A 281,741-nucleotide genomic window follows, 5' to 3' on the forward strand; every position below is an offset into this window, starting at 1 on the left:
GGTTGTGGATCATACATTCTTTTATGAGATAACCTCTTTGTAGCTGTTTTTTGTTTTGTTTTGTTTTGTTTTGTTTTTTGCTAATTCTATTAGTATTCAATTTAATAGCCTATCATTTACATTTTCCCAATGGCCAATGAGTATTTTTTTTTTAAGATTTTATTTATTTATTCATGAGAGACACAGAGAGAAGCAGAGACACAGGCAGAAGAAGAAGGCTTCCTGTGGGGAGTCCAATGTGGGACTTGATCATGGGACTCTGGGATCATGCCCTGAGCCAAAGGGAAATGTTCAACCACTGAGCCACCCAGGTGCCCCCCTCCCAATAAGTATATTTTATGATTTAATCAAATTCCAGTTCACAGCAGCCTTCTAATATTGAAGTCAAGTGTGGATTTACGAATGAAGAATTGTAATTCAGCAGTGATTGAAAGTAGTTGGCATTATGATTTTAGTGCCTGTAAGGATGGATTTCATCACTGGCTTTAGGGTGAAAGGATGACACACTTTGCCACAGAACACACAGAATCTTACTGAAAGATAGCTCAAATCCCAGGCCTGAAGGAAACTGGCTCTCCTTAAAGAGTCATGGGATTAAATACTATCAGACATTCTTATTTCACTCTGATTAATAATGCTTACCCTCACTGTGTCACAACTAAAGTAGACAGAACAAAAAAAGTTGTTTAGAACACAAATGAAAACAAGCTTACCATTAGAATAATGGTGTAAATGCAATTTTTATTCAATCGCTGATAGATTGGTTTCAAGTTTTCTACACTAATGGAAAGATGGCATGAAATTAACAGCCTAGTTCCTAGAAAACTACAGACAAAACTGAACCCTTAATGTCATATTGTGTTTATTGTATTATATTGTACAATAATGTTATATTGTGGGGCACCTGGGTGGCTCAGTTGGTTAGGTGTCTGCCTTCAGCTCGGGTCATGACCCCTGCGTCCTGGGATGGAGCCCTGCATTAGGCTCCCTGCTTGGTAGGGAGCCTGCTTCTCCCTCTCTCTCTTGTGCTCTCTCTCTCTCTCTCTCTCTGTCAAATAAAGAAATAAATCTTTAAAGAATATGTTATATTGTGTTATAAGTTATGCTGTGTCACATGTATAATCATGTCATATTGTGTTATATAATGCTTTGTGTCTTATTATATAATAATGTTATTTAATAATGTTATGTTGTATCATTAGATAATGTTATATTGTTATACTGTATAATGTTACATTATATGTCCTGTTGTGTTATATAATCATGTTATATAGCATCATATTTGCACCAAGTACAACAATTTGCATGAAAGTCATAGCAACACATGTGAGCTTAGCATAAATAAGTCAATTTAGGAAGTGCAGATGTATGAGCAGCCCGGTGGCTCAGCGGTTTAGTGCTGCCTTCAGCCCAAGGTGTGATCCTGGAGCCTCAGGATCGAGTCCCACATCGGGCTCCCTGCAGGGAGCCTGCTTTTCCCTGCCTGTGTCTCTGCCTCGCTGTCTCTGTCCCTCTCATGAATAAATAAATAAAATCTTAAAAAAAAAAAAAAAGAAGTGCAGCTGTTGATCAATAAGCAAATGGTTAAATAACTTATGGCATATCCACAAAATGGGATACTAGCCAAATAATGGGACAGCTGGCTGAGATATATGTACATAAATATCAGGTTCCAGAAAAATGTAGATAATATGCTATAATTTGTGCTAAAGATGGTATAGATGGTATATAAATATATGCTTGTAGTCCCTGGATATGACTCCTAGCTGGAGTCCTAAGAAACTGGTGATAGGGGTCCCCTTAGGGGCAGAAAAGTGGTGAGGAGACTAGGCAGGAGCAAGACTCCCTAGACACTCCTTTGAACCTCTGAAATGTGTACTATGTGATTGCTTGCCTCCACCAGTGAGCCTCAGACTTTATGGTTCAGGACTGCAACATACTGAGTGTTGTGTTTCCCCACTCATTCATATGTAGAACCCTAACTGCTAGCCCCTAACCCCCAGTGTGATAGTATGAAGAGATGGGGTCTTTGAGAGGTGATAAAATCATGAGGATGGAGCCTCATGAGTGGGATTAGTGTCCTCATAAAGGAGATCCCAAAGAGCTCCCTCACCTCTTCTACCACGTGAGGACACAGGGAGGGGACAGTCATCTATGAACTAGGAAACAGGCTCGGCAGGCACTGACTCTCAGGCCCCTTGACTGTTGACTTCCCAGGCAGAAATGAGTATCTGTTGTTGAAGTCACGCAGTTTGTGATACTTTTGTTATAGAAGCCCAAACAGAGTTAGGTAAAGGACCTTTTTACACTCTAACTTACTGAGGATCCCAAAGCTTTTATTTCTGTGGGTTATGTCTTTCAATTAGAATTAATAGTAATTAGAATTAATAGTAATTAGAAGTAATTTTACCAAATTAAAAATAAAAAATGAGAAGCCAAAAAGTAAATATATTCATTTAAAAATAACAACGGAAAAAAAAATAAAAATAAAAAATAAAAATAACAATGGTAGGCACGTCTGGGTGGTTTAGTTGAGCATCGGGTTCTTGGTGTCAGCTCAGGTCATGATGTTAGGGTCCTGAGATCGAGCCCCATGTCTCTGTGCTGGGCGTGGGGTCAGCTTCAAATTCTCTCCCTCCCTCTACCCCTCCCCACTCTAAAAATTAAAATAACAATGATAAACCCATAGCACGCTACCATAAACGATGTATTTGTATGAAAAATACCTATACTTTGGGGAAAAAAAATCAGTGAGAAGAGTATCACTGTTCTCTTTGTCTGCTAATCTCCTTGTCTGTTCTCTCTTGTCTAACTTAATCAAAGACTGTTGGCTCCCTATCCCCGTGTAGCCATTCATCATTTGAGATATCATTTCTGGTAGCCTCTGGAAAACCCCATTGTACATTTGTGACAGAATGAGAGTGGAAAATGCAAATGACTAATTATTAATAGTATTTTATGTAACTAGAGGAACTCAGACCCTGCAGACTTTGAGAACTGCAGGCCTATCCAAATGAAAGAATGAACTACTTCTAAGCCTCCAAGGGCACCTCCATGAAAAAAATTATATATATATAGGGTATACATACCCCCAATGGTATATGTGGGGGTAACAGTCAAATGATTTTACATGATTCACACAGGGTGTTCTAAGCAACACGAGAAAAGGATCTGAAAGCAAAGGGAGGCAATGTAACAGTCTTTTGAAGTCTGAGTTGATAAGAGCACACTTGGTGCCGGGTGTTGTCTGATTCCTGAGGCAAGAACCATTTCACTTTACCTGAGACAAGATCTTAAATCCTAGTAAAACAATGGCCTTGTTGAATAGAGCATCCATTTATTAAAAAAAAAAAAAAAAAAAAAAGAATAGAGCATCCTGAGATCCCTGAAAATCAAACAGTAACCAGAAGGTATCAATCCAAGCTGGGGTTCTTCTGAACTTCTAATGAGCTGTGAATGTGCATTAATTGCCTACTTTCCCAGCACAGCTGGAGGCAGGAGAGTCACCAAAGGCTTGCATTTATTAGTCCTCAAACTGTCAGGAGGAAAGATTGCTCTCTGTAAACGCTGGTAGCAAGAGGGCGCTCTCTATGCCTTAGCCTGTGGTGGGAAACTGGATGTGGAATCAGAGCTGCCGGGTTTCAGTCCTGGCTCCCTACACTCCCTTATTAGCTGTGCCACTTTGTGCAAGTCACTTTACATCTCTGGGCCCTGCATTCTAAGTCTTAATTTTTTAAAAAAATCAAAAAGCCATAAAACAAATACTATTTATCCTTGTTCCCAGCTGTCACCATTTGGAATAGAAAAGATGGTGGTTATTTAGGTTTCTTTTGTTTTTAAGATTTTATTTTCTTTTTTTTTAGGGAAGCTCTACCCTCAGCATGGAGCTCAAGAGTCACATGAGCCAGCCAGGCACCCCTTGAGTTTTTTGTCAGGATTTATTCTTTCATCAGTGTCACCAATTAATATCTCTGTTAATATAAGTTCAAAAAACAAAACAAAACATGAAAACTACAGCTTTGGGGCGCCTGGGTGGTTCAGTTGAAGTGTCTGCCTTCAGCTCAGGTCATGCAGGGTGGTCCTAGGATCAAGTCCTGGGTCAGGCTCCCTGCTCAGTAGGAAGCCTGCTTCTCCCTCTCTTTCTGCCTGCTGCTCCCCCATCTCAGGCTCTCTCTCTCTGTCAGATAAATAAAATAGTTTTATGAATGAATGAATGAATGAATGAATGAATAAATAAATAAATAAAAGTGAGCTACAGCTTCTCCAGGTATGAATAAATAAATAGATAGATAGATAGATAGATAAATAAATTAATTAATTAAAAAAAAAAAGTGAGCTACAGCTTCTCCAGGAGGGAGATCCTGGAGTACCTGTAGGGAAGTAGCTCGCAAGACTGGGCTCTCACCCAGGTTCCCCAGGACTAGCCATTTGACCTTGGGCAATGTTCCTCAACCTCTCTCAGCCTGAGTATTCTCCTTTTCATTACTAAGATAATCCCTTCTTAGCAGCATGGTTGTGTAACTCCAACAAGCTGGGGCAGGTAGAGCAGGGCTGACACATAGAAGGTTCGTAGTTGATAGAGACTGCCATCATTTGTGGAGGAACACAGTGACCACCCTTCTCTCATCCCCTCCTATGGCAACCTGTGATGCTCTTGGTCCTGAAAACTCATCTAAGGGAAAACTCTCTCTGCTCACGACTCCCTGGCACCAAACATATGGAGGTTTCCCTCGCATTAAGCCATTCTGATGCTAGCTACCCAGAATTAGTGTAGACCCCACGGGTGAAGAGCTGGGTCCCATAGAAACATCCCCTGCCTTCAGACGTCAATGTCAAGTTTACGGCCCCTGAGGGTTACCCTCACTTCTGTCTGCCATGGTGACAAATTAGAGGTTCCACTTTCCTCGGGTTCAGTGATTTGCTAGAATGGCTCACAGAACTCAGGGAAATACTTTATTTACTATTACTGGTTTAGCATGGCTTAATTAAAAACGGCCAGCTTTCAACTGAGACGATACCTTTCAGTAAATAATTTTTTTTGAGAAAAAGCTGACTATACCAAGTACCAGCGGGGATGTAGAGGAACTGGAATTCTCATACACAGCTAGTAAAAAATGTGGGTACAAACACCTCAGAAAATGTTTAACATTTAGATTAAACATATGCCTATTCTACAAGCCAGCCATTCCACCACTAAGTATTTATGTAAGACAAAGAAAATCTTCATACAAAGATCTGTACATACATGTCTGTAGTAGTTTTATTTGTAATAGCCCCAAACTGGAAACAACCCAAGCCCATCAGCAGGTGAATGGATACACAGATGGAAGCTTATTCACACAGTGGAATACTACCCAGCAATAAAAGGGAGTGAGCTACCAACACACATAACCTGGATGAATTTCAAAATAATTAGGCTGACTCCAACAAAACACTGTAGAAAAGCAAGCCCATGCTGTTTGGTTCCCTTTATGTAAAATGCTAGAAAATGTAAGCGAATGTATAGGGACAGAGAACAGATCAGAGGTTGCTTGCAAATGGGAGAGCAGGGAGGTTAAGAGGTGTGGACGCTGGGGACTTCGGAGGTGGTGGTCGTGCTTTCCTCTCTTGATGGTGGCCATGTTTTCACGGGTATAGAAATATATCCAGGGATCCCTGGGTGGCGCAGCGGTTTAGCGCCTGCCTTTGGCCCAGGGCGCGATCCTGGAGACCCGGGATCGAATCCCACATCGGGCTCCCGGTGCATGGAGCCTGCTGCTCCCTCTGCCTGTGTCTCGGCCTCTCTCTCTCTCTCTGTGACTATCATGAATAAATAAATAAAATCTTAAAAAAAAAAAAAAGAAATATATCCAAAGTTATCAAACCTTATGCTTGAAACATGCCTGGCTCATCGTATGTCAGTTATACTTCAGTAAAGCTGCTTTAAAAAAATGAAACAAACAGCACAGGAGCCCAGACTGGGGACAAGTGCCATGGTACTGATGTAAAACCTCACCACCCCAGCTACTAAGTAAACCCTCTGCTGGCTAGAAGCTGATAGTGGCTTTTGGCAGAAGGGATCATGGAAGAGGAGATGGTAAATCGAGGCTGGGTTCGGGGCAGGGACATGCACCTGTGCCCTCCGTTGCTCTGTCGAATCACACTCCTCAGCCCAGTACAGCTTCACTCAGCAACACCTCCTTTCTTTTTCTTGGTCCCAGGATCTTCTCCCACCCTCCTTTTCCATCTACCTGGATCTTTTTTTTTTTTTAATGTGCTTTTGCAAAATGATTAATCACATGTATTTAATTCGCTCAAATGGATACTGTTTTCATATCTCACTCTGGTTCCTACTGTGTCATCCAGCACTGCTGCTGTTGCGACTAATTGCTGCACTCTCCTCCATGGTGTGGGGTCCCTACATTTAACCTGCTTTCTCGGGCAGCCCAGGTGGCTCAGCGGTTTGGCGCCACCTTCAGCCCAGGGCCTGATCTTGTAGACCTGGGATCATCAAGTCCCGCATCAGGCTCCCTGCATGGAGCCTGCTTCTCCCTCTGCCTGTGTCTCTGCGTCTCTCATGAATAAATAAAATCTTAAAAAAAAAAAAAAAAAAAACCTGCTTTCTCTCTCAGAGGGGGGCCGCCCAGGTGGCCTCCAAATGGAACACACTTTGAGGAGCAGTGCTTTTGGGTCACAAGTGTACTTCACTGGACTATTCTGTTCCATTAGCTCTTGATTATTTGCCAAGGGAATCATTTTTAGCATGCAGGAAAACCTCTCTGTTTGGGATGGGATGGAGAGGGGAACACCTGTTGCAAAACCCTGTTAGGGTTGCCCGAATTAGCAAATAAAAATACAGGATTCCTGGTTAAATTTGAGTTTCAGATAAACAATAAATACTTTTTTTTTTAAAGATTTTATTTATTTATTCATAGAGACACAGAGAGAGAAAGAGAGGGGCAGAGGCACAGGCACAGGCACGGGGAGAAGCAGGCTCCATGCAGGGAGCCCGATGCGGGACTTGATCCAGGGTCCCCAGGATCAAACCCTGGGCTGCAGGTGGCGCTAAACCGCTGCGCCACCAGGGCTGCCCCACAATAAATACTTTTTAAGTATATCTCATGCAATGTTTGGGATATACTTAAAAAGGTATTTCTGCTTTTCTGAAATTCAAATTTAACTGGGTGTCCTGTATTTTATCTGGTAACCCTCCCTCCAACTGAACACATTAAGGTTATTTGAGTCTTCTCAGATTGAGGAATAGAATCATAAAAATCACCATTACCTGTCAAAATTGGGGCAAACCCCACAAATGCTTGGTCAGAAGTAATGAAATATATTTAGGAAGTCCATACAACAAAATTACAATAAACATTTATTAAGCTGTAATTTTCACAATATTTTCATTCTGTTCTGAAATCGGTCTACAAATATCTCTACAGAACACTAAAGCCAGTGATTTAATAAATAGGAGGAATGTATGTATCATTTTGCAAATAAAATAAGCCTTATACATTTATGTTTATATTTGATATTCGTAGAATCAGCTTCCCAAGGCTTATGGAACTAAAGTGTGCACACACCACACAGACACACACACACACACGCACACCACCATATTCAAATTAAATGGATTTATATTAAGTGTGAAATCAAATGCTATAGAAAATTTATAAACAGATACACAAAATATGAACTGAATCATGAATACACTGTTGATAAGGGACACCATACTTCACAAATATGATTTCCAGTTAAGAGGGGAAATAATTGCTTCGCTGGATTTTAAGTGAGCGCTAATCACCGTCACCATCACAAGAAATCAATTTAATTACACGGTATCCAGAGATTTAACACACATGCGAATATTAAAGCTGACACTATAACAAAACCTTAAAATCTGCAAAAAGACATTAGAACATATGGTTTATAACACCATTAGCTGCCACCCAAAGGTTTTCAGTAGACAATGCAAATGACAATCAGCTTTTAATACCACCACAATGGAAAGACTGGTCCTGGTGTATCTCCTGCAAATCAGGGAATCATTGAGGAGCAAAGCACAGAATCAGTACTCTGAACAAAGTTTGTTTAACCCAGATACTGTACATCATATTAGTGGTTGTCCAATGCTAATTTTAAGGGTGCTATGTTAGAACCTGTAAAAAATATATAATTCTATTATTCACTATTCACAAGTGAGGAGTAAAAGTTCAATTACTCAAATGACCATAAGCAAAATTTTGCAGAATGGATATATATATATATATTTTTTTTTTTTTTTTTTTTAAAGTTGGGGAGGGGGGGATGACATCATAGGACCTTAGGAATTCCTTTTTACCTGAGCCAGCTGGATGGCCAGAGCTGGCTTTTGGGTTAAGTCAGACAATTCAAACCCCATCAGGGAGGAGTTACCAGGTATCAATCATCTAGAGCTTCTTAAGAAGTAGCAGGAAGCATAGAAATGAAGCAGTTCAGGATTGCTACTAGAGACAGGTTGTGTTAACTATGTTTTCGATTCTGCACTGGCTATGTGACCTGTCATTCCTAACCTCTCCATATGGCTGCTGAATCAGAGACAGATTAGCAACCAAAGTGGTTCACAGCTTCCCCATGAGCCAGCCCTCAGGGGTGTGCAATGTCATATTATAATCCTCCCAACCACCGACTCCGACCTGCATGTTTGCACTTGGCACCCAGTGGGGAATGTTTGAACCTGGTCACCTCCCACCATCCCAAAGTTATTAAGCACAGACCCCCTCTCCGCTTCCTGACCCTGCATGTGACAGGCTTTGGGGGATCCTGTGTGGCATGCTATGCCCATTGGCTTTAGGGAACTGTGTTAAAAACCTTCTTTCAATGCTATTAGCCTTCCTGGGCCATCACCCAGTTACCTTCATAAGGACCCTGGCACAATTCACCAGACCAGCTTTCGAGAAATTCTATTGCCGCATTTTGTTACCAGAAGTGAAATGGAGTATCACTGAAACAATGATGCCCAAAACCCCCAGATGGCAGATGATGCCGATCCTGATTGGTATGGGAAGTGTACTTATGGAAGGCTGATGTGCCACTGGAGCACCTCTGCTAGCATGTCAGAGAAGAGGTCATTCTCAATAGACTCCAGAGGATCCACACAAGTCCAGGAGTTAGAGATAGCTGGTCCTTTCTCTTTTCTGTTTTTGGTGTTTGTTGTGACACAGAGGCACCGGGAAATAAACACTGATCAACTTTAAGATATCTAGAGAATGGAGTGGTAATTATAACCCATTCACAGTAGTCCTTGTCAGGATTTTTTTACATCACATTGAATGAAGTGTTGCACTAATATATTCTACAGCCTGGGAGACATAAAAAGAAGGATTTCTCTTCCAGGTATGAGATATGATACAAAAATACATTTTTTCCATGTACAAAAGAGAGGAAAAAGATGGGAGCCCGGGGAGATGCCAAGTACCCCAACAAGCTTCTGTAGAAGGGAGAAAGAAAAAAAAATCCCAAACTATTTGGGGTTAAGAATGCCCAAACAAAAATCAGACTTAAAAAAAAAAAAAATCAGACTTATGTGTTAAAGAGCTAGAGTTATTCAGATCTAACATCTACGATTCCTACCGGAATGTCAAAGAATGCTCTGCCCTGAAGTGCTATTCCTATTTAACTGAAGGTTCCTTCATTGAAAATAAAGCTGTCTTCCACGTGAGCGTATCGGCCTGTAAGACTGGCCTCAGAGCCCACACTGCGATGTCTAGCTGCTGCCCGAGGTCTCAACGCACCAGTACCGAGGGGCACGTGCCTCCCTGGATTTCCTGGAAGTCCAAAAGGTTTTCCTGTCTAGATCTCAACACAGCACGGTGCCCTTCAGGCCTCGCATGGGAAGGTGGCAGGGAGAACGGAGTGGAGATTCTATCCAGACCAGTGATGGTTTAGGGACTTGAAAGCTTTGTGCACAGAATGCCAATACTCCCCTGGCCAGCATAAGCAAAGCAATGCCCAACACACAAGAGCCAAATGCACAAAAGGAAGGAGGGCAAGGATGGCCTCCCTGGAGTTAATTTTTATACCCTGTGCTAAAATAGATTTCTCTGGAAGTATCTAAATGGCCAAACTGGAACAGCTTCGATCCAGAAACCATGGGTTCTGATGCCCCCGGATGAAGATCTGCCCGAGCTAACCCCGGACAACAGGTATGCGTTTCAGGAAGTGAACTGAATGTGGCAGAGTTTGAGTTCCGTTATGTGCACCTTAAAAATAGAAGTTTCATAAGCATCCTTAAAAAACATCTGCTCCTGTTTTCCAGATATTTGCAACCGAAAATAAAACTTCACAGAAATGCCGTACAAGAGCTGGCGGAGAGCTGGGTTGTCTCCAGAATGGTACGTGGACCGTCGGGTCTTGGTTCCGGCCAATCTGAGGGGGGTCTCTGCAAACCTGCGTACAGGGGCTCCGTGAATGAACTCCCCCCTCACCCCCCGGGGCAGGGGAGGGCAGGGAAGGATCCTGGAGGCAGTCAAACCCCCCGCGGCCTTGGAAGCTGCGATCTGCCAAAGCCCGAGCAAGTTCCTAGTGCTAACTGACAGGCCTGGGGGTGGGGGGCGAGGCCAGGGCGTCTCCCTCCACCCCTGAGCCAGCTGGCAAGGTGCCCCTGCGGAGGCCCCCCCATGGCTGTCTGCCCAGTGAAGTCCCTCTCTGCCCCTGGGCACCACCTAAAATGAAGGCAGACTTCAGACGGAAAGCACCTAACACATGTATCGTAAAAATTTCAGGAAAGATAATTCGGATCTTCTCCAAGGTGTGTGTCTTGCTGCTTGTTGTTCCTGAGAATGCCTTATAAGCAGCAATAGACTTGGAAATGTTATTAGCTGCTACAGTTTGTTTTCCTTCCATGGTCCTGAGACAACCCAAACCACAATGAAACAAACCAAAACCCTTGAGAGCAGACCTGTCCTCTGCAGGTCTAGCCGGGCAGACAGTGACTGTGGGATGTCACCCAGACTCCTGACCAAGGGAGTGGTGGTGCTCACCCACATGGCTCTCAGCATTAGACCCCAAAGACGTGTCTTGCCTGGTCCTTGAGTTTTCCTTTACAAAATGTGGAGGTTAAAATCCATCAAGGTTCAGAAGGGGGGAAAAATCCTGAATAATCTCAGGTTTTCTAGAAATAATAATCTCTTCTTTTAGAAATATGGTTGACGGGGGCGGTGGGGGGGTTGGCTGGGGTCAACAAGACCCAAAAGATGTTTAGTTTCATCCTGGACCCCAACTGCCCACACCCGGAAATGAAAACATCCATCAGCTAAGTCACCATTAATCAAAAATAACAAAGAACGAAGCTCATGGTTTTGGAACATGAGAATAACACATATAGACCTCACCCGCCAATCCCTATGCTGTGAACACACAAACGCTAGCATTGGAACTTTGGGTATAAAGTGTCCAATTAGCACATTCTCCCCCTAGGTGTAAAGTTTTATTAAACTTGACTCGACCTGCCTTTATTAAAAAACCTTACAAAAGATGTATTTCAGTGCTTGAAAAAATTAACTTTAGGCTCTATGCACAGATAAACTCTGACTGTACAGCGAATATGGTTATATCCTTTGTTTAAAAAATATTTTTTTTTCCACCACTAATGACACTTTGTGGGTAGTTAGTTCTACACAAACGATCCTGTCATTCCTCTGGGAACGTGTCCTAAGGGTTGACTTGTGGCCGGAAAGACCCTCACGGAGCGCCACTGTCCTGCTCGGGAATGTTTATTGAGATTGTTTGGGGTTTGGTGTTCTTTTCTTCCGTCTTCTCTTCTGTCTTCTGAGAGAGGGCGCTGGTGTGAGGGGACCCGGCCGGCTGGCTGATTGTCACTTGCCGTTGGCGCGGTCGAGACTCTCCAGCACTTTGTTGAGGCGGATGTTGAGCAGTCTGACCTGACTCTCCAGATGCTCCAGCTTCTCCTCCACGCTGGGGCCACTGGGGCTGCTGCGCCAGTAGAAGCCCATGGGCCCGGTCATGAAGTAGATGGCCACCACGAAGCACAGGGGCAGGACTGCATTCTCCGGTTCCCCCTCATATTTGTGCAGGACATACACGCAGGACATGGAGAACAGGATGACCCGGGCGACCCAGAAGAAGCGGCCAAATACCACGTGCAGGAGGCTGAAGGTGAAGCCCAGTGTCAGGGACAAGAACCAGTAGGCCAGGAGGACGACGCCGACCAGCAGGAGGGCACGGGCTGGGCTGTTGGCCACTGAGGCTGGGCTAAAATACTGCGATAGGCTCGACACTGCAGAACAGAAAAGGAGGACAGTGGCTGGTCATGGGGATGCCAGGGATTTCTCTCCACGTGGGGCCTGGCAGCTCGGCTCTTTGCTGGTCTTTGCAGTAAGGAACCAGAAACAGCTGCCTTGTGACCCCTCACACTAAGCCCTGGGAGAAGACTACCTGCCAGATCCTGAATTTAAAACACCTTTCCTGGCAGGGCAGAGCTTACAGACTGTCCTACGATTTCCTTCCTTCTCGTCTTCTGGAGTCACAAAGGCCCAATTTTAGCCTGGGTACGTGGCTGCCTGGGATGAAGGCATCTCTAGCCTCCCTGGTAGCTACAAAACTAAGCTTTGGTCGAGGAGGAGGTGTTCTCTGGTGGCCTCAAGGGGTTTCCCTAAAAGTAGCAAGAATGCGCCCTTTACCTCCTCTTCTTCTGCCTGCTGGAATGTGGAAGCGATGGCAGGAGTGGGACCAGCTGTCTTGGGCCATAAGGAAAGGGAAGTCACCTATTGGGAAGCAATAAGATGGAAGGTGCCTCGGTCCTAAGGACAACGTGCTGCAAAGCCACCTACCTGCCTAACCACCTACCTGTGAACTTTCACAAAGAAATAAACTTCCATCTTGTTTAAGCTGCTGATAATTTGGATCTCTTACTCACAGTCAAACCTAATCATACATGAAGTTCCATCTTAAGCATGCAGTGAAATGAATGAGTTGCATCTTCTGTGTGCCCGACTTAAGAAAATTTTCAAACAGAAAAGTTAAAAGGATAGTAAAATAAAACTCCTATTGCAACCACCTAGGTTTAACAGTTGTTAACATTTTACTATATTTTATCATATACTTTTTTTTTAACTGAGCAATTTGAAAGATGCAAAAGATCATACTTCAGCATACATATTTTTCCAGTTTTATTGAGCTATAACTGACATAAAGCACTGTATAAGCTCAAGGTATAGAGCACAACTTATTAGATACATTGTGAAATTATCACCATAAATTATTACAATAAATTTAATTAACATCCATCACTTCATATAGATACAAAAAAAAAAAAGAAAGAAAAAAGTTTTCTTGCCCCAAGAACTCTTAGGATCTACTACTCTCTTAATAACTTTCAAATATACCATATCATATAGTGTATTACATCCCTGGTACTTATTTATCTTACAACTAAGAATTTTTACCTTTTGACCACCTCATTCCAATTCCCCCACCCACTACCTCCTACCTCTGACCACAAATCTGATCTCTTTTTTATGAGTTTTTTTTTTAAGATTCCACATATAAGTGAATCATTTGGTATTTGTCTTTATCTGACTTCTTTCATTTTTTTTAAAAAAGTTTTATTTATTCATGAGAGACACACACACACACATAGAGAGAGGTAGAGACACAGGCAGAGGGAGAAGCAGGCTGCATGCAGGGAGCCCAACATGGGACTCAATCCGGGTCCCCAGGATCAGGCCCTGGGCTGAAGGTAGCACTAAACCGCTGAGCCACCTGGGCTGCCTGAGTTTCTTGCTATGGAGTTGTAGGAGTTCTTCACATATTTTGGATATTAACCTCTTAACGGATATATGGTTTGCAAATATTTTTTCCCATTCCATGGATACTTTTCATTTTGTTGACTGTTTCTTCTGCCATGTAGAAGTTTCTCAGTTTGATATGGTCTCACTTGTGTACTTTTGCTTTTGGTGTCAAATCCAAAAACATCGCCACAATGATGTCAAAGAGCTTACTTCCTGTTTTCTTCTAGGAGTTTTATGGTTTCTGGTCTTACATTTAAGTCTTTAATACATTTTGAGTTAATTTTTGTGAGGGGTGTAGCATAAGGATCTAATTTCATTCTTTCACACGTGAATATCCAGTTTTTCGGCACCATCTATTGAAGACATTGTCTTTTTTCTACTGAGTATTCTTGGCTCCCTTGTCAAATGCTAGTTGGCCGTATATACATGGGTTTATTTCTGTGCTCTCAATTCTCTTCCATTGGTCTCTGTGTCTGTTTTTATGCCAGCAGTATACTGCTTTGATTATTATAGCTTTATTTTTAATTTATTTTTTAAAGATTTTATTTATTCATTCATGAGAGACAGAGAGAGAGAGAGAGGCAGAGACACAGGCAGAGGGAGAAGCAGGCTCCATGCAGGGAGCCCGACGTGGGACTCGATCCCAGGTCTCCAGGATCACGACCTGGGCGGAAGGTGGTGCTAAACCGCTGTCCCTGATTATTATAGCTTTTTATACAACTTGGAATCTGGTCTACTTTGTTCTTCCTTATTCAGGATCTTTTGTGAATCTTAGGATCTTTTTTCTACATCTGCAAAACAAAAAAGCCATTGGAATCTTGATAGGAACTGCACTGAATGTGCAAATGACTTTGGGTAAATAATGGACATTTTACCAATATTAATTCTTTCAATCCATGAACATGGGATAATTTTCCATTTATTTGTGTTATCTTCATCGGTGTCTTGCAATTTTCAGAGTGGAGATCTCTCGCTTCCTCGGTTAAGTTATTCCTAGGTATTTTATTGTTTTCGATGCTACTGTAAATGGGATAATTTAATTTCTTTTTTTAGATCATTCATTGTTAGTGTATAAAAGTACTGCTGATTTTTGTAGGTGAATTTTGCACCCCACGACTTTACTGAATTCACTGATCAGCTCTAACAGATTCTTGGTATAGTCTTTAGGATTTTCTATAGATAAAATCATGCCGTCTATAAATAGAGACAATGTTACTTCTTCCTATCCAAATCTGATGACTTTTGTGTTTAAGAATTAATGTTCTCCTCAAAACCACGATACCATGATCATAACTAAGAATACTGAATTCCCTATCATTCATCTCCCCAATCCACACCCCTCCCACTGAGATCCGATCATGGTTCATATACGGCCATGCTGCGTTCGCCTTCTTTAATCTGGAGGAGTCCTGTGACAATGACTTCCTGAAGACTAGCTTTCAAGGTGAGTTTTCTTGCAGAAAGCCCCATATCCTGGAATGGCCTGTCTCCTCATAGCGCTGTTTACTTTTACCGCCTTAGGGAGGCTCTATCCTAAGTACCTTTAACGTTCACCCCAAGTTCTCAAACTCAAGTGTGTGCATCAGCCTCCCCTGGAGGGCCTGTGGACACACACAGCTGGCCCCCACCCCCAGGCCATGGGATTTCATAGGTCCAGGGTGAGCCCAGGACTCTGCAGTTCTGACAGGTTCTGGGGTCTGCTGCGGCTGCTGCTGCTGATCAGAGGGCCTCGCTGTGAGACCTACTGGCTGATGCATAATCCACTCCATGCATGAGGAGAAGGTGGGACATGAGGATCTGGAGTGAGCATGAGATGGGAAGACTTGAACTTTTTTGAGGCATTAAATGTATCCACAGCCGACTGTCTCCCATCCTCCTAGCACCCCATGCAGTCTGCTGCCTCCAATATGATCAGATTGTTGTGCATCAACTAGCTGGCCACTTCACTAGGCCCAATCACGTATACTAAAACCTTGTCCACGCCAAAGGCACAGGGTCCACCCAGCACTCACTCCCTAAATGCCAGGGCGCTGCACTCCTTCATGGTGCCTTCCAGAGGCATCAGGAGCATCTGACTGACTGTAGCTTTGACTTTGAAGCTTTTGCACTTAATCCCAGCAAACGATGAGACAAACCAACTGTTTTGGTCTCAGGGCTCCAAGATTTTGTTTCGATGCGTTCTATCTATTTATATCTATCACAGTAGAAAGAAAAGCTAATTTCCAACAAATTCTTTTTTTTTGAAACACTGATCCATTTTTCTTAACTTTTATTTATTAAGTGATCTCTACTCCTAGTGGGCTCAAACTCACAACCCCAACAATAAGAGTCAAATGCTTGGGACGCCTGGGTGGCTCAGTGGTTTAGCACCTGCCTTTGGCTCAGGTGGTGATTCTGGGGTCCTGGTATCGAGTACTGCATCAGGTTCCCTGCAGGGAGCCTGCTTCTCCCTCTGCCTGTGTCTCTGCCTCTCTCTGTGTGTCTCTCATGAATAAAATCTTAAAAAAAAAGAAAAATAGAATTTCATTGGGGGCACCTGGGTGGCTCAATTAAGTGTCTGACTGTTTGACTCTTGATCTCAGCTCAGAGATCTTAGGGTGGTGAGTTCAAGCCCCATGATGGGCTCCATGCTAGGCATGGAGGCTACTTAAAAGAATAAAATAAGGGACACCTGAGTGGCTCAGCGGTTGAGCATCTGCCTTTGGCCTGGGGGTGTGTGGTCCTATGGTCCTGTAATCAGGTCCCACATCAGGCTCCCTGCATGGAGCCTGCTTCTCCCTCTGCCTGTGTCTGTGTCTCTCATGAATAAATAAATAAAATCTTTAAAAATATATAAGAAATAAAAAATAAAATAAAAAGAACTTCATTATGATTTTGTACTTAGATATACCTACATTTTAAGGTTAATTTTTCCTAAACTTTTTTTTTTATTAAGTATCCTTAATTTTTCAGGAGTTTGAGGTTTACAGAAAAATTAAGTGAAAAGTATAAATTCATTTTTAAATATTCTTAATTTGTTTGAAAATAATAACAAACCCATTATATGTTAACACAAATAATATATTTTTCATGAAAAATAACTGCTTTCCAAAACAAAACCCCTCACAACGAAAACAGTGGAGATATTTTGTGTTTTTACAAAAATCTCTGTGATATCTGCTTTGTGAAGAGGGCTGGTTCTTCAGATCTGGTTTTGAATCCGCAGAAATCAGATGCCAGCCACAAAACATGCGCCACAGGTGTGATTTAAATATTTCTAGTAGCCACATTAAAAAAAGAGCAAAAAAGAAACATCGATGTTAAGATATTTAGCCCAATGTATTTAACTATTATCAACATGGAATTGATATAAAAAACTATGGAAGCGTGCCTTGAATGCCTGGCCTTGCAGATACCCATGAAGAGCCCCAGGGAACCCCTCCAGGGTTCCTCAGAGCATACTTTGAGAACTACTGGACTAGCCTTAATAACCAAAGCCATGTAACATGTACTGCCATGTTATCAAGGAGCTAAGTTAGGTGACCAGAGGGTACAAGGACCCCCAGGGGGATTTCCAGGTGGGGAGAGAGAATGTTAACACAGGTATGACTCTAATAACTGCATTTCTATGCAGCAAGGGTGGTAAGAAGCAACCTGCCTCCCCTGGAGACTCTCAAAATCCTAAATAGGACACGAGCAACTCTGATGTCCTGCCTGTATCCACTTCCTGGGGCTGCCACAACGAAGTACCACTGGTTGAGTGGCTTAAACAACAGGATCATATTCTCACATGGTCTGGAAGGCACAGCGTGAGGTCAAGGTGTCAACAGGGTGGTGCCTTCTGAGGTCAGGAGGGAGAATCCATCCCAAGCTTCCTCCCAGCTTCTGGGGTGTGTGGGAAATCCCTGGCTTTCTTGACTCCTGGAAGCATCCTCCTGATCTCTGCCTTCATCTTCACGTGGTCTTCTCCCTGTGGTTTCCTGGGTCAAGGATCCTCTCCATGTGAGGCTGCCAACTATCCTGGATAAGGGGCCCACCCCCATCCAGAGCCCAGGGAGAGCTGGCTCTGTGCAGCTGGATGTAGATGTCCCTCAACATAGAGAATCGAGATTGGGTGGGTCCCAGAAGTGCACAACGACGACTTAATTTTGGAGCAGAGCCCCTTCGTGAGCCATGGAGTGTTTACAAGGCCAGGCACTATGCTAACTGCTGGGCACAAATCATCATCTGGTCCTCACGACACGCTGATGATACGTAGCATTTCCCATGTGGGGACTCAGGCACAGGGCATGATTTGCCCCGGGTCCCACAGCTAGACAAGGGCAGGCTGGGAATGCAAGGAGTCGGGAGCCATCCACTCCCCACACTATCCTGTGTGGTCATAGCACATTTGGTAAGTGGCTCCCCAAGACCTCAGAGAAAGTAAACAGCTTGATGAAGGCTCAGGACTTAAATGCATCCTTCTGACTCCTGGACAAAGGCACCACTTCCCAGGAAGAGTGTCTTGAGCCACCAGACCCAAAGCGGGACTAAAGCCACGGTGTCCATTATGGTAGCCACTGGCCACAGAGTACTTGAAACGTGGCAAGTCTGAATGGAGGTGTGCTGTGTCATACACAGGCTGGATTTCAAAAGCTTAATACCCCCAAAATGCAAGCCATCTCATTAATAATTTTTCATATTGATCACAAGTTGAAAGGACAATATTTTTAATCTATTGGGTTAACTAAAATACTTTATTAAATTAATGTTTTTTTTTACTTTTTTAATGTGGCAACTAGAACGTGTAACATCATCTGGCATTCTATTTCCACTGGCTGCTCGGGCTAGGGAGGCTCCATTTTAACCAGTACCCTGAAAATTCTGGAGTGGGAAGTTACAGGATTGTGCTCATGGAAACATTTTGCAACAGAATGTCCAACTTTGGAATACAGTGTCCTGCCTTTTGCACACTCAAACTTCTAATCCTAAAAAGCAAATCCCAAAGGCCTTTGGATGTTTTGAAGCTTATGTGCTAAATACGAGGAGAAAACAGGACATGGAAGGGAGTTCTTTCACCTCTGGAATGTGCTAGTTGCCCTCGCCCTGAACACCAGCATTTGGGGCCTCTGTGGAATGATGCTGTTCTGATCCTCTCCAGGGTAACCAGGAGGCTGTCACTACTCTAGCTTTCCACTCCAAGTTGCATGCAACTTCACGCAATCAGGCTTGCTTCTCCTGGGCCCATTGGTGGGGGATGGAAATACCTAGAGTTTAACAATCTGGGCAGGGGGTGAATACGGAGTCCAAGCAGGATTGCATGCAGTTGCTGTATCTGTGTTATGTGTTGACTCAGCTGGACTCCCACGGGGGGTCCTCAGCAGCCCCAGGAGGCTGCAGGTGGCATAGCATCTTGTCAAAGGGTGGTGCCGCTGCCTTGGATTCTTTGCCTGAGTGGTAAGGTGGCCTGAGCTGATCTAAGGCCTCCTACAGGTTGAACTCAGTGATTCAAGGCTGGAGACCGGTTCCCAGGGGCTGAAGGGGACGACACCAGTTGTGAACCAGGGAGACCCACCTATGGGGCCCGGTCTCCACTCCATAAGGTGGGAGTGTCAAAGGTGGCCAGGAGGGTTCTGGGAGACTCTGCACATGGCAGGGCTGTACTGGTTTCCCACAGCTGCTATAACAAATGACCAGATGTGGTACCTTTTTTTTTTTTTTTTTAAGATTTTATTTATTCATGAGAGACACACAGAGAGAGGCAGAGACACAGGCAGAGGGAGAAGCAGGCTCCATGCAGGGAGCCCAACATGGAACTCGATCCTGGGTCTCCAGGATCATGCCATGGGCTGAAGGCGGCGCTAAACCGCTGAGCCACCCGGGCTGCCCCCAGATGTGGTACCTTAAAGCCATAGGAATGTACTGTCTCGCTGGCTGGGGCCAGAATTCTGAATTCAAGGTGTGGGCAGGGCTGTGATCCCTGAGCATTCTATAGGGGGTCCCTCTTTCTCTTCCAGCTCCTGAGGGCTCTGGGCGTCCTTGGCTTGTAGCCGTACCTCTCTGGTTTCTGCCAGGGCCGGCTCCTCTCTGTGTGTTTCTCTCTGTGTAAAAATTTCCCTCCTCTTATAAGGACACCAGACATTGGATGTAGGACCCACCCTAATCCAAGATGACTTCATCTTAACTTGATCACATCTGCAAGGACTCTATTCCCAAATAAGTTCAAATTCACAGGTACTGGAGCTTCTGGGGTGCTTTTGGGGGGACACAAATGAATTCATACCAGCAGCAAAGTAGTGGGGAGATGGGCAATAAACGCGCGCGCACGCGCACACACACACATCCTCATGCACGCGCAGGACCTTACAGCCGATATGGGATGGTGGGTGTGAGAACAGATGGGCTTCCTGTACACAGGGTAGTCAGGATGCGCCCCTTGGAGGAGGTGTCATGTACCAGAGAGCTGGGGATGGGAAAGACCCAAGCAGGCAAAGGGCTGAGGGTGCTCTCGGGCAGGGAAACCTAAAGGAGCCAAGGGCTCTGAGAACAGATGTGTCTGAGAACAGGCTGGAGGCTAAGGGCTGGGTAGGGAGGCTGGGAAGATCCCTGGGGCTGACGGTTCTCAGCAGGAGCCCTGTGCGGATTCCAAGTGCAACAGGAGTCACTGGGAAGTTTTAAAGTGAATGACTTGCCTGGACTAATGTTTGTTTGTTTGTTTGTTTTAAAGATTTTATTTATTCATGAGAAGGGCAGAGACACAGGCAGAGGGAGAAGCAGGCTCCCTGTGGGGGGGGAGCCCAATGTGGGACTCAATCCCAGTCATGGGATCATGACCTGAGCCAAAGGTAGACGCTCAACTGCTGAGTCACTTAGGCACCTAATTTTTTTTTTAATCTTTTTAATCACTCTAAGCAGCACAAGTAGTAATAAAAACAAAAATCACCCTTGCTGACTGGTTGAGAAGGAATGACGGGCCCAGAGAGGACACCGTGTTAGGTGTGCAGGAAGGGTTAACATGGCAGGTCTGAGGCTGCTCTCTAGAAAGGTGTGTGGGTAAGACGGACTCTTGGCTGGCATTTGGGAACTTGGATTTCTGAAGTGTCATATGGTGATTTATATACAATAATAAGTATATATATTTGGTCTCTATCCCCATTCCTGGCACAGAGCTCCTAAGACCTCCGGAGTTTTATAAAGGACGAGAGCAGGAAAGGAGTCTTGATAATTCATAAGTCTCTTTGAGCCACACCTGAGCATATTCTAATGTGGTGACTTTTGGAAAAGCCCTAAGGATGGGGCTGGGGGCTGGGAGAGCCACCCGTGAGTAGAGGGCTGGGATTTCTGTCCTATCCCCTGTCCTCCATGGAACATAGACTGGTTAGAGGTTGAGTAAATCACTGAGAGCCAAGGACTTAACCAATCATATCGGTGTAACAGAGCCCCCATAAAAACCTGACAGGACAGGTTTGGGGAGCTTCCAGGCTGGGGAGCTCAGAGAACATTAAGGCTCTGTGCCGCTTCCCACGGACCTCGCCCTGCACATCTCTTCCATCTGCTATTCTGGCTTACATCCCTCCATAATAAACTGGTAACCTAGTAAAGAAATGGGTTTCTGGAATTCTGTGAGCCACTCTAGCAATGGGTGATTAATATCAAACCCAAGCAAGGGGGCATGGGAACCCCCAATCTAGAGCCAGTGGGTAAGAAGCACAGGTGGGTTTGCGACTGGCATCGGGAAGAGGGAGGGGCAGTCTTATGGGATGAGCCCTTGCCTTGTGGGTTTGCTCTGATACTATCTCCAGATAGATGGGGTCAGATTCAGTTAAATTTGTGGGACACCCAGTCAGTGTCCAAAGAGAATGAGTTTATTGCTTAGTGGTGTGGAAAAAACACACGTATAGTGGGAAGTTCCCTCCATTCCCTGTCAAGGGGGGACTCCCTGTGCCTGGACTGCTTGCACAAATAATGTAGTTTATGCTGACCACCTGCTTTCCTGTGGGGAGTTGGGAATTTTGGGTGGTGCCAGGCAGAAGGTGCCTAACTAAGCAGCCCCTAAAAACACTCTGGGTGCTGGGCCTCTGATGGGCTTCCCTAGTAGACGACACCTGTCATCACAAATGGTTGCTAGAGGAATTAGAGTGTCTTTTCCCCTTTGTTGATGGTGATTTGTGTCCTTGCACTATAATAAATCACAGCCATGAGCATGACCACAATGCTGAGTCCCGAGTCCTCCCAGTGGTTCACTGAACCTGGGGCTGGTCTTGGGGACCTCAACACAGGCTCCTGCAGACTTGTTGGCAACAGAGGTGGCAGCCTGGACCAGGGCCATGTCCTTGAATTCAGCAGATCCAGCGGCAACCTCCTGATTCCTGGGGCAGAACAGCAGCTCCCCCGGCAGGCCAGTTCAGCAGTGTTCTGGGGGCCACACACCACTCCTTCAGCCCTTCTGATAACTCTGTGAATGCCCCAAGCTCTTTATTAAATCCCTTTCTGGGGGCGCCTGGGTGGTGTAGTCAGTGAAACATCTGTCTTTGGCTCAGGTCACGATCCTAGGGTCCTGGGATGGAGCCCCATGTTGGGCTCCCTGCTCAGCAGGGAGCCTGCTTCTCCTTCTCCCTCTGCCGCTCCCCCTGCTCATGCTCTCACTCGCTGTCTCTGTTGCTATACCCATCTCTCTCAATAAACAAATACAATATAAAAATAATAAATAAATAGATAATTCCCTTTCTGCCTAAATAACTGTCATAGTTTGTGATGGATCCTGACAACCCAGAAGCCGCACCTCTGATCCATGTAGTTTGCCTGGGGGCAGACGAGTCAGCACTACCCACATGTACCTTACCCTAAATAGCTTCTGTGAATCTCAGTTTGGATGGGCCATTTCTTTATGCAACTGTTACAACAAAAAATGTTAATTTGTGCCTGACTGCCCCCTCCAAAGGGTCCCCTGTGCCACCCACTGCAGATACTGCGTGCACACTTTGAGAACCACTAGAATAAAACAGTGCCTTTAATGAGTGCCCCCCCACCACCACCACATACCGTCAAGTCCAAGAACATCCAAGAGCTCCATCCAAACTTTCCACAGGGTTTCGACAAACATATCAACCCCCAGCACGAACCTCTCAGTCAGCCTGGTCAGGAACTGCAGAAACAAGAGTATGGTCACTATATCGACTCGGACAACGCCCCATCTCCTAGTCTAGCCAGGCCTGCTGGTTTACATGTTGATGGGAAAACAGAGCCAGCCGGTGATGGAGGCTGCACCAGGAGCAGCCGAGTTAGCCCTGGCACCGAAGTGAGCTCGGCAGGCCAGAGCTGGGTGAAATCTGGTCTAGCCTCCTCCTCTACAGGCCGAGTGGCACACCTATGGGAGATAGGAGGGCCCCACAAAGCTATTTTGCTCCACCTCTGCTTTCTCCTAGAACCCTCCCGCTCATGTCAAGGTTAAGATCTCCACTTTTCTCTGACTCATTTCTCATTTTTTATCACTGGTAGATTCCATCCTTACCCCATTTCTCCGAGAGCTTGGGTACTGCCATGAGGAACAAGGACAAAGATGATGGTGGTTCTCACACGTGAGTGGCGTCACATCTCCTGGGCATGTGGAAGCGCTAGAGACCCAAGTCCCACCCAGCTTTAAGAGCCCGGACCCTCAGAGGGCTTCGTGAGTTCTCCAGGTGATTCTGAAGGACCACCGACTAGAGGAATAGGAATCTGAGGTGCAGTCTCATTCACTTATTTTTTTTTAATAATATTCGAAAAAAAATAAGTAATATTTGGTACTTACGGTACCATGGTATAAAACTCAAAGCTGTGAATGGGAATTCAGTGAAAAGTTAGGATCCCATCTCACTCCCCATGATGCAAATCTCCTTCTGGAGGCATTGTTGTCACCACTCACCCCTCGGGCCTCCCTTAGATGCGTGGAGTGAGTAATGATAGACAAATGTTCTCGCCATGAGCAGCAGCGAATGTGCAGTTCTGCAGTTTTTCTCATGTGACATGGTCTTGGTGATTACTCAAGCTCAGACTGTATGGAGGTGCCTCATTCTCCTTTCAGATGTTTAAGCAATCCCCTACCCATGGACATGTAGGCTGCTCCCACCTGTGCTATTACAGCAAATGGGAGTGACAACACAGCGAGGCCCTAGACTTGGGTTCTTGGACTCATATATGGGCAATAAATGCTTCAGGGTAACCTGGCTACAGCTATTTGAATCCGCCTTCGTGGCTGGATCACTGCCCCAGGACAGGGGAAGGGGGCAGGGTTGAAACAGCATCTAGGAGAAAAAGGACTCTAATAACCTCCTCCATCCCCCTGTTCTACGGCTTGGCTGAAAGCCCATGTAGCTGGGAGTTCAAGTACCTGGGTTCAAGTTCCAGCTCTGGCTCTTACTGCTAACCATGTAGTCATGGATGTGTATGTGTGCATGGTACATAGATGCATACATCCAATATGTCCCAGAGCTCCAGTTAAGAGATCCATGTACTTGTATCTACCCCATCTGGTTTTATGGACATTAAGTGGGATATTCATGGGAGGTGGCTTGAGCACCTGGTAAATGGTCAAAATTCCTACTGACATCCTACATTCTCACAGAGCATTGACCCCAACATGTCCTGCAAGGAATCATCCTTTCCTCCTTAGGTAATTGCCCTAAAGGTATTTGTACATGTAAAGACCATGAGGCCATCAGCTGACTGACAATGAACAAAGGCTGGTCTGTCCATACAATGGGATGTTATTTGGCTATAAAATGGAAGGAAGGTTCACATCAGCGAACCTTGAAAATACGACGCTAAGGGAATGAAGCTGGAATCAAGAGACCATATAGCGTACAATTCCATTTGTATGAAATGTCCAGATGAGCCAAAGCCATAGAGATGGAAAGTAGACCAGCAGCTGCCAGGGGCTAAAAGGTACAGGATTTCTTCTACATGTAATGAAACATCCTAACATTGATGTAGTGATGAGTGAACAACTCTGAACAGACTAACGAAGGCTGAATGGTACACTTCAGGTGGATAAACTGCATGGTACAGGAATTATACCTCATAAAGCTATTTTAAAATGGAAGGGTAAAAAAAAGGAAAAAAAAAAGGAAAAAAAAAAAAAAAGGAAGAGCTGGGATTTAAAGAAAAAAACAGGGCACCTGGCTGGCTCAATCGGTGGAACATGTGACTCATGATTTCAGGGTCCTGGGTTTGAGCCCCACAATGGGGGTGGAGCCTACTTAAAAAAATAAAAACAAATAAAACCCCACACAAACAAAAAGACCACGTGGAGAATGTAAAAGAAAGCACATGTGTCACAGAAAAGAGGGCAGCTGCCCCTCTCATTGGTGGAGGGAGGAGGCAGGATGCATCTTCACCCAGGTAGAAGGCATATTGGTAATAGTTCAATTAAAACTCCTTTTTAGGGGATCCCTGGGTGGCGCAGCTGTTTGGCGCCTGCCTTTGGCCCAGGGCGCGATCCTGGAGACCTGGGATCGAATCCCACATCGGGCTCCCGGTGCATAGAGCCTGCTTCTGTCTCTGCCTCTCTCTCTCTCTCTCTCTCTCTCTCTCTGACTATCATTAAAAAAAAAAAAAAACTCCTTTTTAGGGCAGCCCCAGTGGCCCAGCAGTTTAGCGCCACCTTTAGCCTGGGGTGTGACCCTGGAGACCCAGGATCGAGTCCCATGTCGGGCTCCCTGCTTGGAGCCTGCTTCTCCCTCTGCCTGTGTCTCTGCCTCTCTCTTTCTCTCTGTGTCTGTTGTGAATAAATAAATAAAATCTTTAAAAAAAAACTTATTAAAAACTCCTTTTTAGGGGCACCTGGCTTAGTCGGCTAAGCATCCAATTCTTGGTTTTGGCTCAAGTTATGATCTCAGGATTGTGAGATTGAGCCCCACATCAGTCTCCTCGCTCAGCAGGGAATCTATTTGGAATTCTCTCTGTCTTCCTCCCCCCACTTTCCCCTAAAAGAACCCTCCTTTTTTAAAAAAGAGCTTTACTGGCATATTATCTACATACCATTAAGGTCATGTTTTCACAGTGTCCAAGTTGATAGTCTTTAGAATAGTCACAAAGTTACAAAGTTATACAACCATCACCACAATCTAATTTTAGAACATGGTCATCCCCTCCAAAGAAACCTGTTAGCAGTCACCTCCTCCCAATCCCTCCTCCCCAACCTAGGCAACGGCTAATCTGCTTGTCTCTATGGATTTGCCTTTCCTGGACTTTTCCATACAAACAGAATCAGACCATACATGATCTCTTGCGTCTGGCTTCTTTCACTCATAATGACATTTCCCCTGTTGTACCAGGAATCAGTAGTTCATTCCTTTAACCGCCACGTAGCATTCCACTTTACAGATATACCCTGTTTTGTTCATCCTAACGCACAAAGTATGTATGATTTGTACATGTTGGTTTGCAATTGCATAGCAGTTTTTATAATGTGTTCAAACGGAGGTAAAAGGAAGGGCATTATGCTTTTCTAGGAGAGAGCATTGGGCCTTTGAGATGGCACCAGCTCCCCCAGAAAGGGTGTGAGGAAGCAGCTGTTTTGGAAGGAAGAGATACCAGTGCTTATGCTATGAAACTCTCTGTGCCTCAGTTTTGTCAGCTGTCAACTGGGTCCAAGACAGGATTGGACATTCGGACCTGTAAAGGCCTCCACACGGGGCCGGCACACACCAGAGGCACAGGCGTTGGAGCTGCTAAGGACACTTCTGTCACAGCACTTACTCACACAGGTTCTCCAGGTAGGTGCTTGGAGCCCTGCCATCCTTAGGAAATCCTCATGCCCAAGCATGACTGGTATTGCTCAGAAGGAAGAACAGGCCCATCCTGAAAATGAGCCAGGGCCGGATAGGTTGGAAACAGGGAAGGGCCCACCATTGGTCTTTTAACCATGCACTGGGCCAATTTGCTCTCACCCTGTGGGCTAGCCTGTTGCTTTACCTCCTGCTCCAGCAATGCAGGAGACTTTGGCCCACCTCACCTGGCAAAGATATGGGAGCCCTGAGGAGGATGAACTGTGCTCTCCCCAAAATCCCTCTGTTGAAGCCCTAATCCCCAGGACTTCAGAATGTGACTGGATTTAATGATAGAGCCTTCAGAGGTAAGTAAAGTAAAACAGGGTCACTAGGATGGGCCCTAACTCAATGGGACCTTATAAGAAGAGGACACACACAGAGGGACAGCCACGAGAGGACATGGGGGGGAGGGGGGCACACAGCCATCTGCACACCAAGGATAGAGGCCTTGGAAGAAACAACTGCGCCAACACTGTGGTCTCCATTTCTAGTAAATTCCTATTGTTTAGGGTGGACAGTATGTGGTCCTGTTAGGGTAGCCGGAGCCACTACCAGGGGGGTTACACCACAGCCTGGAGTCTGGAGCAATGCTCCCACTGCCTGCCCAGTATGGATGCAGACTCGGCCCCAGAATGAGGGCCTGGCTTGTCCACCGCAGAAGCTGCTGTGGATGCAAGAGCAGCGGGAGAGGGAAGAGCCCTTCAACCTAAGGCAACTTGAATCAGGCTGAGAGCCTGTGCCCTTGACGTGTCTCCCCCATGAACCTCACAGTTACAGTCTCATCAAGAGAAAAACAACAGAGCCATGGCAGCTGACAGGCATCCTACAGGACCCCTGGCCTAGGGTTGGTCATTACAGAATATTGCCATGAACTGTGAGTTTTGTGGTCCTGATTTTTGCAAACTTTTTGTTTGTTAAAGATACAGACTAACATAGTTAACGTGTCTTGTATTACTTTAAAATATTATTAAAGGTTAAAAATTGATTTTTGAAGAGGGGATACATGTAACAAGAATGACAGAAAGTTAAAAAACAGAAGTTGTGGGTGATGGGTGTGGGGTTCATTGCAGGATCCTTTCTCCCTTTGGGCAGGCTGCACAACGTTCAGGATGAAAAGGTCAAACAAGGAAGACTCAGGTGAACAGACTCAGGAGGCCTGCGGCTGTCACCGTGGGAGGGACAAAATTACTCAAGCTGGGATTTCATTATCCTCCTCTTGAAGCAGAGAGGCCTGGACACCCACCTCTGTCTAGATGGTGTGCTACATCCCAATCTTGCCTCCCGCCCCACCCCCGCCCTCGCCCCATCACCTCCTGGCTCATGCAAACTAGCTCCAAGGAAAATCAGCAAATGTGTCCTGATGAGCAAGTCAGAGAAGTTTCTGTAGTTTTGAGTTTGCCCTAGCATGTGAAGAACACACCAGATGCAAAGACTGCAAGAACGAAAAATCCTGGGACATATGCACAGATCACAAGTGAATCACAAAAGGGAAAGTCACCCTGACGCCAAGCAAGTACACAAGACCTCTTCGGTACAGTTCTTGCCAGATAGGTATGTATGCACTCAATCTAGCCACCGGGGAACAGACAATACATACTGCGGGACACTTCAAGAAAAACTGGTCTAGGGGCACCTGGCTGGCTCGGTTGGTGGAACATGCAACTCTTGATCTTGAGGTTATGAGTTCAAGCCCCACGTTGGTTGTATAGAGCACTTAAAAATAAAATCCTTAAGGGATGCCTAGGTGGCTCAGCAGTTAAGCATGTCTGCCTTCAGCTCAGAGTATGATCCTGGAGTCCCGAGATCGAGTCCCACATCGTGCTCCCTGCAGGGAGCCTACTTCTCCCTCTGCCTGTGTCTCTGCCCCTCTCTCTCTCTCTCTCTCTCTCTCTCTCTCTCTCGGGGTCTCTCATGAATAAATAAATAGGATCTTAAAAAATAAAATAAAATCTTTAAAAGAGGAAAAAGAGTGGTCTGTCAAGACCAGGTGAGATAGCATTTCAGCTTTACTCCAATGGCTATAATCAAAGACAATGACAAAGTGTTTACAAGAGAAACAGGTATCCTCATACACTGCTGGTGAGAATCTAAATGGTGCATCTGTACAGTGGTTGCTTGAATGTCAGTTACCGTGTGACCCAGCAATTCCACTCCTAGGCATATACCCCAAGTGTTGAAAACATATGTTTGGTTTGTGTAAACCTGTATGTGAATGTTTACAGTAGCATTGTTCATAGTAGCCAAAAAGTGGAACCAACCCAATATCCAACAACTGATGAATAAATAAAAGGTCATATGAAGAGCTGAGCTTCTGACACATGCTACACCATGGATGAATCCTGAAAAAAGCCAGCCACACTGTGTGATTCCCTTTGTATGAAATGTCCAGAATAGGCAAGTCTGTGGAGACAGAATGGAGATCTGGGGTTGTCTAGGGATGGGGGAAGGGGAATGACTGCTAATGGGTACAGATTTTCTTTCTAGTGTGAAGAGGATATTCTAAAAATTGATTGTGGTGATAGCTGCACAGCTCTTTGAATATACTCAAAGCCACTGAACTTTCCATGACCGAACTGTATGGTATCTGAATTATAGCCCCATAGAGCTGTTACCAAAACAAGGGGGAAAAAAGGCAATTGGTCTGTGCTATTCAAAAATGGCAATGTCAGAAAAGCTCTCCACACCCCCTACAAAAAAAAAAAAAAAAAATGTGAGGTCACCTTGACAAACTAGAGGACATTGAGGAGACATGAAAACCAAATGCAGTGAGCAATGCCTGACTGCAAATTAGATTTTTTGGAAAGCTCTAAAGGAAATGTGACTACAAACTGATGAGGTTTTATTGTACTAAATGTAAGGGTTTTTTCCTGGGGGGAAGACAATGGTATTATGGTTCGGTAGGAGAAAGCGTCGTGAGGTTTGCACCTCACTTTCAAATGTTCCTGTGAAGAAAAAAACATGCCTGTGTGTGTGTGTGTGTGTGTGTGTGATGTGTGCATGCACATGCGTGGTACGTGTAAAAAAGAGAAAAACAAGGACCTAGGGTGCAGACCCTTTGACTCAGCCATCCCATCTCTAACAATCTGCAGATGAACTTGTCTATATGCACACAGAAAAATCTCTAGATAAAGACCTTTATTGCAGCCGGGTTTGGAGGAGCAAAAGACGGAAAGCTAACAAAATATCAACCACCAGGGGTGGGTTAAATTATGGTATATCCTGATCAATAGTTTGCTTTTTGCAGCCCTCAAAAAAGAAGGAAGCAAAGCTGTAATGTACCAATAGGATCTGGTCTCCAAAATTTATTAATTAAAAAAGAAGGAGGAGGAGAAGAAAAGGAAGAGTGGAACAGCATGCATAATGAAAAACAAACAGAAAACCTATGAAGAGGCAGGATCTATCTGTATGCTCAGAATAATCTGGCTGCTCTAGGAAGGAGAATAGAGATGGGATCCGAGGTGGCAAGCGAATTTCTTCTTTTATCACTTTTGAGCTATTTGAAATGGGATTCCATGCAATTGTGGCCTTATTTTTATTTTTTTTATTTTTTAATAAAATAATTTTTATTGGTGTTCAATTTACCAACATACAGAATAACACCCAGTGCTTGTGGCCTTATTTAAAAAAAAAAAAAAAAAAAAAAAAAAAAAAACACCACCACCACCATAAATGTTAAGCTTCTTAAATAACGACAACAACAACAACTAAAAACACCAGATCTCAGCTTAGGATTCAGATGCTCCCACGGCATGGGTCCAGCTATATTTTTTCCCCTGTGCTCCCCAAGATCCACATCCCTATGCAGCCAGCCTGTGAACTGGGCCCCAACCTTGTCCTAGCCCTTTCCTTCCCTGCCAACCCATCTTCCCAGACCCAACTCACGCCCCTTCCTCCACCCCCTACCCAATGCCTCCAGGCAGGGCACTGGACCCCCTTCTCTTGGCTCCCCCCAAGGTCTTTCTTGTATCACTGTTGAGCCTGCTTTGTTAAACCCTAGGTCCTGTGTGACATAGCTGTCTCCCTCTGTCCCTTGCTCACTGTCACAGCCCTACAACTGACCTCCCTGGCCCACACACACTAAATCCACTCCCACCACAGGACCTTTGCTCATGCTGTTCCCTCTGCCTGGAACACTCTTGTCGCTCTACTTCCTTCTCATTCAGCTCACTTTCCTGGCCACTCTATTCCAGTTATTTCCAATTCTGCAGAGGTTACCAGTGTGGGCACTCCCAGCCCTCTCGCACTGCTTAGCTGGACGGTGGGAGGGAAGGCCAAGAGATTCATTCGACCTTTCAATGCCTTGCTCTCCTCGTCCATAAAAAAGGGAAGATAATAACAGAGCTTCTCTCTTAGAATGGTACAGCCCATTAAGCTTAAACAAAGATTCTTCTTCATTATTATTGCATCATCTTCTCTTATTTCTTTTTTTTTTTTCTTTAATGGCACTTATCACTCTGATATAATCTTGTTTTATGTATCTGACTTATTTATTGCCTGTCCCATGAAAGGTCCTCAAGAGGGGACATTTTGTCTGGCTTCTGCTCATATAGTAGGTGCCTAAGAAATTTTTAAAAATTGTTATAAAATACACATGCATAAAATTAACCATTTTAAAGTATACAATTCAGTGACATTTAGTACACTCACACTGTTGTGCAATCATTACCTCTAGCTAGTTCCAGAACATTTTCATTGCCCCTGTCAACTAAGCAGTCATGCCCTATCTCCCCACCACTTCCGCCCTTTAGCAACTATTTTATCTAATTTCAGTTTCTATGGATTTGCTTGTTCTGGATATTTCATATAAATGGAATCATGCAACGTGTGACCTTTTGTGTCTGGCTTCTTTCATTTGATTTTCAAGTTTAATCTGAGTGCTTCATTCCTTTTTATGGCTGGATAGTATTCCCTGCTTGCACAGACCACAGTTAATCCATTCATCAGTTGATAAACATTTGGGTTATTTCCACTTTTTGTCTAATGAGTAAAGTGCAGCAATGAACACTCATGCACAAGTTGCTTAATAACTTTTAAAAAATAAATGAGTATATCACTCTCCTACCAGATGAAACTGCTTCTTATATAAATATCTTCCACCACTTACTAAAGGCTTATTCAGTACCCAGTATTGTACAACCTGACTAATTGCATTTAACCCTCCAATTTATCTCTGTACAAATGAGACAGAGAGGTCAAACAACTGGCCCAAGATCACTGAACTAGTAATTCCAGCCCTCGTCTGTTGGACAGCAAGCCCCATGCTCCAAACCAGAACATCACGGGTTTATTTTAGACACGGCCTAGATTAGAATATGGGGTGTTTCTTTAAACACCCTCAAACTTCACAACCTACCATGCCGGTCTGGCTCCAATTAGTAACCCCAGGCATGCTTAAAACTACAGTTGCCAGCAGACCCAGTTTTTGTTTAAAAGTAACAAAACAGGGAACCCTGGGTGGCGCAGCGGTTTAGCGCCTGCCTTTGGCCAGGGCGTGATCCTGGAGACCCGGGATCGAATCCCACGTTGGCCTCCTGGTGCACATGGAGCCTGCTTCTCCCTCTGCCTATGTCTCTGCCTCTCTCTCTCTCTCTGTGACTATCATAAATAAATAAAAAATTAAAAAAAAAAATTAACAAAACAATCTCCCCCAGGCCTGGCCAGTCTGGGCTACACTTGGCAGGAAATGTCAGGTCAGCCCCTAGATGCTACATTGATGGGGGGATCCAGAAAGGGTCATGAGGCAGGAAGATTTATGAAGTACCAGTGTGGACTCTAGGCCCACATTCCCTGGGTTCCATTCCGGGCATTGTCACTCACCTTGACTTGAAGTCACTCATGTCACCACTCTGTGCCTTAGTTTCCCTACCCACAAAATGAACACATTAACAGTACCTATCATAGGGTTGTTCTAAGGATGAGTTCAGTTGCTCTATCTACAGAAGCACTTAACACATTTCAAGTAAATAACAAATTTGTACTATCCCTATTGAAGGCACAAACCCTGCTTCAGCCCAGAAAGAATTCTGACCCTGAGATTCTCAGATTCCTTGCCAGAATAGAGCTGTCTTACTGATATCAAACCAGAGGTTAGGCCCTCAAGTATCATTTTGTATTTCATTTCCATAGACCTTAGACTCTCACATAGGACCATCCCCTGACACGAGTTGCCCGTGCTTACACCTGCACGAGTCAGACTTTCTTTTTGCTCTAAAACAAAAGATTTTTGCCTTCAAGTCATTCAAGAACAACAGCATGAGGTAAGTGTAGATTCACCTTGCTCATACCCTTCATGCCCAGGCAGACTGGATGAGAATCTTTTTGCCCTCAAGTGTTGGGTCATGCTTTCTCCCCCCTTGGCCACCTACAAAGCCATCTTTTCCCAGTAGAACCCGAACCTCCACAAGAAGTGTCTGTATACCCATAGGAGAGGGTGGTCAGAAATGACAGCTATCCTACTATTTCCTACTATCATTTCACCAATTAAGATTATCCAACCAATCTGATTTGGGTTTTAATTTTTTCCTCCTCCATCTCGAGCACCAGGAAAAAAAACTTTTTTTTTTTTTTTTTTTTTTTAAACCCTGAAAGTCCTTCCAGCAGGGCTAAGCAATGTGGATCTGTGCTTTGGCCAGGCTGTAGCTGATACTGATCTCGCCATTACTCTGGGCCAGGAAGGCACCAACGATTCAGAATCACCACTTCAAAACGAAGGGGATATTATCATCAGCCCCTTTTAAAGGATAAAGAAACTGAGGCTCAAAGAAATGAAGCCATTAGTGCAAAGCCAGCCAGCCAGCCAGTTTGTAAGCAGCAGAGCCAGATTTTGAGTTCCCAAACCTCAGGGCTAGCTTACAGCAAAGAAATTAACAGGAGGCACAGCAAGAGCTGTACTGAGGGAACCACATTACCACATGCAACTGCCCCTCATTCACTTCCTCTTTCTCGGGGAACCTGGCTCCACGTGAAGCCCCGACCTACCGACCTACCAGGCTCCAGAGTGTAGAGCAGGGTGCAGGGTGAGGTTCCCGCGCTCCTCCCGAGCGCTCTACACACAGGGATCTGCAGGCTGCTAAAAGCTCCAAAGTAAAAATGCTCCAATCAAGGGGCGGCACACAGTAGGAGCTCAGTTGGGTTATCGGGCCAGGTTGCAAAAGCAACAGAGCCGACTGCACTACTCCCCTTTCTTTTCTTGTAAAGTGAAAAGAAAAGAAAAGAAAAGAAAAGAAAAGAAAAGAAAAGAAAAGAAAAGAAAAGAAAAGAAAAGAAAGAAATGAAAGGCCTAAATATCTTCAAAGCAGAAGGAGGAGGGCCTCAGGTGCTCCGGGGAAGTGGGTCTGCGCGAGGCTAGCCGAAGCGCGGGGCTGCTGGGGAGAGCGCAGGGCGCCCCCTGGGCAACCCGCGCGCCGCCTGGCTCACAGTAGGTGTTCATTCAAAGGCGCTGAATGAATGAATGAGAGGCGCGGCCGCCGTCAGCGTCGCCCAGGGGGCCTCCCCGGCCACGCGGAGCCAGGGGGCAAGGTCCGAGGACGAGCGCCTGGCGCCGAGCGGAGGGCGCCCCGGGCCACGCGCGCCCGCCGCGCGCCGGCCCCGGCCCCGGCGGCCAGTCCCGACCCCGGCCGGGCGTGGGCGCGGGCGCGGGGGTGGGCGCGGGCGCGGGCGCGGGCGCGGAGGGGTGCGCGGCGCGCGGCAGCCCCGGGGGCGCAGGCCGGCCTCCCCCTCCCCGCCGCCCCGGAGGCCGCGCCCCGCACAGGCCCGCCCCGCCGCCCGGCGCCAGGTGCGCGGGGCCGGGGCAAGGTGACCGCAGGCTCGAGCCCGGAGCCCACCTTCTGAGCGGCGCGCACGTTGTCCTCGCCGAACAGGCTGCTGACGCTCTGCGAGAAGGTGTTGACCGTGCGGCGGTAGCTGTTCTTCTCGGCGCCGCCGCGGCCCCGCGCCCCCTGCGCGCCCGGGGCCAGCAGCCCGAGCAGCAGCAGCAGCAGCAGCGGCGGCGGCGGCCGCGGGAGCCGGGCCCGGGCCCGGAGCCCGCCCGAGGCGCGCGCGCCCATCCTGGGGCCGGCGGGAAGCGGTGGCGGAGCGGGGCTGAGGGCCGCACCCGGGACGCGGCGGCTCGGCGGGGACCGCGTTGGCGCGCTCGGGGGCCGCGCGCCGCGCCTCTGCCCGCCGCCGCCGCCGCCGCCGCTGTCGCAGCGCCACCGGCCCCGCCCCGCGCGCAGAGCGGCGACGGCCCTGCCCACGCCTCGCCCCGCCCCCGGACGCGGGGTCCCGCCGGCGACCCCGGCGACCTGCGCGCCCGCGGAGCCGAGGCCGGGGGCTTCCACCGTTCAAAACAAAAAATATATATATGTTTGTTTTAACTTTTCCATAGAGAGCAGCCGGTGCCCGTAAAACTTGCAACGGCCTCGGCAAGGATAATGACCGCTATTGATTGGAGAACCAGATCCAAACACGCCCCCGAGTTTACCGCGATCCCCAGGCCTTGGCCACCATTGGCGAGGCGAAGGCCAGGGCACCTGCTCATTCTGAAATTTTGAAGTAAAGAAACAGCGAGCATCCCTCCTTCCTGCCCTTCCTCCTTCCGTCACAGAACCGGTGAGAAGCGAGAGTTTTCTGAAGCTAAGTTCAGCTGGTGGATCAGGAGGGCGCAAGAAAGAGTCAGAAAATCATTTTGCACCCCTTAGTGAGATGATGGATGCAGTTCCAGTCAGCAAGAGGGTGAAACCAAGAAGGGGACTGGCTGGTGGGGACCTTGAAAATGGAGAGGCCAGTCTATCCTGACCTGGAAGCTCCCTGGTAGCAGGAAGCACCTGGGCCACGGAGGATGGATTTTTGCCAAAACACTCTGACCCCTCGCCCGACCCGGCCCCTACCTGGAACCAACGATTTACAGGAACTATGGGGGAAGGAGGAGAAAATGAGAAGCCTATCAGTCAAATCCAGACTGTGGAGCATTCTACACTGCAAACCACCCAGTCTCTTCAGTCAGTAAACGGTATAAAAAGTGAAGGAGGATGATTGATTTTAAGAGAGTGAAGAGCCATCAGTAACCAAACGCAACAGAAGGCCCTGAAGCAAACTGTGTCCAACCAGACTTTTTTTTTTTCTTTTTTGAGACAGGCAGCAAAATAAAACTTAACCTCTGCCAATCCAAAGAGTGAGAAATTGTATTTTACTTTTGAATTTGGACTTTATCTGGATTCCTGGTGAAGTTTTCATGTATTTACTGGCCACGAATTCTAAAGTTCTTGTTTTTTAAGAAAACTTTTTTATTAAAGTGTAGCATACAAACAGAAAAATACCCAAATCATAAGGTGCTTTTTTTTTTTAATGAATTTAAACTAACCACACATGAGGTAATCAGCATCCAGATGGAGAAATGGAACGTTACCAGCTTCCTCTCCCACTCACTAGCTACCCTTCAAAATTTAGGGAATTCATTTTGCCTGTTTTTGAACTTGATGTGTATGGAATCACACAGTATGCTCTTTTGTGATTGGTTTCTTTTCTTCAACACATTTATGAGAGCCATGGTCTGTTTATGAATTTTTCTTCTTTTATTATCTTTTTTCTTATTTTATTATTATATAAAATAACATTTTTAATATTTTCTGGAGATAGTCCTTTGGTATGTAATATTTTAGAAGAAAATATAGGAGAATGTACTATTACCTAATTTTAAAATGGACACACTTTTTATTTACTTAAACATATTTAAGGGGAAAACTGCAGACTATTATCCTCCTAAACTATAAAACCCATAAAACCAGAGGTTTGATATGGTAATTAGGCTTCCCCGACCTCCAAAATCTATTTAAATCGTAACTTTATAAACCTGTTCATACATAAATCCTCTCATGCACCATCTGTGTGTTTGTGGAGATTTGTTTATGCTTTTGTTTTGGGGGGAAAGGGAAAACTTATGCAATCACCTCCATTCATCCATTCACTCCTGTATTCAATAACTACTTACTATTTACCTACTTTGCAGCCAGATCTTGTTCTAGGTTTCTTTCTAAAATTCTAAAATAAATCCATATAATGTCTTCACCTTTTCTTTTGTCTTTTTTTGTTTGTTTGTTTTATTCTAAATTTCTGCCCTTAACAAATTAATGCTTTTAACAGGAAAAAAAATCTGCTAATATAAAACGTTGTATATGCAAGATAATTACAGGACTCAGAGAATACATTATTTTCGAGTGCGCTACAGTGTGATGCGGGAATGAGAGTTTAAAGCCGCCTAATACTTTCATCTTTTAGTGCCTCTGTCCCTGTAATGGAAACATTTGTGCCCTTTTACTACACAACGAAGTGTCTCTTACAGGAATATCAAAGTGCAAAAGAGCAAAAATACAAAAAACAAAAAACGAGGGGAGACGTTTGCAACGGGGGCAGCGTTATATTTCAAAAGGTGCAAAACAGTCCCACTCCCAAGTAACCAAATTAGTATTAGCACCAGCACCTGACTCAGATTTAGAGATTCGCACCACGTGGGAAGCACTCAGCTTAGTCAGGCCTCCCCAGCGACCTCAGGCCTCGCTCGCGTCTCGAAGCTGGCCCCGCCCCGTCCTTCCGCAGGCCCCGCCCCCGCCCCCTCCCCCGGGGTGCGGGTATTGGGAGCTCTCGCGAGAGCGCAGCCCGGAAGTCTCGCGGCCTGAGCCTGGGGCCCGGGCGCGCACGTGGACTAGGCTCCGGGGTTGGCGGCTGCGGCCACCCCGCCGGGAGCCGGGCGGGACCAGGCGCCATGGGGAAGCTGCGCCGGCGCTACAACGTCAAGGGGCGCCTGCAGGCGACCCCCGGGCCCTCGAAGGGCCCCGCGGAGCCGCCCCCCGTGCGGCTGGAGCTGGAGGGTAAGGCGTCCGGGGCTGGGGTGCGCCCTGCGTCCGCGGCCCTGGGGCGGGGCCCGGGAGGATCCCCGCTCAGATGATCCAAGGAGGTGGCCGCAGTGACAGCCGAGTTTTAACGGTGAACTTGGGACAGTTCCGAGGCTTTCTCCCCTAAGAAGCCCGGCCTTTTTGTTTGTTTGTTTTATTGCAATCCCCTCCACGCCCAACGTGGGGCTCGAACTGTGGACCTTGAGATTCAGGAGTCGCTCGCTCTCAGCCGGGCGCCCCGAGCCTGGCTTAGGACCATGCGGAATGTGGGCAAGAGAGCCAAGGAAGCCCCTCGACTTCTCGGGCTTCTATTATAACCTCCTTGCCGGCGATCCCCCGAACATGCGTGTTTAGCCCAGACATTTCTGCTGAGACTCCTCGGTAGTAGGAGCGCCCACTGTGTGCCGGGGTTTGTTGTAGGAGACGTAACAGAAGAGGAGATTTAAAAAAAAAAAAATCGGTGCCCTGCTGAGCGTATTAGATGCTTGTGGGAGGAGACAGGCAAAGTTAAACACGTAAAACATGTAGATTGGTGTGTGGCTATAAACCAAAAAGATCCAGCAGAGGAGGTGTTTGGGTGGGTTGCAGTGTCCCACAGGGTGGCCAGGGAAGGCGTCACTGAGAAAGTGTTGAGTCAAGGCCTGAAGGCAGCCGAGGGGCCGAGTGGAGTGCAAGCAAGCCACGGGGGTGGGCTGTGTAGGGTCCTGATGGTGACTGGCCCGGTCAGGGGTAGAGCACCGGAGGGACTCCGAATAGGATCCTGTTGTGATAGCATCACATTGCTGCTGCATTGAGGACCAGCAGGAGAAGGTGGAGTAGAACCAGGGTGCTGGGCTAGGAAGCTTTAGTACATCCAACCAGGGACGCAGCAATGGAGCAGGTGAGGCGGTTGCATTCAGAGTATTTTGAAGGTGGAGCTGATGGGATTTGCCAGCTGATTGCATGGGGAACAAAGATGTTGAAAATGACTCCCAGGCGCTGGACCCAGCCATTGGAGAAGATGAGTGGGCAGCCTGGGAGACCAAGAGCCCGGTTTTGGATAGGAGTGATCTCCGAGGTCCTGTTTAGTCACCAGGTGGACAGGGTAGGCACGCAGCTGCTGGCTTGGGTGCTGAAGAGAGGCTGGTCCTGGGGGAGATAGCACTTTGGAATCATCTGGGAGTAGATGGTATTTGTTCATTTAAAGTCCAGAGTGGGGGATCCCTGGGTGGCTCCGCAGTTTAGCGCCTGCCTTTGGCCCGGGGCGCCGTCCTGGAGTCCCCGGATCGAGTGCCACATCGGGCTCCCGGCATGGAGCCTGTTTCTCCCTCCTCCTGTGTCTATGCCTCTCTCTCTCTATGTCTATCATAAATAAATAAATAACTCTTTAAAAAAATAAATAAAAAAAAATAAAGCCCAGAGTGGATTAGCTCACTGAGGGAATGAGTCCAGCTCTTGAGGAGAAGGAAGGGAGGAGGAGCCTGTGAGGAGAGAGAGGAGCTCTGGGAGAGTGTCCTTGTGGGTGCCATGGAGGAGGACCCGCCATCCCCGTGGGATGTTGCCGTGACGTCAGGGAGGGAAAGACGACTGAGTGTGTCCAGGAAGGCTGATGACCTGCGTGAGGCCAGTTGTGCAGGAGAGGTGAGGTGAGGTGACTGAGTCGGTTCAGAGTTGTGTTGCAGGCTCCTGAAACGGAACACGTTGCAGAGTCAGACTCCCCGAGCTGAGTGCACTTGCTCCCTGAGATCCAGGTTGAGGTGGGCGTTAGGAAACAGTGGACCTAGATTCAGATGGACAGAGAGAAAGCAGGGCCTCTAGAAAAGCCTGCTTCCCTCGACCCACTGACTAGCCTTCTAGTGCACGTTCTTGTTGGGCCTGGCAGGCAGTGAGGTTATTGGAGACAATGCCAGAGTGGGAATCTGGACTGAATTCCCTCCTTGGAGGTTGCAGGGATAGGCTGGGGATGGACCACATCACCTGACATCTCTGCCTCAGTTTTCTCTCCTGTAAAATGGGTCCAGTCTGAGTAGCCATCCTACCTGCTATCAGAATTTTGGAAGAGGTGATCAGAACAGGGGGCCTGAGATCTCTTGGACCCAAAGATTAGGAAAGTTCTTTCTGACCCAGGATGTCCATTTATCCCCTCCTTTCTGAGGGGCCAGAGGAGTCTTCTAAAAACATAGACCACATCACCTTCTTTAAAGAGCCTTCCTTCGACCTCTGACTCAATATTACCCCTCACTTCCTGATTTTTATTACATCCCCCCCCCTTTTTTTCCTATAGCACGGTAGTTCTCACATTTTTTGGACTGAGGACCCATTTACATGCTTAAAAATTGAAGATTCAAAAGTTCTTTCGTCGGTGTGGGTTAAATATCAAAACCAGTGTATACAAGGACATGCTCCATTAGCTGTCAGAACAATGTGTCACCTGATCTGAAGCCTCTGGAAAATGCTGCTATACACTCATTTCCTTTGTTTTTCTTTGTGCTTTTAATTGTTTTATTTGAGAACTGCAGAATGCATAGCTTGCATTGCTTAAAATTGTCGTGTTCGTTTTAGTTGAGGGTCACAAAGCCTCTCCTACACTTTGTGACACAATGAAAGATGGACCGAGCCAGAGGAGCTAGTAAGCTAGTAGCTGCCCACACGGAACCCTGGAGAGGGCTGCAGCCTTAGATGTCAGGCAGAACAGGTGCATCCCGTGGGGCTGCATCAAGTTGAGTTGAAGAGTAATATGGTACCTGAATTTGGGTCCAGATTGTGTACTTTCAGACTGACATTTGGAAGTAGATATGGCACAAACCCAGTACTGAGTGTCCTGTGCAGTCTTAGGAGAATGTTGTAGTAGTATTATGAAAACAGTCTTGACCTCACACATTCTGAGGGGAGCGGTGTTGTGGCCTGTACCTTCCCCACTGGCACCCCGCTCCTTCTCCCCTGACCACTAGGATGGAGGTTCCCTGGGCTCACAGTGGAATCTGACACATGGCGGATGCTGGGCAGACAAGTTGAAGGAACAGTGACAGGCCTGCACCCCCATACCTGTGTGGGCACTTGGGCTCACTCATAGGGTGAGGGTCCCATGAGAGGGAGCACAGAGCCACCCCAAAGAAACATGGCATTGGGATCCCTGGGTGGCGCAGCGGTTTGGCGCCTGCCTTTGGCCCAGGGCGCGATCCTGGAGACCGGGGATCGAATCCCACATCGGGCTCCCGGTGCATGAAGCCTGCTTCTCCCTCTGCCTGTGTCTCTGCCTCTCTCTCTCTCTCTCTCTCTGTGACTATCATAAATAAATAAAAAAATTAAAAAAAAAAAAAAAAAGAAAAAGAAACATGGCATTATTGTGGACTCTGGAGCACTGCAAGTCTCTGCGGTCTCTGGTCCCTGGGCAGGGGGCAAGGGAGTCCACGCAAGTGTGTCTTTTCAGATAAAGACACATTGAAAGGCATCGATGCAAGCAATGCACTGGTTTTGCCGGGGAAGAAGAAAAAGAAGCCCAAAGCCCCTCCCCCATCGAAGAAGGAGAAGAAGCCTCTGACCAAGAAAGAGCGTAAAATGCTGCAGAAAATCTTAGAACAGAAGGAGAAAAAGAGCCAGGTAGGCCTATTCTGTCAGGATCTGCACATGGCTCCCTAGACTGGGGAGAGGTGGGTTCTCTGTCCCCCGACTTGGTCTCTGCTGCGTGACAGTGCAGTCAAACTCTCCAGAATGAGGGGCATGTTTTGTGTCTGCACAATCCCATACAGTAGTCACTAGGCATGTGTGGCTAGCATGGTTGAGGAACCTAATTTTTTGTGTGATTTAATTGTAATTAATTTAAATTCGTCTGGCCTACTGTGGCTAGCAGCAGCTCTGATATCTGATGCAGCCCCAGAGCCTTCAGACCGTCCAGGAGCCTGCCCACGAATCTCCAGTGAGCCCAGATTTGTTGAGGCCAGATGTTTGTTAGCTGGGAAGTCAGTCCCTCAACATGCTCATCTTTCCTTATTTGGTCCTAATCATTTTGTGTTACTTGTTTTTTTCTTAACTTTATTCTGGAGAATTTCAGACCTTCTCCCTTCAAACTTTTTTTTAAAAATATTTTATTTATTTATTCATGAGATACCCTAGGGGGGTGGGGAGAGAGGGAGAGAGGCAGAGACATAGGCAGAGGGAGATGCAGGCTCCCTGCAGGTTGCCCAATTCAGGATTCGATCCCAGTACCGCGGGATTTGATCCCAGTACCCCCGGGATTGCAACCTGAGCTGAATGCAGATGCTCAACCACTAAGCCACCTAGGCGTCCCTTCCTTCATACTTTCTTAAGGAACAAATTTTATAATGGGAAATTCCAACACCTACAGAAGTAGAGAACCTAGTGTACCAGACTCCCATGTACCTGTCACCGGTGCCAGCAGCTGTCAGCCCATGTTTCCCCAGTCATCTCCACAGCTGGCCACTTCCCTACCTCCCGGGTCAAAGCCTAGGTAGCATAAATCTGTATTTGTGTCCCGGGATTGCTGAAACAAACTGAATGGCTTACAACAGAGATATATTCTATTCCAGTTCTGGAGGCCAGGAGTCTGAAATCAGGGTGTTGGCAGGGCCCTGCTCCCTGGGAAAGCTCTTCCTGACATCCAGCTTGGGGTGGCCCCAAGTGTTCTTGGCCTGTGGCCACGTCCCTCCTATCTTGGCCCCTGTCTTCACATGGCTGTCCCCTCTCTATGTGTCTTACAAGGAGACTTGTCTTGGGATTTAGGACCCACTTGAATAATGCAGGATCTCATGTTAAGATATTTAACTTAATTACATCTTATGTAATTAATAACATCTCATCTTAATAACATCTCATATTAAGATATTTAACTTAATTACATATGAAGAGACCCTTTTTCCGAATAAGATCCCATTCTGGGCCATGAGCATATCTTTGGGGGAGGGGAAACCATTCAACCCCCAGTGCGTAACATTTTATCCATATATATTTCCAATTATATCTTAAGCACCATTTAAAATAACCACAGGACCATTAGCACACTTAAGTTTTTTTTAAAAAATCAAATATCCAGTAAACGTCAAATTTCCAAGTGTTTCATGTTTCCCTACCCCACCTCTTTTTTTTCTCCCCTTGTCATTTATTTGTTGAAAGAAATTAGGTTGGTTGTCTGTAGTGCTTCCCACAGTCTGCAGTTTGAAAACATCCTCTCCAAGAAGCCTGGGTGGCTCAGTGGTTGAGTGTCTGCCTTCGGGTCAGGGCTTGATCCCGTGGTCCTAGAATCAAGTTCCGCATCGGGCTCCCTGTGGGGGATCTCCCTCTGCCTATGTCTCTGCCTCTCTGTGGCTCTCATGAATAAATAAATAAAATCTTTAAAAAAAAATAAAAATAATAAAACATCCTCTCTGTGGTACAGTTAAACACACCTCTCTCCCCTTCTGAATTTCCTGGAAATGGTATTTGCCTCTGGAGCAGGGATGCTCAACCTGGACAGTTTTGCCCCCGGAGAACCTCTGGCCTTGTCTGGAGATACCTGGTGGGAGGCTGGAGGCTTGAGGCACTGCCAGGTGGTCTGTAGCACACAAAACAGCAAAATGTTCTCTGGCCCATGATGCTTGCAGCGCAGAGACCGAGAAAGCCCAATCTGGAGGCTTCCTGGGATTCACATTTGCCTTTCTGTCCAGGTCACCATACAGGGTCCCCTGTTCGCAGCCCTGAGACTCAGGCCCTGGAGCCCCTTAGCATAGGGAGACTCACTTTCCCGCAAGGGTGCCCCCTTTTAAAAATCTGTGCTGTGTTTTTTTCTCACTTTTCTGTACATGATTTTTCCTTTTATTGATTGCAAAATACATAGAAGCACATATTAAAATGCATCTATATGATTTCAAGAGTACTAAAACTCCTGAGTGGCTCTCCAGGGGAAAGAGGCCAACTGTCCCTGCGCTGGCACCCAAGAGCCTCCCTTCCCTGTGAGATAGCTGGGGAGTGCTGCACTGCACACACAGGCCCTCCTTTGTTTGGTCTCCCTTCGGGGGGGCATCTGGATAGTGGATAATACCTCCTGAAACACAGTGATGCAAAGACAGCTTGGTTCATCTGGCATCAGACCCCGTCCAGGGGTGGAAAGCCATTCTGGCTCACGGTGACACAAGACCTCCATGCAGCAATTGTGCTGTGACCTTTAGGTTAGAAAGACTTAATCGGGGATCCCTGGGTGGCGCAGCGGTTTGGCGCCTGCCTTTGGCCCAGGGCGCGATCCTGGAGACCCGGGATCGAATCCCACATCGGGCTCCCGGTCCATGGAGCCTGCTTCTCCCTCTGCCTATGTCTCTGCCTCTCTCTCTTTCTCTCTTTGTGACTATCATAAATAAATAAAAATCTAAAAAAAAAAAAATTAAAAAAATATTTAAAAAAAAAGAATCGTTAGTGAGGCCGACATCTGATATAGAGTCTTATTTCCTTTCTGAAGAGAAGGTTGTCCCTCCAGATGTCTAACACACCTGTTTCCTTCCCCAGCGAGCAGAGATGCTACAGAAATTGAGCGAAGTCCAGGTTTCTGAAGCCGAGATGAGACTGTTTTACACCACGTCCAAGCTTGGCACTGGGGACCGCATGTACCACACCCGAGAGTGAGTGGGCCAGCCCCTTCCTGAAGTCCCCCTCTCATGCCAGGACTCCAGGGGTGGGGACTCACAGCCTCCCAGAAGGCTTGAATATTTACAGGAACATTCACATTGACCCTCATGCCAGCGCACCTGCAGCGAGTAGAGGCCATGATACTGCCCAAACCCCAATGACACACCAGACTGCAGGGTTTCCTGCAACGCAGAGTCCTGCACACAGATTCTTCCAGCTTTGACACAGGCCATTAGGGTAGAAATTGCTTTCAGGTGGTCAGGGATGAGGTTTGGCTTATTAGCAAGTTTTGTTTTGTTTATATCGTGTCATGAAGGCCTTTGGGTGTTCTGCTGATGTATTCATTCAGACTCTCCCAGGGCAGCTATAGCAAAATACCACAACCTGGGTGCCTTAATACAAGGGACATGTATTCTCTGGTGGTTCTGGCCATCAGGATGTCAGCAGAGTTGGTCCCTTCTAGGAGCTGGAAATCTGTTCCTTGCATCTCTCCCACCTTCTGTGGTTTCTAGCAGTACTGGGTGTTCCTTCCTGGCAGACATGAGGACACTGAAGTTGGCACGGCTCCCGGCATGTCTTCACATCTTCCGTGGTCTTCTGTGTCTCTTCTCTCCTTGTGTAGATACCAGGCATTGGATTTAGGGCCCACCCTGATCCAGGTCGCCCTCATTTTATCTTAATTACATCTGCTAAAACCCAATCTCCAAAAGGTCACATTCTGAGTCTCTGGACATGAATTCTGGAGAGACACTGTTCAGCCCAATACAACCCACATTCAACAAGTAGGAGATGTCACATTAAAGTCGTCTTAAGCCACATCAGCCAGCTTCTTCCTGGCCTTCCCTCGGGGTGGCCGACCCTTAGGAGGAGCCTACATGCCCCTCCTACCCTAGACCCACCACGCACTACTGTCTTACTCTTGACCTGCATCCTTGAACATTGCACATTTATGGCTACTATGAGGGCACACTTATGTCCTAGGCTCTCCTCTAGGCCCTGGGGGTAGAGGGGTGTACAAAAATAAGATGATAAATAAACTGCCCTTAAGAAGTTTACTTCTTTTTTCTTTTTTTTTTTTAAGATTTTTTTTTTTTTTTTTTTTTTTTTAATTCATGAGAGACCCAGAGAGAGAGAGGCAGAGACATAGGCAGAGGGAGAAGCAGGCTGGCTCCCCACAGGGAGCCCCATGTGGGACTTGATCCTGGGACTCCAGGATCACATGCTGAGCCTAAAGCAGGTGCTCAACCACTGAGCCACCCAGGCATCCCAAGAAGTTTATGTTCTAATGGTGGGAAGACAGGCAAGAATCAAGTGAATACATATATATCTAGTGCTGACAAGCACTAGCAGAAAAAGTAGGGAAAGAAGGTGGGGGGGGATAGGAGAGTCACCCTGTTGGATGACAGTTGAGTCCAGTGAGGGAGAACGTACGTGCCTGGAGCAGGAACAGCAAGTGCAACGGTCCTTAGGTGGGAAAGAGTATACTTTGACTCCTGGCTTCTGATGGATATATAGCGGCACAGAGCTGTGTCAGGTTGACAGGGCCATGGTAAGGCTTTTGTGCCTAACTTCTGGCTGTCCTGGCAGGAAGTCTGACAAGATCGAAGCCCAGAGGCAGGAGAAGATCAGCAGCCTCAGCGGGGCCCACCGGAAGCGCTATCACCAGGAGACAGAAGAGGAGGAGTCTGAGCCCTCGATGGAGTCTGAACCCGAGGAGGCTCCTGCCACTGAGCCCACAGAGGCTGGAGCAGGGACACTGCCAGCTGCACCAGAGGCCGGGACTGATAGCCCAGGGCCCAGTAGCCAACCCTCTCTGGCCAGGACTACTTCGGCACCACCAGCAGCAGCCTCCACCCCAGCCAGGCCCCCAGTGAAGCCTGCTGTCTTCATCCCTGTGAACCGCACCCCTGAAATGCAGGTTTGCTGCTCTGGTGTCTGATAAGTGCACAGGCTAGCACAGTGAGGAGCTGGGGATATGGAGGGGGGACATCCCTGTGGCTTGAGCAGGCAGCCTCACTTGCTGTCCGGCGCCCTCACCTGTGGTGGGAACAGCTGTCCCTACCTGATAGGGTTGTAGGGACAGATGTGCAGGAGTCTGCACACAGCAGTCCCAGCACAAAGTCAGAGCTGCTGAGATGGGTGTCTGCTGCTCCTGTCCTCACCTGGTCACCATCACCCTTGGCCTCTGATTGTGGGTCCTGGCCCAGCTGGCCACTCAGCTTTCCACCACTTTCTAGCCCACTCCTGGGCTTCCCTCTCTTCACCTGCCGAACTGGGGGTGGTGGGGACCTCCATCTCCATGCCCAAGCGTGTGCCATGGGCCTGGCATGGGGAGTGTGATCTGTAGCCTCCAGCTGTCAGCCCAGCAGAGGATGCTGACATGGTCCCCACACTTGGGAAGGGTGACAAAAGCTGTGTCGGGGCCATGAGGGGAGATAGCAGGAGGGTCTGGGAAGGCATCTAGGGCAGGAGCTAGGAGACCTGCAGGAGCCAGGGAGTGGGCTGGGTCCCAGAGGGGCTGTTTCAGAACACAGATTGTGTTGTAAAACCACTGGGATGTGACCAGCTCCTTTTCGTTTTTTAATGGGAAGACAAAAGAAAATATCAGTGCAGTGTTCTAGGTAAAAATAAGTACTACTTATTGAAACTGTGGTTTCTGTTACATGTACAATTATGTGTTTATATATAGTTAGGGCAGCTGACTTTTATTGAGAGTGTTCAAGCAGTGGTGAGGGAGATGGAGAGAGAGAATCTTTTTTTTTTTTTTTTTTTTTTTTTTTATTCATGAAAGACACACAGAGAGAGACAGAGGGAGAAGCAGGTTACATGCACGGAGCCCGATGTGGGACTCGATCCCGGGACTCCAGGATCACGCCCTGGGCCATAGGCAGGCACTAAACTGCTGAGCCACCCAGAATAGAATGTTTTAGATGAGCCCATTAGCTTGCTTCCCCATGATGAAGGTGAGCAGTGGTTCATAAAACCTCTCCAGAGGCAGCCCCGGTGGCACAGCGGTTTGGCGCCGCCCGCAGCCTGGGGTGTGATCCTGGGGACCCAGGATCGAGTCCCACATCGGGCTCCCTGCATGGATCCTGCTTCTCCCTCTGCCTGTGTCTCTGCCTCTCTCTCTCTCTCTCTCTGTCTATGAATAAATAAATAAAATCTTTAAAAAAAAAAAAAAAAAAAAACCTCTCCACGAAATAATACAGTTAACTTGAACAGCACAGGGGTTGGGGCACTGACTCCCCATGCAGTCAGAAACTCACATGTAACTTTTGACTCCCCAAGTTAACTACAAATAGCCTACTGCTAACCGGAAGCCTTATCAATAACAAGAAACAATTGATGCGCATTTTGTATGTTTTGTGTATCATATACCATATTTTTACAATAATGCTAGAGAAAAGAAGATGTTCTCAAGGAAGTCATAAGGAGAAACGCCTGGGTGGCTCAGCAGTTGGGCGTCTGCCTTGGGCTCAGGGTGTGATCCTGAGGTCTGGGATCGAATTCCGCATCAGGCTTCTTGCAGGGAGCCTGCTTCTCTCTCTGCCTGTGTCTCTGCCTCTCTCTGTGTGTCTCATGAATAGATAAATAAAATCTTAAAAGAAGAAATCATAAGGAGAAGAAAATACATTTATAGTTTTGTACTTTTTTTTTTAAGTAATCTCTATGCCGATTGTGGGGCTCAAACCCATGAGATCAAGTGTCAGATGCTCTACTGACTGAGCCAGCCAGGTGCCCCTAGTTCTATATTTATAGAAAAAATTCCGCATATAAGGAAGTAATCCCATACAGTTTATTTAATTTCTTTCTTTCTTTCCTTTCTTTCCTTTCTTTTTTCTTTCTTTTCTTTCTTTTCTTTCTTTCTTTACTTTTTAGTCCCATACAGTTTAAACCCAAGTTGTGTCTTTCAAGGGTCAACTGTATGTGCGTGGCATGTGTGCACATGTATGTACTGAGTGCTGTATGTGTGGTTTGTAGGAAAAAGCCTTAGAAAGTCACTGCTCTGGGGGCGCCTGGATGGCTCAGTTGGTTAAGCATCCGATTCTTGCTTTCGGCTCAGGTCATGATCCCAGGTTTGTGGGATCAAGCCCTGCAACCTGCTCCGCACTCAGCAGGGAGTCTGCTTATTCCTCTCCCTCTCCCACCCATGCATGTGCACTAGCTCATGCATTCTGTCTCAAATAAATAAGTAAATAAAATCTTAAAAAAAGAAAGTCACTGTTCCAGAGTATGTGTCTAGGAGAAGAATTGCTGGGTTGTGGTTGCACATCCTCGACTTGTATAAAATTACACCAGGTTATTTACTGGAGTGATCATATATAAACATAAACCCCATCCACGTCACTCTCTGAAGTAGCTGAGACTCTGGGCAGCCTGGGTGGCTCAGCGGTTTAGCCGCCACCTTCAGCCTAAGGCGTGATCCCGTAGACCCAGGATTGAGTCCCGTGTCAGGCTTCCTGAATGGAGCCTGCTTCTCCCTCTGCCTGTCTCGGTCCCTCTCTCTCTCTCTGTGTGTCTCTGGTGAATAAATAAAATCTTTAAAAAAAAAAAAAAAGCTGAGACTCCTCTGCACCAGCCAAGCTGTCCCAAGGATATCTACCCTGACACTGAAGGACCCTGCCTATGTCTCCTGTGGGCTATGGGTCTCTGTCCCTGTCCTTAGCTGGCAGGGCTTCATTGATTTGCTGGGAAGGCTCATGGCATCCACATGCCCACTGGAGCCTCTACAGACACCATGTCACCCTTGACAGTCTCGCTGATCTCCTCTGCCATTTTGGAAGGGACTCCCCCACCCCCACCCCCCACCCCTAATTGCCTGAACACTGACTCCATCTCTTTTGCCAGGAAGAACGGCTAAAGCTCCCAATTCTCGCTGAAGAACAAGTGATCATGGAGGCAGTGGCCGAGCACCCCATCGTCATTGTGTGTGGTGAGACTGGCAGTGGGAAGACCACACAGGTGCCGCAGTTTCTCTACGAAGCAGGCTACAGCAGGTGGGGGCTGGCCACGGGGTCCTCTGCAGGTCCCTTGGGTGACGGTGAAGGTGCGATCCCCTAACATGAGCTCCCAGGGATCTATTGCTGGGATCATATGCTGTTCATATCCTGTGTGGCTTTGAGCAAGTTGCTTAACCTCTCTTGGCCTGTTTCCTCAGCTGTGAGATAAGGATAGCCTTTGTACCTACTTCATGCGTTATGTAGGTGAATGAGGAAATTTGTGTAAAATGCTTATTAGATCAGTCCCTGGCATGTGGGGTGATGCATTAACTAATGTCCCTTCCTGTTGACCTGTGTGCATCTTGGGGACTACCCCAGGTACATCGATCTGCCGGGAAGGTTCATGGGATTCAGCATGTAATTGTACACAAGTGTGACTTAGAACAAAAAGCACAAAATACAACTAGCAAAGGGGAGAGGTACGTGGGGTGAAGTCTGGGAGAATCAATCACAGGCTTCCAGAGCCCTCTCCTGGGAGAGTCACATGGAAGCAGCACGTTGTGACAACCGAGTGAAGTGTTGTCACCAGGGAAGCCCAGTAGAGACGGAGCTCCCAATGTGTCCATTGAGGTCACCTAGGCACCCTCTCCCTAGTACCTGCCCCAGTCCCAGGTGCCCAGAAGGGAAGCAAGTGGTCAGCATCAGCCACACTATACAGACGGTCCAGGCACATGACCAGGAACTCTCCCAAATTCAGATCCCAGATGCCAGCCACCACCAACCCAGCAAGCAAACCTTTCTAAAGAGAGCAGCCCCAGGCCTGCTATGTTAACTGTTTTCTGCACAGCCTAGAATCGGGCCTGTGCTCGGCTGGCTGTGGGCGAACTCCACCCGGGTCCCCTTCTGTCAGCAGCTGCCTAGTTTCTGCTTGTGTCTTTCCTGGTAGGCTGTGACCCCAAAGTGTCTCTGTGCTGACCCACAGGTCATTCCCTTTTGCTGTTCAGGGGCTCCTTGCCTGGCGCATGTTCCATCACCCCTGGATCCTGACATGGAACCACGTGTGACTGTGGGATGGACAAGTGGGGCCAAGTACTGCTTATGTGTTGTGTTCTCCCTCCCCCAGTGACAACAGCATCATTGGCATCACAGAGCCCCGGCGAGTCGCTGCTGTGGCCATGTCCCAGCGAGTGGCCAAGGAGATGAATCTGTCACAGCGGTGAGGGCTCTGCCTCCTGGAGGAGGGGTGAGGGTGGTACTCTGGACTTGCCCAGGGGCCAGCTGTCTGGCACGTGCTGAGCAGCTGGGCCCTGTCTGTTCCAAGGGTGCTTGGTGGGAGTGTTGCTTCTGCACCATGCAAGAGGGCTTCCCACACTCTGGACAACAGGACCGTCCTGGGGAGGGGGCCACAGAGCAAGGCAAGGCAGCTGGGCGCTTGGGCTCACTTCTTGCACAGTGCACTAGGAGACCGTGACCCATACAGGGACCTGGGGGCAGAGCAGGGCAGCAGGCAGCCAGATGCAGGTAGGCATTGCTCGGCAGTGGCAAGGTAGCTTAGGCAAGGTCCCTGAGTGCAGATCCTCTGCTGGCATTCAGGCTGCAGGACTTTGAAGCACAGCAGAGCAAGTACAGCACCTGCTTGAGAATGGCTTGGGGCTGTGTTTGTAATGCATGTGTCTGGGCCCCAGGCAAGATTATGGTATTCAGTTTCCAAGCGGTGGCATGTCCAGTATGGTCTGCAACTGAGATAGCACAGAAGAACATAGAGTTTCCTTTATCTGTCTTGTTACTGAATGTTTGCGGGTCATCACTTGCTGTGCACCTGGCCCCTCCTGGGACTGGCATGTGAGTGGAGGAGGCATGTTCTGTTTGCATGTTAGGTGCAGCAAGGGACCCCGAGTGTGTTTCCTGTGGATCCTTCTAGACAGTCATAGGCACAGATAAACATCTGTGTGTGTCTCTCTGTATTCCTCTCTGAGAGGAATGGTTATAGAAATGGTTCATTCTAAAAAAAAAAAAAAAAAAAAAAAAAAAAAAAGAAATGGTTCATTCTGTGTCTTTCCTGGTGCATTTAATGGTATATATTGAAAATAACAATATGTACAAAACCGCAGTATTTTGTCATCCTTTTTAACTTTTTATTGTGGAAATTTTAAGCACAGATGAAAGTAGAAAGACTAGTGAAGGGATCCCTGGGTGGCTCAGCGGCTTAGCATCTGCCTTTGGCCCAAGGCGTGATCCTGGAGTCTGGTATCGAGTCCCACATTGGGCTCCCTGCATGGGACCTGCTTCTCCCCATGCCTGTGTCTCTGCTTCTCTCTCTGTATCTCTCATGAATAAATAAATAAAATCTTTGGGGGAAAAAAAAAAAGACTAGTGAATGAGCTCCCATGGACCTAAAACCAAGTTTCAACAATTGTCAAGTCATGCAACTGTGCCCCCCACCTCCCCCAACCCCTGGGGGTTTAGAAGCCAGTGCTGGCTTCAGAGAAGTTTATCCTCAAGGTTCCACAGTGTGGGGCTGAGAGATCAAGAAAATTTTATTTTTTAAGATAAGGAATCTATAAAGCAATTTTATTTTATTTTATTATTTTTTAATTTTTATGATAGTCACACAGAGAGAGAGAGAGAGAGAGGCAGAGACATAGGCAGAGGGAGAAGCAGGCTCCATGCACCGGGAGCCTGACGTGGGATTCGATCCCGGGTCTCCAGGATCGCGCCCTGGGCCAAAGGCAGGCGCTAAACCGCTGCGCCACCCAGGGACCCCTATAAAGCAATTTTAGCACCCTTACCACAACTAAAACTTGTGAAACTCTGCAGTGTCGTCCTGTCCATGCTCTTCTCTGAAAGGTTTTCAGAGTTGGTTGTTTGAATTAACCTCCAGCCAAATCTACCATGTTTGGTAGATCTATCTTTTGGAGGGCTGCGACAGCCCCTCTGCGTCACGTTGGCGACAGAACGGGCCGGGCAATGTCTGTGCTATGTGGGGAGAGCTGCTGGGCCAGGCCTCAGCTCTGGCCTTGGTGTGGCCTCGTGGCTGCAGCAGGTCAGGTCCTTGCCTGCCTGAGCTGGAGCCTATCTCCGCAGGGTCGTCTCCTATCAGATCCGATACGAAGGAAACGTGACTGAAGAGACCAGAATCAAGTTCATGACGGATGGTGTATTGCTGAAAGAAATCCAGAAGGTTGGTCCCTCATCTTCTGTCACAAAGCAAGGCTGATGAGCATGGGGTGGGGAGTTCACATGGCACCTGGAGGTGAGCAGTTGGCTTGCCAGCCGCTGACACACGGTGCTACTATGTGACCTTGGGCAAGTTACTTCACTTCTCTGAGCCTTAGCTTCTTGGTCTGCATGCCTGTACTTTTCTCATATATTTGTTTTGAAGCAAAAATTTCATGATGCATGAAGGCACCTTAGCCTGGCACCTAGCAGGTGCTCTTTAAATGTGAACTCGTTATTATGGTTTGGTTCACAGACTTTGTGCATTAGTCACATGCATACCACTCCTTGCTGGCTGTGTGACATCCACCTGGGCAGGGACCTCTGGGGAGGGCAGATGTGATGCCTATCTCCTCTACCATGACACCAGCCAGGGACACCCGGGACCACCCAACATGGCTGAGTATGGCTCCTTTCTGTATGATGTACACTGTCTGATTGCCCTCGGTCCCACCTGCCACCACCTCATTTCTGTTTCCTGCCTACCCTCCCTGCCCTACAGGTGTCTGGATTTGGTAGCTTGGCTCTAATACATGGTAGCTGCCCTTCTTCCAGCAATTTCTCTGCAAGGCCCTAGCCCCAGGCCCTCTGCTATGCACTTTACAGATTGTAATTGTCATGGAAATCTGACTGTGATCCTGTCAGGTGGGTCCCATTGCCCCATCTAACAGGTGGAGAACCGGCCCGGAAGAGATGAGTAACTTGCCTGAGGTCACAGACCAGGGTTCCCCCTGACCAAGTGCTCCAGGATCCATGCCAGCTATGAAAGGGGCTCCTGGAGGGGGAGTTTTGGGGTGCGGGTGACCTTGGAGTGGCTTGGGCCTGGGCCAGCAGACCTCACCACACTACCCCCTCCCCAGGATTTCCTGCTGCTTAGATACAAGGTGGTGCTCATCGACGAAGCCCACGAGAGGAGCGTGTACACGGATATCCTCATTGGCCTCCTGTCCCGCATCGTGTCTCTCCGGGCAAAGGTAGGGCAAGTTGTAGAGAGCAGCCAGGGAACCCCATGCGAGCCACAGCCAGGGCTCCTATCCCCCCATCAAAAGCTTGGACTCCCTCTGCCCGCACCCACCTGCTGCTGTGGGATGATCTCCGAGAACAGGATCCCCTGGGCCAGTGCTCGACTGTGGCTCTCCATATGAACAAGCCCTTTATCACTCCACCCATTGAAATCGTGGGTCTAACCTTGGAAGCTACTGCCCTTCCCTCTGTCACCGGGTCTGTCATCCCACAGAGGCACCTGCCGCTGAAGCTGCTCATCATGTCGGCCACGCTGCGGGTGGAGGACTTCACGCAAAACCAGCGGCTCTTCCCCCAGCCGCCCCCAGTCATCAAGGTAGTGCCTTGGGCTGGCCAGGGGAGGCAGGGCCTAATAGGATAGACAGTGGGACTCCTAGTTGTGAGGAAGCCGAGCTCTGGGGAGGCCCTGCCTGCTGATGGAGGCTGGGGGCTGGGGGTGTGCCCACCTGAGAGTGAGTGGCGGGGGGAGGCGTTAGGGAGCTGCTCGCACTGAGTTAAGAGCTCAGAGGTACAAAAGGCCAGGGCAGGGGGAGGCTCAGCTCGGTGCCTTCTTGGGCATGTGTCTCAGGTGGAGTCCAGGCAGTTCCCAGTGACAGTGCACTTCAACAAGCGGACCCCACTAGAAGACTACAGTGGCGAGTGCTTCCGGAAGGTCTGCAAGATCCACCGCATGTTGCCAGCAGGTGAGGCCCTGGGGACAAGAAAGGCTGGACCTCTTTCCCCTCCTTCCTCTGGCTCTTCCCTGATGGTGGGATGTCCATAACACAAGCTTCACCACTCTAACCGTTTGTAAGCATGTAGTTCAGTGGCCTTCGTACATTCATGGTATAGGCATGCCTCGTTTGCTGTGCTTGGCTTTATTGTCCTTCGTGCATACTGCATTCATTTTACAAATTGAAGGTTTGTGGGCATCTCTCTGCGCCAAACAAGTCTGTCAGTGCCGTTTTTCCAGCAGCACTAACTCACTTCATGTGTCTGTCACGTCCCGGTAATTCTCACAGTATTTTAAACTTTTTCATTGATGTGTTGGTGATCTGTAATCAGTAATTACAACCTGCTGAAAGCTCAGATATAGGAGTTGCTTTTTAGACACCATGCTGTTGCACACAATAGATTACAGCTCAGCGTAAATGTAACTTTCAGCAGGCTTTCGTGTAACTCACTTTATCGTGACGCTCGCTGCATTGGGATGGTCCAGAAGAAGACCCACAGTACCCCTGGGGCGCACCCATGCTGTGACCTGTCCTCAACATCCCTCTGCAGAGCATTTTTGTCACCACGAAGTCTGTCCCTGTTAAACGCTGACTCTCCCTTGGGCCCTACCGTTCGACTTTCTGTCTCTACACGTTTGTTTATCCCAGACGTTTCATACAGAAGGATTCCCGTACCATGTGGGCTTTCTGCCTGGCTTCTTTCACGTGACACCTCGCTTTCAAGGCACAGCCACATTGTGCCTGGTGTCCAGTTCTTTGCCCCTGGTAATGGCTGCATCCTATTCTGCTGTGTGGAGAGACTACCGCCTGTTCATCCACCAGTTGATGGGTGCTTGGGTTGCTTCCACCCCTTGGCTGTTGTGAATAGAGCTGCCATGAGGTCTGTGTTCAGGTTTTGGGTTGTGTCCCCCTTTCCCAGGAGTCGTGCAGCCAGGTCACGCAGGAGGTCTGTCCAGTTCCCCGTCACACGTCCTCAGTCTGGGTGGAAGCTGCCCACTGCTCACCCAGGTTTCTCAGTCCTGCTGTCCCCGGCCCTGCCCCTCACTCCTGGCTTTTCACAGATGCTTGTTGTTAAGTCGATGTTTTCCCCATGAATGAAGGGATAGTGAGGGGTCTCGTTCTTTCTGCAGGTGGCATCCTGGTGTTCCTGACGGGGCAGGCAGAGGTGCACGCACTGTGCCGCAGGCTGAGGAGAGCCTTCCCGCACACCAGACGCAGGCCCCCAGGTAACCTGGCAGCACCTGGCCCTGGGAGGTGGCGGGTGGTCAGCCTTGGCCCCAGAGCCCCCGCACATGAGAGCCTGGCGCCCTTCCCTGCCCTGCAGTTCCCCCCAAGGAATGGCTAGCACTACAGCAGCCTTACTGTGGACAGTGAAGAACAGAGTCCTCATAGCCTGAGCCTGGTCTCAAGAGGTCTTCCTTCTGACTCTGCTTCTCTTGCAGAAAAAGAAGATCAAGAAGATTCAGTAGAGGAGATGCGCAAGTTTAAGAAATCCAGGACAAGGGTGAAGAAGGCCCAGGCAGCGGTGTGTAGAGGCTTGTGGGGTAGGGGGCAGCTCGGGGCTCTTACACCCTTGTGTCTATGGTGGCCAACAGCCCCATGTAGCTGTGTAGATGCAAATTCAGTTTAAACAAACTAAAATTCAGTTCCTTGGTTGTATCAGACACATTTCAGGTGCTCAGTAGCTGGGGCTACTCATGACTGTATTGGGCAGCATGGCCCTGAACATTCCTACCATGGAAGGAAGTTCCCTTGGATAGTGCTGCTCCAGAAGCTGCAGGAGGGCCTATGGGCCAAGAAGAAGCTTCTGGAAGGCCGGCCTTCAACACCTGAGCTGGGCCTATGAGGATCTCTGGGAGGGCAGGGAGAACCAGAGCACGGGGTCCCTGGTGTTGGCTGGACAACCAAAGAGGGGAGCATTCTCCCCCAGGCATCCCCATAATGTCGTAGATCTGTGGGTAATGCATCCTTACTTGGAGGTCACTAACACCCTCCCCCTGCACCCGCTGTGTTGAGGACCTGCCAGGTGATGCTCTAAATGCCTCCCAAGTGTTGACTGGGTCCTCACAGCAGCCCTGTGGCCACGTGAGATGAGTCCTATGGTTGTCCCTATGACAAAGACAGTTGCCAGAGCTGCCCAAGGCCATGTGGCTTGCGGGAGGAGGGGGAGCAGGGTCTCATGCTTGAACGCAATTGTCTTTCCTGCTTTGTGGCCCACATCCATGGTTCTCGTGTCTTGTTTGCCATAGATGTTGCCCCAGATCAGTTTGGACAGCTACTCGGTGTTGCCAGCAGGCGAAGGCGACGAGGATAGGGAGGCAGAGATGGATGAGGAAGAAGAGGCGGCTCTGGGCTCCGACCTTGACCTAGACTTGGGGGACGACGGAACAGATGGAGGTGTGGCATGGGCAGGGACCCCCGTCATGCTCCTTCAGTCATTCATTCGACAGGTGTCTGTTGAGTGCCTGCTATGTGCCAGCCCCTGTTGTTAGGCCCAGACTTCTTTGTCCTGAGCCTCAAGGGAGCCAGGCTTCCTGGCCACTTTGTGCCTGCTGTTTGCTGAGCAACTGCCTGGCAGAGTAGACCCTCAGATATTTGGTAGTGTTAATTGTAATGGGAGCACTCAGCTTTGCTGGGTAAATGCAGGCCTCAGGGCTGGCTGGGAGGGTTGCCCAGTTCTAGGGCCCCCTGTTCAGAGATGGTCCAGGCCCTCATGGGTCACCCGAAAGGCATCCAGCAGGCAGTAGGACTCGCAGCCAGACCTCTGAGAAGGAGATTGCATAGGAGATTGTATAGCGTGGCAGGCATTTCCCACCTGGGTCAGGATAGTGGGGCAGGAAGAGCCTTCAGGAGCCTCTCAGACTCTGACCCAGATGGTGCTCACCCACTGTACTGGTCCCAAGGGCAGAGGCCCCTGGCAGCAGGCAGGACAGGTTAGGGGGTGCTGGACAGCCTGAGGGGGGCTCCCGCCGTGGTTGTTTGGGAGTGCCAGCAGGCTTCTGCTTTCCCTGCAGGTGAGAAGCCTGATGCCTCGCTCCCCCTCCATGTGCTCCCGCTCTACTCTTTGCTGGCCCCAGAGAAGCAAGCGCAGGTACCAGGGTGGAGTCTGGGGTGGGTGCTTGGTGGATGTTTGGCTGGCGGGGGCCAACTTGCCTCGTGGGGGCACCTCCTAAGAGCGGCAGGATAAAGGCAGGGCAAGTCCAGGGTTGTCCTTGTCATCAGCAGTTTGATCAGCACCCCCAGTTTTGAGAGGGTATTGGGATCTCTGGAGAGGAACACTTCCTTGCATTTATGCAGGTTGTTGTGGCCCGAGGCAAGGGGAGGGCTTGTCACCTTTGCCCCTTCTGGCCCCCCCACCCCCCAGCCTAACTGACTTCTCTAGGATCATGAGAAAATTCCTGGCTTTGCCCCCCACCCCCCACCCCTATGCCATGTCTGTCCCACAAATTCCTGATTCTGGTGCTTCTTGGCTACTTTCCTCCCCAACAATCCCAGGTCTTCCAACCTCCCCCAGAGGGTACACGGCTGTGTGTTGTAGCCACCAATGTGGCCGAGACGTCCCTCACCATCCCGGGCATCAAATACGTGGTGGACTGTGGGAAGGTCAAGAAGCGGCACTATGATCGTGTCACTGGCGTCTCCTCCTTCCGAGTCACCTGGGTGTCACAGGCCTCAGCTGATCAGCGGGCGGGCCGAGCAGGCCGGACAGAGCCAGGCCACTGCTACAGGTGGAGTTCCTTGGGCCTCTCCAGTGATGTTGGGGTCACTGTGCAGCTTTCCAGCAAGGAGCAAGGAAAGGGGGTCCCCTCCTCTGTCTGCAGGGAGTGCTGTTGGCTGGAGACGGTCCTTGGGGTACTCTGCAGGGCTTCGTTGGCTCTCAGACACTCCTGTTCTTTATTCTGACCCCAAAGTAGACACTTCAGCAGCTTTGTTTCCATTTTATTTTGTGACGGCTTCATGGAGGTGAAATTAATCTACAAAAAATGTCACCATTTTGAAGCCTGCAGTTCTGTGGTCTTCAGTGTCCTCAGAACAGCATTGCCACAGCCTGTTGCCAACATTCTCGTCACCCCGAAAGAGACCCACATCCCTGCTTCCTGTCCCCACTCTTGGACATGTGTCTCCACCTCCCAGGTCTGTCCCCGGGGAGGGGCTGCTGGGTCACATGGCCACTGTTTACTGCAATGACTCTGCTGTGTGGCACTCTGAGCCACAGGAGGTTCCAATTTCCTGCATTCTTCACGGTACCTGTTAACTTTTCCTTTTTTATTTTTTTATTTTTTTTAACTGGAAGTGTGCTGTGGTGGCTCGCTGGGCTTCTGGTTTGCATTTCCCTGATGGCTAATGACCCTGAGCATTTTCTCCTGTGTTTGTTGGTCACTCATCTGTGTTCTTTGGAGAAATGCTTTTTCAGATCTCTTGCTTATTTTTTAACAGGGTTATTTCTTTTTTATTGTTGAGTTGAAAGAGTTCTTTCCTAATCTGGATATTAGATCCATATCAGAGGTGCCATTGGCAAATAATTTCTCCCAATCTGTATCCTTATACTCATTTTTGATAGGTTTATTGCTGGTTTTGTTGATAATTGTTTTATTTTTTTTTTATTTTTTTTTTTTAATTTTTTTTTTAATTTTTTTTTTTTTATTTATTTATGATAGTCACAGAGAGAGAGAGAGAGAGAGAGAGGCAGAGACACAGGCAGAGGGAGAAGCAGGCTCCATGCACCGGGAGCCCGACGTGGGATTCGATCCCGGGTCTCCAGGATAGCGCCCTAGGCCGAAGGCAGGCGCCAAACCGCTGCGCCACCTAGGGATCCCTGATAATTGTTTTAAATTACGAAAAAAGGAGAGTGAGAAATCGTGCAAAGAAAACTAGTGAGAAGTGACAATGGTTGCAGTTTGCTGGCGATGGAGTGCCAGGTGCTGCTCTCCATCCCCCACATGGCATCTGAGACCTCTGCCCTGCCCTGAGGGGGCAACTGCTTAGCCTGGTCCTTGAGAGAGGGAAACAAGGCAGGAGGAGGGTCTGTGGCTGAGTGAACATCCAGTGCCAGGTAGCTTGGCTGAGTTCCTCTTTTATTTGTTTATAAAATAATTCTGTTATCTTTGGTGCCTCTCTGGGCCCAGGCTCTATTCATCTGCGGTTTTCAGTGACTTTGAGCAGTTTCCTCCTCCTGAAATCACCAGGCGGCCAGTCGAAGACTTGATCCTTCAAATGAAAGCACTCAACATTGAAAAGGTCAGCGGTGGCCCCAGCCCTGCCTATACCCCACTGAGCCCCCATCACCCTGGCCCCAGCCCTGCCCGCACCCCCTGAGCTCCCATTGCTCTGTGTCCCATTCTGTTGCGGCAGCTACAGCCCCATGTGGGCTGGCTTCCAAATGCAGGGAGCCCAGGGCTGAGCCTTGCTGTGCTGGCCCTGGGCCCTGGGGCCTCCCACTTGCCAGGGCTATACCCCTTGAACAGCCAGAGGGCCTGCCCACTGCACAGAGGGCTGCCGTTTTCCTGGGGCTCACAGAATGTTCTTTTGCCACAGTCATCTGCCTGGCACGAGAGTGTCCTCACTTTGCCCCTGTCCAGGGGTCACCTGCTTTCTTCTCCATGGGGAGGGGAGTACCAGCAGAGAGAGTCCCTGGGCCCATCACTCGTCATTCCCATTCCTTCCTCCCCGACCCTAAAGTCTCTGTGGCTTTATCTATTTTCGTTCTTAGAAATGGAATTATTCTATAAATGCCTTCAAGGCTCACATCCCTCGTGGCATGTTTCAGTACTTCCTTCGTTTTTCTGGCCAAGTAATGCTCCATCTTGGGGCCGGGCCACATTCTGTCTGGCCATTCCTCTGTCGGTAGCCACCTGTGTTGTCTCCACCTCCGGCCGTTAGGGGCAGAGCCACTGTGAACGTCGGTGTATACACACTTACCAGACACTTTTTGTGAGTCAGTCACTCAGGTGCCACCATTCCTGAGCCCAGTCCCTCTGTCTCCTCACCGTGTTGTTGTGCGGGCACATTTCCTCCTGTTTGCTCCATGCTGACTCCCTGGGAGTGGGGGGGTCTTCCTGTTACATGCATGCTCAGGAGAGGCAGAGCCCTCATCTTGGGCTTTCTTGATCTCTGTTGCCCAGGAACAGCCCCCGGCACACATTAGGTGCTCAGTACATGCTTTTGAGTGTGTGGATTGTGTGCATAAATGAAGGAATGGGACTTTTGGGGTTCCCCTGGCTTACAGACCAGGAAAGTGCCCAGGGCTCCTTTCTGAGTGTCCAATTGTGTGAGTGGTCTTAGGACAGGTGCAGGAGCGCCGTCCTCCCACCAGGCCTGGCCTGGATGACCCTTAGGGGTCCCCATACTTGCTTCTCTGCATTCATGGCTGCCTCCTGCCACGTCTCCCCCTGCCCAGGTCATCAACTTTCCTTTTCCAACCCCTCCGTCTGTGGAGGCCCTCATCGCCGCTGAGGAGCTGTTGATTGCGCTGGGTGCCCTGCAGGCGCCCCAGAAAACAGAAAGGTGAGTAGGGCGGGGGTCGGGGTAGCAGACAGCCCAGTTCGCAGCCCGTGCTCTGCCCTCCCACTCCTGAGCTGACCTGAGCACCAGGGCCGCATAGCCGTGACGCCCCCACCGCACACCTCTTCCTCCAGCGTGAAGCAGCTGCAGAGGTCCTGGCTGGGCTGCCCCATCACTGCACTGGGCAGGACCATGGCCACGTTCCCTGTGGCACCCCGCTACGCCAAGATGCTGGCACTGAGCAGGCAACACGGCTGCCTGCCCTACGCCATCACCATTGTGGCTGCCATGACAGTCCGGGAGCTGTTCGAGGAGCTGGACAGGTGGGCACTGGGGGGCTCGGCACAGGCCACAAGGGGCCCCTGTGCTGAGCGATGACTGGGAGCCCGACCTCCGGGGTGGGGTCGCTGGTGTGTTGAGTGACTTCGTGCACGTGCTGGTCCTTCCTGAGCCCAGCAGCATTCTGATCCCTGAAGAGCTCTGTCTTCACTTCTGGAGCAGTACTGATTGTACACTGGCTAAGAACCCAGGTTCTGGGCCACAGTGCCTGGGTTCAGATCCTCCTCCCGCCACTTCCAAACTGTGGCTTCAGGGAGGCGACTTTATCTCCTGTTCCTTATCTTTCACATCCGGAAAATGAGGGTGAGATATTAATTAATAATAACTGAGTTGTCAGGGTGAAAGTCATTAACACAAGCAAAGGGCTCCAAATCATGCCTGACGCATACATTAACCTAGATGTCGGCTCTTTGAGGTTTGGGGAACCATGATAGTAATGAGATAATTCAGGCCACACTCGGTGGATGTAAAGGTTTCTTTTTTTTTTTTTTTTTTTAATGGAAGGATGTTGCAATTTTATTTATTATTTTTATTTTATTTATGATAGTCACAGAGAGAGAGAGAGAGAGGCAGAGACACAGGCAGAGGGAGAAGCAGGCTCCATGCACCGGGAGCCCGATGTGGGATTCGATCCCGGGTCTCCAGGATCGCGCCCTGGGCCAAAGGCAGGCGCCAAACCACTGCGCCACCCAGGGATCCCAGATGTAAAGGTTTCTTGTTGTCACTTTTAAGTATAGATGTGTAAGATGTTACTTGTTTATTGGATTCTTAACATCAGTCTTTATATGTGGAAAGGCGGTCAGTGGTCGGGTTAGGCATGCACTGTTTTAATCTCATAGGCTGTTGGTGGTAAATTATGGGCCTAAGACCTTAATCGTGTTAGTCAGTGGCTCCCCCAGGCATTTTCTCTGCCTCTAAGCCTCTGAGCTTGCCCTGATTAACTAATGTGTTCCCTGCCCCCACCACCCGGAGGGCAGCCAGGCAGCAGCTCAGGGGGTGTGTGTGTGTGTGTGTTTGCAGACCTGCCGCCAGTGATGAGGAGCTGGGCCAGCTAAAGGACAAGCGGGCCCGGGTGGCCCAGATGAAGAGGATCTGGGCAGGGCAAGGTGCCTCTCTCAAACTCGGAGACATCATGGTGCTGCTGGGTGTGTGTCAGGTGTGGCATGGAGGGGTGGCGGTCAGGCAGGCTGGGGCAGGGCGGCAAGTGAGTGTACCCCTCATCCACAGGTGCCGTGGGAGCCTGTGAGTACTCTGGCCGCTCACCCCAGTTCTGTGAGGCCAACGGGCTTCGGTACAAGGCCATGATGGAGATCCGGCGCCTGCGGGGCCAGCTGACCACTGCAGGTACCATCCACCCCCCCACCCCCTGATGCCAGCCTCTGGGGGCTCCCCAGGCCCTCTCAGGCAACACCCGGTGGAGAACTTGACCGTTTCAGTGATTCAGGTTGATTTGAGCGATGTTAACCACATTCCATTAATCCCTGTTACCCATGGATTCCATTTGCAAATTCACCTACTCACTGAGAATTACTTGTACCCCAAAACCAGTACTGAGTGCCTCTTGGCCATACCCAGCAACAGAGGGGGTAACATGCCCCCTGTCTCTCATCAGGCTATTCCTCGGTCTCATCTTTTCCTTGGTAATGAAGGATCCCCTCTTCATCACTCTCTGTCCCCAGGATCGGCCTGTACCTGCTCTTTGCCACATCTGCTTCCCCGCAGCCCTCCATAGTCTCATCCTGGGGTTCCCCTCTCCCTTGCACCTCGGCCAAGTGGAGGGCCCCTTTTGGGAGTAAGGGAGCAGCTGTTAGTTCAGTCCCCTACTTTCTGCCCCTGAGCTGGGCTGCTGGAGACCAGGCCTGGGTGGGGAGGGCAGGGGGCAGGGGCTCTGGCAGGCACTGGAGGCTACTTTCTTACTATGTCTTAGTTTTTTTTTCTCTTTATGTTAAACATATGTTTTGCTGAAGGTTTGTAGAAAACACAGAGGAGGTTTAGGGAGCAAACTTCAGAACAGAAACCATCCGCCCCCTGCCAGCCCTGCTTCCAGATTCTGATCCTCCTCCTCCCTGCCACACCCCCCTCCAAGCTGCAGGACCCAGAGCCCCCTTCTCCTTTCTTGTCCTCCAAGGAATCTGCACAGCTTCAGGCCCTCGTCCTCGTCCCATGCAGAGTGGGGAGGCCTGGCCTGAGCTCACGCCTGGTTCCGTGGCACAGGTGACTCCCGCCAGCCGCGTAGATGGCGTCGCTCTGCTGTCCACACTGGGGGATGACCCACTCATCGGGTCCCTTCCAAGCATGCAAGGTCCTGCACTGGGGCCAGCGAGGAGGTCTTGTGTGGGCCCAGCAGGCTCTTTCCTAACAGCTCGCTCTGCTGCCCACTAAGAAACTGAACTGGGGCTTTGTTCTAAGGAAGAGAAGGACGAAGGTTTGGGGCATGCAGCTAGCTGTGCCCTGCAGAGGGTTCTGGTGGCCTTGGTGGAGAAGAGGCAGAGTAAGCCCGGAGCTCCACATTCAGTGGTGCGAGCCCTTCCAGAAGGTCAGGGCAGGGGCAGCCCCAGGCCTCACTGTCCCTACCACTGCTGTTGTCACACTTGGCTCTCCCCACAGTCAATACCGTGTGCCCTGAGGCTGGGCTCTACATGGACCCCAAGATGCAGCCGCCTTCCGAGAGCCAGGTGACCTACCTGCGGCAGATTGTGGCGGCCGGCCTGGGTGACCACCTGGCCCGCAGGGTCCAGAGTGAGGACCTGTTGGACGACAAGTGGAAGAATGCCTACAAGGTTGGCCCCAGGACGCGCGGGTGTGTGGGCAGGTGGCCGTACCAGCCTCCCCACCACCCTGCCCTCCCCAGCTGTCTCAGGGCCTGCCCACCTAGGCACTCCACATCACTGGCGAGGGGCTGCCGGGAGCCACATCCTCCTCACCCACAGGAAAGGCCACGTCAGGGAGCAGGGTGGGGTGTATGATGGGTTCACATATTCCTTTGTGAATATTCCTTAGCTTTGCCCCCAACTTTATTTTTGTAACTACATTGAACGAGAAATCGGATACTGTAAATTCACCTTTTTAAGGTGTCCAATCAGTGGTTTTCCATCTCTATGGAGCCATGTGACCATCCCCACAGTAGGCTTCAGAGCATCTTCATTCTCCCCCAAAAAACATCCATGCCCCCTAGCAGTGGCTCCCCATTTTCTGCTCATCTCCCCACCCTGTGAATCCACACAGACATGTGTGGATTTGTCTGCTTGGGACATTTCACAATAGTGGTTTGTGTTTCTCTCACGTGCCATCCCGTTGTTCTGCTTCATCCACTTGGCAGCTTGGCTCTGCAGAGCAGTGGGTGGTACTGCTCATACAGGGCCGCCCCATGTGTATCCATGTGCATGCATGCACACGCATACACATGCATGCACACATATGCACACATGCATACACGGCCACGCCGTCAGAGACCAAATGCTCTCCTGCCCTCCAGCTGAGTGCCTAATCGAATTCCTGTGGGTGAGTCTCACCTGGCGTCTGTGCATCTCCTGGACTCATACTTGCCCTTCTTCTCTCTGCAGACCCCTCTTCTTGATGACCCAGTCTTCATCCACCCCAGTTCTGTCCTTTTCAAAGAGCTCCCAGAGTTTGTGGTCTACCAGGAGATCATGGAGACCACCAAGATGTACATGAAAGGTAGCCAGGCTGGCGGCTGGCCCCCTGCCTGACCCACTGCAGCTATGTCACTGGGACCCTGCGGGGGAAGAACCTTGGGCCTCTTCCCTGCCACAGTGCCCACTGTGACCCCTGGCCTTCTCTTCCTGGCCCCCAGGCGTTTCGGCCGTGGAGGTCCAGTGGATCCCAGTCCTGCTGCCTTCCTACTGCCAGTTTGACAAGCCCCTGGAGGAGCCACCCCCTGTCTACTGCCCAGAGAAGGGGCGGGTGCTGTGTCACCGGGCCAGTGTGTTCTGTGAGTCAGGGTGACTTCCTGCCAGCCTTGGGTTCCGCACCATGTGCCCTGGAAATGCATGTCATAGGTGATGTCACCTCAGGCCTTCTGTCTCTTTGGTGGGTGGGACCTGGGGCTCAGGAATAGGACTGGGGATCTGGGGAACCCCCCCCACCCCAGCCCCTTGCTCATGGACTCTGTCCCTCCAGATCGTGTTGGCTGGCCGCTCCCTGCAGTCCAGGTGGATTTTCCAGAGGGTATTGACTGTTACAAGCACTTTGCCCGGTTTCTGCTGGAAGGGCAGGTAGGCAGCCCAGGAGCTCCCTCACCCCCTTGCCTGGTACCATGGGCAGAAAGTGAGCCAGAATCCCTCACCCTGTCCCATGGTCTCTCCTCAGGTTTTCCAGAAGCTGGCCTCCTACCGGGGCTGTTTACTCTCCAGCCCTAGCACGATGCTGAAGACGTGGGCCAGGTATAGGCTTCCTTGGGAGCATCAGGGTAGCGGGTGGGGGTGAAGGGAGCCAATGCAGTGTTAGTGCCTTGGGGCGGCTGTAGCAAAGTACCACCAACCAAACAGCTTAAAACAACAGAAGTGTGTTTCTCACAGCCCCAGAGGCCAGAAGTTGGAAGTCGAGGTATCAGCAGGGCTGTGCTCCCTCTAAATGTTCTAGGAGAGGGCCCTTCCTGCCTCTCCTGTTCCTGGTGCATCCAAGCATTCCGTGGCTTGTGGTCACGTTCCTCTGATGTCTGCCTTTTTGTTCAAGTTCTTGTGTCTCTCTGTGTTTTCTCTTCTTATAAGGACTCCCAGTCATTGGATTTAGGGCTCACCCAATCCAATATGAACTTCTCTTAAGTAATCATATCTGCAAAGACCTTCTTTCCAAATAAGGTCACTGTCAGAGGTTTTAGGAAGACCCTGGTCAGCCCATTATGAGCTCCAGGTGTCAGCAGGAGGCATCCTGCACACCTGAGCCCTGGGGGCTGCCTGCCGGCTGAGCATAGACTCACCCCCATCCCAACAACCTTCTGCTTATCTTTGCCCCCCCCCCCCTTTTGCTTTCTTTCTGCCCGTAACCCAGCTCCAAGAAGACAACGTCCCCTTCCTAAGGCTGGCATCCTAGACAGGGCAGGGGGCTTGACACATAGGGAGCAGGCAGGCATGCACATGTACCAGCATTCCCTGGGAGTCGGTGGGCGCATGGCGCCAGGTGCCCCCTGCCAGTCAGGTCCTTGACCCAGCAGACAGTCTTGAGCCCCCCGCTCTGTGCCAGGCATGTTCTCATGCTAGGATACAGACACAACCCTGTCCCTGTTGAAGATGACAGCAAAGAGAACATAACTAGTACAGATGGCATGTGGGAACTGGGCTACAAAGGGACAGAGCAGGATGGTGGAGATGAGGCATCTGGTGGAGTAGGATTGGTCAAAGGAGTCTGAGCAGATGGGGAGGAGGGAAGGTTGTAAGCAGAAATGTGGAGGAAGGTTCTAGGTAGGATGAGCAGCATGTACAGAAGCAGTCTGGGTGGGAGTACTCAGTGATGATGAGGAAAGCCAGGGTGGGATCAGATTCAAGTGTGAGAGGAGATGGGGTTGGAGGGGTGATAGAGTCTAGATCCTTCTCCTTGGCCAACACCCGTAGCATGAAGAGGGAGACCCTTCACTGTCCTAGGTAAGGCTGGCCTGGCAGTGGTACCCACCCCATACCACAGCTTCTGGGCACAGTGATGCCCTACAACCTGCATCCCCACCTATAGGCTGCAGCCCAGGACAGAGAGTCTTCTGAAAGCCCTTGTGGCTGAGCAAGCCAACTGCCGAGAGGCCTTACTGGCTGCTTGGACAAAGAATCCCAAATGTGAGTTTGACCAGGGCAGATGACCTGTGGCCAAGGGGCTGCACATGGACAAGATGGGACCCACCTGGGCAACCCAGGGTAGGTGGGAGGATCTGCCCTGCAGCGGGCAGCAGGGTACAGAGCCACTCTGACTGCCCACCCTCCTGCCCCCTGCAGACCTGCTTGCTGAGTATTGCCAGTGGCTCCCAGAGGCCATGCACGCCAACGTTGAGAAAGCCTGGCCCCCCAACCTCTGACCACTGACCTGAGGCTTGGCTGCGAGGCCAGGGACTGGTCTGGGGACCAAGGGGGCTGGTGGTGGCCAGTTTCCAGCATGGTCACCCTGGAGTGTGGACTGCTCCTGGGAGGCAGGTCAAGCCTCTGGAAACCCTCATTCATCTTGGATACAAGACGTCTGGACATTTTATAACTATTTATTATTTGGTGGAGAATGGTTTTATCTCACATACCACTCTGGGGACTACATTAGTCCCTGTAGAGCAGCAGGGCTGGGGGGCACAGCCGTGGCGAGCAGGAGGGTGACCTCATTACTTCCTTTGTGTCCCCTTCCCAGCAAGGGTGGTGCTCCCTTTCCATGCACGTTGCTGTAATAAATCTGAGCTGTGAGAACAACTGCGTGCGAGTCTAGCAGATCTCTGATTGTGGGGGTGGTCTTGGGGACATCGCCCACATGCACTAGTCTGGGTGGGTGCTCACCCAGGTGTTCCAGCATGTGTGTAGCGGTTGATTCCCTCTCCTTAACCCAGGCATTTGTTCTACATCAATTTGTGCTAATATTATAGTGTAAACACATAAATTCCGTAACATGAATGCATAAATAAAACAACAGATATACATGTTGAATATTCCAAAATTACTCACTTTCTCCACAACCTGGGCACTGACCCCAGTGGACCCCCAAACCAGAAAGTTTCCCCCTACTTTCCCCACATTCAAGCCATCTGCAAGGTCTGTGGGTCCTACCCCCAGAATTTGTCCAGAGCCTCCTCATGCTCCCCAGCTCCACTGCCACACACACCCCAGATCTCAGATTCCCACCCTCTGCCCAGCCAACCTCCAGCAGCTTCTATTTGGCCATGGTGGTGATATCCTGGCTAGTCTCCCAGCGTCCACCTGCTGGCCTATGGTGTATTCTTCACATGGCAGCCAGAGGGAGCCTTTTAGCACTTAAGTCTGATCCTGTCCTTCCACATCAGGCCTTCTGGAATCTTTGATGATAAAATTCAAGCCCTTCGGACCCTCATTCACCAAATTCCATGCACAGGGCTTGGTTTCTGTCCCTTCAACACGGTGCCCCACCCCCAAGACTCAGGCCTTAGCACCAGCCACGGTCGCTGCTTCTGCAGATAGGCCTCCCTGGTAGCTTGTTCACAGCAGTGCCCACACCCTCCCCCTTCATTCTCCATCCCATCAGTGTTACTGCATTGGCAAAATTTACCCTAATCGCTGAACACTAGTCTCTAAAACTCAAACTTCGCTTATCCAGGAATACTGGAATACTTAATTAGCACTGTACCTGGGCACACAGTAGGTGCTCAATGCATGCAAGAGTCCCTGAATACAAGACCAGTTACAAAACCCTCCTCAGAAATCACTGCCTTAATCCAGTTAAGAAATGGGCAGAGGACCTGAATAGACACTTTTCCAAAAGACACCCAGGTGGTCAACAGACACATGAAAAGATGCCTGACCTCACTCCTCATTGAGGAAACAAACCAAAACCACACTGAGATGTCACCTCACACTTGTCAGAATTAACACAAGAAACAACAGGTATGAGGGGTGCCTGGGTGGCTCAGTTGGTTAAGCATTTGCCTTCGGCTCAGATCATGATCCACATCAGGCTCCCTGCTTGGCGGGGTTCTTCCTGCTTGTACTCTCTCTGTCTCCATCAGATAAGGGGGGGAAAAAAACAACAATGGGTGTTGGCAAGGATGCCAAGAAAAGGGACTTCTCATGCACTACTGGTGGGAATGCAAACTGATGCAGTCACTCTGGAAAACCATATGGAGTTTCCTCAAAGAGTTAAAAATAGAACTACCCCTACATCCAGCAATTGCACTAGGATACAGGCACCCCAGTGTTTATAGCAGCATTATCGATAGGCAAACTAGGGAGAGGGCCCAGATGTCTACAGACTGAAGAATGGATGTGGGGTAAGAATGGATGTGGAGTGTGTGTGTGTGTGTGTGTGTGTATCTATAGATCTAGATATATAATGGAATACTACTCAACCATCAAAGACAATGAAATCTTGCCATTTGCAATGATGTGGGTGGAGCTAAAGACTCTATTGTGCTAAATGAAATAAGTCAGAGAAAGACAAATACCATATGACCTCCCTCATGTAGAATATAAGAAAGAAAACAGGATCATATATGAAGGAAAGGGAGAGAGAAAGACGGAATGAAATCCTAAGAGACTCTTAAGGATAGAGAAGAAACTGAGGTGGGATCCCTGGGTGGCGCAGTGGTTTAGCGCCTGCCTTTGGCCCAGGGCGCGATCCTGGAGACCCGGGATCGAATCCCATATCGGGCTCCTGGTGCATGGAGCCTGCTTCTCCCTCTGCCTGTGTCTCTGCCTCTCTCTCTCTCTCTGTGTGACTATCATAAATAAATTAAAAAAAATTTAAAAAAAAAAAAAAAAAAAAAAAAAAGAGAAGAAACTGAGGGTTGATGGAGGTGGGGAATGGGCTAGATGGGGGTGGGCATGAGCACCGGACGTTGTATGTAAGTGATGCATCACTAAATTCTACTCCTGAAACCAATATTGCACTGCATGTTAAAAAAATCAGTTCCTGATGGCTCAAATAATGTGGATTCCTGAACCCACCTCTGACTGCTCCACGGAAATATCCAAGGGAGAGAATATTTCCACATTTGGGACCAGGTCAGGGAGCTTTCCTAGCGCTGCCCTGTCCATGGAAGCGTATTTCTCAGACCCACTAATGGGGGGCACCTGGGACCCCTTGCCTGCGCTACCCTCCTTCAATGTGACTAATTTGAAGCAAAAAAATAAATAAGCGGAAAAAAAAAAAAAGTGGAGATGCCGGGGATTGAACCCGGGGCCTCATACATGCAAAGCATGCGCTCTACCACTGAGCTACATCCCCTAACTGTGAGTTGGGCTTCCTAGAAATCAGGATATCCGAATCCACATCTCCGTCCTTTTTGCACATTTTTTTCCTTGTTCAGTGTCTCATCGATTCTGGGAGACCTCCCAGAAGGCCTCTTCTGAGGGGGCAGCCCACTGGCCGGGGATGCCGAAGCTTCTCCCTTAGAAATCTGGGCAGAATCGGACAGGCATTCTATCTATATGGATTAACTCGGAGAAAAGGCAGGAGGGCTCATCCTCGTTAGTATAGTGGTGAGTATCCCCGCCTGTCACGCGGGAGACCGGGGTTCGATTCCCCGACGGGGAGGCTAGAACATTCGTTTTAACAGTAAAACAGGTTTTCCTGGCAGGCTGGGTGCTCTGCTCGGTGTGTTCCCTCTTATGCACAAAACACGTGTATATTGTGAGTATGTTATTAACCTCCCATTCTGAGGCATCACATAATAGCTAACAGTTAAGAGGCTCTTGCCATGCACGGGCTGTACGGGTGAGTGCAACACACGTGCACTCCTGTGATGCACACTGTGGTCGCATTAGGCTGGTGTGAAGTGCAAGCAGAGAGCACCTCCCCAACTCGGCCTAGGTCGCATCAATCACAGTCTACTCCGGACACTGGGTATTGGCATAGGTGGGAAGACTCTTGCCTTCCATTCTGTTCCTGTTTGCACTGTTTGAATTTTATTTTTCTCCTTCCTTCCCTACCTCCCTCCTTTCCTTCCTTCCTTTTACTTTTTTCCTTCCTTTCTTCTTCATTTGATTTTTACCAAAATGATACACTTAAGTGGTTTCTAAAGAATGGTTTTTGAAGAACTACGGAGGTAGTGGCTGCACAGTATTGTGAATATACTGAATGCCACCAAATTGTTTACTTTGAAACGGTTAATTTTATGTTATGTGAATTTCACCTCAATTTTTTAAAAGATTACTTAAAGAAAAAAAAGATCAAGACTTGTTTGGGGAGGAGGGGAATGGAACAGATGGATGGGAGTGTAAAAGGCTTCAACCCATTCAGAAAAGTGCATGGAAAGTTGTGTATTCCATCTAATCTGATAAGCCAATGCATGAAATTTTGCCTTTGAAGAAACAATGCAAAAGGAAAGCCTACATGCAAACAACCTTGGTTTATTTTGTTTCATAGCATTGTTACTATATCTAATATCTGGTTAGCGTATTTGTGACCGGGCCAGAGGGTCACTAGGTGCTTAGCAGACACTCATTAAATGGCTTCACATCATAAAGGACCTCCCACTCCACATCCTCTCCCAGACACCACTGCCCTTCCTTTTCCCAAAAGGAAGGCAAGCAGACAACCCCAAACCTAGAGGCCAACATGTTGATCTCTTGAAGAGATGCCTTGAAGCTCAGCAGGTGCCACAGGTATGGTGGCCACGCCTGGATTCTGGATCTGAGTCACTCACTAACCCAAGGAAAGTCACAATCCCGCCAGTGTGACCTCCACCCAGCTTGGCTGGTCGGCATCCCTGTCACACCCTTACTTAGGCTGCTTGGGGAGTTGCACGGAAGGGGTTACTTTGTTCCTATCACAAAAAAGGGAGGTTGAGAAAGTGGAGTTCTGAGCCAGGTGGTCTTGGTTCATCCATTCATCTGTTCATCAATTCAACGGACATTTATTAAGCACCTACAAGGTGCCAGGCACTGTTCTGGACCTTGAAGGACACGGAATTGCCCCTCGGGGGCCCTGTCATTTTAGCTGGGGGCATAGAGAACGGACAGGGACAAACACACCGAAGCTCAGAGTAAGCAGTAAGGGGCTGGGTGTGTTCGGGGGGTGGGGGGGCGTGACTGCGGAGGGTGGTCGGGAAGCGGTGACCTTGAAGGAGAGGAAGGGTCGGCGCGGGAGCCCCGGCTGGCACCGGGCGGGCGGAGCCACCAGGAGGAGCGCGGCGCGGCGCACCCCAGCGGCGGCCGAAATAGCTCAGTTGGGAGAGCGTTAGACTGAAGATCTAAAGGTCCCTGGTTCGATCCCGGGTTTCGGCAGCCCCCCTCCTTTTTCCCCCCTGCATGAAAGGGAAAGGGAGGAGTTGAAAACTTTTTCTTCTTAAATAAAAAAATAAGACCTACATGAATAGACGAAATCAATTCTTCCCAAACAGTAAGCGGGTTTCGGTTTGCCTTTAAGAGCTCCGGGCGGGGTCGCGGCAGCCGGAGCGGAAGGAATCTTCCCGACAATCGGGGATTCAGCCAGGCTGGGCTCCACCCCGGCTCCTCGTCGCCTACTCCCGAGGCCGGTGGTTCATCTGCGCGGCACGTGTCGATGTCTGCTCGTTAACTTGGGCTTCCTGCTTATTCATTTCTGCTCCCGGATCCCTCGTTACTAATCAAGGCCGGCGCGGGGAACAGCCTCTCCACGGGGGAGTTAAATCGACTGGGACTTCTGTTCTTCGGTTTTGAAGGGAAAAGAATAAAATATTCAGCCTTGTGTTGTGTGTTGAGACGCAGCGGAACTTGAATGTGCCTTAAAAAGGGCACCTGAAGAAGCGCCGCCAGCGCCAGTCCTCGTTAGTATAGTGGTGAGTATCCCCGCCTGTCACGCGGGAGACCGGGGTTCGATTCCCCGACGGGGAGGCTGCCGGACTCTTTTGTTTCTACTTCTCCTTCTGATCACGTTTCCCACCCCCCCACCCCAGTTTATCTTCCACTTTTGCAGAAACTCCTTACTCTGGGAGAACCAACCCCACCGGCTGGCGGGCTTCTGTCCCGCGGTCGTGCATCGCGAGGGCCTGGCTGCAGTCACCGTCCATCCAGCTCCCTAGCGTCACCTGGTTACAGGACAGAAGACCCAAGTCCTCGCACTGCAGCCATATTTCCCATCTCCTGCAAGCCCACCGCGCTGCTGTGGGTGCTGAGCCGGCCCGCTGGTGTCCCCTCCACCCCCACCCCAACAAGACTGCCAACTCGCAAGGCCAGGAAATGCTCCTGCTGCTGCAAATAATTCCATCCTCTCATATCTTGCTCCAGCCCAGGCTGGCCCTTAAAAAAAGTTTATGGATTTGAGAAGGGAGGTAGGAGGATGCTACACAGAGAGGTCTTCTCATCTTAACTCCCTGGCAGACTCCTTCCTGAGTAGCTATCAGCCCTCCCAGGCTCCTACTCTTTCATTTTTGTCTTTTTTTTTTTTTCCACATTCATTCTGAAAATATTTACTCAGTTCCTATTAGGTGCCAGGTACTATTCTAGGCATGGGGCTGTAGCAGGAACCCAAATGGTCCCTGTCCCTGCCCTATTGAGCTTTATGACACAGACCATAAAGAAATGCTAAACAAACAAAACCAAACAGGCTTCCAGAGTAATAAATATTATGAAAACAAAACAAAACCCATGGGTGGGCCCCATCAGTGAGGTGGCCAGGAAAGTCCTACTTAAGATCTGGACAATGAGAAGGAGCCACTCAAGAGACTATCTGTGGAGCACCCCTGCAGCCAGAGGGAAGGGCAAGTGCAAAGGCCGTGAGGTGCAAAGGAGGGAGCATGCCTGCAGAACAGCAAGGAGGCAGGTGTGCCCACAGGAGGGGGAGAGAAAGAAGGGATGAGGTCAGAGAAATGGATCAGAAGGCCTTAAAGGCTAGACTAAGAAGGTTTTTTTTTTTTTTTTTTTTAGACTAAGAAGTTTGGATTGGACTTTAGGGTTTATGCAGGGAAGAAACATAATTGGGTTTGTTTTGAGCAGAGTAATCTGGCAAGGGAGAAAACAGGGAAATATTCTGAGCCAAACACAATCCCTCAGCTCATTCCCAAACTGCGTCCAAAATGCCATCCATGATGCCATCACTCTGTGCTGGGCCAAGGTCTCTCCCCGCTAGAGTTCTCATAAGAACAGTGGCATTCACCATCCTGAGAAACCACGCTCTGGCCAGACCTTGTACTGGGTGCTGTTCTAAACGATCCGTGCACAGCTGTTCAGTGGCTGCACCCACCCCACCCTAGGGGGAATAGGTGCAACTCACATCTTCATTTTATGGATGAGGCCCAGAGAGATAAGGATATGAAATCACAGCTGTGGGTCTGGTGTTTGGGGCTACAGCTCAGTTAGGCCTTCACCTGTGGAGGGTTTCAGGCATCCGGGGGCTATAAGGGAGCTGACTGGGGATCAAGGTTGAAGGACAATTTAGGGTGTGTTCTCCCCATCAGAGTAGGTGACTGCTGCCAGGAAATCTCCAGCACTGGTGGAAAGAGGTGAAGTCCCAGTTTCTGCCCTCTTTGTGCCTTCAGCAGTTCTTTCACCCCTGAGTGGCTCCCTGAGGACTTGGAAGACAGGACACATCCTTTCCCCTTGGGGCGCTTCATAAGCACTCTGCACAGTTGTGGTAAGTGACAGTTGAAAATGGTTCTTTACACAGGACTCTGCAAAGTGATTCCTTGCTCAAAGCCATGATGATGGGACTGGATCTATTTCCTTTTATTTTGCTTATTTTTACATTCAGAAGAGTTCTTTGGGAGGGAGGAAGATCTGCAAACCTCAAAGTTACTGAAAGTTGGAACCATTTTTTTATTAAGTTTTATATTCCAGTATAGTTAACATACAGTGTTACATATTAGTGTCAGGTGTACAATATAGTGATTCAACACTTCCATATGTCACCTGGTGCTCATCATGACAGGTGCACTCCTCAGCCCCCTCACCTATTTCCCCCTGGAATGGTTTTAAAGGACCGGGAACCAGACATTTCCAGATGGAGGTGCAATCAGGACAACATCTTTATTTATTGGAAAGAAACTCATTTTCCTTCTCTTCTGTGATGAGAAACCTTTAAATATAGGTCAATTTCCCTTTGTTCCTTAGTTCTGATCTCAGCAAGAATTTCAGCTGCAAGGCTAGATAGAACGGGGCTACTTGGGAAGATTTATTTTGGTTTGCTTATGGTAAACTCCAACACACATTTAATTATACAAAATTTTAATTTAGAAAAACAAGAAAAAAATCTTAAGAATAAAGTGTAGCAGAGAATTTTAGGAAGCAAGGCAAAAAGGGAGGGGGATGTAGCTCAGTGGTAGAGCGCATGCTTTGCATGTATGAGGCCCCGGGTTCGATCCCCGGCATCTCCATCGTGTTTTTCTTCTGATTTTTATTTTCTGTTCATGTTCTTCATCATTTAAGCGCTGTATATGTGGTTAGTACTCCAGTCACTACTTGGAGGGGGGATTTTTTGCAATAAGCATGACCCTCCCTTTTTGAAATCCCTAACACTCCAGATGTACTTTTGTTTGAAAAGGCTAAAGGGAGCTGTTAGCAGAACAGTGTAAAGGCAAACATCACCTGATGACTGAAACCACAGCAGTAGTGAGAAGGCTCAACTGGGGAGCTCATGGTCCATTTCCTGGCACTGCAACTGCAATAAAAAGACTAGTAATTGATTCCTTGCCATCAGAGGGCGAGTGGAAGGTCTGACTGTGCTGTCAATAATCAACCAGTTTGGGAGTGACCCAAAAGGAAACCAGCATCCCCGGCAGGCAGGGTTTGGCTTCCTGCTTCATCAGCAACAGGTCACAAACAAATGAACGAATCAACAACCGAAGGAATGGTTTTGATGCACATATTGTTCATGTTTATAGTTATGCATGATTTGTATTTTATCATTAAAGATCAAAGATGTATTTTATTGAAGGCAAGGATCCTATGCATTGTCTGCAGTAATAATGAATTCTTCACCCATCAAATCCCGTCTCTCATGTATGTGACTTGACCTCATATTTTAAATCATGAATACATTTCATCTTAGATCCGGAGGGATGTGACTGTCTACAAAGCGTTTACTTTTGAGATGAAACTGAAATCTGTAAGATGACTCACCGGCGGGGTGGAGTGGCCTTTAGGTAACAGTGCCAGTTGGTAATGAGCTGCTGGGAAGGTTATTTCTCTCCAAATGTCAACAGGGTTTAAGGGAACAAGGTGCTGAGGTAATTTCTAAAGTTATCAGGCCTAACACAAAACTAATCTTTTTAAATCTTTAAAAAAATGTTTATTGATGTGAAACACAGAAAAAGAAACGCAGAGACACAGGCAGAGGGAGACTCAATCCCAGGACCCCAGGATCACAACCCAAGCCAAAGGCAGATGCCCAGCCGCTGAGCCACCCAGGCATCCCTTAAAAAGAAATTTTTTATTTACAAAAGAGAGAGGATCACAAGCAGACTCCATGCTGATTGTAGAGCCTGCTGTGGGGCTTGCTCCCACTACCCTGAGATCAGGCCCTGAGCTGAAATCCAGTTGTAAGTCCAACGGCTGAGCCATCCAGGTGCCCCAGGGAGCTTTTAAACCCCTGGGGTCAGGGGTTCAGGTGTGCAAGATGAAAGAATTCTGGAGATGGATGGTGGTGATGGTTGCACAAGAGTATGCATGTTGAAGAGTACAGAATTTGCCAGCCCCAAATATGCCACTTTGATATTATTTTGAGCTGAAAGCACTTGAAAAGTAGCAGATCGGGGGAGAGGCTGTTTGTGAACCCCTCTTAGGTCCTAAATGCAGATCCCCTCCCCAGAGCTTCACCAACCAGGGAAGAAAACTGGCTCCCGTGACAGGACAGACTAGAAGTAAGACACTCAACTGTCACAAACTATACTACCATCTATTCTATTCCTAAAAACCCCTGAGAGGCCTATATTCCCCTCCTCTTCCCCTATTAAGATGATTATTTAAGCCTAAATTCTAAAACCACCTCTGCGTTATTCATTTTTCCCAGGGTATCTCCAAGGTATACATGAAACATGCATGTTAATAAACTTCTAGGGGATTTTCTCTCTTGTTAATCTTTCATTTTTGAGGTCTCAGCTAAGAACTCAGAGGGTAAAGGGAAAATTATTTTTCCTCCCCTATGGTATACCTAACACAATGGAACTGTATGCTTAAAAATGGTTGAGATGAAAAAAAATGGTTGAGATGGTTAATTTTATGTGTGTATTTTGCCACAACTTAAAAACGAATTAAAAACAAAGCAAATTCCCTGTGGGTTAACTTTTCAATCTTCCTCAAGTAGAGTAGAGGCAAGTTTGGAGACTGGAAGTAAAGTCTGATTTTCTGACTCCTGGGGGATTAAATTGGTTATTTTTAAACTGGAGCAGTCTGTGCTCTGCCACACAATGCAAATGCACACACATAAACAGGAAAAAGAGGACTCCCTTGGGCTTTTTTCCCCCCCCTTAAACTGCAGACACGTTTGATTAGCTTTGATGGTTATATAACCAATGACAAAGCAAGGCAAATGTTTCCCAATCAGCTCTTGATTTCACCCTTTTGCTTGGGGGGAAATGTTTGCTGATCCTTGTGCTCTTGGACTTTCTCATGATGCAGAGTTGAGGCCCATACATGGTTGTGACCTTCAGGGGAACCAAATCCTTCGGGACGGAAGCGAGGCAGGCAAACAAACAGGCAGCAGTCCTCCCCCCAACCTCCTACCCCCCCAGCAGCCCAACACCCAGGCCCTTTGTGAGCTCAGCCCATCACGTGCTCATGCTTCCCCACCAATCCTGCCGTGTTGCTGGGCCTCTGTCACTCTTCCATTGGTGCCAGCTCTGAAGCAATCTCTTCTGGGCCGCTTGCAAAGGACGGATCTGTGGGTGGAAGGAGTTGAAAATGGATCTAGTGACTCACCCTGCATCTCGCACATTGTCGCACATTGCATTCTAGGTCAGGGGATTTTAGGTTTCAAGGACGTGACTTGATAGCCAATTCCTAGGTCCAAGTGGGACATTTAGGTTTTGGGAGGCCTTCTCAGTAAATAGTAAAGCAGTTGTCATGAGGACAATGCAATTCCTTTGTAGGGCAGGGTTTCTCTACCTCCTTGGCATTACTGATGTTTGGGACTGGGTGACTGTGTCTTAGGGGATGTGCTGCAGCAGCCTTAACTCTGTTTCCAGATGCCAGCAGCACCTCCTCCCCCCAACTACCACCACGCCACCAAAAATGCTCTCTGGATATGGCCACATGTACACAGAGGGGCCAAGTCATTCCTTGATGAGAATGACGGCTCTAGAGAAACACTGGCTGCTTGTCTCGTTTTATCTTTCCCTTCGTGTCACCTCAGTGTCCTTGGACAAATGCTTACTTCTCTTTGCCTTAATACACTCCACTGTTGTGCTTAAGGAATGCAAGGGTGTTTCGGGGCACCTTTTCTTTTTTTTCTGCCAGAGAGGATAGACATCAATGTTCTCAGGTCATAAAAATGTTCTTTCCTTGGAGATGACCCTGGACCCACTTCCCACCCTCTGAGCCTCTCTTCTTCCTCCTCCCTCCTCTCCTTCCCCCACCTCTGAAACCAGGCCTGTTTTCCTCTGTACCTTTTGGATTCTGGAAAAAGCTATGTCTCAAAGCTCGTGACTCAGCCTTTAAACAACATGAATCATGAGACTGGCAGCAAAAGTCACAACCCAGAGGGAGCAGGGTGTGGTGTGAAGCTAAGCCTCCGTCACCTTGGAAAGAACCTTGGCCTTTTGGGTCTCTGAAACGTCTGCCTGAAATGTGGGGAGAAATAACCCTATAAAGAGCTTCCACATTTTGTTCCTTTAAAACCTCTTTCCGGAAATAACCTTCACAAAAATCTGGATTGGAAGTTCCTGGGGTTTCCTGCTAACCTGAAAAATGATATTTTGTTTTTCTTATTCATTTTAATTTCTCAATAATAAATTCATTTTCTTCAGAAAATGTTAAAAATTACACAGATTAAAGTCTATTTTAAACCTTCCTCAGACCTTTCTCATAAATACGTACCTACATGGGTTACCAAAGAAAACACATAGCAGTTTTGATTCACATTTTGAGAATTTAAATAATACAATATTCATAATTTAAAACAGGAATGAGTCTTTTTTTAACCGCAGAACATTGTTTAGGCAACTTTTCCTATTTGTTTTTTTCTTGAAAGCTTTGAGGGTGAAATGAAAAGATCTTTCCCCCCTCCACACTGAAACAGAGAATAGCTCCAGAAGAGACAGTGGCTGGGGGATTGAGCATGTGAAGGACTTTTCTCTGTAAACTTCCAGAAACTTTTTAAGTTTTCACCATATTCAGGTATTTTATTTTTCAGTCTTTCTCCTTTTATTCAAATGGAATTTTGCCATAGAATTCAATGTAATTAAATTATTTATTAAAGATCTTTATTAAAAAAAAAAAAGATCTTTATTCATGAGACATCAGAAACAGAGACACAGGCAGAGGGAGAAGCAGGCTCCCTGCGGGGACCTCAACACAGGACTGGATCCCAGGACCCCGGGGTCACGCCCCGAGCCAAAGGCACTCAACCACTGAGTCACCCAGGTGCCCCAAATTTTGTATTTGGGATATTAAATTGTGTCCCCCCACCCCCGCCCACGAATGTACAGGCCTGGGATTGGACTTGTGTTTCTGAGACCCCAGGCCTAAGGAAGTTGTACGTCTGAGCTCCACTGAGTGTCCACCAGATGCCTCCGTGTGTGTATCAAGTACAAGGCGGCGTAGGTGGTACAGGAAGGCCAAAGGACATTCTAGAAAGTTCGGTGGACTTCCAGACGCCTCTCGAATAGGTGCGGGCAAAGCGTGCGGGGTTTCTGCGCCCCCTTCTAGCCTTCGGCCGTCCCGCACCCCCTGCTCCCCCGCTGCCCCAGCCCAGCCCGGGCCCACCTCCCGCCCCGCGCCGCGCCGCGATCTGTCGAGTCATCCGTCCTGTCCGCGCCCGCGCGGGGGGATGGGCGGGCCGCAGGCCCCGGCGCGAGGACCCCTGAGGTCGCGGAGGGGCGAGGGACCACGACGCCCAACCCCTCTCCGCCCAGGGCGGGTCTCGAGAGCCGCGGGGACCGCTGCGGCCGAGGGGAAGGGGTGTCTGGGTCCCGCGGCAGGGGCAGCTCGCCCCGGACGCCCGGCGATTCCGCGCCGGGTTTTCCCGTCTCCCGCGGGCCCTGTTCTCCGCGCTCGCCCCCTCCCCCCTCCCCCCGCGCAGCCGGCGCCGGCCACGTCCGCGGACGCAGCACTCAACGGGCGCGCTGATCCCTCCGCGCGGGCGCTCGGGACCGCGGCCCTCTCCTCGCCAGATTCAGCCCTACAGCCCAGCCTTGACAGGTCGACGTTTCCGGGGGCTCCTAGAAGATTCTGGGGCAGTGGTTTTCTCCCTGGAGGCCAGGAAGACGGTGAAAAGTAGTCCCTTCTCGGCGTTTCTGCGCAGGGATCCGCCGGAGCGGCGCGGCCGATTGTTATATAAGGAGGCGCCGGGCGTGGCGCAGGCAGTTCCGTGGAGGCCGGGAGGTCGGTTGTTCGTCTCCGTGCGCTTCTGTCACAGCCGCTTGGTGAGGAGCGGGCCGCTGCGCGGGCCTGGGGGTCTTGGGGCCCTGCAGGGGCGGGGGGGCCGGGCAGCCGGCTGCCCGGGGAGTTGCCCGCGGCGCCGGAGCGCGGTTACCGTTGGGCGGGGGGGGCAGCAAAATGGCGTCCGCTACGGCTCCTGTGCGGGGAGAAGCCGAGGTGCGAGGGGCCGTGAGGAGCCCGGGAGACGGGATGGCTGTGAGCGGGCGAGACGCGCCGAGCCAGTGGGGCCCTGACGGGGCCCTCTGCGCAGTGAGTGGGGGCGGGAAGCCCCTGTGTGCTCCGCGGCCCCGCTGGCGCCACGCTCCGTGTCCGGTCGCGGCGAGTGGGCCCGAAGTGCCGGAGCAGTCCTGCGCCCGTTTGGGGGGAGGGGGCCCGCTCGTCGCGTCGGTCATGTGATGTCATCGCTTTGTCAGCTAACAATCCGGGGTGGGGCCGCGTGCTCCTGTGTGTGGAGCCGACTTGGGTCAGTCGCGGGGCACAAGGGTTAGGCGGGGCGGGGGAGGGGAGATCCTGCGGATTGTCCGGTCCAGACATCACTGAGGGGGGAGGGGAAGATACGGAAGCCGGCGCCTTCACTTGACCGGTATCCATGCTTTCTCTCCTCCTGGGGCCTGGAACTTGGTTTGGAGCTTATTTGAGTTTCCAAAACCTGTCCTGTTTCTTCGCCTTAGGTTTTTTGGCGAGGTTTATTTTAGTTCTTGGGTTAGTGTAAAATGACCAGTAACTGTTAGCGTTCTATTCACATGTGAGTGGTCTGTTACACTCCGGATTGTTTTTTTTTGTTTTTTTGGGTTTTTTTGTGACAGACAATGCAGATCTTCGTGAAGACCTTGACGGGTAAGACCATCACCCTGGAGGTGGAGCCCAGTGACACCATCGAGAACGTCAAGGCGAAGATCCAGGACAAGGAGGGCATCCCCCCTGACCAGCAGAGGTTGATCTTTGCTGGCAAACAGCTGGAAGATGGGCGCACCCTGTCCGACTACAACATCCAGAAGGAGTCCACTCTGCACCTGGTCCTTCGCCTCAGGGGGGGCATGCAGATCTTCGTGAAGACCTTGACGGGTAAGACCATCACCCTGGAGGTGGAGCCCAGTGACACCATCGAGAACGTCAAGGCGAAGATCCAGGACAAGGAGGGCATCCCCCCTGACCAGCAGAGGTTGATCTTTGCCGGCAAACAGCTGGAAGATGGGCGCACCCTGTCCGACTACAACATCCAGAAGGAGTCCACTCTGCACCTGGTCCTTCGCCTCAGGGGGGGCATGCAGATCTTCGTGAAGACCTTGACGGGTAAGACCATCACCCTGGAGGTGGAGCCCAGTGACACCATCGAGAACGTCAAGGCGAAGATCCAGGACAAGGAGGGCATCCCCCCTGACCAGCAGAGGTTGATCTTTGCCGGCAAACAGCTGGAAGATGGGCGCACCCTGTCCGACTACAACATCCAGAAGGAGTCCACTCTGCACCTGGTCCTTCGCCTCAGGGGGGGCATGCAGATCTTCGTGAAGACCTTGACGGGTAAGACCATCACCCTGGAGGTGGAGCCCAGTGACACCATCGAGAACGTCAAGGCGAAGATCCAGGACAAGGAGGGCATCCCCCCTGACCAGCAGAGGTTGATCTTTGCTGGCAAACAGCTGGAAGATGGGCGCACCCTGTCCGACTACAACATCCAGAAGGAGTCCACTCTGCACCTGGTCCTTCGCCTCAGGGGGGGCATGCAGATCTTCGTGAAGACTTTGACGGGTAAGACCATCACCCTGGAGGTGGAGCCCAGTGACACCATCGAGAACGTCAAGGCGAAGATCCAGGACAAGGAGGGCATCCCCCCTGACCAGCAGAGGTTGATCTTTGCTGGCAAACAGCTGGAAGATGGGCGCACCCTGTCCGACTACAACATCCAGAAGGAGTCCACTCTGCACCTGGTCCTTCGCCTCAGGGGGGGCATGCAGATCTTCGTGAAGACCTTGACGGGTAAGACCATCACCCTGGAGGTGGAGCCCAGTGACACCATCGAGAACGTCAAGGCGAAGATCCAGGACAAGGAGGGCATCCCCCCTGACCAGCAGAGGTTGATCTTTGCCGGCAAACAGCTGGAAGATGGGCGCACCCTGTCCGACTACAACATCCAGAAGGAGTCCACTCTGCACCTGGTCCTTCGCCTCAGGGGGGGCATGCAGATCTTCGTGAAGACCTTGACGGGTAAGACCATCACCCTGGAGGTGGAGCCCAGTGACACCATCGAGAACGTCAAGGCGAAGATCCAGGACAAGGAGGGCATCCCCCCTGACCAGCAGAGGTTGATCTTTGCCGGCAAACAGCTGGAAGATGGGCGCACCCTGTCCGACTACAACATCCAGAAGGAGTCCACTCTGCACCTGGTCCTTCGCCTCAGGGGGGGCATGCAGATCTTCGTGAAGACTTTGACGGGTAAGACCATCACCCTGGAGGTGGAGCCCAGTGACACCATCGAGAACGTCAAGGCGAAGATCCAGGACAAGGAGGGCATCCCCCCTGACCAGCAGAGGTTGATCTTTGCCGGCAAACAGCTGGAAGATGGGCGCACCCTGTCCGACTACAACATCCAGAAGGAGTCCACTCTGCACCTGGTCCTTCGCCTCAGGGGGGGCATGCAGATCTTCGTGAAGACCTTGACGGGTAAGACCATCACCTTGGAGGTGGAGCCCAGTGACACCATCGAGAATGTCAAAGGGAAGATCCAAGAAAAAGAGGGCATCCCCCCTGACCAGCAGAGGTTGATCTTTGCTGGCAAACAGCTGGAAGATGGGCGCACCCTGTCCGACTACAACATCCAGAAGGAGTCCACTCTGCACTTGGTCCTGCGCTTGAGGGGAGGTGTCTAATTTCCCCCTTTAAGCTGTTGACAAAATTCATTGCACTTTTCTTTCAATAAAGTTGTTGCATTCCCAAATATAGTGTGAGTGTTTGTGGGGAAAGGGTTCTTTTTAGTTTGGATGGGATGTGACAGGTCAAGATTTTCAGTCTATCAAATGATTCTGGCAACCTGGGAGGGTTAAGGAATGTTAGTTAAAAAAAATTGGGAAGGGCAGATAGGATTCTCTGTATATAGTTGTATTTTTAAATACTGAATTTTTTATTGGTTTGTGCGATAACAATGGGAATATTTCTGAGCTACCCTCAGGAAGGAAATACTAGGGAAGCCTGGGTGGCTCAGTGATTGAGTGCCTACCTTCAGCCCAGGGCATGATCCTGGAGTCCTGGGATTGAGTTCCATGTTGGGTTCCCTGCATGGAGCCTGCTTCTCCCTCTGCCTGTGTCTCTGCCTCTCTCGTGAATAAGTAAATAAAATCTTTTTTTAAAAGATGCTAAAAAGAGGGTGGGGGTGGTGAAACCTATGGAAGAACTGACTTAATTTTTTTGATATTTTATAAAATATAAATATAAAATACATTTTATTTATAAAAGTAAGTTCGTGCTTGCCCAAGAATTTGTAAAAATGATTCTTGGGTGCCTAAGAACCCACTTTAATACACTAGAGTAGGGCAGCCTGGGCCCCTCGGGTTTAGCGCCGCCTTCAGCCCAGGGCGTGATCCTGGAGACCCAGGATCAAGTCCCACGTCGGGCTCCCTGCATGGAGCCTGCTTCTCCCTCTGTGTCTCTGCCTCTCTGTTTCTCAGAAATGAATAAATAAAACTTTAAAAAATACAGTAGGGGTCCCTGGGTGGCACAGCGGTTTGGTGCCTGCCTTTGGCCCAGGGTGCGATCCTGGAGACCGGGATCGAATCCCACATCGGGCTCCGGTGGGTGGAGCCTGCTTCTCCCTCTGCCTATGTGTGTGTGTGTGTGACTATCCTAGGTAAATAAATTAATTTTTTTTAAATAAAAATACAGTAGTCTATTTAAGTTCATATTGAGGTGCGTAGAAAGTCGCTTTACCAGATACTTATTTATATAACCAGATAATTTAAAAAGAATGGTGAGGGATCCCTGGGTGGCCCAGCGGTTTGGCGCCTGCCTTTGGCCCAGGGCGCGATCCTGGAGACCCGGGATCGAATCCCACGTCGGGCTCCCGGTGCATGGAGCCTGCTTCTCCCTCTGCCTATGTCTCTGCCTCCCTCTCTCTCTCTCTGTGACTATCATAAATAAATAAAAATTAAAATAAAATCTCTTAAAAGAATGGTGAGTAATTGTGTCTGGCATGCTCAAAAGTTTAGAATAATTTGTGGCTATGTAGATTATGAAACATTGAAATGGAGATTTTGAGATGATCAATTTTCTAGGACTACAGATAAAGGATTTGTATATAACAATTATGAAAAAGGCAAACCGTCTTCACTTGGGAAAGTTTATACTATGCTAGCTTCTATCCCATGAGATGTTGCTGGTGAGGAATTATCTTTGTCATAACTACAAGCAAAGGTGGAAGTCAAGGGGAGCTTGTTTATTTATTTTTTTTAAGATTTTTATTTATTCATGAGACCGGCAGAGACAGGCAGAGGGAGAAGCGGGCTCCATGCCGGGAGCCCGACGTGGGACTCGATCCCGGCTGCCCAGGGATCAGGCCCTGGGCTGAAGGCGGTGCTAAACCCTGAGCCACCCGGGCTGCCCGGGGAGTTGGTTTAATGTAAGGAATTGGTACTGGGTGATAGGTGCCCCAGAAATCAATCATTAAGGGACTTCAGACGGAACTGTTCCCCCAAAGCACCACGGCCTTCCACCTCCCTTGTGCAATCTCAGGTATACAGGAAGTTTTCGTGTTGTCTACCAACAGTATAAGTCTACATCCCTAGCCTTAGGGATCAGACTAGAAAATGCCATTTTAGAGCTCTAAGTGCTAGGCAAATTGTTGCAGTTTTTCCCTTTGTTAATATAAGTGTACAAAGTGTACAGTGCACTTTTATTTTCATTGACTCACCCATGTAAGTTGACAAAGAGGTCAGGAAACAACCTCCAGGAACTCCAGTAGCGCTTTGTCACCATGTTAGGAGTTTTTGTATAAGTTTGATACTCCAAACTAGTTCTAGCATCCAGGAAAAGCGTCAGTAGCATCTTGAAAATGATCACTGCAGGACAGGCAGCAAATGGTTCCTAAATCAGTGATAAGGAGTGCTTTTTAGAAGTCTTCAGGGGCGGCGGGCTAGCTCAGGCAGTGGAGCGTGTGACTCATGGTCTAAGGTTTGTGAGTTTGAACCCCATGGGTGTAGGAGAGCTCAAACTTTCTAATTTTTCCAAGTACGGGAGGTTGAGTGGCTAATAGTTCTTGGGACTATGAAGCTAGGTCGTATTGTTAACCAACTGTCCTTTAGGATGGAGATCCCGAGTACTTTGGACAGGGCGAGAGGGATCTTGGCATCAGTACAAGAGCATCAGTGCACCGGTCTAATAAAACTCTTAGCCTGGGTGGGGATGCTCATTTGGAAACTTACCAAGGAAGCTGCTTTGAAGTAAAGTGCTGCCTGTCAGGTTTAATGAAAGGAATTGCTAATAACAAATACTAGAAACTTTAAAGTATTTAGGAGAAAGGGAGTACATGTGCAGGAGGGAGTAGTAGAGAGGGGGAGAGAGGCAGGCTCCATGCTGAGCAGGATCCTGGGATCATGACCTGAGCTGAAGGCAGAGGCTTAATGGATTGAGCCAGCCAGGTGCCCCAATACTAGAGAGGTTTGAAAAACCATTCTAAGCACATTATAATCAGTGATGTAGAGTTCATGTAAGCTTACTCCCAGGAAGAAACGAGTTTGGAATACATTTGCTACTTATTTTAATTACAACATATAAACTGTATGTGTATCAAAAAGTCGAAGAGTCCACTTAAGTCCTTAATTTCTGGATGTTTTACTCCACCCCCCCCCCCCCCGGTGATAACTACTTTTAAAGTTTGTTAATTTTTTGGACTTTATATTATATAATACATTTATTTACATACATATGTATGTACACGTAACAGGACCATTCTCAATGTAGTGTTTCTCCGCTTTTTTTTTTTAAAGCTGAGTAATTACATCTTTTCATGTCATTACATCTAGTGCTACTTCATTTTTTTAAAAAAGACTTATTCGGGATCCCTGGGTGGCGCAGTGGTTTGGCGCCTGCCTTTGGCCCAGGGCGCGATCCTGGAAACCCGGGATCGAGTCCCACGTCGGGCTCCCGGTGCATGGAGCCTGCTTCTCCCTCTGCCTGTGTCTCTGCCTCTCTCTCTCTCTCTCTGTGACTATCATAAATAAAGAAAAAAAAATTTAAAAAAGACTTATTCATGAGATACAGAGTGAAATAGAGACCTAGAGGGAGAAGCAGGCTCATCGAGGGAAGCCTGATGTGGGACTCAATCTTGGGACTCTGAGACCACGTCCTGAGCTGAAGGCAGATGCTCAACCACTGAGCCACCCAGGAGTCCCTACTTCATTCTTTTTAATAGTCTTGCTATTCCATTGTATGGATACCCTGTGATTTAACCTGTGCACATTTGTTCCCAGGTTTTGGTGTTACAGTGCTGTTGCAAAGTATATCCTTATACACCTCTCTTTTGTGTACTGGTTTTTTGAAAGTATGGCATAAATATGAGATGGTACGTAATAAGATTCTCAGATAATTGAAAATAGTCCACCTTATAATTTTTTAAAAGATTTTATTCATGAGACACAGAGGCAGAGACATAGGCAGAGGGAGAAGCAGGCTCCCTGTGGGGAGCCCAATGCGGACTCGATTCCAGGACCCCAGGATCACACGCTGAGCCAAAGGCAGACCCAGGTGCCCCTAGAACTTTTTTATAATTATTGTCCTGTGATACGTTTCTATTTTTCATTTTTGAGTAGGTAATACTTTAATGTGTTTTGGATACATAAAAAATTTAAAATCGTATATAATGTCCTCCATCCACCCAGTTCTTCAGCCCCATCCTTTGCACCCCCATGTACTTTCAGAGTTTCTATATATGCAAGCAATCACTAATTATTAATATCCCCTTTTACAAAAGGTAGCATACTGTTTGCAGCCTGTCCTGTAGCTTGTTTTTTCACTATACATTTCTTATTTTTGACAAGAGTTCTAATATATTTTTGTCTTGTATAAAGGAAAAACACCTCATATCATTTTTTCAAGAATAAAACCACCACGCCAAGCTATCACAATCCCTTGGGGGAACATTTACAGCCCTTCCAACAAATACAGGAACCATAGTGATAAAGTGTTGAATAAGTAGCATTTCTGCTGTGAAGGGGTCCTGAGTTGATTTGTTTTTAAAATTTTTTTTTTTGAGATTTTATTTATTCATGAGAGACACAGGGAGAGAGGCAGAGAGACACAGGCAGACAGAGAAGCAGGCTCCATGCAGGAAGCCCGACGTGGGACTTGATCTCAGGTCTCCAGGATCACACCCTGGGCCGAAGGCAGACGCTTAACCGCTGGGTCACCTGGGCGCCCCTCTGAGTCAGTTTAAAGAACAGATAATACACTTGTTCAGTTTCACGGAGTGACTGTTAACATCTTAAAGCAGTCCGAAGTTGGTTTTGCACATACATTAATGCTGTGAGAGTATTCACTGACATAGATGAGTCTTTTTTTAAAAAAAATTATTACTGAGAGACACAGGAGAGAGGCAGAGGGAGAAGCAGGCTCCCTGCATGGAGCCTGATGTGGGACTCCATCCCCGGTCTCCAGGATCCCGCCCTGGACTGAAGGTAGACGCTCAACCGCTGAGCACCCAGGCGTCCCGACATAGATGAGTCTTGGATAAACTAGAAAAATACGGAGTTTGCATTTATGTAAAACTGTTCTTTTTAATGTTGGTATGAGTTTGGCCAGTGCCTTTCAGAGCTTGGTAAGTGCTTTTTTGAGAATTAGCCTTGTCAGTGTGTAGTGCCCATTTCTGCCGGAAGGGGGAGCCCCTAGGACGGGTTTCGATTTAGTCCTGAGCCCTCAGCGCCCCCAAGCGGTCGTGGTTGGCCAAGCAATTTATGCTTTTACCCTTCCTGCAGAGGCTTTTTACCGTCCCTGTTTCTCTGGGCAGCGCCGTTTCCTTTCTCCTTTTCCTTCCATTCCTGGAGCTGCTTCCTGTTGGAATTACTCCACAGCATCTAATAAAGCTATTATTCAACCCTCAATTACTGTATCTTACCAGGTCTAACCTCTTAAAATGCTGTCTTCCCTGCTTTTGTCTGCTTATCTCCATATGTTCCCTTCCATTTTCCACCTTCCTCCACACGAGCTGCTCCCTCTTTCTGAAATGCCACCACCCCACCGCCACAACAAATCCACGCAACGTCAAGTCCTAATTCAAAGGTTGTACTAAAGCCTTCCTTGACTGTCCTGACTGGACATTATCTGAATTCCCGGAAATTTCCTAGCTCTTTCTAAATTTGTATTAAAATTCTTCATTCAGAGGCATCTGGGTGGCTCAGTGGTTGAGTGTCTTCCTCCGGCTCAGGTCATGATCTCAGGGTCCTAGGATTGAGTCCCATGTCCGGCTCCCTGCAGTGGGGAGCCTGCTTCTCCTTCTCTCTCTGCTGCTCCCCCTGTTTGTGCTGTCTGGCTCTCTATCTCTGTCAAATAAGTAAATACATAAAAATTTAAAAATTTTTTCTTTATCCAAATGAGATATATCTCTGTTCCTATATTTGATAATAACTGCACATAGCAGTAGAGATGATCAGATTGAATGGGAGAACTTTGGGAATCCTACTTATGATCAGGTGGTTAGGAGAGGCGTTCTGGGAAGGGACTCTTTCTTTTTTTAAGATTTTATTTATTTATTAGAGAGGGAGAGCACAATTGGGGGAGACAGGCAGAAGGAGAGGAAGAAACAACTCCCTGCTGAGTAGGGAACCTGATGTGGGGCTCCATCTCAGGACCCTGGGATCATGACCTGAGCAGAAGGCAGAGGCTTAACCAACTGAGCCACCCTGGGGACTCTTTTTTTTTTTTTTTTTTAAAGATTTTATTTATTTATTCATGAGACACACAGAGAGAGGCAGAGACACAGGCAGAAGGAGAAGCAGGCTCCCTGTGGGGAGCCCGATGTGGGACTCAATTCCAGACCCCAGGATCACTACCTGAGCCAAAGGCAGACACTCAACCACTGAGTCACTCAGGTGCCCCCCAAAGGTACTCTTTAAGTAGGACCTGAAGGGTGATTGGAGGCATCTTTGCAAAAGATGAGGCAGTGCAAAGTGCAGGAGCTCTGGCAGTGGCAGGGTTCCGTGTGTTTGAGGAACTAGAGATCAGTATGGCTGGAGTCCAATAAGCAAGTGAAGGGAAGGGGCTGGTGAGGGGGTGGCTTTCAACAGATGGTAAATGCTTGGTCTTGGGTGGGGGGCAGGCATCAGTGTTTTAAAAAAAACTTCTAGTAGGGGCACCTGGGTGGCTCCGTAGTTAAGCGTCTGCTTAGAATTCAGTGATTGATCAGTTACATATAACACCCAAAATGTTCATCCCAATAAGTGTCCTCTTAATACCTACCATCCCCTATTTCAGCCCATCCCCCACCCACCTCCCTCCACCATTAAGTCTCTTATGGTTTGCCTCCCTCTCTTTTTCCCCTTCTCATATATTCATCTGTTTTTTTTTTATTTTATTTATTTATGATAGTCACAGAGAGAGAGAGAGAGAGAGAGAGAGAGAGAGGCAGAGACACAGGCAGAGGGAGAAGCAGGCTCCATGCACCGGGAGCCCGATGTGGGATTCGATCCCGGGTCTCCAGGATCGCGCCCTGGGCCAAAGGCAGGCGCCAAACCGCTGCGCCACCCAGGGATCCCTATTCATCTGTTTTGTTTCTTAATTTCCACATATGAATGAAATCATATGGTATTTGTCTTCCTCTGATTGACTTCTTTCTTTTTTTTAAAAAAAGATTTTATTTATTTATTCATGAGAGACACACACACAGAAAGAGAGGCAGAGACACAGGCAGAGGGAGAAGCAGGCTCCATGCTTGGGAGCCCGACGTGGGACTCGACCCTGGGTCTCCAGGATCAGGCCCTGGGCAGAAGGCGGCGTCAAACCACTGAGCCACCTGGGCTGCCCCTTTTTTCTTTTTTAAGGTTTTATTTATTGGAACGCCTCAGTGGCTCAGTCATTTGAGCAACTATCTTCAGCTCAGGTCATGATCCTAGGATCCTGGGATAGAGTCCTGCATCAGGCTCCTGGATCAACAGGTATCCTGTTTCTGCCCCTGTAGCTCTCTCTGCTTGTTCACTCATCGTCTCTCTCTGTCAAATAAATACAACCTTAAAAAAAAAAAAAGGATTTTTAAAATTTATTTAAGAGAGAAAGAGCGCGTAACCGGGGGAAGGAGCAGAGCGAGAAGGACAAGCAGACAGTACAGAGCTCAATGTGGGGTTCTATCTCCCTGAAATCATGACCTGAGCTGAAACCAAAAGTCAGATGCTCAACTGACTGAGCCACCCAGGTGGCTCATCAGTCATGGGCATTTGGGCTCTTTCCATAGTTTAGCTATACGTTATCTTTATGACAAGACACTCAGAGCTAGGACTCTGGCCTGTTCTGTGTGGTCATCAGCAAGAGGGCTGAGCAGTTCCAGACATCACGTATACAGACCCAACAATGTTCGGAGGAAGAAAAACTGACACCTTGTTCCTGTGACTCTTGTTAGGAAGACAAAAAACATCTTTCCTGGAAGTCCCCTGCAGCAGACTTGCCTTCATTGATTAGAATAGGGCTAGGTGCTCATTCGTTTTATTATTGTTGTAACATCTGAATCTATTTATTAATTTTTAGTTGTTCTTACTGCTTTTCTTCCTCTTATGGGTAGAATATAGGTTTTGATGGGGAACAATGATAGGACACATTTATCTCTCAGAGATGGTTATACTAAATAGGACATATTTACAAGCTGTCAAAAGAATCTTAAAAAGTTTGGGAAACCCAAGCTCTATGGAGTGAAGGATGAAGCCCATCAGGATGGACTATGGTGGGGGAGTGACCAGTTCTAATGTGGGCAGGAGGGATCAGGGAGGTGGACCCCAGCGTCTCTGTGAGCCAGTGCGGAAGGGTCAGCGCTTCCTCCAGGTCCATATGAGACAATAGTCTGTACTGCCTCTAGGAAGCTCTTTACTAAGTTTCTTTTTTTTTTTTTTTAAGATTTTATTTATTTATTCATGAGACACACACACACACACACACAGAGGGAGAAGCAGGCTCCATGCAGGGAGCCTGACATGGGACTTGATTCCAGGACTCTGGGATCACACCCTGAGCCGAAGGCAGATGCTCAACCACTGAGTCACCCTGGTGCCCCCCTTCCCTAAGTTTCTAAGGGATGCTTACACTTTCCACAAGTCTGCGCTCATAGTCACCTGCCACACAGCCAGCCTACTGCTCTGGGGCATTCCGCCCATGACTTCCTGCCATCTTCTATGTGGCTTCTCTGGGCTTTGATGACTTTCTCTGGCCTGCCTCAGGACCCAGCTGTTCTTTCTTTCCTTATTACAGCTCACTGGTGGTTGCTTCCCCCCACCCTCTTTCTTTTTTAAGTCAGATGAAGAGGTAGTAAAAAGAAATCACAGAGTAGACAAGTCACAGTTGTATGCTGCAGATAATAATGCTCCCAGGTGATTTTCTTCCCCTGGGGCACTCTGAGAGGTCATCTCTCTCTTTGGTCCTGACCTGACATTCTTCTTTGGCCCTAGAGGGGTATTTTTGGTTGTCCTCCAAGTCTAGAGTCAAGCCTTACCTTCACTGGGGCCAGGGATAAGGAAAAAAGACTTACCTTGCACTCCAATGACACCATCTAACGTCCACTCACATTGAAGATGTAGACGCATCTTCAAGACAAGCCGACATTAATTTGCAGGAAATTGAGGTTCTTGATCTTCAAACTTCATTCTAGAATAGAAGTTTGGCTTTCCCTTTGGGTTGAAACACTCACAGAAGTGTTTTCTCAAAGCAAGAGTTTGCCCCAAATGAAGAATCACAAAAATATTGAAAGCTTTAAAATAACAGCATTCTTGTGTTTCCAGACATCAAGCAAATGCTTGTTCTTAAGCCATTTGATAGCACAGGGAATGGGGTGACCAATGAATGCCCAAGCCTCACTGGGACCTTCTCTGGGGTGAGATAACTATCCCTAAATCAAGTGGACATTGAGGTTCTGTAAGGAAGAAGGACAAGTTAGGACTGGCTGCTGGCAACCAGCCACACTGCTGACACTGATTAGTTGTACCTGATACACTAGTTATCTAATGCTGTGAAACAAATTACCCCTAAATGTAGCAGCTTAGTCATGCAGGATTCTGTGGGTCAGGAATTCAAGTGATGTGTAGCTCTAGTAGTCCTTGTTTGGGTCTGTAATGATGTTGCAGTCTTACCTGAAGGCTTGCCTACGGCTGGAGTTGCTGCTGCTGAGATGGTGCATGGTGCACTCACACAGCTGGTACGATGATGCTGACGTTGGTATCTTTCAATAAGGCTGCCTCAGTGACTTCCCAACACGGCAGTTGGCTTCTCCCAGAGTGAGTCATGTAAGCAAATACACAGTGGAAGATGCAGTGTCTTTTATGATCTAGCATTAGAAGTCACATACTTACATTTCTACAATATCCTGTTGGTTACAAAGGCCAGCCCTGCTTACTGTGGGAGGGGACAACACAGGGTGTGAATACCAGGGGGGTGGGACCACTGGAATCATCTTGGAGGCAGATACCATCCCTGCATTGAGTCCCTGATCAAGTGTTATTTGGCCTTGTTCAAAATCAGTGCAATCAATTTCATATCGTCTTGGTCTTTAGCATTTTCTTTCTCTTCCTCTTCTTTTTTTAAGATTTTATTTCTTTATTTGACAGAGAGAGAAAGAGAGAGAGGGAGAGCACAAGAAAGGGGAGTGGCAGAGGGAGAGGGACAAGCAGGTTCCCCGCTGAGCAGGGAGCCTGACATGGAGTTGGATCCCAGGACCCCAGGATCATGACCTGAGCTGAAGGCAGACTCTTAACCCTACTGAGCCACCCAGGTGCCCCTTTAGCATTTTCTTTTGCAGAGACATTACCAATTCCCAGCAGTCATTGCTTCTGTTTAAAAAAATATTGCTTGGGGGTACCTGGGTGGCTCAGTGGTTGAGTGTCTGCCTTTGGCTCAGGTTGTGATCCCAGGGTTGTGGGATCGAGTCCCTCACTGGGGTCCCCACAGGGAGTCTGCTTCTCCCTCTGCCTATGTCTCTGCCTTTCTCTCTGTGTTTCTCATGAATAAATAAATAAAATCTTTATTTAAAAAATATATAATTAAAAAAATCTTTAAAAAATCTTGTTTGATATCTAATGATTTTTACTTTCTGTATTTCACGTAGTATGTCATCAGATTTCATTTTTCTTTCTTTCCAGGGCCATATTGTCAATGAAAGTCTATAGGCCCAGTTGCTGGGGTTTTCAAAGGCCTACTAAAGTGAGAGACTTGGGCAGCCCTGGTGGTGCAGCGGTTTAGCGCCACCTGCAGCCTAGGGCGTGATCCTGGAGACCCTGAATCGAGTCCCACGTTGGGCTCTCTGCGTGGTGCCTGCTTCTCCCTCTGCCTGTGTCTCTGCCTCTCTCTCTCTGTGTGTGACTATCATAAATAAGTAAAAATTAAAAAAAAAATTAAAATTACAAACTTGAATTTAAAAATATTAGTATTTAAAAAATAAAAAATAAAAATATTAGTATTTACACAATGTAGTATACAAAGTGACATCCATCTCGCTCTGAAGTAGGGAATTGTATCTGATGTGAGTATTTTTAATTTTTTAATTTTTTAATTTTTATTTTTTAAATCTTTTTTTTTAATTTTTTATTTATTTATGATAGTCACACACAGAGAGAGAGAGAGAGAGAGAGAGGGAGGCAGAGACACAGGCGGAGGGAGAAGCAGGCTCCATGCACCGGGAGCCCGATGTGGGATTCGATCCCGGGTCTCCAGGATCGCGCCCTGGGCCAAAGGCAGGAGCTAAACCGCTGCGCCACCCAGAGATCCCTTTAATTTTTTTAAACTTTGCTTATTTTTTTAAAAGTTTTTGTGTTTAAGTAATCTGTAACACCCAACGTGGGGCTCAAACCTATAACCCAGAGATCAAGAGTCTCACACTCTATCAGCTGAATCAGCCAGGAACCCAAAATGTGGGTACCTTTTATTTATTTATTTTTTAATTTTTATTTATTTACGATAGTCACACACAGAGAGAGAGAGAGAGAGACAGGCGGAGACACAGGCAGAGGGAGAAGCAGGCTCCATGCAGAGAGCCCAACGTGGGATTCAATCCTGGGTCTCCAGGATCACGCCCTGGGCCAAAGGCAGGCGCCAAACCGCTGCACCACCCAGGGATCCCTGTGGGTACCTTTTAATGTCAGATACAATATGCAATGCTTAATAGTTGGTTGTGGCATCCAAAGTAAAAATGTCTAGGACCTACAAAGTTCTTAAGAGGCCCTGTTCATTTTCTTTCATTAAAAAATATTTGAAAACAGATTAGACTTTTTCCCTGCAAATATTTCCCTGCCATAAGAGAATCCTGAAAGTTTTGGAATAATTCTCTCTCAAATAAATAAATAAAATCTTAAAATAAAATCTTAAAGAGAGAACCAGGGTCTTGTGTAAGGCACAGAACTAGCAGACAGAGCCAAATATTACTTTCTGCCTTGAGACAAAGCTACATAGATCTGAACAATTAGTAAAGTGGTGGCGTTTTATGATCGAATGAGTAATAAAGGATGCTTTTAAGAAAACAAAATTTAAAAAATTTTAAATTAAAATAATAATAAAAAAGAATACAAAATAAATATAATACCTGACAGTAGTGAGTGACTACTGTCCAGCCCCACCTCCAAGGCCAGGAGGAGTTGGTTTCTGTCTTTTTTTTTTTTTTTAAGATTTTATTTATTTATGAGAGACACACAAACAGAGGCAGAGACACAGGAAGACGGAGAAGCAGGCTTCCTGTGGGGACCCTGATGTGGGACTCAATCCCAGGACCCTGGGATCACACCCTGAGCCAAAGGTAGATGTGCAACCACTGAGCCACCAGGTGCTCCTTTAAGATTTTATTTTTAAGCAATCTCTATACCCAACGCTGGGCTCAAACTCACCACCCCGAGATTAAGAGTCACAGGCTCCACCGACTGAGCCAGCCAGGCGCCCCTTACCTCTTGCTTTTCAGTGGTGGCACCTCCAAAAAGCTTTTTCCTCATGGGGTGCTCTTGCAAGAACTGGGCCAAATCCTTTGCTCTGCAGGATTATCCAAGTCAATGCACCACAGCATGCATGGGAATCTCCTCTGGAAGTGCACTGTCGCCCAGCAGCTGGCAGCAAAGCAGAGGTGCCAAACACTTCATGAATCTGCACCTTAAAAATCCAGAGAAAAAGCTTTTTATACTTTGGGGTACATATCTCCCCAAACCTTTTATTAAAATTTTCCAACATACCAAAAGGTTGAAAGAATAATACAATAAATAGTATAATGAATCCTCCCCCTGGATTCAGTAATTTACATTTTGCTGTGATTGCTTTATCTATCTAGCTCAATCATCTGACAGCAAATTGCAAACATCATCTTTTGAGCCCTAATGGGTGTTTCCTCATCTTGCCTTTCCTAAGAAGGGTGGTTTCTTATACAACCACAATGCTATTGTTATCCAAAAGAATGTTTGGAGTGTCTGAGATATTGATCAACTCTACACTCAGATTTTCCTAATCGTCCCAAGAATGTCTGTATACCAATTTATTTTTTGAACCAGGATCCAATAAAGATTTAAGCTTCAACTCTCCTCATCCTTCTCTCCCTCCTCCATCCCTCCCTCCCCCTCTCTCCCTTTCCCTTCCTCCCTACTACTCCCTATCTTTCTTTCTCTCTCTTGTCAAATGATCCTTTATTGAAACATTTTCCTTTCTAGGTTTTTTTTTTTTAAGATTTATTTATTTATTTGAGAGAGAGAGAGAGTATAAGTGAGGGGAGGAGCAGAGGGAGAGAGTCTCAAGCAGACTCCCTGCTGAGCACGGAGCCTGATGCAGGGCTCAACCCCAGGACCCTGAAACCATAACCTGAGTCGAAACCAAGAGTCAGATGCCCAACCGACTGAGCCACCCAGGCACCCCCTCCTTTCCTGTTCTTAAGTAGCTGGACATTCCACTGATATCATGACAGTAGTGGCCGTCAACATGGCAGTCCTCAGCCTAGGCGCTCCCTAGGATCTCTCAATGGTTCCAGAGAGTTCTGTGGTCTCAGATGGTACTAGTGCTACATCTTTCGGGTGATGTTGAATGTTGACAATCTCATTGAAAGTGATACTTCCACTGTACCTAATGTTTTTCTGCTTCTTTCTTTCTCTTGGAGGTCCCTGAAGATATTGATGACCTGGGTGGAGGCAGAAGGTACCGCATCAGTGTGGGCTTGTCTGGTTCTGGATGCTCAGTGACACCATCACCCTCAGACCCTTCCATTCACCGTCTGTTGTGTTGGTGATGTCATCACCAAGCCTGACTGGAGACAGACTCTGGGGGCCAATCTTGGGGGCCAGGGCAGACATGACATTGATTTTCCCTACCAGTGTATCTCAGAGGTAGGACTTTGAAGAAACTATAGCTAGGTGGCCATGCCTTAAGCCACCTATGTATGTGTGTGGTCAGGCTGGAGGACCTCTTCCATTCTTTTTTTTTTTTTAAGTTTTTTTTTTTTTTTTTTTTAAGATTTTATTTATTTATTCATGATAGTCACACAGAGAGAGACAGAGAGGCAGAGACACAGGCAGAGGGAGAAGCAGGCTCCATGCACCGGGGGCCCGACGTGGGATTCGATCCTGGGTCTCCAGGATCACGCCCTGGGCCAAAGGCAGGCGCCAAACCGCTGCGCCACCCAGGGATCCCTGACCTCTTCCATTCTTATCAAGGGAAGTGCCAACCTTCTCTCCCTTCACTCAGACTCCTTCCTGTCTCAGGTTAGGACAGTGCTCTGACTTATTTATTTTGTTTCCTAAGTATTGACATTTACTTTGGAGAAGCAGGCCAGCTGGATTCTGGATTCATCGGATTGTTTTGTCATGGATGTGCACCATTTTGAAAAACATAATACACAGTAGAACACATTTATTGTCTGTGATTTGCACTCCTCTCTCCAGCTGCCCCTGCCTTAGTCTTTCTGGCCCAGCTAATATCTCCGCCGTGTCTTTGTGTTCAGGCTGAAGAGTTTATCTTCCTCTCCTTGTACCTCCAGAGTTATCCATCAGCACATACCATCGCTCAGCCTCCAAAGCATAGCCAGACCCTGGCAGCTCTGCCTGCATCCTGCTCCAAGCCACTCTCCTCCCAGCTGTGTGAGGTGCACAGATTTCTAGAAGGATAATTGCCTGAGCCCATGACCCTCATTCCTCATTTCCAACTCTCTCTTTGGGCAAATACAGCAACTCTTTCTTTGAGCAAATACAGCCCATGGGGTGGGAAGGGCAGTAGGAAGGGGGTGAGTTCAGGGACCACTGGAAGGCGACCTGGCGCCAGCACTGTACCAGCCTCATGTCTGGGCCTTCCCGCGTGCTGGTTTGCCAGTTCCAGTTAGCTATTGAAAACCAGAAGCCCTCCCCCGCTTAAAACTATCCAAGGACCACACATCCCACTTAGAGCACCATCCCAGGCCTTGGCCTTGGCTTGCCTCTGCAGTCTTTCTGGCTTAGCTCAAGGATTTCTTCTGCCACAGGCCCTTTGCAGCCTCCTCTGCCTGGAATGCCTCCTCTTACATTTCCCAGCAGGACCCCTTCTGCTCTTTCAGGGCTCTGCACCAACCTCCCTTCCCTGACCAACCGCTGGCGATCCACTTCTACATCCTCCCTAGCACGTATCAGTATTAAGCATTTTCTGACTGGTTGTGTTGAGCACATTGCTGGTCCCCTGCCCCCTGAACACAAATAACTGACACATACCCAGCACTTGCTTTAATTTGAAATTTCTTAACAACCCTGTGATTAAGGCACGATTATCTTTCAGATTTTACTGATGTGGAACCTGGGGGATGAAGAGGTGAGGGGAGGTCACCAGGGAGTCTGCTCCAGTGCAGTGCTCTTCACCACCAGGATCTCATATACCTCCCTGCACGGAAGCATCACGAACATGGGTTGAGGGTGTTTTTTTTTTCTTCTTTTTTTTTTTTAAAGATTTTATTTATTTATTGATGAGAGACACAGAGAGAGAGAGAGGCAGAGACACAGGCAGAAGGAGAAGCAGGCTCCATGCAGGGAGCCCGACATGGGACTTGATCCCGAGTCTCCAGGATCACGCCCTGGGCCAAAGGCGGTGCTAAACCACTGGGCCCCCAGGACTGCCCAAGGGGGCGGGGGGGCTTTTTTCCTTAGTTCATTGCTCTCTGACCACAGCATTCGGTGCTCAGGACCCAAAGCTTCTCAATCAGGCTCTGAGTCTGAGAAGCAGCATCTTACCTTCTTCTGGGCTGGGTGGTTGAGCCGTTTCAGTGAGCCAAGGGCTAGGGGACAGTTTGTCAGAGGCACAGGGAGGCAGCAGGACGGACAGCTCCAGGGACTTCTCGGGAGGAATGACTCCTTGGTGTGGGACAATGAAGGGCCACCAAGTTGTCACAGGCTTGCAACTGGGGGTCTAAGAGGATGACCACACGTGGTTACTTTACATAATTCAAATGAGATAAAACGGGCCATACTCAGCTGCAGAGCTGTACTCCCAGTGCTCAGGAGACACGTGTGGCCAGGGGCTGTTCAGTGCAGATGAAGGACTCCCGTCACCTCACGCCTCACAGATCTGCAGGTGCAAAGTCCAAGATCAAGATGCTGGCACATTCAGTGTTGGGTGAGGGCCACTACCTGGTTCACAGATGACAGTCTTCTCATGTGGCAGAAGGGGCGAGGGAGTTCTCTGGGGTCTTTTAATTCCTTTTTTCTTTATTTTTAAATTAAAAAAATTTTAGGGGATCCCTGGGTGGCGCAGCGGTTTAGCGCCTGCCTTTGGCCCAGGGCGCAATCCTGGAGACCCGGGATCGAATCCCACATCGGGCTCCCTGTGCATGGAGCCTGCTCCTCCCTCTGCCTGTGTCTCTGCCTCTCTCTCTCTCTCTGTGTGACTATCATAAATTTAAAAAAAAAAATTTAAATTCAATTTATTAACATATAATGTATTATTGGTTTCAGAAGTGGAGTTCAGTGATTCATCAGTTGCATATAATACCCAGTGCTCATGACATCATGTGCCCTCTTTACTGCCCATCACCCAGTTACCCCATTCCCTCACACCCCTCCTCTCCAGTGACCCTCAGTTGGGGTCTCTCTTCTAAGAGCACTCATCCCCTCATGGAGGCAGCATCCTCCTGACCAATTACCTCTTGAAAGCCTCACCTCCTAATACCATCATGCTGGGGATTACGATTTCAACTTCTGAGTTTGGGAGAGGGGGACACAAATATTCAGACCTTATCAGTTCTCTTTTCTCATGGTTACCAGTTTCCTGTGTATCCTTCTAAATGTCCTATGCATTTGGGAGACTATTGACATAATGAAGCATGCCATATGTACTCTTTCCACATTGATTTTTTGGTGTAAGAATATAGTTTGAGGGATGCCTGGGTGGCTCAGTGGTTGAGCGACTGCCTTCGGCTCAGGGCATGATCCTGGGATCCTGGGATCCAGTCCCACATCAGGCTCCCTGCATGGAGCCTGCTTCTCCCTCTGCCTGTGTCTCTGCCTCTCCCTCTCTGTGTCTCTCATTAATAGGTAAATAAAATATTTTAAAAAATATATAGTTTGAAAATACTTATTTTAAAAGATCTTATTTTTTATTTTTATTTTTTTATTTTTTATTTTTTTTTAGATCTTATTTTTTAAAGTAATCTCTACACCCAACGTGGGACTTGAACCTACAACCCCAAGATCAAGAGCCACATGCTCCACCTACTAAGCCAGCCAGGCACCCCAAAACTTTTTTTTTGCTCAGTACATACAGATCCTCCTTTCTTGTTCCCAGTTGCAAAATATTCCGTTGTGTAGGTTTGCACTAATATCACAGCCACTAGTCACACATGGCTATTTACAACTAAATTAGTGTAAACTTAACAGAATTTGTTCCTCAATTGCACTAGCCACATTTCAAGTGCTCAGTAGAAAGATTTGTTGGGGCTAACATACTGGCCAGAGCAGACAGAGACAATTTCCATCATCACCTAAGGTTCTGCTGGGTGGTGCTGGGTTAGTTAAGCAATCCCCTACTGTTGGGCATTCATGTTGCTCCCAATATTTTGCTTCTATCATCAGTGCAACAAAGGCTATTCTTACATGTAGATATTTGTCCACATATGCATGTATATCTGAAAGACAAACTTCTCAAGGGAAGTTGCTAGGTCAAAGGACATATGCATTTTAAACACAGATGAGCTTTGCCAGACCCCCCTCCAAAGAAGTTATACAAGCTTACACTTCTGCCAACAACAACCAGCAATGCTCGGTTCCCCACATCCGAGCCAGCACGGGGCTTCTCAACTTTGATCTTTGCTGGGCGAATAATGGGATCTTAGAGCACTTTTTAATGTAAACATTATTGTAAGTTTCCCCTGACATTTTGTCAGTATTCCACTTTGCAAAATCCACTTTCAACATGAAAAACATTTCTTGAAGCCGTTTGTGTATCAGTGTGAACTTTGTCCTTTAGGAGGACGTCGGATGTTTATACTGATTGCTTCACTGAGTCATTAGGTGTTGAACTGTGTGCTAATTATTAGCTATGGTGGGTAGGGAGGGAGGAGGCAAAATTGGATTTGGGATGCCCAAAGCTATGACAAACTGTAAAGGTGCCTGGCTGTCACTTTTTATTTATTTATTTTTTAATTTTTAAAATTTTTAAAAAGATTTTATTTATTTATTTATGAGAAACACACAGAGAGAGCGAGGCAGAGACATAGGCAGAGGGAGAAGCAGGCTCCATGCAGGGAACCTGACGTGGGACTCATCATGGGTCTCCAGGATGACACCCTGGGCTGAAGGTGGTGCTAAACCGCTGACACCGCTGGTGCAGCCGGGCTGCCCTGGCTGTCACTTTTTTTTTTTTTCTCATTCATGAGATATTTATTAAAATAACATATTTAGGGATCCCTGGGTGGCGCATTGGTTTGGCGCCTGCCTTTGGCCCAGGGCGCAATCCTGGAGACCCGGGATCGAATCCCACATCGGGCTCCTGGTGCTTGGAGCCTGCTTCTCCCTCTGCCTGTGTCTCTGCCTCTCTCTCTTTCTCCGTGTGACTATCATGAATAAATAAAAATTAAAAAAATAAAATAACATATTTAGGGAAAAATTCAATATAATGTATACATCATTACTAAAAACTGTATACCATAATACAAAAAAGGATTTTATTTTGGGAAATTGATTCCTAATTTATGGCAAGTTTTACTTTCAGAAATAAAACCAGAAAACAACACAACCTAATTCAATCTTAAAGGCTGGCAGGCTGAGCAAGGAATGTTCTTATTCTTTGTAGGAGCTCCTTCTTTACACTGTCAGATACCAGGGCTCTGCCTTTTGGTGTGATTTCAGCCACCAAGTCATCAACAGTAACGTGTTCTAGTCCTTTTTCTTTAATTACCTCTTTACAGTGTGCCTTCAACTGGTCCTTCCAGCCACATTCAATTAATTTAGCTCTCAGCAACTCTTTGAGGCATTCTCTTTCTCCAGTTTCTATCAACTTTTGGTTAATCACTGCTCTCATCTGCACATCTTTGTTCATCTTGCTAACCACACTCTTCGGCTGCCCGGACCTAGACCCTCAGTAGCTCTGGCTGTCACTTTTTTTTTTTTTTTAATGTGTGTTGTTTCTCATTGGAGACTTAGTTAGCAGGTACAGCCTGTTCATTTACCTGAACACGTTAAGGATTGTCACCTGGTTCTCATCCTCAGGGAGTTGACTGATCAGCTCTTGGGATCCAAGATTTATGTAGTCACAGCTACATAGGATCATCAACTTAGTGAAACTGTGTGACATTTAAAAATAATTATGTACAGGACGACTGGGTGGCTCAGTGGTTGAACATCTGCCTTTGGCTCAGGTCATGATCCCAGGGTCCTGGGATCGAGTTCCACATCAGGCTCCCCACAAGGAGCCTGCTTCTCCCTCTGCCTGTGTCTCTTATGAATACATAAATAAAACCTTAAAAAAATAAAAATCATTATGTACATGCATGTTTATATTTGCATGATTCAATAAGCAGAAACAACCCACATGTCCATCAATGGACAAACAGATGAACAAAATGTCACCTATCCATACAGTGGAATATGATATAGCCACGAAGGGGAAAGAGACTCTGACACCTGCTACGACATGGATGAATGTGGAGGACATTACGCTTGGTGAAATGTGTTGGTTACAAAAGATAGCTCCTGTAAGATTTCACTTACATGAGTTCCCCAGAGGACTCAGATCCATAGAGTCAGGAAGTGGAGTGGCAAGTGCCAGGGCTGGGGGAGGAGGATGGGGAGTTAGTGTTTCATGGGACAGAGTCTCAGTTCGGGAGGATGAGAAAAGTTCTGAAGAAGATAATGGTGGTGGTAGCTGCACACCAACGTGAATGTGTTTCATGCTGTGAACCGGACACTTCCAAATGGTTCAAGTGGTTAAAAGGAAAAGGAAATAGGTGGAGAAACAGAAGAGTCAGAGAGCATAGGCTCTCATTTGGGAAGATTTTTAAATATTGCCTGGAAGATCAGCATACAGCTTTCCAGGGCGCGCTTGCGCATCAGGTGCGGGCAGAGGTCAGGTGGGCGCAACCCCCGCACAGAGGCCACCACCCAAAGCTTTCCTACTACGTGTTTGCTGGGCGCAGGACTGTCTGGGCTCCTAAAGTCCCCCCGCCCCCATTCCCAACAGCTTCAGCAGCCACAAGGGGGCGCGACCAGGACACTGGTCCTGGACACTCCAGAAAGGCCTGAGCAAGGACCGTCTCCCTCCCGCTTCTCTTACCTCTCTCCCTCCCTCCTGGCATTCCCTCTTGGTCCTCTTTAAAAAATATTTTTTGCATATAGACTTTATTTTTAAAAAAATATTTTATTTATTTATTCGTGACAGACACAGAGAGAGAGAGAGGCAGAGACACAGGCAGAGGGAGAGGGAGAGAAGCAGGCTCCATGCAGGGAGCCCAACTTGAGACTCGATCCTGGGTCTCCAGGATCACACTCCAGGCCCAAGGCGGCACCAAACCGCTGGGCCACTGGGGCTGCCCAACATGGACCTTATTTTTTAGAGCCATTTCAGGTTTGCAGCAAAACCGAGGGAAGGGGGATCCCTGGGTGGCGCAGCGGTTTGGCGCCTGCCTTTGGCCCAGGGCGCGATCCTGGAGACCCAGGATCGAATCCCACATCGGGCTCCCGGTGCATGGAGCCTGCTTCTCCCTCTGCCTGTGTCTCTGCCTCTCTCTCTCTCTCTGTAACTATCATAAATAAATTAAAAAAAACAAAACAAAACAAAACCGAGGGAAGGATACAGGGAGTTCCCAAATATGCCTTGCCCCCCAGGCATGCACAGCCTCCCCATCCTTAGCATCTTTTACCAGGGTGGCATCTTACCCTTCTTCACACTGTGGTGACATTCACATTAAAACGCACCGTTTTAACCATTTTAGAGCGCACAATTCAGCCACGTTCCGTACACTGGCGTCATTGTGCAACTGTCACCCCTACCTAGTTCCAGAACATTTCATCACTCCAAAAGGAAACTTCGTACCAGCTACATGGTCACCCCTACAGTCCCTCCCCCAGCTCCTGCCAACGCCAATCTGTACTTTCCCATTTCTGGGGACCTACCTGTTCTAGACGGTTCCTGCACATGGAGTTACACACTGCCAGGCCTTCTGCGTCTGGCTTCTCTCACTCAGCATCGTGTCTTCCAGGTTCGTCCAGCACGTCACTGTGTGTGTCGTGCTTCGTTCTTTTTATGCCTGAATCATATTCCATCGTGTGGATGGACCGCATTCTATGTATCCATGCATATGTTGATGGACATTTGAGTTGTTTCTCCAATGGTTTAAAATGGTGAGGTTGTTTTTTTTTTTTTAAGATTTTATTTATTTATTTGAGAGAGAGTGAGAGATCGGGGTGAAGGGTTGGGTACGGGCAGAGGGAAGAGGGATAAACCGACCCCCCTCCACTGCTGAGCAGAAATTCCGATGTGGGGCTCCATCCCAGGACCCTGAGATCCTGACCTGAGCTGAAGGCAGACGCTTACCTGACTGAGCCACCCAGGCGCCACTAAAATGGTGAATTTTATGTGATGTGTGATTTTGCTCTAGTGAATAGTGCCATGATGAACATGCCTGTGTAAGCCTCCGTCTGAGCATCTGCTTTCAATCCTCATGAACATACGTCTAGGAGTGGCACTGCTGGGTTGGATGGCGACTCTGTGTTGAAGTTGATAACCACCAGACTTTCCCCACTTTTATTTTCAATCTCAGGTGAGCAAACTTCTCAATATTAAAATAATTTCAGGTTATTTCTGAAACCGCTCACTCTCCACCAAGCAGCCAAGGATTCTTTTAAAATGTACACCTGAAAAAAAATAAAATAAAATGTACACCTGATTCCTGGCTTCCTTATGCTGGCTTCCTCCCAGGGTGCACAAAAATAAAGTTCAGCTTCCTTGTGCGGCTTATAAGGTTCTGTAAGATCTGTCCCTGCTGGTCCTTCCGACCTCACTTCCCACCTTCCTCCCACAAATCTTTCAGGTCTGATGTCCATGTCATTTCTTCAGACAGACTGCTAGGGCTTCTCCCACCCACTCATCTCTTATATGTGGCCTTGATTTTGTTTCTTCACTATATCTATCAAATTGCTGTGTTATTGAACACATCAAATTAGTTCAAACCTCCCAAGGATGGCACACCCTGTTCCTCTGCTGGGAATGCTTCTCCCTGTCTTTGAGTGGCTGGCTCCATTTGTGATTCCAGGTATAGGTTAACTGTCAGAGAAGCCTCCTCTGGCCTCCCAACCTAAAATGGCCATCTGGTCACTCCTGACCCCACCACCCTGTTTTATTTCTTTACTGAACATGTTTTGCTATTTCCTTATAGGTGTTTGTTTACTGTCTGCCCCACCGCTGTGGTTGGTTTTTTGTTTTGTTTTGTTTTGTTTTTTGCCTTTTAAAGATCTGATTATTGTTATTTTTAAAAGATTTTATTTATTTATTCATGAGAGACAAACAGAGAGAGAAGCAGAGACACAGGCAGAGGGAGAAGCAGGCTCCCTGCAGGGAGCCCGATATAGGACTTGATCCCAGGACTCTGGGATCACACCCTGAGCCAAAAGCAGATGCTCAACCTCTGAGCCAACCAGGTGTCCCTACAGATCTGATTATTAAGTAATCTCTACACCCAATGTGGGGCTTGAACTCACTACCCCAAGATCAAGAGTCACATGCTCTACCAACTGAGCCATCCAGGTGCCCCAATACACCATTTCTTAAAAACAAGCAGAGGTGGGGCACCTGGGTGGCTCAGTGGTTGAGTATCTGCCTTTGGCTCAGGTCATGATCCCGGGGTCCTGGGATCGAGTCACACATCGGGCTCCCTGCATGGAGCCTGCTTCTCCCTCTGCCTGAGTCTCTGCCTCTCTCTCTGTGTCTCATGAATAAATAAATAAAATCTTAAAAAAGAAGACCAAAAAAAAAAAAAACCCAAGCAGAGGCATAAAGGGCACATGTTGCATGACCCCATTTATATGAAATGTCCAGAATCAGCAAATCTAGAGAGATGGGAATTATTTATTTTTATTTTTATTTATTTATGATAGTCACACACAGAGAGAGAGAGGCAGAGACATAAGCAGGCTCCATGCACCGGGAGCCCAACGTGGGATTCAATCCCGGGTCTCCAGGATCGCGCCCTGGGCCAAAGGCAGGCGCCAAACCGCTGCGCCACTCAGGGATTCCGAGAGATGGGAATTAGATTGATGGTTTCCAGGGGCTGGGGAAGGAGGTGGAACAGGCAGTAACAATGGGTTTGGGGTTTTATTTTGGGGTGATGAAAATGGTTTGGAACTGGACAGAGATGGCAGTTGCATGGCATCGTGGATGGACTCAGTGCCACTGAACTGTTCACAGTAAAAGTTACTGTTCTTTCACCTCAATAAAAAAAAAAGTCTCCCCAAAAGCCAGATACTGTATGATTCCAGTTACACAAAGTATCTAACGTAGCCAAATTCGTTGAAACAGAAAGTAGAATGGTGGTTGCCAGGAGCTGTGATGGGGAGGAAGCTAGATGGATGTTGTTTATGGGACAGAGGTTTACTTTTGCAAGATGCAGAAGTTCTGGAGACCTGTGTATCACGGCTTAAATGTACTCACCATCGCTGAACTGCATACTTAAAGACAGGCAAGATGGTAAATTTTATGTTGTTTTTTTCTTATCACAATTAAAATATTTTTAAGTCTTTTCAAAAAACAAGCAGAAAGAATAAGTCATGATATCAATATTTGTTAGAGCTGGATGCTGGGGACATGGTGTTCATGTTATTATTCTCTAGACTTTTAGGAGATTCCACAATCAGGAAAAAAAATGTGAAAGTACTTCCTTGGGATACTTTTGTGGGGGAAAAACTGATCTAGAATTTTTTTAGCTTTTGTGCAAACCTTTAGACTTTATTTTTAAATATTTATTTATTTATTTATTTATTTATTCATGAGAGACACAGAGAGAGGCAGAGACATAGAAAGACAGAGAAGCAGGCTCCTCACAGGGAGCCAGATGTGGGAGTCAATACCCCGACCTGGGATCAGGACCAAGCTGAAGGCAGATGCTCAACTGATGGGCTACCCAGGCATCCCAAGCCTTTAGACTTTAACAGCAGCAGTTAGGCTTTATTTTTTTTTTAAGATTTTATTTATTTATTCATGAGAGACACACACAGAGAGAGAGAGAGAGAGGCAGAGACACAGGCAGAGGGAGAGGCAGGCTCCATGCAGGGAGCCCGACGTGGGACTCGATTCCGGGTCCCCAGGATCACGCCCAGGGCTGAAGGCGGCGCTAAACCGCTGGGCCACCTGGGCTGCCCAGCAGTTAGGCTTTAATTATCTTTTAAATTATATTTCTAAAAGATGATCTCTTAATTGTATTATTAGGTATTAAAAGCATACCTAATGCATACGCACACGATTAAAAGAATTCAACAGTGTTGTTTAGTTACTTACTGGTGCTTTAATAAACCATTCCAGACTTAGTGGCGGAAAACCACGTGTGAGGATTATGTCGCCCCGGCTCTGGGGGTGACGGGGCTTGACAGCGCAGTTCTGCACAACTCTATCAGGTGCTTGGGTCAGAAATGAAATGGTTCCGGAAATCCAGAAGCTTCCTCCCTCGCAGGGCAGAGCATCATCACGTGGTCTGTGTTCCAAGAGCGATGCTGGCAAGAGCCAGGCAGACGCACCATCCCCTCTGCTACGTTGGCCGCATCATGTGCGTTAGAAGCAAGTAGAACTAGAAGGTGCAACTTCAAGGTCACATTATTAGGAGCCTGGTTGCCCCCCACCTTCTCTTCCCTATCTTCCCTTGGGCTGGAGTGTGGGCAGGGTGCTGGTTGAGGCAGCTCTCCCCTGGGAGGGCAGGCAGCAGCAAGACAGCAGCCTGCGTGCAAGGGGAAGAGAACTGACGTCCACCTTTTTGTTTGGGGTTTTGCCTTTTTTTTAATGTGATAAAAAAAAAAAACACATAACATAAAATGTACCATCTTAACCATTTATTAAGTGTGTAGGTCAGTGGTGTGAAATATATACACATTGCTGTGCTCAGGTCTCCTGGGGCAGCCCGGGTGTTTCCAATGTCTCCACATCCTTCTCATTCTTGTCATTGTTTGTTTTTTGGGTAGTAGCCATCCTAATGGGTGTGAGGATATCTCACTGATTTGCATTTCACTGATAATTAGTGATGTTGAGAATTTTCTCATATGTTTACTGGCCATTTGTATATCATATTTGGAGAAATTTCTATTCAAGCCCTTTGCTCATTTTTTTTATTGGGTTATTTGATTTTGTCATTGTTGAGTTGTAGATATTAAGCCCTTATCGGATATCTGCCTTACAAATATTTTCTTCCATTCTGTAAGTTGCCTTTTCTTTTTTTTTTTTTTTTTAAAGTGGACTGTGTCCTTTGAAGCATAAATCTTTAAAAATATATATATTTTATTTATTTATTCATGAGAGACACAGAGACAGAGAGAGGCAGAGACACAGGCAGAGGGAGAAGCAGGCTCCCTGCAGGAAGCCTGACATGGGACTGGATTCCTGGTTTCCAGGATCACACCCCGGGCTGAAGGCGGCGCTAAACCACTGAGCTACCCGGGCTGCCCCACAGATATGTTTCCAAGCCACACAAGTATAAAAGGATTTTGGCAGAAGGTAAGTCTTGCTTTGCTTTGACTGCCCCCCTCTCAGAGGCAACTTCTATTACTAGGTTCTTCTTAGGCTTTCCAAAGATTTTCTTTGAGGCTTTGAGATGTACAGTTTCCATAGAAATTGTGCAGTTTGTCTTTATACAAAATGAACTGCAAAGTGAATTGTGGCTATGACAGGGCCCTGGGGACCTCATGATCCCCATTTGAGGCCCAAGGGAGTGGCAGTGGGTGATTTGGAAGGATCTTCCAGCCCTCTCGCTTTCTGGGGCACTTCTCCCACCGCCTCTCCCCCACCGACCTTTCTTCAAAGGGTTGATAGAGCTTGTATCATCTTGACTTGAAAGATGATTTCTTTTTTTTTTTAAGATTTTATTTATTTATTCATGAGACAGAGAGAGAGAGAGAGAGAGGCAGAGACACAGGCAGAAGGAGAAGCAGGCTCCATGTAGGGAGCCTGACGTGGGACTTGATTCCCAGTCTCCAGGATCAGGCCCTGGGCTGAAGGTGGTGCTAAACCGCTGAGCCACTGGGGCTGCCCATCTTTTTTCTTTTTTAAAAAGATTTTGTTTATTTATTTGAGAGAGAAGGGGGATGAGTGGGGTGAGGGGCAGAGGGAGAGGGAGAAGCAGACTTCTCGCCTGAGTGGGGAGCTGGACTCAGGGCCCCACGAGGTGAGATATGACCTGAGCCCAAGTCAGACACTGAACCGACTGAGCCACCCAGGCGTCCCCCGAAAGGTGCTCCTTAGGGGAGGAAGTGTCACCTCCCAACAGTATCTGAGTCATTGCTGTTCTGCAGGAAGATAAAAGTTCGTGTTTTGTTTTGCTTAAGTAAGAACTCAGTTCCTGTCATCAGCTCGGAGAGGGGTAAAACTCTGATTTCAGTTCTTTATTTTTCAGAAACTATAAGGGATGTGAAATGGAGATAGGAAGGAAACAAAACTGGTAGGATAGCAGCCGGTGGGGAAGACTGGTGGGGATAGTGCGGGAGAGTTTGAGTTGCCCTCCCCTTCACCTTGTTACCATGTACCCCTTCCCTTTTAGCTTTGGAGACCTTGGAGTTTCGGGGGGCATATCGCCACCCAGCTAGACATGATGTTTTCCAACAGAAATTCTTTTCCCTCAGCTGTGGAGGCCAGGTGTGGGCAGGGCAGTGCTCCCCTGGCAGCCCATCTGGAAGGAGCCCCCTCGCCCTTCCAGCTTCTGGTGGCACCTGTGTCCTTGGCTTGCCGACACATCACTCCTGTCTCTGCCTCTCTCTGCATGTGGCTGCATCCATCTGTACGTCCTCTCTTCTTACGAGGACATTTGTCATGGACTTGGGGCCCACCCTAGCACAGTTGACCTCACCTGAGCACAATCACACCTGCAAAGACCTGATTCCCAAGTAAGGTTACACCTGGAGTCCCCAGCTGGGACTTGAACATGTCTTTTTAGGGGGACATGATTCTGAAACCACTACAGATGGAAAGAAATGAAAGAATTCAAGAAATGTCAGAACAAGAGTGCAGAGTCGATGGGGACAGGACTGGAAGCAGGAGGAAGACCTCCCCGGTGAGGCTGTTACCCGCAAGACAAATCTCACGGTGTGCTCAGGTGGTGCAGGTGTCCAGGTCCTCTCGGGAAGCTTTCTGAGGATTGTGTTTCAGGAACTGGGTTCCCCTATCTCAGGGCCGGCAAGCCTGTTGCTGAAATAAACACTTTCCACCCTGACAACCTTTCTCCCTTGCCAGCAGGGCCGGACTGGGACAGAGGAGCATGAAGAGAAGTCCTTTCTCCCACGGAGCCAGCCGATTGCACTAACTCCAGTCCAGGTGGCAACATGAGAACCCACACAAAGTGCGAAATCAGGTGAGGCTGCCCCAAGGAAAGAGCAGAATGGGACACAGCCTGGGGCCTGTCTCAGACAGAGGCAGCTGGAGAAGAGGTCAGCGTGGGAGTCCCTCCCTGCCGGGCAAACGTGGGTCAAAACATTTGGCCCTCTGAAAGTTCCTTCTCCCTCTTCCCATGGCCTATCTTGAGTGAACATCAGATTGCTCTGGAAGGCATGTGAAAACACAGATCCCTAGACCTCGCCTGATTCAGCAGGTCTGGGCCACGAACCAAGAATTTGCATTTCTGTCACATTCCCAGGTAACCGGGTACCTCTGCTCCTGGGAACGTGTGGAAAGCCACAGCCTGGGATGCGTGGCTCTCCGCCCTCGCTGCACACGCGGATCCCATTGGGAGCCAGAAACAAGAGCAAGCCCCATGCTGGACCCCAGGCCAGAGGATCTCCAAGGCGGGGGCCCAAGCTTGGCATGCCGTATAGACCTCAGGATTCTTCTGGCCAGCCAGACTTGAGGGTAACAGCCCAGTTCCTCCTGGTCCATCAGATGACAACTCAGAAAGTGTTCCCTGCCTCCCCCTAATGGGGTCAGGCCCCCTATTCATTCATTCATTCATTCATTCATTCATTCATTCATTCCACTAGCCATTATGCCCCCTCGATGCTGGGGCCTGCTGTGAGAAAAGGCAAGGTCTTTGCCCTTGTACTGCTTTTATACCAGTGGAGGCGATAGATAGTAATGATCAGACTGGACATTATCAGGGTGTCATGGAAATAAAACAAGGTGATGTGATAAGGCGTGTTTCTCTAGATACAATGGCCAGGGGAGGCCTCTCTGAGGAGGTGACATTGGAGTTGGACCTCCAGAGAACTGCAGTGGAGACCAGTTTAAAGCAGTGAGCACAGCACATGCCAAGGTCCTGTGGTGGGCATAAGCTGAACACATGGGAAGATCCACAGAGGCGAGGGTGGTGCAGCTCAGGGAGTGAAGGGTGGGTAGAAGAGGGGTGGGGAGGTGGCCTGGGGCCTTGTGGGCCCCAGGGAGGGGTGTGAACTTTATGCCTGTGCAATGGGAAGCCAGTGCAGGATTTAGACAGGAAGTAACTTGATCCTGTTTGCTTTGAAAAAGGGCCACTCTGCGACTCACCAAAGCGGATTCCTTTCCCTGAGAGCATTTCTCTTAGGTGCCAGTTTAGACTCAGTGGTGTGAGAGTAATATCTTTGTCCCTAGGGATCTGGAACCTGGCTGATATACCCCCATTTCTCCCTTGCCCATGGAAATGCTCGATAAACACAGTTAACCCAACGGCCCTGCAAGTGTCCAGTGGTCCCCTTGGCCCTACCCTGTCTCTGGCCAAAAGCCGTTTTGGCTGTTGGTTGGCAGCTGTGTCCAGAGTGGCGTCAGCATCCGTCGCTTGCCAGATAATATTTTTAGATGCTGCTTCTACCTAGGTTCCAGCCACCTGCAACAGATGCCTCAGTCTGGTGGCCAGGAATAATTCCCCCTCTGGAAAGAAACAGGCGACGTTGCTGTCTAGATCTGAGTGAATTTTTAAGACAGGCAAGGGCCTTTCTGTCTCCTAGAGGATTCTTTGTACTGACATTGGCATGTTCCTGCCAGCCGTGCAGTGGCCTCTGCCTGCCCTGATACTGTGGAGCGTGTGCCCGTGCCTCGTTGAGCCCCAGGGAGGGCAGTGGGTATTGCCAAGGAGGAGTCCACAACGGGAACTGCGGTTTTCTGGGCAGGACAGGCAGTGAAACAGATGGGACCTGCAGCAAATGAGCTGTGCAGTTAGGCTGCAGCACAAAAACTTGGCTTTCCTTTCAAAAGCCAGTGTGGTGTCAGGCCCACACATGGGGAGAGGTTAAGTGGTTCTATTGAGTTAAAAAGAGGAGCCTGAAAACTCAGCCCAGATTTCAATAAACCATTGCTCTTACACTTTGGACCTTGGAACAAAAGCCGAGAGAGAGAGAGAGAGAGAGAGAGAGAGAGAGAGAGAGAGAGAAAGGGAGGGAAGAAGAGAGGGAAAGTGGGGAGGAGGGAGGAGTGAAATTTGGACTATGAGCCTTTTGTGCACTTCAGATACTTCCCCGAAAGCTGCCATAACCATGCCACCCTCACATTCCGCATTTCAGTTCCTTGAACACACAAAATTTGTGCTCACCGTAGGGCCTTTGTACTTACTGTGCCCTCTGCCTGGAATCCTTTCCCTGGGTCTCCACATGGTTGGCTCGTCTTCATTCAATTCTTTGCTCAAATACCATCTTCTCAGAGAAGCCCTACCCTCACTCTCTCTATCAAACCGCTCTTTTTTGTTTCTTTCTCAGCATTTTGCATTATCTGAAATTGTTTTATTTGCTTATTTATGGGCTTGTTTTTGTGTCTGCCTCCACCCACCAGAATGCACGTCTAGGAGAGAATGGACCTCTCTCATGATCTCCAGTGCCCAGAACTACTGTCCTGACACATAGAAGACATTCAGTAAACATTCACAGAATGAATCAATCAATAAAGCTGTTGATTGTGGCTGCTGGCTGCTGGCCAGAGGGTTTCATATCTGTATCCATTGAGATGCTTTTGGCTGAAAGTACTAGAAAGCACAAACTCAAACAGTTTAACAATGAAGACATTTATATTTCCATATAGGGGTAAGTCCTGCAATGGGGCAGCTCTGGAGTTCTCAGCTTCAGTGCCCAAGGATGGCCATCACAGAGGACCCAGGGCCTTCCCATCCTCTTTCTCTGGCATTTTCTGCATATAGGATGCAAGATGGCTGCCTCCTACCTAGGCATCTCACCCAGATGGGATGTCATCCAGCAGAAAAGGTGCAGAAAGCATCTTCTTCTCCAGCCCCTTTGAGACCATTTTTCCTGAAGTCCTCCAGCACACCACCTCCTTGTCTTATTGGCAGAATTTGGTCACGTTTCCAGCTCCTAAGCCAATCTGAGTGAGGTGAATGGTGTTCCCAAGTCTGGCTTAGCACCATCAGCATACTTTCCTGAGGGGTGCACAGGGGTCCCCCTTTTGGAGCATCCGTAGCCGCTTGGAGGAAGGCAGGCCCTCTGTTTTCAGTAGAGAAGGGAATGGGAGAGAATGAATTTTGAGAAGGTGGCCCATTGATGTCTATTACACATGAATTTATTTTTTATTATTTTAAAAGATTATATTTATTTATTCATGAGAGAGGCAGAGACGCAGGCAAAGGGTGAGGCAGGCTCCATGCAGGGAGCCCGATGTGAGACTCGATCCCGGGACCCCAGGATCACGTCCTGGGCCCAAGGCAGGTGTAAACCACTGAGCCACCAAGGGATCCCCTCCATTCATCTGTCGATGGACACCGAGGCTCCTTCCACAGTTTGGCTATTGTGGACATTGCTGCTATAAACATCGGGGTGCAGGTGTCCCGGTGTTTCACTGCATCTGTATCTTTGGGGTAAATCCCCAGCAGTGCAACTGCTGGGTCATAGGGCAGGTCTATTTTTAACTCTTTGAGGAACCTCCACACAGTTTTCCAGAGTGGCTGCACCAGTTCACATTCCCACCAACAGTGTAAGAGGGTTCCCTTTTCTCCGCATCCTCTCCAACATTTGGTGTTTCCTGCCTTGTTAATTTTCCCCATTCTCACTGGTGTGAGGTGGTATCTCATTGTGGTTTTGATTTGTATTTCCCTGATGGCCAGTGATGCAGAGCATTTTCTCATGTGCATGTTGGCCATGTCTATGTCTTCCTCTGAGAGATTTCTATTCATGTCTTTTGCCCATTTCGTGATTGGATTGTTTGTTTCTTGGGTGTTGAGTTTAATACGTTCTTTATACATCTTGGAAACTAGCCCTTTATCTGATACGTCATTTGCAAATATCTTCTCCCATTCTGTAGGTTGTCTTTGAGTTTTGTTGACGTTTTTTTTTTTTTTGCTGTGCAGAAGCTTTTTATCCTGATTAAGTCCTAGTAATTCATTTTGCTTTTGTTTCCCTTGCCTTCATGGATGTATCTTGCAATAAATTACTGTGGCCAAGTACAAAAAGGGTGTTGCCTGTGTTCTCCTCTAGGATTTTGATGGATTCTTGTTTCATATTTAGATCTTTCATCCACTTTGAGTTTATCTTTGTGTCTGGTGTAAGAGAATGGTCTAGTTTCATTCTTTTGCATGGGCCATATAAATATTTTAAACTTTTTGGCCCATAGGGTCTCTGTCACAACTACTTAACTCTGCCATGAAAGCAAGCAAGCAGCCATAAATGACACGTAGTGAATGTGCTTGGCTGTATTCCAATAAAACTTTATTTGTGAAAACAGGCTGTGGCCAGATTTGGCTGGTGGAGTGTAGTTTGATAATTCCTGGTTTAGAAAACTTAAATCAATAAAGGATTTTTTCAGGGGGAATGTTTCATCCTTGATTTTTTTTTCTTTTTTTTACAGTTACTGCTGCATGGTGATAATAAGAAGCAGACTGAGTTTGAGTGGGTTTTATTATTGTTTGTATGTATGTATGTGTGTATGTATTTATTTAAAAGATTTTATTTATTTATTTATGAGAGACACACACAGAGAGAGGCAGAGACACAGGCAGAGGGAGAAGCAGGCTCCATGCAGGGAGCCTGATGTGGGACTTGATCCCAGGTCTCCAGGATCACACCCCGGGCTGAAGGCGGGGATAAACCCCTGAACCATCCGGGCTGCCCTATTATTGTTTTTAAATGACCTAGAGGCACTGCATTGTGGGGGACTGTGTTCACTGTCTCAGCCTTGGTACACCTCCGATTCTCATTTTAAGAAGAGGCCACGCAGGTCTCAGAAGGGATACTTGGGACTCGGGGGTGCCCAGGGCTCAGCAGGGATGTCTGGAAAGTACAAAGTCCCCATCGATGGCGATGTGTGTCCCCTTCCCGCCCCTCTGCGTGGGGGGGGGGGGTCCTCTCTCTGGGACAGGCCCGGTGTGAGTCAGTGCTGCTCAGGGAAGCCAGTGGGTCGCCCCACTCACACTTGGCAGCACTTCTCCCTCCAGCCCAGGACAGGCCCAGGAAGGAACAGGTCCCTCCAGAGGGGACTTGACAGTTTGGAGGCCCACAGTCCCTGGAGGGGGAGAGATACGGAGAAATACCCTCTCCTGGAGGCTGCAGAGAACTCTCCAGAGGGTCCACTGGACCTGTTTTTCCTCCCCAAGCCCTCCCCACCCATATTTTATCTGCTACCTCCCTCTCCATTTCTTGGTCAAAGACCGACTCTCGGGTCTGCTTCACTATAGCTCAGCTTCCAGCCAGGCTCCTAAGAGATTTCTCAGAGCTCTGACCACATATCCTGTACTTCCTGGGGGTTCTTCTTCTATTCTTGCACGGCTCAAACTTTTATCATTGTGTGGATATCAATCCTTTTCAAGTGTGCAGTCTGTGGCCTCAGGTGCAGTCACATTTCTGTGTAGCCATCCCTACCATCCATCCCCCCGACGGGAGTCTCTGTCCCCAGGGAGCACCAAGGCCCCAGCCCCTGGCGCCCCCTCCTAGGTCCTGTCCCTAGAGCCCTGACTCCTCTGGGTGCCTCGTAGGTGGACTCGTGGGGGAACGTGTCCTGTCGCGGCCGGCTGCTCTCACACTCAGCGCTGTGTCCTCAGATCTCGTCCACGGGATAGCAGGTGTCAGGGCCGCGGGTTCCCATGGCTGCATCACATGTCAGCATATGGACGGAGCTCACTTTGTCCGCTCACTGGTCTGTGGACACCTGAGTTGCTTCTACTTTTTGGCTGTTGTGAATCACGCGATGCACGAGGGTTCCTTCTTCTCCATGTCTTCTCCAACATTTGTTATTTTCTGGGGTTTTTTGATTGGTTTTGTTTTGTTTTTTTTCCAGTAGCCACCCTAATGGGGATGAGGTGCTGTCTCACCTTGGCTTTGGTTTGTATCTCCCTAATGGTTTGTGATGTTGTGCCTCAGCTTTTCTTTTTTAAAGATTTTACTTATTAAAAAAAAAAAAAAAGATTTGGGCAGCCTCTGTAGCGCAGCGGTTTAGAGCCACCTGCAGCCTGGGGTGTGATCCTGGAGACCAGGGATTGAGTCCCACGTCGGGCTCCCTGCATGGAGCCCGCTTCTCTCTCTGCCCCCCCCCCCCGCCCCGTCTCTATGAATAAATAAAAAAAATTAAAAAAGAGATTTTATTTATTTATTTGATGGAGAGAATGAGAGAGCACGAGCAGGGGGCATGGCAGAAGCAGGTTCCCTGCTGAGTAAGGAGCCTGACGCAGGGCTCGATCCCAGGACCCTGAGATCATGAGAGACCAAGGCAGATCAGATGCTTAACTGATGGACTCAGCTAAGTCCAATCGGACTTGGACTATTGGACTGAGCCACCCAGGCTCCCTTCTTTTCTTTTCTTTTCTTTTCTTTCTTTCTTCCTTTCTTTCTTTTTTTATTTTTTCAGTAGGCTCCACACCTAATGTGGGGCTTGAACTCCAGACCCTGAGATCAAGAGCCGCATACTCCAGCTACTGAGCCAGCCAGGCGCCCCCTCCCTCCCTCAGCCTTTTAAAGCTTATCCTGGTCAGGATCCATCCTCATGTCTCCAGTTGGCACCGCGCTTCCAAATAGGAGCTTCTATCCTCTTATGAGCGGGCAGAAATGGAGCAGAGTTCTTAGCTCACGGCTGCTGGCTGAGTTCTCCCCACACACTTCCACCTTTGTCCTGGGAAGTGATTTTGCGTTGGAGGCTTAGCCCTTGTCAGAGAGGCAATATCTCAAGTGTTGAGAGCCAGGGGCAAAGGTAATGTTTGGTTGCCAGCTCTTAGAGAAGGAAGGTGGCTGGAGGCTCACAAGGTGTTAGATGATTCTGCAATAAGCTGAGATTTTCTCGGGGCAAGACTGAGTCTCCAGGGAGATGTCTGGGGGCTCTGAAGACCACTGATAGTTACCATGCCATAGGGGCATTTTTGCCCACTGAAGAAAAGCAGCTCCTAAGAAGTCATTTGCATCAGGAGGAGACATTGACATCTTCATTAAAATTTATCGGGGACACTTCTGCCCCAGGGTCTTTGCATGGACTGTTCCCTCTGCCTGGGAAGCTCTTCCTTAGAAATCTGTGTGGCTCATTCCTGCACTCATGCACTCACGAGAGTTGCATGCTCTACCAACTGAGCCAGCCAGGTGCCTTTGCATTTTAAAAAAAGTAAAAAAGAATCCAGTTGAATTAATTTTAATAGTGGATTTTATTTAATGCAACATATCTGAATGTTGTCATTTCAACGTGCAATCAATATAAAGATATTGAGACATTTTATATTCTTTCTTTTATATGAAGTCTTTGAGACCTGGCACGTGTATGACACAGTACCCCTCCCTTGGGAGGAGCTCCGGTGCTCAGGAGCCACGCGTGGCCAGTGTATTGGACAGTGCAGAGCTGACATGTTATAAAATTTACCAAGGATTATGTTTATCACTTATTGATCTTGCTTACCTGCTGGAATGTCATCTCTGCAAGGGCCAGGGAGCTTTGTCATGTTCACTGCTGGGTCCCTGGTACCTCACAGGGTGCCCGACTCATAGCAGGTGCTCAGTCAATGCTGGACGAATGAAAAAAAGAAGCAAATGTGAGCTCTGGCTCTGTCCTTGTCCAAACAGCAACCACGGTGGCAGATGTGGCCAAACACGACCGTCTCCTCTTCCTCAAGGGCTTTTTCTTTTCTTCCTGTCCTTTCCCTCATCTCTGCCTTCCCTCTACTCTACTACTTCCTCTTTTCCCATTCTCCACTGTTTCCTTCTCCCAACAAAGAGCGTCATTATTCATGTCCAGGCTCTGGAGGCAAGTGACTTCGGTTCTGTCCCTGCTCTGTCACTTCCCAGCTGCGACTCTTTTGAATCAAGTCATTTCTTTACATGCAGTACATCTGGTTTGGTGCCCCCGAGGGTAGTACTGAGTCTTGCTGGGCTGGGGTGGGGCAGACAGCATGTGGCTGCCTGCATAGAGTGATGATTCCATCTAATGCTGGCACCTTGCTAAGTATGTAATCAGCAGTATCTCACTTATCTCCAGGACTACCCCCGGAGGTGGGCACAGATGAAATCATCCTATTGTGCAGGGAAGGAGGCTAGAGTACAGAGAGTGGAAGCGACTTGCCAGAGGTCACCCCAGCTAATGCAGCCTGACTGCAAAGGCAGATTTTTAACCACTGAGTCTGGTAGCCATTGTTCATCAAAACATGTTAAGGACCTACTGTATGCCAGGCACTGTTCTAGGAATTGGGGACATAGTCATGGGCTAAATAGACAGATTCCTGCCTTTTTTTTTTTTTTTTCAGATTCCTGCCTTTATGGAGCTTTTCCATTCTAGAAGGAGAGCCAATGCATTATGTAGTGTGCTGGAGGTGATAAGCACCATGCAGAAAAAGTAAAGCGGGGAAGGGAGATAGGGAGTATTGTGGGGTGTGGTGTGTAATTTAAAAAGAGTGCATAGGAAGGAAGTTCTTCCTGAGATGACGTTTAAGCAAGAACTTGAAGGGAGGGAGGGGGAGCTCCATGGGGTGTTTGAGAGAAGAGTAAAGGGACTGGTAAGTGCAAAGGCCCTGAAGCAGGAGTGAGGCGACAGGTTTGAGGAACACCCAGGAGGTAAAGCAGGTGGGACAGGATGGAGAGGGGACACGAGGTCAAGGGGATGATGGCGGGCTGTGGGGAGGCTGTGGTGAGGACTTCGGCTTGTACTCTGAGCAAGGGGGGAGCTGTAGGAAAGTTGTGATTTTTTTCAATGCAACTTTACTGACAGGTAGTTCATATAGCATATAATGCACTCATTTAACGGCTACAATTCACTGGATTTTAGCCTATTCACGGGGTCGTGTAACCACAATGGGGACATTTTCATCACACCAAAGAGAAGCCTGGTACACCTTTGCTCCTGATCCTCCCCATCTCTCCCCCATCCGGCCCCAAGCCAGGCCACCACTGATCTGCTTTTGATCTTGTGGATTTGCCTTTTCTGGACGTTTCCTATAAATGGAATCATACACTATGTGATCTTTTCTTTTTTAAAAAACGTACTTATTTATTTTAGAGAAAAGGGAGGGACAGAGGGAGAGAATCTTCAAGCAGACTCCCTGCGGGGAGTCAGTGCAGAGCCTGATGCAGGGCTCCATCCCATGACCCTGAGACACACAGAGAGAGGCAGAGACACAGGCAGAGGGAGAAGCAGGTTCCCTGCGGGGAGCCCGATGCGGAACTCGATCCCGGGTCTCCAGGATCACGCCCTGAGCCGAAGGCAGATGCTCAACCACTGAGCCACCCAGGCATCCCTCAGGGTAATGTTTTCAAAGTTCATCCACATTGTGGTATGTATCTGTACTTTTTCCCTTCTGGTGCCAAATAATGCTCCATTGTGTGATAGTCCATATTTCATTCGCCTGTTGGTCAGCTGAGGGACATGTGGCTGCCTCCACTTTTTAGCTGCTGAACCTAGGGCTGTAAAGATCCTGGGTGCATTTTTGTGTGGACGTGGTTCTCATTTCTCATGTATGTACCCCAGACTGGAGCAGCTGCGTGTTATTATTATTTTTTAAATATTTTATTTATTTGTTCATGAGAGGCAGAGAGAGCGAGACATAGCAGAGGGAGAAGCAGGCTCCCTGTGGGAAGCCCAATACAGGACTCACTCTCAGGACCCCGGGATCACACCCTGAGCCAAAGGCAGATGCTTAACCACTGAGTCACTCAGGTGTCCCAGCTGTCTTATGTTAAGTCTGCATTTGGCCTTCTGAACGATGCTTTCCACCGTGGCCGCAAATCTACAATCCCACCGGTGGCATCGAAGGGTTCTGGTGTCCCCACAGTTTTGCCAATACTCACTATCTGTCCTTAGATCGAGGGTCGGGGGGGGGGACGTCTGAGCTGAGACTGAACGTCACTGGACTTGGTTTTTACAGGGTCCCTCTGGCATCCGCGTGGAAACTATCTTACTCTGATTCATCCTTCTTTCCTTCTGCGTTTTTGTCGGCTTTCCTTATCCCCGCAAGGCCTCGCTCTCTGAAGCATGACGAAGCCCTTTCTCCGGCTTCTTAGGTGGCACCCTCGTCCCCGTGACGCCCCCCCATCGGAAGTGACTCCCTTGGGTGAGATCACGGCTGGTCACGTGTCGCAGGCAGCCTTTCATCTCCACCCATGTCTCTTGTCAGGGGACAGGCCAGGCCTGCCGCGAGGGCACTCCTGCCACGTCCTTGAGGCTCTCTTGGGTAAGCACCACGCACATTGGGACCTTGAAAAGCTTGTAATAAGTAAAAGTTACATTGGGTGAGTTGGTCAAGGCGAATGAGCTCTATGAGGGAGGATGGGTGTCAAGGAAAGGGGAGGCATCCGGCCAGGGCCGACCCCATGTTGTAGTTCATTGGTTAGTCTCAAAAACCGCAAAGTCAATGAAATAAGACAATCCCCATAGCCGATGGCCGTTGAAGACCTTGGGGGAATTCAACGAACTAAGTTCATTCTTCCTCGAAGCTACCTGATTGATCAATGCCTTAAGTGAGCTAATCAATCGGTCACTTCAAGTCTTTAGTGTGTATGTAACATGTGCTGGGCATTGTCGCAGGTGCTGGGGATACAGCCGTTAGCAAAACCAGACCAGCTTCTGGCTTAGGAGCCGGGGGAGACAAAAGAGAATAAACAAGACACGTTCAGATAAAATGGGGTGGATTTGGTGCAGTGACTGGTGGGTTGGGGTTCCCATTTTGGATACAGAATAGTGAAGGCTTCTCTGAGGAGTGGACTTTGAACTGAAGCCTAGAGGAGGAGTGAGCCGTGGGAGGGTCTGGGGGAAGAGTGTTCTAGGCACAAGGTACAGCAAATGGAAAGGTCCTGTGGCAGGAGAAAGATGGGGCTGTTCAAGGAGCAGAAAGAGAGCCCAGGAGGCTGGGAGTACAGTGAACGAGTGGAGGGTCTGGGAGGTGGGGTAGAAAGGTGGGCAGGAGCCAGGTCGTGCAGGCCTTGGGACAACACGGGGCTCAGCTGTGCTCCCCCGTTGGGGAAACTGATCTAAGCACTGCCACGATGTTCCAAGGATGCAGTTAATCCTCACAACAACCCTTAGAGAAAGGCTCTTATTGTCTCCACCCCACAAGTGAGAAAACTGAGGCCAAGAGCTAGCCAAGCGGCTTGCCCCGGGACTCTGCCTCAGGAAACCCTAAAGCACCGGTTTCCTGAGACTTATTTCCCTCTGACACCACAGCCCTGCCCTGGCACCCCGATCCAGGTCAGGGGTTAGGCCCCTCCTGCACACACCCTGGGCAAGGTCAGGTCTCCTGAGGGGAAGAGTGCCAGGCAAGGCTCTCTGGTCGGTATGCAGCGGGTACTCAATAAATACTGACTCAGGCCAGGCCGTGTTGCTTTCTTCCAGGGCTGGGTGAGAGTTTCCGAAGGCCTCCTTCTGTGCCATTAGGGACTGGCCTGCCTTAGCCAGGTGCCGAGGACACTGCCTCCCACCCCGTGTAACTCTGGGACCAGTCCCTTGTCCTTTCAGTAGTCCTGTCTTGAGAATGAGAGGCTTGGCCTCCATTGGGGCTCCAGGAACTGTCAGGTGTGGAGTGGGGGGCAGGCTGCAGGGACTAGGAGGCAGGCCAGGTGGGGGCTGCAGAGGACTGCAGGGGAGCACATGCCCACCTGTTTTATTTTCTTGGAGCACTTGCTGTCTGCAATTATCCATTGCTCATTTGCTCACTTGCTCATCATCTGTGTCCCTCTTCATTAGAAAGCAGAGACTGAGGTCTGTTCCCTAACCTCTCTGTACGATTTCCTTCTCTGTAGAATGGAGCCATTCTGTGCAAGGCACTTAGCACAGGGCTCAGCATCTGGAAGGCTCTGCATCGGTTCATTCTAAAGTGCTTATTGTGAGCCAGGATTACCTGGCGGGCAGTGTCCCAGACAGAGCCTCTGCCCCCAGCTTTCTAGTTGGGGGGGATGGTCAGAATGCAAAGAACAAATGAATGTGTAACATGCCAGGTGGTGCTCAGCGATAAGGGTGAGGGGCAGACTGGGAGAGCTGGCGCTATTTTGTTCTACACAAGGTGGCAGGGGAAGGCCTTTCTGATAAGGTGGCAGAGCAGTCATGAAGGAAGGAGCCAGGCAGATATCTGGGGGAACAGAGTGTCGAGCGGGGTGGGTGGGGGGGATGGGGGTGTATCAGGCCCTGAGGCGAGGCGGGAGTCTGCAGGGCCCGCTCAGCGAGAGCCAGGCTACAAGAGTGGGTGTGAGGCTGGGGGCTTGGGGGAGGAGAGCGCGGTCGCAGAGCTGGGGGTGGGGGCTCTGCAGAGCTGGGGGTGGGGGCTCTGGTGTTTCTGGTGAATTGGGAAACTCCCACGAAGTGTGATCAATGACGCTGGCCCTGACAGAGGAAGTGGGAGAGGAGGAGGGGCGGGGGGGCGAAGGGGGGGCGGGAGGGTCCGGGGAGCCGCGGGATGAGGGCGGGCAGCAGGGGAGGGGAGCAGGTGAAGGGAGCAGCAGGAGCAGGGACACGGAGGAGGGGGGGCGGAGAGGCGAGAAGGCGGGGAGGCAGGGGGGAGCCCAGCGCCGCCGCCACCCCTGCACGCGGAACGCGAGGCTCTCCCGCCGCCTCCCGCGGAAACGGAAGCGAGGGCGTGGGGCCCGAGACTACCCCCGCGGGGCGTGTCCCCGGACCGTCCGATCGGCGCCCCGCCCCGGCCCCGCCCCGGCCCCGCCCCGCCGGCCCCGCCGGCCCCGCCCCCCGCAGGCGCGCGCCCGAACCCGCGAGCCCAGGGCGTCCGGGGGCGGTCCGGCGGCGCGGCGATGGCTCATAAAGCCGCCGGCCACCTGCCGGGCCGCTCCTGCGTGCGCCGCGGCCGTGGTGGTGCCCCGCCGCCCGCCTCGCCCGGGTCCCGGTCCGCGTCGCCCCAGGGCGCAGAGCCGCGCGAGCGCCGGACGGGAGCCGGGGCGCGCAGACATGGGCAGCCGCAGCCGGGCGCGCTGGGCGGCCGCGGGGCTGGGCTTCACCGGGCTGCTGTGCGCCGTGCTGGGCGCCGTCATGATCGTGGTGGTGCCCACGCTCATCAAGCAGCAGGTCCTCAAGGTGGGTGAGGGGCGCCCGCCGCGGCCCGCGGGCGGCGGGGGCTGGAGCGCGGGGCGCCGACCAGGGGGGCGAGCGGGGTCGGCGCCCCGGGGCCCCGGGAGGCCGGAGCGCCCCGCGAGGACCCTCCCCGACGCAGGCGGCGGCCGGGCGCGGCGGGGGCGGCGGGGGCACCCGGCCTCTCCAGGAGGCGCGCAGGGGCGTCGGGGAGGCCTGAAGAAGAGACCACCGGAGCCTGATCCCCGTGAGGAGCCCGGCGCCCAGGACGGGCCTGGAGTGGGGCCACAATATGGTGCTGCCCTCGCCGCTTCCTCCGGCACCCGGAGGCCGAGCCTACTAAAACTGGGGCTGCACTTTGCCTTGTTTCCTGTGAGCCCTCCATTCATGTGCTCCTGTGAAACTCACATGGGTGCCGGGGCCTCCGCAGGAGGGTGCTCGCTAGAGCGCTCTGCAGTCGGCGAATCTCCCCACGGGAAGCCCTTCTCGGAGCCCGGGCGCTCAGTGCTCCCCGGCGTGGCCTCCCTGATGCAGATTGGAAACGATAAGCCGCTTTCTCCTTAGATTCACACGGAGGCAGGCACAAGCTCAAGGCTGCATAAGCAGAAGGCTTTCCTCTGATCTCAACCTTAGGCACGATTGCCCTTTCAACCATGGAGACAAATTAGCTGGCCCCAGACCAGCAGACTCTGCCCTGGGTGTCTGGACAGCCTGCTTCAATGAGCTGAAGTTAAGGAAGGCCAGGGGCAGTGCAGAGGATCACAGCATTTCAGAGCTTTGAATTTTTTTTTTTTTTATAAATTTTTATTTATTTATGATAGTCACACAGAGAGAGAGAGAGAGAGAGAGGCGCAGAGACACAGGCAGAGGGAGAAGCAGGCTCCATGCACCGGGAGCCCGACGTGGGATTCGATCCCGGGTCTCCAGGATCGCGCCCTGGGCCAAAGGCAGGCGCCAAACCGCTGCGCCACCCAGGGATCCCCATTTCAGAGCTTTGTAGCCAGAGTCAGCACAAGCAGTGTGGGGAGGAGAAACTGAGGCTTGCCTTGCCCAGACACTGAGCTGGGTGGGATAAAGATATGGATAATGTCACTTGCTCGTCGACTTCTCTTTTCCCCTTAGCTTACTTCTTGAAGGTGGGTTTCTTAAGAATGAGACTTGTCCATATTTCATGCCTGTGCCTCCTGCCCAGTACAGTATGCCTGGGAATGAATGAATCACTGGATGAATGAACACTACAATCTGCTTTTATCTGGCTGCCCCTTCTTGGGACCTGGCCATCTTTTTTTTTTTTTTTTTTTAAATAAAGATTTTATTTATTTATTCATGACAGACACACAGAGAGAGGCAGAGACATAGGCAGAGGGAGAAGCAGGATCACGCCCTGATCCCAAGGCAGATGCTCAGCCACTGAGCCACCCAGGTGTCCCTGGGACTTGGCCATCTTTAAACATGGTGTGACGGCTGGCTTTTCTCAAGGTCTCTCGGAGTTATATTGACCACACTTTGTCCTTTTTTATTTTGTTTTTTTTTTGTTTTCAAGTCTTGTCCCATTCAGCCCTGTAGTCTGATTCCAAGGAGGTCCTGGCTGATGGTGACACTGAACCTTGAGTTCCTCTTCATTTTTTTTTTTTTTTTAATTTTGCCTCTGGGGATGGCAGGAAAAACTAGTGTAGGGTTACCTTGGAGCGTTAGAACTGCTTTTTCTCTCCCATGGTGGCCAAGGGGTTATGCTTTTCAGAAAAGCTGTGTGAGCTCCATCTCAGTGAAAGCCCACGATGTGGTTTCTGTGAGGTGTGCATCCTGGAGACACTGTCACCCAGGTGGTATAAGCATAAGGAGCCATCATGACCCTGTGCAAAGAGCTTCTTTATTTGGGGGTGTGAGGGTGGGTGGGCTTTGTAAGTTGATGAAGAGTCTCATCGGCCCCATCGTCCTTGGACGGGCTTCAGGGTGATTTCTTTCCATGGATGTCGGTCAGGGTAAGGACCATCTGTTCTGTGCACCTCCAAATTCCCCACTCTAACTCTGGGCTTCCAAGGCGGAGAGTGCCAGGATCGTCAGTTGTGCTCGGGTTAGAATTTCCAGGCTTGAGGTTGAGTGAGAGCCACCCAGCATCCTATGTGAATATCCCAAAGATGATTGGTTTGGGTCTGAGTGGTGTGAAGGCAGGAAGGCAAGCCCAGCCCACGACAGCCACTTCTTGGGCAGCCCAGGCTGAGCCCCAGCCAAGTGCCTTCCCGTGGAAGAAGGATGTCTGTGTTCAGGGGACTGAGTGGGTGGGACACTAAGAGAGGGAGGGACTGCCTGTTGGTGTTTTCTTTGGCTGTACATGGCCATGTGCAACTTGAATGGGAGGCCTTGTGCTTTAATTTCTTTTTTTTTTTTTTCTTTAAATTTATTTATGATAGTCACACAGAGAGAGAAAGAGAGAGAGAGGCAGAGAGAGAGGCATGCTCCATGCACCGGGAGCCTAACGTGGGACTGGATCCCGGGTCTCCAGGATCACGCCCTGGGCCAAAGGCAGGCGCCAAACCGCTGCGCCACCCAGGGATCCCTAATTTCTATTTTTTTAATGCTTTTTGGTTAACTAAAGGAGTCCGCGTATAGAAGAAATGAATTCTTGCTTGCAAAAAAAATTCAAAGGGAAGGAAAAATGTTCCCTCCATTTTATTCCCTTTCTCAGATAATACCACTATCGTTGGCGTGTATCTCTATATGTGCTGCCGAAGCAGCACTGGCGTGTATCTTTCTAGACCTCTGTTGATACATACGACGTGAGCACACATTTGTACACATCGACATGAGCACACATTTGTACACGTCGCTGTGTATTTTTGCATATACTGAGTGAGCTAAACTATGTATAAATATTCTGCAATTTCCTTTTTTTAAAAATACTTTATTTATTTATTAGAGACACAGAAACAGAGAGAGAGAGGCAGAGACACAGGCAGAGGGAGAAGCAGGCTCCATGCAGGGAGCCCGACGTGGGACTTGATCCCGGGTCTCCAGGATCATGCCCCTGGCCAAAGGCAGTGCTAAACTGCTAAGCCCCCGGCCAAGTGCCCCTCCCCTCCCCGCCCCACCTGACTGCCCTGTAATTTGCTTTTGAATTCATGGATATTTCTTGAAAATGTTTCCATGTCAGAATGTATAAATCTGTTATGTTTCTTTTTTCACTGCTGCATGGTATTCCTATCCCCTTCACTATCTCCCTGTGTATCTACTGACTGGTTATTGTCTCTGTCTCAAGCAGCTGGTGAATGTCCTGGTACACACCTCTCTGTGTTTGTATATGAATGCTTTGCCTAGGGTAGATTTCCAGAGTAGAAACCTCTAGACCACGTAGTAGGATGGGATTGAATTTTGACAGTTCCCACCCAATTGCCTTTCTGCAAAGCTCTAGCATTCATACCTCCAGCAAGAGTATGACACACCCAGTTCCCCCACATCTCTGCCATCACTGGAGATTATGCTGTATTGTGATCATTTTTTTGTTGTTGTTAATCTGCTGGGTTTGATTTACATTTCTCAGGTTGCTGATGGGATTGAGTAGGGATGTGATGCATTTTGAAACTGGTGTCAGTTTCCAGAGCCCAGGGTTGCAGATCTGGCTGTGCCATTTGCTAGCTGGGGACCTCACGCCAGTTACTTCACCTCTTCCTTCAGCTCCGAGTCGGGTCAGTTGTAGTTTGCCTGCCGGCAAGATTATAAAGTACAAAGGCGATTACATGTGTGACTAGTTTCTTATTTGAATCTGACCACAGCCTTGAGAAATAGATTGAGCTATGCTTTTGTTCTTTCCTACAGGTAAGGAAACTGAGGCATAGCAAAGGTGAACAGCTTGCTGGGGTTTATACAGCTTGTGGCGGTGGTAGGCCAGAGCCACAGTCCTGAGTCAGGCGCACAGGAAGTGAGGTGGGGGCCCTTCGTCTAGGGGATTGCTGGGCAGACGTTGGAAAGAAGGGACTAGATGTGTATGTGTTAGCACAGACAGTTTGTACAACATGTAAATAATTGAAAAACACTCAGGTGCTATTTATGGTTTTTTTTTGTTTAAAAAACATTTTTTTTAATTTAAATTCAATTTGCCAAAAAAAAGAAAAAATAAATAAATTCAATTTGCCAACATACAGTATAACACCCAGTGCTCATCCCATCAAGTGCCCCCCTCAGTGGCCGTCACCCATCCCCCTACCCTCCTTCCACTATTTATGTTTTTTAAACAAATGTCACAAAACAATAATCTGTATTTTCAATGGGTGACTATTAGTGCAGGTAAAATCAGAGAAGGGGTGGAAGGGCACATGTCGGCCTGGCAGGGCAGAGGGGGAGCATCGGGCTGCGGCCACGGAGGACATACTTTATCTGTAATGCTTCTACTTTTTAAAAAAATATTTTATTTATTTATTCATGAGAGAGAGGGAGAAACACAGGCAGAGGGAGAAGCAGGCTCCATGCAGGGAGCCCGACGTGGGACTTGATCCTGGGTCTCCAGGATCATGCCCTTGGCCTAAGGCAAGTGCCAAACCGCTGACCACCCAGGGATCCCTGCTTCTACTTTTAAAGAGAATTTTTATTTACTTATTTATTTTGTAAAGATTTTATTTATTTATTCGTGAGAGACACACACACAGAGGCAGAGGGAGAAGCAGGCTCCATGCAGGGAGCCCGATGTGGGACTCGATCCCAGGACTCCAGCATCACAACCTGAGCGGAAGGCAGATGCTCAGCTGCTGAGCCACCCAGGTGTCCCCCTACCTTTTCTTTTTTTAAACAAAGAGAATATTTGTTTGTTATGTGTTTAATTAAAAAGTAGTAAGGAATCCATAGCTTTCCCCAAAGAACGGCCAAAAGAATTAGCACCCAAACCGTGGGAGGCAGCAGAGGAGCCATGTGGGTTGAGGTCACCAGGAAAGGTCCAGGGGGAGAAGTGGGACTCATTCCTTCTACTTTCCCTCAGTAGGTAGGAGTGGACCGGAGGCGTCTAGCTGGAAGGCGCTAAGGAGTGCGGTCGTGAATTACTGTATGCCAGGCAGTGTTCAGAGCATCTTTGTGAATGTCATTGTCATCTTGTTTAGTCCTGGGAGAATCCTGGGACACTTCTCATTATCATTGTCAACAGTTAGGGAGACAGCGGCTTTGGAGAGGCATTTGCCCCAGGTAACCTTCCTGATGTGTGTGAAAATATCCAGGAAGGGCACATGGGTGGCTCAGTGGTTGAGCAACTGCCTTTGCCTGAGGTCATGATCCCAGGATCCTGGGATCGAGTCCCACATTGGGCTCCCCACAGGGAGCTTGCTTTTCTTCTTCTTCTTCTTCTTTTTTTTTTTTTTTTAAAGATTTATTTATTTATTCATGAAAGACACAGACTGAGAGGGAGGCAGAGGGAGAAGCAGGCTCCTCACAGAGAGCCCGATGTGGGACTCCATCCTGGATCTTGGGATCACGACCTGAGCCAAAGGCAGGCGCTCAACCACTGAGTCACCCAGGTGTCCCTAAATACATAAAATCTTAAAAAAATATATCCTGGAGGAGGACCAGGAGAAATCTTATATCTCCTGTCTAGAACTGAGCCTGGCATGCGTGGTCCTGCATTGAATGGATAAGGATAGCACAGCCCAGGTCCCTGGCAGTGTATTTCCAAGTTAGCAGGTGTCTCTGGTCCAACTGGGAAGGCCCAGCAGTGGGAGGGGTCCCTTGCTGCCTGGCCCACAGGGGAAGGGGCTCGCCTGCTGGGCCACCATGAGATGATAGGCCTCTGAGCCTTCTCCACATGCAGGAGGGGAGCTGGGTCCCTTCTACTATCTTCAAGTTGGTTTTCTGGTTGGAATCAGCCTTGGGTGCTTTACCCACTAATAATTCCAGCTGCTGAAGGCTTCCTCAGCTTGTGTTTCCATCTCAGTAAATGACACCTCCATTAGCTTTCCCCAAGTGCAGAGGTGAAATCTTGGGCCATCCTTCATGCGATCTATCAGCAAATCCTATCGGCTTTATTTTCAAAGCATATCCGGATTCCAGCCCCTTTTCGGCGTCACCACTGCAACCTTCTCCATCTGTTGCCTGGACTGGGGCAGTAGTCTCATCTCTGGTCTCTGTAGACAGCCAGAGGGATCCTGATATAACAGTCATTAAAAAAAAAAAAAAAAGTCGTCAGATCATGTGCCCCCCCAGCTGACCACCCTTGGAGGTTCCCTGTGTTACTGTGAGCGAGTTCTGTCCTCAGTGGCCTGGAGTCCCGCACAGTCTGGGCCTCCTTCCCTCTCTTACTTCACCCTCTCTTGGCTCCCTGCTCACCTGCCGAGCTATCTCCTTGAAGTGTCTGCTTGCATTCCCCTCTGTCCAGATGGCTCACCCCCAGATATCTGTGTAGCCTGCCCCTCCTGGCCATAAAAGCAGCCTCCGTGATGTTTATTTGTGCGTCGTCTTTCTGCCTCACGAGCACGGCTGTGTGCTGGGGTAGGGGTGCACTGTGGCTCTCACTGCAGTGTCCCCGAGGGCCAGAGCAGCGCTTGCCTTTGCGGTCAGATGGTGGAGCAGAGAGGTGGTCAAGTGCTTTAGGTTGGCTTGTTTCCTTATCCTCTCTCCCCCCACAAGACTTGGGCTCAGACTCTGTTTTGCTCCCTCTTCCCTCAGCGAGAGCCACCCAGAGAACCTCAGGGATGTCATGCCCCTGGGGGGCTTTGTGCCCTCTGGCAAATTTCCTCTGCCCATCAGTTGAGAGGTGGGGGTTGATGCAGATAAAAGGTACTGAGCACTTCTTACTCACTGGGCACCGTTCGAAGTGTTTTACACGTAGTAGATCATACCGTTGGGAATCCAGATGGCTACTGTTGCCTCTTCTACTGAGGGAATGGGAAGCACAGAGCCATGAGGTCACTTGCCCCAGGTCAAACGGCTGACATGGCAGGACTGGGATTGCAATCCGGGGAGCCTGCTGCCCTGTAGATCCCGCCGTCCCTGCTCGGTGGTGCTCAGCGGCTGGAGTTCCTCCCTGGCAGCGGGGCGGGCAGGCCCTCCTCGTCCCCTCCCTCCGGGCCCACCTCTGCTTTTGCTTTCCCTGGCCAGCCAGAGGGCTCCCCGGCAGGCCTTTGTCCTTATAGCCACCTCCCCAGAACTGCCTCCGGGATGCGCTCCTTCCAGGGCAGCCTGGCACAGCTGGGCTGTGTTCTAGAACCACAGACATCAGGTCAGGGGAAGCTGGCAGGGCGGCCTCTCAGGCCTGTGGTCCCAACAAGCTCACGGTGGGCTTGGCCCGCTCTGCACCTCGGTGAAGCCCAGGCCGCCGTTGGGGGACACTTCAGAGCCACAGAGTGACCTCTCCCGTGCTCGCCCGCGGCCTCGGCCCCTGGCCAGATGGGGCCCCGCGGTGGCGCTGCCTGGGGGTGCGGATGGGAGGCTGGGCGGCACTCCCTCTCGGGGGCAGTTGGGAGCCCAGGTTGGTTTTGTTTCCTCTTTCCCAGAGGGGGACTTCCTGTTCCTCCCGGTGCATCAAGGGCTCCTCGTCCCACTCTATGGTGACAGCTGGAAACCATGGGCTATTTTTAGCTCCCCCGAGTCTGGTTTATTTTCATTTTCCCTCCCTGGCTCCATGAGGGCACATGTGTGCACATGGATGTTGGTGTGTGTGCACGTGTGCTGACTGCACTCATGACTGGTGACACATGAACGCATGTTGGCAGGTGCACACGCATGCATGTGATCATGTTCTGGAGCACATGTATGCACATGTCGGCATGTCAACAGGGAGTACGAGTGTCTGTGCATTGGCATACACGCGTATGTGTATGGACGTGTATACACACATGTTGATGTGCAGCCACACGTGGTGGCACACGTGCTTGCATATCTGGACACACTCGAGCATGCATGTTAGCATGTGTCCATGCGTGTTGGGGTGCGTGTATCCATGTGTGGTGATGTGCCCCATCACAGCCTGGCCCTCTCTTGGCCTGGCACGGGGGTGTGTCCATTGCGTCTGGCTCTTCCCATTCCATGAAATGTTCCTTTCCCAGAATGACTAATACTCGCTGTGCCTCCACTCAGTGATTCAACATGATTAGCTAGAACTTGGTTCAGCTCAGTTACCTGGAATCACCTTGTTCTGGCCTTTCTCTAGCAACGAATGACACAGAAGTGAGTCATGAACCGGTGTCAGAGACTTGCTTGATGAAGTTTCCCTTGGGCCCATCCTGGTCACAGTGGACACAGGGCACAGGCATGTCCCCTCTGTCGTTGTCTGCGGGGCCTGCTGGTGGTCACCAGTGCCCAGAAGGGCCATCCCGTGTCCTTGGTCAGCTGCAGAGGGGCCCCTGGCTCATCAGCCACCCTCCAGGGCTGCTTTCCACTCCAAGGCCGATGCACACAGACTTCTGGTTCTTGATCTGAGAGCCGGGGGACTCTGGTGAGGAGTGTTGGGCCCCTGCCCAACCAGATCCACAAAGATCTGGTAACTTCAGCCCCATAAACACATTTATTGTGCAGAGAATTCCATTGTATGCCTAGGCCCAAAATAAAACAAAACAAAAGGAGATGATCTTTTATGTACCTCATTTCCCTCCCCCTTTTCAAACGTGACCTTGGCCTCCACTGGCCCTGGGAGTGGCTGGCAGGAGCAGAAATGCAAAGAGAAGCAAAATACCACAAAACAGTCCATTCTTGGCTTTGCAGCTTGACAGGGCTCAGCAGCTGGGATCACAGGGTATCCGGGGTGATTCTGATCCAGAGTTCAAGCTGGTGGGTCTGCCTAGCACCTGCCTGAACCCAGAGGTCCAGGATGTTGGTGACCCCAGGCCTGGCTGTCTATTTTGTGCCTCCTCCTCCTCCCTCCCCCCGCCCCACTGTGTCTTCCTGTTCTCCAGCAGCCTTGTGCTGGGGAGGGGGAAGGAACAGGAGTGGCCTGAACCTTGTTTGCTTCCTGGCATTTTGGGTGAAGTTCCTTCCACCTTTTCTGGAAGCGCCTAGAAAGACTCTTGAGACACTTTAAATGTCTGTTGTCTTGGTTTTCCTCTCACCTCCGTGGCCAGGCTCTTTGTCTCATTTCTTGGTGCCTCGTGATCTCCCTGACCCCTCGCTGTTGGTGTGACCTGGGGCTCAGCTCTTGGACATCCTTTCTGTGTCACGCATTCCCTGGGTGAGCTCAGCCAGTCTCGGGCAGTAAGTGGCATCTATGTCCTGGCTACTCCCAAATTGATGTCCCAGGCCCAGGCCTTTCTCCAGTCCCAGCCTCCGGCATCCAGTGGCCCACTCCGTTATCTCAGTTTGGGTAGTGGGAAGTGCTGGCAGGACCCTGCCCGACACCTGGCTCCTCATCACCACGCCCGGACCCTGTCCCTCTGGCCATATTCCTGTCTCCGTCTGTGGCTCCTCTGGCTACTAGCCGCCCAGGCTGAAAGCCTTGGACCCAGCCTCGATTCTTGTCCTTCTGTCTCTCTCTCACTTTGCACACTGGACCATCGGGACGTTTATGGCTTCCTTGTCACAGTATGTCCAGAATCCCACCACTTCTTGCCACACCCATGGCTACTGCCCCTCTCCAAGGGGCCACCAGTTCTCACCTGGATTCCCATGGGCCTCCCTGTGTTCACCTTTGCTCCCTGGCCGGGTTTTCTTCACACAGCAGCCCAAAAGAACCCCGTGAATTCTGCAGTCATATCACCATCCTCCTCTGTTCAAACCCCCCCACAGTGGGCCTGTGCCATCCCCCTGGGAGTCAAAGTCACATCCCTCTGTTGGCCCTCTAGGCTTGCACCATCCGCTCCTGACCCCTTCCTGCCCTCCCCTTCGCCTTACTCTGGCCATTCCTGAGACACACCAGCACATTCCAGCTCAGCTCTTCCCTCTGCCTTCAACTCTCTCCTGATGTGCAAGACTCGCTGTCCCACCATCTTCAGGGCTTTTTCTAGATCTCAGGTACTCTGGAGGCCCACCCTGACCTCCCCTGTTTCAATTTGCCGGCACCCTCCCTGATCCCCTGGGCTCTGATCCCTGCTTACCCCACTGTTTCTTCTGTAGCCTGTCACCCTGTGAGATACTACATAGCTGTGCATTGTGTTTGTCGTTTGTTGTCTATTTCTCCCCGCGAGGATGTGGGCCCATGAGGGCAGGGACCTTGGTTTTGTTTGTTGCTGTGTCCCAAGCACCTGGAATGATGCCTAACACATAAATCATAGGTTCTCAAATATTTATTGAATGGATGTTTAGAAGACAAGGGTGGTTTCATAGGGAGGTTTGTGACTAGTGGTGGTTTGTGGTCCTGCACGGGGATGTGGGGCTGACTTCCCTCCCCTACATGGGCCCCACTGCAGATCTCTGGCAAGCTTCCTTACCGCGCTGTCTGCTCCTGCATCTTTTTGCCACTCTGCTGTCTGTTCTCTCTGCTGCAGCTGGAATGCTCTTTAGAAAATGTAAGTTGGGTCATTTCACTACTGTGATTAAAAACTTCTTGTGTGGCCGGAAGCCTATCTGCCCCCATAGCCTGAAAGTCTCCTCTTCATGGGCCCCTGCCTGTGTCAACTGTCAGAGTTCTTACCCTGTTCCAGCCCCATAGGCCTTTCTTTTCTTGCAGTGCCCCTGTGTTCTTTCCCACCCCAGGGCCTTTGCATGTGCTATTCCTGCTCCGTGGAATGCTTTCCCCCTGGCTCTTATGCTTGGTTCCTCTTTTATGCTTCAGCTCAAATGCAACCTCTTGAAAAAGATATGCCCTGACCACCAACCTGCCCCGTGAACCCCACTCCCACTGTCTACCCTGTCTGTGCTATAACCACTCTGTGTTACTCTCTTCCAAACCTTTGCCATTCTCAGAAGTTATATTGGTCATATGCTTGAGGTTCCATGAGACAGGGCCTTGTCTGTGTTGTTCATGTCCCATCGTTGGGGACCCTGGTCCAGGGCAGAGACCTGGCTGGCATAGGACTTTGGGCTGAGGCTGTAAGGGATCCCAGCAGGGACCCTCAAAAACATGAGCTTTGGAACTGGACTCCTTAGATTCCATTACTGGCTCTTCCACTCCTTTCTATGTGATGGTGGTGAGTTACTTAACCATTCTGGGCTCTGGTTTCCCCAGGCCCACCTCCTAGGGTTGTAGTGAAGAAAATGCAGGAATATACTTGCTATATAGCACAATGCCTGGCACAGAGGAGCCACCGGGAGCCTGGTCTCTGTGATGGGGTCCTGGATCCAGCACCTGAGTCTTAACAAGCCTCCTATGACTTCTCTGTGATTCTGGTGACTGGGTGGTTCCTGCTTTGCTTGACCCCTTCTCTGTCCCAACATGATTTACAAAGATGTCGTCAGGGCTGAGTGGTGGGTCAAGAAACAGCACCTGTCCTGGCTGAGGCGCTGGGGGAGGCATGGGAGCTGGTCTGGAGCCCCTTCCTTCTGCTTCCTGGAGGGAGCAGGGATGGTCACTTGCATGGGGTGAGGGGTGGGGGGAAGAGCATGTTTCCCTTCTGCTGCATTTAAGCCGAGAGTCAGCATTAAATTAAAGTGGAATCATTTATGTGCCAACTCTGGTCCCCACCAGCAGAGACTCTATGAGGCTGGAGAGGGAGACTCCGGTCCCTTCTGCTGATAATTTTACTTTGTAAGGGACAGTGGAGGTGTAGTCTAGGTGCCCTCACCCATGCAGAATCTTTACCTTGCACTCAGTGAATCATCTGTCGATTGGATTCTGGGTTCAGATCAGCCTGGAGAGCACAGAGGGAGGGTGGGGAGGGAATTTCTCATGGCCCTACTTTTCTTCCTGGGGACCCTGTAATGAGGCAACCGGCAGGCTGAATGCAATCCTGGAGTTAAAGATTCCTTTTTTGGGGTATGTGTGCTTCCGTATCACTCACCAGCGTCTCTATGTAGGGCCCACTTGCACTCTTCGGGGGAGAGACTGGCTGCTTTACAGTTCCCAGGGGTCTCTGGAGGGAACCTTGTGGAGGGAGTTGAAGGGTAATTAGAGAATTTTCCTAGTGACTGGGAAAAGGTGCTGTGAATGTTCATTGGCTCTGATAGGCTGGGCCTGTGTTTATGCACCCCTCGGAGCCAGTCACCTTGGCTTGAGAAATGGGCTGCAGTGATTGGCCCAGGGAGTTAGGTTGGTGGGCTGGTGCCCTAAATGAGAAGGAAGTGGGGTAGGTGGGGTGGGGTTGTTAGCAAGAGAGGAAAGGTAACAGGTAGCAAAAATGGTTGAAAGGCCCTTTGCCCCAGAATAGCTTTCCCTCTTCATGTCATTGCCTCAGTGACCCTGGCAGTTCCAGTGTTTGGTCCAATCGAAGACCTCTTGAGGGAGTGGTGACTTATCACCTAATTGTTTTTATCAGGGAAGGTTTCACAGTCTCTCAGATCATTTTATCTGGAACTCAGCTTCATTTTTAATTTTTCCTTTGGGGAAAACAAAACCCAGAGGGAGCGGGGATTTGCATGAGGCCACAGAGCAAATTGGCAATGAGTGCTGGCAGGGCAGATTGTCCCAGGTGAGCAGATGAAGTGGGATGCTGGGTGGAGGCCAGATGGGCCAGGGGAACAGGGCTTGGGAGAGGCTGAACAGTTGCAGGAGCACCTGGCATCCTCTATCCCTGTCTGCCATGTCCTGGCGGCAGGATTGGCAAGAGATGTTTTTTATAAACCGGGAGAGGCATCAGAGCTGGAGGTGTGCCAAAGTTCAGGCTTTGTCTGCCTTCGGTTGGCGGTTCCCAGGGTATGTGCTGGAGGGGAGGGTGGTGAGCGAGGGACGAGCTGAGACCCTGTGGCCTTTATCACAGTCTGCGCAGGTGCAGATGGGGGGGTTGACCTGGAACCCTTGTAGCCAGCAGTAATATTCTGCAGTGGGGCTTAGCACACCTATAAGCAGTAGTCCCTGGAGGAATGACTACCAGCCTGCTGGCCCTTGCCCCAAACGTTGGGGCACATCCTTCTTCAGTGAGGACAGTGTGGAGGTGTGTGGGGTAGGGGCCCCTGAGTGCATCCCTGACAGGTGCCCTGGGTGCCTACGTGGTCATTTCCATTTGGGTAAGAGGCATGGGGCAGAGTGGCAGGCTGGGAGCTGGTAGGGGGTACTGAATGAGGTGGTGCAGCAGGTCACTGCCAAGGTCCGTCTCGAGTTCTCAAATCCCTGGGGTTCTCTCCAGCCCTTGGCCAGGCTTTTGGCATCCAGAAGATAAGGTGGATCCAAGAGCGTGGGCCTTGGAGCCAGACAGTCTGGTTCAGATGCTATTGCTGCCATTTCCTAGTTGTGTGCTTTTGGGCAAGTGACTTAACCTCTCTGTGCCTTACTTTTTTCTCTGTAAAATGGAATTAATAAAAGTATCTCCTCTCTAGGGCTCTTAAAAAGTAGAGTTGGCATATGTAAAGCACTCAGGATAACAGCAAGTGTCACATGAGTGTTTGCTGTTGCTATTGCCTTAACCTTACGGACATGTGCTTATAGAAGGATTAGCCTGCCTCTGTTTCTCCTAAGTGGGATTGTACTGCACCCTCTTCCCTACGTCTTGCCATTCTCAGTGCATCGTTGTTGCTTTCTTTTCTAAAATCTTCCCAGCTCACCTGGGTAGCTCTCACTGGTCTGTCTGGAGGCCTGGGAAGCCTCCACCATGTGCATGTCCCAGCCATTCCTACGAGGGGCCATTTGGCTTTGTAAAACAACCAAAAAGCAGCCCATGTTTTTTTTGTTTTTTTTTTTTCCCCACCCGAGGCTTTAGTTTGAAACATCTTATTTTGGAGAAATTGCCAGAACCGTGCAGGGGGCTGGCGTGAGCCCTCTCCCGAGCTCCGCTGATTGTTTGAGGTTTGTTTGTGAGGGGACCAGGCCAGTTTTTTTGGCAGGATGCCCCTCAATTTGGATCTGGCGGATTGTTTCCTCATGAGTGCACGTTTTCTTCCAACAGATTCCGACACAAAAGCCTCCTTGTATGAATCAGATGGGAGTAGGGCTCTTCTGGCTGAGTTGGGGTGGGTGTCTGACCCAACCCCCCGGCTTGGCAGCCCCACCTGCAGCAGGCCAGGACTCCAGGGAGAGTTTGAACACAAGCCCCCACTCCTCCACCCCCGAGACAGCAAGAGCCAGTGATGCCTTCTGGCCTTGCCCCTCTCAGTCGTCCCCCCTCCGCCAGCTTTCTGTTCTCACTCTGATTCCTGCCCCTTACGGGAAGCCCCCAGGCCCCAGGATCCTTCCAGCAGCCTTTTGCCCTCCCCGCCTTTGGATTAACCGTGGAAGCATGACCACCTGTGGGCTGCACCGGACACTCTCCTCTGCCTCTGGGCTGCAGAGCTGAGGGGGGCATCAGGGGGCCCTGGGACACTGGAGCGGGGGTGGGGGCGCCCCTCTGTTCTGCACCCCCCCAGCCCATCCCTCTGAGTCCTGTGGAAACCCTGTGCCCCATCAGCCTGGCCCCATCTGGCCTCTGGGCGGGTGCTGGAGGTCATGCTGGCCCTACTGGGCCCCGAGCCCGCTGCAGCCGGAATCCCTTGGCAGCTGCGGGAGACTCTGCATCCCCGGGACTTCCTTCGCCTGCCTGTTCCCAGGCTTCCTGGATTCCACCCACGGCGGCCTCTCGCTTCCTTGCTGCAACTCGGGAGTCTTTGATTTCTCTCTGGGGTGAAATAAAACGGGCTTCGAGGGAGGTGCCGGAGACACATGCAGTTAAGCAGAGACCTCACATCTGCGTGGTTGCCCCAAGACAGAAAAGCAGAACCCCGTGTACCCCCCAGAAGCCCCGCAGAGGAGCTGTTCCTGGCCTGTTTTGCTCCCTGTTGTGTTCTCCTGTTTGCATCTTGAGATTTGGTCTGAATGTCCGTTTTCCCAAAATTCATATATGGTAAACCTTACGCCCAGGTGATGGTATGAGGCCTTTGGGAAGTGATGGGGTCAGGAGGGTGGGGCCCTTATAAAAGCATTAGAGCCTTTTTATTTAGAGAGAAAGAGGGTAGAGGGATAAGCAGACTCCATACTGAGCAAAGAGCCCGACCCAGGGCTTGCTTGATCCAGTGACCTGAGCCAGCACCAAGAGTTGGAGGCTGAACCAACTGAGCCCCCCAGGCACCCCCATTAGTGCCCTTTTAAAAGAATCTCCAGGAGCCCCCTTGCTGCTTCTGCCAGGTGAGGGCACAGCAAAAAGCCTACGACTCAGAAGAGGGCTCTCACCCGACCATGCTGGCACCTTGACCTCAGACTCCCCGCCTCCAGAGTGTGAGAAACAAATGTCTGTTGTTTAGAAGCTGCCCTATTATGACATTTTGATCCAGCGGCCTGGGTGGCCTAAGACAGAAATTGGTACCCAGAAACTGGGGAAGGGGCCGTGGAACTGGGTAATGGGCAGAGGCTGGGAGAATTTGGGGCACAGGCTGGAGAGAGCCCACATTGCCACGAGCAGACCATTAAAATTAGCCCTGGTGAGGACTCGGAGAAAAGGGGAGCTGGCGAGAGCCCCCATCTTCTCAGAGAGCACCCTTCCTGATGGTCGTGGGCAGAGTATGGTCACCAGCGGACATGAGGACCTGCTTGGAAAGCAGAGTAGAGACCGTTGTTGAGAGAAGGGGGCAGAGAATGTGCTGGGTTGAGTGTGCGTCCTGGTATCTCGTGGAAGGAGCTTGCACTTGATGAAATTGGACACTGAGGCACAGTGTGGAAGGTGTGGCTTGCCTTCTGCGGGCGCTTGTAGTAAAATGTGAACAGAGGGGAGGCGACACATAGGTTGTTCATCAAAGGGGACCAGAACTGAGACATTTGGAAACTTCTCAGCCTGTCCATAGTGGAGACAATGAGAGAGCCTGTTCAGAAGAGAAGGCCAAGGGTGTGGCTAATGACCGTTTGATAAGGGGATCATTGTGGGTGTGAGGCAGACTTCATCACCCCAGCAGTGGGAAGACAGCCAGCGGGAACCGGAGGGGAAGGACAAGGACAGAGTGAGGGAAGGAAGCTGGAATTCTTAGATCTTTACGGGATGGACTGTGGGACCGTTCGGCCGCACCTGTGCTCTTCTTCAAGATGAGGGAAGGACCCCAGAAATGATTCAGAGGCCATCAGAGGAGGGGCATCACCTGGATTTCAACCAGCCAGGTGACTTCTGCCCCAGGGTGTAGGGGGGAGTGTAGGCGTGCTCTCCAGGCAGAGGGTGGTTGCCCAGTGGGGCTGCTGGATGGACTATGTTGGGGTGATGCCCAGCACCCCACGGACCCCAGGCAGGTGGAGCCAGCGCCGTGCAACTCCACCCACGACAGCTGCTGCATGGGCCGTGCCCAGCAAATTGCGGGACGGCTTGGCCACAGCCCCGGTGGACCCGGAAAAAAAGCAGGACATCAGCCTAGGGGCATTGTTTTCCAGCCTTGGGGTTTAGTGTTGCTTGCCCCGTTGGGTTTTGGGCTCCCCTTGGACCTGTTCTCCCATTTTTCTCCTTTTGGAATGAGACTGTCAAACCTGGATTGTGGTGTTCCAGAACCCTGTGTAGCATTTTTGATCTCACAGGCTCACACCTGACTTAGAGATTTAGAGATTGAGGTGAGGCTTTGGATTGACTTTGGAGTTGATGACTTGTGAGAAGGGCCTGGGTTTTTCGGAGCCAGGGTCAGATCACTATAGTCAACGTGTTTGTGTTCCCTTCATCTCACACACTGAACACCTGATGCTCTGGGCGATGGTATTAGGAGGTAGTTTGATCATGGGAGCAGAGAGCGAGAGCCGTTAGGTGCCACGGATGAGATCAGTGCCCTTATAAAAGAGACCCCAGGGAGTTTCCTGCCCCTTCCCCCATTCAAGACACGTTGAAAATCTGCAGCCAGAGGGACGGCTGTCCTCCGACCACGCTGGCACCCTCAGACTTCCAGGCTCCTTATTGTAAGAAATAAACATCTGGGCAGCCCCGGTGGCACAGCGGCTTAGTGCCACCTGCAGCCCAGGGCGTGATCCTGGAGACCCTGGATCGAGTCCCACGTCAGGCTCCCTGCATGGAGCCTGCTTCTCCCTCTGCCTGTGTCTCTGCCTCTCTCTCTCTCTCTCTGCATCTCTATGAATAAATAAATAAAAATCTTTAAAAAAAAAGAAAGAAATAAACATCTACTGAAATAAATAAGCCACCTCGTCTTATGGTATTTTGTTCTAACAGCTCAGCCCAGATGGTCTGAGACCCACATAGATACTTTTTGTATCTGTTTTTACTTCTCATTATGTTGGTGATATCTTGCCTTGTTGCTGCAAAAAGTCACACCTGATTTTCACGGTTGTACAATATACCGCGTGGCCATCTGGGGGTCTCCTGTTCATGGTGGCCGTGAGTCCCTGTGTGCTGGGTTGTGAGCACTCTTGGCCCTTGCCCCAGAGTGTCCTCACCCGTGTTCCCCAGGGGTCCACAGCAGGGGTAGGCCTGCCGGTCCTGGCATGTGCATCTTTAGCTCTGCTCTCACGTGCCCTTGGACATACCTGGAGTTGGGAGCCCTTGGGGAGGGCTCACCTGGGCTCACGGCTCGGGACTCTGAGTTGTGCTGTCCTGGAGTCGTGCTCTGGTCTTGAGGCCTGCCTGCATTGCTGCATGTGCACTCGGCTCAGTGCTTCCTGCTGCCCTTGGATTTCTTCATGTTTTGTTCTTTCCCTTCCTGCTGGTGCTGGTTTTGTGGGCTCTGGCCTCCATGAGCAGCAGACATCCCAGCCCCACACCTGTAGTTCTCGGGGACTTCCTCAGGATGCTGGCGGTGGATTGCTGGGTCGTAGAGTGCCAGAGAGCTGTCTTCATTCACCGTAGCTTCCAGAAGGGCAGTTGCTGTTCCTCCCACGTCCACGCCAGTGCCTGCTACGTTCAGGCCTTCTTGAGCCTCTGTGGTTGCCATGGGTGTGGTTTTGATTTCCGTGTCGTAAGTTTCAGTCACCTTTCTTTTGTATGTCATTGGAGTTGCAGAATCCAAGGCTCAAAGTTTGAGGAGTCTGTTGGGGGTCACATAAAATGGACCCCAGGCCTTGGGTGTGGTTTAATTGGAAATCTCAGGCTCCTGGTGGCTGAGGCCAGCTAACTCCAGAGTGGCAGAGGTTGTGAGGTTCTCCAGAGAAAGCTCAGGGCACGAGGTTGGTGTGTGTCCAGGACCGGGAGAGAATGTGGCTGACCCCTCACCCCCTCTGTGCTGTTCAACACCAGCTTGGGTGTCCCCACCTGCTAATACTGGTATGTGACTGTGCATGTGTGTATTAATTTCCTAGGACCTCTGTGCTCACACGGCCATGTGCCTCTGTGTCCTCTCCTTGTCTTATAAGGCACTTGTCATTGGATTTAGGAAAAACTCATCTCCAGATCCTTAACTCGATTCCATCCGTAAAGATGCTATTTCCAAATAGGGTCACATTCTGAGGTCCCAGCTGGATGTGAATTCTGGGGGATGTTCTTCAACCCACCACAACATGTGTTTCTGATCCTCGGGCCTGCAGGTCCCTAGGTTCAAATTCAGCCCCCAGTTCTGGGGTTCTCTGGGAACTTGTTTTTTTTTTCCAACAGCTACTTGGGGCCTGTGCAGCAGGGCTGATTTTCTCAGCTCACATGGCCTCAAATGGCCCTCTTACTTGTCACGGCTGGACTGATGTGCTCTGCAGGCCAGTGCTTGCCCAGAAAGCCCCTGCTGACATCAGAAGTGAGATAAAGAAATAAAACAAGGGGTATGATTTTTAAAAATTGAAAGCATACAAAAAAACTAGTACAAGCTCAAAATAAGGTGCAATATGAAGAGCCACCGCTCCCTGCCCTGACAATGAGTATTTGCTCCAGTAGGTCCTTGGTAACTTGGTTTACTAGTTCCCTCCTAAAAGTCAGTGTTTGTGTCTTTTAGAGACTGGCACATCCTTCCTTCCCAGGCACACATGGTACATACTCGGCATGCCTTTCTCTGCCGTGGGTCTGGTACCTGGCGGTGGATCTTGGAGATCCTTGTTCTGGCATGTAGATCACCTCAGAGGGCCCTGGCTGGAGGCCCTCCCTCTTCCCTGTGGACTCTGTAAACAGAAGCTGCCGAAGCAGGGCTGTGGCTCCCTCATTCCCGCCAACACCTTGGGGAAGAGCTCGTTTCCCTGAGATCCATCTTACAAAAGCCTTCTTGCTTAGAAACATCTGTGTGTCTTCTGGAACTTTCTTGGGGGAGCATATTAGATTTCTAGGGCTGCCGTATCAAATGATCACACTTGGTAGTTTATTTTTTATTTTTATTTTAAAAGACTTATTTATTTATTTATCTATTTATTTATTTATGATAGAGAGAGAGAGAGAGAGAGAGAGGCAGAGACACAGGAGAAGGGAGAAGCAGGCTCCATGCCAGGATCCCGATGTGGGACTCGATCTTGGGACTCCAGGATTGCACCCTGGGCCAAAGGCAGGTGCTAAACCGCTGAGCCACCCAGGGATCCCCAGACTTGGTAGTTTAAAGCAATAAATACATCCTCTCTCAGCTCTGGAGGACAGACACCAGGATTCTAGACTTTTGGCCTGCCTCGCTCTTCTGGTGGCTCTAGGTGGCCCTTGGCTGGTGGCCACATCCCTCTAATCTTTGCCTCCCTTTTCACATGGCCCTTCTTGAATCTTGCCACTGGATTTGGGACCCACCATGTGATCCAGGATAATCTCATTTTGAGATACTTAGCTGAGTCTGCAAAGACCTTTCTTCCAAATAAGGTCAAATTAAGGGTCCAGGTAGACATGTCTTTTGAGGGGCCAGCATTCCTCTCCCTACAGGAAGGATGATACTAACAACAGCAGCTAGCATTGATTGAATGCTTGCTGTATGCCAGGCACCAAGCTGCACGTAGAACAGCTTATTATATCCTCATAATGCCTCCGTGGTGTGATTATGTGTGTATTCCCAGTGGAGTCACAGAGGCTCAGAGAGGTTGAGATACTGCCAGAGATCACACAGCTGCTGGTGGAAGTGGAGCCTGGATCAGCCCCTGTGCCCTCTGCTTTGGTTCCCAGGGTTGTAGCTCAGACCTGACTGGGGAGGTGTTTTGTGTGACCACACACTCCCAATTAGAAAATTTTATATAAGTAAATTGGTACCCAGCATTTAAAGATAGGCAGATTTATATGGAGATCTAGATTTGTAGCTGTTCATGAGAGTTAGCTGGGATCTGTTCTTTGGTTGGTTGAGGTCTGCTCGTTTCAGCAGGACGATGCTCTCCAGCTGTGTGGCTGTGGGCAAGTGACGCTTCTCCGGACGTCGGCTTCCTCATCTGTAAAACGGGGATAGTCATAGCCCTGGCCACACAGATGTTGTTGCGAGGGATAGATCAGTTGGTAAATGGGACGTGATGGGCCCGGTGTATATTCAGCTGTGCGGTGGCTGCATCGGGCTGGCATTGTCAACACCAATTCCTAGGCTCTTTCTGGAGTAAATTCAGAATTTGTTCCTGGAGGCTGTCCAGCGGTCCTGGGTGATGGAAGAGATCCCAGAGGAAATCTGGGCCATCGGGAGCTCCTGAGCCCTTAAGCCCACCGCAAGCATCCTGCCTCAATTTCCCCATCTGCAAGGTGGGGGTGCTGTGAGGATCCATACAGCCGAGGACTGGGTGGACACAGTGCTTTGGGCACTACCCGTTCCTGATAAGAGCTGGGGGTGGTGATGGTGGGGGTGGTGAGGCACTGTGTGTTCAAAGGACATGGAACAGGACAGTGGCAGACCATTGAGGCTCGGGTAGGTGGCAGCAAGGGCCTGGAGGCGGGAAGGCTGTCCTTGGCAGGCAGCCTGGCCCTCACCATCTTCTCCCATAAGACGCAAGGACTGACGTCTCTGACCTCCCCTTGTGGCCAGGGAGCAGTGAGTGTGGTGGACGGTCAGCGGTCATGGCCACCTGTGTCCTTGGTGGGGGAGGAAGGAAGGCTGGGGCTGGACAGAGTCCAGCTGAGGTTTGAGATATCCTTCAACCCTGGGGGGCAGTGTTGGGAAGGGCTTCTTGAACCCTCTTGGTGGTTTTGGATGGCCTTGCATTTCTGCAACATCTCTGACTTTTTGAGAGCTCTCGCACCTATAGTCTGGTTGACCCACCGCGGTAGAGGCTGGGAAGGCTCCAGGGGGCCCCCTCCTCCCGCCAGGAGCACGCTTTGCATTCATCACCCTCTGCCTCAGCTGATTTCGGTCCCTGTGGATGGATGGGTCAGGTCGGTTTGTGAAGCAGGGAGTGGAACAGACAGGAAGGGGCAGGAGGGGGCCGAGTGATTAGGAAGGCTGCTCATTCCTTCGGCACGTGTTTGCTGAGCACGTACTGTGTGCTGGGCACAGGGCAGTGTAGGAGTGCCTTTGTGGGCAGAGCTGACCGGGCCCCCCTCTCAGCTACTGACATGGTAGCTGCAGGGAGGCCCGTGCACAGGCAGATAGAGAGGCTCACAAATGGTGTCTGAAGGGAGCAAGGCAGGTGAGCTGACCTTAGGGACTGGTGGGGTGGCTGGGTGGGCCTTTCTGAGGAGGGGTCAGGCATGGGAGTGGCTTCCTGGGTGCAGCATGAGCAAAGGCCCAGAGATGGGCGGGCAGGTGGTTACTTTAGTGTCTGAAGAGGAAATAGCCAGTGGGGCTGAGGATGGGGAGAGGCAGGCTGGGGCCTTGTAGGACATGGTGAGGAGGTTTCGATTTGATTCTAGTTTGTCGGGACACCTTCGGAAGACAGGAACAGATTTGAGATTTCTTTTGTAGGGAGAGCCACCGAGTTGTGCCAATGGACTGTTCTTGGGGTGTGAGGGATGGAGGTCGAGGACAGCTCGTAGACTTCTGTTTGAGGGGCTGTGGGATCTCTTCCAGGACAAAAATACCAGATAGGAGGACAATCAAGAGCAGACAGTGTGGCCTTAAATCTGGCCTTAATTTACTGGTAGGACCACTGAGCAACAAAAAACAAACGAAACAGGCCAAGGACTTTAATAGAGATTTCTCTGGAAGAGATGCACAAATGACCAAAAGCATCTGAAAAGATGTTCATCACCATCGTCAGGAAAGTGCCAGCGGAAACCCCAGAGATCCCCCTCATACCCATCAGGATGGCGACCACAAAAAACCAGAAGCTCACCCATGTTGGCGAGGGTGTGGAGAAGTCGGAGCCCTGGTGCACTGCCGGTGGGGAGGTGGAATGGTGTGGCTCCTGTGGAAAAGGGTGCGAGGTTCCTGGAAAAATCAGACATGGAATTGGCATATGACAGCAGTTCTGCTTCCAGACATCTCCCCCAAAGAACCGAGAGCAGACAAGCAGATATCTGCACACCCTTGTTCAGAACCACATGATTCACAACAGCCAAAAAGTGGAAGCAACTCAGGTGTCCACAGACCAGTGAGCGGACAAAGTGAGCTCCGTCCATATGCTGGCATGTGATGCAGCCATGGGAACCCGCGGCCCTGACACCTGCTATTCCGTGGACGAGCTCTGAGGACACAGCGCTGAGTGTGAGAGCAGCCGGCCGCGACAGGACACGTCCCCCACGAGTCCACCTACGAGGCACCCAGAGGAGTCAGGGCCCTAGGGACAGGACCTAGGAGGGGGTGCCAGGGGCTGGGGCCTTGGTGCTCCCTGGGGACAGAGTTTCCTTTTGGGCCGATGAAAAAGTTCTGGGGACAGATGATGGGCCTGGTCGCACAACAAGGTCAGTGGGCTTGATGTCACTGAAATGTACACACCTAAAAATGGTGAAGTTGAGAAGTTTTATGCAATTAAAAAAAAATTGTGGTGGGTGAGACCGGAGGGGGAGTCGGGTTCACAGCTGTGGCCAGGTCGCCCAGCCCACTGGCCATGGTCAGATTACAACATGCTGAGCTCTTGCAAAAGACTAAGGCTTTGAAGGAGGCAGCGGGGAGCTTCTGATTCCTCCAGTCTCAAACCTCTGTTGCCCCATTTTATGAGACCTTGGCAAGCTCCACACTGCGTTCTTGAACTGGAGCCAAGGCGAGCGAAGCAAGCTCATTTAGTAATAATTCTGGTGGCACGTTGAAGCCTGAGTGCCTTCTTCAGGGCGGGTCCCGGGTCACTTTGGTCGCTCTGTGGTGCTGCCTGGAAGGGAGGCGAAGACTCCCTGTGGCCGAGTGGCGGCCAAGGTGGAGACGACAGGGCCCAGCGAACTTTGGGAAGGACTAAATAGTAAATATTTTTTGCTCTGCAGGCCGAACAGGTTCTGTGTCACCCATGCTCACCTGTACCCCTGGACTGCAGGATATGCTACAAGTGATGCACCCCTGAGTGGGTGATGCTGTGTGCACTACAGCTTTATTTATGGGCACTGAGATGTGAATTTTAAAAAATATATATATATTTGGGGGAATCCCTGAGTGGCTCAGCAGTTTCGCGCCTGCCTTTGGCCCGGGGCGCGATCCTGGGGTCCCGGGATCGAGTCCCGCGTTGGGCTCCTGGCATGGAGCCTGCTTCTCCCTCTGCCTGTCTCTCTCTCTCTCTCTCTCTGTCTATCATAAATAAAAACAAATCTTTTTTTTTTTTTTTCTTCTTTTATTTATTTACTTATGATAGTCACACAGAGAGAGAGAGGCAGAGACACAGGCAGAGCGAGAAGCAGGCTCCATGCACCGGGAGCCTGATATGGGATTCGATCCCGGGTCTCCAGGATCGCGCCCTGGGCCAAAGGCAGGCGCCAAACGGCTGCGCCACCCAGGGATCCCAATAAAAACAAATCTTAAAAAAAAAAAAAAAAAAATATATATATATATATATATATATATATATTTGATTTATTTATTTGACAGAGAGAGAGAGTACAAGTAGGGGGAGCAGCAGAGGGAGAGGGAGGCAGATTCCTCCACTGAGCAGGGAGCCTGATGTGGGACTCGATCCCAGGAGCCAGAGATCATGACCTGAGCTGAAGGCAAATACTCAACTGACTGAACCACGCCGGCGCCCCCCTGAAATGCAAATTTTATGTAACTTTCACACGTCATGAAACAGTGTTCTTTCTGTACTTTTTTTCAAACATTAAGAAATGTAAAACCAGGAGTGCCCGTGTGGCTCAGTCAGTTGGGTGTCTGATGTCGGCTTGGGTCTTGATCTCAGGGTCCTGGGATCAAGCCCTCCCCACGTTGGGCTCCCTGCTTGGCGGCGAGCCTGCTGCTCCCCCTCCTTCTACCTCTCCCCCGCCTTGTGCATGCTCTCTCTCAAATAAATAAATAAAAATCCAGAAAAAAAATTAAAAAGAGAAGTAGACAGACCTATTGTGAGCCTCTGGGATGAGTAGAAGCGGGCGTCAGGACAGACTTGTCCTGTGGGCTGCAGTTTGCTGGACCCTGTCTTTGTTGCAAACACCCTGCTTTGTTATTGGAATGACGTTAAGGAATTAAAGGCCCTCTTCTCCTCTGCTTGACTCCTACGTGGAGAAGGGGGGTCCCGAGGGTGATCTGTGCCTGCCGGAGAGAGCAAGGATGGGTGGACTACTGGATTTCATCACGGTGGCATATTTAGGGGGTCTGGAGGAGGCCCTGATTTGAGGGGTGGAGGGTGGGATTGGGCTTGACCCCCCAGGGACGGGGCTGAGGACAGTGTGTGCCTCCCAGTGGTCCTCTGTTCATCAGTGATCCTTCCTCTTCCACACCTGCAGGGAGCCGTCCTGAGGCAGAAGTGGTTAGAGTGCAGGATTTGGGGCAGACTGGAGGTCACAACCCTCCAGTGCAAGTGAGTGGTTTATTTATTCATTTTTATTTATCAATACTATCATTTTTAAGATTTTATTTATTTGTGAGAGACACAGAGAGCGGCAGAGACCCTGGCAGAGGGGCAGGCAGGCTCCCGCGGGGTTGCCGGGATGCGGGGTATGTACGTGTTCTGCTGTAGCAGGTACTGCCCGACAGTATTCCAAGGTGGTTGGACCAGTTGGTTCTCCTGCCTGTGATCTGTGGGAGCCCTGGTGCGTGCTAGCGCACGTCCGTGAACACGTTGGGTGCCCCTGCGCTCCTCCGATTGAGTATCTGAGTCATTTCTGAACGCCAGATCTCCTCTCTCACTTCGTGCTCAGCTCCTGTTTCCTTGACGTGCCCCGTAACCCTGAGCACCGGTGGGGAGCACACGAGATGCTCAGGCAGGGTTGGAAGGAGTGAATGAGTGAGTGAAAGCTGTATTCCCCTCCTGCGTTGCTGGATGCAGGGACGGCGTGCACGCTCAGGCCCCTGTGAGGGCGGCAGGCGGCAGAGCGCTGGGACGGCCTGGTGTCAGGGGCCTGGGAGCCGAGGGCCTTGTGACAGCCGGAGACGCACCTGCCAGCCAGCTCAGTTCCAGCAGGCTGCGGCCATGAGGGGACACACATCTCCCCGGTTTTCAAAAGTTGTCGGAAATCCGACATTTATCTTACCATTTAAAAAGTATTGTCAACAGATTCAGATGTTTTGAAATACCACGCGATCCAGAACTCATCCCCTGGCTGAATCTGGGTCCCCCTGGGGAACCTGCTGGCTTTTTGAGGGCTTTGACGGGACCCTCCTGGTTCTGATGCCATATCCCAGGACAGGGGAGGCTGGCTTCTGGGGGCTCCTCCCCACTGGTGTTCCTGGGTGGGGGTGTAGCTGGCTGGGTTCTTTGTGGAGTACGCCTCAGTGGATGATCTGCCACTGTCACGTCACTGTCCAGCAAGGCTGCCCTGTGGTCACTGAAGTCAGGAAGAGGCAGTGGCGGGCCTGTGGCAGGTCGGTCTGCAGCTGGAAGGTGTTTGAGGTCCAGAGTCATTTGTGAAAGCAGAGGCCTCCCCCCCAGCCCCTGCACAAGTTGGAAGAAGCCACCCAGAGTGTGTCCAGTCCTGGGTTCTCTTTTTCTTTTTTTAAGATTTTATTTATTTATTCATGAGAGACACAGAGAGAGGCAGAGACACAGGTGGAGGGAGAAGCAGGCTTCTTGCGGGGAGCCCAATGTGGGACTCGATCCCAGGACTTCGGGATCATGACCTGAGCCAAAGGCAGATGCTCAACCACTGAGGCCCCCAGGTGTCCCTGAAATAACTTTCTTTTTAGAACAGTTTTAGACATACAGAAAAATTGGGGAGAGAATACAGAGCTCCCACATTCCACACGCCCCATTTCCGTTGCTAACACCTCTCATCAGAGTGACCGGCTCGTCCCAGTAAGTGGACTGACGATGATGTGTTGACTGGGGTCCACACTCTGGCTTGCCTGGGTTTTTAGTTAATACCCTTTCTCCGCGCCAGGATTCTACGTGGGAGCCCTCGTCACCTCCGATCACAGTGTCTCCCCAGGCTCCTCTAGGCTATGACGGCTTCTCAGATTCTCCTTGTTTCTGGTGACCTGGATATGGAAAGCTCAGGGATTTTGTAGGATATCCCTCTATTGGGATTCGTATGATGTTTTTCTCGGGATTAGACCAGAATTCTGGGTTTTTGGGAGGAAGACACAGAGGCAACATGTGCTTCTCACCACTTTGTGTCAGCCTGATGTCACAGTTGGGGTAGGTCCCGTTTCTAGTCCCTGTGGCACAGATGAGAAAGTGAGGAGCAGGCAGGGAGGCAGCTGTGGCCATCGGGCTGGGGCCCCTTTGCTTGTAGGGACGGCCCTCTGCCTCTCCTCTCTGTCCTGGTCCCTTGCAGCCTCCTCGCTGGTCTCCCAGAATCGGATTTGTTGGGACACCAGCACCCTTGCTGGGCCTCCGTGGGCTTAGGCTGTGCTTACCTTCTGAGAAGCGCTCACCTCCACCTTGAACATTTTTTGCTTTAATTTTTCTCTTTTTAAAAATCAGAATTTAGGGTCACCTGGGGGGCTCAGTTGGTGAAGCGCCTGCCTTTAGCTCAGGTCATGATCTCGGGGTCCTGGGATTGAGCCCTGAGACATGCTCCCTGCTCAGTGGGGAGCCTGCTTCTCCCTCTCCCTCTGCCCCTCCCCCTGCTTGTGCACACCCTCCTGTCTCTCTCCCTCTCTCTCTCTCTGTCTCATAGATAAATAAAATCTTTTTTTTTTTTAATTAGAATTTAACACCCATACAGGGGAGTACACAGTGTCAGCTGTAGCAGTGGATGAATTTTTATGTAGGTTTACATGCTTGTCATGCTCGTCTGGATCACCTGCCGAAGGCTGTCCTTCTCCTTCCCTGTCAGTGTTTGCCTTGGGGTACAGCTGCCCCCACCTCTGTCACCAGACTTCAGCTTTGCCCACTCGTGGGATCGTTGCTGGAACGGACTCCTCCAGCACGTTTTCCTGTGTCAAGCTTCTGTTGGTTGACATGGTGCTTGGTTCCTGTGTGTCATTGTGGGCATCCAGCGTCCACTCCTTTTCTCTGTTGGGTGGCATCGCATTGTCTGAACATGCCACCACTTGTCATCCTTCCCCTTGCTTGTGGACATTTGTGTTTCCAGGTTGGGGCTGTTATGAGTGAAGCTGCTGTTGACATTTGTGTGTGCATGGATGTGTGTTTTCATTTCTCTGAGGAAAACCCTAGGAGTGGGATTGCTCTCTCATGGGGCAAAAGCCTGTTCTACTTTAGCAGATAATGCCAAACGTTTTCCAATGATGCACCTCTTACTCTTGCACCAGCAGTGTGAGCATTCTGGTTGCTCCATTCTGGGCCACCATTTGTTGTCATTTGTGTGTGTGTGTGTGTGTGTGTGTTAGCTATTCCAATATAGGCTGGAGAATCTCACTGTGAGTTTCATGGACACGTCGACAACGACTAGACCGCCTAGGAGCAGTGGGGTGGCTCCAAGAGGTTGTGGGGATCTAGTCTCCTATCTTTCTGTTCCACTATCCTTTGTTTGTAGCTTCTGTTCTAAAGGTTGCCTCATGATCTAAGGTGGCTGCTGTAGCTCCATCCATCATGACTGCAGTCCAGGCAGCAGGAAGGGGAACTCGTCAGCAAAATACATAGGCATTTGTGATGTTGATAATGCCGGGAAGACAAAACAGGGTGGTGGATAGAATGTGACTATGGAAAGGCCATTTTAGAAAGGATGTTTTTTTTCCTTTTCATTCGCCACAACAATCCCCATACTTAGAGCCTGATATGTAGTGGGAACTCAGTAAATGTTGTTGAGGGGAATGAAGAGTGTTCAGCGAAGTTCTCATTGAGAAGGTGACTTTAGATGTAAGGGTAAGGGGGTCACCAATGAAGACATGGGAGGGAAGATTGCCCCGGGCGAGCAAGCAGTCAGTGCAAAGGTCCTATGGCAGAAGCTTGCCTGGTGGGCTCAGGAGCAGTGAGGTAGTTGATTGGGAGGACTGATTGCAGTGGTTATGGGGAGCCAGGTCACTCAAGACCTCATATCAGGTCACTATCAGGGATTTGAATTTTATTCTGAGGTAAAGAGGGAGCCATGGGAGGTGTTTGAGCAGGGGAATGACATGAGCTGACTTATCTTTTAGAAGCATAACTCTGATCCTGGATGTAGAGCAGACCAGGAGCAAGAGCAGAAGCAGGAAAACCAGTGTCAAAGTTAGCGCATCAGTCCAAGCAAGCAGGGCTGGGTGCGACGTGGTGTTGGAAAGAAGTGGATGGACTTCAGCATGTCTTGGAGAGAGCACAGCCAAGACATGCTGATGGAAAGGTGTTGGGTGGAAGGGAAGTTGAGGAGTCCGGGATGGCTCGATTTCCTAGCGGAAGAAACTCACCCCGTGGTCTTTGCAAACTGCTTGGGTTTCCTATAAACACTTTTTCTTTTAATTGTCTTTAAAAATCAGAAGAGAGGGATGCCTGGGTGGCTCAGCGGTTGAGGGCCACCTTCTACCCAGGGTGTGATCCCGGAGTCCTGGGATCGACTCCCACGTCGGGCTCCCTGCAGGGAGCCTGCTTCTCCCTCTGCCTGTGCCTCTGCCTCTCTCTCTCTCTCTGTGTCTCTCATGAAAAAATAAATAAAATCTTAAAAAGAAACAAAACTAGAAGAGAGGGGAACAGTAGGCAAGGGTGCGGTGTTCCCAGGCCTCAGACTGACTCAGCACATGCTCTGGTCTTCCCTGAGCTGGCGGCAGCACGCAGGGCGCGCCTCCCAGCCCCGGGATGCAGGAGGCGGTAAGCGCGACGTGCTGGCCCATCTGGAGCGGGCAGGGCCGGCCGGCTCAGAACTGGGCCAGGCCTGCCTCTTGGCCCCTTGGCTCACCTGCTCCCAAGTGTGTTTCTCTGGAGCCTGTTCCATCTTATCGCTGGGGGAGGGATTAGGTTTTGCAATTCAATGGCCGGGTCAAGTTAATGATTGTTTCCTGGGGCTGCCCTGAGCTGGGTGGGAGAGGCGGTAAGGATGCGGCCAGTGTGGGTACAGAACCCATGGGTCGGTCTCCCCCTGCCCGTGACCTCGGGGAGACACTTGGCCTTCAAGCCTCCACGGCTGTATCTGTTAAATGAGCCTTAGAGAATCCAGTGAGGTGAGGCAGGCACAAGTTACCGAATGCTGCTCTACAGATGGGTGATACGGCTCCCGGCTCCCCGTGTGTCCCCCAGCTCAGGGGCAGAGGCCCCATCTCGTGCATCCTCGTGTCCTCAGATTCCCGGTATAGCATCTAGCACGGGGTGGGTGATTGTGCGCAGGGTGATGAGCAGACCAGCCAGACTTGTTTCAGCGCGTTCCCGAAGATGTCTCAGGGGAGGTGGCACCTGATGAGTGGGGCTATGGTTTGGGTGCCCTGGGATCCCGGGCACAGGGGCGAGTGCTGTGGGAGTGGGGCTGAGCTGCCTTTCCAGAGTGGACTGGTGTGGGGAGAACGAGGTGAGGCCTTGAATACCGAGCACAGGGATTCATACTTGAAGCTGCCTCACATTGAGCACCTACTGCATGCACTTTTTGGCTTCCCGGTGCTAAATCTCATCCACAGCTCCGCCAAGTAGGGGCGGTTACTATTCCCATGCTGCAGACGAGAAAGCTGAGGCGCTAAGACACTGCTAGAGGCCTCAGAGCCAGGAAAGTGGAGGTGGGGCCCTGTCGGGTGTGTCCACACCTGTGCCACCTTTAGGGAGATAGTACAAACCACGAATGCTAGGGCTTTGTGTGATTTGGAATTTTGTTTTTTAAGATTTTATTTATTTATTCATGAGAGACACAGAGGCAGAGATATAGGCAGAGGGAGAAGCAAGCTCCTCACAGGGAGCCCAATGTGGGACTCAATCCCAGGATCTCGGGATCACAACCTGAGCCAAAGGCAGACGCTCAACTGCTGAGCCACCCAGGCATCCCTGATTTGGAATTTTCTAGGAGCTACATGAGAAAAGGAGTAAGATGGGGGAATCCCTGGGTGGCTCAGCGGTTTGGCGCCTGCCTTTGGCCCAGGGTGTGATCGTGGAGTCCCGGGATTGAGTCCTGCGTTGGGCTCCTGGCATGGAGCCTGCTTCTCCCTCTGCCTGTGTCTCTGCCTCTCTCTTGCTCTCTCTCTATATCTATCATGAATAAATAAATAAAATCTTTAAAGAAAAAAAAAAAAAGAAAAGGAGTAAGAAACAGGTGAAATTAGTGTTATTTACCCAGTGCATCCAAAATATCAGCTCACCGTGTGATCAATATAAAAACAATTATTAAAAAAAATAAAAAATAAAATAAAAATAAAAACAATTATTGATGAGATAAATGTATATTCTTTGGCTTTCTTTTTTTAAAGATTTTACTTATTTACTTATGTATTTTTTAAGATTTGCTTATTTATTTGAGAGAAAGCATACAAGCAAGGACACAGGGAGAGGGAGAAGCAGACTCCCCACTGAGCAGGGAGCCTGACACGGGACTAGATCCCAGGACCCTGAGATCATGACCTGAGCTGAAGGCAGACGCTTCAGTGACTGAGCCACCCAAGCACTGCGGCTTTTTTTTCTTTTTCTTTTTGGACAAAGCCGGCCTGTAACTTATACCAGGCCCATCCCTGCTAGACTCGACACCTTGGAGCACTCGGTAGCAACACCTGGCAGGTGGCTGCTGCCTGGGCGGGCAGGTCTACACCATCGTGGCCCAGCCCTGCAGCTGCACCACCGACCCCTCCTGTGGACAGGGAGTTTCTGGGTAACCAAGGGTGTGCACCTTGGAAATTTCTACACTGGGCTTCTTTAAACAAAGAAAAGCCCACATGTGTGTTGATTAAATGAAAAATAAAGGGCGCATGGGGAAGCAGGGAATCTGCTTCTCTCTCTCCCTCCTGGTCATGCTCTCTCTCTCAAATAAATTAATAAAATCTTAAAAAACATTTTTTTTCTTAGTACGTCAGTTGCTTCTGGAGGCTGCAACTTCTTCAGCCTCGGTTGCAATGCTCCTCCTCAGAGAGGCCTTCCTGGATTGCCTTTTTTGACAGGTCGGCCCTCTTACTCTCCCTCTGGCTTTCTTTTTTCCCAGTGTCCTCAGGGCCTGAAGTTATGTCCTGCAAGGATTTGTTTATCTGGTGTTCATCAGTGCCCCTGGCCCCAGGGGTGTCACCTCCACCAGGGCTGGGCCTTGCTGCTGTCTTCTCTGGGGCATCTGCTGTGCTCAGGATGCTGCTGGGCCCCCAGCGTGTGCCCTGTGGGTGTTTAGGGAGCCGGTGAATGGTTGGGGTGCATGGTGCAACTTTCCACGACTATCTAGGACCCTGGAAGTCGTCGGGGACCTTCCTGCCTTGCAGTGAGCTTGAGGAGCCTTGTGGCGGTCTGGTGGGTGTGCCGAGGGGAGCACTGACGTAGGGCCCCAGCCTCACTTCCCCATTCTCTCTGGCGTCAGGGGAGTGAGGACGGGCCCTGGGAGCTTTGGACCAGGATGCCAGTCTGGCCAGGTGCGGGTTCAAGTGACGCTCAGGTCATTTAGCTTTGCCTTGGTCTTAGCCCCCGTATTGGGCTTTGTAGCATCCCCTGTCCCCCCGGAAAAGATATATCCAAGTTCTAACCCATTACCTGTGAATGTGACCTTATTTGAAAATAGGGTTTGGGGGCACCTGGGTGGCTCAGTGGTTAGGGTGTGATCCTGGGGTCCCAGGATTGAGTCTCACATCGGGCTCCCCTCAGGAAGCCTGCTTCTCCCTCTGCCTGTGTCCCTGCCTATCTTACGAATTAATAAATAAAATCTTTAAAAAAAAGAAAATAGGGCTTTTGCAGAAGAAATTAAGGTAAAGAGCAGGTGGGCCCTAAATCCAGTGAGAATTCCTTCTACAAGCACAGGGACACAGAGACAGGAAGGCAAGATCACAAGGAGGCAGAGGCTGGAGGGCCGTGGCCATGCCCAGGGACCACCGCAGCCTCTGGGGGCAGGAAGAGCAAGTTGGGACCCCCCAAGGTGTGACCTTGTGAGAACTGCCCCAGGGGTGATGCAGAGGCCTTGGTGCTGGGAGATGGGCCTGGTGAGGGCTCTGGAGCCTGGTTTTAGCAGGGGGCTGGGACTTTCTGGCTCTTTGGATTTGGCGAGAGATGCTTTTTTGGCTCCAAATGGAGGTCCCGTGCTTTGCCACTGGTGGCCAAGGGGCACTGAAGGTCCTGGGGGTCACGGGGCCCCTCTCAGCCTCTACTGCTCGCAGCTCAGAGCTTATCCCAGCTCCATCCTGGAGGCCAGGCTGAAGGTCTGAGTTCCCTGGAACGACAGGCACATGAGTCCCTGGCCTCTTCTGCCTTCCCTGGGGTCCCGGGCTTCTTTGTGGAGGGCAGGGCTGACCTGGGGTCCCTCCAGGTCTCTCTGTGAAGGGCAGGGCTGACTCAGGGTTCCCCCTGCCAGGCCTCTCTGTGGAGGGCAGGGCTGACCTGGGGTCCCCCTAGGCCTCTCTGTGGAGGCAGGGCTGACTCAGGGTTCCCCCCCCCCAGGCCTCTCTGTGGAGGGCAGGGCTCCTCTCCTGCTCCCCCACTCTGCCTTGGGACTGCTGTTCTGCTCTCCCTGGGCAGTGTCTAGAGCCCCTCCCTGCCCACCTTGGGGGGTAGCTGGGGGCTGATGGAGGAGCCCATGGAGACTACCCTTGCTGGAGGATGGCCTGAGCTGCAACACCCATTGACCTTGTCCTCAGGCTGTGGCCTGGCCTATGAGGTCCAGAAAATTTTACCACCCAATTGTAATCGTACAGATTTACTTAATTGAACCATAGACTAATAGCTAAAATTGTCACTTTGGCCATCCTGTGTACCCTGAACTGCTGTCCTGGCCCAAGCTGGGGCCCAAGTAGGCCATGCTCTCTATGTATTAAAAAAAAAAAAAATCTCTCTCAAGTAGGAGCTGTTTAAAACCCACACAAAGGAGGAAGCAGGTAACCACTCTTTAGACATTTCCACGTTGACATTAGTTGTTCCAGAGCTCACGTTGCTTGTTGACTCAGCAAAAGTTTGGGTACCAAGCACTGTTCTGGGCCCAGTGAATCAACAAACAAAGCAGATGAAGATCCTGTCCTTGTGAGGCTATGACCTAGCGGGGGAGACAGAGAAGGAACAGTAGACGTAATTATAAGCGACAAGGACCATCAGCAGGTTAAGGGAGTTTAGGAATTTGGGGGGTAGATCAGGTGAGAGATTTGACTATGTGGCCACCTTTGGAAGAGCATTAGAGGTAGAAAGAATAGCTAGTGCAAAGGCCCTGGGGCAGGAGTGTGCCTGCACTTATAAGGGCCAGCATCTTACAGACGGAATGGAATAGGATATAAGTTTCATATCTCTAGGGACCTTGTAAAAGTGAGATCACAGGATTTGTTCTTCTGTGACTGGCTTGTTCCACTCAGCATACTGTTCTCTGGGTTCATCTGTGGTGTGGCAGGTATCGGCCTCACCTTCCTTGTTAGGACTGAGGAACGTCCCATAGAATGCAGGTACTACACTGTGTTTGCCTGTTGGTCGAGCTGCTGTGAATAGTGCTGCAGGGAACACGGGTGTGCTCATGTACACGCTTTTTAACAGGTGACGAAAATATGTTCCATCTCTTGATTTTGGTTGTCAGACAAGAGGTGTTAACATTTGATAAACCTTGACAGGGCGCTCTTAAAAAGCATGAGTGTTATGGATGAACCTCGAAAACATGATACTGGGGGAAAGAAGCCACATGTGGCCTCTGCTTGTTTTTATTTTAATTTTTAATTTTTTAAAATTTAGGTTTTTAAAATTTATTCATGAGAGACACAGAGGTAGAGACACAAGCAGAGGAAGAAGCAAGCTCCCTGTGGGGAGCTCGATGCGGGATTCAATTCCAGGACTGGGATCACACACTGAGCCGAAGGCAGATGCTCAACTGCTGAGCCACCCAGGTGTCCTCCTCTGCTTGTTTTTAAGAAACAGGGTATTTTGGACATAAATGGACGACTCGTATGATTCTTTTATCAGAAAAAAGGGCAAATTTATAAAGTAGGTGAGGGGGTGCTAGGGACTAGGGGAGGGAGGGGAATGCTAACGGGGACAGGGTTTTGTTTTGGGTGATGAATATGTACTGGGCATAGACAGTGGTGGTGTTGGCACAATTCTGTGCATACATCTAAGCCACTGAACTAGACACTGTAAGTGGGTGACTTGTATGTGAATCACAAATCATTAAAGCATCAAGAAATGCCAGCATAATGTTTTCATGGTACACCCATACGTTCATCCTTTTAGGTGTGCGGCCCGCTGAGTTTTATCAGATGTGTACACCTCGCCCTTGTGGCACCTGAAATTAAGAGATGGGTTGTGTTCGTGACCCCCACGTAGTATCTGGATGTTGTTTTGCAGTTGGTCCCCTACCTGCACCTGAGCTCTGGCAACCACTGATCTGGCTTCTGTCCTGAATGTTTTCCTTTTTCCAGCTGTCCTGGAAATGGAATCATACTGTGTGTCGCTTTTTGCATCTGGCTTTTGTTACTTAACATGCGCTCTGGAGGTTCATCGGTGTGGCGGACGGTGGGTCGTCGGTTCCTGCTTGTGATCAAGCGGTGCTTCGTTGTTTGCGTATGTGGCAGTTCATTTATCTGTTGATGGACACTTGAGTTTTAAAATATGTTTTGGAAACATATTCATTATAGATGGGCATTAAAGTAGTCATGCTCCAAAGGCTTGAGAGCCTGTATGCAGGCTGTGGCCCCTCCAGGGATGCCCTCCCCGTCCTCTTCCCTGGCAAAGTCCAACTCACTCTTTTTCAGGACTCTGCTCTCATGTTCCCTCTTCCGGGCAGCCTTGCTGACTGTCCAGGAACGGGCTCGGAGGGTCTGGTTGGATGAGAGGCAGTGGTGTCTTCTTTTCCAGTCTTTGTACTCTGGGCTGTGGTCTTTGACCTTGGGGGGAAGGGGTGGGGATGGAATCGGCCACATCAGGTGAAAGGCCGTGAGCTTGGCCAGCACTGCTATCTAATCAGCCGCTTGGTCCAGTTGCCTCCGCTGCGATGCCGATCAAAACCAGTGCAAAGTCTGTCCCCAGCTGTGGGTGGGGGTGGGGCGGTGACAGTGATGGGGAGGAGGACAAGATGAGGCGGTCGCTACCTGGCTGACCTTCCAGTCGCTGGGGCTCGGCTATACCCTGTTCAGGCATTTTACCTGTATAAATTCACATAAAACCTCACAGCGGCTCTGCGAGGTAAACCCTAGCATTGTGCTCATTCTACGGATGAAGAGATTGAGGCTCACGGAGGAGCAGTGACTTATCCACTGTCACCCAGCCAGAAGGCAGAGCTGGGTCATCGAATACTCACTGCGAGCCAGTGCCCCAGAGCCCGGAGCACCCTTTTGTTGGAGGGGGGGGGGGACATGTGGCTTTATCTGGTGACTCATTTCTTTGGCTGTGATTTGTCCCCAAAGCAGAGTGAGCTGGACAGTGGATGAGGGATTCTGGAGTTCTGAAAACTTCTCCGGGTCCAGATGAGCAACAGGGCTGGGGAGCGAGGCAGGAACCAGAAACTATTTTATTTTATTTTATTCTGTTTATTTATTTAAAAATTTTTATTTCTATTTAGAGAGAGGGAGTGTGCACGCACTCATGGGGCAGGGGGAGAGGGGCAGAGAGAGAGGGAGAGAGAGGATCCTAAGCAGGCTCCACGCCAAACACAGCTGGACACAGGGCCCCATCTCATGACCCTGAGATCACAACCTGAACCGAAACCAAGAGTCAGACGCTCAAGTGCCTGAGCTACCCAGGCGCCCCAGGAAACTGTCTTTTTAAAAACCACTTAGTTGAGGTATGATTGATATATTTTTTAAAAATGTAGATATTTAATGTATACAACTTGATGAGTTTGCAGATAAGTATACACCCTCGAAACCATCACCACAACTTATGCATAAAGATATCTGTCACCTCCAAAACTTTCTATGTGATTGTTATTATTACTTTAGTTATGCAAGACGAGTAAGCCTGGAGACCTGCCTACCGTACACCACTGTGTCTCCAGTTAAGAAGACTGCATCCAGGGGGATCCCTGGGTGGCTCAGTGGTTTAGCGCCTGCCTTTGGCCCAGGGCGTGATCCTGGAGACCCGGGATCAAGTCCCATGTTGGGCTCCCTGCATGGAGCCTACTTCTGTCTCTGCCTCTCTCTCTCTCTCTCTCTCTCTCTCTCTCTCTCTCTCGCTGTGTCTATCATAAATAAATAAATCTTAAAAAAAAAAAAAGACTGCATCCTACACTTAAATATTTGCTAAGAGGGTAGGTCTTATGTTACATATTTTTATCTCTCTCTCTCTCTCTCTCACATACACACACACACACACACACACACACACACAGAAGAAGAAGGAACTGGGTCTGATGTGTTTTCTCTTGGTGGAGTGTCCTGGCGGAAGCCGGGCCAGGCAGGGACCCCCAGTTACTAGCCCTATGAGTGTCTTTTCTCTGGGGAGGGTATGGTGGAGAGGGCATGACGGGACTAGCAACCTCTTACTCCTCCCTTCGGGCCTGTTGAAGATTTGAGAGTTTCCATCCTGGGTGGACCCCATGCCAGCCCAGCAGCTGCTCACCTGAGGATGAATTCCACTCGCCAAGCCCGTGTCCCCGGGGTCTGGGAGGGTCACCTCTGCTGTCAGACCTGCTGTGTGGGGCCTGGGGAGAGCCACCCAACCGTTCCAGGCCTCCGTTTCCCCATTAGAAACACGGGGAAGGGGATCCCTGGGTGGCTCAGCGGTTTGGCGTCTGCCTTCGGTCCAGGGCATGGTCCTGGAGTCCCAGGATCAAGTCTCACATCGGGCTCCCTGCATGGAGCCTGCTTCTCCCTCTGCCTGTGTCTCTGCCTCTCTCTCTCTCTCTCTCTCTGGGTCTCTCATGAATAAATAAATAAAATCTTTAAAAAAAAAAAAAAGAAACATGGGGAGGTCACCCTCTTCCAGTTGATGATGCTGGCGATGTGCTGCAACAGGCATGGCAAAGGGGTGGCCCGTGTCCCAACTATGGCCTGAAGGTGTGCATTCGATTGGCCCCTGGGTGTGTTTGATCTTGAAAAAAAAATTGTTGGTATAGAAACAATAGGGAGATTCCACAGAGTCTTTGTTGCTTTGTCCAAATCATGTTTATGAGTCACCTTGATTTGTATGTGTTAGATGCTCTGGATATAAAAATGATCCTGTGGCTTCCATGGCTGGTAGGAAGATGTGTTTAGCAAATAAATGATTATTATACCCCCAAAACTCCAGATTTTATGTGAAATCTTCCAGTTTTTTATTCTTGGCAATTAATTCAACTTTTCTTCACTTAAGCATCATGTTGGTCAAGTGAGATATGGCTGAGGCTACAGAGTCATTGGTTTCCATTGTACAGATGGGGAAACTGAGGCTCAGGAGGTGACCATCTTGCCCCTGTGGCCCTGGGATCTGGCTACTTCCTTATTTGTTCCTTCCCAGAGTCTGCTGGTTGGGGACACGGGGCTGGGCCTGACCAGGCAGCTCCTGCCTTCCACCTCCTCTGGAGTCTCTCTGCCCATTGGTTTTGGCTATTTGGGGACCGTAGAGGTGGCTTCCTTGTCCTGGAAAGCCATGTTCAAAGGAACATGGAAGGTGGTGCTTGCTACCCAGGATGCTTAGCTTTGTGGTATCAGGTATCTATCTGATGGCTTGGGTCACTGTGTCAGACCCAGACTCTGAGCCTTGTGGGGCCCATGATGTGGCCGGCCATGTTGGGGGGGGATTGGGTGGTATGAGAGGGAACCTCCTTGTGACACTGCAGCAGGGGCTTGTAGAGCTGAGGAGCAAGGCAGGGATTAGAGGCCAGTGTATCTGTGTATCTGACAGACAAGCTGCAGACCTGTTTTCTTTGGCTCTGTCTTGGCACCTCCCTGCCTCAGGGCCTTTGCACTGGCCTTGCTTCTATGTGGAATTACCACCCCCACCCCCGCCCCGCCAAATCCATGTGTTCCCCTCACTGCCTTTTGTTTTAATTTTGTTGTTTTTGCTTGTGTTTTGCTTGTGTGACTACTGTTTAAAGTTGCAATCTTCTTCCCCACGCCCTGCCTCTCACACAGTACATGTTGTGCCTTCGTGTTTAATACCTCCTAGATTAAAGACACCACAGAGTTGGGATTGGGGTCTGTCTCGTTCACTCATTTATCCCCAGCCCTTAGAAACACGCCTGGCACGTAGTAGATGCTCCGTAGAGTGAATGAATGATGCACTTGGCCACAGGGAGCCCATAATCCCGCAGTCTGGCTGCAGCTATCTCCTGATTTCTGATCAGGCTTCTGTTACTAAAACACATTTTAAAAAGTAGCAGCAGGAATACATTGGCTGTGAACTGACACTCTGGAGCAGTGTGTGTGCAGAGCTTCCCCGCCACCCAGGAGCCACCTCCCGGATGCACTGGCGGGGCCTGGCCACGCAGGCTGGCTCTGGGCAGCCCTGGCGGGGGCCCCCACAAACCCTCCTCATGGCCCTGTTTGTTTTGCTCCCCCGCTGCAGAATGTGCGCATCGACCCCAATAGCCTGTCCTTCAACATGTGGAAGGAGATCCCTGTCCCCTTCTACCTGTCCGTCTACTTCTTCGACGTTGTCAACCCCGATGCAGTCCTCCTGGGGCAGAAGCCGCAGGTGCGGGAGCGCGGGCCCTACGTGTACAGGTGAGGATGGAGGGGGCTGAACTGGGGTGGACTGGGTCTCCCAGGTGGATAGTCTTTGTAGGGTTGGGGGTCATTTCCCCACTTTACAGAAAAAGAAACCGAGGCCCCTAGTTGTGGAGGGGTTTGCACAAAGTCAGTCTGCTTCCCCCAAGCTGGTGTTCTGGTGGTCAAGACCTGGCACTCTGGAGAGCAGCCTCCTGCAATCAGGCAAAGGGCATGCCTTCCCCGTGCCTCAGTTTCTCCATCTGTAAAATGAGGATGACAGTCTCCACCATGGAAGGGGGCGTTATGAGGAGTGGATGAGAAAGTGGGGCGCCCTTAGCACAGGGCTTGGTATGCAGTACGTGCCCAGTAAACGTTCCTTGCCAGCACATTATTACCACTGCTGCCACGGCCTCTTCGCTTGGTCGCAGTCTTTGGGAGAGCGCAGCTTGTTGAATCGGCTGGAGCAGTTTTCCGAGAGATGAGGGAGGACTGTTCTGGTATAAGGCCTGATTCCAGGCTCCCGCCCATCCTGCTTTCTGGGATGAACCCCGTTGCAGAACGGCCATCCCGGCGGAGCTTGTCCATGGAAGGCTTCTGTGTTGGTTTGCCAAAGTTCATGTTCATTTCTTCATTCTGGAAGCATATATTGAGCACCTCCTGTGTACTAGGCACTGTGCCAGTCACCGTGAAAGGCAGATCCAAGCCCCTGCCTGACAGAGCTGACATGGGAGAGAGTAAACATGTGAACAAATCAGGTGATCGTAAGTGTGGTGAGAGCAAGGAAGGTGAAGCATGGAGAGTGCTGGAGGGAGGGGCGTGGACAGAGTTGGTCTAACTGGAGAGTCAGGGAGGACCTCTGTCAAGGGGACACTTCCCTGAACGTGGGTGGTGAGAAGGGGGTGCCACCGTGTGAAAATATAGGGGGAAGAGGGCCCCAGGCAGAGGCGGCAGCCAGTGCAAGGGCCCTGAGTCAGGCAGAGTCTGGTAGTCCAGAAAGGAGAAGACCTGAGTGGCTGGTGTGGTATGAGTGAGGGGAAGAGTGGCAGAGGTGAGGCCCAGGCATTGGACGGGGTCAGGTGTGGGGATCTCGGAGGCCACCTTAGGAGCTCGATTTTATCCAGTATACAAGGGAGAGTTGTTGGGGAGAGGAGGACATGATCTGATTTCTACTTTTCAAAGATTCTCTGGCTACTTTGTGGAGAATGGATTGCAGAGCAAGAGCATGTAATGCAGCTGATACTTAACGTGCACTGACCCACTCCGTGCTCACCACGGCCCTGTGAAGTGGGTCTGGTTATCACCCCCATTTTATAGATGGGAAAACAGAGGCCCTGGAAGTGAGTAATGGAAACAGGATTAGAGCCTGGGCCCTCTGGCTCCAGAGTGCACATTCCTAACCACTGTGCTACCGATCTCCCTCAGAGAAGCAGGTGCACGCATGCACTGGGGAGTCTGTGAAGGATGTGGTGCTTGGCCTGGGGGAGGAGCATGTTGGGATTGGGGTGCTCTTTGGGGGGCTCCTGGCAAGTGCCCTGTCCCTGTGCTGCGAGGGCCTGCTGACCACCGACTTCCCTGCCCACAGGGAGTTCAGACACAAGAGCAACATCACCTTCAATGACAATGACACAGTGTCATTCCTTGAGTATCGCAGCTTCCAGTTCCAGCCTGACAAATCCCATGGCTTAGAGAGCGACTATATCGTCATGCCCAACATCCTGGTCTTGGTAAGGCTGCCCCCCGGCCGCGCCCCTGGCCCCAGCCCTCATCTCTGCCCCCAAGGGCTTCCATCTCTCTTCTCGCCTGCCCTCTCCCCCTGCCCGGGCTGGCGCTCAGTGTTAGGGTTGGGGGGGTACAGCCTGTGGCTCTTGGGACCCGGCTTGCCGCCCGCTGAGTTTCCCAGGCACATCCTTCTGCTCTGGGTTGGGGGTGTCAGCCAAAGTCCTTGTCTTTCCCTTCTCTCTCTACAAATCTAGAATCTTCACAGGGAGGTCCTGGTGGGAGACTTCATGGGGCCCCCGCAGGCCATGTCCTCTTCTGCAGCATTTGCAGGCAGGGCCTTTGTTCTCTGCAGGTGAGAACCCTAGCGGTAGCTGGATTCACTAACCACTAGCCATGGTGTGCCAAGGTCCCCGAGACCCCCTCCAGGCTTGCTGCCTCCCTGGGGGGCTCACAGGACTCAGCGCACTGTCCCACTCTTGTCTGTGATTCGTTACAGCAGAAGGGCAAAGGCAGCAGGGCAAAGGCAGCAAAGGGAAGAAAAAGCACATGGCGTGGAGACCAGCATCCAGCCTCCATGAGCTGTCCCAGGGGAGCCACACAGGCCACCCTTCGTTCCCCCAGCAACGAGTTGTGGTGGCACCTGTGAAGGGTTGTTGCCAAGGAAAACACTAGAGACTCCATGCCCAGGGCTTTTATTGGGGGCTGGTCACGCAGGCCCCTTCTGCCTGGCTCCTCCCAAGATTCAGATCCCCAGGTGGTCAGCATGAAGCACACTGTTTGTACACACAGTCCCGACACCACAAGCCCCCCATCAGTCAGGGAGTGCTGGGAGCCCCCTCGAAACCCAGACACCAGCCATGGGCCAACCTTGGGGGGGGTGGGCCTTTCTAGAGAGACAGAAGCCTCAGGCCTATTGTGTTCACTTTCTGCTAGCACTCAGTGTTTATGGGCCTAACACACATTCCCTTGTTTCCTTGCCGGTGATCCCAAGGCTGGCGCTGGGCCGGGCTCTGGATCTGAGGTGAGCTCGCCTGCTGAATCCATTGGCTGGACGGGACAGAAGAATAGGTGCATCCCAAAGCCTTACAGCTGCCTCCCCATTCCTCCCCATTCCTCCCCACCCCCAGGCACATCCTTCATTTTTGGCAGTGAAGGCACCTTCCCCCCACCGACCAGGTTGGCAATGCCTGTGTGATAGCGCCCCAGGGTTTGTGAGCATTTGTGAAAATGGACAGTCTCACATAGTCATGAAGAACAGAACCGGTATGAGCTGTTGGAAGATGGTGACTTTAAATATAAATTTCACATGGCTTTGACCTCAAAAATTTCCTTTGTAGGGCCGTGCCCTCTTGAGAGGATAACACAGAGAAAAGATGTTTGCACTCAAGGGTAGTTATTGTGGCAATAATGCAATGTCAGAGCACACTTCTAGAAACAACCTAAATATTGTTCCATCGTGTTTCACTGTGGGAATTTATTGCGGCCAGGCAGTGCCTGAGGACGCAGCCAGTAGTAGGAGGCAGGGCCGCAGGCAGTGGTGCGGAGCAGTCCCCAAGGTACACTGAAGTGAGGGAGAGGCAAGGTGCAGAACCCACACACGGTGCCACCGCTTATTATTTATGAAGGAGAAATACTTGCACACACACACCCACTTACACACATGTGCTTTTTCTTTATATGTTTCAAGTGGGGTGGGCAAGCTTCTTCTGTAAAGGGCCAGATAGTAGATATTTAGGCTTTGAGGGCCACGTGGTCTCTGTTGGAACTACTCAGCTCGGCCCGCTAACGCGAGAGGAGCCAAAGACAACATGAATGAGTAGGCATGGCTGTGTTCCAATAAAACTTTATTTCATAGGCACCAAAGGTGAGTTTCATATAACTTTCATGGGTTTTTTTGAATATTTGTTTTTTCCCCAACTATTTGAAAATACAAAAAAAAAATTCTTAACTTTCACACTGTACAGAAACAGGTGGTGGGCTGGCTTTGGCCCATGGACCATAGTGTGCTGGTCTCTGGTTGTGGATGTCTCTGGAGGAATACTCAAGAACTGATAGCAGTGGGCAGCCTTGGAGGAGAAGAATGGGAAGGGGAAGGACAGGGGTTGGACAGGGTTGTGTACTATATATCCTTTTGTGATTTTAAAAAATCCTGTGTTTATTACCTTTCAAAGATTATTATAATGGTAAGGAGATCCTGGTGATTTCCCAAGGAACCCAACCTCTTTGGCCCACGTTTTAGGAAATGCTGGCTGTGTTCACTTTCTTACCTTGGGATGAGGTGCCTTAAAAAAATAAACCAAGTGCCAAGACAATATCTCCAGAGGAGAACAGAAATTAAAAAATAAATTTCTGCATTCTAAGCACCTAGATATTGGGTAGAGCAGATCTTTGGGACTCTTGGCATTTGGGAGGGAGCTATAAGGAAGTGGAGTAGAATCTTAATTAAGATTCTTTTGGATACAAGGGGATAGTAAAAGATGCTCCAAACCGTCATGAGCAAAAAGGGAATCTATGGGCTCATGTTATAAAAAAAGGCAGAGGCTGGCTGCTTTCAGGTATGGCTTGATCTAGGGTGCAGATTGGGTTGCCCAGATTGGGTTGGTGCCCTGCTCTGGCAGACCTGCCCCTTAGGGTGATTATGGCCTTCAAGGAGGGAATAGGAAGCTCTCCCTTCTATCCGACAGCCCCCGTGGAATGTTTCCCACTTCTTGTGGCTCTGACTGGGCCCTGTACACATTCTCAAACCAGGCCCCTGCCATGTGCCTGCCTCTGGGACTGAGGATGGAGTTAACTTCTCCTGAATCTCGTAACACAGGTGGTCCTGTTACTGGAGGATTAGAGAGGATGGTTCTGGATGCCCCAGACACCCTACACATCTGCTGCAGACACCTTCCTGGGCCCGAAGTTCATTCCCATTGATGAACCCTGCCTCAGGCCTGGCCTCAAGTCAGGGATGTGTGGACCAGTTGTGTCTAGCCTGTAACCTGCAGTGTCCCCTTGCTCTGTAGGCTGCGGCGATGATGATGGAAGATAAGCCCATGAGCCTGAAGCTTATCATGACTTTGGCGTTCAGCACCCTTGGGGAGCGTGCCTTCATGAACCGCACCATAGGCGAGATCATGTGGGGCTATGAGGACCCCCTCATACACCTCATCAACAAGTACCTCCCAAACATGTTACCCTTCAAGGGCAAGTTTGGGCTATTTGCAGAGGTAAGTGTGGCCCAGTGACGAGTTCGGGGCCTGTGTCTTGTTCTCCGTTGACAGCCTGGCTGGGGACCTGGGGATAGTGGGTTGCAAATGGCAGAAGACCCAACTCAAACTGGCGTAAGACAAATAGAGAATTTTTGTTTTGTTTTAAGATTTTATTTATTTATTCATGAGAGACACAGAGGCAGAAACATAGGCAGAAGGAGAAGCAGACTCTCTGTGGGGAGCCCAACGCGGGACTCAATCCCGGGACCCTGAGATCACGACCTGAGCCGAAGGCAGATGCTCAACCACTGAGCCACGGGTGCCCTAGAAATAGAGAATCAATTGGTTTATATACCTGAAAACTCTAGGCATTGATTGAGGTGCAGCTTGATCAGGTTGAAATGATGTGATTGGGCTGGGCATGGACAGCTGAGGGCTGCTGCCGGCAGAAGGAGTGGCTGCTGGGGAGGCAGGTCCCAAATGCTGATTACGACGTTGCTCTCAGCTGCCTGCTTTTTTCTTTATCTTGACCCCCGTCACCTGGTAGTGATTGGGTGCCTGAGCTGTGATCTGATGCAGAGTCTGACTTCGGACTGCGGCTCCCTCTGCCATAGGTTTTTTTGTTTTTGTTTTTGTTTTTAATTTTTATTTATTTATGATAGTCACAGAGAGAGAGAGAGGCGCAGAGACACAGGCAGAGGGAGAAGCAGGCTCCATGCACCGGGAGCCCGATGTGGGATTCGATCCCGGGTCTCCAGGATCACACCCTGGGCCAAAGGCAGGCGCCAAACCTCTGCGCCACCCAGGGATCCCTGCCATAGGTTTTAACGAGCCCTCTGGGTTGCTCCAGACTCAGCCTCCCCTTTGGGCTCTGCTGATCTGTCTTGGGGGAAGCGGGAGGGAGAAATTGTGATCCTGTACCTGGCATGTGATAGACACTTAATACGTTTTTAATCAGGATGACAGGTTCTGAGTGTGTGGGTAAGTTGGCAAGTTTGGAGTAAGTGACATGATTCCTTTGAAAACATCTTGCAAACTTGTGAATGAATGAAAATTATTACAAAGTGAGTAGCATCCCTGTAATATATATTTGTGTATAATGGAAACCCCAAAATAACATTCCAGCAGTGACTGTTTAGTGTTGATGTGGTGTCTTCATATCCTCTGGGGATCTAGAATTCTTTGCTTTGTCATCCTTACAGTGTGATTCTCATACTCCAGATTACCACATGGCCCAAAATGGCTGCTAGAGCACCAGCTACCACATCCCAGGAAATATAAGAGGAAGGGAAGAAGTGGTTGGGGATGGAGAGGCAGGCAGGGGAGTTGAGGACAAAACAGCATGTGCCAGCTGTCTCCGTCTTTGGGAGGGAGAAAACCAATATCTACTTACTTTCTTTTTTTTTTCTACTTACTTTCCTTTGGCCAGAATTTAGTCAAGGGGCCACGCCTCGCTGCAAGGGAAGCTGGGAAATGTAGCCTCTTAGCTGATGTCCTGAGTAAGGTTTGGGTTTTGTTACAAAGGAGAAAGGGGAGCAATAGACTTTGGGTACTAAGTGTCAGTCTCTGATATACTTTGTCTATAATGATTATTCTTCTAGGGTCCTTTTGGGGGAGCCTTTGTTAATAACAATAATAATAAAGACTAGCATTTGGAGCTCCTACTGTTTTTCAGGCGCCGCTTAACTGTGTGTATACATTTGCTCTCTTCGCACTCCCAGCGTCTCAGGGCTCCTGTTCTTCCCTTGTAATGGTTTAGGTCTAGGCTCATGAAGCTCAGAATGAATGGGTGACATGACTCAGATCTTAGGAGGCCAGAGCAGGGCTTTAGACCGGGCCCTGCCCTGGAGCCTGTTTGCCTAACTAGTCATTGATTTAGCCACTCAGCTGGTAAACAACCCTATTGAATTCTTAGTGTGTATTCCGTTACACGTTACATGTTACACGGAGGGAGCCGCCTGGGACTCAGGGAATCGGTGCTTCTAGATTTCGCCCTGCAGTCACTCATTTCTTGGTATTTTTTTTTTCTTAAGATTTATTTATTCATTCATTCAGAGAGAGCGAAGAGAGAGGCAGAGACACAGGCAGACATGCAGACACAGGTAGACACAGGCTTCCATGCAGGAAGCCCGATGTGGGACTCGATCCCGGGTCTCCAGGATCACACCCCAGGCTGCAGGCGGCGCTAAACTGCTGCGCCACCGGGGCTGCCCTCTTGGTATTTTTTTTTATGTGTCTCTAATGTTATCAGAGAGAGGCAGAGCCATAGGCAGAGGGAGAAGCAGGCTCCCTGTGGGGAGCCTGATGCAGGACTCGATCCCAGGATCCTGGGATCACGACCTGAGCTGAAGGCAGACGCTCAGCCATTGAGCCACCCAGGCACCTGCTTTGTGTGTCTTTGCAGTAAATTAGACATGTGTTTTGTAGGGAAGAACCTCAGTGCCAAAGCCTGGGCCTTACTATCCAGAACATGTTCAGTAAGTGTAGGATCCTAAATCCACTAGGAGGGACCAGGTCATACTGTGGAGTAAGCAGCCCCAGAATGTCAGTGGCTTGATCCTGGTTCGTATGCCGTGTCAGTGTGGGTGACCAGGAGGCTCTCTGTTCTTTGTGGCCACTCAGGGACTCAGACTGAGGGAGGTCACAGCTAGACATACTTGCACGACCCCTACGCAGCAGCAGAAAGCAGGGTGACAAAAGCATGCCTGAGCTCCTAAAGCTTCCACCCCAGAAAGGGCATGCCCCGCCGCCCCATCTACTTCTGTCTCATTGACTGAAGAGGTCACATGACCATGCTTTATTTTAAGTTGGGGAGGAGGGTGAGGTGGTCATTCTGCTATTCACCTGGGAGAAGGAGACTTTCCGTGAGTTGGGAAAGGAAGATGGGGATGCTTTCAAGGGAGTGCCCCTTCTAGAAAGCCTTCCTCTTCTTGGTCCTCAGGCCCTGGAGATGCAGCACTGAACAAGGTATCAAGGCCTCTGTCCTCTGGGTGCAGTGGGGAATGGCCTCTAAGTGAACGGGTGGGCTTGAGGGCCGGGCCCCAGGGCCTTTGCCCCGTCCTGAGGTTTAAGGATGGTGTTCTCTGTTGTTATCCACAGCTGAACAATTCTGATTCTGGGATCTTCACCGTGTTCACGGGGGTCAAAGACTTCAGCAGGATCCACCTCGTGGACAAGTGGAATGGGCTCAGCAAGGTGAGGGCAGGGCCACCTGGCTGTGCTCCATGTTTGTCTTCAAACTCTGGAGGGTGGTCACATCTGTGATGGAGAAGCTCCCGGAGGTGGGGCATCCCCCATGGTTAAGGCTCGACTAGCTCATCATATGGATGGATGGGTGGGGGATGGAAACTCTACTTAGTTAGCACCTAGTGGGTACCAGGAAGTGAGTTATTACTTTCCTTTTGTTCCTAATTTACAAAATACCTCTAAGGTAACACACTGATGTTGTAACCAGCCATTGCATTAGAAGATATTATTGAGTTAAAAAAAAATCACACTTGAAACACAGGAAGACATTCACATTAAAAAAACAAAACAAGAGGGACAGATCTCATGTCCCCTTTGCACCATGTCTCACACCGGCCATCCTGCTCCCTGGCGCACAGAGGGAACCCATGGTGGGCAGTGGTGGGTATGGAATCCTGCCCGCTGGGACCCGTTCCACGCCCGTGTGTGTGCATAGACACATGGTGGATTTGCTGCTTCTTTGAACATGATGAAATCATTCTACGTGCACTGTTCCACAGTTTGATGTTTTCCACCTTAGTTTAAGCTTTTTCTCGTGATGCTTGCACGTGAGTGACAGTACATGGTGCTGCTGGTAGCTACGGAGTGCTCACCACGGTGGCCGCTGCCAGGACCGGGGCTCCGGGGCCCAGTGACACCCCCAGCTGTGCACAGAGTGGCCAGCTCGCCATTTGCAGCCGGCAATAACCATTCCCAGGGGAGCCTCTTTGACCCCTCTGGCTTGTTTTTTCATTGCACAGATATGTGTGCGCACATGACCAAACTTGCTCTGATGGCAGGGGGAGGGGTGCAGAAAGTGAGAAGTCTGTGGTTTTCTTCCAAGACTCACTTTCCAGAGGGAACTACTGTTTTGAGAGCTCCCCCCACCCCACGGTCCCCGGGGTGGCCATCATTATGATTTTAAATATATTTCTTCCTGTGTCACCTCTTTGCTTTATCTGTTTTTAATTATTATTTTTAAAAGATATTTGAGAGGGAGAGAACATGAGTGGGGGAAGGGGCAGAGGGAGAGGGAGAAGCCAACTCCCCCTGAGCAGAAAGCCCGATGCGGGGATCGATCCCTGGACCCCAGGATCGTGACCTGAGCTGAAGGCAGACGCCTAACCCACTGAGCCCCCCAGGTACCCCCCCCCTTTATCTGTTTTTAGGAAGTGTCTAGTGACTCCCTCCTTGAGAGGTGAGGATGCCACCTCTGCTGCCCACAGTGCCCCTTGGAGATGGGGGTGATTTTACAGACGAAGTTACTGAGTTCCCAGCACATTCAGGGTTCCACATTAGTGAGGGGCTGAGGTCAATGCTCCTGGCTGTCTGTGTGCACTGCCCTCTCTCGCCTCCCACGCTGCTGGCCTGTTTCCCTGAGGGAACTGGCTCCTGGGACAGAGTGGTCATGTTCACCCTGGGACCCCGGTCTGTGCAGTCACCACCCCACTTTGGGTGTGCAGCAGCACCCAGGAGGGCATTTCTGAGAGCCAGGTCTGAACGCTTCCCTGCAGGTCAACTTCTGGCATTCTGATCAGTGCAACATGATCAACGGGACTTCGGGACAGATGTGGGCACCGTTTATGACTCCTGAGACCTCGCTGGAATTCTACAGCCCTGAGGCCTGCCGGTAATTGCTGGAATGTTCTGGGGCCTGCTGGGCCTCCCGGGTAGCGGAAATCAGCTTTGTGGGCGCTCACAGCCTAATTGAGTGGCTTTTGGCGTGCAGTTGGGAAGCATTTGGCTCTTTGTTGGCCCTTGGCACTGTCTTGAGTTCTCCTAGGTTACGTCATGAAAAGCCAAAGTGCTTGTGATGCTTTGGCAGGCCCCAGAGAGGCTGCTGGCCATGCAGTGCTTGGTGCAGTGGTGGCGGTGGCAGTGGCAGTGGCAGCAGCAGGAAACCATCAGGTCGTAGAGGGCTGGGATTAGGTGAGCATGGGCTCCCTGTGGCTTCTCTCTGGCTGCCCTCCTGTCCATCTGGATGCTGAGACATCTAGATGCCTCCCCTATGGCCCCTGCAGGCTCTAGACTATGGCCTCAGAGGCTTGCTTGGGGTAGTGGCTTCCAGGGGCCCCAGTGTAGGTGAGAAGAGACAGTGGACCCTAGGGCCCACCTCTGGCCACTGCCTGGCACTCTGCTCCATTCAGGCCACTCTGGAAAAATCCTTTACTTGAGATTTACTGATGTGAACTTGGACTCCTCTGCCTTCCCAGCAGACCTCTGTGGCACCTGCTGCATTAGGCAGAGACGGGATGGGCCCAGTTGCTGTTCCTGGGGGATTTATGTTCTGGCAGGGGGACTCAGGCAGACACACCGTGGGGCAGTGTCAGAGAGCCTGAAGGCCTGTGCTGTGTGTATGTTCACTTTTTAAAATTGGAAATTTCATCCCAGAGAAGAGTGGCAAGAGCATGCCATTTCACTCCGTTTTGGGAGTTCTCTTTGGCCCTGTGCGCTCTGTCCCCAGACCTTTGGGGAGTACGTTGGCCATCTCAATACTTTAGTGGGTGTTTTCTAAAAACAAGGGTGTCTTCTTGCGCAACCACATTTCCATCACCAGCACCCTTGTCTGGGCTGGTGCTGTCCAGTCACAACACGGTGTCAGTCCTGTCTATACTCTTAAATTTTCTAGTGGCCATGTTAAAAAAAGTAACAAGAAGTAGGTGAAGTTGATTTTAATGATAGGTTTTATTTGGCCCACGGTATCCAAAATATTACCATTTCGGTGTGTAAACAATATCCACTGTTATTGAGATGTTTTACATTTTTTTTTTTTGTATCAAGCTGTAGAAATCTGGAACGTGTTTTATGCTTACAGTGCATCCCACCCAGTGTCGCCCTGTCCAAGGGTCTCCGTGGACAGCAGGAAGGCAGGACGGTTATAATCTGAAGATCCTGTTCATGCTTAGAAGTGGAATAGAGCAGGGTTAAAAGGATGAGGGGGCGTGCTGCTGCAGCCTGTGGAGGTGGCCGCTGAATCGCCACCCATGTGGAGAACTGTAGTCTGATGTGTGAGCATCGGGGGAAGGGCAGATAGGGCAGCAGATGCAAAGGCCCGGGGGCAGGAGGAAGGATGTCTGAGCAATTGCCAGGAGGTTCGTGGGGTACAATACAGGGCAGCCAGAGGCTGGACCTCATAGAATCTGTTGAGCCACGGTGAGGATGACAGATCTTATTATAGATGAGACGGGAAGCCATTGCCGTTTTAAGTGTTCTTGTTTTAAAGCGCCACCTGCTCTCGGGGAACAGACGAGTGTGGGCAGGGAGGCTGGGAGAGCAAATAGCAGGCTGTTGGCAGTTCCCCGGGGTGGGGGGAGAGCCGGTGGCTGCGGGGACCCGGGGGCTGGCAGCACTGGCGGGGAGAAGTGGCTCGGCTGGGCTTACCTTCAGTAGGACGGGTCTCGCGGCCCGGTTCCCGAGGTCACCCCCACCCCCCAATCTGTCCCCTGCAGGTCCATGAAACTTATCTACAAGGAGTCGGGGACGTTCCAAGGCATCCCCACCTATCGCTTCGTGGCCCCCAGCACCTTATTCGCCAACGGCTCTGTCTACCCGCCCAACGAGGGCTTCTGCCCATGCCTGGAGTCTGGAATTCAGAACGTCAGCACCTGCAGGTTCAGTACGTGCCGTCTCCCACGGGAGGGCAGCGGGCGGGTCTCCTCCCAGGCTGCCACATCTCTGGCCTCTACTCCTGATAATCCCATTAGGCCGGAGATAAGGAAGAGAAGGGAAAAAAAGGCCGTGTAGATTAGTTGCTGTACTAATGAATTCCCACAATCTCAGTGGCCCAGCGACATAAACAACATAAACGTAGCATCTTAAACAGTTCAGAGGTCCGACGCAGGCCTAGGGCCCGGTGTCAGCAGGCCGTGTTCCTTTCCGGAGGTGCAGGGGGCCAGGTGGTGGGCTTTCTGAGGCTGGCCGGGGTTCCCTGGCTCCTGGCCCCGCGTCCGTCCTCACCGCCAGCAACTCCGTGTCTCTCTGATCCCATGTCCGAGGCCCCATCTCTCTCTCCGGTTCTGTCTTCTGGCTTAAAGACCCTGGAGACTATATCCCACCCCTCCCCCCCCCACCCCCGGGATAATCCGCTTTTAGAGCCAGCTGATCTGCAGCCTCCATTCCCCCTGCGCTGCTCCCCGTTGCCCAGGGACCTGGTGTGTTCACAGGCTCTGCAGACAGGGACACGGATGGCTCTGGGGAGGCCTCGTCCCGCCTGCCGCCCCAGGATATGTACCTCGAGGATGTGGCTTCGTGGGAGGGGCCCTTCGCTCCCTGTTGGGAGGGAAGGAAGCTGCCACCAGTCGGGCTGTTCCATAAGATCTTGTTGGCCCGTGTGTGGTTGTGGGCTGGAGTGTGAGGCCTCGTGCCAGCGGTGTCATCTGGCGTCACATTTTCAAGCTGTGTGCCAGTCCCCTGGAAGTCCGCCTCAATTGCTCAATTTGGACACCTGGCTGTCACCTCCAGTGCTCCCCCTCGTCCTTGCCCAGCGTATCAGGAAGCCCGTCAGCTCTGTCTGCAAACAAAAGGAGTCCCTACTCCCTCCCGCTACTCTGCCTCCCGTTAGCCCCTCTGTGACATTGCTGTCACCTTACACACCTACTGTTTCCCAGACTGTCCAGTGCCATCACTACCGGCCCTGGTCGGGGGGTGGCTCTGTAAATTGAAATTGGTTTGAATGCAATTAAATTAAAAGGCAGTGCCTTAGTCACACTGGCCACATTTCAAATGATCACCACCCATATGTGCCTAGTGACTTCTGTATGGGACGGCCAGTGCAGAAGGAGGGCATCCTCACCACTGTGGGACCTGTTCCGGAGAGCCGCCCGAGGGACCCTTCTAAAACACGGATTGCCAGCCAACGCTTTGCTTCAAATGTCTTACAGCTCCCCCCACACACATAAAGTGAAGCCCTGACCTGACCGTAGCCTCTGTGCTCTGCAGGATCTGGCCTGTGCCAGCCTCTCGAATATCATTTCTTCCTGTACTCCCCCCATTAACTAGTCTTCAGCCCCCTGCCTTCTCTCTGTTTGTAGACTGTATCAAGTTTGGTCCTAACTCAGGGCCTTTGCATCAACTGTTCCCCCGCCTCAAAAGTTCTTTCCCCAGATATCCATGTGGATTTGTGTGGATTATTCCCTCCCCTCCTTTTGATCTATTCAGAGGCCACCTCCTCCAGGAGGCCTGCTGTGATTTCCCATACTAAAGTTGTCCCTCCTTACCCCTCTGTCCCCTCTATCCCTGCAAGCTGCTGTCTGTCATTTCAGCCTCTGGTGTGTTCTTGCTGCCCATCACTCCCTGAAATCACTGTGTATTTTGTTTTACTTATTTATTGCCTGGGTCCTCCACCAGACTGTAAATGCTGCTGGCAGGGCTCTGTCCTCAGCTTCTAGAATTGTGACCAGTAGGTAGTATTTGAGTGTATGGGTGTGTGTGTGGTTTATCCTGCACTTAAAAAATTGAGGCTCAGGACTGGGACATGCCTGAGTCCCCACGGTTGGTAGGATAAGAAGCCACTCCTCATTTGACTGGGTCTTGCCTTCCGGGGGCCTGTCTGGCTGAAGCCACGTGTCCCACTGGAGATGGGGGTTTGAGAAGGGTAGTTGGCCACAGGGTTGTCCGGTTGGATGACTCCCAATGTTCAAGCAGAATGGGGTGCTCTGTAAGGTGAAGGGTTTGGAGCTGGGGTCTGGAGGTGCCCTCTCTGTCATGGACTTGTGTGACCTATCTGGCCTCACCCTCTGTTTCATGCTTCCCTTCCTGGTGTCTGTGGGAATTTCTGCTTGTGGGATGGGGTGACAGAGACCTGCTGGGCTGTGTGCTACTGCTGCTGTGGCAGGTGACAGCCGCAGCAACCTAAGCCGTTAGGAGCACTCCATGGCTTGTGTGATTAAAGATCCCAGAGTAGGGATGCCTGGGTGGCTCAGTGGTTGAGCGTCTACGCCTTTGGCTTGGGTTGTGATCCTGGGGTCCTGGGGTCGAGTCCCATGGCCAGCTATGAGCCAATTACCAAGTCACACACTCAGCCCCTGACTCCATGGGTGGGACCAGCCCTGGCATAGCGTGGGAGGGGACAGTGGGTTCCAGAGCTGGGATGTGGGTTCCAGGAGAAAGGGTGGGTGCCAGGCAGGCATGGGCTATATAGGTCCATCCACGTCAGAGGGCTAGGGACGAGGTCTGCACTGCCCCATCTTAGCACATCTGCCAGAATAACCTCAGAAGTGCAAGGGAATTTTATTTTTTATTTATTTATTTATTTGTTTTTTAAAGATCTATATATTTATTTTAGAGGGAGCAGGGGTGCGGAGGGACAGGGGGGAATGAGAGACTGCTACAAGCAGATTCTGTGCTGAGCGCCAAGCCTGACGTGAAGCTCGATCTCACAACCCTGAGATCACGACCTGAGCCGAAGTCTAGAGTCAGATGTCCACCTGACTGAGCCACTCAGGCACCCCTAGAAATGCAAAGGAATTTTAAACTATCTATGTAAATAAAATATTCTTTTTTTAATGTTGAAATAAACATGGGTGCAGAGGGTTGCCCAAAGGATGTGTGCAGGTTGAAATTCCACAAAACGCACACGCTGCTGTAACTAGCACTCGGATCGTGAAGCAGAACAGGAGTGGCCCCCCAGCAGCCCCCGGGCCCCTTCCCAGCACTGGCACGACGTCCAGCAGCACAGCTTTACTTGCCTCTGGTCTTTAGGTGAACAGGATCATACGGTGAACACTGCATTTGTCTCTCTTTCTGGCCTCTTCCACCCATTATTGTGTTGGTGGGGTCTGTCCGCATTGGGTGTTGTGGGCACCCTCTTCCTCATTGGATGATGTGCCACCGAGGGAGCGCACCATCGTGTCCTTACCCGTTCAGCCATTCACGGGCATCGGTGCTGCTGCCTTCTGACCATTAGCCCAGTGCTGCTGGGAACTTCCTGCCCGTGTCTTTCAGCACACTTCTGTCTGCATTTCTCTAACCTTTTGTCTGATGATAAGAAATACCAAACATTTCCCTTTTACGGCCTTGAACATTTCTTGGACCTGGAGGACTCTCACTCCTCAAACTTCCGTGCTGCTCGAGGCCCTCAGACCTGTTCATCAGACCTCTTCGTCGTAATCTGTGGTGACCCTGGGCAATGAGGTCTAGCTGGGCGAGCCATAAAGCTATAAATTAATGGCCACTTAATCCCTGTGCCGTTTAGAAATAAAATATAAAGGAATGCACACGTGCATGCTTGCTGGGAAGATGGGGAGCCTGGCTTGCTGTTAAAAGAACAAGCCTGCTTACTATCTGAAGCAAGAATTGTGTCATGGACGTTGGTCTGACCCATGTCAGGTGCCTCCGGCCTCCTTTGAGATTTACCGCCTTCAAGGGCCTGGTGTGGTGACCACTGCCCTTAGACGGTCTCAGTGTTGCCATCTGTAAACACGGGGCTCCTCGTGTTCGCTCTGGTGGTCTCTTTTCACAGCAGAGGTGGGAGGGTAAGGAAGGAGGGTTTCCAAATGATAGGGCGTTGTATCTGGGGTACTCAAGGCAGCTTCGAGGCTCCGAGGAGATGGCTTAAAATAACATTAACTGATTTGGGAGAGAGGGTTAGTGAGAGAGTCGCTGTTGGTGTAAGAGGCCTTCCCAGCACCTATCTTTCTTTTTAAAAGATTTTTATTTTTTTAAAATTTTTTACTATTTTTAAAAGATTTTATTTAAAAACATTTTTAAAATTATTTTTTAAAGATTTTATTTTTTTTTAAAGATTTTATTTATTTGAGAGAAAGAGCAGAGTGAGAGAGTGACCATAAGCAGGGGGAGAGGCAGAGGGAGAGAGAAGGCAGGCTCCCTGCTGAGCAGGGCGTCTGAAACAGAGCTCAATCCCAAGACCTGGGATCATGACCTGAACCGAAGGCAGATGCTTCACCGACTGAGCCACCCAGACTCAGCATTGATTTTGATTTTTAAGTAATCTCTGCATCCAGCATGGGGCTTGAACCTGCAGCTCCAAGATCAAGAGTCACAAGCTCCATCGACTGAGTGAGCCTGGTGCTCCCTGTCTTTCCTTTGAATCGAAAAGAGCAGGTCTCAGGCTCAAAGCCCCCATGCAGGCAACGGTATCTAGTTAGAATGTGCAACCTTCATTGTTTCTATTGTATTTCTTCCTATATTTGCTGTCTTATTGTGGCAAGTGTCTGTCAGTTATGGCTCAGATAGAAAGCCCTGCCTTAAAATATAGCTATTTAAATAATGGCATTTGGGTCAGAGCTGCACATTATATAATCGTGCAGGGGGACCCAGATATGGCAAAATTGAAGAGGTACTTGGCTGAATGAATCAATGTTGAGAAACACGAAGGCAATGAATGTAAAAGCATCCCGGGAAAGATCAAATCAGGCAGCAATGAAATGCCAGCTTTTATTTCAAACTGATGGTTGGCCTTGCTAAGTGGAAGGAATCTAGATATTTGAGGCTGCCAGATACACATAACACAAATGGTGGTCACCTAGTAGGTGGTGGACGTGCTGTTGGTTTTACAGAGGAGACCTTGTGAGTTTTATTGTTGTTTTTTCCTTTTTTTTATATTGAGGTATAAAGTTCATATAACATAAAATTAACCATTTTTAAATTATGTACAGTTCAGTGGCGTTTAATACATTTACAAGATTGTGCATCCACTGTCTCTGTCTAGTACCAGAACATTCTTATCCTCCCAGAAGGAGACCCCATACCCTTTAGCAGTCACTCCCCATCTCCCATCCCCTAGTCCCTGGCTAGCACGATGTGTGGTGTTCTGTCTCTAGGATTTGTCTGTGCTGGATCCTCTTGGGTTTTCTGGGAGAGGCTCATTCTTTTCCTCGTTAACTCATTGTCCATCAGTCCTGTTAGACGTTATCCTGAGCACACGAGGATGCGCTGGCGTTTGCCTTGTGCGATCAGTTGATGGAGAGGTTTGTTTGGCTTCACGTTTCTGGGTGTGAATTGCTCACACAGAAGGGCCTGAGTCAGTCCTTTTTCACACTTGCGTCCATCCAGTAGACTGGCTGCTGGGAGAGAAGGAGCAAAGCAGGTGTGTCTTCTCCCTTCCCATGGATGATAGGGAGACCTGGCTGCAGGCATTCACACCTCAGCGCCTCTGGCGGCTGCCGCATTGCCTACAGAAGACAGTCCAGGCTGCTTGGCTTGGCCATCAAGATGCCCCTCCCCCACCCAAGTTCGGATCTGGCCTCAACTTACCTTTCTGTCCTCATCTCCCATAATTCGCCTCCATGTACTGTCTGCTCCACGTGCCCTGTGCATTTTCCCATCTCCCTGCCTTTGCTTCTGCCATACTTTCCACCTGAAATGTTATTCTGTGGCCTTCCCTGTCTGGCATATTTTCACCATCCTCACTTCTTTCCTGTGATCTCCCCCACCCGAATCAGCAGCTCCTCTGTTATCATTCCTGTGGTACAGAGCTTGTCCATTCCTCATGGGGGGCATCTCTCGGGCCCTTGGTAGACATTTACAGACTGGGTGAGGGAATCCTCTCTGTCTAGGTATTGTTGTTTGCATCTTGCCATCATCTGGATGTTCTGCAGGCGGTGGTCCTCTTTAACTTCCTGTGCATCCCCAGGGCCTGGCACAATGCAGGCCTCTGGATGTGCCAAGGCTCTCCCTTGTCTGATGACCCCTCCCCCTCCCCTCTGCCTTCTAGATGCGCCCTTGTTTCTCTCCCACCCTCACTTCTACAATGCTGACCCGATGCTGGCAGAGGCAGTGCTTGGCCTCCACCCCAACCAAGAGGAGCATTCCTTATTCCTGGACATCCACCCGGTGAGCCCCTGCTTGTCAACCTGTGGAGGGTAGTGGGTGATTTCTGATTGGTGCCTACTTGGACCCCAGGCACTGAGCTCTTCTAGGGTGGGGGTGATGGGAAGCCTGGCTTTCCTTGGAATTGATTGCTACTAGAATATCAAGCCATTAGAGGTCCCTACTTTGCCCTGACTCCATAGTTCAAGGGGTTCATTATCTCTGTACAGGTAATTGTCTTTATAAAAGGACCATAAGACAGTAAATTAATTAGAATTATCAGTCTGCAAATTAGTGAGAGGAGCCCTCTGGCTGTGCCAACATATCAAAAAGATATAGGTCCCGACAAGAGCCTGGAATAACTTGCAAATAAATTGGGTTCTGGGGAATTTGTCCTCTGTGACATTCTGTCTACAGGTGGGGACCAAGCAGGTAGCAGACCCATACATGTGGCCCTCCCGTGGGCCTATCTGTACCTGGGTGTCTTACCTCTTAGTATCTCTGTCACTGTAAAATGTGCCCATTTAGAGTTACTGGCTTTTGCTGTTGATTAAAAAATCCTATGGGCTTCTTTTCAAGATTTTATTTATTCATAAGAGGGGCAGAGAGAGGGGCAGAGACACACTGTGGCAGAGGGAGAAGCAGGGTCCCTGCAGGGTGCCTGATCAGGACTTGATCCCAGGACCCTGGGATCACGACCTGAGCCGAAGGCAGATGGTCAACCACTGAGCCACCCAGGCATCCCATTCCTATGGTTTTCTTTTCTTTTCTTTTCTTTTCTTTTCTTTTCTTTTCTTTTCTTTTCTTTTCTTTTCTTTTCTTTTCTTTTCTTTTCTTTTCTTTTTTCTTTTCTTTCTTCTTTTCTTTCTTTTCTTTTCCTTTCCTTTCCTTTCCTTTCCTTTCCTTTCCTTTCCTTTCCTTTCCTTTTCTTTCTTTTTTTTCTTTCTTTTCTTTCTTTCTTCAAGAGAGACACAGAGAGGGAGGCAAAGGCATAGGCAGAGGAAGAAGCAGGCTCCATTCAGGGAGCCCAATATGGGATTTGATCCTGGGACTCCAGGATCACCCCCTGAGCTGAAGGCAAGCTCTAAACTGCTGAGCCACGCAGGCATCCGCCAGTCCTATGGTTTTCTGTTTCGTGTGTGGCCACACAGGCTTTTGCTGAGCTCTTCTGCTGGATACTGTTCCATGTTGTTCCTCTGTGGACTCAGATCTTCTGGGCTCCTGACTCGACCCACCGGCCCCTGCAACTCCACGCTCTCCCTCTCTCTCTTTTCACTAAAATCCAGACTAGTTAAGTCAATTGTGACCACACACACTTCACATCCAGCAAATACTGCTCGCATACTCATGGTGCTGACACGAGGCAGAAATTTTCACACGCAGTAACTCTGTAAATATTCACAATTATTTAGGAAGGGGTGAGCACTGCTACTCCTGTTGTGCAGATGGGGAAGCTGTGGTCCAGATAGGTCAAGTGATACAACTTGTAAATGGGATTTTTGGCTCCACAGAGGAAAGGTCCATTCTGTCTTGCTCATTGCCTGGATTCCAGCCGTTAGCACAGAGGCACTAGTATCTCAGTGGGTATGGGTTTATAAAATGACAGAGTAAGTGAGGGACAAAGCTGAATTCAGACAATTCAAACAAATAATTCAAAGCTAAATTCTGATGTCCCCACCTCATGTCCTCTGCTAATATCTAGTTAATTTTAATGAGATTGTTATTAATTAAATTGATAGCAATTAATACAACTGTGTTCTGTGTTCCAAATTAAGTTCATTTGTTATTGCTAGAAATGTTAAGGCTTTTCCATGTTGTCTTAACATTTTAACCGGTTTTTAAGTTTTTTGTTATAAAGCTAAGTTGACTGTTCACCTGTTTCTTTTTTAGTTGATTTATTTAATTAATTGATTTTTTAAAAGATTTATTTATTTGAGAGAGAGTGAGTGTGCACCGGTGTGAGGTGGGGGAGGGGCAGAGGAAAGAATCTCCAGCAGACTCCCTGCTGAGTGTGGAGCCCTATGCGGGGCTCAATCCCATGACCCTGACTGATATCATGACCTGAAATTAAGTCGAATGCTTAACCGATGAGCTGCCCAGGCGTCCCTGGTTCCTTTATTTTACTGCCCCCTCCCTCTCTCTGCCAGCTTCTGGGGGAATCCAGCAAGAACATGACTGGATTCTCACCCATGACTTTTATTCTAGTGCATGTCTTTCGCTTCTCCCCCCATGTTGGGGAACAGGTGGCTAAGATTGGGGAACCAGACAGATGCCAGTAGGTGTTTTGTTGCAGCCACAGTATAAACTGGCTTATTCTTTGGATTTGGGTCCGCTGGAGGCGCACAGGGAAAGGAAATGGCCTTTTGATTTTTGGTTGTTGATTTTGGGGGAGGAAGGGCATGGGACCAGTTTGCTGCCTGAGCAGCGTTAGCCTGGAAAACAGAATACCTGTTGGAATTGCTTTCCTGGTGGCTGCTTTTCTGCTCCTGCATCCAGGAAGGGTGTGGTAAAGGGAGTGTGTTCATGGTCCCATGTCTTGGTTCTGTAAAGTGCTGGGAATGGGTGGGGTTTTGCCCCCTAAGAAGGGGCCCCACAGCATTTGGAGGAGCAGGGGCCAAGGAGAGAAGGAAACGAATTTCCTGGGGAAGGAAGTGGCCCGGGGAAGGTGGGGGGACCTCCGAATATAAAGTCTGTTCTAGAAAGCAGGGTTGGGGGGGCGGGTTATGTCAGGGTCTCTAAGGCCACCCTCAAATTTGATGATTTGCTAGGTGGACTCCCAGGGCTCAGCATATAGTAGAAATAATAGCTGTAATTTATTTCAGGGAAAAGACAAAAGCACAAAGCAAAGGGAAAGGGCACCTGGGGTGAAACCAAGGGGTGGAGGCAACCAAACCAGGTACAGGGCCCTCTCCCATGGAGGGCACACAGGACACACTTAATTCCCCCAGCAGTGAGCTGTGTCACCTCCCAGGGGAGCCCATTACTGACTCAGTGCCCAGGGTGTTTACTGGGGGCTGCTCACACTGGCTCCCACTGCCTGGTACCTACCAAACTTCCAGACTCCCCACGGGAAAGCTGATGGCCAGCATAAATCATGCTGTGTGTACAAACAATCCAGGCGCAGTGAGCCCCCCCTTATCAGTTAGGGAACGGGTGGGGGGGCCCTCCCGAAGTCAAGCCAGCCACTGGCCAGCCTGGCCAACAGGCTTCTCCAGGAGTGCAGCCTTGGGCTTGCTATGTTAACACGTTACCACACAGGACGGACTTACTCCCATCCCTCCAGGTTCTTGGGTTCAAGCTCTCCCCCATCCAAGGAGCACGGCCTTTGCCCCGTCCCGCTGTGCCACCCAGGCCCACGAGGCCTGCTTATCAAGGAAGATAACGTCCTTTCCCACCCACGTACGTGGTCATCGAACAAGCATTTACGGTTCTGAGACTGGCACCTTATTTTGCCGTGCAGAAATTCTGGGAGCTGGTGGGGGCAATTAGCTCCTTTTGCTAATGAGGATGAGGAAACGGGCCTCCGTGGAGAAGCAGCAGCTGTGGCCTCCCTGACCTCAAACCTTGGTTCCTTCCTGCTTCGGGAGCCACCCCTCTGAGCTTGGTTATATGTGTATGTCACCTCTCCTGCTATTTTTGTATGCAAAAAAATTATCCAAAAAAAAAAAAAAGTAGGTTTCCGCCACAAAGGAAGTTTGTTGTCACTGCCTCGAACTTGGAAATTAAAAAGTTCTTGAGAAAAAAGCAAAAGGCAACCATAAAATTAGACATGAAGGACCAATACACAAGGTTTGAGACAGGAAAAGTTGAAAAGTTGTGTGAATCCGGAGGAGAGTGACTTTTTCCACATGCAAATCTATTTTGTTTAGCTTAGCTGATGGACCGGGGGAGGAGGGTGAGTGCAGAAATGACATTCTACACCTGGGGAAGCCCGTGCACGGAAGAGGGAAGTGTGTGTTTGCCTGGAAGGGCTTGGAGTCAGGGGGTGGGGTGGGGAGGTGGGGGGAAGGCCCCTGTACCCACTGTCTGGAGCAGGGACAGGTGTCTGGAGTGTCCCCGGTGCTCCAGCGAGCGCAGGCCCCTCTCTGTGCTTGCCGCCACAGGTCACTGGGATCCCCATGAACTGCTCCGTGAAACTGCAGCTGAGCCTGTATATCAAGGCCATTAAAGGCATCGGGTAAGTGACCGTGGGGGCTGGGGCCGGGATCCCAGGGACGGGGGTCTCCCGAGGGACAAGCTAATGGGGAGGGAGATGGTCCTCCTGCATGTGGAGTCTGCTCCCTGCCCTGAAATCCTGGTTTTCTCTCTTAACATCTGTCTCCCAAATTCACCAGACCCTTGCATCCAAGTGGTTTCCCATTCAACAGAAAATTGGAAAAAAACAAAAAACAAAAAACAATCCTGGCAAAGCAAGTATTTGAACATGGAAACATACCAAATAGCATTTTAAAGTGTGACTCTTCACTTTATAGAAGACATTTTTTTAAGCCTTGATTTTGTTTTTGTTGTTGTTTGTTTTGGATAGCGAGCTTACGGAGATATAATTCACATACCATAAAAGCACCCTTTGAAAAGGTACATTTCAGGGTGATGGGACTAAGGAGGATACATGATGAGATGAACAGTGGGGGTTATACTATATATGTTGGCAATTTGAATTTATTTATTTTTTTTTTTAATTTTTTTTTTTTTATTTTTTTATTTATGATAGTCACAGAGAGAGAGAGGCGCAGAGACACAGGCAGAGGGAGAAACAGGCTCCATGCACCGGGAGCCCGATGTGGGATTCGATCCCGGGTCTCCAGGATCGCGCCCTGGGCCAAAGGCAGGCGCCAAACCGCTGCGCCACCCAGGGATCCCCGGCAATTTGAATTTAAATCAAATATAAAAAAAGAAAAAAGGTACACTTCAGTGATTTGTAGCATATTCAGAGTTGTGCAGCCATTGCTCTGTCAAGTTTAGAACGTTTCCATCACCCCCAAAGACACCTGTCCCTGTTAGCAGCCATTGCCCCTCCCCTTCCCCCAGCCCCTGGCAACCCCTTGTCTACTTTCTGTCTATGGATTTGCCTGTTCTGGACACTTCCTATAAAGAGGATCATATAGTAATGACCTTCTGTGTCCAGCTTCTCACTCAGCATCATGCTTGCAAGGCTCATCCATGTTGTAGCAGCTTCTTCCTTTTTATGGCCAAATCTTATTCCATTGTCTGCAGTGGGCATGTTTCATTTATCAGCTGATGGATATTTGGGATTTTCTTGTTTTGGGCCATCATGAGCAATGCCTGCTCTGAGCATGCAGGTATACATTTCTGTGTGGATGCGTGCTTTCATTTCTTTTGGGTAGATGCCTTGGAGCAAAATTGCTGCATCAGAGAGAAACTCCACGTTTAGGCGTTGGAGGGGCTGCTGGGCTGTTGTGTACAGCAGCTGCCTCGTTGACCTTCCCGCCAGCAGTGTGGGAGCGCTCCAACCTCCATGTCCTCGTCAGCTCTTGTCAGAGCGTGGTGTTGTGATGGAGCTGGGCGAGACGGTGCACTGACTTAGTCATTATGGTAGCATCTGGGTTCTGGTTTTTGTCTTTTTTTTTTTTTTAAAGCATATTTGAAATAGTTTCATTAAAAAAATTTCCCTAGGAAGAATTTCTGGGCTGCAGGAATGTGAGCATCTCTTCAGCTTTGTAAAATGCCTTTCAGCTGGAAAGAATACGCGCCTCTCTTTTGCTCCCACCCTGGCTTTTAAGTTGTGCATTGTGAGGCTGTCAGAGGGTTTGCTCGTGGAAGATTTGTGGGTGGTCAAACGCCCTGCCACCAGGCATCTGCCACCCAGCCTCGGGCTTTGGGGCCCACACCACTTCATGGGGGCAGGAGGCAGCAGGTGACTGGGAAGAGCTGGGCAGACTGGGTGGGGAGGGCACCAAGGGCTAGCCCCTGCCTGCATCAGGGAGCTCATGCCTGCTGCCGCCCCATCCGATGCATCTTCAAATGCATTTTTCAAAATCTGAATTTTATCAGGGGCTTAATTTTCACCTATTGGAAGTGAATTTGAATTTTTTTTTAAAGGTTTTATGTATTCATGAGAGAGACAGAGAAACAGAGGCAGAGGGAAAAGCAGGCTCCCTGCAGGGAGCCCGATGTGGGGCTTGATCCCAGGACCCTAGGATCACACCCTGAGCCAAAGGCAGACGCTCAACCGCTGAGCCCCCCAGGTGCCCCGTGAGTTGGATTTCTTGACAAACGCTGCTCAAGCCAGCAGTACACGTGGGCCGCTGAGTTCTGCCTGTTGGTGACCCCAGGGCCTCTACCCTGACCTCTCTGGGCCTCTGTGTCTGCATCTGTTCAGGATGAGGCTATGCAGATGTCTGACCTCTAGTTCAGGCTGGAGCAGTGGCCTCCAGGGAGCTGGTCTAACAGCAGTGATTCCCACCATCCCCGAGGGCCAGTGGCAACGGGTGTGGGAAAAGACCGGAGGCACAGCTGCCCGCAAGCTGAGCTGTTTAACTGTGGCTTGTCTGGGGAACTTTTGTGTTGTTTGCCCACAAGATAAAGGCAGCAGAGTTGCATGCTATTTGCATTTAATTTACATCAGTTCTTACAAATTCGGATAAAAAAAGACCAACGTGGACCTTCTATTGTATTTCTGTAGTGTTTTTATTTTATTTTATTTTTTAAATTTATTTGAGAAAGAGCCCCAATCTGAGGGGAAGGGCAGAGGCAGAGGGCAAAGCAGACTCCCCACTGAGCAGAGAGCCCAGTGCGGGGCTGGATCCCAGGACCCCAAGATCATGACCTGAGCTGAAGGCAGATGCTTAACCCACTGAGCCACCCAGGTGCCCCTCTGTAATGTTTTCTGTGTCTCCTCTGTAGGTAATGCTGTGTAAATTCATTTCACTGCACAATACTCTACGTAATAGGTGGCCCAAGAGATGTTTAAGAGTGGTGATTGAGAGATTTTGGCCTTTTGTGTTGACTTTGGTTCTGTCCCCTACTGCATTCCATTTCCCCTGTGTCCAGCTATGCCTTCTATAAGCCAACCCACGCCTCCCGTCCTCCACAAGCAGCTGCAGAATATTTTCGTCCATTTGTTTGCTAGGATTTAACAATGACAGCAGTAACAAACCTGGAGCACTTTCTATATGGTGGGTGTTCCTCTAACCAGTCTGGTCATGTTACTGCATTTTGAGCAGTAGAGCCCCATGAGGAGTGCCATTGTAATCACCACTTTACAGAGGAGACAGAGAGGGTGGGGAGCGTGCCCAAGGTCACACAGTTAGCTAATAAGTGTTGTGTCAGGGGTCTCCAAGACCACTCTCAGGTTCGATGACTCAATGGGAAGACTCATAGGATTCAGCACATAGTCCTACCTGTGGCTGTGATTTATTACAGTGGAAGGATTCCAACAAAATCAACAAAGGAAAAGGTGCATGGGGTGAAGTCTGGATGAGCCACACAGTAGCCTCCAGAGCCCTCTCCCAGGAGAGTCATACAGGATACCCTTAATTCCTCCAGTAATGAGTTGTGACAATACGTGTGAAGTGTTTTTACCAGAGAAGCCCATTAGAGACTCAGTGCCCAGTGTGTTTATTGGGGCCTGGTCACGTAGGCAGCCTCTGTTCTGGCATGGACCCAGATTCCAGACTCTCCAAAGGAAAGCAGGAGGTGAGCATAAACCCTATTGTTAGTTCGCTGGGTACACTGCCATCCTGAATATCAAATTTGGGGTTTTGTTTCTAAAAGGAACAGAGGGACCTCAGCCAGGTCACTGGCAGTCCCCACCTTATAGGAGATGTGAATTTTTAATTCAGAAAGATATTACAGGTTGTCAAGTTGCTCCCTCCCAGGAAATGCCCATTACTCAAGCCTGCACCAATCCACTTGTTACAAAATCAAATCCCTCCTGACCCTGGAGCTTAGGATCACATGACCAAAGCTGCCTGACATTAAACACCCTGACAAAACTTCTTACTTGCTTTGTCTCACTTATTTCCAGACAAACGGGGAAGATCCAGCCCGTGGTCCTGCCATTGGTGTGGTTTGAAGAGGTGAGGCTGCTTCTGGTTGCCTGCCTGGGTGCCCTTGGGCACAGTGTTTGGGACCCCAGGCAGGAACCAGTGTGGGCTTTGGGGCAAAGGGCTGTTTGTGGAGGGTAGGGGTAGGCTGGCAGCTGGAATGTAGGATGTAGAACAATCCATGAGAAGCTTCACAAAGTCCAAACCCTTCCTATCAGTTATCCCACTGCGTTGATAGGTGAGAAAGACAGAAGCTGCATGAAAACTGTAAAGCCCTGGTCCACAGTATAATTTTGAAAATGTGCTTGATCACTTCTCCTGAGAGAAGGGAAGTTGCTTTCCAGGGGGTCAGCCTTTCACTTGAACTTTTTTTTCTCCTGGCTTTTTGGGGTTGCTTCTGGCCAGTGCATCTTCAATCAAACAGAACTAGCATCCAAAGGAACAGCCTGTTCACATCACAGTCTGGACAGGTTTTTGGAGGCGGAGCTCTGCTCCATGTGGTCATTCAGGGACACTCATGCTCCTGCTGGCATGTGGTCCTGCCCTCTTCAAGATCCTCAGAACCCACCCCAATCCAGGAATTGGGACCCATGCAGGAGAGAATCCCGTGGCAGGTGTCTATGGGCCAGGTCCGAAGTTGTAGCATACTAGGCCCAAGTCCCATTGGCCAGAATATGATCGCATGGCCTTGCCCAGATGCAAGGGAGTCTGGGAAATGTAGTCCCATTGTGTGGCCCCAAGGAAAATGAGACTCCCTTGCAAGCTCCATCACAGACCTGTGGTCCTGAGATGGGGAAGGGGTGGGGGGTCCGAGGATGTGTGGCTCCACGCATTTGTTTGCTGTTCTCCATCCCCAGAGCGGGGCAATGGAAGGCAAGCCCCTGAAGACCTTCTATACCCAGCTTGTGTTGATGCCCAATGTGTTGCACTACGCCCAGTACGTCCTCCTCGCGCTGGGCTGCATCCTGCTGCTCATCCCCATCATCCACCAGTTGCGGAGCCAAGTAGGTAGTGGCCAGAGTGAGGCCAGGGCTGAATGGCCCATTGCTTGCCTGCCGGGGGAAGGTGGGGCTCAGATGGGGTCCCCTGGGCATCCCTCCAGTCGTCCCCGCAGACACTCCCAGCCTAGAGCCCACCTTGGGCAGTGGTCCCACGTCTCTGCCTGGGGCAGGGGAGCTGTCACTGCATGCTTGCCTCTCTCACATCCCACAATGTCACTTTTCTGCTGGTCCTGGGAGGCCTGGGGACTCTCCCTGGGAAGGGCTGCCAGTGGGCTTCGGGTGATGAGACCTGGTACTTGAATACTTGAATGGTTTGTTCATCATGTCAGCACCTGTGGGTGCCAGGCTCTGCAGGGACGGGGCAGATAGCTGTGAACAAGACAGACATGGGCCCTGCTCTGGGGGAGCATGGTATTCTAGTTAGGGAGACACATGCAAACCGAGTAAACAGGAAAGGTAATTTCGCTGATGATAAAGATGTCAGAAAACGTGACAGACAAGGTCAGTGCTGTCCAGGAGAAATACGTGAGCCGGGTGTGTGATTTTAAATTTACATTTTCTAATAGCTATGTTAAGTAAAAAGAAATCAATTTTAATAATATATTTTGTTTAACTTGGAGAGGTCCAAAATACAACCACATCAACATGTAATCAATATAAAAAATATAAAAATATTTCACATTGTTTTTTCATGTTCAGCTTTCGAAATGCAGGGTGTATTTTATACCTACTGCAGGTTTTGATTTGGACTCATCCCATTTTAAAGGCTTAACAGCCATATGTGGCTACTGGACTGGACAGCACAGCACAGCATTCAAGGGGGTTGGGGACAGCTCTAGAGAGAGTGTCAGGAAAGGCTTCTCAGGAGGAGAGGTAGAAGTTAGCTCAGATGTGGATGGTGATGACGCACTCTGCACAGAGTCACAGAAGGAGTGCTCTGAGAGAAGGAATGGCCAGTGCAAAGGCCCCAAGGCCGAGGTGGGCGAGGCATGTGGGAGGGCCCTTAGGCCCCCATGGCGCCTGATTTCTTGCTTCAGCTTTGGCAAACAGCTCTTCTGACTTCTCTTTCTCGGGGGCAGCTTGCATGCTTGCTTGCTTGCTGGGGTCATGACAAACCTTCCCGGGTTTCAGGGAAGTTTGGGTTTCAGACCCTTTACCCGATTTGCCTTCCAAATTCCCCGTCCTCTAGTGGGGAAGGTTTGCCCTGGTGCGAGGGTGCGGGGGCCCATGCGCTCTCACCACACCATCGCTCTGCTGCTTGAGCTCCTGCTGACCGGTGGGTGGGAGCAGCCCGCTAGGGGCCCGGGAGGCCGGGCTGAGGAGGGCTGGCACTCCAGGGAACCCTATGGTTCTTAGGCTGATTTATGTTGGGAGGGCGGAAGGGACTAAAAGCCAAGGCTCCCAGCATGTGGATCCCTCCTTGGGTGTTTCCACTAGTGAAGATGCATTGCCACAGGCGGGGGTCCTGGGGACTGGCTGGTGAGGGGCCAGCCCAGCCTCCACCTCTGTTTCCTCTCTCCTGAGTCTCCATCAGAAGTGGGATGGGGAAGGAGAGTGAGGAAACCTATGTGAAATTGCTGGCTATAGGGCCCCTTCCCCCCAGGCCTGACCCCAGGTGAGCGTGTGGCCCCCAGACTCCCTGAGGATGCCACTGAGACTCCCTCCCCATGGGTGGCACTGGAGGCCACAGAATGGAAATTTATTCCATGACTTTTTATGTTGTTGTTGTTCGGAAGCTTAACGGGGGGGTCAGGCCTCACTTATTTTTATGTTATTTGTCCCGATTAAAAGAAAAAAAATTTATATGCTGATGAACTCAACATATTTTCATTTCACGCAGATTTTTCTTTTTAAGTCATTCCTTTCAAGTAGCAAGCCTCTTTAACAGAAAATTCTGTTCCTGGCCCATTTAAAACAAAGAACCAGCTCAGCCCGCTGGTTCTTCACCAGGGCGTCCTGCCCACTATGGCCCGTCTCCCCACCTTGTGTCCTGAGCCACACCTAGATGTGCAGGTGGGTAAACCCTTTCCTGCGTAGCTTGTCTGTTGGACCAAGCACGTTTTTTTGTTTTTGTTTTTGTTTTTGTTTTTGTTTTTTTAAAGATTTTATTTATTCATGAGAGACAGAGAGAGAGAGGCAGGGACACAGGCACAGGGAGAAGCAGGCTCCATGCAGGGAGCCTGATACGCGACTCGATCCCGGGTCTCCAGGATCATGCTTTGGGCTGAAGGCGGCGCTAAACCGCTGAGCCACCGGGCTGCCCCCGAGCACGTTTTCTGAAGGCATTTCTTCCCCTAGTGAAGGGCACCCATCCCCCAGGTCTCAGCATTCCCATTCATTCACAGTTGGGCTTAACACCCTGCTCTTTGCTTTCCAAAAATTGAAGAACCATGTCAACCTTTTGTGTTTGGCTGCGGCGTCAATTATAAATTAGCTTGGTTATCTTCTAGGAGAAATGCTATTTATTTTGGAGTAGTAGTAAAAAGGGCTCAAAGGATAAGGAGGCCATTCAGGCCTATTCTGAATCCCTGATGACACCAGCTCCCAAGGGCACTGTGCTACAAGAAGCAAGACTGTAGGTGGGTACCAGGTAACGCCTCGCGCCCCCCCTCCCACTCCCCTTCCTGTAGCGAGTAGAACTCTTGTGGCTTGAAACACTTTGGATCTCACACATTTCTTCAGCCTAAACTTCATCTGGAGTGTCTATAGACTGCAAATTCGTACTTATATATTTTTGTGTTCTGAGCCAATGGCTGTTTTGTGGTCCCAGGCCTGGTAGGAGGTGGAAGGCGATAGCACTCGGTGGGCTGCTGTCTCATTTGCACAGTTGTCTTAGGGAGGTAGGGTCAAGGTTCCAACCAGCTGCTCAAACCTCTGGTGCCCTAGACGCCTCTGAGAAAGTTGGCTCAAAGTGCAGAGCCCTGGGCATCCTTCTGGAGCCTCTGGAATGGATGGAGCCCAGGAATCCTTATTTTATTTTATTTTATTTTATTATTTTTTAATTTAATTTTATTTTATTATTTTATTTTATATTTTTTATTTATTTTATTTTATTTTATTTTATTTTATTTTATTTTATTTTATTTTATTTTATATTTTATTTTTAGGAATTCATATTTTAATGGACACCCCCAAGGGGATTCTGATGTAAATGATCAGTTGTTGGAGAAACGAGAGTCTAAATAAATCTGGGATGGGGATGCCGGGGTGGCTCAGTTGAGCATCAGACTCTTGATTTCAGCTCAGGGCATGATCTCAGGGTCGTGAGCTAGAGCCCCATGTTGGACTCCATGGGCATGGAGCCTGCTTAGGATCCTCTCTCCTCCTCTCCCTCTCTCCCTCTTCCCCCTCTACCACCCACCTCTGCTCACATATGCTCTCTCTCTCTCTCTCAAAACAAAACAAAACAAAAAACAAAAACAAAAACTACCCAAACCCTAAATCAATCAATCAATCTGGGATGACTGACCAGGAAAAAGAATTTCAGCATCAACTGAACACCAATTGCATACCCGGGATTCAGCCCGACGGTTGGTTTGCCAGGTAGAATAAAGACATGCAGATAAACACTCCCACCCTTTTAAGAAACAACAACAGAAGGATGTCCAAATTTCAATGCCAGATAACAATGAATATATTTTAGGGTAGGTGTGTGCCGTGCTGTCACTGGGACGTGCATATCCTGAAAACTGAATTGTTTACCTGACATTCAGCTTTAACTGGACCGATTTTATCTGGCAGCCTACCTGGGGAGAAGCATGCTTGTGCCCGTGGAAGTTCACCTTCTCCGTCGGGTTCCATTAGGTCTGAGGTCCTAGGAGAGCCGAGTCCTGCTCCTGCTCTGCTCCTGCTCGGGTTGGGGGTGGAATGCAGCAGGTGGAGGCCCGGCCCTAGAGTTTGGGGTCGGGCAGGGGCGACTCGCTCTATGTTTGTACCTCTGATAAATAGCTCTTACTTTGGTTTCTCAGAAATGTGCCGCCCCCTCAAGCTTCTGGGGCAAGCCTGCTTGGGTTTGAATAGCTTTCTTGAGAGCCACAGAGCGAGGGCGAGGCAACAGCCCTGCTCTTCTGGGCCAGTTGGCTGCCTCCACTTGGCTTCAATTGCCAGGACTGGAGGCGGAAATAAAATAGAAAATGCCAAGTCGTGGGCGCAGGTGCTGCAGGCCCTGCAAGGAGGGAGGGGCAGCTGTGTCCCCAGCCAGGCTCTGTGGGGCTCCTCCTGCCAATCGGGGAATAGGAGGATGGGCCCTGAGCATGTTAGAGCTGAGTATCCACGGGATGTCCTTGAGGGCACAGTCCTCGGGCTCAAAAGCCGGGTGTCCTAGCTGGAGACTTGTCTCCCTGTCTCCCAAGAATCTCTCTGGGATGCCTTATTGTGCATAGGTTGGCCCCTTGCTAGCCATGATTCCTTTTTGTGGAAACTTGGTTGGCGTTCTTAGGGTGCAGGGGTGGGGTCCTCAGGCACAGAGAAGGTGTTATTCCCTTTTAGCACAGATAGGGCTGGTGGTTGTGAGGCGAGAGCCCTGCGACTGCCAGGGACATAGCCAACACGTCCTGCCAGCCCAGCCCCCCTCCCAATAAAGTAAAGACAAGACTAGGGTCTCTTTTTTTTTTTTTTTTTACCCACAGAACCTAATTTTAAAGTTATTAGGGGAGTTTTTGACTTAGAGATTCTACTGCCATTCCTTCTGGAAGGCAGCTCAGCCTCCACATCAGATGACGCTGCCCCTCCCCCCAGTCATGTTTGCTTGGGGAATGCAGTGTCCTGTAGGCTTTGGTTTGGGAGGCAAGTGCCTGGGAAGTGACCAACTAGTGGTCTTGGAGACCCAGAATCTCTGCATGGTGGGCTGCAGCCTGTGCTGAACCTCAGCATGGGTCCCTGGGGGAGGCCCCACCTCTTGCCTCGCACCGGGGCACGGGAGTAATCTTGAGGGGCTGCCCTGCTTGGGAGAAAGCAGGAAATGGGGGCCTGTCCCAGCCTAGGAGAGTATTTAGAGTATTTTTATGTCAATAAGAAAGACAGCCACTCTGTGCAGACCTGGCCAGCTCTAGGGCAGAGGGTTTGGCAAATGGAGCATGACAGCCCATTTGCAGCCCCCTTGGATAGGTGCCCTTGTGCAGTGAACATCTTGGACAACTGTACATGGAAGCCCTTCAGGGAAATGTTACTGGACCTTTCCTACCTTCTCAGTAATTTCTCTTCCATTCTAAGTCCTCACTCCTCTGCTAAACAAAAGTGAATAGGAAGAGGAGGAATATGGTTCATGTTCAGGTTCCTTGGGGATTTGTTACATGTGTCTTCCTTGGGGGTAGACCGGGGGTCTTTTTAGTCTGGTTTCTCTTTTTATTTCTCACCAAGGCTTTCTTAAATTGTGGCTCATGGGGCCACATTGCTGAAGTTCTGGCCACCCCAGGTGTCCCATGTTGCCCCTCTATGGTGGCGTGTTGGGGTGTGGGGGCCTTGTCTCACTCTGGCCTGGCCTGCCCACAACCCATATTCCTGCCCCTGGCTTGAATGGGCTCAGTCCTGGAAGCCTTTAGATCTGTCTCCAAGGGAGAGGAGCCAGAGTGGGGGATTCGATTCTTCCCTTCCCTCTGTCCTGCCCAGAGTGGGGTGGAGGTTGATTCTCTTCACTGCCTGGAAAGCCAAGCCACTGGGGTTCGTGAACAAGCATAAGTGGATGGAGGTTCTGGGGGTACTCCAGCCCTTACTGCTGGGCCGGTGGGGGACCCCTCCCTTCTTCAGAGGAAGGAAGGCAGAGGGCTGAGAGGATGCAGAGATGGGTGTGGGTGGGACCCTTCCCAGTCCTTATCATCATTGCTGCCTTTAACAACTTAGTTGAGAAACTAAAAAAGAAAAAAATAAAATAAAAGTAGATAAATTACAGTCTCTGATATTCTCTGTCACCCAGACTCAACAACATTAATCATGAACATTCTGTTCTGTTTCACCTTTCCCCCCGGAGGCAGCCACTGCCAGGAATTCAGTGTGTCAGTTTTCCCCTCTAAGTCTGTATAAATATATCCGCGAACAATAGATGATTAAAATGATTTTCATGGGCCACCCTGCAGCTGGCTTTCCCCTCCTCGGGTTTCGGTTTGTGAAAGCTGTCCAGGTTCAATGCCATCTTGTGACTCTATTTTAAAAATGCACTCCTGGGTCGCTGGACATGTAGGGGGTTTCCAGTTTTTGTGCTCACGGTGCTGCAGAGAAGCCCTGGACTCCTTGCTTGGCCCTCCTCACCGGATCAGGCACGTCCTCTTGGGCTTCGGTTTTGGCAACCCCGGGAATGGGGCGAGGGCACGGCGAGATGGCGTGTAGGGAGACAGGAGGCTCTCGTAACTGCATTTCAGGGGTCTGTACGTCACTCCAGCCTTTTCTCATCTTGAGCTTGATACATGGGTGTTGCTGATGGGGGGCGGGCAGGGAGCTGCACCATGCTGGAGGATGTGGGTGCATGGCCAAGGGTGGGGCTGAGTGTCGGGCTTGGTGATCCAGCTCCCGTCTTTCTCCACAGGGTCCCAGAGATGCCACGAGCCAGCCCAGCGTGGCCACTCAGCCAGACCGGCTCCCCAGCCCCTACGCCCCGCTTCTTCAAGACTCTCTCCATGGACGGCCCATCAGTCCTACTAAAGTCTGAGCACCCCAGTTGCTACATGCGTGTCCACACACTGCACACCCCCAGCACACGTACACACACAAGTGCACAGGCGTGTGCAGGCACACTCAGGGATGGAGCCGCTGCTGACGAGACTCAGGGGGAGCCTCACTAACAAGAACTGTCTGGAACCTTCTGTCCAAGTGACCCACAGTGCTGTGGGCACTGGGTCCCCTCCCTCGAGTGAGCCCAGCCTGACCCATTCAGCCCAGGGGCCCGGGCTCCTGAAGGCTCAAGCCACCTCCCCCTGGCGCCCTATCCATAGTCACGAAATACTGCAGTCCCTGCTTGGTGGCTCAGCCACATAGGACAGGGCTTTTACTCTGGAGGGCTGGCTACTGTCCCCAAACCCAGCCTGGGAACACAGACTTCTTGTGCCAAAGCCATGTGGGCGGAGGCTGCCCGGTCCAGCCCAACCAGACCCGGAGCTTTGGCCATTGACCATCCACCTGGGCTGAAGGCGAGACACCTTTGCAAGGTCTCAGTCAACAGTGTGAACTCGAGATGCATCTCAAGGCTGCTCCAGCGGTCTCCTTCCCCAAGCAGACTTTAATCTCCCTCGAGTCTGCATGGGTACCAGGCTTGGGTGTCTGGGGCCCCATTCCTCTAGCCTAAACTGACATCTTCCTGTATGCTGAGCCAGCCACTCCCTGTTGGGGGTGGTGGGAGTCTCTGCCCCAAGCTGTCCCCAGCAAGGGCCCTCAGCGTTTGGGTGCCGGGGCAGAGGTGCAGAAGCCCAGCCGCATCAGTCTGGGTGTCTGGTCTGGTCGGGTGGGAGACCCATCCACCCGTGACTCCTGCTCCTCCCTCTGCCTCTTTTCTACTGTAAGAGAAGTGAAGTTTATCATCTTTTAAAAACAAATCACTGTTGAAGAATAAACCTTTTATAAACGTTAAGGCTTGAGTTTGTGATAGCCTGTGTGCGGGGGAGTGAGGGGCTTCCTGGGAAGATCTGGGCTCCTCGTCAATAGCTCCTTTCTGGTAGCTGCCAGGAGCGCCGGGGCTGCTGACTTGCCTTCCCATTGTTTTCAAATTTCAACCTTGTTTATATTTAACATTTTATATAAATACTGCATGAATGCAGTTCTTGTTTAGGAAGAGCAGGATCCAAAGCTGCTTTGACCAGTATCCCAAGGTAACTTGCCACTTTGGCATGGAGCCCGGCTGGGCTTTTTTTCTGTGCATTTATATACAAATCAAGATGCCTGTAGGACATGCACAGTATTGTTCTGGGCTCTTGCTCTTTCTTGCTACATAAGAAGCAGAAAAGAAAAGCGGTTAAGACGAGGTATGGAACCCGATGGCCTGGGTTTGAGTCTGAGCTCTGCCTCTTACTTCGAGCAAGTCATTTGACAGCTCAATGTCATTGGCTTGCCGACCTCTGCACCTGCCTCTGTCTGAGAGTGGCTTTGCGAGGATGCAGAAGTTAGTACGTGGAATGCTCTTAGAGCATAGGGGGCACATGGGAAGGGCTAGCTATATACATTTTCCATTATTACATTTCCTATTACGATTTACCATTTTGGGGTTTTCTCCACCCAAGCTGATGGTTCAGCTGTTTCTGTCTGGGACACTGTTCCCCGCCTCGACATATCGAGCTACCTCCTTGTAAGTGACAGCACAGTGTCCCAGGTGCAGATGCCTGCACAGCCCCTCTTGGTGGACATCTAAGCTGTTTCCAACTTTGTCCCACTGCAAACACACTTAGCATTCTGAGGGGCCGGCCTCTGCGGAACAGCCAGCTCCTGCACTATGCCCGGCACCCTGGGCGGGCTCTCTCTGGGCGAGGTGTGGAGGGGCAGCTGCGCAGTTCCTGGGCATGCTCCTGCAGCCTTCCGCCACTCCGAGGTGGCCCCCAGTGGGGATCAGCAGCCGGGGTCCCACGCTGGAAGTCTCAACAGAAGCCGAGGTTGACTGTGCACAGGGCAGAGCCCCACAAAAACAGGGTCATTTCTTCCAAAATCAGGAGAAACCCCAAATTTTAGGTCGAAAAAACGTTTTTAAACCACATATGTCTATTTTCATCTTGTAGCAGTGCTGTTGCAAAATGCAATTAAAAAATTTTTTTTTGAAAAAAATTTTTTTGGGTGGAAGTTTTTGTTTTTGCAAATATTTTAAAATATTTTTAATGCTGGAAGGAGCCTGCAGAGGTCGCCTGCAGCCCCTCCCCAGGCCGCAGGAGCCCCTTCTGGCTGAAGGCAGCGACCTACACCTGGCAACGGCTGCGTGCCCCTTGGGCTCCAGAAGGCCAGGCGTCTCTGTTCACAGGTGCTCCAGTGATGTCAGAAGTGCCATGATGACATAGGCAGCAGCTGGTGATGACGCAGAGACGCTCTGATAACACAGAGAGGCCTGTGATGGCTGGGGAGGTGCTGTAAGAAGTCAGAAGTGGCGTGATGGTGCGAGCCTTAGGCTGTGTGCAGGTAGCCCAGCAGGTGCAGACGCCGGGTTTAGGCTCGTGGGGGGCCTCGCCACCTCCGCCCCCGTGTGCCGCACACCCTCCCCAAGGCCTTTTGTGGGACCATCTACCTGCTTGCTCTGCTGTGGACCTCGGAGAGCTTCCATCTGATGTTTCAATAGCCATCCAGATGAACTTTTCCTCGCACTGTCGTCATGGCCGTTTTAAAATAAAACCATGGTCATCCCCGTTTGCACAGGCCTGATGGGACCTAAACATGATACCGCCACGGAAAAACACACATGCAAGCTACTGTCAGAAATGTTCACTTCCCCTGTCTGGAATGCCTTTCCTCCTCCCCTAGAAGTTCAGCAAAATGTTATAGAATGTATGCTTTTATTTTATTATTCATGAGAGACAGAGAGAGAGGCAGAGACACAGGCAGAGGGAGAAGCAGGCTCCATGCAGGGCACCTGATGTGGGACTCGACCCCGGGTCTCCAGGATCATACCCTGGGCTGCAGGCAGCGCTAAACTGCTGCGCCACCAGGGCTGCCTGAATTTATGCTTTTAATAAACTCTTTTAAATCATTCTGTAGTACTTCTTTGCAACCTAAATACCTTTAGAAGTTTAAATGAGTGTTTTAATTTCTTCTTGTGACCACAAAGGTTAACATTGTGCTGGTCCAGACTGCCGTTCTCTGTAGGTACAACTGACTAACAACATTATGCCTCATATTTGTTATCTATCACACAAAGAAGTTAAAACTATTGGAATGCATCTCCTGTTCATAGGTATTTTATATTTTCTTTTTTAAAAAACATATTTATTCACGAGAAACACACACAGAGAGAGGCAGAGACACAGGCAGAGGGAGAAGCAGGCTCCATGCAGGGAGCCTGACATGGGACTCGATCCTCGGTCTCCAGGATCACGCCCTGGGCGGAAGGCAGGCTCCAAGCCGCTGAGCCACCCGGGCATCCCTTTTTTTTTTTTTTTTTAAGATTTTATTTATTTATTCATGAGAGACCCACAGAGAGAGAGAGAGGCAGAGACACAGGCAGAGGGAGAGGCAGGCTCCATGCAGGGAGCCCGATGTGGGATTCGATCTAGGGGCCCCAAGATCACTACCTGACCACCTGACCAAGGCAGACACTCAATCACTGAGCCACCCAGGTGCCCCTACTTTTTATATTTTCTTAAATGTACAGTGTTACAGAAGTGTGTGTAGAGTTCTAGGAATTGTAACACATACACATCTGAGTAACCACCACCGACCAAGTTACAGAACAATTTTATGATCCCTCCAGATTTCCTCCTGCTTCTCCTTTGCAGTAAATCCTTCCCCTGAAGCCTAACCTCTGGCAACCAGACAGTTTTGCCTTTTTGAGAATGTCCTATAAATAGAATCACACGGTATTCGGATTTTTAAGCCTGCTTCTTTCACTTGCCTTGAGATTCGCACAGGTCCTTGTATGTATGAGTTCGTTTCTCTATTGCAGAGTAGGATGCCACTGTGTGCATGTACTGTGGGTCTGTAGCCATTCAGGAGTTGCAACGCCTCTAAAAGTGTTTCCAGGTTTTGGCAATTACGAATAATTCCTAGGAGTGGGATTGGTGAGCCATACGCTAACCCTGTGTTTAACATTTGAGGTGAGACTGGCAGACAATGTCCAGCAGTGATGGTATCCCGCATTCCCACCAGCAAGGTGTGAGGGCTTCACCTGTTTTGCATAATGGCCAGCATCTTGGTGTTTTAAAAAATTTTAGTCATTCGCAGTGGAATCTCATGTGTTTTCAAAAATTTTTATCCATTTCATTTAGAGAGAGAGTGTGTGAGTGAGGCAGGGCCAGAGGCAGAGGGAGAGAGAGAGAGAATCTTCAAGCAGACTCCCCGCTGAGCATGAGCCCGACACCAGCCGGATCCCGGGATCCCAAGATCATGACCCGAGCCGAGGTCGGATGCTTAGCTGACTGAGCCACCCAGGCGCCTCTTACTATGGTTTTTATTTCCCTGGAAATGCATCTCTTGATGATGTGAATGCGAGTTCCACTTCACCCCTCATTGATTCATGTATCCTTCAGTGATGAAACTTTTTCTAGAAGGAGACCAAATTTGTTGTCATTTCCATTCTTATTTTGGTAGATGTAAGCTAGAGAAGTCTTGTTTACATAAATAAGCAACGAGGAGTTTACATGTCCTGATCGCCATGTCACTCAAATTTTAAACCCTTGAGTAACGGGGCAGAAATCATATGGTGATCTGTCATCAAGAAGTATTTTTGCTGATCTGTCTGCCGACAAGTCCATTTGACCTTTCGCACATTTGTAGAAAGCAACAAAGTGGAAACCACCCATCTGCAACAGGATTGCAACAGGATTACTCAATCTTTAGATTAGTTGTCCAAACCAGTATTCAGGAGTGTCCCTCCAGTGGGGACTAGGGGCAGCGGGTGCCTCAGGAAGAGGCTGGGAGGATGGTCTCCGCTGCCTGGGCCTGCTCTTGGGTAGACCTGCTGACGAAAAGCTCATGGGGGCCCAGCCTCCAAGGCGGTTCCCTTGAAACCCTCATTTGCTCTCCACGCCCCAGCTTAAGCTGATAACCTTGAGGATGCCGGACTTCCCAGCACACCCAGTACAGACATTTTTTAAACTTTTGCAGGTAGCTCTGCTTCCTCGTAGAAAAGAAAGAAAAAAAAGGGCAGTTATCCATAAAGCATGCTGTTGTGTGTGCATGCGCGCGCGTGTGTGTCCATGCCTGTGTGTGTGTGTGTGTGCCCATGTCCCAAAGGAGCACAGGATGTAAGAAGGGAATTTGCTCATCATTGTGTGAACATCTTGCTTCTTGATATCTTTGTAAGATTCAAGTTGATTTGTTATTTGGGATACATCCAATGACTTCATCCAGGGCTCAGTGAGGAAAGTGCCCTCTGGCCCAACGGCTACAAGGACCAGCGGTGCTGACAACCTCAAGAGACACTTGTCACACTTGAATGTGGCATTGGTTTGAGGAATTCTCAGGAATGTCTTTGACACTGAGACTCTTCCCCATTCTCTTACTTTACACCCTCACCCCACCTACCATGTGATTCTGTTAATATTTTTTTAAAAATCTGACTCATTTCTGAGCACCTGGGTGGCTCAGTGGTTGTGTCTGCCTTTGGCTCAGGTCATGATCCTGGAGTCCTGGGATCGAGTCCCGCATTGGGCTCCCCACAGGGAGCCTGCTTCTCCCTCTGCCTGTGTCTCTGCCTCTCTCTCTCTGTCTCTCAGGAATAAATAAATAAATACTAAAAAAATTCTTTGACTCATTTCTTAAAAAAGAATTTTCTTTTGAAAAAAAAAAAAAAGAAGAAGAAGCCATTGTATCTAAACTTGTGGTCCAGTGGGCGAGTTACCTGTTTTCCAGTACCTATGAAAACAGATACATAACTAACTGTTCAAGTTTAAAGATGGTCATCCAGGTACCACTAGACCGGCCCTATGTGAGGACTCTGCACTGTTCCTTACTGTCTCCCACACTTGCCCATCTTCCCGCTCTGCTTGTGGACTACATGTTACCCTTGTATGGAAGGTTTCCCCCTGTCTCCTTCCGTCCTGGCCATCCTCAAAGGCTCAATTGCAGCCACACCATCTCCCCCAGGAAGCCTCCTTGATTTACTCCTGCTGGCCCACATTTCCCCCATCTTGGAATTCCTAGGACACTGTGTACCCTAGATGATACTAGAATGTTCTAGAATACTAGAAGTCCTAAGTCTAGATGCTATAGCCCCCAACCCCAACGGGCTGTAATGTAACGCTGGCCAAGATTGTGCAGAAACTGGGATATGTTTACCCAAGATGCTTACTTACATTCCTCTGCGTTCCTTCCTTCACTCAGATGGTCATTCTCCCAACCTTGGTTGCGTTCTCACCACGCACTGTGAATAAAATCACGAGGGAGGCTCTCCTCTCTGAGAAAAAATGGGGAGCCCGACGTGGGATTCGATCCCCGGTCTCCAGGATCACGCCCTGGGCCAAAGGCAGGCGCTGAACCGCTGCGCCACCCAGGGATCCCCTGGGGATAATTTAATACCTGCCCTGCGGTATGGAGCCTAAAAGAGTTGGCGGCCCCATGGGAGGGGTTGAGGGCTGCTTGGGTGCGTCCTTGACTGATGCCCCTGGGTCCCTCCCCTGGAGGCTCCGCCGGCCTGGCCGCGTCCTCCCGGCTCCCGTGCATGTCCCCTGCGGTCCCTTCTGCATGCAGAGGCTTGAGGTCTTTCTGAAGTGTGACCCACCACTAGATTCACGCTTTGCTTAAGCCCGCGTGTCTTCTCCGCAGCTTGATCATCCAGGCCCCTCTTGGGGGCTGCGAGGAGAAGAGAAGGTCGCTCCCCTCCTCCGGCCGCGGTGAACGACCTCTGCGCAATTCCAGGCGGGGCCACTGGGGGGCGAGCTGCGCACACAGGTTGTTAGGAGCCCTGCGGGGGGGGGGGGGGGAGGGGGGCAGGGGGGGGCGCATCAGCTCTTAGGGTGTTCCTTAAATTGGGGGAGTGTTACCTGGGGTCGCAGCCTGGCTTCAGAAACTTGTAACCTGAAGAAATTGCATTTTGTGAAAATGGGCATTTTTGTCTAGGAAGCGTTTTCCTTAAGATTCTTCAGATTTTCAAAAGGGCCTTGACCCCTTCCAGGGGTATGACAGGCAAGAGTGACACCCCTAAAATAAAAACCAGGGTCATGTGATGTTCGCTGTAGGCTAATCCCTGTTCTGGTCCAGTGTCTGGTCAGCCTTGGGGAAATCTAACCTCTCTGAGCCTTGGGTTTCCCACCCATGAAATGGAAGTGAAGACTGAGAACCCTGGTGAGGGCGGAATCGGAATGGATGTGTGAGCATTCTCTCCGGGTTACGGGGTCCAGGACTATTACAAAAACGCTAAGCCTCCAGCAAGCATTTATTAGATCTCTCCGGTGTGGGGCCCTTGCTGGGTGCTAAGAGGGAGTCGAGCTGAGAGGGCTGTGTCTGTGCACGCATGCATTCATTCCTCAGCAAATGTTTCCCGGGAGCACACTATGCGCCAGGCAGTCATGTATATGCTGGGAGTGGTCTTGGGTTGAGTCTCTCAGCAGGAGAGGCTGAGGCAAAGGGGTGTCCTGAGCCAAGGGGTGTCCCAGGAGGACAGAGGAGGCTCTCGCAGCCCAAGGGCACTTTTCCAAGAGTTTCGGAAATGGAAGCACATTGAAGCCAGGGGTGCCCAAAAACAGTCAAAAGGGATCTATTGGGATCTCTTATGGACCAGTGTTCTCTACCTCAGAAATGTGGTGGTGGATAAAGCAGAAGTCCCTGCCCTCATTCTAGTTGGAGAGACAGCAAACAAATGAAGGAAAAAGTAAGATACCCCCAGGGAGTGATGAATGTCAGGAAGGAGATAAAAGCAAGGTGGCATGATGACAGGGGATTGCTAGAAGTGTTTCTAGAAGTGTCCTCTGAGGGGGCCATTGATGCTGATTCATGAGGGATTTGAAGGAATCGGGAAAAGAGCACTTTAGGAACTGGAAACTACATGTACAAAGGCCCTGAGGTAGCAACATGTAGATCAGAAACAAGTGGGCTGTGGCTGGAGTGTAGTAAGCCGTGAGGGTGGCGGATTGGGAGGAAGATGAAGTGGAACGTCAGGCAGGGCCTTGTAGTGTGGATGTTTTTTTAAATAAAGATTTTATTTATTTATTCATGAGACACACACAGAGAGAGGCAGAGACATAGACAGAGAAGCAGGCTCCTCGTAGGGAGCCCAATGTGGGACTCCTGGGATCGAGTCCCAGGACCCCAGGATCACGCCCTGAGCTGAAGGCAGAGACGCTCAACCACCGAGCCACCCAGGTGCCCTTGTAGTTCGGAAATTAAGCATAATAGGAACCAATGGAGGGTTTTAGGTTGGTGAGTGTCATGATGGCTGTTCTGCTGTGTGAGGAGTTGCAGTGGGACAGGTGTGGATTCAGGAGGGATCCAGCAGGAGACACTCTATGCTTTGAAACCTCTCCTGGACCCGGGATCGAATCCCACGTCGGGCTCCCAGTGCATGGAGCCTGCTTCTCCCTCTGCCTGTGTCTCTGCCTTTCTCTCTCTCTCTCTCTCTGTGACTATCATAAAAAAAAAAAAAAAAAAAAAGAAATGAAACCTCTCCTGCCCCCTGCTCTTGCTGCATGACCCTCAAAGCACCCCTGCAATGGCTGAGGCAGGAGAATCAGGCCACTTTTGCAGGTGAGGAAACTGAGGCACATTCTTGCTTCCTGAGTCTGTCTTCTTGCTTCCTGAGTGACCCCTTTAGGGGAGGGTGCCTCCCCTTGCTCTTTGCTCTCAAAGTCCTGAGCACCTGACCTTTGCTTATAAGGCCTCTGTGTGTAAGCATTTGGTCCTGCTGGGCATCCTTCCTTCGACTCCATGCGCCTGAGGGCGGGCGCTATCTGTGGGGTCCCCTCTGCGTCCCCAGCACCTGGTCAGGTGTGTGTGCAAATGAGAGTTGTTGGATGAAGGAAGAAAGGATCAGGATGGGAGAGGAGCTGGGAGTGTGACGGGGGCAGAAGAGAAGAGTGCAAGTGCGGCCGCGGCCACCAGGGGGCGCTGCGGGACTGAGCCACGACTGTATTTTGAGACTGAATAAATTACAGGTAAAAAATGAAAATTTGGGGGCACCTGGGTGGCTCAGCGGTTGATCATCTGCCTTCAGCTCAGGACGTGATCCCGGGGTTCTGGGATCAAGTCTCGCGTCAGGCTCCCTGCATGGAGCCTGCTTCTCCCTCTGCCTGTGTCCCTGCCTCTCTCTGTCTCTCATGAATAAATAAATAAAATCTTTTTAAATGAAAATGAAGATTCGGCAGACCGGGGCTTCACAATTTGTGCTCCCTTGTACGTTTGCGATGAGCAAGCTGACAGCCTGTGCACAAGAGATGCCCTGCAATATACCTGTGTGAAGTTAGGGGGGGCTGTGGACATGGGAATTAGCAACGTCTGCAGAAGGCAGGATTTGCTCACCGGAAATGACCTTGATTCTTTCAGTCTGGGTGGCGGGGCCTCACCTCCAGAGTGGCTCCCGAGTCTGAACGTGGGATTCCTGTGAGCTCAGGGCCCAGACCACACAGAGCTGCCCTTGGTCTCCTGTTGGGATGGACCCCGTCCTGATGAACACTTTGGGTGTCCCGCAGACGTAAAATGTCAGACCCGAGGGGGGCCCTGGTGTACAGCCTAAAACAGGTCGTTGCTAAAGTTGACTGAGCACTTGCTGCGCATGGTGCATTATTTTAAACTCCTGGTGTGAGCTCCTTTCATTCTCCCCACCACACAGGTAAGTGCCCTTGTCATCATCATCTGGTTTTACAGATGGAGAAACAGAGAGGCACCGAAGCACAGAGGCACAGAGGGGGAGTAAGTGTCTGAGGTCTTATGGCTGGCCAGAGTCTGAGCCCAGATATGCTCCGCCACTGGCTACGTGTCTCCTTGTCCAGTTAACCAGGACTCATCTCTATTGCTGGCCACCAGAGATGTCTGCCTTCTCTTATCCCCCCTGGAATCCCATGGGGGGTGACTGAATATAATTTCCAACCAAAGGGACAGGCAGGTCCTGGTTCTGGAGAGTCTGCAAAGGTGGGGAGATGAAAAGGGATAGCAAGGCTCAGATCCCCCAGACACAACCCCAGGGAGTCCATCTAAAGGGAGGCCCTGCATACCAGGGATGTACCAACCATTGTGGAAAGGCTCCCAGCAGGGGAACATTCAGACTCATTCCAGAGAGGTTGAGAATGGAAGGGAAGAAAGGAGTAAGAATAAACATTTCTAAAAATAGTACTTGGCTCTCCAAACCCTACAACAAGGCTTGAAGAAGGGTGGCAGATGGGGGGAAGCAACTCAGGACTTTGGAATAGAGACCCCCCCCCCCCTTCAGCTTCGGTGTAGGTGGGGTTCCTGCCTCTCTGACTTCTTCCCTCTCTGCGGTTTAGGAACCAGCTGGGTGTGTGTGTGTCCAGGACCGCCGTATCTTCCTAAGGGTGAAGGCCAAATGGCAAGGTCTTGGAGTCCCCAGTCATGAGTTCTTCTAGATTCCATGGCACATTTGCCACAAAGCCTTAGCCACAGCCAACTTGACAATGTCCAGAAGTGCTTGGCTCAGGAAAAAGGGGAACTTCAAGACAGAGCCATTTGTCTTCCACTTGAGGCAGCAGATGTGAGCAGCATTGGCCACGATGCACGTTTCTGCAAACTAGGTCTCATTTGCCTCGTCTACTTCCATTACGGAATGGGACTTCCTCTCCCCTAGGAAAACATTTCAGCAGATGGATTGGAATGATGTGCTGTGGAAGCTATGAGAGTGGAGGCCGGGCCTGCGGCAGTTTTCCAGAACTGTGGAACATTCTTTTGGTCGCTGGGATCTTCTGTCTGTTTCCATGACCCACCCCATCTGCTCATCCCTGGGCTGCAAGATTTCTTCCATTTTAGGGGACGGAGACTCCCTGATGAGATGCTAGTGTCTCTGGGTCTGTTTCATGGCCCAGAGCTCAGTTCTGTGGTCTCTTACTGTGGCCACAACAAGTTGTTTGAGGGAAGGGCATGATTTCTCCCATGATATCAGCCTTGAAGATCAGGCAGGCGGCAGGGTTTGGAAGCTAGAGCTGTTTGCTGGAGAGCTCATGCAAGTTCACTGTGTCGCTCATGTAAGTCGCTTGACCTCTCTGTGTCCCAGCCAACAGGCATTAGAATTCCTGCCCTGTTCATTTCCCAGGTCCTCATGAGGATTGTAAAGAAGGACCTCTTATGCACTTGACGCTGGAAATAGTTTGCAAAGAGGCTTTGAAATATGTTTGCAAAGTAGTGTTGGAACAAACCCTAACACCCAGCAGGCAGTTTATTGAAAGTGTCAGGTCTAGTGGAGCTGAGCTGTAATACTGGACATCACCAGGAGGTGTCACTGTCAAACACGTCACTGGCATCCTCATGCAGGTGAGTTCTTCATGTGGTTTTACTCTTCTTGTTTTTTTTTTTTAAAGATTTTATTTATTTATTCATGAGAGACACACAGAGAGAGGCAGAGACACAGGCAGAGGGAGAAGCAGCCTCCCTGCGAGGAGCCCAATGCGGGACTCCATCCCAGGACCCCAGGATCATGACCTGAGTCAAAGCTAGATGCTCAACCACTGAGCCACCCAGGTACCCCTCATGTGGCTTTTCTCTGAGTAAAACCAACCTCTTTAAATGATGTATGGAGATCAGTGCAGGTGAGCTTAAATGCTCACGGAACCAGGCAGCAGTATTTATGAGCCTGGAAGGCCAGGTGTTTGGTAGGGTAGCTTGAGTGCTAGCTAGAGGGTGGAGGTATGTCCTGCCCAGGGCTTGGCTGGACAGTCAGTGGGTGTGGGAGAGGCAGCTGGTGCTTTGCCATCCTCAAGGCAACACTTTGTCAACACTTTGATTTTTTAATTATCTTTTAAAAATATTTTATTTATTTATTAGAAAGAGAGAGAGAGAACAAGCAGGGGGAGTGGCAGAGGGAGAGGGAGAAGCAGGCTCCCCGCTGAGCAGGGAGCCCAACACGGGGCTCAATCCCAGGACCCCAGGATCATGACCTGAGCCAAAGGCAGAAGCTTAACTGACTGAGCCCCCCAGGTGCCCCTTGTCAACACTTTTAAAGGTACACAACTGACACCATAATGGCTAAGACTGATGAAATACGTGAAAGTGTGAAAATGTATTGTCAGACCTAGGCTTAAAGAGAGTGGCATTTTGTGTGTTGTGCTCTGGGTGAGCGACACCCCTCCCTTCACACGCCAGGCCTGGCTGCCCTTATGTCATTGGAGAACCTGGCTTTGCCTTCAGTCATGTCGACAGCTGCTTTATTAGGATGCAGGCTATTGTTGCCAAGTCTTCCAAATTTTTTTTTAATTTTCAGAAGAAGATGGTTTAAAAAAATATGAAATTTCCTGATTTTTAATTATTGGCAACAAACCCCGATTAAATAAAGAACTATGTGGGCCAAATGAAACACATCTTGGAAAAGACTTTCAGTTTTCGAGCAGTACTTGCCTTTGCTTGTTAGTTGTATGATCTAAGCATGCACATCTGTGGCTAGAAACCCCTTCCTGGAGGTGTGTGGGTGGGTGTCTTTCATCAGCCGAATTCATGGAACATGTTTATCTTATATACAAACCAAGTAAAAAAAAAAAAAAAACACAAGTGAAAAAGATCCTACTTTGGGGTTTATAAGTGGTAACAAAGAAGACGTAGGTCTTTAGAGTCAGAACTGGATGTGAATCTCAGCTCTGCTATTTACTAGCTGTGTGACTGTGGGCAAGTCACTTAACCTCTCTGAACCTCAACATCCTCATCTATAAAAACGAGGCTAGCAAAAATACCAATGTGGTAGCCATGGGTAGTGTGTGCACCACATACTTCCAGTTTTTACCTTCTGGGCACATGGGAGATGGTGGTCCCTTGGCCCTCTTGAGGTTGGATGGGGTCCTGTGATTCCCATGAGAGGGGAGTGTTATTTGTAACACTTAGTGGGCTGCAGCATTTACCTACTGGTGTGAGAAGCTTCAGAACCCCTTTTCCCTCTGCTTCATCAGTGTGGGACCCAGAGTGAGGACTGCACAGAGCCCAGCCCCTCTGACTTCTGTAGAATGAGCAAGAAATAAACCTTCACTATTTTTTTTAAATTTTTATTTATTTATGATAGTCACAGAGAGAGAGAGAGAGAGAGGCAGAGACACAGGCAGAGGCAGAAGCAGGCTCCATGCACCGGGAGCCCGACGTGGGATTCGATCCCGGGTCTCCAGGATCGCACCCTGGGCCAAAGGCCTGCACCAAACCGCTGCGCCACCCAGGGATCCCAAAAACCTTCGCTATTTTAAGCTGCTAAAATCTTGGGAGATTTGTGTAACTACAGAGTGCATCACCTGGACCAGCCCGGCTGGTACAACCTACCTTTGGGAATGTAGGGAGGGTTCAACGAAATAACGTATCCAAGGGGCTTAGCACAGTATCCGTCACGTAATGAGCAGGAAATAAATGGTGGAGTCCTCTCGTTCCCTCAACAAATACTTGCTGAGGGCCTACTGCTTGCCGGCCCTATTCTAGGCACTGGAGTTAGAGGAGTGAACAATCAGACCCAGATTCCTGCCCCCCTGGGCTTGCATTCTCCTGACCTGTAGGCTCTCCTCCCTCAGCGGTGCATGAGCAGCATAGGGCCGTGGGCTTTGTCCTGAGCCCACTGAGGGATTGAAAGCAAGTCTGTAGACACCATCAATGGCAGACAGATGGGGGTTGGGGGTGTTCCTGGCTTTCTAGGAGGCCACAGGCGGATTGTGACCCTTTCCAGCCAGGTCCCCAGGATGCCTGCAGAAACGTCCGTCAGTAACGGAGGTCCTGGCGACTTCACCTGGGGAGTGAACAGAATGGCTGGTAGGAGACACATCCACACCTAAACCGGAAACTGTGCGAAAGGGGGGACACCAGGCGTTTCTAAAAGGACGCTCACATCCTTCAGATGCCTCTTAGTGCTTGGCTTATGTCTTTTAGTCCCTAGAGATTTATCCTACGAGGAGGAATTCACTGCATTTTACAGATGAGGCAGTTGAGGCTCAGAGTGGTGGAGCGAGCTGTCCAAAGCTGCACAGCAGGGTAGTGTGGCATCTGGGATTCAACCCCAGCTTGTGTGCCCCCCGTGCTGATCTCTCATGATATTCCGTCCTGGGCTCCCTTCTCAAGCAGACTCCCAGCCAAGGTACTCTTTGTGCTTTCTGGTTTTGGTTATTTTGTCCCTGTTGCCTGAGAACCTACTGTGTGCTGGCCCTGAGAGGCACTCAATCTGCATCCTCTCATTCCATGTTCACAAGGATCCACAGCAGTCACTATCACCCTTAATCCCATTTCACAGAAGAGGCCATCGAGGCTCGAGGATATGACCTGTCTAGCCAGGTGGCCAGCTGGTATCGGGCAGCTCTGCGGAACTGATGCTCTGGAAGCAGAGAGGGTGGTGTCAGAGGGAAGTAAAGGGTTGTGGAGCTTCAGGTGCACGTCCCCTGGGGGCTGATTGCCAGGGAGCTGCCCTGGCTTATTGTCTCTGGCCGTGACCCCAGGGCAGTGATAATTCTAGGGTAACTTCAGGTCATGTCCCAGGGGACAGGAGTGGCCTTGGACCAGACCAGAGGGTATACGTTAGTGACCTATAGACATGCTGACTTTAGCTTACACAGTGTTTAAAGTTGGGGGAGGGGCGGGGGTGGTGAAACAAAAACTAAATTAATGGCCAATACTTAAAACTCAGGGGATTTTGTATGAAATCTGCATTTCAGCTACTTTTGCAAAATCAGGAGATCTGGTCACACAGGGCCCTCTTGCCTGCCTAGCCGCTGCTCCCTGGGTCTGAGAAAGGGTGCATATTCTATGTCTTTGCTGGGCCAGCCTTGCTCCTAAATGCTGCCAGTGGTGGCATTTGACCCCTTGACCCTGCACTGAACCTGCCCTCTTAGAACAGACTTCTAGAAGCTGTCAGAGGGTTGTCCCGGACACGGGAACACATCAGTAGTGTGTGGACCACCCCCTGCTCTGTGACTGTCCCTCATTTCTACTCTGCTGCCACTTGAAAACGTCCCCTCGGATCTCAGTGTTGTATCTTGAGAAACAACACTGAGCAGCAAGGACCAAGCCAAGTGCAGAGGGCGAGGCCGAGGTAACCATGAGGATAACGATCATGTCCCTCCCTGCCTAAGACGTCGGGTCCTGATCCTCAGAACCCCAGACTGTGTGATCCTCCATGGCAAAGGGGCTTTGCGATGTGGTTCAGTTAAGGATCAGGACATGGAGCAAGGATCCAATCCCGGATCATGCAGGCAGCCCTATGTGGTCACAAGACTTACAAGAGGGAGCCCCCCGCCCCCCACCCCAAGTCAGAGCTGGAGGTGGGAGGGTGGAAGCGGAGGTTGCAAGGATGGACATGAAGGTGGGACAGGGGTCATGAGCCAAGGGATACGGGCGCCTGAGAAACTGGGAAAGATGAGAAACAGATGGTCCCCTGGGGCCTCCCGACGGAACACAGTCCTGCCGGCACCTTGCTTTGACTCCTGACCTTCAGAACTACAAGCAAATGAAGCAAGGCCTGCGGCTCTAAGCAGGCCAATGAACGCCAGGTTATTTGTTGGGGCAGCAATAGGACACAGGCAGGGTGAGATGCTCTGCGGCGGACGGGGGACCACAGGGCTGCATAGACCTGACAGGTCCCGCCCGGGGCCCAGTGTAGGCACCTCAATCTATGAAGTCCTCTCAGTAACCCTATGAGAATGTGAGGCCCAGAGAGGGAGAGCCACCTGACCCGGGTCACACAGCCTGTGGGCTCGGTATGGACTTGAAGCTGGGCCGTGGGGCTTCAGGTCTGCCCTCGTGGCTCTCACTGCTTTTTATAACCCAAGGTCAGAAGTACTTGGCTTTCTCTGTGCTGTGCTGTGGGCTGTGCTGTGCTGGTGTGCGCCGTTCGTCCTCCGGTCCCACTCCCTCCTTGTCCTGGAGGGTGACCGTGTGGCCTGCCCTTCCTCGGCCGCCTGGCAGGGCTCACGGATGGGCGGCCTCAGCGGGAGGTAGGGGGAGACTGGAGGCATGCAGCCTCAGAGCCCCCCTGCTCCTGCTGCCCAGGAGACGCAGTCACCTCCTCCGCAGCTCCCTCACCCCCACTCAGGTGTCACGTCCTCTCGCTGGCTGCCTCCTGCCCACGGTGGCCACAGCCCCCCGAGGGTGCTGGTGGGCCCCTGGGCACCTCTCTGCCCCTGCTCGGCACCTGCCTGCACCTCTGTCGGTAGTTCCCTTGATTAAAACCTCTCGGGATGCCTGGGTGGCTCAGTGGTTGAGCGTCTGCCTTTGGCCTGGGATCTGATCCCGGAGACCTGGGATCAAGTCCCACATCGGGCTCCCTGCATGGAGCCTGCTTCTCCCTCTGCCTGTGTCTCTGCCTCTCTCTGTGTGTGTCTCTCATGAATAAATAAATAAAATCTTTAAAAAATAATAAAAATAAATAAAAAAATAAAATAAAACCTCTCGAACCACTGGTTTGGATGCCAGTCCTGCTTGACGTTCGGAGGCCATTGAGGCTGGTCCCCACCGTGATCTCATGGGGTGGGTTTATGAACCCATTTTACAGCTGAGGCAACCAAGACCCAGCGAGGTTGATTTGCTCCCCCGAGGTGCCCAGGTGGCTAGCCATAGGGCCAGGAGGCTCTGCGCCCGGGGCCAGCCTCTGCCCTGTACACTGTCTCCCCAACCAAGTGGGCGTCCTCCTCCCCACAGCCTTGGGTTTCCTCCTCTGTCAAACCAAGAAGAAACATAACAAGTACCCGAAGTGTTGCTCTGTAGACAGGATTGTCTTTGTACTTACCCCCTACCCCCACTTTCTTCCAACCATCTAGAAACTGTGGGTTGGGGTCCATTTGCCCCTATGTGCATGTCTACTTTCTCCACAAAGCTGATACCTGTATGGTGTTCTAGCTTCTTCTCAAGCATGTAAAAGCTCCTAACATTCTCCATGGAGCCTTCCCTCAGAACCAGGCAGACCTGTGAGTCTCAGCCCTGACGCTGCTGGCCTTGGGCCATCCCGGCCACAGTAACACGCTTAGCAGCACTCCTGGCCTCGGCCCACTAGATGCCAGTAGTGCCCAACCCTTGGTGGTGACAACCAAAAGAACCGGTTCCAGACAGTGTCAGGTGTCCCCTGGGAGCAGAGGTGTCCCTTTCCTGAGAAGCACTGGTTCTGAGTTTGAGTTTTCACTGGTATCTGTTAGGAGCCACGAGGCTTTTCCAAGTGTGACTTTGCTTGGCCCTCCTTGCCCCAAAGCCTCCCCAGAAATATTCACATCTTAGCCTGACTTTTGGTTGCCCCTCGAATCTCCAAGAGCCCTTTCTGTCATTGCAAAGGGGGTGCCCACTATGTCTTTCGCTGCCCGTCCAAAGCCTGTGTTTGCCCAGTCTCTGAGGAACCCCTCCCCAAAACCTCCCTGTTCCCTCTGAACTTTGGCAAATGTTTCTTCCGCTCCTAACGACCCAGAGGAGTTGCAAAATGGGATTTCCTCCAGACGCTCTTCCCTCGACCTCCCTGCCCCTGGAGGGAATTAATTTCCTGGAAAAAAAAAAAAAAAAAAATCTCATAGTCCACCGTTCTGCAGGACTGGAGTTGGCGGGCTGTTATTCGGTGCTGGGGCTAGGGTCCTCCCTGACTTGGGGGATGGGGAGGGAGGGGAAGGCGTCCGGGACTGGCGGAAGCCCAGCTGCCGCCCTGAAAGCCTCCCTGCCACCTCCCGCCACCCTGTGAGCTTTGTCATTGAAGAGGCAGGACACACACGGGGCCCCAAGATATCCATTTGTCTCCCTCATTTGCAAGCACTGAATGAAATCGTTCAGCATTTCCCGACAGGACAGAATGCAGCAACTCCAAATGAGCTATTTATGGGCCATTTTTTTCAGCATTACTTGCATATTATAATTAAGAGATAATGTCAGTGGAATAGAACATTGTCACCGGGTAATGGTCTCCCGCTGCTTCCGAAATGTCAAGGCAAAGTCACAGCATTTATCAAAAATAAATGTTGGCGGGAAGACGCGACGTTTGTTTTCACAGCAGGGACATTAATCCCGGGACAACGATATGGCAATGTCTTTATTTCTCTTTTCCGGAGTGATGGATGCCGGCACGATCCTGTGTGATGGATGGAGGGTCTTGCTGGCTGCCGGGGGGTGGACAGTTGGGGCAGAGGTGCTGGCTGCCTGGCCGGGTGGCCACGTTTGGGTGGGGTTGGCTGTCCTCAGCCTCCGCCCAGAATCAGCAAATTCACTCTGCACCGATGTGCTGGCGGTGGCCTGTGGAGGTGTCCTGGCTCCCGATTGGGCAGGGAGTCTTCTGCAGCTGGCGGCGGCCTGCTGATTGGGCGGGCAGAGGGCGGACACTTGGCAGGTCCTCCTTCCTGCCACCATGCTGGTCCCTGGGGAGTGGGCACGGTGATGGAGAGGCGTACCCTGGGCAACCCCAGTTTCAGCATCGCTGCCCAAGAGAGGGCCAGCATGGGAAAGGGCAGCTGAGCCGGCCAGCCACCGGGCGGCCTCCTGGGGATCCGGGGCACAGGGACCTCTAACTCTGCAGGCAGCCTTCATGCCCCTGCTGCATGGCCTGCGAGGCTGACATCTCTTCTGCATGGCTCCCCCGAGTGATCTTGCTCAAGTGCACAGCTGATCCTGCAGCTGATCCTGAAATCCCCCTGGTCCCTTGGGACAAGGTCTCACCTTCTTGAGGGCTCCGATATAGCTTTCCCAAAGTCCTGGCAATTCCTCCAAGTGGCTGGCTCTGTCTCCCACCAGCAGAGGCCTTGACTCTTTCCTTCCCCTGGGACGCCCTTCTCTGCTCCTGCCTACACACAACCCCCAATTGAACTGTCTCCCATTTCTTCCTCAGGCCTCCAGTTCACCAACTCCTCTTCCAGGAAGCCCTCCCCGACCTCCCAAGCCTTGGATATGTGCTTCGGCTCTACTCTGAATCACACCAACATGACTGCTTGGAGTTTATATGAGTTACCTATTGGCAGAACAACACTACAAAACAAATCCCCCCAAATATCAGTGATCTCCAACAAGAAGCATTTCTTTGACTCTTGTGTTTGCAGGCCAGCAGATGAGGCTGGACACGGCTGGGGTCTTCTGTCTCAACTGGTGCACGTCTGGGAGTGGCTGGCCTGTGGCTGATGGAGGGTGGGATTGCTGGGGAGGGGGACGGCTCTGCATTGCTCCCCTGGTCTCTCCACCAGCAGGCTTGCCTGGGTGTGATCCCTGGTGATGGCAAAGGTGCAGGAGGGCAGGCAGGAGCATGGCAGGCCTCATGCAGCCTCCCGGGGAGCCGGCCCACCTGTACATCCATTGGCTGGAGCCGGTCTCAAGGCCAGTTCAGACTCGAGTTCAGACTCGAGGGCAGGGGAAATAAACTTTGCCGGCTTACTGTGAGGAACTGAAAGCCACATGGCAAAGGGCGTGGAGATGGGGTGGGGTAAGGAATTGGGATCCTCAAGGTGATCTGTCATGGTTTGAGTCAAGGTCTTACAACACACAGTGGGCACCTAAAAACTGCTGCACATCTATAGTGATTCTTCTGATGGTGGCGAAGACAGCGAGGTGCGTGCGTGTGTGCATGTGTGTATTGTGGTGAGAAGACACAGCATAAAATATATCGTCTTTCTCGTTTTTCAAGCAGGCAAGTAGGTGTTAGATGGATTCACATGGTTGTCAAATCTCCAGAACCCCTTTCATCTGTCAAACCGACACTCTGTCCCCACAAAACACCAACGTCCCAGCCCCACGCCCAGCCCTCCAAGCCCCTATCCTATGTCCCATCTTTATGCTTGCACCTCCTCCAGCTGCCTCGGGTCACTGGAATCACGCAGTATCTGGCCTCTTGTGATAGACTTCTTTCACTAAACGTGATGTCCATGAGGTTCATCTATGTTGTAGCAGGTGTCAGAATGCCCTTCCCTTCTAAGGCTGAATCCTGTTCCACGGTGCGCATAGACCACGTTTTGCTCGTCCATTCATCTGTGGAGGGACACGGGGACCGCTTTCGCATTTTAGCTGTTGTGAGTCGCGCTGCTACATACGTGGGTGTACAGAAACCCCTTCGAGATCCTGCCTCAGCCCCTTTGGGAGTATGCCCAGACGTGGGATTGCTGGATCAGGGTGCTGTGTGTTAGCTCAGTGGGGAAAGCCTTTGGAACGAGAACTGTGGTCCGCACGTTTGACAGAGCAGCAGCAAACTGGGCGAGCTCCGGGGTCAGGTGGCCTGCTTTAGTTCCCAGCTCTGCGGGTTCCTAATTGTGTTTTCTCAGGGGGGTCACTGCTCTGGCGCTCAGTTTTGTCCTCTGTGAAATGGCGATAAAGATAGTATTGATTCATAGAGAGAAAAGATGAAATGAGTAAGAAGAGTGCCTGGCACATAGCACACACTCAGTAAATAACACTCGTGTGTTGTTTTAGGCAAAGTTGTCTGATGATCGTGCATTTGACACCTCTCCCTACCCCCCAGCCCCGGGGGCGGGATGTGTTGTAGCCAACGGGTGGCTGTGGGAGATGCCTTCATTCTCTCTCAGAACACAGCCAGGGTTTCTCCACACGCGGGGAAGCCCCAGGACTGCGAGGCTGGAGTTTGGGGACCAGCCTGGGCCTTGGGAGGGGTGAGGGCTGTGGCGGTGGGCAGGGCAGGAGGGAGGTTTCCTGCCTCCGCAGATGTTCAGCGCCCTGATTCAGAGGCCTCCCCGGCCAAGCCTCCTCTTCCCCTGCGCAGATTGCAATTTGGGCCCGGCAGGAAGAGAGAAATGAGCTTGCATAATAGAGGAACATTTGGTTCTCTCGGCTGGGCCTGCGGAGGGGGAAGGTTTCTGTGCTCAAGTGCGCAGCGCGGGGGCAGACTGGAGAGGTTTCCTGCTGCCGGCGGTGGAGGGGGGCGGGGGGCCCAGTCCACCCAGGAGGAGGAGGTGCTGAGGTGGATGAGGGGGAAGCGGCTCTCCCTGCCCCCCACCACGGGGAAGGGCACACAGGGAGGGGGTAAGGGGCTCTGTTGTTTTCAGAGACAGGAGAGAGGGTTCAAGTGAAACCACCCAGGGCAGTGCTGTGGCCTCAGGAATGCTAAGCAAGCTCACAGCAGCAGCCGGCTGTCCCTCTGTCCCTGGGCCCTCCGGGACACTTCTCAGCTCAGGGAAATCTGTGTCCTCAGGACAGAGTTGAACATAAACTTCTTGATCTAAGGAGGTGGGTTGGAGCCTCCATGGTGGGCCCTCCCCAGGGCCATGGGGCTGGGCGAGAGAGAGAGAGAGAGAGAGAGAGAGAGAGAGAGAGAGAAAGAGAGAGAGAGAGAGAGAACTGAGCACAGACTGGCCAAGGTCAGGAGGTCGATTCCCAGATGCGACACCCCCCTCCTAACTGGACCCCTGCCTCTGCTGTTTATTAGGGAATTGAGATAGGACAATCCCCCCGAAGACCCTGGGGGGTTCAAGGCCAAGTGGGAACACAATCATGACTCTCTAAGGGCTTTTGTAATTCTCGATGTGTTGTTTGAGTCCCTGACCTGGTTTAGGCCTTGTGACAGCGCAGACTGCTGAGGAGCAGCTTCTCAGTCTTTGGACACCTATTTGCTGGGTACTGGCTCTATCCCAGGCCCTGCTCCAGGGGTTGGGGGTACCATGGCCAGCAGAGTGGATGAAGAGCCATGCACTCAGGGAGGTTATGTTCTAGGGAATGTAATGCAGAACGAGGACATACCTGACAAGACGTCACATCCATACGGAGGGCACAGCGATGCCCTTTGCTGTGTGACTTGGTACTTCTTCCCACCAAAGGGCGAAGGTGTATTTCCCACCCCTTGACTTTGGGTGTGGCCAAGTGATCTGCTTTGACTTTGTCCAAATGAATGAAGTGGAAGTGATTCTGTGCTATTTCTGTCCCTGGCCCTCAAGGGACCTTGTACTTTTCTGTACCCTTACCATTGTGTGAGACAAACATGTCTTGGATTGGCACCCACTGATCCAAGGAGGTGGAACAGCCAAGCCTGGCCTGGATCAGCCAAGTGACGGAGGTGTCGATGATAATATGTGATTTTTTTTAAGATTTTATTTTTAAGTCATCTCTACACCCAATGTGGGTCTGGAACTTACAGCCCTGAGGTCAAGACTGGCATGTTCCACTGAATGAGCCAGTTCTACTTCACATGAGCAGCTGACACCACTTCTGTTTATGTCTTATCGGTCCAGGTAAGTCACACGGCTGGGCCAAACTTCTGGGGGTTGGGGTGGGAGTTGAAAAAAATCCATGTGATTGTTGTTTTAAGCCACTGAACTGAGGGGTTATTTGTTATGCAGCACACTGGTGGCAATAGCTAACTGATAAAACCAGCTCTTGACAAGTGCTATTATTAATTAACCTCATTCTATAGGCAAAGAAACTGAAGCCCAAAGAGGTGAGAAGAGCTTCTTAACATTATAATTAATGTGTCCAAGCCCAGACAGGAACCTAGCTGACTTGACTCCATTTGGCTTATTGATTCAGCACATTTTAAAAAAAGATTTTATGTATTTATTTGAGAGAGAGAGAGAATGAGCAGGGGGGAGGGGTAGAGGGAGAAGGAGAAGCGGACTGCTTGCTGAACAGGGAGCATGACATGGGACTTGATCCCAGGATCCCAGGATCATGACCTGAGCCAAAGGCAGATGCTTAACCAACTAAGCCACCAAAATGCCCCATTTATCACGTTTTTATTGAGCAACTACTATGAGCTTGTAATTGTATTGGAAATTAGAGATAGCACAATGCAAAAGATACTCCTTTTGCAAGTAACCTTTGTTTTAAAAGGACTTCACTTTTCTTAGAGTTTCCACAAAAGTTAAGACTTGGGTCCCATCACTTGGTGTATATGCCTCTCCTGGAACCACTCACAGCTGTGACAAGATGCGGTGCTCTAATTGGCCAGGCTGGGTCACGTGTCCACCTGTGTTACTGGAAGAAAGGATGGCCTGACCTGAACCAGATGGACTTACAGCAAAGGAGAGGTGGTTTTCCCAGAGAAAGAGTGGGTGCTGTTAAATCTTAAGAGGGGGAAGTAGATGCTGGGCAGAAAAAAAAAGCAATGCTCACTCCAGATGTCTGAGGTCCTGACTGAGACCCCCCCACCAGCATCTCTGTGGTCCTCAGGGAAGGCCCCTTGGGTTCACAGCTGCTCCAGGCCTCCCCCTACCTCCGACATCCTCGCAGGAGCTCTGCCCGATGCTTGGAAGATCAGATGTGATTTATTCCTGGCATCTGTGTTACCACTTGCTGCGAGGTGCTTTGCAGTGGAACAGTAAGTCACAGGGCCATTTATCTTGTTGGCGGCTTCTGATGAAATGAGCAGCCTGAGCAGACAGGGCCTTTAACGAACACGATCAGGGCTGTTCATTTAGAAACCAGGAAACCTTGAAATTGGCTTTAATTGAAGGGGTGAGCAGAGAGGAGTTTGGCTGGGTTTGTTCAGATTGGAGACACCGCATCTCCAGAAAGGTCACAACGATGGGCAGATCTGGCTTTGAATCCTGGACTTGCCTATACATTTGACTTTGGGCAGGCTCTGTGACCTCTCCCAGGCTCGGTTTTCTCACTTGTGAAATGGATATGCATTGGTCAGTCCAGGGTCAGTTATGCTGTAGTAACAAACAACCCCCAAATGTCATGGCTTGAAACAGGCAAAGTTTGTTTTTTGTTTATGCTACATGTTTACCGTGGGTTGGCTGTGAGCTCTGCTCCACACTGCCTCACTCAGGCATCCAGACTGATGGAGCCTCCCAGCTACAGTGTGGAGCATTCCTGGGCATGGGGCAAATTGTGTGTACTGGTCCTTATAGGGTCTTCACATGAGCAGCTCACATCACTTCTGCTCACATCTCATTGGTCCAGGCAAATCACACAGCTGTGTGGAACTTCTGGTGGTAGACAGGGAAGTTGAGAAAAATCCTACTGTGTGACTGTTAGCAAGAAAACCAGAAGGGTTATTATTCATCAGAAAGCAATTCTGCTGAGCCATCCTAGAAGTCAGGGTTTTTCCTCTCCCTCCTGGAGATGCTAATTATCTGACGCTAATCCATTCCATACTTGTGGGCCAGAGTCCTCACCCTCCCTCACTTCGCTGTCACTCCCTCTGCTGCGAATTTCAATGAACAGCAGTTATTATGCTGCTACATATTAAAGCAGGCCAGATTCGCATTTAAAGAATCCCTATGGTGGCCACTCTCAGGGGACCCAAATCTGGCCCAGAGAGGGCTGAGACCAAGTGTTTACCTCTCACTGTATCCCCAGAATCTAGAACTGTGCCTGGTACATGGTGAATGCTCAGTAATTACTTGTTGCCATTGTGAAATGATGCACCCAACATCACAGGCCCTGGAAAATGTCAGAGGCAGGATTCTAAGTGTTTACTGCTGCTGTCCCCATGGGTCACTGCTAATTATTGGGCACTCATCATGTGCCAGGCCTCCTGAGCCAACTGCCCCACATGCATTAACCCCTTAATCCTCTGAACAACCCCTGGCCCATTGTGGTTGACACAACTGTGTCAGGATTCTTTAAAAAAAAAAAAAAGAATCTTAAATTTCCCCCAGTTTTATTAAGATATAATTGACATATAACATTGTTGTAGTTTTGGGTGCACAACATGATGATTTGATATATGTGCATATTATGAAATCATCGCCATAATAAGTTTAGTTACCATCCATCATCACACATCGTTATAATTTTTTTTCTTAGAATGAGACTTTTAGGATTTACTCTCCTAGCAACTTTCAAATATACAATATGGTATTGCTAACTTCAGGCAAGAATCTTTACTGAGATATTCATTCCTGTTTATTCATCTTGCAATTTTCCCTCCTCTGATTCCAAGACAGTATCTAGCCCTTTGTATTTTCTTGAGTTTTGTTTTTGCCAAGCAGAAGGTAAAAGCTTCTGGAAGATAGTCCATCTCTCTGCTTTGTATTAATCTAGGCTCTCTAGAGAACCAGACCAACAGGATCTCTCTCTCACTCTCACTCTTTCTCTGTCTCTATCTATAGACTTACTATAAGGATTTGGCTCATGTGGTTACGGGGCCTGAGAAGTTTCAGTCTGCTATTTGAAAGCTGAAGACCCAGGAAGGCCAAGGGCGTAAGCTTCATCCAAGTGCGAGTCTAAAGCCAGGGGAAGACCAATGTTCCAGCCTCAAGACATTCAGGCAGAGAGAGCAAATTCTCCTTTATTCACCCCTTTGGTCTATTCAGATCTTCAACTGATTGGACAAGGCCCACCCACACAAAGGAGAGCCATCTGCTTTACTCAGCCTCCCAATTCAAATCATAATCTCGTCCAAAAACACCCTCATGGACACCCAGAATAATGTCCAGCTAAATACCTCAGCAGCCCACATTCCAGTCTGATTGATACATAAGATTAACCATCACATGGTTTTGTGAAAACCCCAAGTATTAGGGTAGAATATCAGCTGCTATAATAGAATCCCCTGCCCCCCAAAAAAACCCCACATTGGTTGAAACAAGAGAGAAGCTTGTTTCTCTTTGATGGAAGAGTGCTGAGGGAGGTGTGGGCCCAGGGAAGCCGGGAGCTCAGCTCCACAGTCCTGGTGGGGGGGTGGGGGGAGGTGGGTCCTTCTATCTTATTCTAGCAACCCTGGGACATGGTCCTTCATGGCATGGGTGGAGTGGAGTCAGAGCTTTATCCACATCCAGCTCTCAGAAAGGGGGTGGCCAGGGGGTAGGCCCGTGTTGCAGAAGCTGTACACACTGCTTCTGCTTGCATTCCGATGGGAGCAACGGGGACTGAAAGGTGTATCTCTGGCTCAGCAGCCATGGGTCAGTGGAAGTTTTCTCCCAGTGGGACAGGAAGCATCCCGAGTTCGTGGAGAAGCTGCTGTTGGCTCTGGAGGGGGACAGAGAGAGGGAAAGAGACTTTCACATGCTTGGGTCAGCAGGAAGGAGCCATTCCATGGAGGTGCCCCAGGGAGGTGACAGGATCTAGAAGCTGCATCATGTACCAGGAAGAGGGTGCTCTAAACAAAGAGGTTGCAGTGTGGACAAGCCTCTTATTCCCACAGAACAACACGGATGCTGAAGGTGGGGCTGCATGGTTCCCGATCCCAAGCATCTCAGGGGATCATTGGCCAGAGGGACCTCTCAGACTTTTGCTGTCTGATGCAGCCCAGCATGGAGGAGTCCTAGTCCTGAGACTGAGACTGAATTTTCTATCATCTTGGAAGGATGAGGGCTTGGGATTGGCTCTATGTTGATTGGAAAGAAGTAAAAATAGGTGTATCTTGCAGACCTGGATTTGTGGCCTGGGCTGTACACCCACTGCACTGATGTCCCTGTTTTACCGAGTGAGGAGACGTGCTCGGAGATGTCAGATCACTGACCCCTCATCACACAGCAAGTCTCCAATCACAGTGGGGTTTAGAGCGAGGCCTGCAGTTTGCAGACCTTACCCATACCACTGCTGGCCTTCCTACCCTGCTCGGTGTGCAGGTACCATGTGGGGTTTGAATGCAGGGCAGGAAGAAGGAATTAGGGTGGTGGTGGACTCTGGGAACCTCAGTAGATGGCTGTGATGTGTGACGTAGATTTACCAGGCATTCTAGAAAGTTCAGTAGGCTGCATCCTGGGAAGCCTCCCAAAGGTTCTTAACACGTATGTCTCAGAAGCAAAGGCTGTTTTTTAAACAAGTTGTCACCCACTTGGTCTCCCCACCCCAGGCTGGGCTGGAAACAGCTGTGAATTGTTTGAAGCTGCTCTTGCATCATGCTCCTCCCTCGCGGAGTACCTGCTTGGAGAACAGAAACCAACTCTCAGGCTTGACAGGGCCTGAGCTGGAGGATGCATGGCCGAGAGCTCAGTCTGGTCTGCCACTTCCAGGCCAGGCGGGTTAATTCATCTCTCTGAGCCTCAGTATCCTCATCTCTGAAATGGACCCAATAATGCCATTGCAGGTGCAGTTCAATGAGAAAACAGGTGCATGTCTTAGCCCCTTGTCTGGTGCAAGTAGAAAGAGCTCAGGGTAACGCTGGCATTTTCTTATAAAGTTGAATTTTCTGGTCTCGAGCGACTCAGCCATCTTTCTCTTAGGCACATGCCAAAGTGAAACTTGCCCTTGCCTCAGGCAGCGTGTGCAAGAATGTGCACAGCAGCGCTGTTCACTGTAGCGAAGCCTGGAGCCAACCGAAATACTCATGGGAAGGAACGTGGATAAATTGTGGCGTGTTCACAGGGTGGAATATTACACAGTAGTGGAAATTAATGCACATCATGTCCAGGCCAATGCACAATGGGTCTTAATGACAGTGTACAGCAAAATTTCCCGACTTCAGTGCTCTTATATTTTCTCATTATTGTTTTTCAACAGCAGTTTTACAGAGGCATAATTCACATATAATAAATCACGGGATTCAATGGATTTTAGTCTCTTCACAGACTTGTGCAACGACCACCACAATCAATTATTGCACATCTTCTTCACCCTAAAAGGAAACTGCAGGGATCCCTGGGTGGCTCAGCAGTTTAGAGCCTGCCTTCGGCCCAGGGCGTGATCCTGGAGTCCCGGGATCGAGTCCCACAAGGAGGCTCCTGCAGGGAGCCTGCTTCTCCCTCTGCCTGTGTCTCTGCCTCTCTCTGTGTGTGTCTCTCATGAATAAATAAATAAAAAATCTTTAAAAGGAAACTCTATCCCGCTTAGCGGCCACGCCCTTAGGTCCACTGCCAACCCCCAGCAACTACCAGTCTGCTTCCTGTCTCCAGGACTGGCCCTTTCTGGACCCTTCATATCCGTGGAATCACACACCATGTGATCTTTTGTGTCCAGTTCTGTCCACCCAGCATGATGCCTCCAAAGTTCACCTGTGTTTGTAGCAGCTTCGCCTCTTGTTATGGTGGACTCGTAGTCTGTTGGATGGAGAGGCCACGTTTCCTTTAAATACTCACAGGTGACGGATGTTTGGGTTGTTCCCAGTTTTTGGCGATTGTGAATAGTGCTGCTGTGAAGATTTGTGTACAGATGTTTGTGTGGACCTCTGTTTTCATTTCCTCCGGCACTGCTGACATTTGGGGCAGGATAATTCTCTGTTGCAGGGGGCTGTCCGGGACACAGCAGGATGCTCAGCAGCACCCCTGGTGCCGACCCTCTAGACGTAGGTAGCACAGCACCTCCAGCCACTTGGGACCATCAACACTGTCTCCAGACATTGCCCAATGTTGCCCAGAGGCAAAATCGCCCCTGGCTGAGAATCAAGGGGGTAGAACAAGAGCATCCAGTCACAGAGGGCTACGAACAATACCATACTCTTGGTGAGCTTGAGAACACCTACGGCTTGGTACTGCATTATTCAGGGCAATGGTTCTCAACGTGTGGCCCTGGAGCAGCAGCCTCCTCTCGGGATGTGTTAGAAATGCAGATTCTCAGGCCCTGCTCCAGATCTTGGGAATCAGACGCTCTGGGGGTGGAGCCTGGAATCTGTTCCCACAGGTTTCTGGGTGATTCGGGGCACATGCCCACATGTACGCCAATAATCTGTAAGTAGAAAAACAAGGGAATGATGAACACACGCTCAGGGTTGTGTGCCTGGCCCAGGGTGAGGACAAGATGAATGTGCATGAAATTGAGGAATGGTGTTCACTTCTAGGAAGAGCTGGTGGCACGTGGGTACCCTCACGCGTCCTGCTCTTGTTCTGGTACAGGGGAGGGGCGTCAGAAGTGCCCAGTTATATTATGGAACAAGACATTTAAAAGTACAAACAGGGATCCCTGGGTGGCGCAGCGGTTTGGCGCCTGCCTTTGGCCCAGGGCGCGATCCTGGAGACCCGGGATCGAATCCCACGTCGGGCTCCCGGTGCATGGAGCCTGCTTCTCCCTCTGCCTGTGTCTCTGCCTCTCCCTCTGCCTGTGTCTCTGCCTCTCTCTCTCTCTGTGACTATCATTAAAAAAAAATAAAAGTACAAACAGAAGTGAAGAGACGGGCAGCTGGGTGGCTCAGTGGTTGAGGGTCTGCCTTCGGCTCAGGTCATGATCCTGGGGTCCTGGGATCGAGCTCCATGGTGGGCTTTGCACTCAGCGGGGAACCTGCTTCTCCCTCTCCCTCTGCCCCTCCCTCTGCTTGTGTTCTCTCTCTCTCTCTCAAAGAAATAAAATACCTACTTTTTTAAGATGAAGAGACAAACCAAACTATAAAATAAGAATAGGCACCCATCAATAATGGGAGTGAGTCGTGAGATTAGGATGACCCTGATTTTGTCATGAGATCCTGAAAGAACTAACGCTGGGCACTACTGCTATGTCTGAGTTTATTTGTTGAAAGGGGAGGAGAGGTCTTGCAGGGCCCCCACAATAAGGCCTCCCTCTGCTGCCTGGCTGGTCATCATGAGGTTTATCAGACGCCCCTTGGCTCTAGAAATTATGAGTAGTATGCTAGCTTACACACACACAGTCACACTGGTTCATGGTGTCCCATTTTACAGATAGGGAAACTGAGTCTGAGATTAATTGACTTGCTTGAGGGTTCAGTGGTTTGGGATTGGAGACTCAGTGCAGGCAAAGGGTCTATCGCTGGACCTTCAGGGGCTTGGGCAGGGTCACTCTGAACATCCAAGCCAAGGTCTCACTGGGATTTCTTCCAATGAAAGCCAAGTTCAAGATGTTTTGGTTTCTCTGTGAATGGCCCTAATCTTCTCTGTTATAGGCCTGGTTGGTTGGCTGGGGCTGTTGTTTCCTTGAAATACCCAAAAGATGAGGTCATAAGATCCAGAGAGGTGAAGACATCCCCCAAGATCCCCAGCAGAGGCAGGATTCTTAAGCAGCTCACCTCCTCCAGGAAGCCCTCTCCACCCCCCCCACCCCGCCCCATGCCTGCTGCATTCCCTCATCTCCTACAGAACTTGGGGGCTTAGGGACACATCCCCAGAGCCTCTTTGTCTTCCACCACAACTCAGTTGGTTGTCAGCCCTCCCAGGCAGAGCCCAAACTTTCATGTCTCTTCCCTCCCCTTCAGTAGATGCTCTGGATGTCAGTGGGCAGAGCAGAGACAGCCCTGAGGCTCATGCGGAAGGATTCCCGGAGCATTTGCCCCTTACTCCCCCACCTCGAAGCGCTCTGAAGCAGAGGCACCCAGCTCTGCAAACAAAGTAAGCTGAGACAGGGAAGCTCCAACTCCCCAGACAACACCTCAAGTGACTTTAGCTGCACTATGCGCCCAGAGCCCTGCCTGGATGAATGCATCCTAGACCGCCTATGGCCTTTCTCATGGTTTCGTCATGTCATCCCCATTTTACAGGTGCAGAAGCAGGCGCAGAGAGGCCGCCTGACTGGCCCGAGGTCATACAGCCACAGAGGAGCCTGGAGGTGGGTGGAGAGACTCCAGGTAGGCCGGTATTTATGGCTCCCATAAGGGAGGATACAGACCAAAGCCATGAGGCCCCTCAGACTGTTTTTAGGTTTGGGTCATGCCGTTTCTTCCAGGTTATATAGCCTGGGCGGGCAGCTCGAATCCTGGCCAAGGAATGTCACAGCGGCTCAGCAGGGCCAGGGTGGGGGCAGAGGAGGGAGTGGCGTCTTGGCAGGGGTAACAAATAGAGAGCAGATTGTGTTTTCCTTTGCTTCCACCCCCAGCAGGGGGAGGGGATGCACCGAACCCAATTACCCACTTACAATGGATGCTCTATTGTGGGATGAGGCAAGGTCAGGGCAGGCGGGTGAGGTGGGGCGGGGCGCAGCTCTGCCCCGGGCGCAGTGTCCCTGGCACAGCCGGTTGGCTGGGCCCCGGCTGACCTGGCTTCCTCCTGCGCCCCGCCTCCCTCTTCCTGGCTCACAAAGACCCAGCGTCTCTTTTCCAAAGCTGAGTGCTGCTCTCCAAGTAACCCTCATGCTCCCACTGTCTAGGACTTTCCACAAGAACCAAGGACCCTCCCCGGAGCACTCCAGGCTCCTTCATTCACTCCTCCCTCCCCCATCTCTGTCTCCACCTATCTTGTTAATGGTCTTGAAATGTTGATGGGTCAGGCAGCTTGGCTTCCATGGAGATTCACTCATTCTTCACCAGCCTGATAAGCACCCAGCACACATGGACGCTAAGGCTGTGTTCATCCACCTACTGTGCGGAGCACCCACTGTGTGTGGTCACTAGAGATACTTTCATTCATTCACCAAGTATCTGCGGAGCATGCACAGAGATACATGTGTTTATCAAATCTTTGTGGAGCACCTGCCGTGTGCTAAATGCTAGGGCTATGTGCATTCATTTGCCAAGTGTCCGTGGAGCCCCTACTTTGTGTCAGGTGTTTAGGATGCTGCAGCGAACAAGACAGACATGGTCTCAGGCATCCTGTAGTCCACTGCAGATGCTCAACCGCAATTTGATGGGCATTTATTGCACACCAACTACATGTCGTGTTGTTAGGCTCTTGGAGGACACCATTGGAGATCATGGTGGTCAGTGTGGGTAGCAGGAGGATGAGCCAAAACTCAGATTCCGATGGGAATCCTGCCTCCATTACGAACTAAGTTTGTAACTTTGAAAGATTGATCTTACCTGCAGGATCTCAGTTTATTCACCTGTGAAACAGGTGGTACCCTCTTGCCTCATGAGGAAGGGCCTCCCTGAGACTGAAATCAACCCAGAAGAAACAGAGGGAATGAGTCTTGATGGTGCTGTTTTGAACCCCTGGATCCAGCTGTGCCTGAAGCTTGTGCAAATTCTGGACTTTTCAGTAACATGAGCCAGTAAATTCTCTTTGTTGCTTCAGTCACCTTGAATTGGGATTTTGTCACTTGAAACCAAGAGCTCTGACTCATAAGTAGGCCTTTGCTCCCCCCATATTTCATAGAACAGAAATCCCACTCATCCTGGCATATATGAACAGGGAAAATGAATTCCTTGGCTTTCTAAAAAGCTGATGAGAAATGAATAGTGGGAGAGGTGGCATGACCACTCCTTTCTTTTTGCTGTGTGAGGACATCCATTCTCCCGTGGCCCCCGACCTTGCCTCACTGAGCCAGAACAGAAATCACTTAACCTTCTGGGCCTTGGCTTTGAAAGGTTTATGATGGATGGTGCTCAGCCTCATGGGCAGAAATGGAAAATTCTCGGCTCTCTGGTCTGTCCCTTCCTTCTGCATTTCCAAGCTAGCCCAGGCCAGGATAGCTGGTGGTGAGCAAAACCTGCTGAGAATCTGAGGCTGCTAACTTTTCCCGTGAAGGGCCAAATAGTAAGTGTTTTAGGTTCCGTGGGCCGCAAGTTCTCTGTTGCACATTCTACTTTGTTTTTTGTTCTCTTGTTTCTGCTGTTTTGTTTTGTTTTGTTTCTTTAAAGATTTAATTTATTTATTCATGAGAGACACAGAAGGAGAGAGAGGCAGAGACACAGTCAGAGGGAGAAGCAGGCTCCATGCAGGGAGCCTGACGTGGGACTCCATCCCAGGTCTCTAGGATCACATTCGGGCTGAAGGCAGCGCTAAACCGCTAAGCCACCGGGGCTGCCCTGTTTTTTTTTTTTTTTTTTTTTTTTTTACAACCCTTGAAACATGTAAGAAATTGAAAAATGTAAGAGGGCACCTGGGTAGCTCAGTTGGTTAAGCGTCTGCCTTCGGTTCAGGTCGTGATCTCAGGGTCCTGGGATCGAGTCCCACATCAGGCTCCCTGCTCAGTGGGGAGTCTGCTTCTCCCTTTCCTTCTGCTGCTCCTCCTGCCCATGCCCTTTTTCTCTCTATCTCATAAATAAATAAATCTCTTTTTAAAAAAATGTAGGAAATCATACTTAGGCTGCACACAAACAGGCCATGGTCTAGATATGGCTCATGGTGATAGTTTGCCGATTCCTGGATTAGATTATGATAATGGAGACACATGGTCCTCCCTCCCTCCCTCCCTCCCCCCTCTCTTTTTCTTTCTTTCTTTTCAACAAAACCTTGTTCCTCTAAACCTAGGAAATATCCTGGAAATTCCAATATTTTGATGTAAAAACTCCGATTTCCGTGTTGGCTCTGTGTTTTCTGTCTGCCATGTGTCTCCTGGGCACTCACCACAATTTGTAACTACAGGGTTTATTTCTTTGATTGTTTTGGGGTTTCTGCCTCCTTGTTCTAGAAAGTAAGCTTCATGGTGAAGGAAAGCCCTGAGAGGCCCAGGGTCTGGGTTCCTGGCCACTGGGGACTGATCTCGGTGACTGGCGCCCGGCCAGAAGGTGTGGAAACCTGACGAGCGAACGTAGAGATGCTGGCTCTTGGCCGCGTGAGCAGAGCTGGGCGAGCGGGTGGCTGCCGGGAGCCGTCCCTGCAGAGGCAAACTCAATCCACTGTCCTGAATCACGCACTCGGGGAGGAGTGAGCTCTCCGTCCCTGGGGATAAGTGGAAGCCAGCTGCCTGCCAGGGCCAGCTTGCAGATGGGATTCCTGTCCCCAAAGGCAGGCCTTCCCCTGCCAGAGGACGCCTACAGCTCCTTGGCCTGCTTGAGAACTCCTGGCTAGGATTTGCTGGGATCCAGATTTGGCTTCTTAGGATCAGGTTGCTGCCAGGAGTCACCCCGTGATCTCCTACTTGTCGAGCAGAACTGGAGAGACATGTGGGTTCGGAAGTTCTCTCAGAGCCCTGCTCTCTGGGGAGCGTAAGCTCCGCAAATACTAGCAGCGGCCTTGTGAAATCCCGAGCCGTGCACTTGCCACTCACACGGCCTCCGTTCCAGTCGAGGGCGAAGCCAGAGCCCAGCGGGGATCAGGGCCTGGCAGGCCATGGAGTGTCCCCTGGGTGTGAGGAGCCCGACCTGGCTGGGCAGTCAAGGGTTCTCCCTTCTGTTTTTTTCTGGGTTTGGCAGCCACACCCCAAATCGGCAAACAGTTCCAGTGACTCACTCACCCTGATCATGCTGCTCGCACCTGTAAGATCTCCCTGGCTCATCTCAGGGTAGGTGTGAGCTGGTCGGAGGCCCAGAGCGCCTGGTGGCCAGACTGTGCCCCTGGCAGGTGCCCCGGGGGCATACTCACCTGCTTCCCTGCCCGTACACCATCCCAGGGATTTGCCACCGGGTTCCTTTTGACGGATGGGCTCCCAGGCTGGGCAGCTTGTTAAATATCTATCACATCACCCCTACAGGCCTCTTTGGGACAATGTGACCTCAATCCCTGACTTGCAGATTGAGGCTCCCCCATCTCTTATTTGAATTCCTCATGAGAGCCTCCCTTAAGAGGTGGGGCTCAGGTACATCCTTGTCAAGGTATTATCCCCCTTTCACAAAGGGGAAACTGAGGCACCAAAAGGTTGAGTGCCCAAGGTCACATGGCTTGGTTGCCTATTCAATTATTTATGTGTTTATGCGTCCATTCAGTGATGGTGCTGGGGGTCAGAGGTGAAGGAGGCAGCCCCTGTCCTCACAGAGCATGGGGGCTGCCTGGGGCTGGGCACCGGCCACAGCAGGAACTTGGTTAAAATCCAGGGGTCCAGGAAGTCTGCCCCGAGGACCCCAGCTTGCAACCGCTCAGGGCTGAAGCAAGCAGCCCTATGCCAATTTCCAAACATCTTGGGCTTTTGGTGAAGATTAAGTAATTTATGTGTACCTACACTAGATGGAACAGAGCCCGGTACATACTAAGTGCTGTGTACGTATTGTTAATTGTTTTTTATTAATCTCATTTGACTATATAAACAAACAGCCTCATTTCTACTCAGTCCTTGAACATCAGTGGGAGACAGTAGCCAATCAAAGGTATAGATAGTGTTGGGAACAGTGTTCCAGGTAGAAGACTTCGTTCATGTGCAAAGACCTGTATCATTGCTGCGCCTCAATGCATGGAGCGCTGAGTGCAGGGCTCAGTACCCACGGGGCAAAGGCTGAGCCCTGCCCTTTGGGGTTCACAGAGAATAAAGCAGGCCCTTTAATGTGAGGTGGGGAAGGAACAGAAAGATGCGTCTGGGGTGGGATGCAGAAGAGAGGGAAGGAGCCCTCCTCTTTCAGGCCTCATTTCTCAGATGTGTGTGGGAACAAGAACTGCAGGGATCCCGTTGATTAAAATGGGAGCTCGGTTCTGGGGATCCAGACACGCAGGTGTTCCTGGGAGATCTTTCTCCAGCAGCTCTCCTCAGTCTGTGAAAAGCCTCCTGGCGAGGTGGCTGCCCAGCCTTGCGGCGGTGGAAAATGAGGTGTCTGTCTTGTCTGAGTGTGCACAGGGACCCGCTGTGACTCTCATTTAAGAGCGAGGTGCTTCCTGACCAGAAATGACTCAGATAGATTTGTTGGCCGAGGGCTGCAGCTGCCATCCTGGGATTAATTTGGAAGTGCTGGCTCAGGATGGCGGGGCTGCTGGTGGCTCTCGAAGGTCAGGCCTTCTCTGAGTCTTCTGTCTGGGTCACTCTCAGGGCCTCTCTCTGAGGAAGCTGCCACCTCCAGAGAGGAAATGACTGGCCTGCAATTCACCCCTGGAAAATTCTGCTAAGGCTCCCCCACGCCCTTGTGTTCTAGTGATGGCTGCTGAGGGAGGGTGGGCGGGAGGGTGTATATTCGATTGTTCAATCAGCAACTTGTTACTCGATCAACAAATGCTTGTTCAGCGCCTCCAATGGGCCAGGCACTGTGCTGGGCCCGACGACACAGTTAAATAAGGTTTTGTCTCTGCTCTCAAAGGACTTCAGCCTCGGGACACCTGGGGGGTGCAGTCAGTTAAGCAACAGACTCCTGGTTTTGTCTCAGGTCGTGATCTCAGAGTCGTGAGATGGAGCCCCGCATGGGGCTTTGCACTCAGTGTGGAGTCTGCTTGAGATTCTCTCTGCCCCTCCCACCCCAACTCTTTCTCTCTCCCCAAAATAAATCTTAAAAAAAAAAAAAAGATTTCAGCCTCACATGACAGACATGCCAGCTGGTAATTACTCATCGTGACATTCTCACATGTTGAGACTTGTATCGGTCAGGCCCTCTTGTTTGCCAGTGATAAAACAAAACCTCAAAGTACCTTAGGCAAAAAAAGGTATTGTGGTTGGGGTCACTGGGCATGGGCATTAAGGAGGGCATGTGATGGGATGAGCACGGGGTATTAGATCAGACTAATCAACCACTGACCTCTACCTCTGAAACCAATAATACATTATATGTTCATTACTTGAATTTAAGTAAAACTTAAAAATATAGGGACACCTGGGTGGCTCAGTGGTTTAGCACTGCCTTCAGCCCAGGACGTGATCCTGAAGACCCAGAATCAAGTCCTGCATCGGGCTCCCTGCATGGAGCCTGCTTCTCCCTCTGCCTGTCTCTACCTCTCTCTGTGTGTCTCTCATGAATAAATAAATAAAATCTTAAAAAAAAACTTAAAAATATATATTAAAAATAAAAATTTTTAAAAGGGGGAGAATAAATGTAGTGTAGCTAAAAATAACCACAGTTCTCTACAGCAGGGAGAATTCTCACTCAGCTCCAAGGTAGGAGGCAAGAGAGCTAGAGGGCATCAGGAGTTATTTTTTTTTTTAAGATTTAATTTATTTGTTCATGAGACAGACACACACAGAGAGAGAGAAAGAGGCAGAGACACAGGCAGAGGGAGAGGCAGGCTCCACGCAGAGAGCCTGATGTGGGACTTGATCCGGGGTCTCCAGGATCATGCCCTGGGCTGCAGGCAGCGCTAAGCCGCTGTGCCATCGGGGCTGCCCGGGAGATTGGGTTTTATTCCCAATTTCCTGTCTCATGCACCGTGTGACATCAGGTAGGTGCTATCACTGTTCCCTCGCCTGTAAAATGGGACTGACACCACGGCCTTGCAACTTCCTGGGGCCAGGACCTTCCCTGAGTGACAGGCCAGCTTTGAACCCATCCTCCGCTACTGCAGACTAACCCGGGGATCCTGGATGGTGGGCGTGCTGAGCCTGGGGCCCTGGGGCGGGAGTGGGGTTAGGGAGCCCTTGAGTGTTTCTCAGTGGTTTTGCTTTATTGGGGCATTAAGTGGAATCTTCGTCTCTGACTCAGACTTCAAAGGAGATGGAACTTCGCGGCGCATCCTCCCTGGTCTGTTGATGGTGTGTGAGAAAGCGACGTGGCTCCTTCCTTTGCGGTCTGGGGGCTCCTGACCTGTCTGCACGTATCTCTTGCTGGCACGGTGCCAGCCGTGTTCCTCTGTCAGGGGTTCCTGTCAGAGGAAGGCTGGGACTTTGGCCTATTTTTTGAGAAGGAAGGGGCTCCTTCTGAGCCAGTGTGTCCCCTGGTTGACTCAGACTGGGTGCAAAGAGCCACATGACATATTAATCAGGACTTACTGGCTGCAAATGACAAGTCAAATCAAATGGATTCAAATCTCAGCTCCGCCTCTTACTAGCTGTGTGACCCTCGGCAAGTCACTTAACCTCTCTGCACGTCAGTTTCTGCATCTGTAAAAGGGAGGTGCCCTTCTGTGGGCAGCTGGATTTGCTTTCTGCGGCTGCAGCCACTAGGAATCCCTGGGGACCCCCACCCCACCCTGCTCAGTGAAGGGATTTTCTATTACATGCAGCCCAGTGGAATTCTAACTTCTGACTTGGCCCTTCCCTGGCCCTTTGTCCACTGACCACGAGGTGCCTGCTGGCTGCCTCCCAGACCTCTGCACGTGAGTCTGGCCTTCCTCTGGCGTGCCCCTGCTGCCCTGCACCTTTTTCTGATCACTCAAAGCCGGCTGCCTCACGCAGGGTGAGGAATCAGCAGTTTGTGCTGACAATTGGCCAGTGAAGGATTCCCGGTCAGACTGTGGATGCCCAGGTGCCTGCCCTCCTGGGGATTTGCTCCTATACCAGGCCAGGCCTCCACCAAAACCTTTGTCCTGAAGCTATCCTAAATCAGCTTTATTAAGAGGCAGAATCCTAAAACGGCCCCAAGGAGGGAGGGGGGTGGGAGGCTGCTTGTTTGATTGTTCAGCCAGCAAATTGTTATTCAATCAACAAACGTCCCTCTGTGCTGTGCCCACCTTGTATAATCCTCACCCCGTTGAGTGTGAATGTAATGGGACAGGCACTTCCTCGATCAGGTTACGTCGTATGTAAAAACCATGAAGTATGGTCACTCCCATGTGACAGTACATGGAAGTTTGTGGTAGTCGACAGGTCTTTGTTGGCTTTGAAGGGGTAAACGCCATGCTGGGGGCAGGGGTCTCTGAGAGCGGAGAGCCAGTACCCGCCGACCGCCGGCAAGGAAGTGGAGATCGCCGTCCTGCCCGGTTCTGCCCACAGCCAGAGGGTGCTGGTGAGGGGACTGTGAGCCTCAGATGAGACACATTGATTTCAGCTTGGTGAGGCCTGAGTGGAGGGCCCGGCCAGCCTGGCCTGCACCCCTGAGCCACAGCGACGGCAAGATGCTGAATTTGTGGTGAAGGAGTGAGGAGGATCCTTGGTACTCAGACCCATCAAAGTGTCTAATGTAACAGTCCTGTCTCCGTCTCTAAAGTGTACAGCCCTCCAATACCACTCTCTTCTTCTGGAGAAATCCATAGTGAGAGAGAGAGGAAAGAAGTTCAGCCTTTGTTTGGTCTATTGGTTTGGATTGGATTTGGCTGCAATTAATAGAAAATAGAAAATCCACTTAAGAGTTGATCAAATTAAAGAGCAGTTACTTTTCTCTTACCCTAAGAAGGCTGGAAGTGGGAAGGCCATTGATGGCTGCTGTCTTCAGGGACCCAGGCTCCTCCTCTTCTTTGGCATTATCATTCTTATCATGGCCTCTAACTTTGTCTCTTGGTGACAACCTGGCTGCTGTAGCTCCGATCATCACGTCTGCATGTAGGCAGGACGGTGGGGAGAGGGGCCAGGGCAGATTCAATAGGTGATTGGATAAATACACTGAAATATATCCATACAATGAAATAAATAAATACTTAAATAAATATACTTAATAAATATACTAAATAAATATACTTAAATAAATACTTAAGTAGGAATGAGCTAGTGCCACCTACAACAACGTGGGTAAATCTCAAATTCATTTTGCTTTTTAGACACTTAGATGGCTTCCTAACTGCTCCCCCTGCCTCTAGGACGACCCGAAAAACAGTAAAACTTTTCTAGCAAGGCCCACGGTGCTCCCCGGGACTAGACTTAATATCCAGACTCAGAGAGAGCTGAGTGCACCAGGCCCTCCCTCCAAAGAGACCTGCAGGCAGCCTCAGCCGCAGACTGTCCTTTGTTCCTTGGGCTTTGGCACTCACACACCTTCTACCTGGAACCACCTCCCCGAGCTCTGCACCCACTGCCTCCTCCCTGCCCCGGATTCCAGCTCAGATGAAGGCTGCACAGGCAGGCCCTCCCTGACCTCCCAGCAGAGGAATCCCGCATCTTCAGCTTTGCTTTAGCCCCGCCCAGTGCTTTCTCTAAAATCGCCCCCTGAGTTTCTTTGTTTCTTGTCTGTCTCCCCTGGAGGATGGAGGCCCCGAGTCAGGGGTGTTCTGCCCACTGTCGTCTGGGGACCTTGGGGCACCAGGCACGGGGTGGCTGCTTCCCGGATCCTGGCCGAGGGGCCAAGGGCAAGTGCATGGCGCACACCTCTCGCTCGAGGCCGTGTCCCCCAGACCCAGAGCCACTCACACACGTGTCGTCCACTCACCTGGAGCTGCAGGTGCACACTGCCCCTCTCGTCTAAACCCGGCGCTGCCCCCCCTCCCGCCACCCCCGCTTTGGGTTGTTACTGATAGGCTGACCTCCCTGGTGGGAGCTGCTTCTGGGATTGCTGAGATGTTTCCCTCCAGGAAGTGAGAAACAAGGCTTTGAAGGTCGGGGGTGGGGGTGTGGAGGGGGTCTGGGCTGGGGCTGGTGCCAGGGAGGATCCGAGCTGTCCCCAGCCCCCAGCTCTGATCCAGATGTCTTGGGGGGTGGGGACAGGGGGCTCAGGACCCCCACTCAGGAAGCCTCGAGGGTGGGGCTTTCGTAAGGCACCTCTTGCTCCCAGCTGTGGCCCCTACTGGGCCGTCTTGCCAGGAGGGGGACATTGGAAACTAAGTTTTGGTGTTGGAGAGGAGGCCCTAAACTATCTCTCAGCTTCTGCCCTTCACCTGGGGTTGCTCTTGGGTCAGCAACTAGACATTCCTCAGATGGCGGCCAATTCAGCTGGACAGTAATCTGTGAGCCAGGCCGGCCCTGGTGGTCAACTTGCCAGCAACCATTTCCTTTCTAGCAGAGCCTGAGTTTTATTTGGAGGGTGAGCTGCCTTGTCCCAGAGGATTAATCAGATAGGTCTAAGGAAATCCTATTTCTAGTTGATCCAAAGTGGCCATGAGATATGCAGCTCTAGCAAGTGAGATATTAAGGGAATCCACCGGGGGCTGATTTCCTCCCTTTAATAAGAGAGGAGTGCATGAAAAGAAAGTTCCTCTTGCTGCCTTACCTTCCTTTCTTCACAGTTCACTGTTGTGTGAGGGAGTGTTGCCCGGAGCCACAGCAACCATTTTGTGACTATGAGGCAAACCGCGAGGCTGACCCACTGAGGATGGTGGAGCAGGAAGTCAGTAAGCTTCTAGATTTGTGGAATGCAAATCACTTGGAGATTTATACTCTCCGGACTTTTTTTTTTTAAGGTTTTATTTATTTATTCATGAGAGACAGAGAGAAAGAAAGGTACAGACATAGGCAGCAGGAGAAGCAGGCTCCCCACAAAGGAGCCCGATGTGGGACTTGATCCCAGAACCCAGGGATCACACCGTGAGCCAAAGGCAGACACTCAACCGCTGAGCCACCCAGGCGTCCCTCCAGACTTTTTATTATATGAGATCTTTAAATTTCCTTGTAGCTCTTACCTGCAGCCAGTGGCATCCCAAATCATTTGCAGGCATTTTATGTGGACTTCTCTTCCCTGCCTCCTTCCCCCTCAGTTAGGTAGTACTTGCTCATTTGGCAGAGCCCAGCTCAAATGTCACTTCCTCAGAGGAGCCTGCCCTGATTGCCTCCCTCCAAGAGCAGATCACACTTCCCTGCTTTAATGCTTTTTCTAGCATGGGTGACTTTACAAAGCCTCTGGAGCTCACAGTTGATAAATGCCAGGTGTGTACAGGAAACTGAACACGTCACACTCCACAAGACTGCTTGTTCCCACTCACAGAGATGCCTGGAGTCAGGCCTGGTGTTTTGCAGGTGCTCAGCAAATATTTGTTGAATGCATGAGTGAATATTCTGGATCTTAAAGATCTCACAGTTCAAAACTGTGATGAGATACCACTGCACTCCAGCTAGAATGACTTCATTGAAAAGATGGGAGGCCCTGGGACTCTCATACTCAGCTGGAAAGAATGCAAAATGGTGCAACCACTTTGGAAAACAGTTGGGGAGTTCCTGAAGAAGTTGGTCACACACCCACCATATGACCCAGTAATCCCACTCCTGGGTGTTTACGCAAAGAAATGAAGCGTACTTGTTCTTGTCCACCAACGTCCACAGTGGCTTTCTTGGTAGCAGCCAAAAACCAGAACCAGACCAATGGCCCGTCAACAGGTGAATGGATAAAACAAATGCTGGTTTATCCACACAATGGAATACTATGCAGCAAGAGTAGAGTGAACTACTGGTACTTGCAACAACACGGATGACTCCACGTCCTCATGCTGCACAGGAGAAGCCGGACAAGAGAAGCTGGCAGACAGGGCTGAGGATTAATGGGGTGGAGGCAGTGGGCCCTGGAGCCCAGTGAGGAGCTTCAGAGTGGAAGTCTGAGTCCTTATAGCATGCTGCGAGGTCAGTGAGATAGGGCCCTGAGACCCCCATGATTGCATTTTCTCCCTGTCTCTGGCTCCAGCCCTGCAGCCTCTGCTCTGCTCCCTGGACTCAGCAGGCTCCCTCCCACCGCAGGCCTTTGCACTGGCTGTTCCCTCTGCCCGGGACACTGTTCCCTCAGATGTAAACATGGCTCAGACCCCTCTTCGGTCTTGCCTTATGCTTGATTTCCTTTTAGGCAGTTCCCTCCATCTGGTAAAATTAAATGTATACACACATAAACAACAACGTGGATGGCTCTCAGAATACTTATGCTCCCTGAAAGAAGTCAGATGGAAGAGCCCTCCTGCGTGATTCCATTTACATGAAATCCCGTGTATATATATACACATTTCAATCACCTCTCTCTTGCATTCGGAAAGGTGTGGCCCAAAAAGATTGCCAGGGGCCACAGGTGGCTACTGAGCCCTTGAAATGTGGCTAGGGAGTCTGAGGAGGAACCGAATTGTAAATGTTGCTTTGTTGTAATTAATTTAAATTTAAAATGAAAAGAACCAAAGTGGCTTTGATGATGTGGGTGCAAATATTGAAGGAAAACGCTTTTTTGATGTTTGGTGCCTAGAAGACATTTAGGCCTCTGTGGAATAACCGGGGTAGGTCAGTCTACCTTTCAAACTGCCAGCTTTAGGAAATCCAAATACAGATCAAATGCTTCGGGTGGGGATTTGCAGCCACGGTGGGACGGTGGGACGGGCTGCAGTTGTAGAATACACACTGGCGTTCCAGATATTCATGTGAAAAAAAAAAGAAGAAAGTAAATATCTTGCGGATCATTTTTAAAAAATACTTTATTTATTTATTCATGAGAGACAGAGAAAGAGGCAGAGACACAGGCAGAAGGAGAAGCAGGCTCCATGCAGGGAGCCCCACATGGGACTCGATCCCAGGTCTCCAGGATTAGGCCCTGGGCCGAAGGCAGGCGCCAAACCTCTGAGCCACCCAGGGATACCGTTGTGGATCATTTTTCATGTGGATTAGAAGCCAAAAGGATGATGCTTGGGATCGATTAGGTTAAATAAAATATTACACTTAATTTCATTTCTTTCCTTTCCCTTTATGCATTTTATTAATGTGGCAACTGGGAGAATTTGGATTCCGTGTGTGGCTCACTTGTGTTTCCACGGAGTGGCGCTGCCCCGGAACGGCAGGGTGGTGAAGCCCACCTCTGCACTCACTACACCAACGGCTTCTAGAAGCTGGCCTGCTGTGCGCCTGGGTAGAAGGGCTCATCTGTCTGTCCGCAGAGGCAGGGCATTCCCACCCACAGGGGGGACGGCAGCTGCCGGGAGAGCCTGGGCACGATGAGTCAGTTCCTGCCTTAGGAAGGGGAACTCGGGCGTCTGCTCAGCCCTTGTCACCACAGCTCTTCCCCAGATCCCATGTGCCAGGCGCCTTTCTCCCTGCCCGCCCCTGCCGGATGGGGACTGGTTTGCATTATTTTGTACCCGAGGCCCGAGGGCATCTGAAGTTCACATCTGCTGGAAGGGGATCAGCCTGTGCCTTGTTCTCCCCATGAAACACGAATCAATACGGCATTGATCCGGAGGAGCCTGCCTTCCTTACCGAGTGCCTCTGAGCCGCGGGGTCCAGAGCCCGGGGTGGGGGAGCGGGGTCACAGACGGGCCGCTGCTTGGAGGACAGTTTGTGCACGCTGGCTCTCGGGTTTTTTTCCCCCAACATCAAAAAATATTATGGCCAAAAGTACATAACATAAAATGTACCCTTTCCATAATTTTTAGATGTACAGTTCAGTAGCACTAAGCACATGCCCATTGCTGTGTCTCCAGAATCTGTGCATTGCCGGCTCTCGGCAGGGCAGGGCGGGGCTGGTGCTGCAGGGTCATGGGAGAAGGCAGGTGTCTCGGCGGGGCTGGATTTCCTCCCCGCTTCTCTCTGGGGGCAAGACCTCAGGAAATGTCGCAACAGTCACGTAGGGTAATTCCAGGAGGCCTAATCAAGAGGCTATTTGCAAAGATGTGGGCAGGCATGGGGAAATCCTGGGTTAGAAATGGAGATGTTCCCACCCTGGGCTGGAAGGGCGGAGTGGGGGTTCCAGAAAACCAGCAGCAGTGAGAGTGGAGGCGGAGAGGTGCCCCTGGGGTGGAGAGGAACAGCCAGCCCAGGGTCTCCGCCTGGGCCTCCTCCATGGTCCTGCAGGGGCTGCCCGCTGGCCGAGGCCATCCAGAAGGCAGCAAGCGGCAGGCTGTGGGTGGTGTGGGTCAGCCTCAGGACAGAGAGCCGGGGCAGGAAGGAGGAGAGAGATGGGTAAGCAGAAGGAACTAGAACACAGGGCTGATTTGTTTCTTAGTGTAGTGAACACCTGTCTGCCTTCATAGCATCTGTTCCTCCTTCTTCTGGCAACTGCCCTACTTTTCATCAGACTCTGGCCTTGGTTCTCAGACTAGAGACGGTGCACACCCACCTCCAGGGACAATGATCTGGATGTAACATAAAATTCCCAGGAGCCATCTTGCCACCATGTGGCATCTGTGAATGAAGCCAACGTGGGGGAGGACCAGAGACTAGGGATGGGATGGGGTGGGGAGAGAGACTCAGAACTGATGATGTTACCTAAGCCCCTGGATCCAGCTTTGCCTGAAGCTGAACTATTCTTGGAATTTTAGTTACTTGAGCTAAAAAATCCCCTTTTTGCTTAAGCCATTTTGATTTGCACTGGCTTGCAAGAAAGATTCCCAACATTATCAGTTATTTTTTTTCCTTTTTCTTTTCTTCTTCTTCTTCTTCTTCTTCTTTTTTTTTTTTTTTTTTAAGTCCAGCAAGAATGCTGAGCAAGCGGCAGATTCGGAGAGCACCAAGCCATCTTCTGCCTCTGGACTTTTGGGTCAGCATTATCTCAGCATCTCAGCATCAAGCCAGCAATGGGCCTGGAAAGGGTGGGGTCCGTCAGAGCTCATCCTGCCAAGCTGGGAGTGGCACAGCGAAGGCAAAACCCATTTGCCTGTTTCCTGGCATCAAGCGCCCCAGGGGAAGAGGTGGGGAGCCTGATGGCTAGAACACTGGCTCTGGGTCAGATAGATAGCAGGTCTGCTTCTTATTACCTATGTGGTCCTGAGCAATTGTTCACCTTGTGGGGCTCAGTTTTTGCCTTTGTAAAATGGACTAACATAGGAAAGAAAGGTGATAATGCTGGCACCGGCTCTTGGTAAGGCCCCAAGAGGGCTCCGGGCTTGAGTCCCAGCTCTGCTACTTCCTGGCTATGGAAACTCAGGCATGCCCCTTCACCCTTCTGTGCCTCAGTTTCCTTTCCTAGAAAATGTAGATGGTGATAAAATTTCTTCTTTATAGAACTGTCACAGGGACTAAAGGATTGCATATAGATGAAGCCATTAGAAAGGCACCAGGCACATGGTGAGAGTCCAGTAGCACCTGCTCTTTTACCCAAAGCCTGGTAGACAGTGTTACTATTGGCAAGGTTCATGATCCATCATGCTCTTGGCAATTCTCTATGAGGTCTCACTGAAGTCCCTCCCGAGGTAGCCAAAGACCATTTGGCTCTTGCATATGGCCCAACATTAAATATTTAACCTCCAAATGTCCCAGTTTCTGCATCTGCAAAATGGAGCATCAACAGTTCTTCACAGGGCTCTTATCAGGATGAAAAGAGGCCGTGCTCAGAGCAGCATGCACCCCATGCATGCACCCCATGCATGCACAGGACTCAGCAAATATGAACCATTATCAATAACAGTATTCCCACTCCCAGGAAGATCTCAGGGAAAAACCTGAGGCTCATGCCGTTCCAGTAGGCACAAGGGCCCAGACAGCTAGTTCCTTTACTCTGTGCTATAAAGAAAACAATAGGGCAGCCCTGGTGGCGCAGCAGTTTAGCGCCGCCTGTAGCCCAGGGTGTGATCCTGGAGACCTGGGATCGAGTCCCACATCGGGCTCCCTGCATGGAGCCTGCTTCTCCCTCTGCCTGTGTCTCTGAGTCTCTCATGAATAAATAAATAAATAAATAAATAAATACATACATACATACATATATACATACATATATATGGAAAACAAATTGATATATATGTGCACTTGTAGTTCTTGAAAGAGAAAGGAGGTGTTTGGAATTTTACATTTTCAGCAGAAAAACATCAACTAGCTCCCCATGTCAGCCCCTGCCCTGTTCTACCAACTTCCTGACATTAACCAGCCCCCAAACATCCAACAGAGTCGAGTCACTCAATTCCTTGCTTGGTTTAAGAGGTCATGTAGGTCAGTGATATTCCAGTCTCTGGTGTCTCCCAGCCCAGTCTGAATCCCAGGCTGGCTGTATCGACTGGGTGACCTTGGGCAAGGCACTAGAAGAAGCCTTAAAGTCTTCATCTGGAAGATGGAGATAACTTCACTTACTCTGCAGTATTAGGGTACACATGGGAGCAGTGTCCCTCAAAAGACATTGGTTTTGGGATCCCTGGGTGGCTCAGCGGTTTAGCGCCTGCCTTCGGTTCAGGGCGTGGTCCTGGAATCCCGGGATCAAGTCCCACATTGGGCTCTCTGCATGAGTGTGCTTCTCTCTCTGCCTCTCTCTGTGTCTCTCATGAATAAATAAATAAATAAGTCCTAAAAACAAACAAACAGACATTGGTTTCTCCCTCACATGCAGGACTTATCAGTGCCTTTAATATGCCCAGTGTGCATCTCTAAGCTGGGATGAGAACATGTAGTTTTCCATGGAATCCCTTCTTCAAAGGCATCTTTGTGCTTCAATGAGTATGGCTCATGCTTGGTTGGTGATGAGGACTGTGGAGCACTCAGAGAGCGGAGTGTACAGCAGTTATTACACCACCTCTCTGACCCTTGCCCTCCAGCTGCAGGTAGGAGGGAACAGCTATCTGGTGTGGCTGGAAAGAAGATAAAAACCCAGCAAGCAAATGCGTCAATCAATTAACAAAGCATGGGAAAACACTTAGAAAAACAAAACTCTACCCCCTAGTGAAGAATGGGTTATCAGGTTAAACAGAAGGGGAGCCTGAGGAATAACACAGGCCCTTGAAGTTCTTTCGGAAGACCATCTGGAGAGTATGGAAATAGAGCGTTCAGTGCGGAGAGGTCAGGAGAAAGCAGCAGAATCAGACAAGTTTGCCAATACAACTAGATGTGTTCATTATCCATTGTTGTGTAACAAAGTACCACAAAATTAGCAGCTTGAAATGACACGCATTCGTTGGTTCTTTGGGTCATGAGGCGGGACGCAGCTTCGCAGGTTCCTCTGCAAGGCTGCTGTAAGTGTCGGCTCATCTGGAGGCCCAACTGGGGGTGGGTCTGTTTGCATGCTCACCTGATTGTTGGCAGGATTCAGGTCTCTGAAGGCTGTCAGGTAGGGTAACACTGTTATGGGCTGAATTGTGTCCCCTCCAAAATTCACTTGGTCAAGTCTAACCTCCAGCCTCCAGAATGGAGAAATAAAGTTTAGTTGTTTAAACCCCTTCATCTGCCGTGTTTGCTATGCTAGCCTGCGCCGACTAATACGCCGGCAGTCCCAGTTTGCAAGAGGATGAGAGTTTCAGTTTTAAAACCAGTATAGTCCTGGGCAGGCCCGGGGTTTCCAAGGATGTGGGGCAAATCGGAAGGAGTCGGCTACCCGGGCTGCTGGGCTGAGGGCTCCCGGTTCTTGCTGCCCGCCAACCAGGGGCCACTGTCGGTTCTTAGCTGGTCGTTGCTGGAGTCCACCCTTGGCTCTCTCATGGGGGCTTCCCACAGGGCCACCCGCTTTGTCAAAGCCAGCAAGGAGCCACAGGTCCCAGCAATGCTCCAGGAGAGGTGTGAGTGCCAGGTGGGAGGTCATAGGGACCACCCAGGGGCGGGGCAGCTACCCTTGCCGTCGTCCAGATTTGCTTGCGACTCTTAGAGATTGTTCAAGTCATAATAACAGTTAACATTCTGTGGTGCCTACTTGTGCCAGGCAGTGTTCTAAGGATGCGTTTAATCCAGTACCGGTCAAGGAAAGGTTCGCTTTTGCCTTTTGCTGCAGTAAATGACCCCAGAATCTCAGCTAAACAATGACAGGTTTATTTATTTATTTATTTATTTTTAAATTTATTTTATTTTTTTTGCTTTTTGGCCCCTGGTAGGTCAGAGCAAATAGGTCTGCCCTGGGTAAACAGAGCAGTCATCCTTGGAAGGGAAGTGAATGTAGCGAATCATGGTGCGTTAGGCACAGGCTCTTAAAGGGACACATACCACTTTCATTGGAGTTGTGTGAACACACATACATTCAAGAGGGTGGGGAAATGCAGTCCCACTGTGTGCTGGGGCCGAGAACTGGAAAGCCAGCAGCTGGCTGAGGGGACACCCACTCATGACCATCCTGCATCCTCCACAGCTGTTATGAGTAGGTACAGTTATTAAGCACGTTTTTCAGAGGAGAAAGCCAAGGCTCAGAGCGGGTAGGTAACTTGCTCAAGGACATACAGTGTTTAAGTAGCTAAGCAAGGACATCATTCCACGTCCTGGAGAAAACCATCACATTTCTCATTCATTCTGTCTGTTTAGGGGCTACTCTGGGACTTGTGAGCGTGCACGTAGGCATGCATACACACACACACACACACACACACACACACACCCAGACTGCACAGCAGGGTGCTGGTTTGGAGCATGCGGGGCTGTGGGAGGGCCCTTCCAGCCTCCCCTTGTTCCTTCTGCTGCTCAGCTGAGATCACTGTGATTTCCTGTTACTTTGTAATAATTTATGGCAAATCTAATGTGCCCGCCGCTGCATGAGCTCATCCGAATCCCCTTCTATTGTCTGAGCCTCATACCAGGAGACGTCCTCTGAGGGCCCTGGTATCATCACTCGGTGATTTATGGCGCCAGCTTCCCCGCCAATTGAGGCCGACCCAGTTGGAGGCTCGCCGCGCTCAGGAGAGACGGCAGAGAAAGATCTGGTCGGTTTGTTTTATCCCCAGAGGAGAACAAACCTGAGGAGCGAGGATTTTCAGAAGGCTCAAACCAGACAGCGCGTTACATTTTCTGCTGCTGTGTCCTTACAGAAACCTGGCTGGGCTACAGATGGCTCACAGGCATCCCAAGCTGACTGTGTTTAAAATTGACCTCCAACCTGCTCCTCCAGCCACCTCCCCGTCTCTGTGAATGCCAACTACACCTCCCATCGCCAGGCTAAAAACTTCAGAGTCATCCCTGATGCCTCTTGTTCTCATGCTCATTACAAAACCCTGTTGTTTTTATCTTCAAAATAGAACCAGAGTCTGACCACTTTTCACCACCCCCCTGTCCACACCCTGGTTCACACCACTGTCATCTCTTGCTTGGACTGGTGCAGTAGCCTCCTTCCCGGAGTCCTGGCAGACACCTTGGCCCACATGATAGATGAAAGCCAGAGGGATCCTGTTAAAATCCTAGTCATGGCTGGCTACTCCTGTGCTCGAAGGCCTCCCATGATTCCCACTGGCCTCAGAGTAAAAATGAGTTTTTGCTGTGAGCTCAGAGGCCCACATGCTCTACCCCCCTTCCCTTTCTGCCTTTACCTCCCAGGGTTGACCCCTGTGCTCACTCAGCATCACCCACACCAGCCTCCTTATAGTTCCTGACATTTATCAGGCACATGCCAGCCTCCAGGTCTTGGCACTGGCTGTGCCCTCCTCCCTCAGATTCTTGTGGCTCATCTCTCATCTCTTTTAGAAACTTGTACCTCCTGGCATTCCCTGCCCTTGCCCTGGTTCGTCTTCTGTCCTTAGCACTTACCAGTATCTGACATATATATCTGATATATATCTAAAATACATATTTTTATGTATTTTATTTTATTATTTTTATAGATTTTATTTATTTATTCATGAGAGACAGAGAGAGAGAGAGAGAGAGAGGCAGAGACACAGGCAGAGGGAGAAGCAGGCTCCACACAGGGAGCCTGATGTGGGACTCGATCCCTGGACTCTAGGATCAATCCCTGAGCTGAAGGCAGGTGCCAAACTGCTGAGCCACCCAAGCGTCCCTAAAATACGTATTTTTTTTTTTAAATACGTATTTTTAAATGCATGTTTCCCCTGCTACTTGAATGCTAGCATCTATAGGACAGGGAATCTTTCCATGTTGCTCAGTGCTGTATCCCTTGAACCTAGACAGCGCCTGGTACATAGTCGGTGCTCACTAAACTTTCACCGAGTGTGTGAATTCAGATGAGTTAAGCATGATCCTGAGGGTTCTCTGGGTCACAGCAGAAAGCCAGGCTGCTGTATACAGTCCAGTGATGGAATCGGGAGAAGGCAGAGGGGCCCCGGTGTTCCCGCCCACGTGGCCAGGGCCTCTGTCTCAAGGTCATCTGCAGGGCGGGGGTGGCCATGGTATTTCCCCCCTGGGATCGCTCTGGGGCTCAGCAGAATGGGTCTTTGTAGAGCACCTGCTACGGTGCCTGCCCCCGGCAGGGCAGAGGCTAACGAGTAGCCAGTTTATCTTGTTCCGTTGAGCCAGTGGGAGGGAGAGGGTAAAGGATACGCACCCCATCTCCCCGGAAGCAGCAGTCCCGCCCCGGCTGTGCTTTAAAGCAGAAACCTCTAAGAACTGCTTTGAGTTGCACTTGACTCATTAACAAAACCATACATTGTTCGTGTCTGTTGGGATCCAAGTTGACAGCTATTAACCTCGATTTTGCCGTTGTCTCCTCTACTGGGGAGGCAGCACGTTCCCTTTATAAGGTCTCAGGTGTTGTCTCCAGCCCTCAGAGCTGGCCGGCTCTGATGGCCATACCCGCGGGCCGGCGGCTGCAAGGCCCGAGGCCAGCGTTGGAGCGTGCCCCGGCACCGCCAGCCTCCCCCGCCAGCCTCCCCAGGCCTCCTCCCTTCTGTCACCAGTCCTCCCGTCCTAGCAGGATCTTTGCACCTGCCAAGCCCACCTCCCAGCGTGCCTTTCCCTTCCCTGTTCACAAGGCCATTCTCACCGCCCTGTCTCTCGCATCTCAGCCATCCCCGGTCCCCAGGGGAGGCCTCCCTCGTCCCCGTCCCCGAGGCGAGCCGGGCATCCTCATTAGGGCTCAGCTGCCCTGCACGCGCTCCGAGTCTCCGCCCGCCCCACGCCCCGCGCCGCCCTGCTCGGTTCCGGTTCCCGGTTGCTGCTCCAGCACGCCCAGCGCTGCTGCCAGGGCGCCGGCTGGCAGACACTCAGTAAATATTTGTGGGATGTATGAACAAGCGGCCCACACTTGGTGTCTAGTAAACAATGGCTTCTTCAAGCAAATAGCACAGTCTGGTGCAGGGAGCGTGCGTGTGCCCCGTGGCCACCGCTCCCCGCCGTCCCGTTTTCACGCCTTTCCAGCTCCTCCCCGTCGGGGCTGGGGGTGTGGACGGGCTGACTCTCCCACCCTTTGACTTCGCCTTTAGCTGGCGGCTCTCCCCTAGTCCCCAGAGACCTTGCTGGGGGTTCCTGGCTCTCCGGCCCTCCTCTGTGGCCTCGGGGAGAGCCGCTGAGTGGCAGCTGGCCCGGGGGAGGGCGACCGAGCCTGAGGCCAGGGCCAGGGGAGCCCCCGGAGCGCCGGGCCCTGCCGCTGGCACGCACCAGCCACCTCCACGCTGCTGCTTGGCGCGCTGGGCTTCTGTGGCTGTTTGTTACACAGCTGGTCGGGGCGTTCAACAAAGGGCTGCTCGGTGTTCGAATGCGCAGCCTGAGAGCAAGAGAGGCGTCCAAAGAAGGCACCCAGCGCCACGTCTGGCACCCAGTAGGGATGCTCCCTTCCCCCACTTCCTCCCAGCAGTAGTGGGTGATGGAGGCCCATGTTTGGACATCTTGGTAACCTTTACGTGGTCGGCACTGGACTGTCATGACAGGTCACCCCAGCTGCCTTTGGTCACACGGGGCCCATCGTTCCCTCATTCTGTCCTGGCCAAGACTCTCGTCCCCGCGGTGAAGAGGCCCGGGTCTAGCAGAAGCCACTCCACAGTCCCGACCGTAGATGACTGCCCTCTGTGACAAACTGGAATGCTCTCTCTATCTGACTTGACTTCTATTTACTATAAATAGTCAAATAAGATCTCCCCCTCCCCTTCACGTGCAAAAACCATAATTATTTCAGTGCGATTCCCTGTCACCAGCCCTTTCAGAAGACACAATTAGTGCTGTCTGGGGATCCAATATTTCATGTTTGTACACAGTGATTGTTTCAGCAGAGAGGGTAGAGCAGGAACCTGGACCCGCGCGGGTCTCCAAGACACCGCTGCTCAGCCCCTGCGATGTAGAAGTGGGATTTTGCACAGCAAGCCGGGCCCTTTGCTTCCATCCTCCTCCCCACTGAGGTGTGCTCCCAGCCTGGTGGTTTCCAGGACTCGTGAGCACAGAGTCTGGGTCAGGCATGTGCAACTACAGATTTTGTAAGACGTGGTGGGCTTCCAGTGAGCTGGGCATGTGGGTTGGAGCCATATCCTGTTCCAGGGCCTGTCTCCGGCCACGGTGCTCAAACCAGATTTCCCAGAGGCTCCTGAAGTATTGCTGTTAGCCACCTGTTAGCAGGTGGGTGCTGTATCAGCTTCTCACTTAGACAGCCAGGCTGAGTGTGTGTAAAAGAAGGGGCAGGGCAGCCCCGGTGGCCCAGCGGTTTGGCGCTGCCTTTGGCCCGGGGTGTGATCCTGGAGTCCTGGGATCGAGTCCCACGTCGGGCTCCCTGCATGGAGCCTGCTTCTCTCCCTCTGCCTGTGTCTCTGCCCCTCTCTCTGTCTGTCATGAATAAATAAATAAAACCTTAAAAAAAAAATAAAAGGAAGGGACAAGGAGGCAGGATGCTACAAGCTGCAAGTCTGTGCTTCCACGTGGCCCCCTGTGCCCTCACTCAGGCATAACCTCAGCCAAAGCAGGGCATTCCTCTGCACCCTGTTTCTTTGAAATAAGAGATCTTGGCTACTACTCGTCAAAGATGCAGATGCCCATGGGCTCCCATCCAGGGCTCCCCTCAGTGAGGGCTTCTGATCAGTTTATTCTAAAATTGCAGCCCTCCTGTCTTAGAACAAGTTTCCCGGGAAGCAAAGACTGAGACAAGGATCCTTACAGGGGTGATTTATAGGGGAAGAAGAGGCACGGTGGAGCCCAGAAGTCTAGGAAGCGAGTGGTCCCAGCTGATGAGCAGCCTCAGCCCGGTCCCACGCAGGGCCCTGGGCTTTGGAGGGTGTGCTGCACCAGCGTCAGACCCTCTGCAGCCAGTGGGTCAGCATGTATGTGTGTACGTGTTACAGTGGGAGGCTTTTGCTTTATTTTATGGTAAAATATACATGCTGTAGGCTGAAAATTTGTTTCCCCTGGAAAATTCATATGTTGGAATCCTACAATATGTGTCCTTTCGCATCTGGCTTGCTTAGCCGTATTTGTGAGGTTCATCCATACTCCAGCTTGGGTTAACACTTGTCTCCTTCTCTCCCCCCACTCCACTTCCCATATGTATTTTAAATAGACTTTAATTTTAGTTCTGGGTTCACAGCACCTTCATTCCTTTATATGGCCAAACAATATTCTATTGTATATATAAATCACATTTTATCTGTTCTTCCACTGAAGGACACTTCGGTTGCTCCCACCTTTTGGCTACTGTGGGTGGTGCTGTCATGAGCATAGGTGTGCAATTATCTGTTCATGTCCCTCCCGGGGGGCCCAGGCTTCTGTCCCCCCACCCATGGTGCCAGTCAGTGGGAGGGCGGGTACACCTGGGTGAGTAACCCCTGGCTCGGTGAGGGCTAGTCCCCAGGGGGTGAGGCAGCCGAGCCCCTCACAGCAATGCTCGGAGCAGCCAAGGAAAATGAGGGCTGGCCAGTAAAGGGACCTGGGGATGGGGTACTGAGGGGTCTCCCACACTTCCCACCCCTCACCTACCTCTGTGGCCTCACAAGGACTTCCCACCTTGATATGTGCAGTAATGCACTTACTTCCTTGCTGTCTGGCTCCCCTGCCTAAGAAGTGAGTGTCAGGAGCCCAGCACTGTGTCTGTTTTGCTCCTGGCGTGTAGTAGGGCTCAGTAGGCATGTGATGAATGAATGAATAGCCTGTGCTAAGCATTGCGCCAAGCGTTCTGTGCACACAATCTCTTAGAACTCTCACTGTAGGGGATCCCTGGGTGGCGCAGCGGTTTGGCGCCTGCCTTTGGCCCAGGGCGCGATCCTGGAGACCCGGGATCAAATCCCACATCGGGCTCCCGGTGCATGGAGCCTGCTTCTCCCTCTGCCTGTGTCTCTGCCTCTCTCTCTCTCTCTCTCTGTGACTATCATAAATAAATAAAAATTAAAAAAAAAAAAAAAAAGAACTCTCACTGTAAGTCTGTGATCTCGGCACTGTGATTACACCTCTTTCACAGAAGGGGAAACTGAGGCTGGGGATGTTCAGTGAATTCCTCTATGTCACGAGGTTTATGAGTGGCAGAAGAGGGACATGAGCCCAGGGTTCCCACACTTCCGAGTGCGTGCTCCCAACAGCTGAGACACTTGGCCCCTTTACATTACAGAGTGGACCTGTCAACATGCGCTTCATTCATACTAAATCAACTGTGTGGTTGGAGAGAGAAATTTCAAAATGCAGACAACTGCCTAGTGCTGATGGACATTTGGGCTCTTTCCCCTTTCTGGCTATTTCAGGTAAAGCCAGTCAGGATGTTCCTGGTTATGTCCACTAACAAAGGTTAGCGCTCGTTTCTCTTGGGAGAATATCTGGGAGTGTGATCACTGAGTCATAGACCAGGCACATAGCCACTGACAGTTTTCCAAAGTCATGGTACCAATTTTCACTGCCACCCGCAATGTCCGGGAGGTCCAGCTGCTCCACATCCTTATCGACACTTGGCACTGCCAACCAGAGCTACATATTTTTGAGGTAACATGGCACCCAAACATTGTTCCAATGTGTATCTGTCAGGGTCCCATCAGGAAAATGGAAGCCACTCTAGGTGTTTCAACAAAAGGAACTTAATGGGGGATCCCTGGGTGGCGCAGTGGTTTGGTGCCTGCCTTTGGCCCAGGGCGCGATCCTGGAGACCTGGGATCGAATCCCACATCAGGCTCCCGGTGCATGGAGCCTGCTTCTCCCTCTGCCTGTGTCTCTGCCTCTCTCTCTCTCTCTCTCTGTGACTATCATAAATAAATAAAAATTAAAAAAAAAATTAAAAAAAAAAAAAAGGAACTTAATGTAGAGAATTGTCGCATAGGTGATGGGGGGGCCGAGAAGCCAGGAGTCAGCCCAGTGATCGGCAAAGGCAGGGAGCCACTGGCATTGCTAGACCAGAGGGACAAATGAAGGAGGCAGTGGTACCAGAATTAGAGATGAGGGTCCCCCAGGGGAACTAAAGCTTCAGCAGAGCATTTTGGCAGGAGCCGGAGGTATGGTAGAGATGGAGAAACCAGCCCAGGAGGAAAAGCAGGAGAAATACCCTGGGTACTCCCTTCCTCCTGCCTTCCAGTTCCAGCTGGCACCTCCCATTGGCTGACCCTGGGTGGAAGCCAGCTTATTGGACAGCCCAGCAAGTAAGGGTTATCCTCAGGCAGGCACGGGCAGGCTGCAGGGGAGCCCCTGGCTGTGCTGCTTCCCTGGGATGGTCCCAGGTAATGGTAATTTAAGAGACTTCTAAGGATAACTTTGATTATTTTAATTTTTAAAAGATTTTATTTATTTATTCATGAGAGACACAGAGAGAGGAAGAGACACAGGCGGAAGGAGAAGCAGGCTCCTTGCAGGGAGCCCGACGCGGGACTCCATCCCAGGACCTTGCAATCATGCCCTGAGCCAAAGGCAGATGCTCAACCACTGTGCCACCCAGCTGTGCAGATTATCTTAATTTGTTAACTGATATTTAAAATCTGGCTCGTTATGGTGCTCACTCTCAGGCCAAGTGTCCACTGGTCTCATGAGACAGTCCCTGCCCAAGATGCCTAAGAAAGCAGTGAGCTACCCTTTTCCTACAGAGGACTGAAGGGCCCTGGCAAGGAGCCTGGGCTGAAAGGCACCTCCCCTCTGACAGCTCTGTGACCTGGGCCAAGTTTCTCAGCCTCTCTGAGCTTCAGCTGTAATGACTTAGTCTACATAAAGCTCTTAGAGCAGACCCGGGCACACAGTAAACACTCAAAATAAATATTTCTTTGCTTTTCTTTTGTGAGCATCTGGGGTGGGTGCCCCCGGCACTTTTCACAACCGCAGCATGCATGAGCCCAGGCTCGTAGCTTTGAGGGTGAGGATATCTGGTATTAAGTAAAGGAACCCTCACAAAATGGACAAGTAGCTCCAAAATCTTCCTACAGAGAAGCAGCAGATGGAAGATAATTCTGGTAACACAAGAGCAGGTGAGCTGCAAGAAAACAGCTGAGTAATATAGAAGTTCATGTGCATAATTTACAAGTTAAGAGATATTCATATGGTGGGGGTTGGTGCTTAACATTTATTTTTATTGTCATGGGGTATGATCAGAAGTGTCTGGACCACTCTGGTATGGACTGACCTTCAAGAAAAGCAGGGTCGCAGAAGCCAGCCTTCATGGGATTTGTTAGAATGTGTTTCCGACTGCTAGTCGGTACCTTGAGTCATGCGCAGCAGAATTTTTGCTGGTACACAGTTCAGCTTTAAAAACATTTTTTTTTGAATAGTTACACATTTATCGTAATGCGTACGAGAGAAAAATAAAATAGCACATATGCCTTTGGGCGATATTGGTGGAAAAAAAATCTTCCCAAAGACCTACAGAATTCCCATGTGTCCAGTATTTGTACATAAATTCTTGTGAAGTGTGGCCTCAGCTCTGTGTGAGCAAATATTCAGAGGAATGAACTTAGTGAGAACAAGAAAGTGGTTTTTACGACTGCCTATTGTTTATGGAGATGTTCTGTGTACCAGAAGCATTAAGGCACTCACAGAAGTGATGCCCGCCCACTCCGGTTTGGAGGCTGGGCGGGAGGGAGGGGCAGAGGATGCCTGTGTCTGTGGTGGGAGGAGGAAGGTTTTAGCTGGGTCTGAAACCTTTTATTTCTGTAAAAAGAGAGATCTGAAGTAAATTTAGCCAAATGTTAATATGTGTTTAATCCGAGCAGTGGGAGATATACAATCTGTTACATTATTAACTTTACCCTTTGTGTGTTTGAAATAGTTTGCTATTTCCAAAATAGGGAGAAAGTGAGTTTGGAATAGGGAGGGAGTAATAAATGTTGGAGTTTAGTTTGTTACTTGAAATATTTTTCCCCAAGAGCAGGATACCGGACATGTTAGAAGGATCTGAATCACACTCTGTACACATGCATTCAACATATACAAGTATAATGGGGTCCTTCTGTTACCACCTCGGTGATCAGTGCTAAGCCTTTGGGAACACCCTCAGAAAAGATCACTTCCTGGGCACCTGGGTAACTCAGTGGTTGAGCGTCTGCCTTTGGCTCAGGGCGTGATCCTGGGGTCCTGGGATTGAGTCCCACATCGGGCTCCCTGCAGGGAGCCTGCTTCTCCCTCTGCCTGTGTCTCTGCCTCTCTCTGTGTGTCTCTCATGAATAAATAAAATCTTTTTTAAAAAAGATCACTTCCTTTCAACCAAAACAAGACCATCTGGAGGCTATTCCAACCTCCCATGGAAACCTGTGACTACTCACTTTAGTGCCATTATTAATTAGGGAAATCTTTGATAGAGAACCTCAGTAATGGGGATTTTTAAAAAAATAGAAGTTCACTTCTCAGAGGTAAGTAAGCAAAATCAGGAAGGAGTTGTGGCTTCCCTCTTGTGGTCTAAAAGGGCTGCTGCCGCTCCAGCCATCTCATCTGAATTCCAGCCAGCAGAAAGGAGGAAGGCCAGAAGATGACCAGTCCTCTTCCCTTTAAGGATGCTCCCCAGAAATTAAACATACCTCCTCCGCTTACATCTCAGGGGCCAATGCTGAGTGATTTGGCCACACCCACCGGCAAGGGAGCCTAGAAAATGTCATCGCTTCCTGCCAGCTGTGTGCCCAGCTAAAAGTCAGGGTTTCTATTACTAAGGAAGAGGGGCCACTGGATACTGGGGAACAACTAGAGTGGGCTCTGCCACAGGGATGTGGGGGTGGGAGGCCTGCCTCCCAAGGAGGGTCCTGGGCCTTTGCCCTGTCACTGCCTCCTCCACCCCTGGAGCTCAGGTGGGGACCTGAGGGCCACCGCTGTGGACTTCCATCCCAGCAACGCTGCTAGGCCTGCCCCACGGTTCTTTGCTACATTCTTTGGTTGGCTCTAACTTCAGGATTTTGCTTAGTCACCCAGAACATGTGGAGCAAATTCAGGAATCTTTCAATAGAAATGAAAGCATTTTTTTTACCCCTCCATAAAAACAACAGGTACTCATTTTAGTAAACAGAAAAGAGAAATTGAAACGTGGAAAAGTAAAGAATTTACTTCAAGTTCCACCATCCAAAGACCATCAGTACTATAACTGTGTGAGGATGCTTCCTTCTAGGCTTATATCTACATATAATTGCCACATCTTTTTAGCCCGGTTAATAATCACTACGGTGCATATGCTTTTTATCTGATTTCTTCCTTTAGCATTGTCACGAGCTCTTCACCCTCGTTGCAACCCTGGTTAACGTGGCCTGCCTTCTGTTCCAGCTGGTGGCTGGTGTCTTGGTTTGGTGGCATAACAGGGATAGTCCTGTTTCTTCTCCCTTTACTCCATCAGACCCTCATTTGAGCAAGATGTTTCTACGCCTTTTGCCTTGGGGAAGGGGTATAGCAGACAGAGCCTTCAAGTCACCTTCTGGATTTTGTTTCTCAAAGCCTCAAGCTTTGAGAGCCCCTAGAGCACAGGTTTCCAAAGTGGGGTGGCCCAGGGGGTGCCCAGGAGGATGCGCTGGGGGGTGGAGAGATTATTCCCAACAGAATTCCCCCAAACTGGCCCCCTGTTATCTGTTTGCACAACCCATTCCATTTCTCTCTCTCTCTCTCTCTCTCTCTCTCCCCCTCTTGCTTTCCCCCACCAGGAGCTGGAAGCCAAAAATTCACCCTTCCAGACTTCCCGGAAGCAAGGGTAGCTAGGGGAGAGGTGAGCTCACCTAGCTAATGAGAGGTGAGCAGAAGCTGGCTGGCAATTTCTGGGAGCGCCTTTGCTTCTCCACCAGCCCCACCCCCGTCCCTCCCCCTTCCAGCAAGCACCTCACCCCGTAAGAACTGTCTGTGGCCAGGAGCCGGAGCCCCCCAATGCTCCAGTGTCCCCACCATGCCCCGTTGCTCCCCGTCACTGTGGCCAGTCACCCACGGTTCCTCACTCGACTGTCAGCTCCAGGAGGGCAGGAAGGGGTCTCTTTTCTTCAGTCCTTTGTTCTGTGGGGCCCAGACCAGCACCTGACGCAGAGCCAAGTGCTTAGTAATCTTTGTCGAATGATCCATCTGCCAGGAGCTGCTGCCTTCTGTATGCTCGGCTTGATTAACGTTTGATGTTACCTGCTGGGTCCAGGTAGGCATTTCATTTTACGAGCCCCTGTTACACTGTAGCTTTTTAGTCTGTCCAAGTGGAAAGAATAATAATGATTCCCGACCTCTGAACGAGGTGTTAAGGGCTCCAAGCCCCAGCAGAACTTAGTAAGAGCAGAAGCTGACAAACTCGTCCTGTAAAGGGCCACACGATATTTTTGGGTTTCTGGGCCACATTGTCTTTTGGTTACGACTTCTCAACTTTACCAGCGTAGCAAGAAATCAGCCGCAGACAGTATGTAGTGAATGAGCCTGGCTGGCCGCGTGTCAATAAAACTGGATTGATAAATCGCAAGCACTGGGCCTGAGGGCTGTAGTTCGCTGGCCTCTGGTTTAGAGCTTGGAATCTAGAACCAGACAGTCTGGGGTTGAGTCGATTCACTAGTGGCGCAACTTTGGGCAATTGACTTAGTCTTTCTGTGAGTCAGTTTCCACATCTCTCAACTAGAGAGGGTGGGTCATTCCAGGTCCAGCAGGAGCCGGTGTTTCCCTCGGGTGGTCCAGTGAAGGCTCCCTTCATGGAGGTGGGCAGGGTGCAGGGTAAAGGGGCTGGCAATCGCAGGTATGGTTTTCTCTCCTGGGTCTGAGGGGGTGGACGGAAGAAACGGCATTATAATCCTGCAGTGAGCACCGGAACCACAGACCAGGAGCCTGCCGGAAAAGCTGTGGTCCTGGAAGACAGAGCTGTTGCCAGAACTGATGAGACGAGAGAGACCTAGAGGAACGGACACCCCGGCCTCTCTCTCTTCTCCTGCCCTCCAGTGTCTTGCTGCTGCCTCCCCCTGGGAAACCTGGCCAGAAACCGAAGTGGGAGAGACTGGGTCAGCCTCCTGGTGCACCCAGCCCAGTGGAGTGTGGCTGCAGGGGCAGAGAGGGTATCCAGCACCCAGGCTGGTAATGACCTGATCATTGTGATTTTATTTATTTATTTATTTATTTATTTATTTATTTATTTATTTATTTATAAGATTTTGTTTATTTCAGAAGGAGACAGAGTGTGGGAGCTGGCGCAGAGAGAGAGGGACAAACAGCCTAAGTGTTCCCAATGCGGAGGCTCCATCCCACAACTCTGAGATCGTGACCTGAGCCGAAACCAAGAGTCGGCCACTCAGCTGACTGAGCCACCCAGGTATCCGTCTAATTCTGTTAAAAACACACCTATCTGGAGCACCTGGGTGGTGGCTCAGTCGGTTAAGTGTCTGCTTTTGGCTCAGGTTGTGATCTCAGGGTCCTGGGATTGAGCCCCGCATTGGGCTCCCTGCTCAGGGGGGAGCCTGCTTCTCCCTTTGCCTCTCCCCTTGCATGTGCTCATGCTCTCTCTCAATCTGTCAAATAAATAAAATCTTTAAAAAAACCCCACACCTGATGTTTGTGTATGCCATGTTCATAGCAGCGTTACTCACGACAGTCACAAGGGGAAGCACCCAAGCATCTGTCAATGAATAAAGTACATGAGCAAAATGTGGTCTGTGGGTGCAGTGGGGTAGTACTCAGCCTTGAAAAGGAAGGCGAGTCTGACACCTGCTGTCACATGCATGAACCCGGAAGACATGGTGCTGATGAAAGAAGCCAGTCACAAAAGGACAGATACTGTAGGATTGCGCTTACTTACACGGGGCACACGGAGAGTCCCATTCTTAGAAGGGCACATCCATAGGTTCGAGGCAGACATGAATTTTGGAGACTCCGTCCACCCCAGGCCCTGGGGTTGATGTGAGCCCATCAGTGCTCTGCGCTTGCAAGAGTTCTGTGCACCTGCCTGTGGCAAGTGCCAGAGCTGCCATTGTTATTCCACAGGAGAAATAGAAATCCCCCTCTTGTTTAAGCTGCTGCTTGTGGCGGGGGTGGGGGGGTGGGGGGTTCTGGTACAAGCTGCCAAATAAAAGCCTGTCAGGGCTGTGCACGCTCTGTGCCGGAGGCTGGCCAGAAGCCTGCCCCTTGCGAGGATCTTGCTCCATCCACAGCCCCCTCTCCTTGTCCCCACCCCCCACCCCCATTCAGCTGCATAATTCAGTGGGGAGGGCACAAGCTCCCAGTAAAACAGAGGAAGCTGCTCCCATTCTGGCTTTCCAACAAGGAGGGCTTAATGAGGCAATTAAGCAGAACTATTTTCTCTTTATCTCCCTCTCCATCTTCCTGAGCCTGTCAGAGCATGGAGCCTGGAGGGCCCTCAAAGATGAGGGGATCCTGTCCCTCTCCCCCACCACCCCCCAGCTTCAAGAATGGGAGAACAGGACTCAGAGAGGGACCAAGGTCACACAGCAAGTGGGCAGGACTGCCAGAGCCAGCACGCCCAGAGCCCCAGGACCCTGGCAGGTGAGGGGAGTGGAATGGGGATGGTAGTGGCTGGAAAGCTCAGGGCCCGGCCAGAGAGCCTGGTCACTGTGAGGTGCCTCCACTGTACCCACGTGAGGGTCTCGGACCCAGTGTGAGTCCCTGTCCCAGCTGAGTTTTCAAGAGAAACTAAATCCACGTTTGTAAGGCATACCATATAGTAATTCAAAGTTCTAGAAAACCCAGTATAGGCCAAACAAAGAGGTCCTTGCTGAAAATGCCTGCATTCAGATATTGCAATGCCCATGGTGAACACAGACAGCCCAGAGGGTGGATGGGGGAGGAGTGCAGGACCCAGCATGGTGGACACCTGGCTTCTCCTGGTCCCCTGAGTACTGAGGTGGGATTTTTTAAAAATATTTTATTTATTTATTCATGAGAGAGAGAGAGAGAGAGAGAGAGAGGCAGAGACACAGGCAGAGGGAGAAGCAGGCTCCATGCAGGGAGCCCGATGTGAGACTCGATCCCAGGACCCCAGGATCATGCCCTGGGCTGAAAGCAGATGCTAAACTGCTGAGTCACCCTGGCGTCCCGAGGTGGGATCTTCTTGGACTGCATACATTACTGTTCTCTCCAAGGGGTGTGTAGTAGCCTGTCATGCACTGCACAAGGGCACCCATGAAGAGGTCATCATAGGTGATTTCAGGCTCATGCTGGCTTGCTTGCTTGGTCGCTTATCCTGGAAGAAGCATCCACCACCTGTGGTAATGCATCCACCCAGAGGAGCTACTCTTTCTAATTCTCACAGTGATGCCAGGGCAGTTTGGGTCCTCCAAGAAGATTCAAAGGGGGATTAGATGTGTGAGAGGTTGATTGGGGGAAATAGCTCTGAGGGGGGAAGGGGAGGAGGAGGAGGCTGGAGAGCCTTCAGGCTGAGATGCTGGCCTGACCTCCGTGGAGGAAAAGGGTGGAAGGAAGGTCAGGTAGGAGGGGCTTCGCAAAGTCCCAGGGAAGTTTTATACAGGCTGATCTTGAGTCCTGGAGCCAAGGCGCACCACCAGGGGCATCCCACATCCTAGCAGAAGGGCCTGTGTGTCACTTCCCTTCTGTGCTTAGTCGTTGGCGGGAGCCCCTGGCGATGCAGTGTGGATCCAGAGCATAGCACCAGGGCTGTCAGTTGACCACTTGCCCACAGTACAAGAGCCATGGGGCTCATGGTCAAGGCCACCACGCATGCTGCATGCTGTACTTGCTACCCGGTGCCCTGGTCTGTGAAGGCATGCAGGCCTGGGATTTATTTGATGTGTTATGCTTCAGGGTAGCCACGTGAGCAAATTTTGCATCAATATCACAGTAAATCTGAAAGTGCTGCAACGTAAGAGCATCTGTTGTCCTTGAAAGCTCCTTTACCCTGCAGGGTGACACCTCATGCCCAGGGGGAGTACATGGTTTTAGGGAGATGTATTCATTTCTTGTGGCTGCTGTGACAGATTGCCAGAACCTAGTAGCTTCACACAATACATATTCTTGTATACTTCTGGAGGTCAGAAGTCTAAAATGAGTCTCATGGGATAAAAATCATGGTATCTAGCAGGGCTGGGTCCTTCTGGAGGCCTTCGTTCCTCGAATCTTCTAGCTTCTAGAGGAGGCCTGCATCCCTTGGGCTGTTGCCCCTCCTCTATCTTCAGAACTGGCAACAGCTCCTCTGTTCTTTGGGGGGAGGACCTTTCCTGTCTTAGTCCTTATTCTACATGAGGTGACTGTCCTCTCTCCTCTCCAACTCAAGGATAAGCTTGGCTCATCAGAGTGGCTCATGACCTTGGCCAGGCCAAAGAGAACTTCACCTGGGATTTGGGGTGGGCTTTTTTTCTGCAAGGTGGGTAAGTCAATAAAATGAAAATCTGGAGCTGCTTGTGTTCCTCCTGCCTCCAGGTATGAAGACCTTGCTTGAGAATGAAGTCGGCAGAGAAGAAAGGCGAATGGCTATTGACCTTGAGACCTGGATCCAGCTGTACCTGAAGCTAGCTAGACAGGCCCTAAAATTTTCAGATACTGAAATCAGAAATCCCCCTTTTGGCTTAGGCCAACTCAAACTGACTTTGTAATTCTTGTTACTAAGAGTCCTGACTGGTCTTCCCTTCTCCAATTTTGAATATCCAGCCCTGCAGAATTAACACACTAAATTCATATCAGCCTTGCTCGCTTTTCTTCCTCTCCCTTCTCTTCCCCCACCAGCTATGCTATTGGGTGATACATCCTAATGTATATTTAACAGTGGCTCAAAATCAAATTAATTTAGATTGGTTAATAAACTGTAACATCCGTTTCTAAATCAAGCTACATTTTCCTCTTGAGCAACTAAATTCATGCCTGTTGGTTTAATTTGTTGCTATTGTAATCCTTTAACGCTGATGAAATTATGGAAAGGTTTCTAGTGAAATTATCCAGATTTGATTAGGGTTGGACATATTAATATTTTTCCTTCCCAGCAGTCTTTGGAGAAGGATTGGCTAAGAGCATGCAGGTTCCACATGCTGTGGACTGTGATCTCAGAAGGCAGACTCATTCTGTCCCTTGGCAGATAATCCTTCTTTGGGTGTGCATTTATTGAGTGCTGGCTGTATGCACAGTCCTGGGTGTTAATGTTTTCAGTGGAGGCTCTGACAGAAGAAGAGCTCCTGGGAGCCTATGGAACGGTTGTGAGGGATTTAGGAATGCCTCCCTACTGCCCCACCTCTGGTTGTGGTGGGGCCTCATGTCTTGTTCACTGTAGCCCCAGTGCCACCGGAGTTGGGGCTCACATACAACATGATTTGACCTTGAGCTTGACCCTGAAGAATTTCCTGCTGACAAATCCCACCTCTCGACAACCCCATGGCAACCTGGCACAGGTGGAGGCAAGAGAGGAGGGAAAGGGAGAAGGTCCAAGGGGACCCAGCCACACAGAGAGGAGTGAAACCATGCAGGTGGGTCCTGCCCACACTGCCCCCTCCCCCCCACCCCACTGCTGGGGTTGCCCCACCCACCTGCTAACTCTATTTGTTCTGGAATGTGCCAGGCCTCGCCCCAAATAGCACATAATCTGCAGAGGAATCTGAAGTGTGCTTCCAGGTTCTCTACTTCAGGAAAGAGTGGGCTGGGCAGGGGCTGGGAGCTAAGAGTCACTGGATGAGGTCAGGCAGAGAGGCCCCATAGGAGGTTCCCCCACCTTGATGTGCAGCTAGTCTGTGGGGAGGGGGCTCCACTCACTGGGATTCTGGTGGGTGATTCCTGAACCTGGCAGAGTTCTCTGGAAGGGCTGCACCCCGTTCCTCCCCCCGGTGAGCGGTGAGCTGTGTGGGCAGAGTCTCTGTGCTAGGCTGGGTGCCTTTCTAATCCCCTGGGGGATAGAGCCAAGACCCACTCCCCAGCCTTTGGCTGTGGGCTCCCCTCTGCGGGCATGCCCTTTCCTTGTCTCTTGCCTGCTCCCCTTCATGCCAGGAGCCCAGACTCGAGTCTCTTCCTTCTCTGAGAAGCTTCCCCTTCTCCTTGGAATATGCTCTCCAGGCCCTGGGTGCTTCCCCTTCATAGGGTCAACCACAGTGCTAATTCAGAATGGTGAGATTATTTCCTTGTACCCAGCTCCCCTCGACCCCTGCCTGGCTGCAAAGTCAAGGGGAAGAGGAACCCCGCATTTGTAACCTGGAGTTGCCCTGTGGCCACAATGTGTTTAGTTGCCCTTGCACAGCTTTATGACTTTTAACAAGTTAATTGGGACCATTTAAAAAAAAAAAAAAAAAGATTTATTTGAGAGAGAGAGAGTGCGTGAGAATACAAGCTGAGGGGAGAGGCAGAGGCAAAGAAATCCTTAAGCAGATTCCTCGCTGAGTGTAGAGCCAGATGTAGGGCTTGATCCCATGACCCTGAGATCATGGCCAGAGTCGAAGACAAGAGTTGCTGTTCAACTGACTGAGCCACCCAGGCACCCTTCATTGGCATTATTTTAAAGTTAGGAGATTTCATATGAAAATCGGGATTTGGGGCCTCTGTTTAGAAAATCAGAAGATTTGGTAACCTTGGGCCCTACATCCCTACATGAGGACAGTTGGCAGGAATTGGCCTTTAAACAGGGCAGGTGCTCTCTTGTTTGCCACACTCTCCACCAGCCCCTATTGCCCACACCCAAGCTGCTTCACCTGTTTACATTGCTTGTCTGATCTCTGTAAATTGTGTGTTTCAACCTCTTGTCCACTCCTTGCATCCCGGCCTCTGTGCCTTTATGTCCAGTTAATCCTCGAAACAACCTGGTGGGACACATAGTCCACATTTTAAAGACAAGAAAAGTAAAGTTTAGGAGAGGTTCATACCCTTCCCAGGATCACACAAGTGAGTGGCAGAGACAGGATTTGAAGCACTGATTATCTGGTTCCCAGACTTGCAGTCCCTCCACAGCATCCCAAGCCTGCATCAACAGGGATGGAGAAAGCTTTTAATTTACAATGCCACCTATATTCTGGTCAGAATTCCTGCTCACTCCATGTAGAGGTGGAGATCAGAAAGTCAGATGCTCAGAGGGGTACACAAAGGAGGTGTAGGGGTGACCAGCCTTGGTCAGGGCCATCTTGGCTGGGCTGAGAATCTTTTGCAGGGCCCCTGATGTCTCCAGGACTTAAGAGGCTTAGGGCCCCAGCCTCCAGACCCAGAATCACCACCCACTCTGCCTTACATGTACACTACCACTGGTCCCTTCCTCCTGGTGTTTGGCTATTTACCATTCATTGGTTAAAAAAAGAAAAAAAAAGTATTGACCACCTGCTCTGTCCCAAGCCCCATACAAAGCCCTGTGTAGCTTCCACAATGAACTCAGAAATGACTCCGAGAGACTAAAAGAGATGAGTTCTCCCACCTTCTAGAACATCAGCTCCATGAGGGCAGGGCTATTGCCTATCTTGTGCCCCTGCTGTCGTCTCCCACAACCTAGAACATTCTCTGGCACACAGTGGGGGCTCAGCAAATGTTTGCTGAACGAAAAACAGTGCGGTAGCATCTTTCCCTACATTGGCTGATGGGAATTCTCAAAAGGAGCTCTTCTTATTATCCTTCCTTTTGAGGGGAGGCATCTGAGAGGGGAAGGAATGGCCTGCTTTGCTCAGCCTCTCGAGGCAGGGCCAGACGCAGAACGCAGAACGTGGGCCTCTTCTGCAGGCCCCTTCTGCATTTCCTTTTCAGCAGGCAACTGGAGTTCTTTCTTTCTTTCTTTCTTTCTTTCTTTCTTTCTTTCTTTCTTTCTTTCTTTCTTTCTTTCTTTTCTCTTTCTTCTTTCTTTCTTCTTTTTTCTTTCTTTCTTCTTTCTTTCTTTTTCTTTCTTTCTTTCCTTTCTTTCTTTCTAACACAGCAGATTTTCAGAGCCTCTGGGTGATACCCAGTGACTAAACAGATGGGTGGAGAATAAATGTCTCTTGTCACAGCTCAGCAAAGTCCCCCCCCCCCCCAGGACACTCTGGGTGGCTCACCTCTTTGAAAGGGGGCCTCACCCCTTCTTCAGAAAGAGCTTCATTCTGGAATGCAAGCAGCATGGAGGAGTTGCTCCTGGAAGGGAATTTCGACATTCATCAGACGTAATTCTTTCCTTAAGTGAAATATTTAAACAGAGCTTCAAGGAATCCAACAAAAGAAAATGAGTTTTAGGGGAAATACACACACACACACACACACACACACACACACACACACCACATTCTTTCCTCCAAACATAAGCTGGAAGGATTTTATCTGCTCTCAGAGGGAAAACTTGAGAGGTTTAATTTAAAACTTGGGCGGGCTCATGGCTTTTCAATGGGGGTGATTGTGCCATAGTCAGAGAATGAGATAATAAGAAAACGTTTTTGAGCCAGTGTTTGGTTTGGCTTCAGAAATTCAACCCAGCGTTCTTCTGAGAGCTTGCAGGCCTCGAGTGTAGCTGGGCTGGTGTCTCCCCTGGTCTGAGACCAGGTCTGCAATGACGCTTATACCGCCTGAGGCGCCCAGGGGACGCAGGGGAGGGCTTGGGCGCCGCCAGCTCGGCCCAGGACGCCCAGGACCCCACCGCCTCGTTACCTGGAACCCTGGCGACTGCGTAAAATAAGGGCTGAGCAAGGCAGGAGGATGATCCGCCATCATCTGGAAGCCCCTTGACAGGACAGCATCTTCCGATTTGTCAGGGTTCACAACTCTCCTCCTGTCTTCATCAACCCACTGGATGGAAAATCCAAACCAGCCTCCCCGGGGTGCAGGCTGCTTGGTGCTGCCTTCCTGGGATTCCTCCCCTGTGGGTTTTATCAGGTGGAAATGAGCAAAACGACTGTGCAAACGACGACCTGCTTCTCCCCTTTGCTTTGCCTCTTTATTCTGCTCCAGGCTCTCTTGGGAAAATGCTCATTTCTGTGAGAACGGGCCTTCCCAGAGCCCAAACGCGGGGAGGAGGGAAACCCGGTAGGAGGAAAGAAAATGGGTGGCTTTTGTTCTGGAAAGGAGCCTTTTCGGGAGGGAGAGCCTGCTTTGTGGGTGGCTGGGCAGGAAGGGAGCTGTGAGGTCAAATCCTTGCTCCACAGGGTCTCCGGATGTTCTCAATTCAGAGGCAGCACATCCCTCCGGGGAACCTGGGTCACCCGCGGCTGGTCCCACCTGCACACCCCCTGCTGTGGACCCCAGCTGAGAAGGTAAGGCCTGATCTCAGGGAGTGTGCCTCTCAAAGGGCTGCTCACCTGTTCTGCAACTGGCTGCTGACTTTTGGAGACCCCCCAAAGGCTTCCTCTACTCAAGAATTCGCCCCCGAGCCCCACCCCTCAATGTACCTTAGGACTGGCCCTAACTTCGCCCCCAGCTCTCCCCCAACAACACCCATCCTTAACCCTTAACCTTACCCCCTTCTGAGGCCTGGGGAGCTGGAGGTGCACTCTGGCTCTCTTGGTGGCTGCCCCATTGTCCCCTCAGCCCCTCAGCCCTGCTTGGATCCCCTGAGCCAGCCTGCCCTCCGGGGCGATGCCAGCATCCCCGAGTGATGACACGACGACGGAGAGCTACGGCTGCTGCTGCGAGGATCCTCCACGTGTCAAACCCGCCCCGCCCTCTGAAGCCCACGTGGCAGCAGGATCACCCCCCCTCCCCCCCACCGAAGGCTCCAGGGCAGGATTCCCTTGCTCGTCTTTGGCTTCTGCCAGCAATCCACAGCATCCTCGGCTGCATCACTGGCTGTCCTCTCTCTGGGTCCCTGTGCCGTCATCACACGGTCTTCTTGCAGATTTGCCAGTCATTGATTTCAGAGCCACTCCTAATTCAGCAGGATCTCGACTTGATTTAATACCATCCACAGAGACCCTGTTTGCAAATAAGATCACGCTCACAGGTCTGGATGGGCATGGTTGGGGGGGGGGGTGGATACTATTCAGCCCCATAGACTCCGCCTGGGCCTATACTGGGTTGTACTTTCTGTGCTCCCCCCCATCCTCGGAGCAACCTGCGGCCACAGGCACAGCTAACATTCCCACGGTGCCGATGAGAGAGTAGGGGCTCAGAGCGGTTCAGTGGCAGGTGTCCGAGGTCACGCAGTTGGAGCAACAGTGATGCTGTGATTGGAACTCAGGGCAGCCTGACCCTGGAGCTGTCTGGCTCTGTGGAAACCTCTTGAATGTCTGGCCCTCCAAGCACTGAACCCAAGAGCAGCCCAAGTGAGAATCCTCTGGTTCACAAGCTCATTTCTTTGGGCCACTTGTTTCTAGAGCCTCTTACTAAGCAGTTGGCCCTGACCAGCCCATGTTGGGGGCACAAGGGATGAAAAGTTTCTCTGGGCAAATTTGTGGAGACAGCACAGAGTGGCGGGTGCTAGGAGGGCCTGCTAGGGGCTATGACATCTCCTCTGGGGTGAAGCGATGTCCTGGAACAAGATAGAGGTGGTGGCTGCACAACCTTGAATGTGCTAACCTCACGGAATTGTGCACTTTACCACACTTAATTTTATGTGACTTTTACCCAGGATTTTTTTTCTGTCTTCATATTTTTCCTTTATCTAAAAATCTCACCACTAGGAGCACCTGGGTGGCTCAGTGGTTGAGCATCTGCCTTTGGCTCAGGGTGTGATCCCAGGGTCCTGGGATTGAGTCCTGCTTCGGGCTCCTCGCGGAAGCCTGCTTCTCCCTCTGCCTGTGTCTTTGCCTCTGTGTCTCTTATGATTAAATAAATAAAATCTTTATAAGAAGTAAAATAAAATCTCACCACTAGAGTTAGTCTTTGGTCTTGAGGTGTTCTAAAGGCCACCATTGGGGTTTCTTCTTTTGTTGGAGATGTGGTGTCCAGGGGGCCCTAGTTAAAATGTAAGTATGTCTCCTGGGAGGTGGGGAGAGGGTGCCAAGCTATTACCAGAGTGGGGGCTGAGTTATCTCATTGGCCAGGTGTCACTGTCCAAAGCACGGGGAACAGGGTGCCAGACAGGTGAGCTGAACTGGTGTTTCTGGGAAAGGAATAGAGAAAGAGGGAGGGCAGCTAGGAGGCAGAATGTTGAAGTCCACCTGCTTTCCCTGTTTCAGCTGCTGGTGGGTCCTGCACATCCCCTTGCTCACTCCATCAACTGTCCCCAGGCCCCTGCCCTGCCTGCAGGGGCGGGGGGGAGCGGGGTGGCTGAACTGTCAGCCCCGGGAGCATAGCTTCCTGTGTATTTGCCGAAAGGCCTGATACAGCAATAGCTCAATTTTATTGATCGTGTCAATGGCAATAATTCAAGAAAGCTATTTAAATTCACGGGAGGAAGCCAGAGCAATTATCCGCGTCTGCATCAGATTCTCCATCATTTTTGTTGTTGGCTATTGAGCGAGGAGACAGACATTTTGTGTAAGGCTGATGTGGCAGCAAGGGGGCTGGTGAGGGCTGGGGTTTTGTTTGCAGCCTGGAAAAAAAATCATAATCAACAGTTCGCCAGATATAAATCTATATGCACAAAGGTTTACGGGGCGTTATCACAGGGCGTGCGGGCACCCAGCGGTTTAAATTCATTTTGTCCCTAATCCCAGCCAAATCCCCTTGGCATATTCCCGCAGTCCCTATTTCAGCACATAATAACATTGTGATTTGTGATGGAGCAGGTGATTTTTTTTGCAGTCTTTCCCCTGTAGTTAAACTTTAATGAAAGCTTAAATCACACCCGGAATTCTTGCGGGTGACAAGCAGATGAGATCAGTAGAAGGCACGGCGAGTCTGGCTGGGTGGCCTGTGAGGTTGGGGGGGTAGTGAGAGGGAAGAGGACCCCACCCCTGCCACCACAGTGCCTTGCACCCCATCACACAGCATCCTCTCTGGGCAGGAGTCATGATTAATTCAGCTCTAAATCCCTGGCTCCTGGCATAGTGCCTGGTACACAGCAGGTGCTCAATGAATGATTGAACAAATGAATGAGCTGGGTGGGTTGTTGACTTTACGTGGAAGTTGACCAAACACTATTGCTCCTGGATGTCATGATGCCATGGTATTTTCTCTGTCTGTGCTGGACATCTTCTATTTGCATCTGCAGGTCTGCTCTCCACCCGTTTTCCATTCTGATCTATTATATCCCCTGGGGTCCTCAGCCCTCTGGCATCTAGGGAGAGCCAGCCAATGGGAGGCACCAGCTGGAGGCTGGAGGCGGGTAGAGAACAAGGATGGGGTACTTATGCCCCAGCTGTCTCTCTGCCTGCCTCCAGTTGACCGGTTGACCATGTCCCTCCTATTGGGAGGCTCCTGTCCTAGAGCCGGACTTTAGATTCCAGTAATGCCCTCACCCTTACCCCCTGCAGGTGCATTAGCCCTTCCTCAGTGTGCTGTTGGGGTTGGGGGCAGGCAGGGGAGAGGTTTACCAGGCCCTGCCCACACTTTTACAAATAGTCATTTTGTTAGCTTTTCTCAATTTCCCTCTGAGGGTGCCTTGTTTTTTATTGGGATCCTAACTGACACCATATCTAAGCCATTATGTTCCAATGATTATCCTTTTAAAATAAATTCACGTGTTTTCACTCAAGTACCGACTTTGCTTTGCTGCAAGTCAGCAGTTCTCAAAAGGTGGTGTCAGACTAGCAGCCTCCGAATCCCCTGGGAAATGCAAATTCTTGGGCCCCTCCCAGACCAGCTGAGTCAGACACTCCACAGGTGGGCTTAGCTACCTGTGTTTTCACGAATCCTCCAGAGGATTGTTGACTCACAATCAAGCCAAGAACCACTGCTTGGATAATTCCTGCAAATCATAGGTTTGGTGTGTGATCCACATTAGTGGTTGCCTTCCCAGTATCCATTTTCCTTTCTTTTCTTTTCTTTTCTTTTCTTTTCTTTTCTTTTCTTTTCTTTTCTTTTCTTTTCTTTTCTTTTCTTTTCTTTTCCTTTCTTTTCTTTTCTTTTCTTCTTTCTTTCATTTCTTTCTTTTCTTTCCCTTTCCTTTCTTTCATTTTCTTTTCTTTTTTCTTTTCTTTCTTTCCTCTTCTTTCTCTTCTTCTTTCTTTCTTTCTCTAATAAAACCACAATTTTGTATAGGATAGCAGTATGCCCAGTTTGAACTCCACCTTTCCCTCTGCAAATAGGGAATTGACACAGTTCTGGCCAATGAAATATAAGTGGGTGTCTTTGGTGGCCTTTCTGAGAAAGCTCCTTAAAAAGTAGAGAGGAGCACCTGGGTGGCTCATTTGGTTGGGCATCTGGCTCTTGGTTTCAGCTCAGGTCATGGTATCAGGGTTCTGAGATCAAGCCCCATGTTGGGCTCCCCACTTGGCAGTGAGTCAGCTTCTCTCCCTCTCTCTCTGCCCCTCTCCCTGCTCACACTCTCTCTTTCTAAAATGAATGCACAAATCTTTTTTTTTAAAAAGTGGAGAGTAGGGACCGGGAGCAGAAGCTGGTACAGAGCTTTTGCCTTTTGCTCTTTCCCTTTTTTCTGCCCGGACTTAAGATGAAATGCTGGAGGTAGAGCAGCCACCTTGTGACCAAAGATAACCACTAGAATGAAAGATTTTTTTTTTTTTAGAATGAAAGATTTTAGATAAAAGTCTGAATTTTGATGGCACAGTGGAACTGTCTCTTAACAAAGAGAGAGCTTATTTGGGGAAGCCACTGTTATTTGAGGTTTTTGGTATATGTAGCCAAATGCAATTCCTAGTTAAAATAAGCATATAACTGTGACAATAAAAAGTGCTCATCTGTATGTGCCACTCCAAATTGTCTTGCAGATCATAAAACTCTGCTTGAATGAGAACTTCATTGTGAAAGGCAAGATGCCACTATAGATTGGGAGAAAAAAAAAAAAAAAAGGCTTGCCTGACACAGAGCTGAGTACACAGCAGATTCTGGGTTTTAGGTATCTGTTTATATCCATATCCTGACAAGAGGATTTGAAAAACTTCTGGAGTCAAGTTAAGCTGAAATTATATTGGAAGAGGAACCAAGGAGCTCAAATGGCATTTTCTCCATCATCATCAGCATTGCCATCATCGTTAACCACAAAATCTCTAGAATGGCCAATGTTTACAAGGCCATGTGCCAGGCACTAGGGACTCCAAAGGCACTAGTGGCCTGACCTAAACTCCAAGTTGCTCACTGTGCAGGCAAGAAGTGAGTCCAAGAGGTCATTGGAGCTGGGCAATCCGGGAAGACCACACAGAGGAGGTGGCATTTGGATTGGCAGTCAGGGGAACAGAGAATGTGCATTAATTTAATATCTGCTTATTCCAGGCATTGTGTAGAGGCTACTGCCAGTCTCATAACTTCTCTGTGTTAAAGGGATCACCACAAGGAAACAGGCTCAGAGAAACAAAGTGATTTGCTGATGTCACACAGCCTCTTAGGGGTAGAGGTCCAACTCTGAACTGTGAGAACCCAAGCTGAGCCTATCCACATTATGAATGGGGCTTCACTAGGACACAGAGATGCCAGAGAGGCAACCCCAACCCCAGAGAGACCACAGCTTCTTAATGCAGCCAATGGCTCAGAATCTATCAGAAACCTCCAAAGAGTCTTTAATTATCCACATTTTCTGGAAGAGGAAACTGGTTCAGAGAGGTGAATCCACTTTCTCAGGGTTACACAGCTAGAGGAGCAGAGCAAGGGTTTAGACCTAGGTCCATGGGGCTCCAGGGGCTCTGAGTGTACTGTGGATCCCAGGAAGGCTTCATGGAGGAAGAGGACTAGATTTATTGTTGTTTTTGCTTGAAAGACAGCTTACTTCGCTGTTGTTGCTATTTATTTTTTATTACCCTTCACACTTGTTAATCCCCTCAATCTTCCACAACCATGTGAAGTTTTTTACCCCATTTTACAGAAAGGGAAACTGAGGCAGGCTGTTATTCAACCTCTCTGTTCTTTACTTTTTGGGCATTTCTCTTATGCCCCATTCAGCAGGCAGCCCAGTACCCCGGGCAAGATTTCTGTGCAATTGTAGGTGAGTGCAAGCAGTAGAGGCTTCCGTCTTGATCAGCTGAGACTTTGTTGGCGACCACCTAATCTCACTGATGGACTCTCATGCAACTCTCCTCCCCTTGTGGCTCCCACAGGGCATGTCGGTGGCCTTCTTGCCCAGACTCTTTCCTCCTGGAAGGAAATTCTCCCCTGCTGTGTCCCACTGGGGAGTCACTCCTTCCTTGTTCTTTGCTTATGTGGTTTGAGTGAGTGAAACTGTGTCGTCACAAGCCATTGGGTTGGGGATAGTCATGTGACCTAGCTGCATGGCCCAGGCTGAGCCAATGAGAACCTTCCCTGGAACTTTTGCTGGAACCACTTGGGAAAAAGATCTCTTTCCCTACTGAGTTGTTACACCAGTGGGATGTAATCGAAGCTGCCTGAGAACGAAATAGCCTGGAGCAAAGAAGGAGGGACTGATGGCATTATCTGTGCCCCTGAATCCAGCCATGTCTGAAATCGACCCTGGATTTTTCAGTTACACGAAACAAGAAATCTGAGAGCTGGCATTCTATCTCTGGTAGCTGATTGTCCTGACGCACAAGGCCTCATTTCTAAGATTCCTCTTCCCCATCCCCAGGCTGGGTCATTTCTGGCTTCAGCAGACTTTGCTGAGGATTGGGAGCAAGGGAGGGGTTTTATAAACCACGCTGCTCAGACTCCCTGCCTCCCCTGTCTTCTGGTTCCCTTCTTCCCCTACTCCAGAAACTATATCTCCTAAACTTTCCCATGCAGCCCACTCACCAAGCTTGGACTCCCATCACCTTTCCAAACCCTCATCATTGTGTCTTAGGGAGCAAATGGGTATCCACTCTTTCCCCACATCCTGGCCTCAGAGAACAACTGGCTTTGGGCTTTGCCATGTCCACTCTTCCCTTCCGCTTTGTGAAGAGCCTAAAGGCACCAGAAGTTCTAAGTTCAAATCCCAGCCCAGCCCCTCTATGCAGCAGCTGTGTGACCTTTGGCAGGTTACCTAACGCTCTCTGTGTGGCATAACCTGGTCTGTAAAATGGGGACACATATGATGTCTTTTTCTTAGGTTTGCTGTGAGGATTAATTGAGTGATTTATGGAAAATGCTCAGAAGCAAGCCTTGTGCTAGAGCGTTTGTTTCAGGAGGAGGCAATGTAGGAATTCACGTTCCTGCTGACATGAATTACACTACCTCCCTCAGAAGGCAGAAGCAGTTTCCAACCCTCGAACCCAGTACATCTCGGGTTTCTTCTGCTCAAGCAGAAAGGAGAGGCCTGAGAGGATGTGGGGTTGGGGAGGCAGGTAAGGGGAGGGAGAGGCTCCGGGCTCAATCCTGGGAATCAGGAGCTATTACTGGTCTTTGAGTCCAGGGAGGTATGCGGTGGTGCCACATTCTTGCTATCACTGAGGGATTCCAGCCGCCCTGCTCCTGCACCGGTGATAAAGGAGCGGCTGCTCCTGGGTGAGCTGAGAGCCTCCTAACAGCTGACGTGGAGATGAAAAAAGGACTCAATCAAGCTAACAGCCCTTCCTGGCTGCCCCGCAGTGATTGAGCTTTGTGCTGAGCCGGGGAAAATACTGGCCAGTGAAGTGTTCTTGCTCTCTGGGGAGCAGCTGGGAGAGGAGTGGCAGCCGCTGGGTCAGGCTGCCCACTTGAGCAGGGCGCGAGCCTCCGTGGGCTGCCGAGAGGGGAGGTTTATTCCCAGCGCCCCTCCTCGCCTGGAACAACCACATGCTCATGCTCATGGAGATGACACACACTTTACGGAGAGTGGCCTCACTGTATTCCACTGCACAGACAAGGAAACTGAGACCCAGAGCAGGCCGGTAGCCCCCTCAGGGTCATGTGCCTGGGAAGTTCCAAATGTGGACCAGGTCTGTCTGACTCCAAATTCTGGGTAATTTTGGTTATGCTGCTGGTGTCACAGATCTGTGAGCAAAGGGGCACAGGAGCTGGTGTGGAGTGGAAAAGCCAATTTGGGAAGTAGATTAGAGAAGGCCAAGCCTGGGGGGAGGGGCGCTTTGCCAGCAAGATGATGAGGGTGACCTGCAGGAGGAACAGCGCTTTGTGTGTGCGCGCGCACATGAGAAAGAGAAGCAGAGACAGAAACAGAATTATCAGCCTCTTTCTTGATTCTTCAGAATTCCCTGATGTTCCAGATCACTTCCAGGGCTGTGAAATGTCCACACATTTATTCATTCAACAGATACATACATTTAAGTGAGTGCTTACTACATACCAGGCACTATGCTAAACTCTGGGAAATCTAGCAGAGGACAGGACAGGACAGGACACAAAAATCTGATCCTTCATGGAGTGTGTATACTTGTGGGGTAGAGGGACAAAAGTTAAATAAGGAAGGACCAAAAAAAAAAAAAAAAAAAAGGTAAACAGTAAAAAGCAGAGTCTCAGGAGTAAAGCAGGGGTGGTAGGATAGGTCACTGGCTTGTGTGGGGCGGGGCTACTCTGAGATGAGCTTGGAAGGCTTCTTGGAGGAGGTGATGTGTAAACTGGAATGTTTGATGTGTCTGTGTGTCAGGAAAGAGCCCAGGGCTGGGCACCTGCAGGCTGGGGCTGGGTGAGCCGACCTCTGACACCCTTCACCTTCACACGGAGGGAGAGAGATTGAACAGAAGGCCTGTAGATGATTTCAGATGCAGCTGACGACGTCTGCCTGCAACTTCCAGGGAGACCCTGAGCCAGTGTCATCCACTAAGTCACTCCCAGATTTCTGGCCCCTCACCCTCCAGAAACAGGGATAATACCTCACTGAGGTGAAAGCTGCAAGGTTTAGGGGCATCTTGTTACACAGCACAGGCGACTAGTGCAAGAGCTACCTCTGATGGAGACGTTCTTCCTGAGAGTGAGAAAACCTCTGCAAAACTTGCCAGCAGTTGAACCCTTTGTGTCACACAAATCTCTGGCTGGGAGCATGGTCACCTTGGACCAGTCAGGACGCTTGCCCTGGGCAGGGCTCTCCAGGGCCGTGGAGGATGGTGGATCCTGGAGCAAAACCAGGGAAGAGGGTGGACACCAGCATTTCCTCCCGCCTCCAGAGCCTCCCGTGCTTTCAGCCTCAGTATGTCCTTCAGTGCCAACAGCTACCTTATTGGGCAGTAACTATGCCCGGGTTCTCACCTGCAAGGAGCTCTGGCTTCACCGTGCTCTCACATCCGCTTGCCCTCATCTTAGCCTCTGCACGAGCTGGCCCGCCGCATGGCATGCTTCTAATGCCCCTGTTGCCAGCTCAAGTCCCACCTTTCCTGCAAGACCTGGCAGGTTCCACCTCCTCTGAGAAGCCTTCCAAGACTCCCACCCAGAGATTCCCCCGACAGATGGGGTGATGTAATCACTACCACCGCCTGCACTTACCCATCCCGTGAACCTGCTGATTCGTTTCTAGTTGGTCTCTCCTCTGCCAGCCCCGTTAGAACGGAAGCTCCAGAAAGGCTAAGATGGGGTGGGTCTTGTTACTCTATTGCTTAGAAGGGGTCTGGCCACTTTGAACCCTGGCCACAGGGTTCAAATGCTGCTCCTCTGGTTATGGGCTGTGTGGCCTTGGGCAAGCTGCTTAACTTCTCTGGACTTCAGTTTCCTCATCTGCGAGATAGAGATGATAATAGTACTTCCCTCACAAGGGTGCAGGGACAGTTCAGTGCAACCTGTGTGCCCAATGCTTGGCATTTAATATGCTCTCATTAATGAATTAATGAGTTACACAGAGCCTCCTCTCCTCCACTATTGGAGCTGACTCCCTTTGCTGTGGGCTGGGGCTCAGGAGAGAGATGTCCTCTCTCTCTCTCTGTCTTCTTGTTGCAGTTGCTGGCAGCCACCCCGGCTTTGATCCAAAGGGTGAGTTCCACGTCTTATGGGCCGGCCAACTCTGACCATGATGCAGATAGTTGGAGCCTGATCCCCTGAGTCCCTGGCAAGAGATGGCCTTTCTCGAATGTGTGCTTCTTTCTAGACAAGCTGTCTGGCCGGAGCTTACTTCCTCAGGTAGCTCCATGCAGGAGGCCTTCCCATGTGTCACCCAACGGTACCTCTGTGCCCAGGCTCGGGGCACAGGAAAGCAGGCCAGGCTCAGTAGGAATCAGACCCCAGTCTCCCTTGGCTTCTGTCCACTCAGTGCTGCCCTGGGGGATTGCTATTGAGGGCAAGACTCTGGGTTCTTTGTAAAATAACAGAAATAACAATGACACCATTTGCGGAGCACTCCCCATGTGCCAGGCTCTGCGCCAGATAGATTGTTTCAGGGAACTGGCACAGCAGCCCTGTGAGTGGGTTGTAGCACTGACTCCACTTTACAGAGGAGGATCAGAAGCACTGAGGGTGAGGCACTGGCCCGAGGGGACAGGAGGGAGCCAGGCCTGGAGACTGACAAGCTGGAGACATTCTCGAGGGCTGGGCCGTGGGCTGGAGCTACCGCAGCTGAGAATAGGAAGACTCTGGGCTTGGGGTCAGGCTGGCCTGAGTGAATCTGGCTCCTCCCCCACCAGGCTAGCTCTTCAGGCCCCAGGGCCTCAGTATCCTTATCAGTGAGATGTAGTTGGATGTGGCTCCCCTTCTAGACTGTTCAGAGCCTTGCAGGAACAATGAACCTGGAGCCCTTGGTATACCTGCTATATGTGTATACCTGCAAAGAGTAGATGCTCAGTAAATGACAGCTGGAAAGACAGCAGGAGGATGTAATTCCATCAGATATCCTCAGAAAGCAGGCCTCTCATTGTCCCTCACTTTTTTCAAGGTGCAGACTTTGAAGAACCAGTTACTTTCAAGTGGGAATAAGAAAGAGGAAGGAAGAGAGGAAGGAACATTAGGTATGATTTTTGGTTGCAGGTGATGGCAAACCTAACCCCATATTGTAAACAAACAGGGTTTAATTTTTCCATATAAAGAGAAGTCTGGAAGGCAGGAGAGTTGGTTCTGGGTCACCATCCGTGTTTCTCCAGGCCTTTCCCTCAGATCACAAGGTGGCTGCCATGACTCCAGGCATCACATCCACATTCAAAGCAGGAAAAAAGGCACAGGGGACATTAACTATCTTTTCTTTTTTTTTTTTTTTAAGATTTTATTTATTTATTTATTTATTTATTTATTTATTTATTTATTTATTTATGAGATAGATACACACAGAGAGAGAGGCAGTGACACAGGCAGAGGAAGAAGCAGGCTCCCTGCAAGGAGCTTGTTATAGGACTCCATCCCAGATCCCAGGATCACGCCCTGAGCCAAAGGCAGACGCTCAACCACTGAGCAACCCAGGTGTCCCTGCTTTTTTTTTTTTTAATCAAGGGAAGCAAAAACATTTCCCACAGTCTCCCCAGTTGCCTTCTGCTTCCATCTCATTGGCCAAAACCGCAAGGAGCCTGGTAAAGCAGAGGGTTAGCTTTTCTAGACCTAGTGGTAGATGCAGGCATGGAGAAAAAGGCTGGGAACAGGTGGTGGGTCAGTCCCAGTGTCTGTCACAGAGAGCCCATCCATTGCCAATTTCTTTGGATTTGGGACAACCGCACAATGCTCAATAAAGTTAGAAGCACAAACCTTGGAGCTGGAGTTCAGATCCCAGCCTTTGGCCATTTCTTCGCTATGTGACTCGGGCAAGTTACCTAACCGTGCTGTACCTCAGATTCCTTATCTGTAAAATGGCAACCACATGAGTACTTCCCTTGGTGGGTCCTTATCTGGGTGAAATGTTACTGTATGCAAAGTGCTCTATAGGGGTCAGCTACCGTTTCTCCCACTGTCTCCCCTCCCAGACCCCAACATGGATGAACACCGACACATTGTCCTGGTTTTTATGTGACTCATTATGGATTAACACATGCATCAAAACTAGACCCCGTGGGATGATGGAGACCTGGCCGACTCCACAAGGCAAACTATAGCCTCCCCCATTTGCCTTGCGAATTCCCTCACATGAAACCAGGGGACCGAAACAGCTCAGCCTTTTCTCCATCTAAACCAGTCCACTTCCTCCTCCTTTATGGAGGGCACAGGGCTGCACAGAATATTACTTAAAAGAATAGAAAAGGCATTCCAGAATCCACTGCTAATAGAATTACTCTAAAAGCATTTCTCCCCTGTTCGAAGTTAAGTCGTTCTTAATGATGATAAACGCCCCCTGCTGCTGCCTGGCCCTTCCAGGGCCGAGGATCCTTCAAAGGCGTGTGTCTCGGCCTCCCGCCAGGCTCCTGGTTTTCTATGTGCTCTGAGGTAGTCTGGGCACCAAAAGCAGCACTTTGGCCGTTGGCAGGGGGCAGGCACTGGGAGGCATCTAGAGTCGTCTGCGTGCTGTCCCGGGGAAGCAAATGGGCAGCCTGCTGTCTTCTGACCTCCTGGGTTCCTCTTGATGAGCTTTCAAAAACAAAGGCTACAGGGAGAAGACAATACGCTATTGACGGGTACCTGAGGAAGATGCTGGGATGTCTGGCTCATTTATGCTTGGTAAGGCCCAAATCCTGGAGGCTGTTCTGTAGATTTTGACGCTTGGAACGATATTCTGGTTTTCACTGGGTGAGTCACTCTTCAGAGACAGAGAACTGTGTTGTTGGCAGTTTCGTTCTGACTTTACGACAACCCATGCCCTTCCTTCCTCACTCCCTTTATGCCAGCTCATAAAAGCATTCAGTACCTGCAGTGGAGAGAGGCCTGGTTTCTCTTGATCTGCTTCTGGAAGACCCTTTGTAGGACTTTCTTTGGAAATGTGGGCAAACTGTAGTGTACCTAGCATTGCTTTTTGAATTACCAGGCACCACTTCTGTGGAACGGGTCATGGAGCTTTGAAGGTTTGACATTCTGGAGTCCTCTGGATGTGCAGCTGACCAGCCGAAGGAATGTTTCACCCTCAGGGCCTTTTTGGAGCTGGGGACATTCCAGCCCATAGTACTGGGGCCTGCATTTACTTTACCAACACAAGCTCAGTTGTAGTCTAGAGTCTGTGGGTAACAGGGCAACTCAGACCTCTTGCCCAGTAAGCCCAGATCTTACTGGTTTTCCCAAAAGTCCTCACTGTATCACATACAAACTATAGTGTACATTCCAATGAATTATGTCCTAAGAATTTCTTTAAAATATTTTATTTATTTATTCTTGAGAGACACAAAGAGAGAGAGAGAGAGAGAGAGGCAGGGACATAGGCAGAGGGAGAAGCAGGCTCCCTGCTGGGAGCTTGATGCAGGACTTGATCCCAGGACGCCGGGATCATGACCTGAGCCGAAGTCAGGTGCTTAACCACTGAGCTACCCAGGTGTCCCATGTCCTAAGAATTTAAGGTGGTCACAAATGGACCATTTTGACCCAGACAGTCATAACAGTTCTACACTGTGTGTCCAGGGCTATGGAGCACTACACAGGCATTATGAATGATGGGGTGACATCTGTGTGTTTGGCATGAAATAATGTCCCAGGCAAGCAGGGAGATGAAAAAAACAAGTCATGGAACACTAGAGAACAGAAAAAAAGGGAAAAAAAGAAAAAAAGTTAAAAATAAAATCAAGAATTTTTCTGTGGGGAGGTGAGAGTCAAGGGACGTCTGGGTGGCTCAGTGGTTGAGTGCCTGCCTTCAGCCCAGGGTGTGATCCTGGGGTCCTGGGATCGAGTCCCACATTGGGCACCCCGCAGGGAGTCGGCTTCTCCCTCTGCCTGTGTCCCTGCCTCTCTCATGAATAAATAAATAAATAAAATCTTTAACAAAAAAGGATTTGGGCAGGGAGATGAGCTTTCCTCTCTGAGAGGCCCCTCTCATGTTACTTGGTGGCTCTAGGACAGAAGTCCTCTGGCCAAGCAGGTTCCTTCCTGCCTGGTATGATGAGCTGAGATTAAAGGCTCTGTTGACGCACAAAGGAACAGTTTCATCTGGAAAATTCTATGGCATGGTGAGGCTTGCCAGGCCATTAATGCAGGGACCTGGGGATTCCTGAGTGTTCATGAAGAGCTCAGAGGGGTGGGGTGGAGAGGGGCCTGTTCCGTGGGGTAGTTAATTTTTACTGAGAACCTGCTAGGTGCCAGGCCCCATTCTAGGCACCAAAGACACAGCCAAGAGATAAATAAATGGATGTGTGAGAATTCTAACCAGTTGTGGGGTCTACGAAGATGATCAAAAATTTGATGGTATTGAATGTGACTGAGGCTTGGGGATGGGGGGCATGTCTACTTTCGGCTGTGTGCCTAAGAAGTCGTCTCTCAGGAAGGGACATTTGCACAGAAATCTGAACAAAATAAGGGGGCGAGCTTGAGTGTCCATGGGAAGAGCATTCCGGCAGAGGGCACAGCAAGGTGCCGAGGCTACAGGGGGCTTGGCATGTTCCAGAAAGAGCAGGGAGGTCAGCGTAGCTGAAATCTGATGGTTTGGGTGGGGCGGGGGCAAACGGTGGGAAATGGGGTCTGTGCAGATGTAATCAGGTTAAGATGGGTCATGAGGGTGGGTGTGAATTCAGGAGTCCTGGTGTCCTCATCAGAAGCAGGGAGACACAGGAAAAGGTCACATGCAATGGAAGGCAGGGGTGAGACGGATGCAGACACAGCTGGCAGCACCTGGGGCCACCCGAGGCTGGAGCAGGCAAGGCAGGACCCTCCCCTACAGCCTCTGGGGTGTCCAGGCCTGCCTGCACTGTGGCTTCGGACCTCTGACTTCCAGGACTCTGCTTGAAGGCATCCAGCTCAGGGCTGGGGTGGGACGGGATGGGGCCGTTAGAACAGCCCCGGGACGCTAACACACCACGCTTAGCAGGGAGGGTGCTAAGGGCCCGAGGGGTGACACGACTGGCCATGGCCACACAGCCGGTCAAGGCCACTGTCAGGACTTGAACTTAGCCACACTCGGGTGTCAATCCAGCGCGACCTCCCGTCTGTCCCCACCTGTGCTCTGCGGGGCTGGGGCGTCTCACAGACGCTGGGCATCTGGTCAAATGCAGGACCTGGTCCAGGGGCTTGGGCGGGCCTGAGTGGGCCCGGCCTGAGGCTGATTGGGCAGCTGAGGGACCACGCTTTGAACAGCAAAGCACTTGAGGATGACTTAGCTGTGACCTCACAGCCTAGTGTTCTGTTCAGTGTTCATCCCTCAGGGACAATGACTCAGTCCAGCTCAGGGGTGAATCCCGATTAATTTAGCCAGGAGTCAGCAAACTGATTTTCTGGAGAGTCAGATAATAATTCTTTCAGGCTTCACAGGCCAGATAGTCTCTGTTGCAGCTACTCAGCTCTGCCGTTGTAGCATGAGCTCAGTCGTATGAAAGGAAAAAACTGTGTGGCTGCCCACCAATGAAACAGACTTGGGGCTGCGTTTGCTGACCCCTGGTCTAAGCCAATCGATGCCCCCTATGCCCCTTGCCAGGGGTTCATGGGACCCAAATCTAGCCAATGAGATGTGACGGGGGCTCCACCTGAGGTTTATGGGGAATCTTTACTTGCTTTAAAAAGAGAGAAACTCGGGGCACCTGGGTGGCCCAGTTGGTTAAGCATCTGCCTTCAGTTCAGGTCATGATCCCGGGGTCCTGGGATTGAGCCCCCCACATCGAGCTCCTGACTCAGCAGGGAGCCTGCTTTTCTATCTCTCTCTGCTACTCCCCCTGCTTGTGCTCTCTCTCTCTCTCTCTCTCTCTCTCTCAAATATATAAATAAAATATTTTTTGAGAGAGAGAGAAACATGAGGAAGAGATGACTGGTTCATCTGGGGCTGCCCTTTGGCCTGGTGGGATAAGATGACTGGATCTGCTGCAGCCATTTTGGGACCTTGCGGGGAGTGATCCACAATGAGGGTGGCAGAAGACAGACGGGAAGACCCTGGTCCTGAAGCCACCGCTAAGCTGCTGAATCAACTCGCCCAGGAGCTCCTTCACCACAGGACTTATTATGGAAGATTTAACCCTGCATCCTTGTTAAAGGTGTCTGAATTGGAGTTTATCTGTTATTTGCTGCCCAAGACGTCCTGTTACAACCTTCTCCAGGGGCCCAGGCCTTTGAGCTGCAAACCTCCTCTTCCCCAAATTAGCACTGTCTTCTTTAGGCCCTGCAGACAGTCACCCAGGCCGAATTGGGAGTCTAGAGATTTGGCTCCCTGCTCCAAATCTGTGTGACTTTGACCAGACCAGCGGCCTCCCAACTGCAACGTGAAGGCAACTCTACTGGTCAGACAGGTTCCCTGTGAGGTCCTAGGCAGGTAAAGCTCACAATAGCTAGGACAGTGACTTAACACCCTGGGGATTCTTGGGGTTCCACCCACACATCCCGGGTCTCTGGCTCCCATCCTGTAATCCCCCAGGCCTTCAACTTCTGTACTTTCACCTAGCTTCTGTGTCTGACTTTCGGGCTCCTGGAAGTGCTTTGCTCCCCATGGCAGACAGCGTGACTGCCTGGGACTTGTCATCCCTCTGGGGCCGTCCTTAGGTGACCACTGACAGATGGTGGGTCTGGGCCCTTGCCTTGAGGCGAGAGGAACTCTGAGGTGGAGCTCGCACTCCAGAGTCCCCTACTCTCAGGCTGCGGGGCTCGGGATGGTGCCTCAAGTGGCACCTCAGCTTGGCATCCCCTCCTTCTCTGTCCCGTTTCTCTGCTGGCCTCCCTGGAGCACCTGTTCACAATCCTCATCTCAGGATCTGTTGCTAGGGGAAACTGAGGTAAGCCCCAGGCCTTACCTGCTGGAAGTGCTGTGTGCATGTGAACTGATCTGATCCTCCCTAGGACTCTCCCAAGTGAGTGCTATTATCCCATATTGCCGAAGGGGAGACTGAAGACCAGAGAGGCTGAGTAACTTGTCCAGGGTCACACAGCTTGATTCACGCCAGAGTTTGTGTCTGAACCACTGTTCTGTACTACGTGATGGAGTTCTGGGGCCAGAAATCTTCGGTTTGAACACTGTGACGCCCAGCAAATACTATTGCCCCTTCCGATCTTTCATCTATTAAATGGGCTATGTGAGAATAAAGTGATCAACATTTGTAAAGGGGTAGGGAGGTGATACTTATCAGCTGGTCTTGTTTGTTATTGAGAGGGCTGTCTGAGCTGGCTTTGCAGGGCTGGTGTTGTGAGGGGGTGAGGCCCCCAGGGACCCCTGTGGGAGAGAAGGGAGAGGAGGAGGCCAGCTGAGCCTCTCAGCCCACCAATGCCCAGGAGGGCAGGACAAGGAGGCCCACGCGGAGTGAGGGCAGCCAGCCCTGTTGCCATGGCAGCAGCCCTAGCAGGTTCCCAGCTGTCCAGCACCCTGTAGGGTCGCCACCCACCTCCCGGGCCAGGGCAGCCAGGTGGCTGGAGGGCCTGCAGAGCCAGCGGTGGCCTCCTGATTTACAGTGGGCGCCACTTCTGGTTTGAGGCACACGCGAGTCACTCACTTATACCCCAATACGGTGGCCTGGGACAAGGAAACCTCAGGCCTGTCCCCGAGGCCCAATTAGCAGGAAGGAGCTGCGGCAGCCTGGAGGGGGCCAGTCCCTGAGGCTGGCCCTGCTAGGGGACCCTGCCATCTGTCTGTCCAGGAGGCAGGAGCAAGGGAGGTTTGAATCCAGCTCAGTCACTTTCTAGCTGGGTGGCCTTGGGCAACTGGCTTTATCTCTCTGGGGCTCGGTTTCATCATCCAAGAGAAATAAATAACAGTAATGAAACAGCCTCACAGAACCTGCCATAGAGGGTTGCTGTGGGGACCCCATGTCTGCAGGGGCTCTGCATAGATCTGACTTGATGAACATGCACTGCGAGCTGGGTGCTGTTTTAAGCACTTTGGCACAAGCCCTGGAATCTTCTGCAGTCCGCAATGTTCTATCACTTTTGCTCCTCTGAATACATAGGGAAACCGAGGCACAGGGACGTTAAGTCACTTGCCCCAGTGAGGCCTCTGCTTTCTTGCAGTGCTTCTCTGCTCCCCTGAACAGGGGCCCTCAGGTATCAGCCGGGACACTTGAACAGGCAATTATTGGGCACCTACTGAATGCAGGCATGGTTCTGGCCACCAGGGTGAGTGGGGATGAATTGAGGCAGGGCTGAGACCCTCAGAAAGAAGACAGCCCCGAGACCCTGAGTTCTCTGCTCCTCTAGGATTTTTCCATCCTGGTTTAAGGAGGGGGGTTAAGCATGGCCCACAACCTCTGCCCTCTGAAAGGGCAGCAACACACAGTGTACCGGCAATGCTGGTAAGCTCAGCTCTTCTGCCTAATGGCTTCTTTGGGGGAAATATTAGATCAAATCATTCCAATTCCCTGCCAAGTTGTTTGTGCCCCCCTCCCCCCTTCCCACTCCAGCCAGATGTCTCCTCCCTGCCTCCTTCCCAGGGAGGAGGAGTGCATGGATCCTCAGTGGCACAAGCAAGGGGCTCAAGTTCTAGGGCCACCCGGGGGTCTCTGCTGGGGCATGGCTAGTGTCTGCACCCCCGGAATTCCAGAGTCCCAGGAACCAGAGCTCACCCTGCCAGTGGTGATGAGAATGTGCCCCAGAGAGCCCCTTGGGTGGGCCACCTCCTCCCCTGTTCCTTCTAGATCCTCTCCTCCCAGATCCTGCTCCTCCCAGATCTCCCTCTCAGATCTCCCTCCCAGATC

General features: G+C 50.2%; 4 protein-coding genes, 6 long non-coding RNA genes, 5 other non-coding genes and 2 pseudogenes across 29 annotated transcripts; 11 read left to right on the forward strand and 6 right to left on the reverse strand.

Annotated features, from left to right (window-relative positions):
* Positions 1 to 7,341: 7,341 nt before the first annotated feature.
* On the reverse strand, positions 7,342 to 34,596 carry BRI3BP (BRI3 binding protein). Of its 2 annotated transcripts, XM_072802156.1 has the most exons (4): positions 34,360 to 34,596; positions 22,770 to 22,872; positions 12,660 to 12,743; positions 7,342 to 12,256 (listed from the first exon to the last, which is right to left on the reverse strand). In XM_072802156.1, the coding sequence occupies exons 1-4, from the start codon at positions 34,579 to 34,581 to the stop codon at positions 11,835 to 11,837; spliced, it is 831 nt and encodes a 276-aa protein (XP_072658257.1). In that variant the 5' UTR covers positions 34,582 to 34,596; the 3' UTR covers positions 7,342 to 11,834. The 2 variants fall into 2 exon arrangements, with proteins under 2 accessions (XP_072658257.1, XP_072658258.1); XM_072802157.1 differs by lacking the exon at positions 12,660 to 12,743.
* A 2,587-nt stretch (positions 34,597 to 37,183) lies between these two features.
* DHX37 (DEAH-box helicase 37) lies at positions 37,184 to 67,122 on the forward strand. Of its 2 annotated transcripts, XM_072802158.1 has the most exons (27): positions 37,184 to 37,380; positions 40,814 to 40,983; positions 43,876 to 43,988; positions 45,583 to 45,913; positions 48,844 to 48,992; positions 50,059 to 50,151; positions 52,020 to 52,116; positions 53,012 to 53,125; positions 53,389 to 53,490; positions 53,743 to 53,857; positions 55,018 to 55,113; positions 55,330 to 55,412; positions 56,137 to 56,284; positions 56,902 to 56,978; positions 57,383 to 57,615; positions 59,014 to 59,125; positions 60,285 to 60,391; positions 60,523 to 60,711; positions 61,748 to 61,872; positions 61,955 to 62,071; positions 63,335 to 63,507; positions 64,291 to 64,405; positions 64,542 to 64,679; positions 64,868 to 64,962; positions 65,057 to 65,130; positions 66,413 to 66,510; positions 66,667 to 67,122. In XM_072802158.1, exons 1-27 carry the CDS (start codon positions 37,275 to 37,277, stop codon positions 66,744 to 66,746), a joined length of 3,450 nt encoding a protein of 1,149 aa, XP_072658259.1. In that variant the 5' UTR covers positions 37,184 to 37,274; the 3' UTR covers positions 66,747 to 67,122. The 2 variants fall into 2 exon arrangements, with proteins under 2 accessions (XP_072658259.1, XP_072658260.1); XM_072802159.1 differs by lacking the exons at positions 37,184 to 37,380; positions 43,876 to 43,988 and having other exon boundaries at positions 40,855 to 40,983.
* A 2,428-nt stretch (positions 67,123 to 69,550) lies between these two features.
* Positions 69,551 to 69,622, reverse strand: TRNAA-UGC (transfer RNA alanine (anticodon UGC)). Its single transcript has one exon. It is a non-coding gene; the product is annotated as a tRNA-Ala (tRNA).
* Positions 69,623 to 69,859: 237 nt separating this feature from the next.
* On the forward strand, positions 69,860 to 69,931 carry TRNAD-GUC (transfer RNA aspartic acid (anticodon GUC)). Its single transcript has one exon. It is a non-coding gene; the product is annotated as a tRNA-Asp (tRNA).
* Positions 69,932 to 70,896: 965 nt separating this feature from the next.
* Positions 70,897 to 76,377, forward strand: LOC140619184 (uncharacterized). 2 transcript variants are annotated; one of them, XR_012019110.1, is made up of 4 exons: positions 70,897 to 71,001; positions 71,765 to 72,155; positions 72,273 to 73,948; positions 74,855 to 76,377. It is a non-coding gene; the product is annotated as an uncharacterized lncRNA (long non-coding RNA). The 2 variants fall into 2 exon arrangements; XR_012019109.1 differs by lacking the exon at positions 70,897 to 71,001 and adding an exon at positions 71,077 to 71,381.
* On the forward strand, positions 71,550 to 71,622 carry TRNAF-GAA (transfer RNA phenylalanine (anticodon GAA)). The gene has a single exon. It is a non-coding gene; the product is annotated as a tRNA-Phe (tRNA).
* Positions 72,139 to 72,210, forward strand: TRNAD-GUC (transfer RNA aspartic acid (anticodon GUC)). The gene has a single exon. It is a non-coding gene; the product is annotated as a tRNA-Asp (tRNA).
* Positions 74,616 to 74,687, forward strand: TRNAA-UGC (transfer RNA alanine (anticodon UGC)). Its single transcript has one exon. It is a non-coding gene; the product is annotated as a tRNA-Ala (tRNA).
* Positions 76,378 to 79,559: 3,182 nt separating the features above from the next.
* UBC (ubiquitin C) lies at positions 79,560 to 82,843 on the forward strand. Its single transcript, XM_072802160.1, has 2 exons — positions 79,560 to 79,892; positions 80,715 to 82,843. The coding sequence occupies exon 2, from the start codon at positions 80,718 to 80,720 to the stop codon at positions 82,773 to 82,775; it is 2,058 nt and encodes a 685-aa protein (XP_072658261.1). The 5' UTR covers positions 79,560 to 79,892; positions 80,715 to 80,717; the 3' UTR covers positions 82,776 to 82,843.
* A 13,352-nt stretch (positions 82,844 to 96,195) lies between these two features.
* Positions 96,196 to 196,369, forward strand: SCARB1 (scavenger receptor class B member 1). Of its 10 annotated transcripts, XM_072802164.1 has the most exons (17): positions 96,202 to 96,234; positions 104,144 to 104,305; positions 108,135 to 108,237; positions 109,969 to 110,083; positions 110,366 to 110,577; positions 161,759 to 161,916; positions 163,484 to 163,625; positions 166,629 to 166,832; positions 169,914 to 170,009; positions 171,554 to 171,669; positions 173,489 to 173,655; positions 179,713 to 179,831; positions 183,911 to 183,984; positions 187,795 to 187,846; positions 188,671 to 188,817; positions 191,265 to 191,393; positions 195,332 to 196,369. In XM_072802164.1, the coding sequence occupies exons 5-16, from the start codon at positions 110,416 to 110,418 to the stop codon at positions 191,391 to 191,393; spliced, it is 1,566 nt and encodes a 521-aa protein (XP_072658265.1). In that variant the 5' UTR covers positions 96,202 to 96,234; positions 104,144 to 104,305; positions 108,135 to 108,237; positions 109,969 to 110,083; positions 110,366 to 110,415; the 3' UTR covers positions 195,332 to 196,369. The 10 variants fall into 10 exon arrangements, with proteins under 10 accessions (XP_072658266.1, XP_072658265.1, XP_072658264.1 ...); XM_072802163.1 differs by lacking the exon at positions 108,135 to 108,237; XM_072802165.1 differs by lacking the exons at positions 104,144 to 104,305; positions 108,135 to 108,237 and having other exon boundaries at positions 96,196 to 96,234.
* LOC140619875 (U6atac minor spliceosomal RNA) lies at positions 96,701 to 96,784 on the reverse strand (annotated as a pseudogene).
* LOC140619187 (transcription and mRNA export factor ENY2 pseudogene) lies at positions 101,206 to 102,473 on the reverse strand (annotated as a pseudogene).
* On the reverse strand, positions 112,672 to 123,796 carry LOC140619188 (uncharacterized). Its single transcript, XR_012019113.1, has 3 exons — positions 123,508 to 123,796; positions 117,502 to 117,607; positions 112,672 to 113,123 (listed from the first exon to the last, which is right to left on the reverse strand). It is a non-coding gene; the product is annotated as an uncharacterized lncRNA (long non-coding RNA).
* An 8,561-nt stretch (positions 196,370 to 204,930) lies between the features above and the next one.
* LOC140618959 (uncharacterized) lies at positions 204,931 to 214,502 on the forward strand. Its single transcript, XR_012018931.1, has 2 exons — positions 204,931 to 205,189; positions 214,322 to 214,502. It is a non-coding gene; the product is annotated as an uncharacterized lncRNA (long non-coding RNA).
* Positions 214,503 to 216,449: 1,947 nt separating this feature from the next.
* Positions 216,450 to 259,159, forward strand: LOC140619192 (uncharacterized). Of its 3 annotated transcripts, none has more exons than XR_012019117.1 (4): positions 216,450 to 217,655; positions 225,737 to 225,823; positions 255,178 to 255,447; positions 255,538 to 256,319. It is a non-coding gene; the product is annotated as an uncharacterized lncRNA (long non-coding RNA). The 3 variants fall into 3 exon arrangements; XR_012019118.1 differs by lacking the exon at positions 216,450 to 217,655 and adding an exon at positions 225,331 to 225,587; XR_012019116.1 differs by lacking the exons at positions 216,450 to 217,655; positions 255,178 to 255,447; positions 255,538 to 256,319 and adding exons at positions 225,331 to 225,587; positions 258,760 to 259,159.
* A 708-nt stretch (positions 259,160 to 259,867) lies between these two features.
* LOC140619190 (uncharacterized) lies at positions 259,868 to 263,877 on the reverse strand. Its single transcript, XR_012019115.1, has 3 exons — positions 263,709 to 263,877; positions 262,903 to 263,111; positions 259,868 to 262,395 (listed from the first exon to the last, which is right to left on the reverse strand). It is a non-coding gene; the product is annotated as an uncharacterized lncRNA (long non-coding RNA).
* On the forward strand, positions 262,118 to 265,068 carry LOC140619189 (uncharacterized). The gene is made up of 2 exons (XR_012019114.1): positions 262,118 to 263,504; positions 263,779 to 265,068. It is a non-coding gene; the product is annotated as an uncharacterized lncRNA (long non-coding RNA).
* Positions 265,069 to 281,741: the final 16,673 nt, after the last annotated feature.

Source organism: Canis lupus, chromosome 27 (assembly GCF_048164855.1).
Source record: "Canis lupus baileyi chromosome 27, mCanLup2.hap1, whole genome shotgun sequence".
In the NCBI taxonomy this organism is placed as follows: Eukaryota; Metazoa; Chordata; class Mammalia; order Carnivora; family Canidae; genus Canis; species Canis lupus.

What these genes read in the sequence shown, in the direction of transcription:
- UBC (XM_072802160.1), top strand. Translation starts at nt 80,718, where the DNA reads ATGCAGATCTTCGTGAAGACCTTGACGGGTAAGACCATCACCCTGGAG.
- BRI3BP (XM_072802156.1), bottom strand. Translation starts at nt 34,581, where the DNA reads ATGGGCGCGCGCGCCTCGGGCGGGCTCCGGGCCCGGGCCCGGCTCCCG. An exon ending in GGATGTTCTTGGACTTGACG is followed by an intron (nt 12,744 to 22,769) that starts GTATGTGGTGGT and finishes GCTTCCCAATAG; the next exon opens with GTGACTTCCCTTTCCTTATG. An exon ending in AGCAGGCAGAAGAAGAGGAG is followed by an intron (nt 12,257 to 12,659) that starts GTAAAGGGCGCA and finishes TCTGTTCTGCAG; the next exon opens with TGTCGAGCCTATCGCAGTAT.
- DHX37 (XM_072802158.1), top strand. Translation starts at nt 37,275, where the DNA reads ATGGGGAAGCTGCGCCGGCGCTACAACGTCAAGGGGCGCCTGCAGGCG. An exon ending in AGACATCATGGTGCTGCTGG is followed by an intron (nt 61,873 to 61,954) that starts GTGTGTGTCAGG and finishes CCTCATCCACAG; the next exon opens with GTGCCGTGGGAGCCTGTGAG. An exon ending in GGTTTCTGCTGGAAGGGCAG is followed by an intron (nt 64,963 to 65,056) that starts GTAGGCAGCCCA and finishes GTCTCTCCTCAG; the next exon opens with GTTTTCCAGAAGCTGGCCTC.
- SCARB1 (XM_072802161.1), top strand. Translation starts at nt 122,826, where the DNA reads ATGGCTCATAAAGCCGCCGGCCACCTGCCGGGCCGCTCCTGCGTGCGC. An exon ending in CGCGGGCCCTACGTGTACAG is followed by an intron (nt 161,917 to 163,483) that starts GTGAGGATGGAG and finishes CCCTGCCCACAG; the next exon opens with GGAGTTCAGACACAAGAGCA. An exon ending in TACAGCCCTGAGGCCTGCCG is followed by an intron (nt 171,670 to 173,488) that starts GTAATTGCTGGA and finishes TGTCCCCTGCAG; the next exon opens with GTCCATGAAACTTATCTACA.